The sequence below is a fragment of the Neoarius graeffei genome, chromosome 4 (assembly GCF_027579695.1).
Source record: "Neoarius graeffei isolate fNeoGra1 chromosome 4, fNeoGra1.pri, whole genome shotgun sequence".
NCBI lineage: Eukaryota > Metazoa > Chordata > Actinopteri > Siluriformes > Ariidae > Neoarius > Neoarius graeffei.
Genome location: NC_083572.1, coordinates 13,794,247 through 14,082,604, shown reverse-complemented (window position 1 = coordinate 14,082,604; position 288,358 = coordinate 13,794,247). Strand labels below are relative to the sequence as shown.

General features: G+C 42.4%; 6 protein-coding genes across 15 annotated transcripts; 4 read left to right on the top strand and 2 right to left on the bottom strand.

The window, feature by feature from the left end:
• Positions 1-21,201: 21,201 nt before the first annotated feature.
• On the top strand, positions 21,202-27,246 carry LOC132884303 (GTPase IMAP family member 4-like). The gene is made up of 4 exons (XM_060918135.1): positions 21,202-21,301; positions 22,718-22,837; positions 25,613-26,305; positions 26,417-27,246. Exons 2-4 carry the CDS (start codon positions 22,807-22,809, stop codon positions 26,710-26,712), a joined length of 1,020 nt encoding a protein of 339 aa, XP_060774118.1. The 5' UTR covers positions 21,202-21,301; positions 22,718-22,806; the 3' UTR covers positions 26,713-27,246.
• A 6,487-nt stretch (positions 27,247-33,733) lies between these two features.
• On the top strand, positions 33,734-48,252 carry LOC132884875 (mpv17-like protein). The gene is made up of 4 exons (XM_060918904.1): positions 33,734-34,210; positions 42,861-42,931; positions 43,040-43,069; positions 46,393-48,252. The coding sequence occupies exons 1-4, from the start codon at positions 33,913-33,915 to the stop codon at positions 46,576-46,578; spliced, it is 585 nt and encodes a 194-aa protein (XP_060774887.1). The 5' UTR covers positions 33,734-33,912; the 3' UTR covers positions 46,579-48,252.
• A 10,524-nt stretch (positions 48,253-58,776) lies between these two features.
• Positions 58,777-124,235, top strand: bmerb1 (bMERB domain containing 1). Of its 2 annotated transcripts, none has more exons than XM_060918903.1 (6): positions 58,777-59,057; positions 88,760-88,880; positions 110,309-110,382; positions 111,526-111,640; positions 116,060-116,142; positions 122,592-124,235. In XM_060918903.1, the coding sequence occupies exons 1-6, from the start codon at positions 58,979-58,981 to the stop codon at positions 122,708-122,710; spliced, it is 591 nt and encodes a 196-aa protein (XP_060774886.1). In that variant the 5' UTR covers positions 58,777-58,978; the 3' UTR covers positions 122,711-124,235. The 2 variants fall into 2 exon arrangements, with proteins under 2 accessions (XP_060774886.1, XP_060774885.1); XM_060918902.1 differs by having other exon boundaries at positions 116,060-116,160.
• Positions 124,236-126,215: 1,980 nt separating this feature from the next.
• Positions 126,216-170,471, bottom strand: LOC132884873 (meiosis regulator and mRNA stability factor 1). Of its 3 annotated transcripts, none has more exons than XM_060918898.1 (26): positions 170,380-170,471; positions 169,601-169,832; positions 166,645-167,349; positions 165,424-165,592; positions 164,961-165,175; positions 163,526-163,643; positions 162,178-162,350; positions 161,285-161,746; positions 160,344-160,495; positions 159,836-159,976; positions 159,511-159,697; positions 159,170-159,348; positions 158,974-159,054; positions 155,846-156,082; positions 155,601-155,720; positions 155,306-155,487; positions 142,777-142,997; positions 142,289-142,431; positions 139,321-139,454; positions 138,885-139,087; positions 138,507-138,734; positions 136,914-137,147; positions 136,500-136,721; positions 132,630-132,690; positions 131,451-131,534; positions 126,216-129,450 (listed from the first exon to the last, which is right to left on the bottom strand). In XM_060918898.1, the coding sequence occupies exons 2-26, from the start codon at positions 169,736-169,738 to the stop codon at positions 128,987-128,989; spliced, it is 5,253 nt and encodes a 1,750-aa protein (XP_060774881.1). In that variant the 5' UTR covers positions 169,739-169,832; positions 170,380-170,471; the 3' UTR covers positions 126,216-128,986. The 3 variants fall into 3 exon arrangements, with proteins under 3 accessions (XP_060774881.1, XP_060774882.1, XP_060774884.1); XM_060918899.1 differs by having other exon boundaries at positions 170,359-170,449; XM_060918901.1 differs by lacking the exons at positions 166,645-167,349; positions 169,601-169,832; positions 170,380-170,471 and having other exon boundaries at positions 164,961-165,200; positions 165,424-165,494.
• A 1,834-nt stretch (positions 170,472-172,305) lies between these two features.
• On the bottom strand, positions 172,306-183,888 carry LOC132884872 (zinc finger protein 239). Its single transcript, XM_060918897.1, has 3 exons — positions 183,796-183,888; positions 182,983-183,145; positions 172,306-176,109 (listed from the first exon to the last, which is right to left on the bottom strand). The coding sequence occupies exons 1-3, from the start codon at positions 183,841-183,843 to the stop codon at positions 175,169-175,171; spliced, it is 1,152 nt and encodes a 383-aa protein (XP_060774880.1). The 5' UTR covers positions 183,844-183,888; the 3' UTR covers positions 172,306-175,168.
• Positions 183,889-202,292: 18,404 nt separating this feature from the next.
• On the top strand, positions 202,293-275,844 carry LOC132884870 (transcription activator BRG1). 7 transcript variants are annotated; one of them, XM_060918892.1, is made up of 33 exons: positions 202,293-202,395; positions 207,441-207,658; positions 207,840-207,972; positions 208,507-208,917; positions 210,140-210,220; positions 215,481-215,748; positions 215,886-216,012; positions 216,146-216,319; positions 217,562-217,735; positions 217,819-218,040; positions 223,565-223,695; positions 223,788-223,842; positions 235,895-236,007; positions 236,114-236,261; positions 236,410-236,573; positions 236,657-236,723; positions 236,850-236,960; positions 238,415-238,657; positions 238,832-238,945; positions 239,252-239,359; positions 244,076-244,162; positions 244,415-244,461; positions 244,574-244,740; positions 246,847-247,010; positions 247,449-247,676; positions 247,848-247,925; positions 249,790-250,008; positions 250,145-250,401; positions 250,673-250,778; positions 263,255-263,356; positions 263,500-263,632; positions 264,519-264,655; positions 275,404-275,844. In XM_060918892.1, the coding sequence occupies exons 2-33, from the start codon at positions 207,455-207,457 to the stop codon at positions 275,461-275,463; spliced, it is 4,833 nt and encodes a 1,610-aa protein (XP_060774875.1). In that variant the 5' UTR covers positions 202,293-202,395; positions 207,441-207,454; the 3' UTR covers positions 275,464-275,844. The 7 variants fall into 7 exon arrangements, 6 of the variants coding, with proteins under 6 accessions (XP_060774875.1, XP_060774874.1, XP_060774877.1 ...); XM_060918891.1 differs by having other exon boundaries at positions 250,670-250,778; XM_060918894.1 differs by lacking the exon at positions 275,404-275,844 and adding an exon at positions 270,027-271,930.
• Positions 275,845-288,358: the final 12,514 nt, after the last annotated feature.

The following is a 288,358-nucleotide window of genomic DNA, read 5'->3' as shown; positions in this document are numbered from 1 at the left end:
ACATCAACTTGCTTCTCTTGCTCACTACTGAAGCTGATTGCACATGACAAAGTCAGAAATAGTTACACAATAAAAATATACTCTGGGTTTTATTCCTTGTTTAACTTTTAAGTAAAAAAAAAAGTTTCACTTTATTAAACACAAGATTGTCTTCATGGTCGTCAAATGATGCTCATAACATATCTATGGCCAAGATAAAGTGACATGTGAAGCACCATTCATTCATTATTTGTTATTTATATAATTGGTGTTGCTACAATGCTGTAAGTAGGGCAGTGAAAATCATTGAAAACTTGTATTCAGATAACTTCCTGCTTAGTCGTTGCATCATTACTTATTAACCATGAAAGATGGTTCTGGATTATGACTGACATTTAATTTTTTACCATTTTATATTGCTGCTTTCTCTTTCAGCGGAGTGAATCACTCTCAAAAGAAATGTGCAGTACCGGTCAAAATTTTTTTTCTGTATTTGGACTATTTTCTACATTGTAGAATAATACTGAAACCATCAAAACTATGAAATAATATACAGAACATACACTGATCAGCCATAAAATTAAAAACACTGGCAGGTGACGTGAATAACATCTCATTACAGTGGCACCTGACAAGGGGTGGGATCTATTCGGTAGCAAGAGAACAGTTAGTTCTTGAAGTTGATGTGTTGGAAGCAGGAAAAATGGGCAAGCGTAAGGATCTGAATGACTTTGACGAGGGCCAAATTGTGAGGGCTAGACGACCGGGTCTGAGTGTCTCCAAAATGGTACATTTTGTGGGGTGTTCCCGGTATGCAGTGATTAGTACCTACCAAAAGTGGTCCAAAAGAAGGACATCCGGTGAACCTGTGACAGGGTCATGGGTGTCGAAGGCTAATTGATTCTCATGGGGCACGAAGGCTCGCCCATATGGTCCAATCCCATAGAAGAGCTACTGTAGCACAAACTGCTGAAAAAGTTAATGCTGGCTGAATTAGAAAGGGGTCAGCATTAACCTTTTCAGCAGGACATGCTCAGACCCAGTCACCAACCATTACAATTTGGCCCTCGTCACAGTTGTTCAGATCCTTACGCTTGCCCATTTTTCCTGCTTCCAACATATCAACTTCAAGAACTGACTGTTCTCTTGCTGCCTAATATATCCCACCTTTTGACAGGCCGTTGTAATAACAATCAACATAATTCAGTTCACCCGTCAGTGTTTTTAATTTTATGGCTGATCAGTTTATATGGAATTATTTGGTAAAGAAAAAAGTTTTTAAAAACCAGAATATATTTTAGATTCTTCAGCGTAGCCAGCGTTTACCTTGATGCCGCTTTGCACACTATTGGCATCGTCTTAACCAGCTTCATGAGGTAGAATGCTTTTCAATGAACAAGTGTGCCTCGTTAAAAGTTAATTAGTGGGCGAGTTTTGTAACTTCTTAATGTGTTTGAGATCAAACAGTAAATAATAAATAAAAATACAGTAAATGGCCCTAATACAGTAAACAACTGTAGTATTTAGTATTAGTTCCTCCGATCCTTGGGTGGACAAAGGGCGACAAGTCCTCTCCATCGCCTTCTGCCTTGGGCGGCATTGTTTCCCCTCTTCCCATGTGAGTCCCCTCACTGCCAAGTCCTCTCTAAATGTTGACCTCCATGTTGTCTTAGGTCTGCCCCTCCTTCGTCTTCCATCTGTTGGTGACCAGTGTATTGCTTGCTTCGCCAACCTGTTGTTGTCCAGTCTAAGTATGTGTCCGGCGAACCTCATTCTGCATTGTTCTACTGTTACACTTGGCAGTTGTTGTCCAGTTCTTGCTAGTATTTCTTCATTTCTGATTCTGTCTCTGTGTATGATCTTCAGTATGTTCCTCAGGCATCTTTGGTGGAATACGTCAAGTTTGTTAGTGCTTTTCCAGGTCTCACATGCATAAGTTGCTGTTGAGATCACTACGGATGTGTATAGTTGTAATTTAATACTCAGTGAGATGGTCTTCGAGTTCCATATGTTGTTAAGCTCCCTGAAAACTGCCATCACTTTTCCCAGGCTGACGTTGATGTCTTGGTCTATGTTGCCATCACTAGCCATAGTGCTTCCCAAATATATGGAGTGGTTAACATCTTCAACAGGTTGTTGGTTGACAGTAATTGGTTGTGGACTAACTTGGTGACCCACATGCAGTGTCTTTGTCTTCTCACTACTTATACGTAGACCCACCTTGGCAGGATTTTGTTCCAAACTCGTTGTCATATCTTGTAGAGTTGTGTCATCCACTGCTAGTATTGCAAGATCGTCTGCAAAAATCTAAGTTTGTAAGCTTCTTCTTGCCATTCAAGGTTATTCCATATAATGGATTGTTCATTGCAGTTCTCATAATGTAGTCAACGAGGATGATAAAAAGAAAAGGGGATAGGAGGCATCCCTGTCTCACACCAGACACAATATCAAATTCTTCAGCGTAGCCACTGTTTGTTTGAATACAGCATTTTGAGTTGCTGTAGAGGATTTCAAAAAGGTATTGATGAACTTTTCAGGTACACCGTAATGTCTTAAGATGTTCCAAAGTGAAGTTCTATGTATGCTGTCGAAAGCCTTCTTGAAATCTATAAAATTATTGTAAGTTGTTTTTGAAATTCCAGACTCTGTTCGATGATGTTCCTCAAAATATATATCTGTTCACTGCATGATCTACTGTTTCTAAATCCAGCCCGTTCTTCTCTAAGCATTCAGTCCACTATGCTTTGCAGTCTCATTAGTAAAATTTTGCAGAAAACTTTCCCAGGTATTGACAAGAGAGTTATTCCACGCCAGTTGTTACAGTCATTGAAATTGCCCTTTTTCGGTAATTTGACAATGACTCCATTGGTCCAGTCTTGTGGTACTGTTTCTTTTTGCCAGATCTTGTTGATTAAATCAGCAAGCTGTTTGCCTAATACATTCTTTCCATGTTTCAATAATTCCCCAGTTATTTAATCCCTTCCAGGTGCTTTGTTGTTTTTAAGTTTTCTTATGGCATCCAGTACTTCGTTTTCTGTGATATCACCAACTGATACATCTAGTTCGGTAGCAACTTCATTCGGGTCTAATTCTAATTCAGCACTAGGGCTTGGTTGGTTCAAGATTTATTTAAAGTATTCCATCCAATGTTTATCTTGCTCAACAGGGTCCTTCCATCTTTGGACTTTACTGGTACACTGTTGTTGCTATTTGACTCACTTAATTCTCTTACAATTCTATATAATACTCTTGCATCTTCATTTTTAGCAGCTCTTTGGGCTTCTTTACCCTTTTCAGAGATCCTCTCTGGCTAAAATGCGTACGTTGCAATCCTGAAATGAGTGTCCTTCATAGGCGCATGGCTGAACACAGGAGAGCCAGTTCCTCAGGCCAGGACTCTGCTGTCTATCTTCATCTTAACAAAGGACACTCATTTCAGGATTGCAACATACGCATTTTAGCCAGAGAGGATCGTTGGTATGAGCGAGGAGTTAAAGAAGCCATTTTTGTCAACCTGGAACGACCATCACTGAACAGAGGTGGTGGTCCAAGACACCATTTATTTAGAATGAACTTTCGTCCCATTCTCAAACCTCTGGCTGACTCAAACAGGTTTTCCTCCAGAATTGCCCTGTATTTAGTGCCATCCATATTTCCTTCAGTCCTGACCAGCTTTCCTGTCTCTACAGATGAAAAATATCCCCACAGCATGATGCTGCCACCACCGTGCTTCACTGTAGGAATGGTGTTCTCAGGGTGTTGGGTTTGTGCCACACATGGTGTTTCCCATGATAGCCAAAAAGTTCAATTTTAGTCTCATTTGACCAGAGAATCTTCTTTCATATGTTTAGGGAATCTGCCACATACTGTTGGGCAAACTCCAAACGTGTTTTCTTAAGCAATGACTTTTTTTTCTGGCCACTCTTCCATAAAGCCCCACTCTGTAGGGTGTATGGCTTAAAGTGGTCCGATGGACAGATACTCCCATCTCCGTTGTGGATCTATGCAACTCCTTCAGTGTTCTCTTTGGTATCTTTGTTGCATCTCTGATTAATGCCCTCCTTGCCTGGTCTGTGAGTTTTGGTGGGCGGCCTTCTCTTGTCAGGTTTGTAGTGGTGCCATATTCTTTCCATTTTGCTATAATGGATTTAATGGTGCTCCCTGGGATATTCAAAGTTTGGGATATTTTTTATAACCCAACCCTGATCTATACTTCTTCACAACTTTGTCTCTGACCTGTTTGGAGTGCTCCTTGGTTTTCATGTTGCTTGCTTAAGCCTAGGTCACAACCGGACGTACGATTTTTTGGCCGTGCGATTTTTGGCATTTCCCAAATCGCTGCGTTTTTTTGTTCGTGGAGAAAGACGCATGTTGGCCGTAAGTTTGTCTTGCAACCTGAAAAAAACGTAAGCGCCCGTAGAGTTTGTTTGACATGACAAAGAACCTCTGCGGCCGGTCTGCGGCCAGTCTACGGCTTGAAAATCAGCACGTCACACGCGCGCCCTCCGTACGTTTCTTGCGTTTTTTGCACGTAGACCGGCCGTAGGAGCACGTACGGCCGGTTGTGACCGAGGCATTAGTAGTGTTGCAGAGTCAGGGTCCTTCCAGAACAAGTTGATTTATACAGACATCATGTGACAGATCATGTGACACTTTGATTGCACACAGGTGGATCTTAATCAACTAATTATGTGACTTATGAAGTGAACTGGTTGGACCAGCTCTTATTTAGGGGTTTCTTACGAAAGGGGGTGAATACCGATGCACACTCCAGATTTCTGTTTTTTTCATCTTAATTATTGTTTGTGTCACAACAAAACAGCAATTTGCACCTTTAAAGTGGTAGGCATGTTGTGTAAATCAAATGGTGCTAACCCTCCAAAAATCCATTTTAGTTCCAGCTTGTAATGCGACAAAACAGAACAAACACCAAGGGGGATGAATACTTTTGCAAGACACTGTATAGGGCCTGTACCACTTCTGGTACGTATGTGGTTAGTTTGTTGGCCACTTCTGCCGATCATGCTAAGAAGTGATGAATGAAATCTGGTCTTTTCATTCACAACAGTCAGACTGCTTGACCACTTCCGAAACTGGTTTTTGGCATTTCAGATGCCATGATTTTCAGATTGCTTTGATACAGCTCACGAGTTTACAAACCTCCAGACATATCACAGCTGCTGTCATTGCATGCATGTAATTTATATCTCACACACACAGTCATTTGTGTAATCATGTCAGATTATGATGGACCGAGTACAAGTGCACCAAAGAAAAGAAAGCGTGTGTATTCTAAAACGAAGTTCAATAAAAAGTGGTCTTTTGCATTTCCGTGTATACAGCCTGTGAAAGATCAGCCAGGGAAAGCTTTCTGGCCTAATCTAGGCCTAATGCTTAAATGTCCCTTGATATTACTGATTTGTAAAGAGATCCATATGTTAGAAAAATCCCAGTGTTTTAATGTATCTAAAATCTAGATCTGCATCTGATAGACTCTAGTGTAGGCCTATAGCCAAACATCTGTAATTATCTAAGACTAATGTATGATTTATCAAATCTCAAGGTTGTAGCCCTGTCAAAATAAACACTGCTTGTGCTGTCAGACACTAAATATGTGCTGTTATAAACTGTCAGCAGATACACTATCCACTTGCAAGTTTTGATACCAATATAAATGTCATAAAATAAGACAAAATGCTTGGAAATTGCATATTTCAATGCCATTAAAGCTATATGGCCTTTCGATTACATAAAATCGGTGAAATTTAGTTCCCTCTGAAATTTGGTCACTGTGATGTATGTTTATTTCTGCAATATCTAAAAAAACCAGGCCATTCTGTGGCTGGTAAGTTATTTAATTTGAGAAGATTCCCTAGCAAATAATGTGCATGAAATCGCTCGCTTCGTGCAGTTAAGCAGACAGAGGAAGTCCGTGTGCGCATGCGCAGGTTTACCTGCTTCTTCTTCTTTTCCTTCTTCTTTTGGGTTTTATGGCAGCTGCCATCCAATGTTGCATTACTGCCATCTACAGGTTTACTTTGACCGTGCACTGACAGTTACATCATTCTGTCGTTAAACGAACAGCTGATCACACCGAGGTGCTCGCTGACCGCTGATATTTATTAGTTTGGTCCTGCGTTTCCTTTCCTTTGCAACATAACATCTTTTCTTCTTGCTTTCCGTTACCGTAGTTGGTCTTTCACGTTTCATTCGCATTCTCCATTTTACTCTCCTGTTTCAAATTTGTATCCCACAATGCCTTGCGCGAACGGGGAAAGCCCACCATGTGATGCATGACGTAGTATCTCGAATTGGGTCATGGTGAAGCAGGAAAAAATAGCGGAGACTTTAGGGCCACATGGCCCTAAATTCGTTAATTATTCTATTTAAAAAAACAAACTAATAAAATTGGAAGTCTGTGATTCGAATTCAGTAGCTTTCGGTCCACTAAACAAAAATAATTGGGTGTCAAGGTTAGGGAAAATTCTTTATATGACCTATACTTGAAAAATCTGAAAGGCAGTCTACCTTTAAGGAAAAAATACTCTTAAAACTACAAGTGGAATTTTAACCCACCATTGAAATATTAGTCAGAAAGTCAAACTTGGAAAAGAAGCTTTACCCACTGTATGGTGAAGGATCAGTGATGACTTGGGGCTGTTTTGCAGCTGATTATGGATGGGGTCTTGTAAAGTTTCATGGCATTATAAATTCTGCCAGGATATTTTAGCAATTGATTGATTTGGAGTTCAGTCTGTCTCCAAAATTCCTTGCATCTTTTTTTTTTTAATTCCTGTTCAAAAACATACATCCTACATCTACATTTCCCCCTGAAAACTTCATTAAGTTTCTTAATTACTTTATATGACTCACATAAGGGGGTGGCACAGTGGTGTAGTGGTTAGCACTGTCGCCTCACAGCAAGAAGGTTCTGGGTTCAAGCCCAGCAGTCGACGAGGGCCTTTCTGTGCGGAGTTTGCATGTTCTCCCCGTGTCTGTGTGGGTTTCCTCCGGGTGCGCCGGTTTCCCCCACAGTCCAAAGACATGCAGGTTAGGCTAATTGGTGGCTCTAAATTGATCGTATGTGTGAATGTGAGTATGAATGTTTGTTTGTCTATGTGTCAGCCCTGCGATGACTTGGCGACTTGTCCAGGGTGTACCCCGCCTCTCGCCCATAGTCAGCTGGGATAGGCTCCAGCCCACCCGTGACCCTGTACAGGATAAGCGGCTACATATAATGGATGGATGGACTCACATAAGGGACACTGGGGATGGTTGTAACAAAGGGATAGTTATAACAGCATCACTTTCATCAATAACAGATAACATAAGAGTCATGTAATCAATTTAATGTATAACTACTTCCTCTCTGACCTTGAATGTGAATTTGTATGGCTGTGTGAAGAGGTGCAAAGATTTTACAGCCAAAACAGTAATTTTCATCTAAGAAAGTAATTTTTTTGGACCAAGCCCATATTTTGATTAGAACTGATACTGTAGGAGTTTGAATTAAGTAACTTATATTAGATTAAAGAGTAGGTTCTGAGGTAAAATGTGAGGCATTTAATCTATGCTAATTTCAAGCCACAATGCTGGTACAGCTAGCTAAACAATGACTGACATGGGTGGGGATGTTTGTAACACCTCATAGGAAAGTATTACAACCATCCTTGTAATTACATCTCACATAGAAGAAGACTTTTGCTTTGTGTGTTTGGAGCCCTTTGGAAATTCACAATGCAAAGAAAAATGGATCAGATGTGTAAATTGCAAGTTCTGGGCCCACGAAAACTGCACCCCTGGTAGACCTACATATATCTGTCACCAGTGCGACTCTGATTACTGTGATTAGATTGATAACACACACAGATACACACACTCAAGTCCATGTTTTATCATTTAAAAGAAAAACAAAGTGTGTATGTTTGTTGGTTGATTAATTGCCAAAAGTCTTCCTGGAATTTTACGTTGATTATGATGAGCTGCATCTGACCCCCTGCTGAAAGTTTCCGTTCATATGTATCAGGGCCGCTGACAGCTTTGGCTGGGCCCGGGACAAAATGCTCTGAATGGGCCCCCCCAACACTCCCCCCCCATCCCAGTCTCTACTCACTCCAACCCTTAAATGACAGGTATTCAAAAACCATTCACCCAGTCAACAACCATTTCATTTTAGCATTTCAACATTTTTACAGTTTTAACATTTCCTTAGTCTGCAACTATTCAGGTGCGAAATGCAATGCGCCGGACTTTTGTTGTGCGTGCGTGCGTACTGTCCAGTGTGAAAAGCAGAGAAGAACACACCGCTCGAGAAACGGCGGGATATGATTGCGGGCTAATGTGAATATTCTTAGCTTCAATCAGATATATGAAACACAATGTTATTAAGCCGTTGTGGTTATGAAATGATTCAATGCCCTGTGCGTTTGATATGGTGTTCAGTGTGACTTGCTCTCCCCTCGTTTGTAACATGAATTGCATGCCGCGCGTGCCTTGGTTGGGGTTACTTTACGGGGCTGGAAAAAGTTGGCTGTGTCTTACCCAGTGATGGGAATAACGGCGTTAGAAATAAACGGCGTTACTTTTTTTAGTAACGAGTAATTTAACTAATTACTTTTTACATCGTTATAACGTCCTTCCCGTTACTTACAATAAAATACTATGCGTTACTTTATTAAAGCTGTTCTCATCTGGCACACTGCTCGTTCAGCCTTTCTTTACTCTGCTTTCGTGTGGGGCGGGGAGACACGAGACAACGGCACAGTAAACCAGTCAGAGTAGATTTGGACAACATACGTAGGTAGGCACCGGCGCGGGAACCGGGGGTGCGGGGGGTGCGGCAGCTCAAAACTGACATGAACATAAAACAAAACTTACGTGAAAATATATTTGTTTATTTATTTGTTTTCATTTGGCTCTGCTGATTTTATATGTCATGTTTTAGATGTAGGATGATGAGGGCTACATTTTAGTTATTTAAAAAAGGATTTAATTAAAACTTATAACTTAATATGTAGCCTAGTGGACCATCAGAATTTTTTTTGTCGTGACATTGACGTTCAGCTTTTCAGCGCGCGAAATTACAACAGGAAGCGAGTACGAGTCGACCATCTGTAGAGAAGAGTAAGAGTTAGTTGATACTTATGTCTCAGAAGAGAACCGTGTGGATTTAAGTGGAATAATTGCGAGAAGTCATATGATCAAGACAGCGTTTTAAGGTAAGGCCATTTGGTTATTAATTTTGCCCGCTGTGTCGTGTTCACTTGAGCCTATTTGGTATGCCTTGAACAAGTGCAGGTGTTGCTAGCATCGTGCTTTGAAGTTGACTCAGATGTAACTACAGTCTTAAAAAATGTTCGTTTAAAACGGTGTGTCCATGCTCATCATGTTTTACTTTTCTTAATGGAGAGTGTGAAATACCGCTGCATCACTTTTATGAGTGATTTTTGCAATAGAACACTAAGTTAGTGTCACTAACCCATAGTAGTAGGATGAGTGGGTTCATGGATTTCGGTCTGTTGGTTGAGAGAACCATGGTGTTTGTGTTGTTCCAGCGAGAGTGTTGTTCTGTTTCATGTGTGTGTGTGTGTGTGTGTGCGTGCGACTAACTACTGTATTTGAAATGCACACTCGCTTGACTGGATCTGGGTATGTAAGGCTGTAATCGGGTGGAATCCGCGTCTCCTTCAGTTTATCTAGAGCAGATGTAAAACCTGCGACTGTTAAACCACAGCTGTGCGCTTCTGCTTCTAAAATAACCTGTCCTTCGTAATCGTGTTAACTGAGAATTGTCATTGACAGACAGGCTTCAGATTCTTCCGTTCACTCAAAAAAAAAAAAAAAACATCGTTTTTACGGATTAGGCCTATAAGTAGTAGGCAGTTTAACGAAATATTGCAATTGCAAGCTTAAAAGGATTTCAGACGCCTGATTGGTTAAAATGCAGGAAATTGCGTCTAAGAAATACAAAATTTTCTGGGGAAGGACCCCCAGACCCCCCTTCAAAAAAATGTCCCAGGTCACGTCACAGCACCCCCTGCCGACAATGTCTTCCCGCGCCGCTGTAGGTAGGCCACGCCTACTGTGCGCTCTTTCAATCGGAAGACACAGCGATGGCGAGCGGTCAGCCCAGCACTGCGCTTTCACATTGGAAATACAGCCATTACTTTTCATTACTTGTAATAAAAGGCAAGAGTGTTTACGTGCAATGCACATTATGTCGAGGAACAAAGCGTTTGTCCTCGTCAGTGGCCAGTAATTAGTAACATAATTTTAATAACTACAAACATTTGATAAATGTCTTATCTCACATTGTCCCACAAAAATATTAATATAGTGTAGATAACATTACTAATTGGTTCTGTTAAGTGTCCATTTCAGTCATTAAACACATTTAACATTCACTTTTATTATGATTACACTAATTGAATTTTATTTTTTTTTGAGGGGGAACAAAATGTAACGGAATAATTACTTTCCCTGGTAATTAGTTACTTTTATGACAAAGTAACTCCGTTACTAACTCAGTTACTTTCTGGGAAAAGTAACTAGTAACTATAACTAATTACTTTTTGAAAGTAACGTGCCCAACACTGGTCTTACCTGGCTCAGCTGCCCCACTGCCTTTGCTAGTACCTGCTGCATCATCCGAATCTTTTTTAAAATATTTATGCAGTGAGCCCCTGAGTCTCTTGGTTTCTTCCTCTTTTCTTTTCTTTTTTCTTTTCTTTTCTGTGCTCCTGACTTGTGCATGTTGGCAAATAGCACGCACGCTGATTGTCGAAGCGCTATGATCGAACGATGTCGTTTTTTTCCCCTTAATCAAAGAGTCAGACCAAACCATTTTTGCATTAGGGGTGGTAGGGGGTTCTTGATGACTTTTTCAAAGACAATAAAGGCAAAAGATCTAGAAATCGTTTATTGAATGCAAATATAGCACATTTCTCCCCCAAATCAACACATTTTGAAATGAAATAAAATAATCGCAACTTCATGAGAGCCCAGTTCTGGGCCCCCCCCATTCCTGGGCCCGGGACAACATGCCCGTTTGTCCCCCCCCTGTCTGCAGGCCTGATATGTATTATGTGTTCCATTCATATTTCGAACATGTATAAAAAATGTATGTAACTATTTGTACATACAAAAGAAAGAAAATGAAAAAGTGACAAAAAAAAGAATAAATAAAATAACATAAAGAGCTAATACATTACAATACACCGCACATTGTTCGAAAAAGGAGTGGGAAGAAGTACAATACTTTTTTTTTAATTTCCCACCCCTTTTTAACTACCCCGAAATCCAAACTACATTAATACACCTATAAAAATATATACCATATATACACTTCATGATTATCCATATAAATTTATAATTACAAAAATAAATATATACTACATACCATATCCATATCCATATATACATATATATATATACATATACATACATACATACATACATACACACATACATACATATATATACATATATACATACATATACATACACACATATACACATATACATACACACACACACACACACACACACACACATATATATATATATATATATATATATATATATATATATATACATATATATATATATATATACATATATATATATATATATATATATATATATATATATATATATATATATATATATATATATATATACACATACATACACACATATACATACAAACACATACACTTCATAAATATCTATATAAATATATAATTACAAAAAAATATCTACTACATACTTATCCCAGTAAATATAAAGATATCTATCCCCATAAGTAATTATATACCATATACTAAGCTAGTTCTAATATAACAATCAACCCTATTCTATTTATCCCTCATCATCCTCCATTAACATACTTCCTCTGTAATATACTTGTTTAAAAATATTTTTTTGTACCTTTTTTTAAACAGATTTATATTTGCACTTTGTTTTGTTTCTGTCTCCAGTCTATTCCATAAAGTCACCCCACAGCTCGATACGCACATGCTTTTCATATTTGTTCGAACTTTTGGTTTTTTAAAATTTAGGTCTCCCCTTAGATTATATCCCCCCTCTCTCTCACTAAACATTCCTTGTATATTTTTTGGCAATAGATTATTTCTTGCTTTGTACATTATTTGTGCTGTTCTGAATTTGACCAGATCCATAAATTTCAACATGTGTGATTTTATGAATAGTGGGTTTGTGTGATCTCTGTATCCTGTTTTGTTTATTGTCCTTATTGCTCTTTTCTGTATTGTACATATCGGCTGCAGAGTGGTTTTGTAGGTGTTTCCCCAGACTTCGACACAATAAGTCAGATATGGCAAAAATAATGAGTAATATAGAGTATGCAAAGATTTACAATCAAGAATATATTTTGTTTTCCACAGAATTGCCAAGCACTTTGCCAGTTTTGCTCGTACATATCCTACATGAGGTTTCCAGCAGACTTTAGGATCCAAAATCACACCAAGAAATTTAATTTCCTGTACCATTTCAATCTTAATATTGTCTATTATCAATTCTACATTACAACCTATTTTATGTCTCCCAAACAACATAATCTTTGTTTTGCTTAGATTTAATGATAATTTATTTTTGTCAAACCATAGTTTTAGTTTATTTATTTCAGTTGTGATTATCTCTAAAGTCTGCTGCAAATTCTCACCGGAACAAAAAATATTGGTGTCATCTGCAAACAAAACAAATTTCAGTTCTTTCGAAATTGTACATATGTCATTGATGTATATTATGAATAATTTCGGACCTAATATTGACCCCTGTGGTACCCCGCATTTAATATTCATGAAATCAGATTTATGGTCACCTATCTGCACAAACTGTTGCCTGTTTCTTAGATAGCTCGACAGCCAACTCCACCCGACTCCCCTAACACCACACTTTTCTAGTTTACTTAATAATATATTATGATCAATAGTATCGAATGCTTTTTTTAGGTCCACAAATACTCCAATTGCTATTTTTTTATTATCTATACATTTTGTGATTTCCTCTATTAGTTCCATTAGTGCCATCGATGTTGATCTGTCCGTTCTGAATCCATATTGACTGTCTGTAAGGAGGTTGTGTTTTTCAATGAATTTGTCCAATCTATCTGAAAAAAGTTTTTCGAGTATTTTGGAAAATTGGGGGAGTAAAGAAACAGGCCTGTAGTTTGTGAAATGGTGTCTATCTCCAGTTTTAAACAATGGTATCACTTTTGCAATTTTCATTTTGTCTGGAAATGTACCTGATTGAAAAGATAAATTGCAGATGTGGGTGAGTGGTTTCACAATTCCCTCAATAACTGTCTTTACTGTTAACATATCTATATCATTCCAGTCTGCAGAAGTTTTGTTTTTACATTTTCTTACAATTTGGATAATTTCTTCCTCATCAGTTGCAGTTAGAAAAATTGTACTTGAATTTCTGTCCCCCATATCTTCTATGTTCCCACATTGTGTTGTCTCAGGTTCCTTTATTTTTGCTGCTAAATCTGGTCCCACATTTACAAAGAATTGGTTAAAACCATTCACCACATCCTTCATATTATTTATGGTCTTGTCATTTACAGTGTAATACTCCGGGTAATTTGTAGTTTTGGATCCATTTCTCACAATACCATTTAATACAGTCCATATACCTTTAATATTGTTTTTATTTTTCTCCACTAATTTATTATAATAGTCTTTCTTACATATCCTCATAATATTAGTTAATTTATTTTTATATTTTTTATATTTTTCCTCTGCCTCTATAGTTCGATGCTTTAAGAATTGTCTGTATAATATATTTTTCTTTTTGCAGGCATTTTGTAGCCCCTTGGTGACCCACGGACTATTTGTATATTTATGTATATTACTGTATTTCTTTATAGGACAATTTTTATTATATAGTTCATTGAATATTATTAAAAATTCCTCATATGCTTTATCAACATCTTTTTCTTTATAAACTACATTCCAGTCCTGTATTATTAAGTCATTTTTTAGTGCAATCATGGTTTCTTCAGTTTTCACTCTTATATATTTATAATTTTTAGTATCCTTTTTCTTGCTATAATTACAGTAATATACATTAAAAATAGGTAGGTGGTCACTGATGTCTGTTAATAGTAGTCCACTCTCTATATTATTTTCCAGGATATTAGTAAATATATTATCTATTAAAGTGGTGCTGTGAGAAGTGATCCTGCTTGGTCTGTTAATAGTTGGGTACAGTCCCATACTGAACATTGAATTAATGAACTCTTCTGTCAGTTTGTGTTTCTTATGATTTAAGAGGTCGATGTTAAAATCACCACAGATGTACATGACCTTCTGAGTTGATTTTATAAACATACTTTCCATCCAATCTATAAAAACTTCTATGCTTGATCCAGGACATCTGTATATACAGCTCACTATTATATTTTTCATTTTTTCACAGCATATTTCTATTGTAATACACTCCATCCAATCATCAACAGCTACCGTCATTTTATTATTAATTTTATATTCCAAACTATTATCAACATATATTGCCACTCCCCCTCCTCATATGTGTCAGTAGGTATTATCAGATGTTCTTTAAGAAAGCTCTTCTAATGTTAGGATGCACACCACCGTCACTCTTCTTCATCTAGCCATCAGTGATGAGTTACTTTTGTTCTTAGTGAACCACAGAAAGATGCTCCATTGTTGGCAACTTATATAGATGCATATTTTGTAGTGTGGTCTCAATTTTTAATTCTTCAATTTTACTGTTACAATTTACCCCAGGTTGTGTTACAACATACCCTGATAGTGGGGTAGGTTGTAACAATGGCACTCGTTGCATTTGCCATCAAATAATGAATTCTGTGATATAGTTGGAGAAGTTGAAAACATTGCTGTTTGCAGTAGACAAATGAGGGCAAAATTTGAGTCCTCTATCACAAAAATTCTGGATTTATTTAGTTTAATCTGAACAATAATGTAGTTTACTCTGGTGTGGAGCTGAAGTAGCCTGGAAATCTGATCATGGATACAAGGTTTATTTCACACGGATCAACCTGAGAGCTACTGAGGGAGGATGCTAACACCAGGGGAGCACACTAACACTGAGGGAGAAGGTTAACGCTGAGGGAGGACGCCAGTGGCAAGGGTGGGTACTAACGTTGAGGGAGAATGCTAATTCTTCAGAGAGCGATCACTAGCAACCACATATTGATTATTGTATTACTGTTTGGGGAATATCAAGTTATGTGATCTGGATTTGCAAACTGCAGAATATTGCATTAAGAATAATTTATGACAAACCAAAATTGGCATCATCTACCCCACTCTTTAAAGGTGTCTTTCTACCAAAAACGTTTAATACTGGCTCTTTTTGAAATACCATAGTTCACTCCGAGTTGCATATGCATGCTGCATGTGAAAATGTAATTCTACTCCCATTCCCTGTATTAGCTTATGAAAGAAAATAGTCGGAAAAACGAGCGAATCTGAAAAAGCCCTACGAACTTGCGCCACTTCGAAAATTAGTATTCATGGCCTCGCCCACCTTAGCTTGCGACCGCCCACGGGAAAAAAGTTTGGATTTAAGCGCGAGGAGAGATAGCAGAGCCCATCTCGTCAGTAGCTAACGAAGAGGACCTAACAGCAAGTTGAAAATATGTCTGAACAAGTTCGTGCCTGTGTTATTTGTGGCAGTAACACATCAACGTTGCATTTCTTGCCCAAGATAGAAGAGGTGAAGAAGAAATGGTTGGAATTTATCTTTGGAGCACCACCAGCGAAGTATAATGCAACATTAGTACTGTGTTCTGATCATTTCAACCACAGTGACTTTTCAAACTTCGGTGCCTTCAGTAGTGGTTTTGATTCGAGGTTGTTTTTAATACCTGGATCTGTGCCGTCAAGTCGATCGACCACCAGCTCACAAGCTGTAAGTAAAACATGAACTTTTTGTTCGAAGGTTTTTGTTACAAAATAGCATGTTCATATTCTCCACGTTAGCATGCATGACATGGTCACAAGCTAGGCAGGGATGAGAGTTTTCCGCTTTTCGGCGGATTTCCGCTTTTTCTGAGTAAAAAACGACCTTTCTATATTATGCCAAATCCGTTGAGAATTTTTTTTTATTAATTTCGGGGGGTTGGGGTATGTTCCTTCATGCTGTTCAAACTTTATTAACTCCAACGATGTTTACACCTTATTTGTAAGTCGCCATCTTTAGTCTCATTTAAATCTCGTTGAATGTGATGTAAAATTCGTGTTATCTACATTGTTATTGGTCAAAACATCGATGTCGAGACCATAATAGCCAATCAAAACAGTTTTTACAAAGACACCCACATCCGCTTGTTCTGACCCACTGGAGGTAGCGTCACAGTGCTGTTAGCCAATCAGAGGTAACACGTTTACTGATTGCTGTTAGCCAATCAGAGGTAATACGTTTACACGTCATGAATATTAATGAGTAAGAGCTGAAATCCTGTCGTTCTCCCGCCACCCACTCCTCCACCAAACTAGAACAGCCTGAAACAGGAGAACCACAGCATTTTTTTCACCAAAACCGGCTCACAGGGCATTCATTCATACTAGAGACCACCGCACAATTAATGAAAAAACGATGCAATGAGACCTTTAAAGCCTCTGGCCTCCTTCCAATTCGACAAAGGGCTTCCTTCAGAACTTGTGTTATGGTCTACAAAGCCCTTCACAACCAAGTTCCTCAGTATCTGTGTGATCTGTTTCACCTCAAGTCAACAGTTACCAAGAGGACAACAAGAAGTACTGTAAACAACGACTTATGGGTTCCAAAGGCAAAGTTAAATGTTAGAAGACGAGCACTGCACGATGGTCTACAACAGCTTACCAGCTGAATTGAGGAAGAATACTGTTTTCAATTCATTTAGAACTGATGTTTTCAAATATTTTTGAGGCAATTATAATTTTGTTGGTATATATATATTATTATTGAGTTATTTTTATTTTATTATATATTTGTGGCAGCGGGGGCGTGGTCGAGCGCCGGTCTGTGACAGGAGGGCGGAGTCACTACACCTGACGGCAATTAACCTGTGTTTGTGTGTGTCTCCCCAGTGACCGCGCCCTATTTGAGGAGGGAGAGTGGGAGCGGAAGAGAGCTTCCCCGGACGAGAACACTCGAGTGTGTGTGTGTGTGTGTCTCTAACGTTTAAATTGTCAGACTGAAAAGTGCGTCAATAAAGCTGATATTTAACCCTGATCTCTGTCCTGCCGTCCTCTGTGCTCCACCCCCACGTACGGAACGTTTACAATATTGTATATTTCTTATTATTAGATGGCCCAATGTAAGATTAGTGGTGCTAAATTGGCTCCGTCTTTAAATAAAGTTTATTAAATTCTTGGGTTTCACGTGACGTCACATCCGCCTCATTAGCTATTCAAAACTTTAGCTGGTGGTCAACCAAAGCTCAGTTGACAAAGCGTTTGTACGGAGAAGGCGCATTGCTTGCATGAAAAATGCCTTACGCTTGCATTGTTTTAGGTTGTTCGAATCAAACTGTGAAACTGATAAGTTTCTTCAGGGTTCCCCATGAACTAATAAAAAAGGGTGAACGAACACAGGATTTCACAAAAAGACGTTGAGAAAGGTGGCTTTTGAACCTCTCACTGAAATCGAAGGGAACCGAGTCGAAGCATGCTTGAGTTTGCAGTGATCACTTGGTGAAAGGTTTGTATCTCCCTCTCAGCTACGTCCTTAGTGTTTTCCAAGCACTTTTCTTGCTATGTGTCGTTATTTTACATACTTTTTTTAGTAAGAGCAAACACAAGTGAGAATCAAGCAAACTGTTGTTTGTTTACACTTCAACTTGCAGCGCTTCGTTGTAAAGATGCGAACAAAAAGCTTTAAAAAATACTTACACGAGCAAAAACAGTACAGGATTCATTCAGCAGCGACTTAATACCGAGGTCCTTTACCCAGCCACGTACAAAAAAGTTGTAAGCCTCCATACTCTTCCACGCTTTCATCTGTTTTGCGGTGTAGAAGGACATCTGCAACACCAGATAGTTCAAAATGTCGGGGAACTCGACTGAAGGGTAGTTTTCGAGATCGTATGACAAATCCTTCTTTCCCAGACTGTAGGGGTCGATTCCATTGCATATAGCAATCTTTTGAATATATCTAAAGCGAGCAGTGGCTTCTAGATTACGAGCGTACTCTGATAAGTTATTGCTAGTTATTTGCACTACGGCAGCTATTTTGGTTTGCTTGACCACCAGCTGTTTTACCGGAAGTGAAATCGCTAAGAAAAGTCACGTAACTGAAACCCAAGAATTCTGCAAGTTATAGGTGCTAAGACTCTTCTTCTTCTTCTTTTGGCTGCTCCCGATTAGGGGTCACCACAGTGGATCTTTCGTCTCCATTGCTCCCTGTCTTCCGCATCCTTCTCTACCACACCTGCCACTTTCATGTCCTCTCTCACCACATCCATGTATCTCCTCTTTGGCCTTCCTCATTTTTGTTTGCCTGGCAGCTCCATCCTCGACATTCTCCTTCCCACACGCTCTGCATTTCTTCTCAGGATGTGCCCATACCATCTCAGTCTCATCTCTCTTAGCTTAAAGTGCATATCCTGGACCAATTTCGTTTTTTTTTTTTTATATGAAGGTATGCCCCTTTACACACTCATCCAGAAGGGTAATTTTGCACAAGCCCATCTGTCTACAGCAGAAAAAAAATAAAATAACAAAACTTGTCTGGAAAAATCCCAAGGGAGTCTGGAGCCAGATTCGTGACGTTACCTGCGGAAGCACCAGCAGGCTGCGAGAGCTTGCACGGTTTCAGTGCACAGCCTGTACGGTTTCAGTGCACAGCCTGTGTAGTGTGTAGACCAAGCATTCCCATTTCTCTCTCATTGTCTGGTCTTTTGGGAAATGATGAGTACTAATCCCATCAAGATTGGTGTTGCTACACCCTCCTACGATACATCTGTTAACCATTTTAATAATTACATGATAACATTGAAGAAATTTGCAGAAAACCACCAGGTCGTTTCCTCATAAACAAACCAGCGCTGACGTAGGATTCAGAGGGAGGCGTCCTGCATGCGACGTCACGAAAATCAATGTTTGCCGGGAAATCCAAATGCCAAGTTTTTTCAGAGGCGGACCAATTCGCCTCAAATGGCTTGATTTCAACTGAATTTTTCTGGTGTAGGTGCAATTGGTAATTAAGTGATCAATCTCATTAAATCAGTCTCATTAAATCATTAAATCAGTTTCATTAAAAATACCTTTAATTTTGATGCTTAATAATAAATTATCAAACAGCTAAATTATGGTATATTCCAAATTATTATGATCACTTACCATATTACACAACCTATATGCACCTTGGAATCCTTTGAGATTGGGTAACTTCAAAAATATCGGGACAACAAATAAACACACAGTTTCAATAATTAATTGAATTTATTATAGCAAAGATAAAAAATGAATAATAGCAATTGAAATCTTAAGCAAACAGTGTGTGCGTGTGTGAGAGTGATGTGTGAGAGTGATTGGAATCTTATCTGAGGTATGTGTGTGTGTGTTATCTGAGATGTGGGGGGTCACCACGTGGGAGAGGTGACCACGTGTTTCTAAGTAGAACAAAAGAGTTAGCTTTGCTTGCTAGCTAAGATGTGTTGTGTGAGGCCTGTGGCCATGTGTGGAGACAAAGATTAGCCTTGGTAGCTAACTCCACTAGCTTATAACACTACTAAATCCACTGAAATCTTGATGAGGTCAAAATATGTGTAATAATGAAATTAAAGTGTTAGAAAGGAAAAGAGAGCATGCAAAACCTTATCTATTAAACAAACGACTGAGAGAACATAGAACAATTATGGAACACAAAAATCAGTGTGCACACTTAAACGGTTCCTGAGTTCAAATTCACACTACTTCATAAGCTAATTCCTAAGACTAATTTGCCCCCAAATGCCAATCTTACTTCAGTATTTCGCCTCTATTGGAGGGTTATGAGAAGATGTTCCGAGACTTTTGGAGTTTCACCGTTGTGAAGGCCTCCGTGAAGCACAGAGAATTTCTTGGTTGAATGCTTCGTAGTTCGTGGGAAGAAGTCTCTGATCAAACAATGTGCACAGCGCTTTTATTTAGAAGGGATCCGGTCGCTTCTAAACTTTAAATGAACTGCTCTGGGCTGCAGTCTTGTAACGTTACTGATAATGAACAAATGAAACCAGCTGTAGCTCAACCGAGAGAGATAGCACGAGTTAAGTAGTTCTACCGTGGCCAAAAGTAAACAAAAATCGCGCTGAATCGTTTTTCTCAGGAGAAAAGACGTCTGTATCTTGGGGGCTCGGAGCGAGCGGTCCTCCTTGTGTCCGTGTTGAATTCACGGCGCCGAAAGAGGAAGTATGGCGGATTTCCGGGTCACTTATGGGCTCAGGGAGGAAGTGACGTAGGTGATCCCGCCCAGGAAGCTGGCCAATGGGACCTGTAGTTTCTTAAAGGGACTGTGTTGTAGTTCTTAGACGGACTGTGTTACCTACACTGGTATTGTGCAAGGTAAAAAAAAAATTGCACAAAATGCAAAATGTGACAGATATTTGACCAAAGTTTAATATAAAATAGGAGAATCACATTGATCTTGCTCCTGAATTTACCCGTGATATGCACTTTAATTCCCAAGCTCTCCACATGTGCTGTCCCTCTGATGTGCTCGTTCCTTATCCTGTCCAATCTTGTCACTCCCATTGCAAACCTTAACATCCTCAACTCCGCCACCTCCAACTTTGCCTCCTGTCTCTTCATTAAGGGTACTGTCTCTAATCATGGGCACTAAGACAAAAAGCGTTAAACCATCCCTGGTCGCCCTTAGTTGAATTATTTTAGTATTGGAAGTACAGCCCTTGGTAATAACAAATACTGGATAAATTTGTCTCCATTTCAGGTTGAAGAATTCTATCAAGGACTTTTGACCCAGACATATAGATGTAATTTTTTGATTTGGATGTCTCTGTGTTGTGCTATTTTAATCAGATCCCATTCCATGTTATGTTTCTAACCACTTCATGTGGCTTTGCTGCTTACCAGGCTACTATTTTGATGTGCCTGATTTCATATATTGAAAACCTATACAACCTGTTTCTGGTCCCTTATGATACAATCTCCAAAAACAAGTCATATAGGTGAGGGAATGCTGTGTGAACTGTCATTACATTAAACAACATTCACAAGGTATGATAAAACGTCACCAGCAGCACCTCTCTGCCACCTTGAGGAGTTCAAGAAATCAGTGTTACACCTGTTAAGTGCAATCCAGCACTCACCTGGCATGATCTTGACATTTCGTAAGTAAATTCTTTGAACACTTCTTAAAGGAATAGTTTTCTATATCTTCTCATCTCATTATCTCTAGCCGCTTTATCCTTCTACAGGGTCGCAGGCAAGCTGGAGCCTATCCCAGCTGACTACGGGCGAAAGGCGGGGTACACCCTGGACAAGTCGCCAGGTTATCACAGGGCTGACACATAGACACAGACAACCATTCACACTCACACCTACGGTCAATTTAGAGTCACCAGTTAACCTAACCTGCATGTCTTTGGACTGTGGGGGAAACCGGAGCACCCGGAGGAAACCCACGCGGACACGGGGAGAACATGCAAACTCCACACAGAAGGGCCCTCGCCGGCCCCGGGGCTCGAACCCAGGACCTTCTTGCTGTGAGGCGACAGCGCTAACCACTACACCACCGTGCCGCCATTTCTATATCTTGTATTTATAAATATATTTTTAGTATTTTTATAAAGTATCTGCATGTTTAGTAACATAATTCATTGCATACTAGTAGTTTTACAAGGAAGTGCAAATGTAAAAGGTAGCAGTAGTAAAAATTTGTGTACATTCCGGCGTTTCGTAGAAGTGCCTCTTAAAAGTAGAGTAAAATAAAAGGAAAGCAACGTTGCTATAAACAAAAACATTCTTAATGTCTTTAAAAAGTTAGTTCTGGAGGTAAAACTGATAAAGTACATTCTCTAAACTGAAATAAAACACTGTAAGTCTGAAATGTTTTCATTTGTCCAGAGACGTGTAGACGGTATACTATACGAGGTGTTCAGACATGCTTTGCACTTGTATTACATGCATTTGTGCTGAAATTTTGTCAGATTTATGGGGCGCCATTTGTAAAGCATGTCCGTGCTGAAAATTTCAGCAACATTTTGTCACATTTAGCTTTGTAACATTTAACATTTAGATATAACTATTTAAAATATCTCTAAGATGACAAATATTGTTATAAACATGCAAAAAGGGGAGTCTGAAAAATTCACACCGTTTTTAAAACACTGTTTTAAGCTAAATGTGACAAAATGTTGCTGAAATTTTCAGCACGGACATGCTTTACAAACGGCACCCCATACAGATTCTGTTTGGATTTCATGAACTGAACTTTAGCTTAAAAAAAAAAAACAACCACCATATGGTTAACAAATTGGGTGGATTCTCACCAACAACACATGGTTAAACCTGTTTCCTTTTTATGATTTTGATGTGAAAGAATTAGAATTAGAGAGATAAGTAGTTGTTCCATCAGCATCTGTCAATCGTTGCAGTTATTTGTACACGATCATAACATGATGCAACTGTTTTAACTTGTTCATAAGCTTGCATGATGTGAGAATTCATAACTATAGGTGTGTAGCCAAGTGAACAAGTTCGACTTGCATTTGTGTTCACTCGCTGTGCTTCGCTTCTGTGAACAGAACTTGATCTTTCCTTGGACAAGTCCCAAACAAGAACATTTCTGAAGGAAGTTTGAAGTGAAAGTTGTATTACCTGCTTGAATACAGCCATGACAAATAAATCCTCACCAACAACCACAGGTTAGATATACAGTTAGGTCCATAAATATTTGGACAGAGACAACATTTTTCTAATTTTGGTTCTGTACATTACCACAACGAATTTTGAACAAAACAATTCAGATGCAGTTGAAGTTCAGACTTTCAGCTTTAATTCAGTGGGTTGAACAAAATGATTGCATAAAAATGTGAGGAACTAAAGCATTTTTTAAACACAATCCCTTCATTTCAGGGGCTCAAAAGTAATTGGACAAATTAAATAACTGTAAATAAAATGTTCATTTCTAATACTTGGTTGAAAACCCTTTGTCGGCAATGACTGCCGGCAATGACTTGAACTCATGGACATCACCAGACGCTGTGTTTCCTCCTTTTTAATGCTCTGCCAGGCCTTTACTGCAGCGGTTTTCAGTTGCTGTTTGTTTGTGGGCCTTTCTGTCTGAAGTTTAGTCTTTAACAAGTGAAATGCATGCTCAATTGGGTTGAGATCAGGTGACTGACTTGGCCATTCAAGAACTTTCCACTTCTTTGCTTTAATAAACTCCTGGGTTGCTTTGGCTTTATGTTTTGGGTCATTTCATAATACCATCTGTATTATGAAACGCCGACCAATCAGTTTGGCTGGATTTGAGCACACAGTACGGTATGTCTCTGAATACCTCAGAATTCATCCGGCTGCTTCTGTCCTGTGTCACATCATCAATAAACACTAGTGACCCAGTGCCACTGGCAGCCATGCATGCCCAAGCCATCACACTGCCTCTGCCGTGTTTTACAGATGATGTGGTATGCTTTGGATCATGAGCTGTACCACGCCTTCGCCATACTTTTTTCTTTCCATCATTCTGGTAGAGGTTGATCTTGGTTTCATCTGTCCAAAGAATGTTCTTCCAGAACTGTGCTGGCTTTTTTAGATGTTTTTTAGCAAAGTCCAATCTAGCCTTTTTATTCTTGAGGCTTATGAGTGGCTTGCACTGTGCAGTGAACCCTCTCTTCTCATGCAGTCTTCTCTTTATGGTAGATTTGGATATTGATACGCCTACCTCCTGGAGAGTGTTGTTCACTTGGTTGGCTGTTGTGAAGGTGTTTCTCTTCATTCTGCGATCATCCACCACTGTTGTCTTCTGTGGGCGTCCAGGTCTTTTTGCACTGATGAGTTCACCAGTGCTTGCTTTCTTTCTCAGGATGTACCAAACTGTAGATTTTGCCACTCCTAATATTGTAGCAATTTCTCAGATGGGTTTTTTCTGTTTTCGCAGCTTAAGGATGGCTTGTTTCACCTGCATGGAGAGCTCCTTTGACCGCATGTTTTCTTCACAGCAAAATCTTCCAAATGCAAGCACCACACCTCAAATCAACTCCAAGCCTTTTATCTGCTTAATTGAGAATGACATAACGAAGGAATTGCCCACACCTGCCCATGAAATAGCCTTTGAGTCAATTGTCCAATTACTTTTGGTCCCTTTAAAAACAAGGTGGCACATGTTAAGGAGCTGAAACTCCTAAACCCTTCATTCAGTTGTAATGTGGATACCCTCAAATGAAAGCTGAAAGTCTGGACTTTATGTCCATGTTCATTATATAACTATAACTTTAATATGTTTCAGTAAACAGGTAAAAAAACAAAATTTGTGTCAGTGTCCAAATATATATGGACCTAACTGTATTTTGTTTATCTCTATTTGCATGCATTACATATTATATTTAGATATGCCCCTGTTAAAATTTCCAACTTTAATGTGATATACAGTAGCAACCAACAATCTCACTCACTTCTTCCACTTATGTGTGTTGGGTCGCTGCCATGTGGACCCTATTGATCCATACATCATATTAATTGGAGCGTAGTTTTTCGCCGGATGCCCTTCCTGCTGCAACCCTCCCGTTGCTGGGCTTGGGAAACAACCATTCACACCTATTTAGAGTAGCCAGTTAACCAAACTGCATGTCTTTGGACTGTGGGGGAAACCAGAGCAAACTCCACCCAGAAAGGCCCCCGTTGGCCACTGGGCTCAAACCCAGAACCTTCTTGCTGTAAGGCCACAGTGCTAACCACTACACCACCATGCCATCCACAGACGCAACCAACAATATTCAAGTGACAAACTCATATAAATTTACAGTAACTTGGTTGCACAAGTCTGCACACCCCAAATTATACTTTATACTAAGTTATTGTAAACCTTCATCCATCCATCATCCGTAGCTGCTTATCCTGTACAGGGTGAGCCTATCCCAGCTAACTATGGGCGAGAGGCGGGGTACACCCTGGACAAGTCACCAGATCATAGCAAGGCTGATACACAGAGACAAACAACCATTCACACTCAAATTCACACCTACGGTCAATGTAGTCTCACCAATTAGCCTAACCTGCATGTCTTTGGACTGTGGGGGAAACCGGAGCACCCGGAGGAAACCCACACAGACATGGGGAGAACATGCAAACCCCATACAGGAAGGCCCACATCGGCCACTGGGCTCGAACCCAAAATGTTCTTGCTGTGAGGCGACAGTGCTAACCACTACACCACCATGCCGCCCTATTGTAAACCTTATTGTAAAGCTTCTATTTGTTTTTACTTGAATTTTGTTGGTTGCTATATCACATTAAAGATGGAAAAATGTTGGTTTCTTTCTTTCTTTCTTTCTTTCTTTCTTTTTTTACATCACAAAACCCTACCATTTTAACAAGGTTGTGTAGATTTTTTTTATTACCACTCGAATTAACATACATGAGCTCTGTGCTTACTCTATAATATATAGACACCATGTTGTCTTGTTGTCTCTGTGAAGGAGGCTTGCCTCCTCTTTCAGAGCGCAGGATTGTACTGCTGGGAAAAGCTGGAGCTGGAAAGAACAGAGTCGCCAGCGTCATCCTGGGAGACACAAAGTTGAAGGAAGAGTGTGAACAGTGCGTCTTATATGAAGATGAACAGGCAGGAAGGAGGATCTGCATAGTGGACACACCAGGATGGGACAGAGTTTCTATAGAACGCACTGCAAAGAAAATAAAAAATGAAATCACCCAAAGCGTGGCCCTTTGTCCTCCAGGTCCCCATGCTTTGATTCTGGTGCTGCCTGTAAAGACTGGTGATGTACCTTCTCTAAATGAGCTTAAATCAGCAAGTCAACACATGGAGCTGCTCTCTGAGAGAGCCTGGGATCACACTATGGTGCTTTTCTTGTGTGATGAAGATGTAGAGGAATCCGCAATCAAAGAACACATTCAGAAAGCAGAAAACCTACTGGAAAAGTGCAGAGGCAGACACTATGTTATACAGCACAGTGAACCTGAAACCCACATCCATGGGCTCCTTAAAGAGATAGACAACATGGTGGAAGAAAACCAGGATGAGTTTTTCCTACCACAGGTTTACTATGAAGTGATGCAAAGTAAAATACCACAGGATATTAGAGAGTTGATAAAAAGGTATAAGGACAGACTCGCACGGAGACGTCGAAGTGTCCCGGAAATGCCTCCATCTTGTAAGTATAATTCTGTCAAGACCATGTTATGTCAGATTACGTCTATGTACAGACATCATATTTTCCCAGGGCTAGTTCAGCTGATTTTCTTGTCTGTTTAAATTTTTGCAGTGGGTGAAATTGACAAGGAATCCATGGATATCGATGCCATCGAGAGCAAGAATAAGGATGATATACACACACTTGCGAAATATTCTAGACCTATAAGTCTACTAATTCTGACTGGCATTGGTGCTCTTATTGGATCTGTGGTTGGATCTAATTATGGAGTAGTGGGCTCTGGTGTTGGGATCATCGCTGGAATCATAATAACTATTCCGTTGGCTTTAAGGCTGATTGACGCTGCAAGTCTGGCACGACAGAGTTTAACTCTTGTGGAAGAGAGAAAAACTAAACACACCGATTAACCTCTACACCAGTGAGATACACTCACCGGCTACTGTATAAGGAACACCCATCCACCTGCATTTTTATGCAATTCTCTAATCAGCCGATCCCTTGACAGTAGCACGATGCCTAAAATCATGCAAATACAAATCAAGAGCTTCAGTTAATGTCCACTTCAAACATCAGAATGGGAAAAACTGTGATCTCAACATGTGACTTTCACTGTTGGTTTGAGCCAGATGGACTGGTTTGAGTATTTCAGAAACTGCTGATCTCCTGGGGTTTTCACACACAACGGTCTCTCGAGTTTACACAGACAGAATGGTGCAAAAAACAAAAATCACTGAGTAAAAGACAGTTCTGTGGGTGGAAACAAACACCTTGTTGATAAGAGAGGTCAGAAGAAAATGGCCAGATTGGTTCAAGCTCCCAGGAAGGATACAGTAACTCATAGCAACTCTTAACAACCGTGGTGAGCAGAAAAGCATCTCAGCATGCAACAGCAGAAAACCACACTGGGTTCCACTCCTGCAGCCAAGAACAGGAATCTTAGAATCAAGAACAAGTTCCTATTAAAGTGGCCGGTGAGCATATACAATTACATGTGTACCATGAGAACAAATTGGAGATGCAAAAAGGAAGCAGTAACACAAAAAGATGGGCACTTGTAGAAAAAAATAACGTCAATGATGTGGTGTGAAGGTGAGTGTAAATGCCTATCTGTCTCTCTGTATTAGCCCTGTGATAGATTGGCAACCTTCCCAGGGTGTACCCCGCCTCTCGCCCAAAATCAGCTGGGATTGGCTCCAGCTCCAACGACCTACAATGGAAAAGGTGCATAGAAAAAGAATGAATGAATGAATGAATGAATGAATGAATGAATGAATGAATGTGGTGTGAAATGACCTGACACAAGCACAGTTCATGTTATGACTCATTTTTTAAACTTTGTTTTCTTACAATAAACTTTTAAAAACATATCTGTGGGGTTTTTTTTCCAAGATTACTTAATTTTTTTGTGTGTGATCCATGGGGTCCCAGTTCCAGTGCACACCTCTTGTCTAAACTACTAGATCCCCTGTAAGATTTCTTTCTGGCAAGGGAAAAAAATCCAAACCAAAGCAACACAATACAAAAAAAATTAACAGTACACCTCCTGTTCATGTCTGCATTTGTTTCTTATAAGTCTACCAATATGTAAAGAAAGGCTTTGCGATTTTGACAGGCCACCATTATAAATAAGAATGTGTTCTTAATGACTTGCCTGGTTAAATAAAGGTTAAACAAAAAATAAAATAAAATATGGCATAAAATTTACATTTCCTCTTTGCCCTTAAAATTTTAATACGTATACATTTGACACTTTTTACAATATATTTTATATTTTTAACAACTAAAAATAGTGGTTTTACAGAAGCAATGACGACCTCAAAGTAGGACACATTTGTGATCCTTCAAATCAGTTCTTTTCAAACAATTCCAGACCAGAGGTATCATACCTATTTTTTTGTACTCTTCAATTGCAATTGAATTTGAATATGTATTACATAAATATGATGTAATCAATACAACATAGAGTTCTAATGACATATGAAATTATGAAAAATTAACAAAATCTCTCGAGATAAATCCACCAGCAGTTTCTACAGGACAGATGTGGGACTAGTACATACTGAAAGTGTATACACTTGCATTAAATTTTCCTGCAAGTAAAAGGTAACTTAAATCATATTTATAATATAAATAGCAAAGGAAAGGCTGGATGTAGTGAAGGATGCATTTTGAAAGTTTGGACATTTGTGCATGTGTGCGTATTTACGTATTGACGAATGCATTGCTGTAAGTGTGACATCAGCACAATGAGCACAGCATAATAACCTGGGAATGGGTGGCACAGTGGTGCAGTGGTTACTACTGTCACCTCATAGCAAGAAGGTTCCGGGTTCAAACCTCATGGCTAATGTGGGCCTTTCTGTGTGGAGTTTGCATTTCCTCCGAGTGCTCTGGTTTCCTCTCACAGCCCAAAGACATGCGCTTGGGTTACCTGGCTACTCTAAATTGCCCATAGTGTGAATGGTTGAAAGGAGAAAACCTCTATAATAATCCAGTAGAAGGGAACAGGAAACCACTACTGTAATTTCCCCTAGAAGAAAAGCCGTCAGAGTGGCTACGTCACCGTAGTCCGTCCATCCATCATCGCTTATCCTGTGCAGGGTCGATGACTATAGCAAGGGGCAGGGTACACCCTGGACAAGTCACCAGGCTATCACAGGGCTGACACATAGAGACAAACAACCATTCAGGGTCAATTTAGAGCCACCAATTAACCTAACTTGCATGTCTTTGGGGGAAACTGGAACACCTGGAGAAAACCCACACAGACAACATGCAAACTCCACACAGAAAGGCCCCCGTCGGCCACTGGGCTTGAGCCCAGAACCTTCTTGCTGCTTGGCAACAGTGCTAACCACTACACCACCATGCCACTTACATCATTGTAGTGATATGCCAAATAGAGAGAGACAGAAACCTGGTAAGATTTTGCCACAATGTTGTTGTCTGTTCATGTGCTATCTTCAGGTCACACTACACCTACGTCTTGATGATCTTCAGGCAATTTATTACATTTTCATACTCTTGCAGTGCGATAAGCCGTTACATTCCCAACTTTCCTCCTGTGTTTAAAAGTTCAGTAAGTGATTTTGTCAGAGGTTAGCCACAGTTAGCTGTGTCGAAGCCCTAAATCCAAACAAATATAGCTTTTTTGGGGGGTGTTACTATAAACTTATTTCACAAAATAAATATGTAATATGTAATAAACCAATCGCAGGACTCAACAGCTTAATCTATATGTTTGAATATATGGACATTTGTTCATTTTGCTTATACTTTTATCCAAAAGTGACACTAGAGGGCCAAGGGACCTTAAAGGGATAGTTCGGGATTTTTGACATGAATCTGTATGGCATCCCCATCAATAGTGTCGTGCAAACACACTGACTTACCCCTGACAGCATCCTGTGAGTCCAGTTCTTGTCCAGTTTTGGTCCAGACGAAAGTAGTCCGGCAAGTTTGTTGGGGTCACGAAAGTAAAACATTTTTCGTCTCAAAACAGTATGTGTTCAAAAGAGTGATATATTTGCATCACAAAACCGTTGCCAAATAAAAAGTCAGACCTCGAAATCGCTTGGCACTATTTTCTCTCCCTTCTTATCACTGCGCGCTGCCGCCAGGTGACAGCGAAACGCAGACCCACTAAGCTGGTGGGAGACCAAGGCTGCACTCTATCCACGGCTTACACACGTGATGGCACGGAGGATGTGTATAGTGGCAGCATCTGTCCCCCCAGAGAGGATCTTTTCAAAAGCAGGACAGATTATAACTGAGAGGAGAAATAGAATCAGAATTAACTAGTTAATTGCAGCAATTAAAGGAATAGGTAGGAAAAGGAAGGCGCAAAGACACCACGCAGCGCCTGAAAATGGGTTTTCAGGCGCTGCGCACCCGTTTTCAGGCGCTGCGCGGTGTCTTTGCGCCTGCAGCGGTGCTTTGCCTGTGCTGTGGCTGAAAATAGTTCCAGATATAAATTGGTCTAGTAAATCCCTTCGTGTTAATTTGCATTGATATGTGTACTCGATGTGAATGTACAAGTCATGAGAAATAATTATAAAAAATCTTGAGTTATTTAATTCACTTTTGCAATGACAATGCTAGCTGGACACGCCGGATTACAGTGACTACGCTAAGCTAAGCTAACCTGGGCGTTTATAGGTCGGGACAATGGCTGGGTCGGCTACAAAACGCTTTGGCTCACTCATCCAACTGCAGGGACTGACTCAATTTCATCTGGGGGTGGCGTATTCCTTTAAATCAAAAATAAAATCTTGGGAGCCGTAAGAAGAGCCAAAAGAGCCGGCTCCCGAAAAAGAGCCGAAATTCCCATCACTAAAACAATGAATGAAACAGCCGTGGCTGTCACCTGGCGGCAGCGCGCAGTGATAAGAAGGGAGAGAAAATAGTGCCAAGCGATTTCGAGGTCTGACATTTTATTTGGCAATGGTTTTGTGATGCAAATATATCACTCTTTTGAACACATACTGTTTTGAGACGAAAAACGTTTTACTTTCGTGACCCCAACAAACTTGCTGGACTATTTTCGTCTGGACCAAAACTGGACAAGAACTGGACTCACAGGATGCTGTCAGGGGTAAGTCAGTGTGTTTGCACGACACTATTGATGGGGATGCCATACAGATTCATGTCAAAAATCCCGAACTATCCTTTTAAGGACCCAACAATCTTTCAATCCAGAACCCAAAGCCTTAACTCCCATGTCCTGATCTGATGGCTGAAGATTTTTTACACAAGTTTAGATAGTTAATACACAGTTCGCCAATGTCCTGACTTGACTTGGGTAACAAAAGGAATATTTACAACACTCATAAACAGGGGTGAAAATAAAAAATGACAGCATATATGTGGCTGTACAGAGTAAAATGTAAATGTAAAACCATCTTTATAATGAAAGAATACTTAACGTTACAGCTTTACCTCTGACTTTTACAAAACATTGACACTGGAGACTCTTCACCATGGCGAAAATTCACCGTATCAATTTTTACATTTGTATTTGTGAAACATCCAAATAATAATAGTATATTACAAGAAGGGCGTTCAAAAAACCCATGACTTGCTTTGCAGAACTACTCCCTGCTGGAAATTCCAGCTTGTTTAAGCAACTATCAGTTACTAAACCACATGTGCTGAGCCGGTCAAACTAGTAGTTTGTCTTTGGCAACTGCTACGTGTCAAAAGAAAGTTCACAGTTTCTGAATTACTGCTAAATCATAGATAAGTTATTTTAAAGAAAACAACACCACAGTAAGGCAATCAAAAAAAAATCTCAAATGTTTATTGATCAATTTTGTTGGGTATAAGGAAGATAGAAAATATATAGATAACTAGACCTTCTATCTGAAGTCTTATCTCATTATCTCTAGCTGCTTTATCCTTCTACAGGGTCGCAGGCAAGCTGGAGCCTATCCCAGCTGACTACGGGTGAAAGGCGGGGTACACCCTGGACAAGTCGCCAGGTCATCACAGGGCTGACACATAGACACAGACAACCATTCACACTCACATTCACACCTACGGTCAATTTAGAGTCACCAGTTAACCTAACCTGCATGTCTTTGGACTGTGGGGGAAACCGGAGCACCCGGAGGAAACCCACGCGGACATGGGGAGAACATGCAAACTCCACACAGAAAGGCCCTCGTCGGCCACGGGGCTCGAACCCGGACCTTCTTGCTGTGAGGCGACAGCGCTAACCACTACACCACCGTGCCGCCCCTACCTGAAGTCAATCTGTCTAAATAATATTCATTTGGCAAAGATGCTCTACCAGTTTGACCAGCTCGGCCTGTGATAGCTGGTATAGTTTCTCAAACTGAGCTGGATTTTTCAGCAGTGTTATCAGAGCTGTTGTTATAGAAAATTAATCAACACCTTCCACCTTTCACATTCATTGATATATTTAGTACATATAGTAATGTGCACAGAAGGTCCGGGTCCGAGCCCCGTGGCTGACGAGGGCCTTTCTGTGTGGAGTTTGCATGTTCTCCCCGTGTCCGCGTGGGTTTCCTCCGGGTGCTCCGGTTTCCCCCACAGTCCAAAGACATGCAGGTTAGGTTAACTGGTGACTCTAAATTGACCGTAGGTGTGAATGTGAGTGTGAATGGTTGTCTGTGTCTACACTCAAAAAAAAAAAATTGGATTTACTTAACCGAGTTATGGCAACCAGTCCCACGAAACTGTGTTAATTTAGATGTATTGAATACAGTTATGTTGAGTTATTCAAAACATAACTGTATTCAATACATCTAAATTAACACAGTTTCGTGGGACCGGTTGCCATAACTCGGTTAAGTAAATCCAATGTTTTATTTTTTTGAGTGTATGTGTCAGCCCTGTGATGACCTGGCGACTTGTCCAGGGTGTACCCCGCCTTTCGTCCGTAGTCAGCTGGGATAGGCTCCAGCTTGCCTACGACCCTGTAGAACAGGATAAAGCGGCTAGAGATAATGAGATGAGATGAGTAATGTGCACTTTAGAATGCATAGCTCTAAGTAACTGAATGATGTCACAAAGTCCAGGGGTGGAAAGATGTTTTTACTTTACTCACTTTTACTTCATTATTATGGCATGTTTATACAAAAATACGCCATGTGAATATGAATAAAAAAAGAGTGTGATGGTTTGCAAAACATGGAAACCCTATATTTCATTGAAAATTGTACAAAGACAACATATCAAATGTTGAAACCGAGAAATTTTATTGTTGTTTGAAAAATGTCTGTTTCCTGCTACCCATGTGTGTTTGAGGATGGATAAGGTTAAGGTTGCATTGCTGAACAGGGATGAGTACCCTAGCCCAAGGGCGGCTTGGTGGTGTAGTGGTTAGCACTGTTGCTTTACAGCAAGAAGGTTCTGGGTTCGAGCCCAGCAGCCGACGTGGGCCTTTCTGTGTGGAGTTTGCATGTGTCTGTGTGGGTTTCCCCCAAAGACATGCAGGTTGGGCTAATTGGTGGCTCTAAATTGGCCATGAATGGTTGTTTGTCTTTATGTGTCAGCCCTGAGATGACCTGGCGACTTGTCCAGGGTGTACCCTGCCTCTCGCCCATAGGCAGCTTGCCTGTGACCCTGCACAGGATAAGTGGCTACAGATAATGGATGGATAGTGTTAGTCCTGCAAACTTATTATTTTTTAAAATTAGTAATAAAAATTACTGTTCACATGAAAACATGACATCAACTGAATGAGTTTAAAACATTTCCTTTTAGTTTTATTTTCACTTGATTAGATTTCCATTACACTTGCAAGATTCTGACACATTACCTCTAGTTTCACTTCAGTATAATAAAGTCTTGGTATTTTTTCCACCTCTGCCACAGTTACTCATTCTTCATCAACTTCCCAGTCTGAGTGATGCGCATGCGCGCTGTCAGTCGGAGCAGGTAGTGAAACCGGCTTTAAAGTGCAGCTCCATCACTGCGGGCTGTTTCACTCACATGATTAGCTCAAGTGTTCCTTGTCTTGATTGAGAGAAAGTAATCCCAGGATTAGGAATGTGGGTTGTTTTTCTGTCAGGGTGAAGGCGGTCATTAGGAGCGAGTGTGTGCGGTATCAGTGTGTACAGAGAGCTTGGTGTGGGGTGAGAATGCGGAGCCCCATCAGGCGATACCCCTGGCTCATTAACGTCACTCTGTACTCGGGTCTGTACGCCGGCGGGGATCTGATGCAGCAGTATTTATCGAATAAGAAAGATGAAAAGATCGACTGGAGGCGGACGAGAAACGTCGCGATCGTCGCTTTCTGCTTTAACGGCAACTTCAACTTTTTCTGGATGCGCTTCTTGGAGCGGAGACTTCCGGGAAGTTCCGTTAGCGCGGTGTTGAGGAAACTCGCCCTGGACCAGACCCTGTCCTTACCCCTGGCCATCAGCGCCTTCTACACAGGTTACATCATAAAATTCAGTACTTATACCTCTACTACTACTTCAACTGCTATTACTACCACTTCTACTAGTACTACTACTGCTACTACTTCTGCTAGCACTACTACTGCTGTTATTACTATTCTGCTAGTACTGGTACTACTACTGCTGCTATTACTACCTCTACTAGTACTGGTACTACCACTGCTGCTATATTCTGCTAGTACTAGTACTACCACTGCTGCTATTACTATTCTGCTAGTACTAGTACTACCACTGCTGCTATTACTACCTCTACTAGTACTGGTACTACCACTGCTGCTATTACTATTCTGCTAGTACTAGTACTACCACTGCTGATATTACTCCTACTAGTACTGGTACTGCCACTGCTGCTATTACTATTCTGCTAGTACTAGTACTACCACTGTTGCTATTACTATTCTGCTGGTACTAGTACTACCACTGCTGCTATTACTACTTCTGCTAGTACTAGTACTACCACTGCTGCTATTACTACTTCTGCTAGTACTAGTGCTACCATTGTTGCTACTACTACTTCTGCTAATACTAGTACTACCACTGCCACTATTACTACTTCTGCTAGTACTAGTACTACCACTGCTGCTATTACTACTTCTGCTAGTACTAGTACTACCACTGCTGCTATTACTACTTCTACTAGTACCATCACTGCTGCTATTACTATTCTGCTAGTACTAGTACTACCACTGCTGCTATTACTACTTCTGCTAGCACTAGTACTACCACTGCTGCTATTACTACTTCTGCTAGTACTAGTACTACCATTGTTGCTACTACCACTTCTGCTAATACTAGTACTACCACTGCTACTGTTACTACTTCTGCTAGCTAGTACTACCATTGTTGCCACTACTACTTCTGCTAATACTAGTACTACCACTGCTACTGTTACTACTTCTGCTAGCTAGTACTACCATTGTTGCCACTACTACTTCTGCTAATACTGGTACTACCACTGCTACTATTACTACTTCTGCTAGTACTAGTACTACCACTGCTGCTATTACTACTTCTACTAGTACCATCACTGCTGCTATTACTATTCTGCTAGTACTAGTACTACCACTGCTGCTATTACTACTTCTGCTAGCACTAGTACTACCACTGCTGCTATTACTACTTCTGCTAGTACTAGTACTACCATTGTTGCTACTACCACTTCTGCTAATACTAGTACTACCACTGCTACTGTTACTACTTCTGCTAGCTAGTACTACCATTGTTGCCACTACTACTTCTGCTAATACTAGTACTACCACTGCTACTGTTACTACTTCTGCTAGCTAGTACTACCATTGTTGCCACTACTACTTCTGCTAATACTGGTACTACCACTGCTACTATTACTACTTCTGCTAGTACTAGTACTACCACTGCTGCTATTACTACTTCTACTAGTACCATCACTGCTGCTATTACTATTCTGCTAGTACTAGTACTACCACTGCTGCTATTACTACTTCTGCTAGCACTAGTACTACCACTGCTGCTATTACTACTTCTGCTAGTACTAGTACTACCATTGTTGCTACTACCACTTCTGCTAATACTAGTACTACCACTGCTACTGTTACTACTTCTGCTAGCTAGTACTACCATTGTTGCCACTACTACTTCTGCTAATACTAGTACTACCACTGCTACTGTTACTACTTCTGCTAGCTAGTACTACCATTGTTGCCACTACTACTTCTGCTAATACTGGTACTACCACTGCTACTATTACTACTTCTGCTAGTACTAGTACTACCACTGCTGCTATTACTACTTCTACTAGTACCATCACTGCTGCTATTACTATTCTGCTAGTACTAGTACTACCACTGCTGCTATTACTACTTCTGCTAGCACTAGTACTACCACTGCTGCTATTACTACTTCTGCTAGTACTAGTACTACCATTGTTGCTACTACCACTTCTGCTAATACTAGTACTACCACTGCTACTGTTACTACTTCTGCTAGCTAGTACTACCATTGTTGCCACTACTACTTCTGCTAATACTAGTACTACCACTGCTACTATTACTACTTCTGCTAGTACTAGCACTACCACTGCTGCTATTACTATTCTACTAATACTACCACTGCTGCTATTACTACTTCAACTAGTACTAGTACTACCATTGTTGCGACTACTACTTCTGCTAATACTAGTACTACCACTGCTACTATTACCACTTCTACTAGTACTAGTACTACCACTGCTGCTACTACTATTCTGCTGGTACTAGTACTACCACTGCTGCTATTACTACTTCTGCTAGTACTAGTACTACCACTGCTGCTACTACTACTTCTGCTAATATTATTACTACCACTGCTACTATTACTACTTCTGCTAGTACTAGTACTACCACTGCTGCTATTACTACTTCTGCTAGTACTAGTACTACCACTGCTACTATTACTACTTCTGCTAGTACTAGTACTACCACTGCTGCTATTACTACTTCTACTAGTACCACCACTGCTGCTATTACTATTCTGCTAGTACTAGTACTACCACTGCTGCTATTACTACTTCTGCTAGCACTAGTACTACCACTGCTGCTATTAATACTTCTGCTAGTACTAGTACTACCATTGTTGCTACTACTACTTCTGCTAATACTAGTACTACCACAGCTACTATTACTACTTCCTCTAGTACTAGTACTACCACCGCTACTATTATTACTTCTGCTAGCACTAGTACTACCACTGCTGCTATTACTACTTCTACTAGTACTACCACTGCTGCTATTACTATTCTGCTAGTACTAGTACTACCACTGCTGTTATTACTACTTCTACTAGTACTACCATTGTTGCTACTACTACTTCTGCTAATACTAGTACTACCACTGCTACTATTACTACTTCTACTAGTACTAGTACTACCACTGCTGCTATTACTACTTCTTCTAGTACTACCACTGCTGCTATTACTATTCTGCTAGTACTAGTACTACCACTGCTGTTATTACTACTTCTACTAGTACTACCATTGTTGCTGCTACTACTACTTCTGCTAATACTAGTACTACCACTGCTACTATTACTACTTCTGCTAGTACTGGTACTACCACTGCTGCTATTACTATTCTGCTAGTACTAGTACTACCACTGCTGCTATTACTATTTCTACTAGTACTAGTACTATCACTGCTGCTATTACTACTTCTACTGGTACTAGTACTACCATTGTTGCTACTACTACTTATGCTAATACTAGTACTACCACTGCTGCTACTACTACTTCTGCTAGTACTAGTACTCCAACTAGTAGAGCTAGTGATGTTACTACTACTTGTACTACTACTACGATACTACTTCTGGTAGTACTATTATAACTACTTTTATTAGTACTAGTACTACCACCACTACTATTACGACTTCTGTTAGTACTAGCACTCCAACTAGTAGAACTAGCACTACTACTGCTACTACTTCTGGGAGTACTATTACTACTACTTGTAATACTACTACTAGTACTATCACCAGTACCACCTCTGGTAGTACTATTATTACTACCTCTATTAGTACTAGTACTAACACCACTACCATTACTACTTCTGCTAGTACCAGTACTCCAACTAGTAGTACTATTACTATTACCTGTACTTCTACTACTATGATACTACTACTAGAGTAGTACTACTACTATCACTAGTACTGCTTCTGGTAGTACTATTATTACTACTTCTATTAGTACAAGTACTACCATGGCTACTATTACTACTTCTGCTAGTACTAGTTCTCCAACTAGTAGAACTACTACTACTACTACTACTACTACTACTACTACTTCTGGTAGTACTATTACTACTACTTCAACTGGTACTAGTACTCCAACTAGTAGTACTAGTACTTACTACTGCTACTACTTCTGGTAGTACTATTACTGCTACTTCTACTAATACTAGTACTACCACTACTGCTGCTACTATTATTACTACTACCACTAGTACTTCTACTAGTACTAGTATTACTACTTCTCTGGAAAGCCATCTTGAGCATTTATTCAATGTATTTGATATCAAACATCAGTTTCTGCCACTAGTTCCATCTTTGTCAGCACTAGTTGGGCATTTTGTCTTACTTGTTGAACAAAAACTCTTACTAGTCACTCTTTTTCAGCAACTAGCTAACTAGCGACCTACACATTTCTTCACTAGTTAACTAGTCAGAGCCACAAAGCATTTTCTGTGTTTACTAGTTAACTAGTGAGGCTCAAAAGACAAAAAAAATACTAGTTACAAATAGTTACACTAGTGATAGACATTTTGCCTCAATTCGTCAACTTGTTAGGTTCAAAATGTTTACTAGTTGAACTAGTGAAATTTAATGTTACTAGTTAACGAATGAGAGCTAACTGTCCTCTAATTACACTAGTTGGGGTCTTTTTGACCTTAATAGTTAATTAGTTACACACACTTCCTCTTACTAGTGAACTAGTTAGGTCCAAAACAAGTCACTAGTTAACTACACATGCATGCTAGTTGACGTTTTGATCTTACTGGTTTGACAAAACTGCTCACAAGTCGACATGTATAACTAGTTCAACTCTGCAGTGTGTATAGCAAGATATGGGCTCCAGTCAATAACAATTGTACACCAACTATATGTAGCCTGATGAATTGGCCACTAGATCCAAATTATAGAAAATTGTTTGTCTGCAACACTAGTTGCAACATACCCCAGCCACTGGGGGTGCATAAGCGTACTCTTGGTGCCGGTCCCAAGTCCAGATAGATGGAGAGGGTTGCGTCAGGAAGGGCATCCGGCGTAAAACTGTGCCAACTCTAACATGCGGCTTGAAAAGAAAAATACCATACCGGATCGGTCGGGGCCCGGGTTAACAACGGCCGCCTCCGGTACTGTTGGTCAACAGGGTGCCGGTGGAAAGTGAGAGAGCGTGAAAGATGGAAGGGAAGGAGCTTAGAATTGAGGGTAGTCAAGTCAAGTCAAGTTTATTTGTATAGCGCTTTTAACAATAAACATTGTCGCAAAGCAGCTTTACAGAATTTGAACGACTTAAAACATGAGCTAATTTTATCCCTAATCTATCCCCAATGAGCAAGCCTGTGGCGACGGTGGCAAGGAAAAACTCCCTCAGACGACATGAGGAAGAAACCTCGAGAGGAACCAGACTCAAAAGGGAACCCATCCTCATTTGGGCAACAACAGACAGCCTGACTATAATATTAACAGTTTTAACATGAGGACAGTTTCGTTGATGTTATAACTCTTCATTGATGGAAACTTGAGTACAAAACTGTTCATGGTAACTGCAGTCCTAAAGTTAGCAAGACAACTGTAGTCCTCAGCCATAAAAGCATTACTGTAAGAGTCCAGAGCATCCTCCAGGTATAACCCTCAACTGTCCTCATGGGGCCGTCCTTCACAGGAGCGGTGCGATAAAACTCCGACCAGACACAGGGCACCAGGATGGATCAAGCAGGTCCGAGGGGCAGAAGAGGCCAGCATCTCAATCCCAGGACCAACATGTAACTCAGAGGGACAGATTGGGGTAGGAACACTGAATGTGGGAACATTGACTGGCAGAGTGAGAGAGTTAGCAGGTATGATGGAAAGAAGGAAGTTGGACAATTTGTGTGTGCAGGAGACGAGGTGGAAAGGAAGCAAGGCCAAGAACATTGGAGGTGGATGCAAGTTGTTTTATTATGGAGTCAGTGGAAAGAGAAATGGTGTTGGTATTGTTTTGAGGGGAGAGTTGGTCAACAGTGTGATTGATGTGAAGAGGGTGTCAGATAGAGTGATAGGCATGAAGTTGGAGATTCAAGGAGTGGTAATCATTGTTGTGTGTGCGTACCCCCCACAGGTTGGATGTGAGAATGAAGAGAAAGAGTTTTTCTGGGAAAAGATGGATGAAGTGGTAGAAAATATAGAGGGAGGAGCGTGTGCTGATAGGAGCAGATTTCAACGGACATGTTGGCGAAGGAAACAGAGGAGATGAGGACATGATGGGCAGATATGATGTAAGAGAGAGAAATGTGGAAGGGCAAATGGTGGTTGATTTTCAAAGAGGATGAATTTGGCAATAGTCAATACATACTTTGAGAAGAAAGAGCAGCACAGGGTGATGTTTAAGAGTGGAGGAAGATCTACACAGGCGGACTACATACTCTGCAGAAGGGATAACCTGAAGGAGATTGGAGACTGTAAAGTGATGGCAGGGGAGAGTGTAGCTAGACAACATCAAGTGGTCGTGTGCAGGATGAGCTCGAAAGTGAAAAAGAGGAAGCGTGAAATAGTGGAGCTGAAGATTAAGTGGTGGAAACTAAAAGAGTTCGAACATCAGAAGGAGTTTAGGGAAGAAATGAAACGAGCATTGAGTGCTCATGGAAGTCTGCCAGAAGATTGGAATACTACTGCTGTACTAGTAAGAGAGGCAGCAAGGAAGGTGCTAGGGTGGTCATCGGGAAGGAGGAAGGAAGACAAGGAGATATAGTGGCGGAACAAAGAAGTGCAGGAAATTATAAAAGAGAAGAGGCTACCAAAGAGGAATTGGGACGATCAGAAAGATGAGGAAAGCAGGCGGTTATACAGAGAGACGAGACAGAAGGCAAAAAGAGCGGTGGCGAAGGCGAAAGCAGATGCATACCAGGAGTTGTATGAAAGACTGGAGACCAAAGAAGGAGAGAAAGACCTGTACAGACTAGCTAGGCAGAGAAACAGGGAAGTGAGGGATGTACAGCAGGTAAAAGTGATGAAAGATGGAAATGTGCTGACAAACAAAGAGAGTGTATTAAGAAGGTGGAAAGAGTACTTTGAGGATTTATTAAATGAGGAGAATCCAAGAGAGAAAAGGTCAGATTCGTTGGAGACAGCAAATCAGGAAGCAGAGTTAGTTAGTAAGGATGAGGTGAGGGCAGCCATGAAAAGAATGAAGACTGGGAAAGCAGTCGGACCAGACGGTATCCCGATTGAGGCTTGGAGATGTTTGGGTGAGACGGCTGTGGAGTTTAATGAGATCTTAGAGAATGAGAAAATGCCAAATGAATGGAGAAAGAGTGTGCTAGTCCCAATATACAAGAATAAGGGAGATGTACAGAGCTGCAGTAATTACAGAGGTATCAAATTGATGAGCCACACCATGAAGTTATGGGAAAGGGTACTGAAGGTGAGATTGAGAAGAGCGGTAGCAATCTGTGAACAGCAGTAGAGGTTTATGCCAAGGAAGAGCACATCAGATGCAATATTTGCTTTAAGAATGTTAATGGAGAAGTACAGGGAAGGCCAAAGAAAGCTACATTGTGTGTTTGTAGACCTGGAGAAGGCATACGATAGAGCGCTGAGAGATGAGTTACGGTATTGTATGAGAAAGTGTGGAGTGAACGAGAAGTATATTAGAGTGGTGCAAGACATGTCTGAGAACAGTGAAACAGCAGTGAGGTGTGCAGTTGGAACGACTGAATGGTTCAAGGTGAAGGTGGGACTCCATCAAGGATCTGCTTTGAGTCCTTTCTTGTTTGCCATAGTGATGGATAGCTTGATGAACAAAGTGAGGCAAGAGTCACCATGGAACATGATGTTTGCGGATGATATTGTGATATGTGGTGAAAGTAGAAAGGAGGTTGAGCTGGGTTTGGAGAGATGGAGGTATGCATTGGAAAGAAGAGGAATGAAGGTGAGCAGTAGCAAAACAGAATACATGTGCATCAATGAGAATGGGGATGAGAGTGTAGTGAAGATGCAAGGAGTAGACGTAAAGAAAGTTGGTGAATTCAAGTACCTGGGGTCAACTGTGCAGGAAAATGGGGGCTGCGATAGTGAGGTGAGAAAGAGAGAGCAGGCAGGGTGGAGCAGTTAGAGAAGGATTTCGGGAGTCATTTGTGATAGGAAAGTCCCAGCAAAAGTGAAAGGTAAGATGTACCGTATAAGACAGTAGTGAGACCAGCTGTGATGTATGGATTGGAGACCATACCCTTAACGAAGAGACAGGACGGAAAGTTGGAGGTGGAGGAGTTGAGGATTTTAAGGTTTGCGATGGGAGTGACAAGGTTGGACAGGATAAGGAACGAGCACATCAGACGGACAGCACATGTGGAGAGCTTGGGAATTAAGCTAAGAGAGATGAGACTGAGATGGTACGGGCACATCCTGAGAAGAGATGCAGAGCATGTGGGAAGGAGAATGTTGAGGATGGAACTGTCAGGCACACGAAAACAAGGAAGGCCAAGGAGGAGATACATGGATGTGGTGAGAGAGGACATGAAAGTGGCAGGTGTGGTAGAGAAGGATGCGGAAGACAGGGAGCAATGGAGACGAAAGATCTGCTGTGGCGACCCCTAATCGGGATCAGCCAAAAGAAGAAGAAGTTTGTCTGCAACATGTTTCGGCATGATATTAGTGCATTTAGTATGAAATACAAAAATAAATGCAGAAAGAAAATGAGTGCCATTAAATACGAAAGTAAAGAGTGTTTATTGTACCCCGTATTCTGAGTGTTGGCTGTCAACTCAAGTGGGTTTGGGTTAAAAACCATGTGGGTTCGGCTGTGTTGGGAACCATGTCATACCAAGATTACAGCATGTCGACACAATAATGAACTTTCTAGAAGGTTTCAAAAGGTTTTAAAACTGTGGTTGAGATGATAGAATTATTACTGATCATTTCAGGTTTGAGCCTTTTAGAGGGTCAAGATGACATACTGGAGGACTGGAGAAACAAATTCCTGAACACATACACAGTAAGTCTTTTAATAGCCTAGTATTTAAAGAAGTGCATGATTTAAACACTGAACACAAACAGTTTGAATTTCACGATGTTTAAAACCTCATTACTTGATTTCTTGCAGACAGGACTCATGTTCTGGCCATTTGCCCAGGTAACGTTGATCTTAATAATTTCTCTCAAAAACAACACCCCGTCAGTGTGTCCATCTGTTTTGAATAATGTCTCGTTTCCAAAGCACCTTTTGCCCTTTACCATTGCCTTAGGAGGTCTGATTACACACCTGTATCACACCAGCATTTCAAACTCAACTATGTTTCATTAAAACAAATTATCATTATTATTATTATTATTATTATTATTATTTCGTTTCAAATTAAATTATTTTATTCCTGTTCAGTGTTCGATTTTCCCTTCTCTATCCACAAACCCTTAAGTGTTTCTTAGTGCCAGATGAACACAAAACTCATTTTGTATTTCAAAACTGTTTTATAGATTCCCAGAAGCGATTTCCCAATTCCATTTTAAGAGTTGTTGCTGTAATTTATTCGCTTTAATGACGTTTCTTTTAGTCAGGGAAAGTCTTAAAATGAACTTGTATACTGTGTTCCAATATGAAGTCATTTGCTTATGAATATAAACAAGAGTAAAAAAAAGTGGCTTAATATTCCAAAAGTATATTCTGTTTTATTCAATCCACATTCACTGGATATGAGCAATCGCATGCTCTGATTAGCTACTCTACTACTAGGATATCAGCTCATATACTGTACCGTGAGTAGAGAAAAAAAATGGCGGCGCGCATCAAGTTAGATATACAGTGCTCAGCGTAAATGAGTACACCCCCTTTTGAAAAGTAACATTTTAAACAATATCTCAATGAACACAAACAATTTCCAAAATGTTGACAAGACAAAGTTTAATATAACATCTGTTTAACTTGTAACGTGAAAGTAAGGTTAATAATATAACTTAGATTACACATTTTTTCAGTTTTACTCAAATTAGGGTGGTGCAGAAACGAGTACACCCCACAACAAAAACTACTACATGTAGTGCTTTGTATGGCCTCCATGATTTTTAATGACAGCACCAAGTCTTCTAGGTATGGAATGAACAAGTTGGCGACATTTTTCAACATCAATCTTTTTCCATTCTTCAACAATGACCTCTTTTAGTGACTGGATGCTGGATGGAGAGTGATGCTCAACTTGTCTCTTCAGAATTCCCCGTAGGTGTTTGATTGGGTTCAGATCAGGAGACATACTTGGCCACTGAATCACTTTCACCCTGTTCTTCTTCAGAAATCCAACAGTGGCCTTAGATGTGTGTTTAGTCATGTTGGAAAAGTGCATGACGACCAAGGGCACGGAGTGATGGTAGCATCTTCTCTTTCATTATAGAGCAATACATCTGTGAATTCATGATGCCATCAATGAAATGCAGCTCCCCGACGCCAGCAACAGTCATGCAGCCCCAAATAAGGACACTGCCACCACCATGTTTCAGTGTAGGCACCATGCAGTTTTCTTTGTATTCCTCACCTTTGCGACGCCATACAGTTTTGAAGCCGTCAGTTCCAAAAACATTTATCTTGGTCTCATCACTCCAGAGTATAGAGTCCCAGTAGTCTTCATCTTTGTCAGCATGGGCCCTGGCAAACTCTAGGCGGGCTTTTTTGTGCCTGGGCTTTAGGAGAGGTTTCTTTCGTGGACGGCATCCATGCGTGCCATTCCTCTGCAGTGTACGCCGTATTGTGTCACGGGAAATAGTCACCCCAGTTTGGCTTTGTACTTCTTTAGATAACTGCAGTGAACTTGCATGTCAATTTTCTTCAACCCTTCTCATCAGAAGACGCTCCTGTCGAGGTGTTAACTTCCGTGGACGACCTGGACGTCTCTGTGAGATGGTTGCAGTTCTATCTTTCTTAAATTTTTGTACCACTTTTACTACAGTATTCTGACTGATAAGTAAAGCTTTGCTGATCTTCTTGTAGCCTTCACCTTTGTGGTGTAAATAAATTATTTTCTTTGGGGAATTCTGAAGAGAGGGGCGGCACGGTGGTGTAGTGGTTAGTGCTGTCACCTCACAGCAAGAAGGTCCTGGGTTCGAGCCCCGGGGCCGGCGAGGGCCTTTCTGTGCGGAGTTTGCATGTTCTCCCCGTGTCCGCGTGGGTTTCCTCCGGGTGCTCCGGTTTCCCCCACAGTCCAAAGACATGCAGGTTAGGTTAACTGGTGACTCTAAATTGACCGTAGGTGTGAATGTGAGTGTGAATGGTTGTCTGTGTCTATGTGTCAGCCCTGTGATGACCTGGCGACTTGTCCAGGGTGTACCCCGCCTTTCGCCCATAGTCAGCTGGGATAGGCTCCAGCTTGCCTGCGACCCTGTAGAAGGATAAAGCGGCTAGAGATAATGAGATGAGATCTAAGTTTATATTATTAACCTTACTTTCACATTATAAGTTAAACAGATGTTATATTAAACTTTGTCTTGTCAACATTTTGGAAATTGTTTGTGTTCATTGAGATATTGTTTAAAATGTTACTTTTCAAAGGGGGTGTACTCATTTATGCTCAGCACTGTATCAAGTATTTAAAAGAAACAGAAATAGATAAATAAAAGAATATAGTTCCAAAGACATGCAGGTTAGGTTAATTGGTGAATGTGAGTGTGAATGGTTGTCTGTGTGTCAGCCCTGTGATGACCTGGCGACTTGTCCAGGGTGTACCCCGCCTTTCGCCCGTAGTCAGCTGGGATAGGCTCCAGTTTGCCTGCGACCCTGTAGAACAGGATAAAGTGGCTAGAGATAATGAGATGAGATGAGTTCCTCCCCTATATCTCCTGTTCCAATAAGGCTTAGTTAACGTCAGACGCTCGGTCCTGCGTGTATACTTCGCAAAGTCTGTGTGTTCAGAGTCCTGATAAGAGTGCGCTAAGATTGCGCTCTAATCTGGAACAGGTGCATAGTAATTAGTCCTTGAGGTGCGCATCGTGTGCATGTAAATGAGTGGCAATTCAAGACACGCCAAATATGGACGTGACAGAATTTAAATATCAATTTCGTGTAGAATCTTTAATATTGAATCCTCAAGATATTGAGTACTTGCTTTTTTTGTTTAAATTTTTTTTTCTTCAAAATTTTAAGTTTTAAATAATGAATTCCCGATATGTTCAGTGTGGACCCCACTGCATACAGTATCTTTTGAACACCATTGTATATCTTATAGAAGTAATATCAATAATCCAAAGAGTAGGTTAAAGTTTTTTTCAAGGAGGTATTATTATTGTTTTTTGTTATTATTGTTATTGTTTTTTTACATTGTTCCTCAGGTAAGATTTAGATTGAAAAGCATGATCCTAGGATGGCATGATGGGAAAACACAAAATACAGTGCTGAATGATGAATGAACTGGAAATATTCTTGTGAGCAGAATGTGTTTTGTTAAATTGTTTTTAAAAATCCGCTCTTATTCTCAGTGCCTGAACTTTGCCCTGGTGCCCTTGTACCTGCGAACTACCTTCACCGGTTGCTGTGCTTTTGTCTGGGCTACATTCCTCTGCTTCTCTCATCAGTGCGGAGACGGAACCCTGAAGGCGGCTCTGAACTGGATACGCCAGCTGAAAAGCGAAGTCAAAGTTCAAGAATCCAGTGAAAGCAAGTGATTCTTTGAATGTACTGTCAGAAAGGTGCTTGATCCTGTTTCCATATATGATCATAATTGCACAGTCGTGTTGTAATTCAACCTGTGTTAGTCACCTGCAAGATAGGTAGTACAACAGCTCAGGAATCATATTTATTAGTCCATTTGCTTTGTTTGAGTCTGGAACATAACTTTTTTAGTTGCATGTACGGTATTTAAACAAATAAAAAAATAACATAAAAAAAAGACTTAGGGGCATAGAGAACTAAAAACAGGCTGAAACCCATCTTGATTTTTTTATGACAGTTCCAAATCCTTATTTGTATGTGGTTAACATAACCTTATATATGTGTCAAAACATTGTTTGTTTGTTTTTTTGCAGTAAATGCATTATAATGACATTCATAAAAGGTCAACAATGCCATCATTATGATTTCCTCATATTATCCTCCCCTTGATAGTTTGTTTAATAACATTTCATTAACAACAGGCTGCTATCAGTTCCTCATTTCCTCCATATTACTAGCGTGTTCTTTTAATTGTCAGTGTTAAATTTTTTAAACGTTAATTTTCAGTGGAACTGTCATAAAAGTATTATATATGGACACGAGTGTTTTACTGGGAAATACGCACTCGTATTTTTCATTCAAGCTACATCTGGGACATGGAGAACCAAAACTGTGACATAACTCTCTTTTTATTTTTTTCGCGGTCCGGTTTCCATCAAATCCTGCGCTCTGATTGGCTGGCGAGCGGGTCCGTATCCTACAATACGGACCCCAGTTACGGACCCTGGTTATGGACCTCTGGCGACTCGCTCGTTCACAACAACAAATATAGTAAAATTTTTTGTCAACATTTATCTTTTTTTTATAAGATTTATTTATAAGATTGACAAAAATCTTATACATTTTTGCCAGCATTTCTCAGGAGAATGGCATTAATTTTACAGCATGGATAGTGATAACGACAGTCTTCACAGCGAAAGCGAGTTTTACTACCCTGAGGAAGAAGAAATAAAAGAAAACATTTCAGGAGAAAGCTAAAAACGTATAACTGTTGCTAACGCCGAGCAAAAACATGGCTGAATCCTGAATGACTCGATTTTGTATAAATAGAGGACTACATAGGCGGCAAAATGTAGTTTTTTTCCTGCCATGGAAGTACACTTGTATACCGAGGAGGAAGCCATTTGCATTACAGCCGTGAATGAGGATTCAAAATGGCAGCTCGCCTCGGCTCGGTTTTCCCTTTCGGGCGCTCTCGTTTTCTGTTAGAATTTGGTAAAGAAAAAAATAAATATATTATTTACCAACTTAAGGTCGGTCCATATGGTGAAATACCGTGACCTCAGCCTTGAATACTGACCTCGGCCCAGAGGGCCTCGCTCAGTACTTTCAAGACCTCGGTCACGGTACTTTACCATACGGACCTCCCAGCTGGTAAATAACATACATATATGTCACTCTTGAGAAAATAGATTAATTGTTTTGATTTGTTTGAAATTTGGGTACTTTTTGTTTGTGAATGTGTCTATATAATACAAAGAAAATCACACGTTGGCTTGAAGATATGAATTTTATCTTCTTGTGTTGAAAAACTCGCATTTTTCATACAAAATACATCGCGGATCTGAGTGACATACAGTGCCTTGCAAAAGTATTCATCCCCCTTAGTGTTTTGTCCTGTTTGGTTGCATTACAAGCTGGAATTAAAATGGATTTTAAGGGGTTAGCACTATTTGATTTACACAACATGCCTACAACTTTAAGGGTGCAAATTGTTTTGTTTTTTTTATTGTGACACAAGCAATAATTAAGATGAAAAAACAGAAATCTGCAGTGTGCATAGGTATGAAACCCCGAAATAAGAGCTGGTCCAACCAATTCACTTCATAAGTCACATAATTAGGTGATTAAGATCCACCTTTGTGCAATCAAAGTGTCACATGATCTGTCATATGATGTCTGTATAAATCAACCTGTTCTGGAAGGACCCTGAATCTGCAACACTATTAAGCAAGCAACATGAAAACCAAGGAGCACTCCAAACAGGTCAGAGACAAAGTTGTGGAAAAGTATAGCTCAGGGTTGGGTTATAAAAATATCCCAAACTTTGAATATCCCAGGGAGTACCATTAAATCCATCCATCCATCCATTATCTGTAGCTACTTATCCTGTACAGGGTCGCAGGCAAGCTGAAGCCTATCCCAGCTAACTATGGGCGAGAGGCGGGGTACACCCTGGACAAGTCGCCAGGTGATCGCAGGGCTGACACATAGACACAGACAACCATTTACACTCACATTCACACCTACGGTCAATTTAGAGTCACCAGTTAACCTAACCTGCATGTCTTTGGACTGTGGGAGAAACTGGAGCACTCGGAGGAAACCCAAGCAGACACGGGGAGAACATGCAAACTACACACAGAAAGGCCCTCGTCAGCTGCTGGGCTCGAACCCAGAACCTTCTTGCTGTGAGGCGATAGTGCTAACAACTACACCACTGTGCCACCCCACCATTAAATCCATTATAGCAAAATGGAAAGAATATGGCACCACTACAGACCTGACAAGAGAAGGTTGTACACTAAAACTCACAGACCGGGCAAGGAGGGCATTAATCAGAGATGCAATAAAGACATCAAAGATAACACTGAAGGAGCTGCAAAGATCCACAGCGGAGGTGGGAGCATCTATCCATTGGACTTCTTTAAGCTGTACACTCCACAGAGTGGGGCTTTATGGAAGAGTGGCCAGAAAAAAAAAACATTGCTTAAAGAAAAAAATAAGAAAACACATTTGGAGTTTGCCCAACAGCATGTGGCAGACTCCTCAAACATATGGAAGAAGATTCTCTGGTCAGATGAGACTAAAATTGAACTTTTTGGCCATCATGGGAAACGCCATGTGTGGTGCAAACCTAACACTTCCCATCACCCTGAGAACACCATTCCTACAGTGAAGCATGGTGGTGGCAGCATCATGCTGTGGGGATATTTTTCATCTGCAGGGACAAGAAAGCTGATCAGGATTGAAGGAAGGCTGGATGACACTAAATACAGGGCAATTCCGAAGGAAAACCTGTTTGAGTCGGCCAGAGGTTTGAGACTGGGACCAAGGTTCACGTTCCAGCAGGACAATGACCCGAAACATACTGCTAAAGCTACACTGGAGTGGTTTAAAGGGAAAACATTTAAATGTCTTGGAATGGCCTAATCAAAGCCCAGACCTCAATCCAATTGAGAATCTGTGGCATAACTTGAAGATTGCTGTACACCAACGCAACCCATCTAACTTGAAGGAGTTGGAGCAGTTTTGCCTTGAGGAATGGGCAAAAATCCCAGTGGCTAGATGTACTAAGCTAATAGAGACATACCCCAAGAGACTTGCAGCTGTAATTGCAGCAAAAGGTGGCTCTACAAAGTATTGACTTTGGGGGGGGGGGGGATACTTATGCACACTCCAGATTTCTGTTTTTTCATCTTAATTATTGTTTGTGTCACAATACAAAAACATTTTGCACCTTTAAAGTTGTCAGCATGTTGTGTAAATCAAATGGTGCTAACCCTCCAAAAATCAATTTTAATTCCAGCTTGTAATGCGACAAAACAGACAAACACCAAGGGGGATGAATACTTTTGCGAGGCACTGGGTAAGATCAGTTAACGATAGATCATGCCTTCAATAATTAAATGACAAGCCAAGGTATATCAACTACTGTCTGGCATCCACTCAAATTTCATGAGCATGTCACACTTATCAATTGAATTGTATGGATTACACAGTGATTTTATTCAGCATATTTCCTCATCACCCTCTGAAACCATTTCCTGGCTACACCACTGGAAAACATACACATAAAACACTTTCCTTTTATGTGTATGTTTACTGTAATGATTTATAATCCCGCTCTCAAGTGTCACCCGGAGGAGAATGGGTTCCCCGATTCCTCTCAAGGTTTCTTCCTTGTCTCACTTCAGGGAGTTTTGCCTTGTCATTCTTGTCACTGGTTTGTTCATTAGGGTATTTAATGGGTAATCAGGGTGCATTTATATTCTTGGCATTGATACTTACACCATCACTTTGTTTTATGTGATCTTGGATGTATAATTATTAAAATACAAACCTAAAATAGCTTCCAAATAGTTTACAGTCACATCAGTGAGCCATGTCATGTAGTGTGTTTTCATCCTACCTTGTATAGGATAGGTGCACTGACTAAACTCAACTGGAATTGTTATTTGCTTTAAGATACATGAAAATGTTTTCTTTTGTCCATATCTGTATTATTTTCCCAAGGAATTGTTTTACCTCTCAGGGAGTAGAATTTTGTCAGTACTGATTGTCTGTAAAATATCGGCCTACCAGGCATGTATTAACTGCAAACTATATGAAGTATAATGTCACTGTATAAATATTACATATGTGTTATGTTTTAGAACAAATTATTGTAAACAAATGTTTCGTTCTGGATCATGTGCTGATGTTTAGTTGCATTTGGTGACTTTTTTGCATTTGATACCAAGGATTTGCATTGAGTCTACCTCATAATAAAGAGACATGACTGTCATTCAAACTGGTAAATACAAGATTAAACGTGTAATGTTGAAAACTTTCTAGATCTTGATTGAGTCGAGATAAATACAGCCTTTTTAGTGTTTGCATTGTAATTCACCTCGCCGGCAACAGGGGGCGCCAAATATTTAAAACGCCAGATGTATAGTATAAGTAGGATATATTATAGTCAGTGTTACAGTGGTTAGCACTGTCACCTCACAGCAAGAAGGCTCTGGGTTCGAGCCCAACAGCCGACGGGGGCCTTTCTGTGTGGAGTTTGCATGGTGTCCGCGTGGGTTTCCTCCGGGTGCTCCAGTTTCCCTCACAGTCCAAAGACATGCAGGTTAGGCTAATTGGTGGCTCTAAGTTGACCGTAGAATGGTTGTCTGTGTCTATGTGTCAGCCCTGTGATGACCTGGCGACTTGTCCAGGGTGTACCCCGCCTCTCACCCATAGTCAGCTGGGATAGGCTCCAGCTTGCCTGTAGGACAGGATAAGCGGCTACAGATAATGGATGGATGGATATTGTAGTCAGGGAGCATATGTAACCTACTTTGCAAAATTTGCCAAGTCTGGTTTCTCAGTATTAACCATTTATTTACATACCAAATAAATTATTTTTACTTGTTGTAATGTCGGGGCTGCACGGTGGTGTAGTGGTTAGCGCTGTTGCCTCACAGCAAGAAGGTCCGGGTTCGAGCCCCGTGGCCGGCGAGGGCCTTTCTGTGTGGAGTTTGCATGTTCTCCCCGTGTCCGCGTGGGTTTCTCCGGGTGCTCCGGTTTCCCCCACAGTCCAAAGACATGCAGGTTAGGTTAACTGGTGACTCTAAATTGACCGTAGGTGTGAATGTGAGTGTGAATGGTTGTCTGTGTCTATGTGTCAGCCCTGTGATGACCTGGCGACTTGTCCAGGGTGTACCCCGCCTTTCGCCCGTAGTCAGCTGGGATAGGCTCCAGCTTGCCTGCGACCCTGTAGAAGGATAAAGCGGCTAGAGATAATGAGATGATGATGATGTTGTAATGTCAGCAATCACCATTTTCACCAAAAAAAAAGAAGGAAATGCTAAATATTGTATGTAAAAACATTAAACGACATGTAAGTGTCTTGCCTCACAGCAATAAGGTTCTGGGTTCAAACCCAGCGGCCAGCGAGGGCCTTTCTGTGTGGAGTTTGCATGTTGTCTGCGTGGGTTTCCTCCGGGTGCTCCGGTTTCCCCCACAGTCTAAAGACATGCGGTTAGATTAATATGGGACGGCCTTGGACTGAGGTGCCCTTGAGCGAGGCACTTAACTCCCAACTGCTCCCCAGGTGCTGTTAGCATGGCTGCCCACTGCTCTGGGTATGGGTATGTGCTCATTGCTCACGTGTGTGTGCATGTGTGTGTTCACTGCTTCAGATGGGTTAAATGCAGAGAGGAAATTTCACAAGTGTGTGATGAATAAAGTTGTGCTTTCTTTCTTTAAAAACCCCCCACCATATAGCCGTATCACTTAAGTTCATTATAACATCTGTATATATATATATATATATATATATATATATATATATATATATATATATATATATATATTACTAACTTTATGTGAATAGAAATCATATATTTACATGATATTATCAAGTTAAGTTTAAAATGAGACATTTAAGCACATAGAGAACATAAAAAAGCCAGAAATATTTTACACTATTGCTACAGAACTTGACAATATTTATAGCTTATCTACATTCCAGAACTCAGCTCACAATCTCTCATTTCAGAAATTTCTGTGAGACATTTACCTAAGGATTCAAACACAAAACACGAAGATGAAAGCAGTTACTGGTAGCACATATTATGACCAGAACAGCCACTGGACTATTTTCAGAAGTAAATAATGTCACTTTCACAACTCGACAGTGTCAGTTTCCTCTGTGCTGGACTGTCTGTTGTTCTGTATGGAGAGTGCATGGACAGATAAGCATCAGACCATTTCAGTAACTCTATAACTAACAGGTTCGCTATTTATCTACAATTTGTAAGAAAGAGTTATATTCTTAATTATGGCAGACATCTGAGACAAGCATGCAAACATACAGAGAGACACACAAAGAAGCGACTAACTTGCTGAAATATTTTTGCAACAGAGTTATGGGACCCCAACAGAAAATCAGTCACCTTGTTCAACACTTTTTTTCATCAATCTTGAAACAAACATACTTTTAGAGAAAGAATCTATAGAGTAACAGACTCCTAAAAGCAAAATGTTATGTCAGTTGAATGTCAGCAGCACACCACCTCTGAGGTTCGAACTGATCCCACTCAGTAGTTTAGGTCCTTTTAGGGTTAAATGGGTATCTAATGTATGAACCATGCTTTTGACCTGAGTAAAAATGTTGTGTGCCACAAATAACACCTATTATGGATATAATAATTGCATATTAATGATGTAATACTTTTATCCCAGTGGTTTCAGGGCTCTTTTTATGCGCAAAGTTCCCCCGCATAATTAACTATGAAACAGCAGCCTACAAACATTACAACAAGTCCAGATTTATGAATTTATATCTGAACTTTTACAACCCCGATTCCAAAAAAGTTGGGACAAAGTACAAATTGTAAGTAAAAACAGAATGCAATGATGTGGAAGTTTCAAAATTCCATATTTTATTCAGAATAGAACATAGATGACATATCAAATGTTTAAACTGAGAAAATGTATCATTTAAAGAGAAAAATTAGGTGATTTTAAATTTCATGACAACAACACATCTCAAAAAAGTTGGGACAAGGCCATGTTTACCACTGTGAGACATCCCCTTTTCTCTTTACAACAGTCTGTAAACGTCTGGGGACTGAGGAGACAAGTTGCTCAAGTTTAGGGATAGGAATGTTAACCCATTCTTGTCTAATGTAGGATTCTAGTTGCTCTTTTCTAGTAGGTCTTTTTTGTCGTATCTTCCGTTTTATGATGCGCCAAATGTTTTCTATGGGTGAAAGATCTGGACCGCAGGCTGGCCAGTTCCGTACCCAGACCCTTCTTCTACGCAGCCATGATGCTGTAATTGATGCAGTATGTGGTTTGGCATTGTCATGTTGGAAAATGCAAGGTCTTCCCTGAAAGAGACGTCGTCTGGATGGGAGCATATGTTGCTCTAGAACCTGGATATACCTTTCAGCACTGATGGTGTCTTTCCAGATGTGTAAGCTGCCCATGCCACACACACTAATGCAACCCCATACCATCAGAGATACAGGCTTCTGAACTGAGCGCTGATAACAACTTGGGTCGTCCTTCTCCTCTTTAGTCCGAATGACACGGTGTCCCTGATTTCCATAAAGAACTTCAAATTTTGATTCGTCTGACCACAGAACAGTTTTCCACTTTGCCACAGTCCATTTTAAATGAGCCTTGGCCCAGAGAAGACGTCTGCGCTTCTGGATCGTGTTTAGATATGGCTTCTTCTTTGAACTATAGAGTTTTAGCTGGCAACGGCGGATGGCACGGTGAATTGTGTTCACAGATAATGTTCTCTGGAAATATTCCTGAGCCCATTTTGTGATTTCCAATACAGAAGCATGCCTGTATGTGATGCAGTGCCGTCTAAGGGCCCGAAGATCACGGGCACCCAGTATGGTTTTCCGGCCTTGACCCTTACGCACAGAGATTCTTCCAGATTCTCTGAATCTTTTGATGATATTATGCACTGTAGATGATGATATGTTCAAACTCTTTGCAATTTTACACTGTCGAACTCCTTTCTGATATTGCTCCACTATTTGTCGGTGCAGAATTAGGGGGATTGGTGATCCTCTTCCCATCTTTATTTCTGAGAGCCGCTGCCACTCCAAGATGCTCTTTTTATACCCAGTCATGTTAATGACCTATTGCCAATTAACCTAATGAGTTGCAATTTGGTCCTCCAACTGTTCCTTTTTTGTACCTTTAACTTTTCCAGCCTCTTATTGCCCCTGTCCCAACTTTTTTGAGATGTGTTGCTGTCATGAAATTTCAAATGAGCCAATATTTGGCATGAAATTTCAAAATGTCTCACTTTCGACATTTGATATGTTGTCTATGTTCTATTGTGAATACAATATCAGTTTTTGAGATTTCTAAATTATTGCATTACGTTTTTATTTACAATTTGTACTTTGTCCCAACTTTTTTGGAATCGGGGTTGTATATTATTACCAAAAACAAGACTTGGCAAATTTTGCAAAGTAGCCTCCAAATATAAACAAATACTGCCTGACTATTATGCTTGAGTAACAACAACAACAATACATTTTAATCTTTTCACATTAGACTCAAAATCTAAAATGAAATGTCTTAATATTGAACAGTAGCATTTCAAACATCCATGCCTTATCTGTAGCCACTTAGCCTGTCCTATAGGGTCGCAGGCAAGCTGGAGCCTATCCCAGCTGACTATGGGTAAGAGGTGGGGTACACCCTGGACAAGTCACCAGGCTGACACAGAGACAAGCAACCATTCACACCTATGGTCAGTTTAGAGCCACCTGCATGTCATTGGGAGAAACTGGAGCACACCCACAACATGCAAACTCCACACAGAAAGGCCCTCATCGGCCGCTGGGCTCGAACCCAGGACATTCTTGCTGTAAGGCAACAGTGCTAACCACTACACCACCATGCCGCCGCATTTCAAACAAACATTTGTTTGTATATATATTAGATTAGATTAAAATTTATTGATCCCTTTGGGAGGGTTCCCTCAGGGAAATTAAGATTCCAGCAGCATCATTACAGGAAAAATAAAGAAAAAAACCTTATAGATAAATTAAATATTTACATATACAGGTGGCAGTTAGCGCTGTTGCCTCACAGCAAGAAGGTCCGGGTTCGAGCCCCATGGCCGGCGAGGGCCTTTCTGTGTGGAGTTTGCATGTTCTCCCCATGTCTGCATGGGTTTCCTCCGGGTGCTCCAGTTTCCCCCACAGTCCAAAGACATGCAGGTTAGGTTAACTGGTGACTCTAAATTGACCGTAGGTGTGAATGTGAGTGTGAATGGTTGTCTGTGTCTATGTGTCAGCCCTATGATGACCTGGCAACTTGTCCAGGGTGTACCCCGCCTTTTGCCTGTCGTCAGCTGGGATAGGCTCCAGCTTGCCTGCGACCCTGTAGAACAGGATAAAGCGGCTAGAGATAATGAGAAATATAGGCGGCAGTTAGCGCTGTCATCTCACAGCAAGAAGGTCTGGGTTCTAGCCCCGTGGCAAGCGAGGGCCTTTCATCATCATTGTTTCCCCCCGGCACGAGATCAGCCTAGGGGCGTGACTGTCTGGAGGTTGGAAATCTGCTTTCCAGCAGCCGCATAAAGTCCTTTTTGTCCATCATGGTTTTGAAGGCCTGTTTACGGTCGACCCCGAGCAACTCTTCTGTTTTCTTCCAACTCCTTCTTTTGTCAAATCAAACAATATTTTGCAGTGCATCATTTGGCATGCGACATACATGCGATAGGTATCTTAAGTACTGTACGTGGCAAAACTCCTCGATCGGTTGAGATTGGGTGATTTCATAAAGTTTCATGTTTGAGATTTTAAATGCCCAGTTCAGTTCCCCATCCACTTGGGATGATGGGTCGACACCCTTTTTGTGTTGGTTTCTGGTAGGGGCATTTTTCCTTGCAAAGCCTCCAGCTATCATTCTTCTCAGGAACCCATTCCAGACAGCGTTGATCTTCTGGAGTTCGATAGTGGGAAGCTCCCATGTCTGAACACTATATAATAGCTGGGAACGTACACATGCTGTCAAGAGTTTCATGCGGGTATTCAGATTAATCTCGCGATCAGTAAGTACATGTTTCAGCTTGTTCCATTTTTCATATGCTGAGGCGATCCTGTGATGTATGAATGATGATGATTTTCCAGTGTTAGTAAGGAGGTGGCCGAGATAGCGGAACTGCCTCACATTCTTGATTTCTACACCATTGACAGTCAGTAGGCTCTTCTGATCTTTAAAATTCTCCTCCACATTGAACACCATTGTCTCGGTCTTTTTGTAGGACATCTGTAGCCCAAATCTAGAGAACGTGTTGTCATAGATTTCCAAGATCTTCTTCAGTTCATCTACGTTTTCGGAGAACACTACAATGTCGTCAGCATACATTAGCTCTGTTATTCTGGTCACACCATACGCTGTACTGGTGCGAAGTTCACGAGGGGAAACTTCTGTGTGGAGTTTGCATGTTCTCCCCGTGTCTGCGTGGGTTTCCTCCGGTTTCCCCCACAGTCCAAAGACATGCAGGTTAGGTTAACTGGTGACTCTAAATTGCCCGTAGGTGTGAATGTGAGTGTGAATGGTTGTCAGCCCTGTGATGACCTGGCGACTTGTCCAGGGTGTACCCCGCCTTTCGCCCGTAGTCAGCTGGGATAGGCTCCAGCTTGCCTGCGACCCTGTAGAAAGATAAAGCGGCTAGAGATAACGAGAAATATCGGCGGCAGTTAGTGCCGTCGCCTCACAGCAAGAAGGTCCGGGTTCGAGCCCCGTGCCTGATGAGGGCCTTTCTGTGTAGAGTTTGCATGTTCTCCCCGTGTCTGCGTGGGTTTCCTCCGGGTGCTCCGGTTTCCCCCATAATCCAAAGACATGCAGGTTAGGTTAACTGGTGACTCTAAATTGCCCGTAGGTGTGAATGTGAGTGTGAATGGTTGTCAGCCCTGTGATGACCTGGCGACTTGTCCAGGGTGTACCCCGCCTTTCGCCCGTAGTCAGCTGGGATAGGCTCCAGCTTGCCTGCGACCCTGTAGAACAGGATAAAGCGGCTAGAGATAACGAGGAATATCGGCGGCAGTTAGCGCCGTCGCCTCACAGCAAGAAGGTCCGGGTTCGAGCCCCGTGGCCAATGAGGGCCTTTCTGTGTAGAGTTTGCATGTTCTCCCCGTGTCTGCGTGGGTTTCCTCCGGGTGCTCCGGTTTCCCCCACAATCCAAAGACATGCAGGTTAGGTTAACTGGTGACTCTAAATTGCCCATAGGTGTGAATGTGAGTATGAATGGTTGTCAGCCCTGTGATGACCTGGCGACTTGTCCAGGGTGTACCCCGCCTTTCGCCCGTAGTCAGCTGGGATAGGCTCCAGCTTGCCTGCGACCCTGTAGAACAGGATAAAGCGGCTACAGATAACGAGAAATATCGGCGGCAGTTAGCGCCGTCGCCTCACAGCAAGAAGGTCCGGGTTCGAGCCCCGTGCCTGATGTTCTCCCCGTGTCTGCGTGGGTTTCCTCCGGGTGCTCCGGTTTCCCCCACAGTCCAAAGACATGCAGGTTAGGTTAACTGGTGACTCTAAATTGCCCGTAGGTGTGAATGTGAGTGTGAATGGTTGTCAGCCCTGTGATGACCTGGCGACTTGTCCAGGGTGTACATAGAGATGAGATGAGGTTGCTGGTTCGATTCCCTAGACTATGAGGATCGACTTGAGTGACTTAAGGCACCCAACCGCTCCAGCAAGAGTGGTGGCGTACCTTGTGTCTGATTAGTCAAAGAAAAACTGATGATGTAATTATCAGTTCGGGCATTGAACCCGACCGACCGACTGACTGAGCTGCTTTCCTTTTACGTGGCTCCTTTTGCTGGAAATACTGCGCATGCGCTGTGCACCCTGCTTACTGCGCATGCACTCTGTATCCCTCCGGCGCTCTTCATACTGCGCATGCGCATTGCATCCCTCGCGCGCTGTTCCCAGTCAGAAGCGTTCACGGGAAGGAGGATGCGCGGCACCGCGCCTCGCCTCAGAGAAACCCACTCGGTTTGAACGGAACAGCAGAAGACTGAACAAAATAAAAATTACACCACACACACACACCGTAAACCGCGACGTTTGTTTCGAGAGTTAAACACAAACAAACACCACAAACCAGCGGTTGTTATGGAATTAAAGAAGTCCATCGTGGACAACGAGAGGAGCTACGGCGCTGTGCGCGAGACCAAATGGAGCAAAGAGGAAGGTATGAACTGTAAATAAACCTCACCTGAGAATACAGTCATTAATTATTAGGGTTTATTTTGCTAAAAAAAAGAGAAGAAAAGCAGACCCGGTGTCTAGAATAATTTCTAGAAATGAATATAATAGTCTCAGTCTTAACAACAGCCTCTTTTGTCCGTTTGCCTCACTCAGGACGGCGTTTCATCAAAACACTCAGTTTACAGCCTCAACAATAACACCACCGTTTTCTTTTCTTTTTCTTTTTCTTCAGCAAGCATGCATATAAATAATTTTCAAGAACAACTGTCTTAACGTAAAATATATAACAACAAATTTCTAATAGCCTAAAATAACCATTTTCATAATCATAACCAACAGGACCATCTCCATATTCCTTGGTTTAGATTTTTCTGACAACTTGAACTTCATCTCATAAGAAAATGAAATGTCTGATACATATTGAAGTTGATGTGTTGGAAGCAGGAAAAATGGGCAAGCGTAAGGATCTGATCCGCCAGATTGTGATCTCCAAAATGGTACATGTCAAGTTTATTTGTATAGCGCTTTTAACAATAAACATTCAGCTTTACAGAATTTGAACGACTTAAAACATGAGCTAATTTTATCCCGAATCTATCCCCAATGAGCGCGACGGTGGCAAGGAAAAACTCCCTCAGACGACACGAGGAAGAGAGGAACCAGACTCAAAAGGGAACCCATCCTCATTTGGGCAACAACAGTTTTAACATGAAGTCAGTTTCGTCGAACTCTTTTTGAGTGCAAAACCGTTCATGACACCTGCAGTCCTAAAGTTAGCAAAGTCAACTGTAGTCTCATCTCATCTCATTATCTCTAGCCGCTTTATCTTGTTCTACAGGGTCGCAGGCAAGCTGGAGCCTATCCCAGCTGACTACGGGCGAAAGGCGGGGTACACCCTGGACAAGTCGCCAGGTCATCACAGGGCTGACACATAGACACAGACAACCATTCACACCTACGGTCAATTTAGAGTCACCAGTTAACCTAACCTGCATGTCTTTGGATTGTGGAGGAAACCCACGCGGAGACGGGGAGAACATGCAAACTCCAGACAGAAAGGCCCTCGCCGGCCACAGGGCTCGAACCCGGACCTTCTTGCTGTGAGGCGACAGCGCTTACCACTACACCACCGTGCTGCCCGTCAACTGTAGTCCTCAGCCATAAAAGCATTACTGTAAGTGTCCAGATCGTCTTCCAGGTGTGACTTTCAACTGTCCACATGGGGCTGTCCGCATGTCTGCAGGAGCGATGCGATGAGACTCCAACCAGACACAGGGCACCAAGATGGATCAGGCAGGTCCGAGGAGCAGAAGAGGTCAGCATCTCGATCTCAGGATTGACATATAACTCAGAGGGGGGAGAGAGAGAAAACACAGGTTGTTGGGTACTGTATGCCCAATGTCAGCTGAATAAGTAGGAACAGTATGCATATTGCACTGAGTACAAGCAGGGACTCCGGCAACTATGACAGCATAACTAAAAGGGGAGAGCCAGAAGGTAACACAGGCATGAGGGAACCCTGGGACATAAAGCAGCCAGCCACTACACCGTTGTCAAACTCGAGTGAGCAAGCGAGTGGGGGACTGACAGCATCCATACATCTTAGTTTACCAAGTACATCTTGTAGGGTGTTCCTGGTGTGAACCAGCGACAGGGTCATGGGTGTCGAAGGCTCACTGATTCATACGGGGCACGAAGACTATCAGCCTTTTATTAGCCATCAGCCCTTTATCAGCCATAAAATAAAAAAAAAACACTGACCGGTGAAGTGAATTACATCTCATTACAATGACACCTGTCAAGGGGTGGGATCTGTTAGGCAGCAAGAGAACAGTCAGTTCTTGAAATTGATGTGTTGGAAGCAGGAAAAATGGGCAAGCGTAAGGATCTGAGCAACTTTGACAAGCGCCAGATTGTGATGACCGGGTTTGAGCATGTCCAAAATGGTACATCTTGTAGGGTGTTCCTGGTGTGAACTGGCGACAGGGTCATGGGTGTCGAAGGTTCGTTGATTTGCACGGGGCACGAAGGGTAACCCATATGGTCCAATCCCATAGAAGAGCTCCTGTAGGACAAACTGCTGAAAAAGTTATGCTGGCTAAAACAGAAACGTGACCTTTTTAGCCGGACATGCTCAGACCCGGTCATCTCACCATCACAAATTGGTCCTTCTTAAAGTCGCTCAGATCCTTACGCTTGCCCATTTTTCCTGCTTCCAACACATCAACTTCAAAAACTAACTGTTCTCTTGCTGCCCAATAGATCCCACCCCTTGACAGGCCATTGTAATAACAATCAATGTAATTCACTTACTTTGAAGAGAAAGCACTTGCTGCTTTCTCTTTCTGCTGAGTGAATCACTCTCAAAAGAAATGTGCAGTACCGGTCAAAAGTTTTTTTTTTTTCTGTATTTGGACTATTTTCTACATTATAGAACAATACTGAAAACATCAAAACTATGAAATAATGTACAGAACATACACTGATCAGCCATAACATTAAAAAACACTGACAGGTGAAGTGAATAACATCTCATTACAATGACACCTGTCAAGGGGTGGGCTCTATTAGGCAGTGAGAGAACAGTCAGTTCTTGAAGTTGATGATTTGGAAGCAGGAAAAATGCGCAAGCGTAAAGATCTGAGCGACTTTGACAAGGGCCAGATTGTGAGGGCTAGACGACCGGGTCTGAGCGTCTCCAAAATGGTACGTCTTGTGGCGTGTTCCCGGTACGCAGTGATTAGTACCTACCAAAAGTGGTCCAAAGAAGGACATCCAGTGAACCTGCGACAGTGTCATGGGTGTCGAAGGCTAACCCATATGGTGTGGAAGGCTAACCCATATGGTCCGATCCCATAGAAGAGCTCCTGTAGGACAAACTGCTGAAAAAGTTAATGCTGGCTAAAACAGAAACATGACCTTTTCAGTAGGACATGCTCAGACCCGGTCATCTCGCCATCACAATTTGGTCCTTCTCGAAGTCGCTCAGATCCTTACGCTTGCCTATTTTTCCTGCTTCCAACACATCAACTTCAAGAACTGACTGTTCTCTTGCTGCCTAATATATCCAAACCCTTGACTGGCGCCATTGTAACGAGATAATCAATGTTATTCACTTCTTCACCTCTCATCGGTGTATATGGAATTATGCGATGAGCAAAAAAGTTTTACAAAATATACAATACTGTGCAAAAGTCCTAAACCACCCTATTTTTTTTCCTACAAACTTTGTTATATCTTTCTATTTTATGACTTCTACATCATCGAGTCGGTACAAAAAACATTTTAGAGTCCAAACGTTCATTTTCCAGCACAAAATTAAATGCTACAGAAAAGGAAAAAAAAAAAGTTTGTATCTGAGCAGCATATTCCATAAGAGAACACTTTTCAGATTAAAAAGGAAAACATAATGAAGGCTACTGGGTTTTGGGGCAAAATTAAGAAGCAAGTGTGACAGTCAAAATGTCCAGAAGAACTGTGGCTGGTTCTGTAAGACGCTCAGTAAAACCTACAGCTCATTTTCTTACAAAACTGCACTCGTTGTACCGGAGAGTACTATTTTTAAAAAATATATATATATATTTTTTAAAGCAAAGGATCGTCTCACGCCAAGTAATGACTTTGTTTCATTTATTATGGCTTACTGATTACTGTTTATAGTATTTTTTTTATGTTGAAACATTTAATTTCATTATTTTTTGAGCCATATTTGGTCTACGGTATTTCTTTACATGTGCCTAATACTTTTGCACAGTACTGTATATATTCAGTGTTGGACATTTCAGCAGAGGTGGACAGTAATGAAGTACATTTTACTTGAGTACTGTACTTAAGTACACTTTTTGAGTATCTGTACTTTACTTGGGTATTTTTAAAAATTTTTTTTGGCAACTTATGACTTTAGTACATTTGAAAGACAAATATCATACTTTTTCCTCCACTACATTTCTATCAAGGTCTTTGTTACTATGAAGTGGCTTTAAAAGTGGATAGTTTTTTTGTTTTCTTTTCTAAAACGTGATTGTTTTTTTTTTGCAGGAGACACTGAGACAGTAATCACTAGGGTCAGGTCACATTCATAGACTGGATAAAATCAAGATCAGTGTTTTCTCAGCAGCATTATTTAACACGATCAGTTGATGGCAGAATGGAAGGAGGTGGTTTTTCTGGAGAATGCACACACTCATGGCTATATCTAGAACCCATGTTTCAGTTTTCTGAAAGGAATAAAGAGTCGTTTCATTTTAAATGTTTGCTTTGTTTGCTGAAAACGAACCACATCATGGCCTACAAAAACTCACCGTCTGACCTGCAGAAGCATATTGAGGTCTGTAAATGTTTTATTCCAAGAGAAAGCTTGCAATGAAGTTGTCTGTGCTTTTAGAGCTAGCGATAACGTTGCAATAGCTATGCAGTCTGGTTAGTCAAAGGACTTTCGATGGATTTTCCTGCCAGCTTGCCATAGCCTTGTCCACGGCTAACGTTAACACATAGCTAGTTAACTTGGACACTGTTAGTTAGCATGTAAACACGGAGTTATGCTAACATGAATAACATTAACTTATCTGAAGTGCTTTCAGAAATGTTTGAGCATAATCTTGCCAAATAAACAAAATGTAGAAATCTTTCTTTTCTAGTAACGTTAGCTACCCAATATGATTTTGAAAAGATTTTGCTAGCGTGTCAGGTGGAGCTTCACTGACTAGCTTAACATTAAACCACCATGATATACAAACACTTAAACACGTGAGACCTGTGAGATGGACAGTATTGCACTAGTCAGTCATGACAAATTGTTGGAATTTTTTGTTTTGATGTCAGATGATGGTCTTTTTTGTTTTGTTTTGGCAGTTATTAAGCTTGAGGTGTGGACCTGGGTTTTACGTAGGTTGGATTGAGCTTTTTATTTTCTGAGCAAGCTGCATTTACAGCGATTCCACTGCCTTCCTGATTGGTGAGGAAACCCACACAGACACAGGGAGAACATGCAAACTCCACACAGAAAGGCCCCCGTCGGCCACTGGGCTCAAACCCAGAACCTTCTTGCTGTGAGGCGAGAAGTGCTATAGTGCTAACCACTACACCACCGTGCCACCCACAGGTCATCATGCTACAGGTTTTTTCTTCTGGTTTACAAATATAACATTGTTTGTTTAAATTTTTTGGTTAAAAATGTGGGCGTGTCCCTGCATGAGAATGAAGCTTATTCCATTCCTTCTTGAGAATGGAACTGTTCTTGTCAGGTTTTGGGTAAACTGATATTTTTTTCTATCTCTGTACCAGCATTGTGTGTTCATATAGTTTACATGATGCAAATTTTGATGATAAATAAAAATTAAACATGTAGGATTACGCTAGGTATTTTATTTTTGTTCTATGTCTCCCCACTGTGTCCCAAGTCCCCCAACATAATGTCTCATGTCTCCCTGCAAAAAATGACGACAGGAAAAGCGATTGGTCGCTCAAGCATTGCACAACCGCCTGCCTCTACATGCATCAACCTGCTATTTGCACTGATTGGAAGTGAATTGCATCTGAAATGCGAACAAATTGTGATGCACTTGCGTCAACCTGCCTCGACTAAAGATCCTCTGCGACACTCGACCATTAGCTGCATCGATGCAAGACCAGTCTTGCGTCTACCTGCGATTTTGTTATTGAAAGTAGTTGAAAACTATTTGCAGCCTGCCGTCTGACCTGGGCATTAATACAACCCCAATTCCAAAAAAGTTGGGACACTATGTAAAACATAAATAAAAACAGAATATGACGATTTGCAAAGCATGTAAACCCTATATTTAATTGAAAATAGTACAAAGACAACATATCAAATGTTGAAACTGAGAAATCTTATTGTTTTTTGAAAAATATATGGTCATTTTGAATTTGATGTCAGCAACATGTTTCAGAAAAGTTGGGATGGGAGCAACAAAAGACTGAAAAAAGTTGTGTAATACTAAAAAAAAAAAAGCTAGCTAATTTGGTTAATTGGCAACAGGTCAGTAACATGATTGGGTATAAAAAGAGCATCCCAGAGAGGTGGAGTCTCCCAGAAGTAAAGATGGGGAGGGGTTCACTGCTTTGTGAAAGACTGCATGGGCAAACAGTGCAACAATATAAGAATAACATTCCTCAATATAAAATTGCAAAAAATTTGGGGATCACATCATCCATGGTACATATCATTAAAAGATTCAGAGAATCTGGAGAAATCTCTGTATGCAAGAGACAAGGCTGAAAACTGACATTGGACGCCTATGATCTTCATGCCCTCAGGAGACATTGCATTAAAAGCAGACATGTATTCATGAACAAGCAGACATATGGAAATCACTATGGGCTCAGGAACACTTCAGAAAACCATTTTCTATGAAAACAGTTCATTACTGCATCCACAAATGCAAGTTAAAACCAAATATAAACAATATCCAGAAACACCACCACCTTCTCTGGGCCCGAGCTCTTTTACGATGGACTGAGGCGAAGTGGAAAATTGTCCTGAGGTCTGACGAATCAAAAGTAGGAATTCTTTTTAGAAATAATGGACACCACGTCCTCCAGGCTAAAGAGCGGAGGGACCATCCGGCTTATCAGTGCGCAGTTCAAAAGCAGCATCTGTGATGGTATGAGGGGGTATTAGTGCACATGACATGGGTAGCTTGTACATCTGGGAAGGCATCATTAATGTCGAATGATATATACACGTTTCAGAGCAACATGCTGCCATCCAGACAAAATCTTTTTCAGGGAAGGCCTTCCTTCTTTCAGCAAGACAATGCCAAACTGCTTTCTGCACATATTAAAACTGCTTGGCTCCGTAGTAAGAGTCTAGGTGTTAAACTGGCCTGCCTGCAGTCCAGACCTGTCTCCCATTTAAAACATTTAGTGTATTATGAAGCGCAAAATATGACAAAGGAGACCCCGAACTGTTGAGCAACTGAAATTGTTTATCAGGCAAGAATGGGACAACATTTCTCTTTCAGAACTACAGCAATTGGCCTCCTGAGTTCCCAAACATTTACAGAGTGTTGTTCAAAGTAGAGGTGATGCAACACAGTGGTAAACATGTCCCTGTCCCCACTTTTCTGAAACATGTTGCTGACATGAAATTCAAAATGAGCATGTATTTTTCAAAAAACAATAAAATTTCCCAGTTTCAACATTTGATATGTTGCCTTTCTACTTTTTCAATGAAATGTAGGGTTTCCATGATTTGCACATTATTGCATTCTGTTTTTATTTACAGTTTACACAGCGTCCCAACCTTTTTGGAACTGGGGTTGTAAATAGTCAGCTTAATTGACATAAGGAAGCTGTGGTGTAAGTAGAATAAAACACTTCAAATCAAGTTCTGTCTAATAATAATAAAAAAAGCCAAGTGTCAAAGTATTTTCCAGTTTTATATCTTTAAATTTCAGATTTATTCAGATGATGATGAAATCCCAGCACATACCCGTCATGAAAAATCTCATCTCATTATCTGTAGCCGCTTTATCCTTCTACAGGGTCGCAGGCAAGCTGGAGCCTATCCCAGCTGACTACGGGCGAAAGGCGGGGTACACCCTGGACAAGTCGCCAGGTCATCACAGGGCTGACACATAGACACAGACAACCATTCACACTCACATTCACACCTACGGTCAATTTAGAGTCACCAGTTAACCTAACCTGCATGTCTTTGGACGGTGGGAGAAACCGGAGCACCCGGAGGAAACCCACGCGGACACGGGGAGAACATGCAAACTCCGCACAGAAAGGCCCTCGCCGGCCCCGGGGCTCGAACCCAGGACCTTCTTGCTGTGAGGCGACAGCGCTAACCACTACACCACCGTGCCGCCCGTCATGAAAAATGTCTGACAATATTATACTCCAAATTCTGTCTGGAAACTGAGACAAAACAGTTTTTATGTTGGTCCTAAAGCTTGTTTTGTTTTTGAGTAGGCGCATGCAGCAGAAAGACTATGAGATGTTGAAGGGAGTCAAGTCCAGCAGTATGAAGCGAGAAGAAACTGGCTCTATTTTTAGCTCCGGCCATATTCAGTATTAGCACAGCATCAGCAGTAGAGCTGATACATGGCTAATCTCATTGATCAAACTCCACAGTGACCGGGATAGCACTGAGCATCTGGATTTGATTTGAGAGCTTTAACTCAAAAGGGAAGTGCTTGTTGATCAAAAGGGTGTAGGTTCAAATCCCAGGACTGTGGTACAAGACCTCAAGGAAGGCTCTGAATAGCTCATCTCGAAGCGGGCATGGCCTAAACCAGAAATGTATTTAAAAAATAGACATGTGCAACATTTATTTATTTATTTAACCTCACTTGCACATTTATCTTTTTTTTTTAACTTGCCCACAACATTTAGTTGGTTAAGTTTACTAAATGTAAACAAATTAGTAGTCGAATTTAAACCACCAAGACACTAAGTAGGAAGTACTATGGATTAATTAAACAGCATTGAAAATGCATTGCTGTAAATGTTCATTCTTGTTAATGAACACAGTGTTTCTTTGTAACACAACCTTCATATCTGACCACTCTCACATGAAAGTTTAAAAAAAAAAAGCGAAAAAAGCTAGTGCATATTCAATTACAGTGGTGTAGTGGTTAGTGCTGTCGCCTCACAGCAAGAAGGTCTGGGTTCGAGCCCTGTGGCCGATGAGGGCCTTTCTGTGCGGCGTTTGCATGTTGTCCGCGTGGGTTTCCTCCGTTTTCCCCCACAGTCCAAAGACATGCAGGTTAGGTTAACTGGTGACTCTAAATCGACCGTAGGTGTGAATGTGAGTGTGAATGGTTGTCTGTGTCTATGTGTCAGCCCTGTGATGACCTGGCGACTTGTCCAGGGTGTACCCCGCCTTTCGCCCGTAGTCAGCTGGGATAGGCTCCAGCTTGCCTGCGACCCTGTAGAACAGGATAAAGCGGCTAGAGATAATGAGATGAGATATTCAGTTACATTGCAACTGCAAATAAATGTAAGGCGGATGTGACTAGAAATACAAGTTGCATTTTTGTAATTTAATTAAGAACGGGAAGATTATTATTTTTTTTTTACGACCTGGTTGATGTCTGAGGCTGTCATCACTCTGACGCCTGAACTGCTAATTATAAAACACTTCCTGAACTGAATCCGGAGTGTTAGAGCTGTAAGAACATTAAAAAGCAGTGCTGCTACTCTAAAAAAGGCTGAAAGTGAAGGAAGTCTGTGTTCCTTGTTACTTACGTGCTTGATACACAGCTGAAATTAGCCAAGCACTGTAAAGAGGTTTATTTTTATTTGTGTGAGATGTCTTGAATTCATAGAACCAATTTGATCAGCCAAGTAAAGTTCCCTTTGAGGAAGTAAAACACTGAAAAGAGCTGTACGTTAAAGGGCAGCAGAAAAAAAAATATATTTTTTTTCTTTTCTATTTCTCGGTGAAACCTAGCCGTTTATGTTGAATCCAAAGTATAAGGAAGAAGAACAGTGGCAGAATTGCAAGCTGAGGCAAATTAAGCCCAAATTAAAGTATTATTAGGCTTAACATCTCGAAAAATAACCAAAGTACCCTATTACTGTGCTAAGTAACATGATAATATATTAAACACTACATTTATTCTCATTTAATGAGTAACTGTAAATTACTTAGTGAAAGAGCCTGAATGGTGCTCTTGAGCTCAGCACTTCAGCCATTAAACTGAAGCCCAGGCCCTCATCACGCTACACAAAAGCAGAATGTGAATGAGCTTTATCAGATCACTCAGGAACAGGAAATGGATTGAACATGTTGCGAGTGTGAACAGCCTCAGCTGCAGGTTGGCAGATCAGCGCCAGTCGTGCGTATCTAGCAAGCCTTGTTAACTGTTCTCTGTGAGAAAGACGCGCTCAGCTGAGAGCAGCTGGCATGTTCCCAGTCTTTTGTGTGGGATTTCATTAAAAAAGGAGGAGGGGAGTGGTAAACCACTAACAACTGTTTCCCCAGGAACACACTGTGGTTTCACTGAATCAGTGAGCAACAGATGGAAAAAGAGAAAAAAAACCAACAGAATATATGCGCGTGTGTGTGTGTGTGTGTGTGTGTGTGTGTGTACGTGGATGTGGTTGGGCGTCTCAGTTATGAAAAATTCACAGTGTGATAATAATACATCATAGTATCTCATATATCCTACCCGCATATAATTTAACAGTTTCAATTAGATTAACAAAGGAGAAATGATTTGGTAAGGAAATCTGCTTCAGATCACTTGTAGCATTCAATATTTTATATAACAATGCAATATATATATATATATATATATATATATATATATATATATAAATTTTTTTCTGATTTTAATTTATTAAATGTAGGTAGCGTTTAGAAATATCCTCGCTGTGCAGTATAAACTTCAAGAACATCAACTAAAGCAGGATGTACAGTCAGGTCCGTAAGTATTTGGACAGTAGCACAATTTTCGTAATTTTACCTCTGTACATTACCACAGTCGATTTGAAATGAAGCAGTTAAGAGGTGATTGGCATGTAGAACTTCAGCTTTAATTTATGGGGCTTAATTAAAAAAAAAAATTATATAATATTAACCATTTATGAATTATAGCCATGTTTTACATAATTTTCACAAGTTCAAAAGTACAATCCCAATTCCAGAAAAGTTGGAATGCTGTGTAAAATGCAAATAAAACCGATTATTTGCAAATCACGGAAACGGGCATGTTTATCACGTCTATTTTAACACCACCACTCTGTAAACCCTTGGGAACTGAGTAAGATGTAAAATGTTGTCCCATTCTTGCCTGATATACAGTTTCAGTTGCTCAACAGTTCGGGGTTTCCTTTGTTGTATTTTGTGCTTCATAATGCGCCAAATATTTTAAATACGAGACAGGTCTGGACTGCAGGCAGGCCAGTTGAGCATCTGGACTCTTTTACGACAGAGCCATGCAGTTGTAATACATACAGAATGAAGTATTAATGCGGTTTGTCATTGTCTTGCTGAAATAAGCCAGGCCTTCCCTGAAAAAGGTGTCTGGATGGCAGCATGTTGCTCTGAAACGTGTATATATCATTCAACATTAATGAGGCCTTCCCAGATGTACAAGCTACCCATGTCATGTGCACTAATGCACCCTCATACCATCACAGATGCTGGCTTTTGAACTGTGCACTGATGATAAGCCGGATGGTCCCTCTCCTCTTTAGCCTGGAGGATGTGGTGTCCATGATTTCCAAAAAAAAGTTTAAAATTTCGATTTGTCAGACCACGGGATAGTTTTCTACTTTGCGTCAGTCCATCGTAAAAGAGCTCAGACCCTGAGAAGGTGGCGGTGTTGCTGGATATTGTTTATATCTGGTTTTGACTTGCATGTGTGGATGCAGTAACGAACTGTTTTCACAGACGATGGTTTTCTGAAGTGTTCCTGAGTCCATATAGTGATTTCCACTCTAGACACGTGACTGCAGTGTTGCCTGAGAGTCTGAAGATCACAGGCATCCAATGTCAGTTTTCAGCCTTGTCTTTCATAGAACAATTTCTCCAAATTCTCTGAATCTTTTAACGATATGTACCACAGATGATGCGATCCCCAAATTCTTTGCAAGTTTACATTGAGAAACGTTATTCTTAAATCGTTGCACTGTTTGCTCATGCAGTCTTTCAAGACAAGAACGCTCTCAAGGAGGTAGGCTTATCATTGTCAAAGTCTACAATCAAGAGACGCCTTCATGAACCCACTGGTAACGCTCAAGAAAAGAAAGGCCAGATTAGACTTTGCTAGAAAGCCTGCCGAGATGAAATCAAGATGAACTTGTACCAGAATGATAGGAAGGGTATGGAGAAAGAAAGGAAGGACTCATGATCCAAAGCATACTGCATCATGTCTGGTGGACATAGGCATGTATGGCTGCCAGTGGAACTGGGTCATTGGTGTTTATACAGTGGGGCAAAAAAGTATTTAGTCAGTCACCAATTGTGCAAGTTCTCCCACTTAAAAAGATGAGAGAGGCCTGTAATTTTCATCATAGGTACACTTCAACTATGAGAGACAAAATGAGAAAAATAAATCCAGAAAATTACATTGTCTGATTTTTCAGAGGTGTAGAGGCGGGAGTAATAACGAAAAAAGCAAGAATTTATTTCCGAATATTCTGTATGTTTTAGAGCTTTTTCATCACTTATCTCAGATATATACTGACTGGCAGCCTTCTGACGTAACTGATGTGCTAAAATTTTCCCTGCCTTTTCTCCATGCTCGTATGAACTATGTCTGGACTTTAAAATGAGGTTCTCTGCTTGGCGTGTTGAGAGGAGGTCAAACTCTGTTTTAAGCAATAGGCGTTGTTTGACTATATCATCCGAGGGCAAGTGGCTATACTTCGCATCCAGTTTGAGAATATCATCTGCCAGCTGTTTAAGACGCTTAGTGTTAGCTTTCTTCCGCATTGCACAGAAAGAGATAACCTGTCCCCTTAAGTATGCTTTCAGCGATTCCCATACTGTAGAGAGTGACATTCCTGGTGTCTGATTGTGGGCGAGAAAAAATTTAATTTCTGTGTTAATAAAATTTACGAAAGTATCGTCTGAGAGAAGTAACGGATTAAGTCTCCATGGGTGATAGCTAGAATCTGTGCTGGGAATGCATAACTTCAAAATTAAGGGAGCATGATCAGAAATAACTATTGACTGATATTCACAGGCAGTTACCATTGGAAGGAGTTTCTTATCAATAAAGAAATCTATCCGTGAGAGAGTTTTATGGACTGGGGAAAAAAAGGAATAGCTCCTAGATGTAGGGTTGAGGAAACGCCAGACATCAGCTACACCATAAGCCTGAAGGAAGAGTTGGATTGTTTGTGCTGACTTTGATTCAGAAGAAGTGTTAGAGGAGCTACGGTCTAAATTTGGGGAAAGTACACAATTTGTATCCCCACCTAGAATGAGGTGATGTGAATCCATGTTAGGGATCCGAGAGAAGGTGTTAATAAAAAAGGTCTGGTCATCCCAGTTAGGGGCATAAATGTTAGCTAAAATAACGGGGAATCCGTACAGTCGACCCACTACTATAATATAACGTCCCATAGGGTCTGACACAGTGTCAGAAATTACAAAAGGAATATTCTTACTAATTAGGATTGCTGCTCCCCCTGCTTTAGAACCAAAGTTAGAGTGATATGCTTGTCCTATCCATCCACCTCTCAGTCTATGACGGTCAGTAGTGCAGAGATGAGTCTCCTGAAGGAATGCAATGTCAGCTTTAAGATGACCAAGATGTGTTAATACCCTCCTGCGTTTAACAGGATGGTTCAGAGACTTCACATTCCAACTTACAAAGTTAACAATGCACCCTGAATTCATTCCTAAATTACTTGTATTATACATTAGGAGTCATGTTGGCCAATATTCTATAGATACTCCCCAAAGCCTCAACAAGACAGAGTTTAAAACATGGAAGACAGTCAAAAATATAGCCAAACAAGATAGGTCTGGTAGGTTCCCAACCCCTGCCACCTAACTGAACATGGCGGCTGCAATACCCTTCATAAGCAAAACCACACATTAAGTGATGGTAATGGGGAACAACTTATTAGGCTACGTTCACACTGCAGGCTGAAGTGACTCAAATCCGATCTTTTCGCCCATATGTGACCTGTATCCGATCTTTTATTGACAATATGAACGACACAGATCCGATTTTTTCAAATCCGACCCAGGCCGTTTGGATATGTGGTGCTAATTCCGATTCCTATCCGCTCTTTTCATATGCGACTTCAGTCTGAACCGCCAGGTCGCATTCATCCGACTTACACGTCATCAACAAGCCACAAACGTCACTATTCTGCGCTGAAGTAGGCGGCGGGTCTCTCAAAAAAAGTTACAACATGGCGCATAATCACGGGCGCAGATAGAGGGTGGGACGAGTCATATTTAAATTCACCTCGTTCGGTCCCCCCCACTTATAGGGAGGAAAAAACGTCTATGCTGTCTTTCTTTGCATAAGGCAAACCTCACGGAAAAATCAAACGACTAATTACCATTCGGTTTATTAAGGTGCACAGCAGTGTATACATATAGTTGCAACAACTCACATAAAACAAAACAAAGACTGATATTCGGTTGGTTGAGCTGCGCAGACTGCACAGGTTGTGAGTTTGAGCTTGGTTGCTATGGTTACTAACAACAAGTTTGACAGGCATATCGGGGTTGGGGTTGGTTTGCTGGCAGCTTTGTCCCCCCCAGTTCAAAAAACGTATCTGCGCCCCTGCGCATGACATCAATGCGAGGGACGCTTCGGGCTGTGAAGGTTCTGAATCTTCTCAATGGAAGGACGCAGAGGTTAGGGAGCTGATTTCCATTTGGGGGGATGCAGCTATTCAAGCTAGATTGGATGAGTCATACCGCAACCGGGCGGTTTTACTTCCGTAAACACTGGCCATGCTCACTGCGTGTGACGTCGTCGTATCCTGCAATGCGCATGCGGAACACTTTTAGGTCGTTTTTCGTTCATACTGAGGATCACATACAAGTCGCATATATTTGTTAATGTGAACGACCTCACAAAAAAATCGGATTTCACAAAAAAATCGGAATTGAGCATTAAGCCTTGCAGTGTGAACGTAGCGTTAGTGTCAAATAGGCTGGCCCTTGCCCAACCCTGCACTTAAAAGTAGAACCAAAGAGAAGTGCAACAAGTCTTTAAGCCACATACCCGTGGAGCAACATCCCATGCAATACAATAAAAAAAAAAAAATCCAATAAATAAGAGTAGAAAAAAAACAATCAAATATAGAAAGAATATACATCATAAATAAACATATGACTCTGGGCATGTACCTATGTACAAATATCTAATCAAAAATATCCATAAGTACCACTCAACTGAAAGATCCTCTATACCCTTGACCTTTAAGTCAAAGAGAATAACCAAATAGTAAAACAAGTTCGGGTGCTTATTCATCTTTAAGCAATCGGTATGGGATTACATGTCTAAGCATGTATACAAATGGAAAAAAAAAAAACATTATTGACAAAAATTTGTACTCACCCCGTAGTATAAGAGAACGATAGTATTATAACATGTAAATCAAGAATATACAAATTAAAAAAAAAGGTAAGTAGTCTTTGAGTAGGACTATCGAACCGTCCATATCCTAATGTCCATCCAAAAGAAAGGAGGTGAGAACAAAACCTCACTGTCGTCACTTCACAACATCCGCTGCCGGAACAATAGTCTTAGCGTAGGCCATCGCCCTCTCCGGGTCCAGGAAGTTTTTGCTATCTCCGTTATAGGAGATGCGGAGTCGAGCTGGGAACATAATCCCATAGCGGATCCCTTGTCGACCTCGGAGAAGGTTCCTGACGTTGTTGAAAGCGGCCCGGGCCTTAGCGATGCTCACGGTGTAGTCTGGAAATATAGCCACTGGGTCTCCCTTGTACCGGAGTGGGCCTCCCTCTCTGGCTCGGCGCAGTACATCAATGCAGTCCTGATAGTAATGCAACTTGGCGACAATTACCCGGGGTTTTCCATTGGGCTTTCTCGGTGCAAGTCCTCTGTGAGAACGATCAACCAGAATATCCTTATCCAAACGCAGAACTTCCTTTAATAGTTTAGAGACTGAAGCAGTGGAGCATGAGCCAGGCTCCTCCGCAACTCCCACTATACGAACATTGCATCGTCTCATTCGCCCCTCCATGTCCTCTGTCTTCTCCCTCAGATTAGCCAACTCTGTTTTAAGCTCAGCAACCGTCGCCTGTAGCGTGGTAACCTCACCCGACCAAGTTGACAAACCTCCCTCCATGTCGCTGATGGCGGCCTTCATGTTGTCCATGTCGGAGCGGATGGCCGCAGTGCTGTTAGCAATTTCAGACTTGACTTCTTTCAGCTCGTTTTTAACGAAGTTGAATTCATCAGTGAGTGCATTCTTTAGCTCGGTTCTAATAATAACGGAGATATCTGCCTTCAGTGAGGAGATGATATCCGCTTTCAGGCCCTCGGGATCCATTTCTGACTCTGGCTGTGACGCGCTTATCCTCTCACCGCTGACCTTATCACCTCGAGCCGCGGTGATTTCGGGCCCAGCGCTTGTAGGGCCGCAGTATTTATATTTACGGAGCTTGGTCGCCATTGAAGTAATGCGGACAGTTTAACTCTGCTCCAGGGTGTTTCGGTTGCGGTAATTAATGAGATTTGCGACAAAACTACAGAAAGTGCACTTTAAAATAATATTTTTTGAAAAGTTAGGCAAGAACTCAACACAACAGGTCTTACTCCATTGCCAGCTCACTAGCGCCCCCCACATTGTCTGATTTTTAAAGAATTTATTTGCAAATTATGGTGAAAAATAAGTATTTGGTCAATAACAAAAGTTCATCTCAATACTTTGTTATATACCCTTTGTTGGCAATGACAGAGGTCAAACGTTTTCTGTAAGTCTTCACAAGGTTTTCACACACTGTTGCTGGTATTTTGACCCATTCCTCCATGCAGATCTCCTCTAGAGCAGTGATGTTTTGGGGCTGTCGCTGGGGAACACGGACTTTCAACTCCCTCCAAAGATTTTCTATGGGGTTGAGATCTGGAGACTGGCTAGGCCACTCCAGGACCTTGAAATGCTTCTTACGAAGCCACTCCTTCATTGCCCGGCCGGTGTGTTTGGGATCATTGTCATGCTGAAAGACCCAGCCACGTTTCATCTTCAATGCCCTTGCTGATGGAAGGAGGTTTTCACTCAAAATCTCATGATACATGGCCCCATTCATTCTTTCCTTTACACGGATCAGTCGTCCTGGTCCCTTTGCAGAAAAACAGCCCCAAAGCATGATGTTTCCACCCCCATGCTTCATAGTAGGTATGGTGTTCTTTGGATGCAACTCAGCATTCTTTCTCCTCCAAACATGACAAGTTGAGTTTTTACCAAAAAGTTCTATTTTGGTTTCATCTGACCATATGACATTCTCCCAGTCCTCTTCTGGATCATCCAAATGCTCTCTAGCAAATTTCAGATGGGCCTGGACACGTCTGGCACTGCAGGATTTGAGTCCCTGGCGGCGTAGTGTGTTACTGATGGTAGCCTTTGTTACTTTGGTCCCAGCTCTCTGCAGGTCATTCACTAGGTCCCCCCGTGTGGTTCTGGGATTTTTGCTCACCGTTCTTGTGATCATTTTGACCCCACGGGGTGAGATCTTGCGTGGAGCCCCAGATCGAGGGAGATTATCAGTGGTCTTGTATGTCTTCCATTTTCTAATAATTGCTCCCACAGTTGATTTCTTCACACCAAGCTGCTTACCTATTGCAGATTCAGTCTTCCCAGCCTGGTGCAGGTCTACAATTTTGTTTCTGGTGTCCTTTGACAGCTCTTTGGTCTTGGCCATAGTGGAGTTTGGAGTGTGACTGTTTGAGGTTGTGGACAGGTGTCTTTTATACTGATAACGAGTTCAAACAGGTGCCATTAATACAGGTAACGAGCGGAGGACAGAGGAGCCTCTTAAAGAAGTTGTTACAGGTCTGTGAGAGCCAGAAATCTTGCTTGTTTGTAGGTGACCAAATACTTATTTTACCGAGGAATTTACCAATTAATTCATTAAAAATCCTACAATGTGATTTCCTGGATTCTTTCCCCCCATTCTGTCTCTCATAGTTGAAGTGTACCTATGATGAAAATTACAGGCCTCTCTCATCTTTTTAAGTGGGAGAACTTGCACAATTGGTGGCTGACTAAATACTTTTTTGCCCCACTGTAGGTCTGGCAAAGCATCTCAAGGGAGGAAACTCAGCATTTGCATCCAAATTTTAAAAATGATGTGTGTTAGTTCATGGGGGAAATGAGACGTGCATTATTTTTCTTTCACTTGCTTTTCAGAGAACTTAATTTATTCTGCTAACACAGACACACATGGCTCTGCATTCTCCTCAGGCTCTCTGTCTGATTACAGGCTTCTTCTGAACGCACAAAAAAGACACAAATAAAACAACTGCTGGTGATTAGACACAGGTGAGAATCCTCACGCATCCCCCCCCCTCTTGGTGGGACAGGTAATATGTCCTGTGCTGGCACACCACCGCCTTGGATGCCTTGGGAGACAAAAGTAACTTAACAGCCACTCTACATTAAAAAAAAATCCCTGGACTCCTGAAAAATCCTCTCGCATCTTATGAATGTGTAGAGGTCTTCTGCCAGATACACCATTGCCAAGATTTGATGACGAGCAAATCTCTTGTTTAAATAGGTGACTGTATAAGCATCTATCACATTGCAAATCAGTTAGCCTACCCATGGCTTTTAATTGCTTAATATTAATTGCTTGTGGGCGGTGTAGTGGTTAGCACTGTCGCTTCACAACAAGAAGGTCCTGGGTTCAAGCCCAGCAGCCGACGAGGGCCTTTCTGTGTGGAGTTTGCATGTTCTCCCCGTGTTGGCATGGGTTTGCTCCGGTTTCCCCCACAGTCCAAAGGCATGCAGCTTAGGCTAATTGGTGGCTCTAAAAAGTGACCATGAGTGTGAAATGGTTCTATGTGTCAGCCCTGCGATGACCTGGTGACTTGTCCAGGGTGTACCCTGCCTCTCGCCCATAGTTAGCTGGTATAGGCTCCAGCTTGTCCTGTAGGACAGGATAAGCGGCTACAGATAATGGATGGATGGATGGATTAATTGCTTGTAATTATGTCACCAGTAGCAAGAAGGGATCTCAGAATGAAAGAGAAATTAATCTTTTTTTTTTTTTTGGAAAATTTATGTGAGGGATATATGACACATAGTCGATGTAAGTCTTTACAAAACATATTTTGCCACACACTACATATTTTTACGTGATGAATATGTGGCTGCATATGGTTAGATGCCAGTCAGAATATGTGGTCGAATACCAGCTCCAAACAACCAGATTTACTGTGTTGCACCACATGTCCATGCTGACTCAAAACTTGTGTACACGAGGCGAGACTTGATGTGAGATTTGACCGTAGCCTCCGCTCATGTCCACGATGATAAATGTTGGGCTTTGCGTGGAAATGACCTTATGCCCAGTTTTCTGTCGTAAGTTCATTTCATAAATAAGGGTCAATGTCTGCACCTTAACTTCCTTTTGTTTATGGAAATTTTTTTCTGATTATTTGCTATAAAACAAGATCTTGGCAGCTAAGGAGTATACAACCCAATTTGGCATTAAAAACCCTGGCATTAATTGATTTGTTCATTGCGCTTCCTCAGGCCAAGAGAGTGTTATAATGGGTGTCCAGGAATGACCGATCAGTCAGCTTTCACTGTGAGAGGAAGCTCTGTTGGGGCTGTTTTTTTTTTTTTTTTTAAAACTTGTTCTTGATTCTAAGATTCCAGTTCTTGGCTGCAGGAGTGGAACCCAACGTGGTCTTCCATTGTTGCTTGCTAAGATGCTTTTCTGCTCACCACGGTTGTAAAGAGTTGCTATGAGTTACGATATCCTTCCTGGATATACCGTACCTCAAAGCAATCTGCCCAATTTCCTCTGACCTCTCTTATCACCAAGACGTTTGTTTCCACCCACAGAACTGTCCCTCACTCAGTGCGTTTACATGCACATAGAGAGAATCGAATTTCTGCCGTTGCTCGACTGAAATCGAAGTTCAAAATGCCATGTATACACCTTAATTCGGCTGAAATTGAACCGAACTTGATTTCTCGGAATCGAGCTACACGACCTAGATTATGCGATTTCTGCCGAGCTACTTAGTGCATGTATACCCTATTGAGCTACGTATTCGAGCTACTTACTTCAGCACTGCCCCTTCCGGAAGTGACGAGTGACGAGACCACAAGGGAAACACAACAGCCTCGGTCGGCATGACAATGAATCATGACAACGGCATGAATCTTTTCTTTTTGTGGCATTGTTTGCACTGTTAAAATTTAGCTCACTTACTGTATCACCAAATACATCTGTACAGCTGTTGCATAGCTGTGAATTGTGTACATAAGTCATTGTATTTGTGTGCGTGTGTATATATGTATGTCCAACATCTGAAGAATGTCAATAAAAACAAAACAATTGAACTTTTTGTGTGTTTATTAAGACACAAGTTAAATTGTAAGCAAAAAAAAAAAATTTTTTTTGTAAGCAAAAAATGGACTTTAGAAAAATATTATTGTGCAAAATAAGTTGTCTTACAAAACAGTGGTCTGCGCCGGACAGTTTGTAGCCATACAGTCTGTTAGAGCAAGCCTAACAGCTTGAACACGGAACTGCCAGTGTTGCCAGATTGGGGGTTTTAAGTGCATTTTAGCGGATTTGAACATGCTTTGGGCTGGAATACGTCAGCAGTATCTGGCAACACTATAGCTCTTCATGACGACAACCGGAAGTGTACCAACACGATGGGGCGTGTAGCGCCACGTGTGGCTCGGGTGCACAATGCACTTTGCACAATAGCCCGATTTCACTTGTGCATGTAGGATTGGATTTCTCTGGCACCCCTGCTGGGACCCTTTGCTCGATTACCGACAGCAGCTCGATTTGGGCGTGCATGTAAACGTACTGACTGAATGTTTTTTGTTTTTCGCACCATTCTGTGTAAACTCTATAGACTGGTGTGTGTGTGTGTGTGTGTGTGTGTGTGTGTGTGTGTGTGTGTGTGTGTGAGAAAACTCCAGGAGATCAGCAGTTTCTGAAATACTTAAACCAGTCCATCTGACTCAAACCAACACCCATGCCATGGTGAAAGAAAGTCACACTTTGAGATCACAACTTTTCCCATTCGGATGTTTGAAGTGAACAGTAACTGCAGCTCTTGATTCGTATCTGGACGAGTTTATGCATTGTGCTGCTGTCAAGGGATCGGCTGATTAGAGGACTGCGTAAAATAGTAGGTGGATGGGTGTACCTAATGAAGTGTATATTCTTCTACTCGAGATATATAATACAGCAGAAATAAAGGTTGCTACACTGCACTTGGTTTGCATGCCAGTGTGCTATAATGTCTCGACGTTAACTAAGGCTTTATCTTACAGAAAGGTTTCTTATTACTTTCTCTAACAATGTGTGTGTGTGAGAAGTCTCTCTGCTGCTGCACATAGCCAGTTTTGAGATGATTTAGTCTGAGAGAAGAAGCCCCCGCCCCTGGCAGTTTGAGATTGTTGACGTACTGTGAGTCAGCAACGGTTGATGGAAGTCATTGCTGGTGCTTAAATATTCATGCAGCAGTCCAGGGAGATGTTTACATCGTGCTGGAGGTCGTTTGATTTGTATTCAGTTTGGAAAAGCAAGTGTCCTCCGACCACTTCATAGCCACGAAGGCAGCAAGAAGGAACTTTATCAAAGACGGCATCGTACGGTATAATACCGATACACTCCGTCTTTCAACCCTCTTGGCTTATAAAGCAATCAGCCATTGTAAAAGCTGCTATGCTGGTGCGGTTTGTCATGCTCTCCCTGTAATTTAGACCTCCCGTGAGCTTCAGTTATACAGGACCATGCCTCCCTTGCATATCTCCCCTATGGCCAATTACAAACATTCTGCTCCGGTACCTTCAGAGGCAAGATAACTGTAGCTGTAAAGAGGCTTCTTATCTGACAGCCAAGGCCAAGAGCAACATAAAATGATACCACACTCTTTCGAGGCTTGGATAATTGTCTGTAACATCAGCATTGCTGTAAACGTTGGTGCGAAAGGGGAATCATTGTGGTCTCCCTGGACGTAATGAAAAGATTGCTGCTCATTAACTCCCAGCTTGTCTTAACAAAGACTTTGTAATGGATTTGTGGTGCTGCACCACTTGGCTATTTTAAGTGCAGCAAAAAAAAGCCTTTTTTTTGTGCTGAAGTAGCAACCACAGAGACAACCGTAGACTAGTATTTTCATGATGCTTCATGTTCGAAAAAGGGATTTAAAGCCTGGCTTATCCTTGGCTTGCAAGTGACGTCAAAGCAAAATAGAAACCCGGACGTCGGCCATGTCGGTGGATATACAAATACGGGGTCAAGTGACGTTCCGTACAAAACATAGTCACGCGTACGCAACTCTTTGTTTTTCCACTGCTTTAAGCGTTCTTTTAGCTATGCCATATCTTTGTGCTGTATATGGTTGTGGTCACAACAGTACTCGTGACCGTGGCGCGTTCCGATTTTTTTCGAATTCTGTCCGTGATTCGGAAAGAGGGCGAGGAAACTCTGACGCTTAGTACGGCGAGGAGACGAGGGGATCAGGACACTTCGTCCAATTACCATTTCATCCAATAGTTAAGACATTTTGTCCAGAGCCTTTTTTTATATGCACTATCAATAATTTTATTTCAGGTATTCCGGTGTGCGTGAACGAAGCCCCCGCGAGAGCGCTGCTCGGCACCTAAAGTTTTAACATGATCCAGCCGGCTTTAAAAATTAATAACTCCGTCAACGGAGCTCACAGCAAAGCCATATTTTACAGGCACCTCCCCCTTCGAAAGAACACGGTCTCGGGTCGGTAGGACCGCACCTCGGCCCGGGATTCACGAACAAAGCCCCTTCGAGAGTGCTGCTCCATGCTTGAAGATTTAATATGATCCAGCCGGAAACATAGACATGCAAGCGAGCAGCCTGCAATGACAAAGGAGTGAACTCATCCCAGGGTCAGCAAGTGGCACGGGACAACATGGTTAAACCTCCCGCCCCTTTCGTAGTCTCGTTAGTGTTGAAGCTGCTTCGGTCAAATTCCATTGAGAATTCCTTCTTTTTTCGAACAAACAAATATCTGAAATATAAAATAATTGATAGTGAGTATGAAAAAGGCTTTGGATGAAATGACCTGTATTCGTACTCGATGGTCGGTAGAAGCGTCTTATCTTCAGAAAAGTCTGACTTTTTTAAATAACATGGGTCAAAACCACACACTTCTGTCTTCTCTTTGTATCGAATCTTTGCTCGATCGTTCAAATCGTGGTAATACTGAGAAAATCCAGCGTTGTTTACAGACACGCTTTCAGCGGCTGCCATCCTGGTTGTTTCGTATATCCACCATCATGGCGGACGCTCATGATGTTGCACATTTTGATCACGTGGTTGCAAGTCATCTATACACCATCATAGACCTGTTTTTGAGACTTTTGGAAAAGCGTAGTCTTTTAGAACAGGAAGGGGTTCCCCCCCCTTTTTTTTCCAAATAGAAAGGTTTCCAAACCTTTTGCAGGAAAAAAAAAAAACCTAAGTATGAAATATGGCTGCGATGTGATCCGTGTAGGTGAATTTGACAAACCTAATCTACGCAGAATACAATGATCAAATTTTAAAATATTTAAAAATAGGAGCTTTATCTAGTCTGAATTCTAAATTCAGTAGAAAATTTGAAGCTAATTTTTTTTTGCATCAATTTTTAAAACTATTGTCTCCTTTCCATTGGCCTGTCACATGCAGAATAATATATTTCTGTCACAGGAGTGGAAGGAAAGTCATTCAAATAATTGTTTACCCCTCTGTGTGTGTATATAATGTATTGAACCCTTATGTAAGTGGAGCCACAAATGATGGATTTAGATGCACCATGCGAGCCAGATATGTGTGTCGGTGCGAATGACTTCTCGCTTGGCAGACTGTGGTAGACTTGAAGGAACTCTATAAATATCTTGTCTTACAATAGTTTGAGATACAAAATATTCAGTTATGTTTTAATAAGTGTAGTGACCATATGGTCTAAGTCACAATGGGTATAGTGATCTCATCGCCTGTCTTACGTCATTTATGTGTAAACAGTAGGGTGAAAAACTGTGATGTACTCATGCTGATTCATGATGAAGTGTGAAAGTTGATCTGCCAGCATGTTGTTCTATGCCCACACACACACAGAGTAATTCTCTGTTATCTTGCTCTCTGAGTGGTTGGAGTTTCTCCATTTGCTATTCCTTACCAACTAATTACACTTACACTCACCAGCCACTTTATTTTTTAAAGATATTTTTTGGGCTTTTTGCACCTTTATTGGATAGGACAGTGTAGAGACAGGAAATGAGCGGGAGAGAGAGAGACGGGGAGGGATCGGGAAATGACCTTGGGCCGGAATCGAACCCGGGTCGCCCGGATTTATGGTATGGCGCCTTATCCACCTGAGCCACGACGCCCCCACCAGCCAGTTTATTAGGAACACCAGTCCACCTGCTGTTTGATGCAGTTCTCTAATCAGCCAAGCCACAATGCATCAAATCATGCAGATACAAATCAAGAGCTTCCATTAATGTTCACTTCAAACATCCGAACGGGAAAAATTGTGATTTCAAAGTGTGACTTTCTTTCACTGTGGCATGGGTGTTGGTTTGAACCAGATGGACTACTTTGACTATTTCAGAAACTGCTGATATCCTGGGGTTTACACAAACAGCAGTCTCTAGAGTTTACACAGAATGGTGCGAAAACGAGTGAGCGACAGTTCTATGGGTGGAAACGCCTTGTTGATAGCACGGTCGCCTCACAGCAAAAAGGTTCCGGGTTCGAACCCAGCGGTCGGCGAGGGCCTTTCTGTGTGGAGTTTGCATGTTCTCTCCGTGTCTGCGTGGGTTTCCTCTGGGTGCTCCAGTTTCCCCCACAGTCCAAAGACATGCAGTTAGGTTGACGTGGGGTGGCCTTGGGCTGAAGTGCCCTCGAGCAAGGTACCTAACCCCTGACTGCTCCCCGGGTGCTGTGTGTGGCTGCCCACTGCTCTGGGTGTGTGCGCGCGTGTGTTCACTGCTTCAGATGGGTTAAATGCAGAGGATGAATTTCACTGTGCTTGAAGTGTGCATGTGACAAAGGTTTCTTCTTCTTGATAAGAGAGGTCAGAGGAAAATGGGTTCGAGCTGCCAGGAAGGCTATAGCAACTCTTTACAACCGTGGTGAGCAGAAAAGCATTTCAGCATTCAACAGCAGAAGATCATATTGGGTTTCACTCCTTCTAGCCAGGAACAGGACGAGTCAGCATACAGAGAGGAGGTCCAACGGCTGTCGGACTGGTGCAGAGTCAACAACCTGTCTCTGAACATGGTCAAAAAAAAAAAAAAGATGGTTGTTGACTTCAGAAGAACACAGAGTGACCACTGTACATCGACGGCGCACTCATGGAGAACGTCAAGAGCACCAAATTCCTTGGTGTTCATCTGGCAGAGAACCTCACCTGGCCCCTCAACACCAGCTCCATGGTCAAGAAAGCCCAGCAGCGTCTCTACTTCCTACGGAGGCTGAGCAAAACCCATCTCCCATCCTCACAATATTCTCCAGAGGGACAATTGAGAGCATTCTGAGCAGCTGTATCACGGTCTGGTTTGGGAACTGCACCGTCTTGGATCGCAAGACCCCACAGCAGATAGTGAGGACAGCTGAGAAGATCATCGGAGTCTCTCTTCCCTCCATCACAGACATTTCCACCATACGCTGCATCCGGAAAGCCACGTGGCCGACCCCACACACAATCTCTTCACCCTCCTGCCATCTGGAAAAAGGTGCCAAAGCATTCGGGCCTTCACAGCCAGACTCTGTAACAGTTTCTTCCCTCATGTCATCAGATTCCTTGACTCTGGGGGACTGGAGTGATGCATACGAACTGTTGATCACACTACTCACACTGCAGTCATTGCACAGTGGACAATAAAGCATTATTGCTTTACAGTGGTGCTTGAAAGTTTGCGAACCCTTTAGAATTTTCTATATTTCTGCATAAATATCACCTAAAACATCAGATTTTCACACAAGTCCTAAAAGTAGATAAAGAGAACCCAGTTAAACAAATGAGACAAAAAATATTATACTTGGTCATTTATTTATTGAGAGAAATGATCCAATATTACACATCTGTGAGTGGCAAAAGTATGTGAACCTTTGCTTTCAGTATCTAGTGTGACCCCCTTATACAGCAATAACTGCAACTAAACGTTTTCGGTAACTGTTGATCAGTCCTGCACACCGGCTTGGAGGAATTTTAGCCCATTCCTCCGTACAGAACAGCTTCAACTCTGGGACGTTGGTGGGTTTCCTCACATGAACTGCTCGCTTCAGGTCCTTCCACTGCATTTTGATTGGATTAAGGTCAGGACTTTGACTTGGCCATTCCAAAACATTAGCTTTATTCTTCTTTAACCATTCTTTGGTAGAACGACTTGTGTGCTTAGGGTCGTTGTCTTGCTGCATGACCCACCTTCTCTTGAGATTCAGTTCATGGACAGATGTCCTGACATTTTCCTTTAGAATTCGCTGGTATAATTCAGAATTCATTGTTCCATCAGTGATGGCAAGCCGTCCTGGCCCAGATGCAGCAAAACAGGCCCAAACCATGATACTACCACCACCATGTTTCACAGATGGGATAAGGTTCTTATGCTGGAATGCAGTGTTTTCCTTTTCTCTAAACATAACACTTCTCATTTAAACCAAAAAGTTCTATTTTGGTCTCATCTGTCCACAAAACATTTTTCCAATAGCCTTCTGGCTTGTCCACGTGATCTTTAGCAAACTGCAGACAAGCAGCAATGTTCTTTTTGGAGAGCAGTGGCTTTCTCCTTGCAACCCTGCCATGCACACTGTTCAGTGTTCTCCTGATGGTGGACTCATGAACATTTAGCCAATGTGAGAGAGGCCTTCAGTTGCTTAGAAGTTACCCTGGGGTCCTTTTGTGACCTCGCCTATTACACGCCTTGCTCTTGGAGTGATCTTTGTTGGTCGATCACTCCTGGGGAGGGTAACTGTGGTCTTGAATATCCTCCATTTGTACACAATCTGTCTGTGGATTGGTGAAGTCCAAACTCTTTAGAGATGGTTTTGTAACCTTTTCCAGCCTGATGAGCATCAACAACGCTTTTTCTGAGGTCCTCAGAAATCTCCTTTGTTCGTGCCATGATACACTTCCACAAACATCTGTTGTGAAGATCAGACTTTGATAGATCCCTGTTCTTTAAATAAAACAGGGTGCCCACTCACACCTGATTGTCATCCCATTGATTGAAAACACCTGACTCTAATTTCACCTTCAAATTAACTGCTAAAACTAGAGGTTTACATACTTTTGCCACTCACATATGTAATACTGGATCACACATTCACATTATCTCTAGCCGCTTTATCCTTCTACAGGGTCGCAGGCAAGCTGGAGCCTATCCCAGCTGACTACGGGCGAAAGGCGGGGTACACCCTGGACAAGTCGCCAGGTCATCACAGGGCTGACACATAGACACAGACAACCATTCACACTCACATTCACACCTACGCTCAATTTAGAGTCACCAGTTAACCTAACCTGCATGTCTTTGGACTGTGGGGGAAACCGGAGCACCCAGAGGAAACCCACGCGGACACGGGGAGAACATGCAAACTCCACACAGAAAGGCCCTCACCGGCCCCGGGGCTCGAACCCAGGACCTTCTTGCTGTGAGGCGACAGCGCTAACCACTACACCACCGTGCCGCCCGTAATACTGGATCATTTTCCTCAATAAATAAATGACTAAGTATAATATTTTTTGTCTCATTTGTTTAACTGGGTTCTCTTTATCTACTTTTAGGACTTGTGTGAAAATCTGATGTTGTTTTCGGTCATGTTTATGCAGAAATATAGAAAATTCTAAAGGGTTCACAAACTTTCAAGTATCACTGTATATAAATGTATGGTGGATCCTGTGTAAATTGTTGATAGGGTGAGGTTTTATGCGAGGAGACATTTATTTAACAGTTTTGGAAGGAGTCTGCAGTCTTCAGGCCATATCTTTAAAACTACTGAAGATTTCTTCTTCATGAAACTTTGTATACACATCAAGCAACATGTGAACTGGTGCCTTTTGCTATTTTGGATTTTTGAAAAAAAGTATTTTTCAAATTTTTACATAAAAAATAGATTTTGATAGTTTCTAAGGGCAATGTTCATTTCCTGAGCATATATCCAAAACTATTCACGATATGGATTTGAAACTTGGTATACGTGTTAACAAGGTGATGTCGATGTGCCTTTTCATACTAAGACATTTGAGAAATTTTAATTTATGTTTCCATGGAAACAATTTCAGACTCTCAGGTTAGTCTTAAGGGTAGGTTTTGTTTCTGGAGCAGAACTTGAAAACTGAGTGGTATGGTCTTGAAAGTTGGTATACGTGTTGATTTAAGTAATGTATATGTGCCTTTTGATACTAAGAAATGTGAGAAATTTTTAATTTTTAGCTCACCTGGACCAAAGGTCCGCTGGGTTTCTGCCATGGGCTGCTGAGGTCAGTGTAAAGAGGTAGGGTTGGTTTCCTGCAGCAGAACTTGTGACAAATAGTATCTTAAAACTTGGTATATAGGGCGGGGGATATAGATGACGGTCTTCTTGTTAATATATAATTGTAATAATTGGCAATAATGATGCAGTATTAAAAGGAATAATGCACCTTTGGACATGCTATTGTCTGTGGTAACAGTAACCTCACTTTGCATGCACGTCATACCACGCTGTTGTTGATTATTTTCCCATAACATCACATATTATTTGTATGTAAGGATAGGGTTGCAAAGGGGTGGAAAGTTTCTGGGAATTTTGAAGGGCCCGGGAATATTGGGAATTTTCAGGAATTTTCAATTTTGGCATTTAAGTTATAAACATTTTAAAACATTTCATCACCCAGAAAAACAAATTAAGATCCATGTTAAGCCTTTCTTTCAATTATGTACTGTTTTGTACTAATTAAGAACAGGACATATTGCTAAAGGCCAATTAATAAAAGGCTTTGTTTTTCAACATTAGTATTATATTCAGATTTTTCAGTGAAAAATTATTCTCACTCAATTAGGGATTTTTCTTCAAATAAAGCATCTTGCCACTCTTACATTTTGTGGGAAATTCCAAGATGCTAAATATAATAAGAGTACTTTTTGGTAAGAACTGACTGGAAATCTAACTCACTGCATAACAAGTAGTGATTTCTAAAAGATCTTGCAAAACCTCAATTTTGACCATTTTTATTACAAAATTTTACAAAACGTGAAGACTTGTCGACAGATTTAATCACAAAGGTATCACATCATAAAATAACAAGGAATATTAAAAAAATTTAAAATTTCTAATTACTAGTAGTCTTCAAATAAGTTTTGCTGCTTGTAAAATATATTAGTGCCACTTTTTTCTTTGAATCTGGAGCAAGGCTGTTTAATGTCATTGTTTTAATAGCATCGTATACCCTAATCATTACTTCTAATCCGATAATTTGCAAGCAAATTACTTGACAGGATATGGTTTACAAACCAGTTGCAAAATGAAAAAGGAATTCAAGTTGTTGAAGTGTAATTAGTAAACAGAAAAGTTACAGGAAGCAGCCTTCAAAATCATAAGTAGGAGTTAAAGTTGCTTTTGAAGACAAGTTCTCACAAAGTCTAAGGTTATTGTTTAATTCATTATACATGTACCAGGGAAAACCTGTATTGTTTTTGTAAAACAGTTGGTGGTTATTAATTTTCTCAGTTGTTTAATTAGTTACATGCTTGTTTTTGCTTGGATGTTCTTCTGAACAGAACAGAGACCTAGAGCAATAGCCTAATCTGAATAAAAGGACCTTTTTTTTTTTTTGTACCAGTTTTTAAGTAAAGTTGGTTTTGAAAATTCCCAAAAGTTCCCATGGAAATTTTCCACTCTGAAAATTCCCGGGAATTTTGTAAGGAATAAAACACTGAGATGAAGATGTAAGGAATATACACACGCTGTTGTGTGTAAACCCCCATACAGTATATGCACGTTGTCACTGTCAGTGGCACGTCTTTCACACACATTCACCGAGTGTTTCTGTTCTCCTGCAGGTCAGATGGATGTGTCCATGGCTGAGAGCTCCATGACTCCAGATGAGATTGAGATGGAGATGGCCAGGATCCAGAGGCTCAGGGAGGTGCTTGTCAGAAGGGAGTCCGAGCTCCGTTTTATGTGAGAAACAAATCACTGGCTGTTTGCTCACTGTGTGTGTGAGAGAGACTTGGGTGTGTGGATGTTTATCGCCAGTGTGCACTCATCAATTTCACAGAGGATTTAAAGCTGGGATGTTATTTGTCATTTCCTTCAAACATAACTCACTACATGATGGATACACCACTGGTGCTTAGTTACAGACACAGATCCAGTTTAATATGATTTTTGTTTTAAAGCAATTTTTATGCCACTCCCATTTTATTGATTTGTTGTTTACACTTTAGGGAGGTAAAAGAATATTTATTTATTCCCATTTACACTCCAATTTAGCTCAGAAGCACACTTAATCTCTATGAGAATTAATACTAGTCGAGTTTGTACTGCAGAGCTGATTACATGTATATACACACACACACACACACACACACACACACACACACACACACGAGAGCATGGGCTGTGAAATGAAATGGACAAATGTTTAATTCCATTACCATATTTATGAGATTGAATGTTCCCAGTTCTTGCAGCAAACCTGATAAATCCCAGTTGAGGGCCACCCAGGAATGAATATTAAAGAAATATAAAGCATTAAAGAGCATAAAACACACTGGAATTAATTACGGTACCTTTAAAGGCAGTTCTTTAGGCAGTCAGACCACAAAGGGAAACTTCTTACATGGCACTTAAACCCAGCAAGATGGTCACACTTTACATTCAATAGCCAGTTTATTAAGCCAGTATCTCACTGGGCTGCGACAGCTTGCGACAAATTGCAAACGTCATTCGTGAGTGTTTCAAAAGTGTCTTGAAACATTCGCGGGGCTTCTCAATTTCCTCGCGTGAGTCGCAAAGTGTCGCTCCTGTTCAATGTTCAAAAAATTCGTGCGACAAAATTTCTCTCAAAATAGCCGCAAATGCGTCGCTGGTGTCGCAAAGCCGTCACGAACCCTTCTCAAGTCAGTTTCCGTGAGACAGGAAGTGCGAGTTCAGCCAGTATCTCACTGGGCTGCGACAGCCTGCGACTAGTTGGAGACACAACAACTGCGATTTAAAATATGCGAATATCAATTCAGCGTGATTCCAAGTGAAAATTGTCGCTAATTCGCATATTTTATCGCAACCTCAGGACTGTGCTACCGAAGGACCATCAACACGTGAGCTTTCCGACAAGGGACAACAACATCCTGGACCATGTCTACAGCAACGTGAGGAATAGCTACAAGGCTGTGCCCCACCCCCACTTTGGACAGTCTGACCACATCTCTGTGTTCCTCTACCCAGCTTACAAGGCCCTTCTCAAACAAGCCCCCCCCCCGTTAAAGTTTGGAATGAAGAGACTGATCTGGTGCTCCAGGACTGCTTCAGTTCTACAAACTGGGATGTGTTTGAGACTGCTGCTTTGAGAGAAGACTGCATCTGTGGTCACCAGCTACCAGAGGCGGGGACTTGAGACTTGGGGACTTGGACTCGAGTCACTGTTTTCATGACTTGTGACTTGACTTGACAAAACATGAAAATACTTGAGACTTGACTCGGACTTGGAAGTTTAAGACTCGGGACTTGACTGGACACACGATGACTTGAGTGACTTGAGTGTTATTTCCATCGTGTTTTTATTGTGAAAATAAAATGTAATATGCACATACTTCAGTAATTTTGATTGCACTGCCGTTGCGTTGTCACCGCCCTGTCCATCAGGCACGCTCTCTGCGTGGGCTATATACCGGCACGCCCCATGCCACGATGTGTTCACAGATTTCACATCATATCATGCTACCAGGCCGCCAAAACAATGGTTTGAATGACTACAATTTAGAGAGCACAACTCTGTAACTGAACAGGTGCATTGGATATTTCCCAGTGAGGTAATTTAAAAAGTCTCTGGGTAATTGTTCAAGGAAAGCTGAATCCCGCGCACTGTCCTTTCCGTATTGTTCCCGAAACGTTGCGCTTGTGGTAAGGACGACAGTGCGTTAGCTGCGACCGAAACGTTGTGAGCAAAGTTCCTGTGGAAAGGAATGCGCGGGATGCATATTTCATTTAACATTTATTTTCGTAACAATCTATTATAGCGGGAACCAAGACTCCCGCACCAAAGTCGTTCTATATGTCCCCGCTCCGCACAGGCTGAGGCAGCCTCGGAGAGCGAGAGAGCGCTTTTGCACACACCTCTGTAGCTTGTCATATGGGGTAAGATGATGTCACTTTTGCACGGGTGAACAGGTCTTCTTTTTGAGACCTAAATTATGTCTGACACATTTCTCTATCCTTTGGGTTTTTTTTTTTTTTACTGGCGCAAACATACATCGAAGTCACTTCAGGTTTCTCCACGTGTATCTTATTAATAATAATCTCATCTGACGTGATTAGAGATTGGAGGAGCTCATGCCCCTGTTAACCCAAGGTGTCGTCCTACCCTCTATACGCACATAACAGAATGCCAATTCTCTGTTTATTTTTCTTGTTGGCTGATGACAATGTGAGAAACTTAGTTGGCTTTCAATCTTGCAATCAATTTTGCCATCAATAAATAACTTTGTGACATTATTACGGTTTTGTTTTATTCCATGATGTATTTTACAGAACATGAGTATTTAAAATGCAAATATTTAACAGGTTGGGCACATGTGCCAGGGATGTTTACTGACATTTACTTATGTATTGCCTTTTCAATGTATTAAATTCATATTCTGCTGCTAAAATTACGCCAATACGCCTAAGGTGACTTGACTTGGACTTGACTTATTATAGGACTTGACTTGACATAGCCTGGGACTTGACTTGACTTACCCGAGACAAAAAAGACTTGGGACTTGAAGGTTAAGACTTACTTGAGACTTGCACATGTGTGACTTGGTCCCATCTCTGCCAGCTACGTCAGTACGTGTATTAATGACATTGTCCCCACCAAGCACTGCAAAATGTATCCTAACCAAAAACCTTGGATTAACAGTGAAGTACGCTCCATGCTACATGCACGCTCCACCGCTTTTGCCTCTGGTGACACAGATGGATATAAAAAGGCCAGATATGACCTACGCAGATCAATCAGAGAAGCCAAGAGGCAGTACAGACTGAAGCTGGAAGGATATTACAACACCTCAGACTCCAGATGCATGTGGCAGGGCCTGCAACACATCACCAGTTTCCAGCAGAAGAACAGCAGGGTCACAGCCAACCACAACACATCACCAGATGAGCTGAACGAGTTCTATGCTCGCTTCGACACCCTCAACACCAACCAACACAGAGGGATTCTACCAACAGAGGCAGCACAGAGCTCTTCACCTACTGTGACTATAACCGAGGTGAGCAAGGTCTTCAGGAGGACTAACCCCTGAAAGGCAGCCGGCCCTGACAACATCCCCGGCCGTGCTTTGAGGGCCTGCTCCACACAGTTAGCAGAGGTCTTCACAGACATTTTCAACCTGTCCCTCTCCATGTCTTCTGTGCCCACATGCTTCAAGACCACCACCATAGTGCCCCTCCCAAAGAAAAACAACATAACATGCCTGAATGACTATCGCCCAATTGCATTCACTTCAGTTGTAATGAAGTGTTTTGAGAGGATAGTCATGTCATACATCAAAAAGGACATCTCAGACACAATAGACCCTTCAATTTGCATATCGTCAGAACCGTTCAACTGATGATGCAGTCAATGCAGCCAGCCGCACAGCCTTGTCACACCTGGAACACAGGGACACCTATGTTCGAATGCTGTTTGTGGACTACAGTTCAGCCTTCAACACAGTCATCCCCAGCAGACTGACTGAGAAGCTCTCCACCCTTGGACTGACATCCTCCCTCTGCTGCTGGGTCCTAGACTTTCTCACAAATGGACCCCAGGCTGTCAGAGTCGGTACCAGAACATCCAGCACCAAGACAGTGAGCACAGGGACCTCCCCCCCAAGGCTGTGTGCTCAGTCCACTCCTGTACACCCTCTTCACCTATGACTGCACCCCCACCCAGAGTAACACTTCCATCATCAAATTCGCAGACAACACCACTGTCACTGGGCTGATCACCGGCGGAGATGAGAGAGCCTACAGGGAGGAGGTGGCTCAGCTGGTCTCCTGGTGCCAGGAAAATAACCTCTCCTTGAATGCTAAGACCAAGGAGATGATTATTGACCCGAGGAAGAGGAGAGACCAGCACGCCTCGCTGCACATCAACGGGACACAGGTGGAGAGGGTGAAAACATTTAAATTCCTCGTAACTCACATCAGTGAGGATCTCACCTGGACACACAACAGACCATCAAGAAGGCTCAACAGAGGCCCTGTTTACATTATTTCGAATCAGCGGATCATCAGATTAACGTTTTTAAAACGATTCGCGTGCACACAGCAACCCCAATACACGATTCGCGTGCACACAGCAACGCCAATACACGGATACGCTAATCACATGACTAATTAGACGGCACGTCACATGATCCCAGTGCATATCGGGCATGCGCAAGTCACTCACCACTTGCAAGTGGAAGGATGGCAAGCGAACACCTTCTCCAGCAGATAAACACACCTGGCTGTGATGTTCATGTTCTCACTGAGTTTAAGCGCCTGAAGGAGGTTGAAATGTGTAAATAAACCTCAGTGCGGCTCAGCGCTTCCTCCTGCACTCCAAATCACTCCGCCCTGAACAGCGAGTGCCCTCTGGAGGGTGCGCACTCCGGCCCTGCGCAGCTCACAGAGCGCGCGAGTGAAGCGCACGAGCAGTGATTCGGGACTGAGCCACTGTGTGTGTGATCCCAACGCCAGCAAATCAGGAAGGTGGATGTCACAGTGACGTTGTCCAATGACGACGTCAGCTAGAGCTCAGCACAGCGTATCTGCATATCCTCAATGTTTACACAGCACCGGATCAGATACGAACTGGGTTGAATACGTCGGCCCTGGCGGATTCCCGTTTCCCGGCGTTTTAATGTGAACGGACAGTGCATCCGTGAAGAAAACGAGACAGATACGGTGTAATGTAAACTTGGCCAGAGACTCTTCTTCCTGAGGAAGCTGAGGAAATTTGGACTGTCCACCAAACTCCTCAGCAACTTCTACAGGTGCACAGTGAAGAGTGTCCTGACAAATTCCATCACTGTGTGGTACGGGAACTGCACAACTCAGGACAGAAAGGCTCTCCAGCATGTCATTAAAACAGCACAGTTCATCTGTGGAGCTGTCCTCCCTCCACTACAGGACATTTACAACACCCGGGTCACAAAAAGGGCACAGAGCATCATCAGGGACCAAACACACCCACAACACAGACTATTCACACTCCTACCATCTGGTAGACGCTACAGGAGTGTGAAAGCAAGGACTACTAGACTGACACAGTTTTTACCCCCAGGCCATCAGGCTTTTGAACCATGGATTATAATCACCATCTACCTCTATTTTTCCATCAGGCTTTTGAACCACGGATTATAATCACCATCTACCGTACCTCTATATTAGCAATTTTGCACAGGACATTGCACAGTATCTACCTCTGTTTGCACATTTTTTTTTTTTTTTTTAAATGTTATTGTTTTTCATTCTACTTTTATATTTTGGATTCCATATGCACTTATCTTGTTATATTGGTAAGCATAGTTTGGTCGGGCAGTTGCAAAATAAGAATTTCATTACCCAATAATAAACCGCTGTGTCTGTTACTGTGTATATGACAAACATCTTGAATCGTTGTGTCCCCAACTAGTCGCAGGCTGTCACAGCCCAGTGAGATACTGGCTTTAGGAACACCTGCACTCCTGTACAATCATGCAGTTTAATCAACTAACTCGTAGCACAATTCATAAAAATCATGCAGACACAGATCAAGAGCTTTAGTTGATATTCACATTAAATATCAAAATGGAGGGGGGAAAAAAAGTAATCTCACAGGGCTCGACATTTAACTTTTAAACCCACTTGCCCTGGGGGGCAAGTGGGGGTTAATTTCCACTCTCCCCCCCCCAATATTATCACTTGCCCCCTATTTTATAAGTACTACTTTTTTCTTTTTTTTTTTTTTTTAGGAAAACCATAGAATAGTTGTGAATTGCAACGTAAAATGAAGATCACGCATTGAGTTGAAGTTTGGTTATTGATTAAAGGTGGGGTATGAGATTTTGGAATAACAGTTCCCACAAGCCATATTTTGAAAAGAAACAAGCCCGCCCTCGCCATGCTCCCACCCCCCGCGCCTCATTAAGTTAGAGTGTAGAGAGCTTGGGAAAATAGCTCAAACTTTCTCATTTAAACTGTGTTTTCAGCCCCAATTTTCACTCCACACACAATTTTCTCAAAAGTAGTGGCCACACTTGTGCTGATTCACACAATGTGTCTACCTACACGATAGGACTTGCAGTTTTTGAATGAGAAGCCTGAAAGTGAGGAGAGGACAGGCGCGCAGCCCCATAGACTGCCATTATAAACTTGGCAGAAAAGTCACTCATTTTTAACTCGCTCTAGTGACCTCATTTTTTTACACTACAGACAAAAAATTACATCAGTGTGTTCAGGAGAGCCTTGTGGTGCTCACTGTGGAAGAATTTTGTGAATATCTCCTTCCGTTTTCGTGTAAATCCCCGTTGTTTGGAGGGACCTTTTTCTGCGCATTTCTGTCTCTCCCTGCTGAGCGCGGGTTGGGGGAGGGGCTGCTCGCTCTCTCACACATACACACAAGGGACGGGCTGCTAGCGGGCTTCAGTCTGATTGACGTGTCAGTATCCAATCATTTTGAGGTGGTACCTCGATATGATTGGATGGCGTTTTTCCTTTATTTTACACCGTAGACTGGATTAAAATATTTCGTTTTTGGGTCAAACCTTCTATTGTACTGCTTGCAACATGGGTGTGAGGAGCTTTTCAAGCAATATGGTAAAAAATACTCCTGAAAAAAATCTCATACCCCACCTTTAAGTTTGGTTACTTTTTGCTTTTACTTGTAACGGACAATAAGAATTTTATCCAAAATAGTTTTTCCTGCCTTAGTCGATTTCCATTTTGCATGCATGCAGCTGTTGTAAAGTTCAGCGTGTTTGTGTTGAACTCTCTCAGACTGTAGGTTTAGTACTCAATGTAGAAATCATAAAATAGAAATCTATCACAGTTTGTATGAAGAAAACAATAGGGTGCCAAGACCTTTGAACAGTACTGTGTTTGAGAATTTTTATATATGGGTTTTATTTATTTATTTATTTTTTTTTAAAAACATCATCCACCTCTAGGTTTAAAAACAAAACAAAAAAAGCCACGCTATGTCATGACAGACAGGATAACGTTTGAGTTTAAAATTGTCGGTTGTGGATGTTTTATACAGATCTGGCAACCTGTAACTGAACTCAGTGCAGCCGGTCTGTCATGACGCAGTGCGGGTTTTTTATTTTTTGTTTTTTTTTTTTATCCTAGAGGTTGATTTAAAAAAAAAAAAAAACCCTGATATATAAATAATTTTTTTTTTGCACAGGACTATGTTCCTCTGATAACAGAAACAAAGCTCCAGCTCTCTCTGCTCTAAATCTGTACTGTTCTTTCAGGATTTATCGCATGTCACTCCTTGTTGAGTTTTTTATGCCCGAGTTGTTTGAAACCAATCTGGGTTTTCTGTGTCGAATAAGGAAGCGGCTTCACCTGTAAGAAAATCAAAACACTTTCATGAAGGCGCTAACTCGAATGCGAGCAGAAAAAAATAAAACGAGATTCTTAAGCAAACTCTTCCATCCTCACTTCCGACTTTGTTTTGTAAAATACATTTTAAATACAATCGTGAATTTCTCTGGAGTTTTCAGGCTGAGCTCCTCTCCTCGTATTCTTTAACCACTCATTTCTTCCTTGTTCTTGAAGCATTTGCTTCTATTTGTTAACATTTTCCTTGATAGCGGGGAGACGGTAATGCCTTTTATCGATTTCTCTGTTTGAACAAGCAAAAATGGCGCAAAAGTTAACCATATTGAAGACAGATTAAGCCTTGCTTGCATGAAAGACTGTCTGTCTGACCCCAGCTGTAATTATCACGTGATGCGTGACGTCATGTAGAAGGGGTCTGTAAACAGTATGCGTACCATACTACAGCAGCGGGGGTATATAAAATAACTTGCGAAGCAGTAAATGAAACAGAGACTAAGAAAACAGCCAAGACATAATGGCGGATATGTAATGAGGGACGCTTTTAGAAACTGAAAAAAAAAAAAATCATCAAAAAGCCTAATTTTTGTGGTGCTAGTTTGTAATATATGCTCGTTCCAACTTGCCCAGTCAGGAATGTCGGGGACATATCCCACTTACCCGAATGCATGTTTCACTTGCCCCAGGCAATCCTAATGTCAAGCCCTGTCTCAGTGATTTTGACCATGCAAGATGGGCTGGTTTGAGGATTTCCACACACAGCAGTCTCTTGAGTTTACACAGAATGGTGTAAAAAACCAGACACATCCAATAAGTGGCAGTTCTGTAGGCGGAAATGGCTTGTTGCAGGAATGGAATCTGATGTGGTCTGATGTTCTGCTGTTGAAGCCCATCCACCTCAGGGTTTAGTGTGTTGTGCTGTGCTTTTCTGCTCACCAGTAGCTATTTGAGTTACCGCAGTATTCCTGTCAGCTTGAAGTAATCTGCCCATTCTCCTCTGAACGCTTGGATTTTATCCATTGCACTGCTGCCACATGATGGCTGATTGGATAACTGCATAAATGAGCAGGTATACAGGTGTTCCTCATAGCGTATATTAAAAAGAGGTCATATACTTACAAATCTCAACTATCGAATTTTGGGGAAAAAAAATGGTTGTATTGGCAGGTGAATAAGTACAAAGCTTTGCGTGTGAAAGAAAAAAAAATGTATATAGTGAAAGCTTGTTTAGCAAATGCTTTCTACAAACTTTATTCCAACATGCTGTTACTGGTGCAGGTTGCAAGTGTGCAAGCTTGATGTGTTTGTTTAGGAAAGGTTAAGGCAGGAAGGCCGAGAGAGGAACCAAAACTGGAACTAAACTTAAAAAAAAAAAAAAGCCATGGCAATATTGCTGTGGAAGCTGAGCCAAGAGGGCAAGATCGTGACTAGTCATGGGAAGAAACCGAGCATTAGGGTTAAAATTGAGCATGAGACTGAGAAAGAGAATACTGTAAAGGCTGCCACTAAGCTAAAGAGCAACACATTTACTTGAGAGGAAATGCTTTAAAAAAAAAAAATCCACAAACTCCCAAGAACAAGAATCGAGTGGAAAATCAATAAGTATTTATACAAAATATATATATTTTTGGTCGAACACTTTCATGAATTCTTCAGTTAGAGGTATTTTAAGCATGTCGAGAAATGTAGTACATTTTCAGAAGGAATAACTTGTGTGTGATAAGTCCCCCCCCCAAAATTTTGTGAGCAAAATTTAAAGCAAAGTGTTGGAAATTTTTATAAAATGACTAAAGAACTGCTTTGAGAAGCCTTTTAAGGTCTGTCTAATCCTAGATCATTTGATATGGAACAGTTGTAGGTTTGATTTCACTTTATATACAGAGGATATTACACAGTTGTGTGAAAATATGAAGTTTGAGTAGGGGTGGCACAGTGGTGTAGTGGTTAGCGCTGTCGCCTCACAGCAAGAAGGGCCGGGTTCAAGCCCCGGGGCCGGCGAGGGCCTTTCTGTGCAGAGTTTGCATGTTCTCCCCGTGTCTGTGTGGGTTTCCCCCACAGTCCAAAGACATGTAGGTTAGGTTAACTGGTGACTCTAAATTGACCGTAGGTGTGAATGTGAGTGTGAATGGTTGTCTGTGTCAGCCCTGTGATGACCTGGCGACTTGTCCAGGGTGTACCCCGCCTTTCGCCCGTAGTCAGCTGGGATAGGCTCCAGCTTGCCTGCGACCCTGTAGAACAGGATAAAGCGGCTAGAGATAATGAGAGCAGATCTTTGAGTGGTGAATAAATAAATATATATATATATATATATATATATATATATATATATATATATATATATATATATATACATACACACACACACGCACGCACACAAGTAATTGAAGCAAACGAGAGGTATATTTTTCAACACGAGAAGATAAACTTCATAACTTTGCACCACCGTGTAATGTTTTGTAATATATGGAGACATCCACAAACCCCCCGCAAGGTAGAATTTTCATTTTGAACTGGTTCACCATTTTGACAATGTGCTTCAAGTCAGCGGGAAAACACGTGGGAGTGACGTCATCGGAGTGAAATATTGAGAATTACTATACAGTGGCGCTTGAAAGTTTGTGAACCCTTTAGAATTTTCTATATTTCTGCATAAATATGACCTAAAACATCAGATTTTCACACAAGTCCTAAAAGTAGATAAAGAGAACCCAGTTAAACAAATGAGACAAAAATATTAGTCATTTATTTACTGAGGAAAATGATCCAATATCTGGGAGTGGCAAAAGTATGTTAACCTTGAGGATTAGCAGTTAATTTGAAGGTGAAATTAGAGTCAGGTGTTTTCAAATCAATGGGATGACAAATCAGGTGTGTGAGCACCCTGTTTTATTTAAAGAACAGGGATCTATCAAAGTCTGATCTTCACAACACGTGTGTGCGTAAGTGTATCATGGCATGAACAAAGATTTCTGAGGACCTCAGAAAAAGCATTGTTGATGCTCATCAGGCTGGAAAAGGTTACAAAACCATCTCTAAAGAGTTTGGACTCCACCAATCCACAGTCAGACAGATTGTGTACAAAGGGAGGAAATTCAAGACCATTGTTGCCCTCCCCAGGAGTGGTCGACCAACAAAGATCACTCCAAGAGCAAGGCGTGTAATAGTAGGCGAGGTCACAAAAGGACCCCAGGGTAACTTCTAAGCAACTGAAGGCCTCTCTCACATTGGCTAATGTTAATGTTCATGAGTCCACCATCAGGAGAACACTGAACAACAATGGTGTGCATGTCAAGGTTGGAAGGAGAAAGCCACTGCTCTCCAAAAAGAACATTGCTGCTTGTCTGCAGTTTGCTAAAGATCACGTGGACAAGCCAGAAGGCTATTGGAAAAGTGTTTTGTGGACGGATGAGACCAAAATAGAACTTTTTGGTTTAAATGAAGTGTTATGTTTGGAGAAAGGAAAACGCTGCTTTTCAGCATAAGAACCTTATCCCATCTGTGAAACATGGTGGTGGTAGTATCATGGTTTGGGCCTGTTTTGCTGCATCTGGGCCAGGACGGCTTGCCATCATTGATGGAACAATGAATTCTGAATTATACCAGCGCATTCTAAAGGAAAAATGTCAGGACATCTGTCCATGAACTTAATCTCAAGAGAAGGTGGGTCATGCAGCAAGACAACGACCCTAAGCACACAAGTCGTTCTACCAAAGAATGGTTAAAGAAGAATAAAGTTAATGTTTTGGAATGGCCAAGTCAAAGTCCTGACCTTAATCCAATTGAAATGCTGTGGAAGGACCTGAAGCGAGCAGTTCATGTGAGGAAACCCACCAACATCCCAGAGTTGAAGCTGTTCTGTACGGAGGAATGGGCTAAAATTCCTCCAAGCTGGTGTGCAGGACTGATCAACAGTTACCGGAAATGTTTAGTCGCAGTTATTGCTGCACGGGGGGGGTCACACCAGATACTGAAAGCAAAGGTTCACATTAGGGCTGCACGATTATGGAAAAAATGATAATCACGATTATCTTGATTAATAATCGTGATTACAATTTTGATCACGATTATTCTTGATGTTAGGGAAATCACTTAAATTTTATTTCACTATATTCAAACAATATGAACAGCTTTCAGTGCAGAATGAAATTTAAAAGAGAAATTCTGATTTCCAAATGAAATAAATGAAATTTATCCAAGAAATTATCAAAGGATGAAGGAACTGAAAACTCAGTTGCAACAATTACAGAGCATTATACTGAGGCCTACAAGTTTTTAGCTAGAAAGACCAGCCCATCAACATGCTCTGGCTTTAAACATGAGCGAAGGCAGGTCACAACATTGCCTCCAGTGCTAAATATGCTCAATCTGTTACCTACTCTCATGCTATCACCCCTTGAAGAAGATACCGCCAGTGTTGCCAGACACTGCTGACGTTTTCCAGCCCAAAATATGTTCAAAACCGCCAAAATGCACTTAAAACCGCCCAATCTGGCAACACTGGATACCGCTGCACTGAAGCTCTGCGCACTTGGCTTGCTTGCTTATTTAGGTGGAGTAATGAAACCTTACATGCGTTGGTTCACCCCCTAATGGTTTGGTGGAGTACTGGTCAAAAAGTGCTTGATCAGATATGCAGCAGAGCTCGCATTTTAAATGGAAATAAATCGCGATTTTCATTTAATTTAATCGTGGCAGACAAAATCGCGATTTTCGATTAAATTCAATTAATTGTGCAGCCCTAGTTCACATACTTTTGTCACTCACAGATATGTAATATTGGATCATTTTCCTCAATAAATAAATGACCAAGTATAATGTTTTTTGTCTCATTTGTTTAACTGGGTTCTCTTTATCTACTTTTAGGACTTGTGAAAATCTGATGTTTTAGGTCATATTTATGCAGAAATATAGAACATTCTAAAGGGTTCACAAACTTTCAGGCACTCCTGTACATACAGGACACACTTTCCATGGAATAAAAGCATTCTATTCCCTCCTAGCAGGCTTAATTCATTTGGTTTGATAACATGCGATGTCAGCATATCGCTTATCCTGTGTGTGTGTGTGTGTCACTCTACCCAATGTAGAATGAGTGTTGAATATGGTTTACAATATTGCATGGCTGTTAAGACAACATGATGTCATATGTCAGAGCTGATGCGAATATTCAACAAGAAAAAGTTTTCTGCTGCGTATGCGCAGAAGCATTTCTTTGTCTGCCGGCGGCGACCGCAGTAAACTCATCTCATTATCTCTAGCCGCTTTATCCTGTTCTACAGGGTCACAGGCAAGCTGGAGCCTATCCCAGCTGACTACGGGTGAAAGGCGGGGTACACCCTGGACAAGTCGCCAGGTCATCACAGGGCTGACACATAGACACAGACAACCATTCACACTCACATTCACACCTACGGTCAATTTAGAGTCACCAGTTAGCCTAACCTGCATGTCTTTGGACTGTGGGGGAAACCGGAGCACCTGGAGGAAACCCACGCGGACACTGGGAGAACATGCAAACTCCGCACAGAAAGGCCCTCGCCAGCCACGGGGCTCGAACCCGGACCTTCTTGCTGTGAGGCGACAGCGCTAACCACTACACCACCGTGCCGCCCCTGCAGTAAACTGTCGCAGTGAACTGAAAATGCCATAAGATACGTATTACATGCAAAACTTCTGCGCTAGCGAGTGACTGCGGCAATTTGTAAACAAACATGGCCGCCAGGTTTGCATCGTTAAATACAGAAGATTTTGAGAGAATTTTGAAAGAGGAAAGATGCGTTGAACACCCGAAAGGAACATATAATAAACAACGTCTGTCTTTTTTTCATGGTACATCAGATGTATTCCATTTAGCTAGCATGATACTGAACTCGTTTTCAACTCATTGTCGGTGCAGACACTTACGGATGCAAGCGCAGGGGAAAGCAGGTGCATTGCAAACTGTCAGCAAATCCAAATCAGTAAGCTGAAGATATAGTCAGGGACAGGCACGGGTCAGTCAATCAACAAACAGGGTGTCAAAGGGCAGGCAAGGAAACAGTCAGGAAATAAACGTTAACTGAGTCAAAACATGAGTCGTCAGGCAGGAAGTCAGAAGGCTTGATATGATCAGGTATAGAGACACAGAGCAATACTTTGCAACGGGTGTTTGTGACTGCTGAGCTTATATAGGGAAATGATTACTGGCAAATAGGAGACAGACGCACTTGTTAGTATTCCGGAGATGAGGGGCGCTGTGGCCATGTTTGGAGGCTGCTCCAAACTCAGGTTTTCAGCGCCGTTACTGACACTCATTCATGCGAGCTGAATGGAATAGACCACTCAACGCCAGCCAGTATTATTTAAAATGGGTCACTCAGAACTGCGATGTATTTCGTATAAAAAAAAAAAAAAAAAGTTTAACACGAGAAGTTAAACTTCAAATCTTCAAGCTAACGTGTGATTTTTTTTTTATTTTTTTTTTTTATTATATCGACACATTCACAAACAATTTATTGATTTCCTTACGAGTGACCTAGAGAGATTCATGGTACAGTTTTGGTTCTCGGATGTAGCCCATATGAAAAATGAGGTCACATATTTCCCAGTAAAACACTTGTTTCCATATAATTGTTTATTTAGCATCAGTTTTTCATACATTACAATATATTAGACTTTTCATTAAAAAGTTTTCTGTATTTTCTCACTACACACGGATATGCAGAACTGACTGACCGTCATATCTGCACATATTCTAGAGATGGGGTGGATAAAGATTTGATCGAAAATGCTCCCAGTTTTCCCTTTTAATTCCATGATGCTCTACTGTTTGATTTATGCAGCATTTCTTTAGCTTCCTTTGGACAATACGAGATCAACAGTGTTCAAAATGAGGTCAGAAAACAAATTTTTTTTTAATGATTGATTTTATAACCCTGACCAGCTCCATTGTTTCACCACACAAAGGAGTACCTGACTGGATGTCACACTCAATTTTAGTGCCAATTATTTCAGTTTCCAGCTTTTGTGCGTTATTTTACTTTCTTTTTGTACATCCTCTTTCATTCAGACGTCTGTAGTGAGCACTTTTATCCTGGTCAGGGTGACAGTGGAACACACCCTGCATGGGACGTCAGGGCACTCACTCACGCCTATGGATTTAGCACACATGCAAACTCCTCACCTTTCGGCGAAATTCGCCGTTTTGGTCCCAAAATAGGTCACTTGTGTGAATCGTGTAGATCCGAAGAGGTTTTTTTTTGGGGGGGGGGTAGGCAGGCTACAACGCTATTGTTGCCAAACATTTCACTTACAAGGTTACAGCCAATCAAGATAAACAGTTACTAACACGCTTCTTTTCCATTGGAGTTCTGATCAGCTGGTGCTCAACCCACTGCTGGTTGCCAGTCCTCGCTTACGAATATTCCACAGATTCAGACCGCAAAGTCACCTTTTTATAGAGAGATCTGGCAACCTCATCTCGCGACTGAATCTGAATACCAATGGAACAGTTTCCAGCGCGCTCGGGGGTGAATAACCATGGGCGGATCTACCGGGGTGGCAAAGAAAGCCTTGCCACCCCTGCTGCTACCCCAGTTGGCAGCGACGAATTCAAAGAAAAATTACGGCCAATTTGACATTTACGTGCGCGAATTTCCAATGTCCGACTGCGGCGAATGCAGCACGAGATAACGCCAGAGACTGGTTGTTTTGGAAAATTGAGAGGCGCGAAGCGAGGGAGCCAGGAGTCGCGAGGAAAGGAGACACGGGAGGAAAGGGGTAAAAGCTGATTAACTATCTATCAAAAAATGAAATTATAATGAATGAACAGTGCTAGCATAGTTGCGATGCTGATTTTGAGAGGATAAAAATCAGGTTGGAGAAGGTTATTTAGCTAACTATACATGTAAGGCAAAAAAAAAAGTGTGTTTCCGGTAACCCGACCGATCGAGAATTTCCGCGTCGAAATTGCCGACCGTAAAGTTTTTATTACAAATTTCCCTCGATATTTTAGTGTAAGCAGCGTTAGTTTGTCATAATTTTTTTGTTTCAACGCATTCAAGTTGTGAAAGAAACGATAAAAAGTAAAATGTTTTGCCACTTCTATCAGCCCTCCTGGCTGTAATGCAAATTGCTTCCTCTTCAGTATACAAGTGCACTTCCATGGCAGGGAAAAACACTACATTTTGCCGCCTATGTAGTCCCCTATTTATACAAATAGGAGTCATTCAGGATTCAGCCATGTTTTTGCTCCGTGTTTTTGCTCGACCCAAGTTCTACAGTAGGGTAGGCGAGGCCGGCTGCTTTTAATGGAAGTAGCCTAGCCTAGGACGTTAAACCATATTTTCACGTTATTTCTTGATGAGGTGTTTTCACATTCTCACATGAAAATATCATGAAATTACGTGTTATGTTATTACATGATAAATATATTGTAAAAAACGTGATAACTCTGTTAACAATATCTTTTCACGTAATTACTTGAGTCTAAGCCAATTTTATTTTATTTTTTTGAGTGTGGCAGCAATACGCTTCCGCAGATCATAACTCGAACTCTTGCGATATTTTTTTTATTCGTTTAAAGATTTAAAACACTTATTTTATTATGATGTGTGGTATAAAGGATTCTGTGCCAAAATACTATTTTGTAAGATGTTTACTTGTGTTAATTTTTTCGAACAAAATAAAACAAATTAAGAAAAAAAATTTCCTACCTACCGACCTTATTTTAGTATTTCATGTTACCTGAAACACACTTTTTTTTTTTTTTTTGGCCTAATGTTAGCTAGGTCTGACATTAGTTTTGTGTAAAGTTGGCCACAAAAGTTAATATTGATTCACCGTCTGTCAAGGAAAACATTGCTATTGGCTGAAGCTTATGATTCAAATATTGAGGATGTTAAACATGAGTTACATCAGACGAGGAGAGTACTAGACAGAAAAAAGGGGGAACAGGAGAGTCCTACCACTCTCATGGAGTTCACTGTTTTTGGACCCATACCAAGATGATGATGATGTTTTTTTTTTTAGTTGTTCAGGTTGTGTAAAATAGCGGTTGTCTTGCCTGTGAGCAGTGCATCCTGTGAACGAAGTTTTTCATCTCTCAGGCTCATAAAGACTTATTTGCGGTCGACTATGACAGAAAAGAGACTATCAAGTTTGGCTGTACTCAGCATTGAATCAAAGCGCACAAAAGCATTAGATCTTGATAAATTTGTGAAGCGTTTTGCTGAGCAACATGGAAATCGCCGCATTCAGCTGTTGTAGGCATGACAAGTTCATGTTATGCTCACTGGTGAGCCTTTACAAAGCGTGAGGGAAAAAAACTATAAAATGTGACACTGGTGTAAATGGTTTAAATCATGCTGAACTTGAAGCAGTGTTGTTATTGTTGTTTTTTAGTGTCTGTTCTTTTGCATATACAGTATAAAACTGTCCAGAAACGGTATAGACCTCATCTGAGAATGTGTGTTCTTCCTGAACAATAAAGGCATGAGATTAAGTTTATCTGTATGAGTTTGTAAATGGCAGTCTGTGCCCTTTTGTAGTGTGTACATACTATTTGTCGTCAAACTGTGATTAAATTCAGTATATATACATGTCTGTAATACGTTGCCACCCCTCAAAAATTCCTGCCCCCCTCTTGCCACCCCATAAATATTTTTCTAGATCTGCCCCTGATTTCACATAGGTGATGTCTTTAAGAAAATTGACAGACAGGGATTGGCCAGGTGTGTCCTCTGGGGTAGGTCTGTTAGATAGCACAGGCAGTAATATATACCTTTTTGTAAATAGCCCACTGTGTTGTACACAGGGGTGAAAATTAACTTCACAAAATATCAAACTTTACCGGCCACTGACAAATAAATGGTACAATTTACCGGCCACTCAACAGTAACTTATTAAGACATGTTTATGGAAAGTTATTTTGTACTGTATTAAATTCAAGATGTCACTGGTTGCAATTTTTTTTGTAACGTAGACTACGAAATGTACTTTTGCGCGCGTGCCGTGTCCCCGTGCATCCTTCTCACCTTTTTCACCCCTGACCAGTTTGCATGCCTGATTTAGAGTAGCCGAGCCACCTGCTGATATGTTTTTTGGAAATGGGAGGCAGACAGCATGTATCAAATCATGCACAGAGTTGGATGCAAAACAAAAAAATGAGTCAGGTAAGCATTGTAACATAGGTAAAAGAAAAATCAATCAATCAATGTGAATAAACAAACAAAGGATCAGACTCATTACTAGAATAACTAAGAGCAAGACTTCACAACGCTCTTAAAAGTCTGGGCTGTTTAAATGATCATGTGGTGGTATCCGTCGTCATGTATTATGGGATGTGGTTAGCGGGAGCTAATCTAATCTAATTCGAACTTTTTTTTTTTTTCATGGTTCTGAAAATACGGAACTCTTGTGGTGTATTCACACCTACGTTGTTTGGTCCGGACCAAACGAACCAAATTTCCCTTGGTCCGGACCTTTTGGGTTGGTCTGAATACAAACCACCGAACTCTGGTCCGGACCAAAGGAACCCTGGTGCGGATCTTTTGGAGGTGTGAAAGCAGACCGGACCTAATCCGACAGTTTTGCTTTTTTGTACCTCGGGAGCTTCCGTCGTTTGTCGAGCATTATGGGAAACAGAGTCTTGACACTCCACCGCAAACACTGTTTCGGTTGTCAAGGGAACCTTACAACAGTTGTTCAGTCATTCAGACCAGTGGTAGGCTAGACTACAGAGTACAAAAAATGAGTAGGGGGCAAACGTGGGCCGAGGAAGAAACGCGTACCCTTGTGGATATGGGCAGATGTCCACATATGAGCTTTTGGAGAGAACGCACAAAAATGCCAACGTGTTTGCTGTATTCAGTGAGAAAATGAAGGGGTTCACGCGCTCCCCAGAACAATATCGGCTAAAAGTGAAGAAACTCCGTCAGACCTACATTAAAATCAGGGACATTCTTTCAAAAAGTGGCGGTACTAGCGACTTGCGTGAAGAGCCAGAACTGTCACAACATGATGTGCGCTCATCAGCGCTATCCTCCGTAGCCGCCTTGCCCTTTGTCGTCGTCGTTGATAAATTACTTGTACAACAGCATAGTAATCGCACAATTGTGAAAACAGTAAAAACATATAGCTTTGATGACATTAAAAAGAATAACAGCACGGAAAGCTGCCATGACTACTTTTGAACTTAACGCTTTGTGCGCGTGTCGTCTCTGACCAATAGCTGAACGACCTCAGGGCGCGTGGCTTTGTTGACAGATTTTGGTCCGCTTACTAAAATGTACAGTGTGAAAGCGAACTGCACCAAAATGGAAAAAAAAAAACCCAAAAAAACAACCCAAAAACACACATTTGGTTCGGACCAAAGCAAGTGAACTATCCTGGTCTGAATACACCCTTAGTGGTAGTTTCTTAGCAGACCTAGATATTGTTATACTTTTCGAGCATTGCATAAAAATGTCCAAGTATTGTGATTTTTGTGAATCTGCCCAACAATCAGACAATCTAATAAGGTTCCATCTCCTAATTCATTCTCAACCCCAAACTTAATAATGCTGAGGTCACAAATTGTCTGAGCTTCCGCCTCAATTAATTATCTCCTTCTGTGGAGCAGAGAACGAGGCGAGATTGCATCAGTTTAATATGAATGGATTTCCTGCAGCTCTGCTGTGGGTCATGTGGACATGAAGGGTTTCGGTGTGGTCGCGGTGTCTAAGGGGCTCCTGAGGATCCAAAGGAAATGCTTCTTGGCAGGCAGTGCATTAGTGCGTCACAAAACACTGCAAAGCTCTAACACGGACACACCCATGTACATGAAAAAAGCAGATGGAGGACCAGACTGAAAGAGATAAAGTATGAAAGGTAGAAAAAGTCAGGACAAAAAACAAGATTGAGTCTTGGCTTCTGGCTCTCGGTCATGAAAGAGAGACCGAGAAATAGAGGGTCTACATGGAGAAACAGTGAGGAAAATCACAAGTGGATGAGTCATCTACTGCTGTGGATTAAAGCGCCTGGTAGCAGTCACTGCAGAGCAGCATGAAGTGAGGAGAGAAGGAAGGAAGGAAGGAAAGTGTGTCCAAAAGAGAGCAAAAAGAAGCAGCAATCCCAATGTGATTGCTTTTGTAATATAGAGGTTAAATAAATAATAAGACTGGGCGGTGAGTCACGGATCTCTTGTCCACCCACGACCTCCAGCCACGGCCGACAAACAGCATTACATAACAGCAGAGAAGCTGGAAGCTAACCTACAGTGGAATTTATTTTTATTATTGATATCAGCATGGTGAGAATATTGCTATATAATTGATCTTTGTAATCTTACAAATCGGTAAGAGGAAGACATTATTAGTTGTGGCTTGAGGAGCAAAATGATAAAAAGAGCTCTGAGAAATCTGATGGTCGGTTCTCAAGGATTGCTGGTGAACTCGTGGTAGTTAAAATTCTGGCATGACGACCAAGACTTCGAGTTCAAAAGGGTAGCACCAAAAGGTCCATCTATGCTTCAAAGTGTCCACCGAGAAACCTAAAGGTTAAAAATCGGTAGCTAGTAACGCAATAGCACATGGTGACCTAGTTAGGTAGTTACTGTAAGCGCGTTAAATAAGGGTTTCACGGAGCACATCGTCTTTGCAGTCTCGACCAAGCATCACCAAGTGATGGCAAACATCTTGGCTACGAGATGGAACGTTCTGTCCTCACATCACAAGTGAAAAATATTTGAGTCTTGCTAATGTTTACTTAATCTTGCCTTAACCTTATTCTCACCAATGTGTTGCCAGTACATCGAGTCTCAGAGGAAACAAAGAATTGCTCAAAAACAAACAAACAAAAACAAAACACCAAACAAATCGATCATTGATTGATTGCAAAACAACATTCAAATATTTATCCGAGCTCATCAGTAATCATGGCTACAGGACAAGGGAATGGATTATGGACCTGTCCCAATCTGTCTTGAGTCCCGAAGTCCTTCAAGTCCACACTTTGCAGACATCATCAAAGTGAGGACATACTGTACAGTGAGCATTCTTTAACGGTGCATTAAAAAAAAAAAAACACAACTTTACTTCCAACATTCTCGTACTGCTACTTTATTGTATACTGCATAGTTCATCAGCCATAGCTAGCAAGCATTAGTCTCTCATTTTAAACCAGGCTGGGCTTATTATTCGCTGTACAATGACAAAATTATATAAAGAAAAAAAAAAAGTTAACATTTTATCAACCACAAGCAACAAAAATTATTGAAAAGAATGCTGCTGTATAACCAATCAGATAATACAACACTTAATTTTAAAAAAAGGGTCATTTTGGGGGGAAAAAAATAAAGATTGGTACAAACATTGTGGGCGGCACGGTGGTGTAGTGGTTAGCGCTGTCGCCTCACAGCAAGAAGGTCCTGGGTTCGAGCCCCGGGGCCGGCGAGGGCCTTTCTGTGTGGAGTTTGCATGTTCTCCCCGTGTCCGCGTGGGTTTCCTCCGGGTGCTCCGGTTTCCCCCACAGTCCAAAGACATGCAGGTTAGGTTAACTGGTGACTCTAAATTGAGCGTAGGTGTGAATGTGAGTGTGAATGGTTGTCTGTGTCTATGTGTCAGCCCTGTGATGACCTGGCGACTTGTCCAGGGTGTACCCCGCCTTTCGCCCGTAGTCAGCTGGGATAGGCTCCAGCTTGCCTGCGACCCTGTAGAAGGATAAAGCGGCTAGAGATAATGAGATGAGATGAGACAAACATTGTTCCATTACATTACTCATGCTGAGACTGAGAATCAAGTCTCACAAGTGATGTATACATCACACTGCCCCGCCTTATTTCTTCCTCAAAAAATATATATTTTTTCTTTCTTCAGGATGGACGATATTCAGCTGTGTAAAGACATCATGGCTCTGAAGCAGGAGCTGCGCAAGATTGTGGCCGTGCCAGGTCGGTACCCTCGCCTTCAAATAACATGCATTAAATCGCACGACATGACGACTGCTTCTCAGTCGTGTTTAATTGGTTGGGTTGATGCTGGAGATGGGGCAGGGAGCACCATTGTTATTACAAAGCATTCACAAAAGGATTAGTCCTGAAACTGATTAAAACGTACAGCTGTAGCAGGTTTGGTCTGAACAACGCTGTTTTTAAGCACAGCTGGCGGGTTTTGTGACTTGTGAGAGGTTCACGTGGCTGTCAGTAAAGATCGTGCGTGTTGTGTTGCGTCAGCATTTGTTTGTCTAAGAGAGAAAAAGAGAGGGAAGCATTTGTGCGCATATCTTCATTTCTCAGAGATGCTGTCAAGATTATGTTCGCTTTGTGTGAAAAAAGCTGAGCTGGCACTTCCTGTCCTCCACACGCTCTGCCCTTCAGCTTCCATCACTGTGTGTATGTCAGGTTTATTAAAAAAAAAAAAACCAGATATGAGTGACCAGGATAAACTAAAGCGAATTCCTGAAGGCAAAACTAATAGTACAAGATGATTGGCCATGCAGGATGGATTATGTCTATTATGAAAATACAACAGCTACGAGAATAGAATAGCTATGAATATGGGAAACCTATGAGAATACAGTAGCTACGAGAATAGAAGAGGAGGTACGATAATACACAACCACCCAGTGCCAGGAGTCCAAGAGAGCAAAACTGGCTCAGGGTTAGACAGGTGGTTTACACTTTCTATTAAAATCACAACTAAATTAGGGAGAAAAGCCAGGGAGATAAAATAGCCACGAGAATAGTACAGATATATGATAGCTAAGAGAATGGACTAGGACAGGTATGAGAATACAGTAGCTACAAGAATATAAAATCTGTGACAAACAAACAAAAAACCTCCATAAAGCCATGGCCTAATGGTTAGAGAAGCAGCTTTGGGACCAAAAGGTCGCTGGTTTGATTCCCTGGCTCAGCAGGAATGGCTGAAGTGTCCTTGAGCAAGGCACCTAACCTCCAAATGCTCCCCAGGCTGCTCTGGGTATACTGTACCCAGATAAGAGCGTCTGCTAAACACCATTAATGTAAAATAATGCTGAATTGTTATGCTTACATTCACTGATCCCATTTATTTCCTTTTTCCTCCCAACCCAGAGAAAGAGAAGAGTAAGAAGCACCAACAGAAGGAGGAAGAGCTGATTCAGAAGATCCATAAGCTGGTGGAAAAGAGGGATTTCCTAGTGGATGACGCAGAGGTGGAGAGATTGAGGTGTGTACAAGAGCGAGATCAAATAAATAAATAAGAGAAAAGTTACGGCAGAGAAAAACGGTGTCTAGAGATGCCGATTTGTCACGCCGCAGTCTTATACTCCTACACGTTGTTTTCCAGAGATAATAAGGAGCTTGCACTCTGCACTTGCCCACATGCCATTTATTTAAAAAAAAAAACAACAAGTATTTAGTGGCTAGAAAGAAGATTCAATTCCCATTTACTCCACAAGTCAGACCAGGTCTGGACTAATCCTGGGTCTGATAAATTGGCTCTTGGTAGAGCATTGTGAAAAGCTGCATTGTGTGATTTCCTTAAATTGCAGGTTTTTGTTCTAACCAAGCAGGAGCTACACTGGTCCTTTGTGGATAATATAGAATTGCACATCCCCTGATTTAGTTCAAGCTCGTTTTACATTCTGATGAGAAATGATATGCTTTCTGTGACTGAACCAGGCACAATTATCCAAAAAAAAAAAAAATCTATTAACTGATTGCACATTGAGGCATTTGCATGCATGTCAATTATCTGTGCATTCACAGCATCCATTGGGAAACTCAAAACATACCAGAAGATAACAGCTGAACACTAGTCACAGCAATCAAGCAGCAAAATAAAAATGGATGTACAAGACAAGCAACAAACAAGGAGAGAAAATCAGTAAAATGAGTTGGAATGATGAAGATGGAAAACCAGAAGTCATAGTTGTGGATTTTCACTGCCTGGGAGAGCTGAGAACGGACCAGAGCTTTAAAAGTTTCATGGAGCATTACATTAGATTACAGGCGTTTAGCAGACCGTCTTATCCAGTGTGACATACAACAGGACCTGGACGTTTAAAAAAAAAAAAAAAAGGATATAAAAAAACACACACCCTGCCAGGGAGCAGTTGGGGATTCAGTTGATTGCTCAAAGCACTTCAGTCATTGCTGCTGGTCCAGGGAATCAAACCGGCAACCTTTTGATCCCAAAGCTGCTTCTCTAACCTTTAGGCCATCGCTTCCCCTACTGCTGCTGGACTGGCATTGTTTTATATCCATTTTTGGTCTTCTGAATGAATCATGCAGACAAAAATCAGTTCCTGCCCATGTGTAAGCTAAGCCAGTCAGATAATCAGACATCATGTTAAACATCTCATGTTCAGTGTGTGCGCACACATTTGTGGCTAGCCAATAGGCTATATATTGACCAGGTTTCTAGGCCAATGACATTTTATCATGATTTTGTAACGCTGAATCAGGGCGGGGCAGCACGGTGGCATAGTGGTTAGCACCTTCACCTCTCAGTAAGAAGGTTCTGGGTCTACATGTTCTCCCCATGTCTGTGTGGGTTTCCCCCAAAGACATGCAGGTTAGACTAAATGGTGGCTCTAAATTGACCAGAGGTGTGAATGTGAGTGAATAGTCGTTTGTCAGCCCTGCAATGACCTGGCGACTTTTCCAGGGTGTACCCCGCTTCTCGCCCATAGTCAGCTGGGATAGGCTCCAGCTTGCCCACGATCCTGCACAGGATAAGTGGTTATGAATATTGGATGAATCGGGGCATCTTTGGAAGGCTCCACATTTAGAGAGTTCTGTATCGCAAATGTTTCCTTGGGCGAGTTTGGGAGGATGAGCTTTGGCGTCAAGTCTAAACCTTAAAGTGCATATCCTGGACCAATTTCTTTTTTTTTTTTGTAAATAAAAAAAGTATGTCCCTTTATACATTCATCCAGAAGGGTAATTTTGCACAAGGCCATCTGTCTACAGCAGAAAAAAAATGAAATAAAATGCGTCTGGAAAAATCCCAAGGGAGTCTGGAGCTAGTCTGGCTAACGCGACTTCAAAGCTCTGCGAGCATTTGGTCTGGCAAAGATATATTAAGCCCAACCGTTTCCCAAAGTGCGTGGTTGACCTGCCTCCCTGAAATGCCTCAGTTTGCTACTGGTCGAAGCCAGAAAAGGCTGTGATGAAGCTTAAACCAATCACATCACTCTTTCCTCTGATGTATGTGATGCGACGGGGCTAACTGGTAGATTAAACTCTTACCGAAGCCGGTCGGGAGCAAGGCGAAAACGTCCTTCCTTTCAATAAATACCTCCAGGGCTGCTCTTTGCTCCGTTTTCAATGAGAACTTGCTCCATGTTTGTAATGTTTCTAGTGAATGAAGCGCTTCCGGCATAGAATCTGTAAACAATCTATGGCTTCCGGTCGCAGTTCTACTACGTCAGTGCCTTGAACACGCCTCTACCCAGGGCCGTTGGAGATGCTCAAAGTCGATAGGCTCCCGATTTTTCGGGAGCTTGGAAGAGCTGTAGATAGCTTGCCTGGCCAGACTAAGCTCGCAACAGGCCCTCGTGTTGCGTCACACTTAGTGACTTAGTGGTGGGCCCAGGCTAGTCTGAAGCCAGATTTGTGACGTCACCTGCGGAAGCGCCAGCAGGCTGTGTGAGCTTTGCACGGTTTCAGTGCACAGCCTGTGTAGACCAAGCGCTCCCATTTCTCTCTCATTGTCTGGTCGTTTGGGAAACGATGAGTACTAATCCCATCAAGACTGGTGTTGCTACACCCTCCGGTGATACATCTGTTAACCATTTTAATAATTACGTGATAACGCTGAAGAAATTTGTAGGAAACCACCAGGTCGGTTTCTTTTAAACAAACCAGCGCTGATGTAGGATTCAGAGGGAGGCGTCCCACACGCGACGTCACGAAAATCAGTGTTTCCCGGGAAATCCAAATGCCAAGTTTCTTCAGAGGCGGATTAATTCGCCTCAAATGGCTCGATTTCAACTGAATTTTTCTGGTATTGCGCAAGGCAAAAAACCTATTTTGCATTTTGACAGATATTTGACCCAAGTTTAATATAAAATAGGAGAATTACATTGATCTTGTTCCTGAATTTACCTGTGATATGCACTTTAAGGGGCAGAACCATTAACTCCATCCTTTAAGCACCAACTTCCATATTTTAGCTTAAGAAAGGGAAGACTTTTCACAAAATTTCATAGATTACCTTCCCTTGCCTAATTCAAACTCATGACATGGCTTATTTAAAAAAAAAAAAAAGTTGCTGGCATTCAGGTCATGGTAAATACTTATGCAAGTCAGATCTTTGTTAGCAAGGACTCTTACAAACTGGACCTACATACACTTTAATTGAATACCCCGCACCACTTGGGAGCCCGAGCTCTTGGTTTTTACCAATAAACAAGCTCTTGCTAAATTCTGCTCAAATCACACAGTACAGCTTTTATTTTGTGGCAAAACTGATTACATGTTGATGTAAGAATGAGTGAGTGTGCAATGAAATGAACAAGTGTGAGATCCCATCTGATACCCAGTCTTGCATATTTAGGAGACCGAATGTTCCCAGATTATTCACCAAACGTTGATACTTGCTAATTGGAACCCACCTAAAAAGAACATAATTTTGTAGTTAAATAAAAGAACTAAATGAAACCCTGAGTTCCCTGTAGAGCTGGAATGCCTCCTTGGATCAATAATTAACTCCTTTTGAAAGCTAATTAAAACCACAGGACCACCATAGACTTGGTTAAACGCGATCACTTTTACACCTGAAAATGATACACGTCCATAGCACATGGATCAGATGTCACAGGCACAAAGCCTTGCTGTCTAGCTCCTTAATTATTTATAGTGAAGAGAGGTTGGAATAAGAGAGGAAAAATGTTTTACCGTGATGTGGCGTGAGCTTTTGTCTTCGAAATCTTATGCTAGCTTTAGAAATACTTTAAAAACACTACTCCCCCCCCCCCCCCCCCCCCCCCGTTTAATATACATATAGTTATGGTGTGTTTTTTTTGGACGATTAAAATCAGTATTAAGACGGGAAAAAGGAAAGAAAGAAAAAAGTGCACAAACCAAACACCACAAAAATACAAACTGCAACTGGTCATTCCTACCTTTCTCTATTTAGAGTGGGGGGGAAAGCAAATTAAGATAGATTTAAAATAAATTTTAATTAAAATGGATAGATGAGAGTAAATATGTACAAAACAGGAACAAATACAGGGGTGGGGGATGTGAACAAAAAACTGCACAAAAAGTGCATGTTTAAAACCAAGTTCCTAATCACAGCACGGCGTATGCAGCATAAACACTGCAAGACAGCCCTGAATAAGCAGACTGCCCATCATTTGTACTTTAACGCTTCGTAATTAATTAGTGAATCAGAGAGAAAATGTTTTTCAGTCTCTGTGAGAATTTTGACACTCATTAGCGCTCGTCCGAGAGAGAGCTCAACAGGACCTCCGTGACCCAGCCACAGCGCTCACAGCTTTATGACTATGACTCATTCCTGCCTTTCTTTCACTCATTTTCTCTCCTCACGTCTCATCCCCATGTTGTTTACCATCTCTCCACATTCTCATCCTGTCCCTGCTTTTCACTCTCATCTGTGACTCACAAATGTCTGCAGGGAGCAGGAAGAGGACAAAGAGATGGCAGAGTTCCTCAGACTCAAGCTCATGCCGCTGGACAAACTGGCCAGTCTCACACAGAGTGAGTTGCTGAATCAGGGTAACACACTCATCTTTAACTGGATGGACACACAACTTTAGTTATAGGCATTTGCTGTTCTTGTGAACAACCAGGGACCAAAGGTTTGGGGTTCTATCTATAGATATTCCTGTAGATACACAACAGCTGATGACATCATTATGTACAGATGGCTGTGAATCCACTTGTCTGCCATATTGGCTTTAAAATGAAATAACCAAAAAAAAAAGGTAGAGCATGTTTGTGTGGCAGAACATCCATGTAAAAAAGTTAGCTTGTGTCGTGGAAAAATGACAAACACCAGTCTCGTCCTTTTGCAAGAGAGAGGTTTATTGCAGAAACGGACAAGTGATGAGGGTTCGGCATACCCCTCACACCGTCCCCTTTTTCTCAAATCAATCTATATACACACTTTGCTAGATAAAAAGATGACATCTATTGCATTACATCATTGCAATTACATGCCCTGATCACGCGCCGGGAGCGTGATCAGCTCTAAAGCTGATTGGATCTTGTCTAATCGCTGGCTTGTACGCACATCTGCTACACACGTAAGGAGCATGATGAGATAAACATGTTTCAGTGCAGCATGTTCTGTCGTTAGTCCTTGAAGAGGCAACGCTCCATGAAAAGGAAGTATTACAAAACAGCACGACACTAAAATTTACTCTACACTTGTGAATGCGTCGTCTCCCATAACTCGATATTTTTACCTAAAGCCCTATTCAGATTGGACTAGTCTGACATGGAGAAGTGGAGTAATCTGAAATGTCTATAGTTTTTTTTTATACCAGTGCATGCATCTGGAAAGATTATGTCCTAAATTACCTTCTATATAAAAATCACCAGTACACCTGCACTTCCATGCAATTATCCAGTCAGCCAGTCATGTAGCAGCAGTGCAATGCATAAAAGGTCATGCAGACACAGACCAAGAGCTTCAGTTCATGTTCACATCCAATATCAGAACGAGAAAATACGATCTCGGTCACTTTGAACATCGCCAAATAGGCTGGTTTGAGTATTTCAGAAACTGCTGATTATCTAGGATTTTCATGTACAACAGTCTATACAGAATGGTGCAAAGGGCAGAAAACAAACATCCAATCAACAGCAGTTTTGTGGGTGAAATTACTCCATTGATGAGAGAGGACAGAGGAAAACCTCCAGACTGGTCTGAGCGGAGAGGAGAAAAAACACTCAAATAACCACTCTTTACAACCATGGTGAGCAGAAAAGCATAGCAGGATCCACAAGCTTGAAGCAGATGCACTACAAAAGTAGAAGACTACATGGGGGTCCAATCCTGTCAGCTAAGAACAGTAATCTGCAGTGACAGCATGCACAGGCTCACGCAAACTTGTTCAGGCGATGTCTAATTACTTGCATGGTTTTATGCATTGCAATGATGATACATGATATGTACATTTATCCAATGAGGAGAGGTACAAGTTAAGTCCAAATTGAGATGTTGGTGAAGATTCCATTATATCCTGTATAAACACACTCTTTTCAATCATCTCTCACTGAATCCAAGTACTGCCCAGGTTTAAAACATAGAACACTAAAATACAGACTATGTTTGAAAGGATTTGTCGGAGAAGCGAGGCCTATGGTGGTTTTCGGTAGGTTATTGAATTCCTAGTACAGGCAGAGCCAACATGCATGATATACATCTCTCACACACACACACACACACACACACACAGTGTCTTACAAAAGTATTCATCCCCCTTGGTGTTTGTTGCATTACAAGCTGGAATTAAAATGGATTTTTGGAGGGTTAGCACCATTTGATTTACACAACATGCCTTCCACTTTAAAGGTGCAAATTGTTTTTGGTGACAAAGATGAAAAAACAAATCTGGAACGGGCATAGGTATTCACCCCTTTCGTATGAAACCGCTAAATAAGAGCTGGTCCAACCAATTCACTTCATAACTGGTTAAGAGCCACCTGTGTGCAATCAAAGTGTCACATGATGTCTGTATAAAAGCAACCTGTTCTGGAAGGACCCTGACTCTGCAACACTACTAAGCAAGCAACACGAAAAAAAAAAAAAAAGGAGCCTCCAAACAGGTCAGAAATAAAAGTTTTGGAGAAGTACAGATCAGGGTTGGGTTATAAAAAAAAAAAAATCCCAGGGAGCACCATTAAATCCATTATAGCAAAATGGAAAGACTGTCACCACTACAAACCTGACAAGAGAAGGCCGTCCACCAAAACTCACAGACCAGGCAAGGAAGGCATTAATCAGAGATGCAATAAAGACACCAAAGAGAACACTGAAGGAGCTGCAACGATCCACAGTGGAGATGGGAATATCTGTCCATAGGACCACTAAGCCATACACTCCACAGAACGGGGCTTTATAGAAGCGTGGCCAGAAAAAAAAGCCAGTGTGTGTGGTGGTGGTGGGGCGACGACCAGCAGCAGCATGTGGCAGACTCCTCAAACACATGGAAGATTCTCTGGTCAAATGACACTAAAATTGAACTTTTTGGCCATCATGGGAAACGCCATATGGGGCGCAAACCCAACACCCTGAGAATACCATTCCTACAGTGAAGCATGGCAGTGGCAGCATCACGCTGTGGGGATATTTTTCATCTGCAGGGACAGGAAAGCTGGTCAGGATTGAAAGAAAGATGGATGGCACTAAATTCAGGGCAATTCTGGAGGAAAACCTGTTTGAGTCAGCCAGTGGTTTGAGACTGGGATGAAAGTTCACATTCCAGCAGGACAATGACCCTAAAACATACTGCTAAAGTGACACTGGAGTGGTTTAAATGTCTTGGAATAGCCTAATCAAAGCCCAGACCTCAATCCAATTAAGAATCTGCGGCATAACTTGAAGGTTGCTGTACACCAACAACCCATCTAACTTGGAGTTGGAGCAGTTTTGCCTTGAGGAATGGGCAAAAATCCCAGTGGCTAGATGTGCTGGGCTAATAGAGCCCTACCCAAAGAGACTTGCAGCTGTAATTGCAACAAAAGGTGGCTCTACCAAGCATTGGGGTGAATACCTACACACACACTCCAGATTCCGGTTTTGTCATCTTACTGTTTGTGTCACAAAACAATTTGCACCTTTAAAAAGTGTTAGGCATGTTGTGTAAATCACATGGTGCTAACCCCCCAAAATCCATTTTAATTCCAGCTTGTAATGCAACAAAACAGGACAAAACACCAAGGGGGATGAATACTTTTGCGAGACACTCAGTGGGTTTTATTTATATAATAAAATGGTCATGTGACCAACTAATGATCAAGAGCAGCTTGCAGATTTACAGATCCAAACTTTCTGCACAGTCTGATGTTCAGTCTAGATGTCTCTAATGAGTATCTATTCCCCATTCATTCAATTAATCGCTCACGTCACACACTGTGGGCTTTCTTACAAACCCTGACTACCAAGTAACATGAGCTGTATTTCAGACTCTTACAAGCCACACAGCAAGTTAAATTCCCATCAAGGTCAGCGATCACCACAGTCTGCAATGAGTCAGCTGTTGGCTACAACCATGCTACGCCTCACCTCACCACACTCCCATGCCTTCTGGTGAAATGAGCAATTACGTGTTCACTGTTTAATCACAACAAGGAAAAAAAAAAATAATCCACTTTCCAGAAATTAACATGGTCTTCTCATGGGGCTATCCAACACAGCAGGACATTTACTATATAGAACAGGGCTTTTCAAAGTGTGGGGCACGCCTCCCCTGGGGGGCGCAAGGTGAGGAAACATAAACCAGAATAAGTTACTATTGCGGACATTTAGCGAACTTCAGCTAGCCTTTACCAGAGACAAAATGGATCGATTTTTAGTACCTAAAGCTACAGTGAGTGAAGAGGCAGAGTCTGGGCCAAGCCAAAAAACAGAGCCTCCAGGATGTTGCGACTTGCAACTTCAGTGCAAACTCAACCAATCCCCACAAATTCAGGGCGGTGTTGCAATTATATCCAATCACCGCAACTTTCCCGCAAATTTGACCAATCGTTGGCATCGTCTTGAGGTGACGTCGACAAACTACCTTCCGCCTTACTTCCGTGTATACGTTCAAGAGAAGCAGCATGCGTGCAGTGTTGCCAGATTGGGCAGTTTCAAGTGCATTTTGGTGGGTTTTGAACATATTTTGGACTGGAAAACGTCAGCTGTATCTGGCAACACTGCATGTGCAAGTCAGTGTTTATGTAGGCTTAAATTCTGTTACTGAAAGTGTGTTATGTTTACAGTGAAGGACTGTGTGCACTTTACATTTTTTTTTTTTACTTAATACAAGAAATTAATGGATGCCAACATTTTTGCCAAGATGGCATTTTATTTTCCATTGTTTAGGCAGCTTCAGCATCATACTGTGAGATTCTATTCAAATTGTTTTTTTTCCTTCTATGAAGCCTGAGCCATTTATTTTATTAGTTTACAATTATTGTTTAATTTAGTCTTCAGGAGAGACTGCCTACATACAGGACTAGTATTAATAGTTTTTTTTTTCTTACATGAAAGCTGAGGCATGTGTGTTATATTTTAAGGTAACTTCATGTGCTGTGAGGTTCTCTGCACTTTAACTTTTGAGCCAACAGGTGCATTTGGATAAGTAAACCCTATTTTTCTGCATTTTTGTAGTCCTGGTAATCTTTTATATTGGTAAAGTTGTTTATAGGACCATTTCTCAGTGTCTGGTTTTTTTTAAATCAATAGTTTTTCAGTAATAACTTAATATCTAACATATCACTCAATTTTAAATCACAAAGAGAAAATCGCAACAATTTCTCGCAACTTTCACTTCCTCCCGCAATGTAATCGCAACAAAAACCGAAGAGACACCGCAATTTTCATCGCAATTTTTTGGAAAACCCCCCGCAACAGACATTTTAGCCCGCAACAATCACAAAAAAGGCCCGCGAAATCCTGGGGGGACTGAAAAAAGAAGGAAGTATGACCACGATTATTTAAAGTTTGGATTTTCATGGACTGGATCTGAAGATGCTCCACTGCCACAGTGTGTTGTCTGCCAAGAGGTGCTAGCTAACGATGCTACAAGATGTTTTAAAAAGCACAGATGTTTAAAATGTGAAAAAGAAAAAAAATGTGTACAACAACCATTTTTTTAAAAAATACGAATGGAACATTAAGTATAGCAACAAAAAAAAATTGGGGGGCGGGCACTGTTGTTTATTTGCTCTCCGAGGGGGGGCTGACTTTCCCACACTTTGAAAACCCCTGGTACAGAAGCTTCAAAATTGAGAGGGTCATTTGCCTTGCCAAAACACCACAGGAACAATTTCTAGATGAATGTTTGTCTTCTGGTCGGAGATCCTACTTTTATTTTCCAAAACAGACTTCACAAACTCAGTGTTTCATTTTTTTTTTTTTTTTTACACAAAAGAGGAGTTCTGTTCAAAAATAGTTTATGGCTAGGATGCACTCAGTGCAGCAGATAGTCATTTAACTAAACTACATCTTGAATGATGTTCCTTTATTATTCTGCTCATTTGTACAATTCTTGATTGATTGATCAGGTATTAATTCATTTTCTGTACAGCTGTCCCATGTACAAGGCAGATTCGGTCTCGCATCTTTTCTTTAGTAACAACTTGCATAACTTTTACTGCATATGCTCCACATTTTGGGGGGGTGTTTATGTAGTTTTCTGTGAGATGTTTAACATTTTTGGAAGGAGTCTCCAGTGCCAGCTCTTTTTCAAGATAGCACCATGAGCTGAATTTAATTTTTTTCCTTCCATTAGCTTCAAGAGTGTGTGCCATGCTGGGACAGGTTTGGGCCTCTTACATCCAGTGAAAGGAAATCTTAAGTGTCTTTTTGCTGTAGCACTCTCGGCAAATATGTGCTTCTAACCTTGTGGCAGCAGTTTCCGGAAGACCTGCATTTGGGTGATCAAGTCTCCACAAGCTTGAAAGTTATTTCAGGATTTGCACTCTAGTACGCAAACCTTTACCTTAAACCATAGTGTAAGGGGTTAACGGTTTGCTTCCCAGAGTGCCAGTGTATTCATTGCTTGCATGTTGGTGTTAAAAATAACATAACTTGAGTTTAATGTAAAATTAAGGTATATAACTTTGGGGGAAGCCATGGCCTAATGGTTAGAGAAACAGCTTTGGGACCAAAAGGTTGCTGGTTTGATTCCCTGGACCAGCAGGACTGGCTTAGGTGCCCTTGAGCAAGGCACCTAACCCCCAACAGCTCTGGCAAGAGTGGTGGCGTACCTTGTGTCTAATTAGCCAATGAAAAACTGATGATGCAGTTCAGGCATTGAACCCGACCAACAACTGACTCACTGAAGGTATATACTAAGCAGACACTATTGGAATGATTAGAAGGGGTCGTTTTTAACAATAGTTGGAAACTATAAATAAAACCGATCATCTGCTACTGATGACAACCCTTGGACGTGTGTGAATAATCATGTTTCCTTGTATATTCTCTTCAGGTCCTCCAAAAGTGAAGAAGCAGACCCCAGAACCTCCACCAAACAAACCATCCATTACCAAGAGCAGCGTAGCCATCATAAAGGACTGCTGTGGAGCCACACAGTGTGCCATCATGTAAAAGTTCTCCATAGTACAGTTAATACGTTTCAGGAAAAAACAAAACACTCTCTTACTTGGGGTTGATCAGGTTTGCTATAGATTTTTTTTTTCCTCCTTTTGTCTTTGCATAGCAGGTGTAGTGCCATTCATTTTAGACGTGCCGTGGCTCATCTAATACATTATTTTCTCTGCATTAAAACATTTTTATTGCTGTATATAAACCCAAGATGATGTCCATTGGCTCAAATTTGAAACAAGATGTTCTAGATGCACAAAGCCACAGAGGTTCTAGAATCCTCTGCAGTCAGGAGCTGAAGCTCGAGGTCTTGAACTCCTTTTAGAATCAAAGAATTCCTGAACCCACTTTTGCAAGGATCTGAAGCTCTACTGCATTCTGGAAAGACATCTAGAATCGTAGAGAATTCTAGAATCCACTTGAGTAAGGATCTGTTGCCTTGATCAATGCGTTTCACAGACAACTGAATATGGTGCATAGCTGCCCTTTTTCACCACAAAAATGTCTGCTCCATTTCATCTCTAAAGAGCTGGTGGACTGGAACGGAGTTTCTTCAATATCAGGGATCTGGGACAGGGACTTTTCATTGCTATGGCAACAACTCAAGTTTGATACATGAAGGTCACAAGAGAAACAGAACGATGTAGAGCTTTATATGAAGTTGCACCAATACTGTGCTTATTTATTTGCAAGAAAAAAAAATGTTCAGGTACTAATGGTCAGGAAATGGCAGCAAGCTGGATGAATTTGATGATTAGTAAGCAAAGCAAGACAGACTGCAAACTGTGCTCAGTGCATGTGGTCTTAAAAGTCGTATGCAAGAAGAGAAGAGAAAAGGATGGATGTTCAATAGGAAACCCTTATTGATACCATCATTTTAGTCCAGCATTTTAAATCAGCTGCCCCAGTAAAAAGATTTGTGATAACTTGCATGTTTTTCTTCATAGAAGAGCTCTACAAGCACAATTGGTTCTGAGCCAGGACATTACTTGTGTTAAAAGTTAATAACGGGTACACACAGATCTGGAGTACTGTACATTTCAGTACTCATTACAGTCAAACGTCCACCACTGATCTGAAAAATTACTTCTCACTGCACCATTTTTACTCCTAAAAATGACCTGTATACTTTCCAGCAACCCCCCCCCAAAAAAAAACCCTGCAATTTTTTCCATCATCTCTCATGCAGTTGCTGTGATTCTGATCCAAATGTTGAAACTCGAGTGGTCCCAAGCGTCAACCATGTCAGATTTAGTTGTCTTGCCTGCGAACAGAAGTCTTTCACAAACACAGGGTGTTAAATGTTATTTTCTTGCTTGCAAGCTCTTTATGTTGTTGCTGTACTCAAACACATTTGTTTAGTGTTTATGAGCATTTTCATCACACTGCAAATTTCAGGAACGTTACAGAAAACTAATCTTCCCTTCCTGAGGTTTTACACTGGTTCGTTATCTCGGTCAAGCGTGAATAAATACAAACCCTTCACATTATTTGTAAATATGTGTTCCAATAAAAGCATCTTTCTGGATATTGAGTCTTCTTGCTTTTGGAACAAACATTTTGGTGATGATAGAAATGGAGCAGGCTACCAGAATGAAGGCCAAACCATACCCATGGTACATTTGTTCACCTGAACATAACTTTCAGTTTGGCTTTTTGCTGCCATTTTGAAACAACTGAAAGCAATTTTAATTGTTAGCAAAATTACGTGGACCAAACACCACTTCAAGAGATTTTATCAGACCACATCACACTACCCTGCCACTGATTTTCCCTATAACAGCATACTCCTGAAGTGTTTACACACGCCTCTCTAAACAAGCTTGCTAGCTGGCATAAAACAAGAATTAGGCTACGTTCACACTGCAGGCTGAAGTGACTCAAATCCGATCTTTTCGCCCATATGTGACCTGTAAACGATCTTTTATTGACAATATGAACGACACAGATCCGATTTTTTCAAATCCGACCCAGGCCGTTTGGATGTGTGGTGCTAATTCCGATTCCTATCCGCTCTTTTCATATGCGACTTCAGTCTGAACCGCCAGGTCGCATTCATCCGACTTACACGTCATCAACAAGCCACAAACGTCACTATTCTGCGCTGAAGTAGGCGGCGGGTCTCTCAAAAAAGTTACAACACGGCGCATAATCACGGGCGCAGATAGAGGGTGGGACGAGTCATATTTAAATTCACCTCGTTCGGTCCCCCCCACTTATAGGGAGGAAAAAACGTCTATGCTGTCTTTCTTTGCATAAGGCAAACCTCACGGAAAAATCAAAAGACTAATTACCATTCGGTTTATTGAGGTGCACGGCAGTGTATCCATAGTTGCAACAACTCACATAAAACAAAACAAAGACTGATATTCGGTTGGTTGAGCTGCGCAGACTGCACAGGTTGCGAGCTCGAGCTTGGTTGCTATGGTTACTAACAACAAGTTTGACAGGCATATCGGGGTTGGGGTTGGTTTGCTGGCAGCTTTGTCCCCCCCCCAGTTTTTTGTCCCCCCCAGTTCAAAAAACGTATCTGCGCCCCTGCGCATGACATCAATGCGAGGGACGCTTCGGGCTGTGAAGGTTCTGAATCTTCTCAATGGAAGGACGCAGAGGTTAGGGAGCTGATTTCCATTTGGGGGGATGCAGCTATTCAAGCTAGATTAGATGGGTCATACCGCAACCGGGCGGTTTTACTTCCGTAAACACTGGCCATGCTCACTGCGTGTGACGTCGTCGTATCCTGCAATGCGCATGCGGAACACTTTTAGGTCGCTTTTCGTTCATACTGAGGATCACATACAAGTCGCATATATTTGTTAATGTGAACGACCTCACAAAAAAATCGGATTTCACAAAAAAATCGGAATTGAGCATTAAGCCTTGCAGTGTGAACGTAGCGTTAGTGTCTCTCAAGTTTGGATTTGATACATCCTGGTAACTAAATCGAGGGGTTAGGGCCAGCTTACCTCCAGAGTCTGATCCCTACGCTCTGCTACTTCTGGTCTCCTGGCCTCTCCTCCGCTCAAGACTGCTGTCTGTCCTGGATCCCTACTGGTGGAATGGCCTTCCCATTGGGGTCAGAACTGCCGACTCTGACCATCTTCTGAAGACTCATCTCTCCTCTGCCCACTGTGGAACTGCGGTTCAGTTTAGACCAACCCAGGCTGTTTGAGTTCTCCATTTTAGTTGTACTTGATATGACTGGTTTGTTTCCTTGGCTGTTTGAGTAGTCATACTTAAACAGAATATTACACCAAGTATAATCACTTGTTCAGTTGGCATTAGAACTTCAGCACTTCGTGTACCTGACTTTTGCACTCTTTGTACGTTGCTCTGGGTAAGAACAGCTGCCAAATTAATTAATAAGAATGAGCAGGCCAAGTCCCCCCTTGTTGCTCATGGTTGTATGGGGACTGCAAATGTGTGTTTATACAGTCCTATCTAAAACCATAATATTGGGTGGGAATTTCTCATACCCTCCTGGTTTAATAAATAAAACAGTCGAAACTGATGCTTGTGAAGTTTATTAACAGAAATATTTTGGGTACGTCACAAAAAAAAAAAAGTGAAAATACGTTATAATGGCTTAAATGATAGGGGTGAGAGTGACCGAGTGAGCAGAGGCAGAAAGCACAATACATTAAACATGCAACTTAAGTACATCAGCAAGAACCAAAACGAGGCACGACACAGTTTCGGGTTAACGTGACAGCATTCTGCTTCTGACGAGAGAACAATACAGTTGTCTTGAGATCGCACATCATTTCATCTCAAATTACTGTAATTATTGATGGAGTCCTAACGAGCACGTTTAACAATACTAGTTAAGTACATTAGGATGGAATCGGACCTTTGTTCTGCTGCACTTGCTCCAGGGCAATATGTAGAAACACATAACCGACCCCCAACCACGTAAACTGAAACACTCCATGCTGGAAAAGAGCCGGTGCTCAACTAAATGCTCGTAATTGTCATGTACATTTAACTTCATTAATGTTACACCCTCCAGTAGTACGATATTCAATAAATCAAAAAAAAAAAAAACTATGCAAATGTGCATAGGCAAACAAGATTAGCTTCTCATTGTGGCGCAACAAAACAAGATGTTCCAGATTTGTCCTCCAGCTTAGCTGTAACCAAATTATCTCCCCAAAACAGCAAACTGAAATTATAGCAGCAAAACTAGGACTCATTATGTCCAGTGTGATTCAGCTCCAACAGTTCCCTCCATGAAATAAATATCAGGCCTTTGATAATCTTAAAAAAAAAAAAAAAAAACCCACAGCTCCTTTAATCCGGGATGAAAGTAAATGATTTGGGATGTAAATACAGCCACTCTGTGGTGGCGAGTCAGGAAATTAGGAACGTGAGCCATAAACTTGACCAAGACTGGACTGCATTAAACTTACAGCAGGACCTCTTGAAACAAAAACAGCAGCCATTTTGATGACCATCAGGTTTAAAGCTAGAGCTTGGAAATGAAAAAAAAAGTGTCACATTTTCAAAATGAATCGCATAGATTTCACAATAAAAACAGGAAGCCATTTTACAGGGAGATTCTCCCAAAATGTGGTTCTCTCTGTGCAAATACAGATCCTCATGGCAGCTCGTCAGATGACCAGTCTAGGTTTTTTTTTTAAATCCTGGGATAACCCAGACAGGACAAACACATGCAGGATAAATCTTCAGTCTCAAGCAACCCACTAAACAAGACAACACAAAAGAAAAATCTGCTAAGGGAGTGCAGGAGGGAACGCTCTTGCAGCTCTCCCTCTCTCTCGCTTCATCTCCCATGGTGCCAAGGCTGATACAAGCCATTGTAAAAAGCCTGGCTCGTTCCACAGAAAATTCAGAGGGCCTGTGTGCGTCCCCCTGATACCACGGTGTTTCACTCTGAGCAGTTCCCATCCTCGACTCCAGTGCCTTAAAAGCCCGTTTATACCATAAATCGCACGTTGAAGTCTTGCTTTAAGAATAAGCACAGACTGTCAACAAACCCAAAGAAACTGATCAAGGTTAAAGAAAACAACCTTGGCTCTTGCCATCATGATTCACCATGAAAATGCAGGAAGCAAACTGCTTAAAACTCTACAGCTTCTATCGCATGTCACATCGGAAATGATCTATGCACGACGTGCATATAAAATTCCACACGCTAAAACCCCCCAAAACAAAGCACAAGCTGCATATATGGCTAAAACGGAAAAGGAGCTTCGCTTGAACTCCAGCAGCAGAACCGTGGAGTTTTGCATGCGCCGACTCAAATTTCACCGTCGACATCAGTTGTCGAATGGCGCGCTTCAAGCGAGCAAAGAGCTCCGTAGCGTCACCTCTACTTTATCCTGCATGTGTCCTGTACCTAGCTCAGACATCCAAAAGAGACCCCACTCATCTTTTAATTTCCAGCAATGTGAGACCAACTGCACTGTTAAAGATGATCAAAATGCTGTTTAAAAAATAAAGGCTATTAAACATGTGCACTAAAGCATGGACCACAAATCTACTCAAAACCTTAGAGAAGGGGGAAAAAAAAAACCTTTCCTTTAGATCTTTAACTCTAAAAACTTCCAAAGTACGCAAATAACTACAGAAATCCTACAAAGGAATTTCGCATCATCTGGGTTAAAGATTATTACAATTAATATAATCAATCCTCACGTTCGATAACTTATTTAAAATCATCATGTGTAAATAGGAGATAGTGTCTCCATTCTCCTTGTGCAGAAAGAGCAGGATCAGTCAGTCAAAGGACTTGAGATGCACCTACTAAGTTCATTTGGTGAAAAGCATGATTCCCAAAACAGCATAGAACAAGAGGAAATAATATTCTGAAAAGGACGGAAGCTGCCCGAGTTACAGCTAACTTGGAGGTACGTTTACATTTCATATAAACTCATGTTTCCTTAAACATTCTAGAAGTCGTGATTTTGTGCAGAACATAAAACTCAGGATTTAAACCAACATGGAAAACGGGATCGTAAACGAAACAAAGGCTGTAAATATAGCCAACTAACGATGATGAGCAAGCGCGGTGAACGTTTTAAGAGACGGAAGTAGCACAGGGAGAGGCGTGAACCTTCAGGCTACTGTTAGTCAGATCAAATCCTTCATGGCCACAGCTCTGCGAAGTCACGCGGATTTATTTCACGGGCTGATTATAAAGACTTTTTTTCCTTATTCTTTCAATAGAGTAAGGGGGGTGAAGAGGGGAGGAAAAAAAAAAAGATATACATACACACACTGTGACCTCCTAGAGTTTGATCTGATTAACAAGTAACTTTAGACTGAGGAGGTTGAAGAGAAGGAAAAATTAGCTGCAAGTTTTATTTTATTCCGGAAGGTTCTTTTGCTGGGGCTTTCTGTGGCTGAGGGTTTGAGGTTGGGAGGTTGCAAGGGCTTGGCAACCACCGAGTCTGGCGCATCACGACATTCTGTGTTACCTACACTTGACACTGATGTTTGTGTCATTTCGTTGTCTTCATTTGAACCTGTGCATCGTTCAGTGGTTGTCAGAGCTGCCTGAGGCTGGCGGTCGTGGACTGGCTGTTCCTCTCTGGCGCCTCCTGTAGGCTGGATGTGCGAGTGCTCCTCGAAGCGGATGAGGTCTTTGTGTTGGAGCAGAACCGGATCAGGGTGCAGTTGAGGGGAAGGCAGGCAGGAGGGAACCGGCCCACACAGCAGGTCCACGGGAGAACCGGCGCTCAGACACAGCAGCTCCGCCTCACCAGTACTGCCACCTGAGGCTAGGAAGACAAAAGCTTATTTATTTATTTATCTTGTGGTCTTGACTCGTCAAGTACGGTAAATGGAAGCCATTGGTAAGAGTCCTCCGATTGGCTGTTTAGTAGAGTGAATCATTGCAGGAGTAGAAAAACCAAACAAACCTAAAAATGCCACACTAAATATCTAGTTCCACTAGGGGCTAATAAAATGGCAGATGGTGCACCATTATGGTTTTACTACAACCCCGATTCCAAAAAAGTTGGGACAAAGTACAAATTGTAAATAAAAACGGAATGCAATAATTCACAAATCTCAAAAACTGATATTGTATTCACAATAGAACATAGACAACATATCAAATGTCGAAAGTGAGACATTTTGAAATTTCATGCCAAATATTGGCTCATTTGAAATTTCATGACAGCAACACATCTCAAAAAAGTTGGGACAGGGGCAATAAGAGGCTGGAAAAGTTAAAGGTACAAAAAAAGGAACAGCTGGAGGACCAAATTGCAACTCATTAGGTCAATTGGCAATAGGTCATTAACATGACTGGGTATAAAAAGAGCATCTTGGAGTGGCAGCGGCTCTCAGAAGTAAAGATGGGAAGAGGATCACCAATCCCCCTAATTCTGCGCCGACAAATAGTGGAGCAATATCAGAAAGGAGTTCGACAGTGTAAAATTGCAAAGAGTTTGAACATATCATCATCATCTACAGCGCATAACATCATCAAAAGATTCAGAGAATCTGGAAGAATCTCTGTGCGTAAGGGTCAAGGCTGGAAAACCATACTGGGTGCCCGTGATCTTCAGGCCCTTAGACGGCATTGCATCACATACAGGCATGCTTCTGTATTGGAAATCACAAAATGGGCTCAGGAATATTTCCAGAGAACATTGTCTGAACACAATTCACCGTGCCATCTGCCGTTGCCAGCTAAAACTCTATAGTTCAAAGAAGCCGTATCTAAACACGATCCAGAAGCGCAGACGTCTTCTCTGGGCCAAGGCTCATTTAAAATGGACTGTGGCAAAGTGGAAAACTGTTCTGTGGTCAGACGAATCAAAATTTGAAGTTCTTTATGGAAATCAGGGACGCCGTGTCATTCGGACTAAAGAGGAGAAGGACGACCCAAGTTGTTATCAGCGCTCAGTTCAGAAGCCTGCATCTCTGATGGTATGGGGTTGCATTAGTGCGTGTGGCATGGGCAGCTTACACATCTGGAAAGACACCATCAATGCTGAAAGGTATATCCAGGTTCTAGAGCAACATATGCTCCCATCCAGACGACACCTCTTTTAGGGAAGACCTTGCATTTTCCAACATGACAATGCCAAACCACATACTGCATCAATTACAGCATCATGGCTGCGTAGAAGAAGGGTCCGGGTACTGAACTGGCCAGCCTGCAGTCCAGATCTTTCACCCATAGAAAACATTTGGCACATCATAAAATGGAAGATACGACAAAAAAAGACCTAAGACAGTTGAGCAACTAGAATCCTACATTAGACAAGAATGGGTTAACATTCCTATCCCTAAACTTGAGCAACTTGTCTCCTCAGTCCCCAGACGTTTACAGACTGTTGTAAAGAGAAAAGGGGATGTCTCACAGTGGTAAACATGGCCTTGTCCCAACTTTGAGATGTGTTGTCATGAAATTTAAAAATCACCTAATTTTTCTCTTTAAATGATACATTTTCTCAGTTTACATTTTCTATGTTCTATTCTGAATAAAATATGGAATTTTGAAACTTCCACATCATTGCATTCCGTTTATATTTACAATTTGTACTTTGTCCCAACTTTTTTGGAATCGGGGTTGTATTTAACATTTTCTCAGAGACTGGATTTGTGTTATGAAGAACGCAGGCGCCTGAGTACAGGAAGATATTTTCCTTCACACCAGCACATATTGTACCTCATGTCATCTGTATTTCAGTCTCACAATACGCATGCATAATCGGCTATGCACAAGTTTCTGATGCAGCACTTTCTTGCCCGTGTACGTGTTTACCTGGGCTGTGCGTGCTGGCAGGGCTCTGGCTCTCTCGGGCCTCCTCAGGCTGAGGGCTGTCTGTGCTGGCAGGGCTGCCGCGGGCTGATGACGCACACACATTAATGAAAGGCAGAAATAGCAGCAACACACTCGATACTCAAGTCCAAGCAAATGCTATTCCAACCAGGGAAGAGCTGAAACTCGAATGGACTCGGAACGTATACTAGTAATTGACTGGCAAGTCTTGATAAAGCCAGTGCGAACTTAACTGTAATGTTTATGTAGTGAAAATTCATTATGTCTGATAATTATAACTATTCTTTTAAGTTCGTTTCTTAAGACACGTATTTTTAAGTATGTTACTTAAGATAAAATACAACTGGACAATAAATGCAATATCATATACGAAATCCCTTGCCGTTCATGCAATAAAGTCTATATTGGTGAAACGGGCAGATGCTTCCACATTCTAATTGGTGTTCTTTCCTGCGAATGTGAAAAAGAAACAACAAAAAGACTCACAAGATCCGAAAAAGAAAAAGCACACAAAGAAAACTTAAAATCAGCCATTTCAGACCACCGCAAACGAAAAAATCATATTATGAATTGGGAAGAGGCCAGAGTCATTCGCGCTGAAGAGAATAGATACCAGCGTTGGATTTTAGAGGCAGTGGAGATACGTAAGCGGGCGCAGAGGACCATGAACCGGGATGAGGGAGCGTACGCGCTGTCACACACCTGGAGCGCCGTCCTGGGGCAGCGACCTGACAGCAGGAGGCGTGGACTACCTGTCAAATTGGGCGGGACGTTCACACCTCCATAGAGTAACATCAGCTGATAAGGCACGTCACCACTCGACATCTGGTGACTGTTTTGAAGAAGGCGGAAGTGTTCGCCGAAACTGTCAACAAGCGAGGTAACATACTTAAAAATACGTGTCTTAAGAAACGAACTTAAAAGAATAACTGTAATGTTATTTTAGCACGTACAAATGGGTATTAATCGTGTTGGAATCTGTGCTTGACGTTCTGTGATCCTTTCACACATTTTTCATGATACTTTGCTTGTTAGAGGCTTATACAAATGATACCTCCATGGCATGGTCATTGCCTGGGCGATCTTTACAGAATCTCAGACATTCTGTGCCAATACGTAACAAAGCCCTTCATACAGTGAGGATAATGATGTTCCCCTTACCTTTCATGTCATTCCTCAGGACAATAATCTTCTTGTGTCCATGGCCTTTGATCCAGACTACCTAGAGAGAGAGAGAGAGAGAGAGAGAGAGAGAGAGAAGGGGGGGAAAAAAATGGCTGTGAGCTACTACTCACTCATGTACAAGCGAGAGTGAAGGTATATCAGAATGCAAGCAACCGAAGGAATAGGACGCTTATTATGAACTTTGACTTCAAATAATTAATTCTGAAACAAAGTAAGTAAAGAGCTGTGTTCTCCCCAGGGATTTCAAACAGCATCCTGGTAAACTGTCATTTTGAAATAGCATCAAAATCCACCCTATATGGTCAGTAAACAGGAAATCGATGTGCGACAGACCTGAAAATGGTACACACTGTATAGAACCCCAAACTGAAGCTCGGTACCAAGTAGCTATGATTTGTGGCTGCTGAGAAAAAGCGCGTTTCGGACGGATGGACAGACGTAAACCAGTAAATAATTAAAGCCGCTAGCGGCCTTGACGGGCCCTCGCACGTGTGGTTCTGCAACCCAGGACATTCTGCCACCCAACAAAACAGTCACGTCATATATTCATCAAATGTTCAAAGGTGATGTGCATGTTGCAAATGCCATGACTGCTTGACGGATGAGAGATAGACAGACAAAGACTGTGTGTGTGTGTGTGTGTGTGTTTCTGTGGTGTGAAACGTACATTTATACATGTACAAAACTATACGCGTCTCCTCCTTATCTCTATCTCATGCTGTAATCTTAAGTCATCTTAGCTTTCCTGTGTCTGCAGTGTGTGTGTGTGTGTACACATGCAGAGTTTTCATATGTCTGCAACAAAATGCACAATGATGGCAGGTCACTATTATTGTGCGCGCGCGCGCGTCTGTCAGAGAGAGAGAGAAAGTGTGTGTGTGTGAAAGTGTGTGCTCATAGATGTTGCGTGTGCATACGTGTGTATGCATAAATATGCATAAGACTGTATGAGTGTGCACAGAATTGTATATGTTACCCATTCTCGTGAGTATTCATGGATTGCAACTCTGTGTGTGAGATGTTTTATTTATATATATATATATATATATATATATATATATATATATATATATATATATATATAAAATAAATAAGTGCTGTCAAAAATGTCACGTTATTTTGACTCAATTTTAACGGCGATAATTATTTTATCGCGAGATTAACGCTCTGTGACATGATGGAGGTTTTTCATAAGCTTTTGAAACTGCCAGGAACTTGGAACAGAACACAGACTTTGCTTAGAAAAACGATAGCAGCTAGACTGTAATGTCACGCCCCGCACAGCCAGAGTCCTCTGCCCTCCCCCCAAAGAACCAGCGCAGGCAGCTCACGCTGCCGCACCTCAGGACGAAGAGCCACGGTGCTCGGCTTAGGTTTCGTTTTCCCATTGGCGGCTCCAGCCCGACTTTGCAGTGGCTGTGACAAGACGCGTTATACGGAGCCGTAGTAACTCATCCCCTCACTTTTAATTACCCGAGCGCGCGCCTTAACGCAAAGCATGCGCACGGGTTATAACTCGTGCGCGCGCATTAATATCTCGTGCACACGCCTTATAAGTCGTTCCCACGCTTTGTTATTTTTTTTATTCACCATGTCCCCTCTACGGCTCCGTAGTGTTATGCTCTGCAATTAAAAAAAAAAAAAACCATTGGTACAAAGCAAGCCCATTCACTTTATGCTGATAAGAGAATTACAATGGTTTTTCATGTGACAAAAATGTGCGATTAAATTGCGATTAATTGCGAGTTAACTATGACCGTCGCGACAATCGCGATTAAATATTTTAATCGCTTGACAGCACTAATATACACACACACACACACACACACACACACACACACACACACATCATAGATCAATCCATCAAAGCATTGAAAATCTTTGGCACATTTCCTGCTTGGCCAGATGGCGATACTGTGCTAGGCATGTGAATTAGATGGGTCAATATCATCAGTAGCTTTCGGTCCACTAAAAAATAATTAGGTGTCAGGGAATACTCTTTTTATGACCTACACTTGATTGACTTTATGATTCTGCAAAGCATTTTAGGGTCCGTCATTTATATCAAAAATCCCTTTGCAATTTCTTGGCATCATGTTTGCCAAGTTTGACATGAATCTGATGAACCATCTAGGAGGAGTACGTTATAAAAGGACCATGTGTCCAAACGCATACAAGCCCAATTACCTCACTTCCTGTCGGGCGTGACATGGAAAAAGGGGCGCTATGAAGTCCCTGGGCCATGCATGGGGCCAAACGTCTGTGGCTGAGAAGCGGTTACAATGACTGATGTGTATATCAAATTTCATGAGTTTTCGTGCATGGGAAATGCCTCAAAAAAAGCCTAGCGCGACAGAAAAATAATAATAATCCTTCGAAAAACAATAGGGTCTTCGCACCGAACGGTGCTCGGGCCCTAATAAACAAATAAATTAGGGGGAGTCTAAGCAGCACGGCAAAGATCATCCCCTAAATGCACACACCATTTCCCGTACCATCAAGTACGTTGGGTAGCTTCACGTGCCACCCGTAATGAAGGGCAGAACAAAAATTATTTCCCATTAACGTTGCTTTGATTCTTTTAAAAAGCACTGAGTCGGAAAAGGTGCTGCTTATCGTGCTTTGCTCGTTATTGGGGCGGGGGGGGGGCAAAGACAGGGTTCCCACAGTTTTTCAGGCTTCTTTTTTAATGACTTAAGGACCAATTTTCATTTTTTTAAGGACCCAATGACCAAAACTGAATATCACTGGTGTGAAATTGCCTATTGTAACAATCACTTGCTTGTTTTCCCACACTTCGTCTGCTTGTTTTCTTTATGACTCTTAAAGGACTTTTCTTGACCAAATCTTGCAACAAGTGCAGCAATTCCTGATATGTCTGATATTTAAAACGATTTTAAGAAAACCTCAACGGTGGGTGAGGAAATGGTTAGTGGCTAAAAATAAAAAATATAAAGAACATTCCATTTAGAGTAGAATTTATTGCACAAGATTTTCATTTTGTTCAGGAACAATTGAAACTAAAAGTATTAAATTGACACAGGGTGGCCCAGAACCCCCCGCCCCCCCTTGCTATTCTTATGTTATGGAATAAATTTTCTAATGAGTCCGCATGTTTCTATACATGTTATAGACAGATTGAAAGTCGTATGTTTTGTTAATCCATGTTTCCATTAATACGCATCAATGGCGGGCGACCGAGCTGATACGAAGTAGTCACGTGACCCTGTTCGGGACTGATCCCGAACAGCGCCACGTGGTTCCGGGCTATTCTCAAAAGCAGACACCAGAGGTCGCCACTATACACTTTGTTCAGCCCCTGACCGCTAGTGCAGTTTGCCTGTGAAACAGGGTCGTTTGCGCGAATCGGGGCAGCGGGAACAGCGTTTTCGGAAATTAAAAATGTGTTATTAGAAGGGAGACGAAAAAAAACCCCTGATTTTTAAGGACTTTTATTGACTAACAGATTTTCATCAATTTTATGGATAATTAAGTACTTAATTTTACAAATTCATTTTTTTAGGACTTTTATGGACTTTAAGGACCTGTACGAACACTGAAAGAGCAACCATAATGACCCTTACGTCAGCTTTATACCCAAACATACTGGCTACCAGTTAGACGCACAAGCTGTAACGTGCTACGGTAAATCTGCATCATAAAGCAGCAGCCTTCTCATTGCCACAGTTAAATGGTAAACTGATACTTGTAGCTTTGAGCTGAATTGAAGGAACACACTAAAAACAGGAAACACCGCCTTCCTTACCTCCTGTTTCCCCTGGAGCGCATGGTGCATTAAATGCATTCAGACGTTATTAAAATAGAAAGAAACCTTTGAAAACTGACTTGTGGTATGGCAGCCAGGAGCTCATCCAGATTGTTGTATCCGTAGTCACGAGGCTGGAACTCGCAGCCTGTGTACTTGCTGAAGGCACCCCAAAACTCAGTCAGGAAGATCTGGTTGTAGTGGTAGGTGTGCAGGAGGGCTCGAACTTTTTGGGCAAACCGGTACAGCCGAGTTAACCTTACTCGATCTTTGGTCTTATCACCCTCCTCCTCCTCAAACAACTGCACAGAGAATGATCAAATCATCAATTTTATGCACTAGACATCCTCATTTTTCCCGTCAACATTCATTGCTTCAAGCACACAAATAGAACAGGATCTATAAAAGCAGGGAAATTATTCACACCATATTTGGACCAGAGAAAAGTTTAATACGCCAGCAGCAGGTTCTCCCGCATACCCACACACACACACCTCTACTAGGTAAGGCAGGCTCTTGAGCAACTCCGTAAGCGAGACGAAGCCGTATTCACAGGGGTTGAGTTGCTGATCGTACATCGACTCGTACTGCTTCTGCAGTGCCTCCACTCCCAGCCAGTTGTGCTCATGAGGAAGTGACATCATTACAGCCAGCAACTGGGACGTAAGCGCACGCAGTGATTTTCGGTTGATAAGCTGGACCTCTTTTTCTTCAGCTCCATCCACTACCTTTGTTAAGGTATAAAAATAAAAGCATATAATGAAAAGCGAAGCATTCCAACATACACTTGAAGCTAGATGGCCTTTTGAGTTCATAAAGTCAGTGAAATTTAGTCATTGTGATGCATGTTTATTTCTGCAATATGTCCCAAAAGAAAAAACCCACACACACCAGCCACAGAATGGCCTGAGGAAGTCATTTCTTTGTCAGGGAATCCCTTCAAATTAATGTGCATGAAATCGCTCACATCGCACAGTCAAGCAGACAGAGGAAGTCCATGTGCACATGCGCAGGTTTACCTTCCACTTTTGGGTTTTACAGCAGCTGGTATCCAGTGTTGCATTACTGCCATCTACAGGTTTACCTTTGACCGTTACATCATTCTGTCGCTAAACGAACAGCTGATCACACCGAGGTGCTCGCTGACCGCCGATATTTATTAGTTTGGTCCTGCGTTTCCTTTCCTTCGCAACATAACGTCTTTTCTTCTCGCTTTCCGTTACTGTAGTCGGTCTTTCACTTTTCATTCGCACGCTCGCGTCTTCCATTTTCCTCTCCCGTTTCAAATTTGTATCCCACAATGCCTTGCGCGAACAGGGAAAGCCCACCACTATATTCTTTTAGCCATTTATGTTTCTTTTAAAAGTACTTGATACCACCATTTTGTTGTTCTCTACTCACGGTATATGAGCTGATAGCCTAGTAGTAGAGTAGCCAAATCAGAGAACGTGATCCAGTGAACGTGGATGGAATAAGAAGTAATAGCCTACACTATACAGTTACAGCACATCACTGAAATGCATTAAACGTGGCTACAATGCCAAATGAAAATGCGTGTTCTGAAAAAAAAAAAAGTTCCTCTTCATGTTCCTTTAACCTAGTCATCAATGAATATCTTTTGGAAGATTGTCTGTGCTAGTCTTGAAACAAATACATGACCCATCCCATTGTTACTGCTAGAATGAAATCTCATCTCATCATCTCTAGCCGCTTTATCCTGTTCTACAGGGTCGCAGGCGAGCTGGAGCCTATCCCAGCTGACTACGGGCGAAAGGCGGGGTACACCCTGGACAAGTCGCCAGGTCATCGCAGAGCTGACACAGGCAACCATTCACACTCACATTCACACCTACGGTCAATTTGGAGTCACCAGTTAACCTAACCTGCATGTCTTTGGACTGTGGGGGAAACCGGAGCACCCGGAGGAAACCCACATGGACACGGGGAGAACATGCAAACTCGACACAGAAAGGCCCTCGCCGGCCACGGGGCTCGAACCCGGACCTTCTTGCTGTGAGGCGACAGCGCTAACCACTATACCACCGTGCCGCCCTAGAATGAAATCATTTGCTGTAAAAGTTACTTACCTTGACCACATGGCAGAGTTTGGTGAGAAGGGCAGGCAGCGTGCTGGCATCATAATCCTGCAGGCGGAGGCCGTAACCAAAAGTCTTGCTGTACTCGGCCAGCAGCTGGCTAGCAGGTAGGGTGCAATCTCTCTGAGCACGAAGGAGCTTCACCAACTGAGCTGCCAGAGCCTTTACTCGCTCCACCTCAGTCAGAGCCAGCACCTTTTCCTCACCACATTCGAGCACCTGTGCACAGACCCAGAGGTCAAAGACTGAGGAAGGGTAAAAATAATTTAACTAAAGCAAAGCCTGAGCAACATCACGAACAAGCCATCTACTAACAGACGGCTCACGGAAGTAGAGCCGAGATGCGATGGAAAGCTGATCAGCACTCACTTGGAGGACATCAGGAATGGCTTCAAACAGCTCCACAAGCTTGGAGAACCCATAGTAAGTGAGCTTGCACTGGCGACCAAAGTGGTGGTGATAAGTAGGGATGAACTTGCTGAAGGGCATGCGGAAGTGTGGCTGGTGCCGCAGAAGATCCACCACCTCTTTCCCAAACTGTCTGGTGCGCTCCATCTCCTCTGGGGTCCGCTCTAAGAAACAAAATATTGGGGGGGCGGAGGCTGTTAGATTTTGCTCCATTGTCTACTTCACAATCCAATCATCACATTGTTTGTACAAAACGAGACACGATCCCACACGTGCCGAAATCTTTACCATTAATAAGAATTGAAGTGCGTACAAGTGTCAATATGTAAGATTTTTAGTTTAACAATTAAAAGCTAGTCTAGTTGAAGAAATCCGGGTATGTGCTGGGAATAGTCACCTCTCTTAGGTACGGATATGACCATGTCAGTATCCTGCTGTGTCATGGTGATGGTCGTATCAGGAATCTCAGTCAGCAGATCCATCAAGTCACACATTCCATAGTCGACCACTTGCCAATCTCTGGAGAAACACCTGTTACCACGGAGATAAAGACACATTTTTAATAAGCAGCCAAACTAATACACAAGAAAGGTCTTTTGTGTTTACTGGTATTGAATACTCCATGATCCTTCGCTGTAAAACCAACAACCCCTTTACGACTAGGTGAACACTCAATATGGGTTTTAATACGGTTTAAAAATGGACTTGCTGACAGTGGCCTGTTCGTTTTATCTTCTTACATATGCTTTTCAAATAATGTTAGTAAAAGGGCTCCTCATGAAGCCTGATGAGAAGATGCCAAGCATCAGGAATTCTGTTAAGAATTTAAAATAAATATATATATGTGACCCCTCACCGAATCCAGGGACGTCGGCCGAAACGAATCCGAGATAATTGCAAAAGAAGCATTTTTTTTTTTCGAAATTTGAGATTGTTTTTTTCCATCATGTGCAAGTTGAGATCTTGAAGAATGCAATCAGTATTTCAGATAGATTGTTTTGTTGGAAAAGCATACATTTTTTGTTGCAAATTGTCTTGTTTTTGTCAGGACTGTAGCCTGCTGGGGGGTATGGGTAAATTACCATATGGGCCATTCACATGATGATTTAAGTCTTTTGGGTTTTTTTTTTCGCGAATCAGCTGTATGATGCGAGTTGAGCGCATGGCTACTTAGCTGCATACAGGCATGTAATTTTACTATGGAATGAGTTACTAAACAGAGCGCAGAGAAGCCGAAACACCGCGAAGCAAACAGACACACGGTATTTACATCGGAGATAACCATTTCTGGCAAAAAAAAAAAAAAACGCAACCTCATTTTCCAGACTGAATGGAATACTTGAATGATCGGATGATACACGGACCGTTCTAGGACTACATTCCATCAGAGGCATTGATGTGTGCAAGGCGATGTTTCTCTTTCTGATGGGGTAAGTTTATTAATCTAAGGCTGCGTGGTTATTTTTGCATGTAACGGAGAGTGTTGTGGTTTGGTTAAGCCTAGGTCACAACCGGACATACGATTTTTTTGGCCGTGGGATTTTTGGCGTTTCCCAAATCGCTGCGTTTTTTTTTTTTGTTCACGGAGAAAGACGCGCGTTGGCCGCAAGTTTGTCTTGCAACCTGAAAAAAACGTAAGCGCCCGTAGAGTTTGTCTGACATGACGAAGAACTTCTGTGGCCGGTCTGCAGCCAGTCTGCGGCTCGAAAATCAGCACATCACATGCGCGCTCTCCGTGCGTTTCTTGCGTGTAGACCGGCCGTAGGAGCACGGTACGGCCGGTTGTGACCAAGACTTTACATGAAACTAGTGTTGTGTTAGTTGTGTCATCATCGTGCTATCTTTCTTTCTTACGGTGTGAGTAATTTTTCAACCACAAAGCGTTAAAGTATACTTTAGGACTTATTTTTGTACTTCATAATTGTTTTGGGCATACTTTGCATGGAAGGAAAATTGACGTGATCTTTTGCCGCTTTTCCACTACAAACGCGGCTGAGTCGGGCTGAGCCGTGCCGTGCTGAGTCGAGCTGAGTGGGGCTGTTGGAGTTGCATTTCGACTACAACCGCGCTGGCTGGAAGTGGGTGGACACATTGGGTGGAGTTAGCGAAAGTGGGTGGACGTCACGTGATGTCGTTAAGCAGCGCAAACAGTGACATCAGTGAGCTTTTAAGCGGTAGTCTCACGACCCGAATAGTAAACAATAAACATGGAGTCGTTAGTGTTGCTGGTCTTGGTGCTGTGGCTTGTTGTCACCGACAACGCCAACAGATACTGGCAAGAGCGTATAGATGAGGCGAGGCGCATAAGGCTCCAGAAATTCTCGTAATTCTTCTTCTTCCGGGTTTACGGTGTTTACAGATCCCAGCGTGCTCGCGGGGCGTGTGTGGGCATGTGAGGACACTCCTCCTCACCAATCAGTGCACAGGGGAGTGTCTGCTCACGCCCCCAGCCTCACTCAGCTCGCTTTGGCTCGCTTCAGCCCTACTCCAAAACCGTGCAAGTTTTAGGGGCTAAGCAGGGCTGAAGCGAGCCGAGTCGTGCTGGTCTTTGGTAGTCGAAACGCGAGCCGTGTCGGGCTGAAGTGAGCTGAAGCGAGCTGAAAAAGGGTAGTGGAAAAGGGCCATTTGTTTACATGAAAGTAGCATCGTGCTAGCTCGTAGGGGGTAGGGCTTTCCTTAATATCATGCAAATGAGCACCATTATGTGCCCGCCCTACACCCAGAGTAGCTGAGATGGAAAACTTTGAGGGCGATTTTCTCCCTTTTCTGTTTTAAGAAGTATACACTTTCAAAAGGCCACACATTCTTCAAATATTGTCAGGTCTCCACATGGAAGGCATCATTGGAAAGCTTAGAAACTGTACTTTCTGAATCTGTCAATAACTCAAAATGCCCCCGGGCAGACATGTGTCCCTGGATTCTGTTTTCTGACACATATATTTCGTTGCCACATATGACCATGTCTTCATTATTATACTAGGAGAAATGGGTAAAAGTGAACCAAATCCTCCTCGGAGTAATCGTGTTAAATTCTGACATCTCAGTGTGTTATTCGAGATAAAGACATGATTTAATAAACTGACTACTCAGATCACCATTAAAACACTGGCAAGGAATAGTGATGCTTTAGAACAGAAACCCCTAGCAGTGGTATTTACAACCGTTGGCATTTTCACAGCAGGTTTTATGAGCTACACAATTACATCAGCATACTCTTACCTGCATGCATTAAATTATGAACAGGAACAATTACCATAATTATAGTGCAGTATCAGACCAACACAAGTAGCACTAGTGTATCTCAGTGTGTATAGAAATGACCTCGAAGACAGAAAAGAGATTAGAGAACAGTGCGTGTGACTGACCAGTGGTAGGCCTGCATGAAGTCCTTGACGACGACCTGCTTGCTTGCCTGAAACTTGAGCAGTTTGAGCAGGTCCTGAGTGAAACGCTTCACCTGTGCTCTGTGTGTGAGGGTCAGCAACCGCTTAGAACCCAGGCCAAGGATCTGGAGTGCAAGAGACAATGCTTATAGTTCAGGCAAACATGAGCAGATACCTACTACATATCCCATATACATGTTTCTCTGTTGTACAAGGCGCATTTAAAAAAAAAAAAAAAAGTACCAAGCATTTTTATTTTGGAAGATACATTATTAAAAGTTTGCCTTGTGCGCACACATGCATTTTACCAATATCTGACCTTTTTCACAATTTCACCTTTTCTCTTAAAAACACTGGTTCTTCTGGTATTACTTTCTTAAATATTCCTGCACATATGCATTGGGGGGGAAGGGGCACTAATACCCCAAAACACACATGCAAACCAAACTACAATACTGCAAAATGCCAACCTGAAGTACATGTGGTACAGCCTCCAGCAGCTCCAGCAGTTTGGAGTAGCCATAATCAGAGACTCGGCACTGTTTGGCAAAATGATGGTGGTAGGCAGGGATGAATTTAGTGATGGGCATCAGGCAGCAGGGCTGGCTTTTCATCAGGTCTATGATTTCTCGACTGAACTGGATCAGCTGTGGATTTCCTACTGGGCTCTTACAGCGCTGCAGCCACTGGTCTGTGCAAGTCCATGCCCACACAAAAAAATAAGGGGGGGGGGGGGGGGGGGGAAGAGAGAGAGAGAGAGAGAGAGAGAGTTAGAATAAAAAGGTCACTGCACGTCCTTTTTCCTTTCAGAAGAAGGATTTGGGATGGTGTTCCTCAGGATGCCGACTGAAGGTGGTCGATGAGAACACTCCTGTGGGTACTTTTCTGCGGACCACTAAAAATCGGAATGGAACTTATTTAACATAACCGTCTGGACAAAAGCTGTCTTTACTGAGGCCCTGTCCACACAGCAACGGATTCAGGTGAATCTGATAAAATTGTTTATCATTTCCGCCTGGCGTCCACACGGCACCGACGTTTTGGGTGCCCCAAAACGAAAATCTTTTGAGAACGGGTTCCAGAGTGAAAAAAATCTGGCAACGGTGCCGTTGCGAAGTCGTCTGGATGAGTAGAACAGATTTGTTTACGATGACGTCACAACCACATGACTGTCAGTGCTTCACGCCGGGTAGAAGTGTAACGAACTCGATGCGAGTTGTCAACAAATCCTATAACTTGGTTCATGAAACGCGCTTACAAAATATTTTCACTGTGAATATTTATTGTGTAATGGTGCAAAGTGAGAGAGAGAGAGAGAGAGAGAGAGAGAGAGAGAGAGAGAAGCCCTTAGGGCAGAGTCTTTAGTCCAAACACTGCGCAAGCAGTACCAAACCGTGCACCGCCCATGCGCTTTCCAAAAACAAAAACAATCCCGCCAGCAAACATAGGAGCAAAAAAAAAAAGGAGCGATCTCACCTCTTCAGATGTTGGTTTAAGTCCGACAATACATTCCTCAAAAAGGGCGTAGAAGAACAAAGTAATCCATCAACGTGTAGCATTCAATTTATTCCGGACCATTAAAGAATTCTGGAGGATATCAATGTTGGCGTACCGGCTTCCATCTACCCCCGTTCATTCCTCTTTCCGCATCTTTTGTTTTACGCTACTGATTAATAATCAAAACTGTGTGTGGTTAATGCTACAGAAGAAGGGGTTTACGCGCATGCGTCTACTTCTATTGTTCTGGTGTCTCCGATGGGACCGTCTTACAGCGCACGTAGTGGTGTGGCATGTGTATTGCATCGTTTTCAGCAAGCGTTGCCATATGGACCTGAAATTTTACTGATCCGTTGCCCATGTAGACGCGATATTTAAAAAAAAAAAAAAAAAAAATCTCGTTGCCATTGTCGTGTGGATGTAGCCTGAATGGCAACGCTTAAAGGTGCTCCTCCCCCCCCGGGGGATATTGAGGGCTGTTCCAGATACACATCTGAAGCTATGCAAGTTTTTGTCCTGAGACATAAATGACACCATTAGAAACCTTGAATCTTCTAGTTTTCAAATATTATTATATAAAATAATTTTTAAATTGATGGCTCTTTGTAAAGACAATAAATAGAAATCTTAGGATTTTCAGCTCTCTAGGCAGTAGCAGCCTCTTAATGACACACCCCTCAGCTATTCAGATGCTAAGCACTCGGGCAATCAATAGCGTCATTGTCTAGTAGGACTGGGTGAGAACACGCCCCATTTCACTGGTATAAACAAGTCCACATGTTCACATACCAACTGAGAAACTTAGACCAACGCACGGATGTCGTCGCCTACCGAAGCTTCACAGCTGATCCAGGAACAACTTGCTTTGGAGAGCGAGTCAGATGATGCAAGGTCAGATGTATCCAGTGAGGACAGTAATGATGAAGAAATGCACTTTGAGCTTCGTCTTGATCCCGCCGAAGATGTGGGAGCAGAGAGCCACAGTGACACTAATACCCTGTCCACACTAGGGATTTTGTACCGATACTACTTTCGTACCGCAACACCTGTCCACACTAGCAACTATACCGGTACTGTAGTGGTATAACTGTATCGGTACGAAAGCCACAAACGTATGGGTTTCGTACCGGTACAGTAGTGCCTCGCTGTAGTGTGGACAGATGAAGCGGTTCTGTATCGATACAAATATAATGCGCATGCGCAGTAAACCATTCCTACTTCTTCCGGGTTATTCATACAATACAATACGCACATGCTTTCCAGCTGTAAATAAAACGTCAAAATGGCTCAAAACAACCATGGAGCTACATGGAGCAAAGACGAAGTTGTGTGTTTGTTGGCGCTTTGGGGAGACGAGCGATGCCAGGAACAGTTGGAACAGGAGATTCGCTTTCTTTGTTTCTTTCTCAACTGCCTCGCGCGTTTTATACAAGTCGACTGAATAAATGACCACCAGTAATACAGACTGTACATTGATGACAAAAAGCACACACACGGTGTTTCATCCGCCATATTCTCGGAAGCAAGTTACTCGATAACCACGGAAACATTTCGCGCACGCGCATTTCAACTACCGTGAAAGAAAACTGCAAACATTTCTCGCTAGTGTGGACAGATGCACTAAACTGTACCGGTATACTTTGTATCGATACAGTTATACTACCATCGTACCGGTATAGAGGGATTTCACTGACGTCACCCGAAACCGGAAGTAAACAGACCCTGCGCCATATTGGAAGACCAACAAACTCGTGGTTAGGGGGAAATAACGGCAGCGGTATGTGAACCCACGAGAATAAAGTGGAGTGGCAAACGACTTAAACAAATCTGAGCTGTTTTATTTATGATTTATTGGCCCAACAGTAGACTTGAAAGAAACCTGTGTGAGACTTGGCAAAAAACTGTGGATATAATGGATAAGTCTGTGCATGATCTGTGGACACTTTGAGGTAAGCAAACGCAAGAAATTCAGATTTAAAACATGCTAAAGTGGCCCCAAGTTGATAACTGTATGAGGAGCAAGCCTCCCAGACTTCTACAATTTAATAATAATAATAATTATTATTATTATTATTATTATTATTAAGGATGTATGAGGAGCAAGCCTCCCAGACTTCTACAATTTAATAATAATAATAATAATAATTATTATTATTATTATTATTATTATTATTATTAAGGATGGTTTGGGGCTCGCTCTCCCTCCTATTATATAAATAAAGCATAGTTGTTGTGTAGGCATATATCACAAATACATATATATATAAAATGGATAAATTAACCTAAATTATGGATACCTTAATAGTAACAAAAAGTATTAATTTTTCAACTGAAAAGATATATTATTAAAAGATATCAACAAGATTACCTTGGCCATAACTATGTGTAGGTTATTCTTAACAACAGCTGTAATATCACGAACCAAACCGCTAACAACATAATTGTAAGCCTGTAGCCCTTGGTAGGCCTTCAAGTCATCAGCAGTGTAGGCACTGGGTGTAAACAACAAATAGTTTACAATGTCTGGGTAGCAAACAGATGGCAGAATTGGTGTCCGGTCCTCCTTATGTTTCTATTCTCCCTTGCCCCGAGTCTTATCATATGGGTCAAACCCATCAATCACAGCCAGTTTCTCCACATACCGTGCCCTTTCTGCAGCTGGTAATGTACTCACATAACCAGAATTATCATCCATCGTGTCACTTCACTTTCGCGCGTACTTTGTTTTATATTGTGAGTATGTAGTATGTACTTGGTCTTCCAATATGGCGCCCTAACAAAATCTCGCGGTCCGGTGACGTCACGCGGTAGCCCTCTATATGTGAACACAGCTTTACTTTCTTTGCAGTAGCTTTCAAAGCTTTGGGGGAAGGTAACAACAGTGCCCTGGCAGAGTTATTGACAGCCAACACCACATGGACAGTGACAGGGGGGCTGGGGGCAGTTACAGGTGTGATACACCCATCTAATCAGTATTCATTTGAAATAGCCACTGGCTTCAGTTTGTCTGACTTTTTTGCAATTTGTATTGAAACTACATAACATTACTGAATGCTCCTCTTACTTTTATGTAGCCAATACTTATGTTTACAAGGTTCAAACTTCAAAAGTCTTGGCTAGATAGTGTGTTTTTTTTTACAAGATTTGAAAATAGGTTTTTGTCTAGTTGGTGTTTATACTGAATTTTAATAAAAACTAATTTTATTACATTTACTTTACTCTCATATTGTTATTGTTGAGGTCTTCTAGAATAATCACCATATGTGCCACTTTTGCATAGATGTTTTTAGTTAGATGAAAAACTTAATGTCAAGGTGTAGCAGACTGCCTCAAACTGTCTGAAAGGCCCCGGACCTCTGAGTGTTAACCAGAAGTAGTTTAAAATGTGCATTTAGCCAATTAAATTGTGTTTTACATCACAATTAAGAAGGCAGGAAGTTTCCACACAGCCGAAGTATAATGGACATGCTTATATTTTGTACATTCAAAACGTGTTCTCAATATTCAAGGGCACCATTCATGTGGCCATGGCACTTAGCCGGAAACGGATGGAGTGCCTACTCCGGGTCAGGGGAGAGTTGCTACCTAAAGTGGAGGAGTTTAAGTATCTCGGGGTTTTGTTCACGAGTGAGGATAAGGGCAGGGATGAGAGTGGGTCCTGATGAAAAAAAGCAGAAAATCTGTAAAATGTCCTAAGGGGGCTGAAGGCACCCGAAGTAATAAGAGGGGATCGGGGGGACACCCCTGGGGAAATTTCTTTCAAAACGAGACCTTACACACCCCATTTCCTGCAATCTGAGCTGTAGTTACTGAAAACACCTGATGCCCATTTTCATACTTATTGAAATAAAAACACATATCGAACAATATGTATCAAAATCAATGTGTATTGCATTAATTCAAAATGTCTACATTTTATGCGCTGTGGGTGGTTTAAAAAGAGAGCAACTGGACTTGCATGAAGATTCTTGAAGACGTTTCACTTCTCATCTGAAAGGCTTCTTCAGTTCTGTCTGACTAATAGGGAGTATCAGGTATTTATCCTCTCATGGATGAAAAGCTCATCTAAGGTGTCGTTGAGTCATCCTGTTAGTGTGGGTCACTGGGGGCCGGGTGTGGACGGCCTCGAGAGTCGTTAGGGTGATCAATGGAATGCTGATTCTCTCTGTCCTCCTGTGAGTCACTCAATGCGTTTACATGCACATAGAGAAAATCGAATTTCTGCCGTTGCTCGTCTGAAATCGAAGTTCTAAATGGCATGTAAACACCTTAGCTCGGCTGAAATTGAACCGAACTTGATTTCTCGCAATCGAGCTACACGACCTAGATTATGCGATTTCTGCCGAGCTACTTAGTGCATGTAAACCCTATCGAGCTACGTATTTGATCTACTTACTTCAGCACTGCCCCTTCCAGAAGTGACGAGTGATGAGACCACAAGCGGGAAACACAACAGCCTCGGTCGGCATGACACTTCACCTTAGCCGCCCACTTTATTAGGAACACTTCTGTTCGTACATACAAACTACAAACACTCTTCTTTAGAGTTTATTTTATTTTTAAAAGGGACAGTGTACAAATTAAACATTATCCTTGTGGTAAGGACAGATGTCTGTACCAGGTTATAGCAGTACATGCTAATTTCCGCCTGTAGTCCCTTTGTTTATATTCTTGAATAGCTCTTCATGACGACAACCGGAAGTGTACCAACACGATGGGGCGTGTAGCGCCACCGGTGGCTCGGGTGCACAATGCACCTCACTCAATAGCTCGATTTCACAGTATGCATGTAGGATTGGATTTCTCTGGCACCCCTGCTGGGACCCTTTGCTCGATTACCGACAGCAGCTCGATTTGGATGCGCATGTAAATGTACTGACTGAAAACAGCTGGGTTTTGGTGTGCATTCAGTTGTCTGGGAAGTGTGCCAAGGACTGCATTATAGGTGGCTGATAAATAATGTCTTAGACCCCCGCCTCTGTTCAGTGATGGGCGTTCCAGGTTGACAAAAATGGCTTCTTTAACTCCTTGCTCATACCAACGATCCTCTCTGGCTAAAACGTGTACGTTGCAATCCTAAAATGAGTGTCCTTTGTTGTTAAGATGAAGGTAGACAGCAGAGTCCTGGCCTGAGGAACTGGCTCTCCTGTGTTGAACCACGCACCTGTGAAGTGGTTGTTTTGTTTCCCCAATATACGAGTCCGTGCATTCCTCACTGCACTGAATGGCATACACTACGTTGTCCTGTTTGTGTCTGGCTATTCTGTCCTTAGGGTGGACCAGTTTCTGCTTCAGGGTGTTACTGGGTCTGAAATGTACCGGAATGTGTTTGTAGAAGATCTTCCTGAGTTTCTCAGATAGACCAGAAATGTAGGGAATAACAATATTCTTGCGTTTGTTCCTGTTATCCTCCTTGTCCGTCATGTTCCTTTTTCTGCTCTTGAAGAAAGACCAGTTGGGATACCTGCAGGCCTGAAGTGCTTTCTTGATGTGATTCTGCTCCTTCTCTTTTCCCTCTACCGTTGTAGGGATGTTCTGAGCCCTGTGTTGCAAGGTCCTAATGACCGCCAATTTGTGTTCCAGTGGGTGGTGAGAATCGAAGAGTAGGTACTCTGTGTGGGCTTCATTCCCTACATTTCTGGTCTGAGAAACTCAGGAAGATCTTCTACAAACACAACATTCCAGTACATTTCAGACCCAGTAACACCCTGAAGCAGAAACTGGTCCACCCTAAGGACAGAACAGCCAGACAAACAGGACAACGTAGTGTATGCCATTCAGTGCAGTGAGGAATGCACGGACTTGTATATTGGGGAAACAAAACAACCGCTTCACAGGTGTATGGCTCAACACAAGAGAGCCAGTTCCTCAGGCCAGGACTCTGCTGTCTCCCTTCATCTTAACAACAAAGGACACTCATTTCAGGATTGCAACGTACGCATTTTAGCCAGAGAGGATCGTTGGTCTGAGCGAGGAGTTAAAGAAGCCATTTTTGTCAACATGGAACGGCCATCACTGAACAGAGGTGGGGGTCTAAGACACCATTTATCAGCCACCTACAATGCAGTCCTTTGCACACTTCCCAGACAACTGAATGCACACCAAAACCCAGCTGTTTTCAGTGACTCACAGGAGGACAGAGAGAATCAGCATCCCATTGATCACCCTAACGGGCAATCCATTGATCACCCTAACGACTCTCGAGGCCGTCCACACCCGGCCCCCAGTGACCCACACCAACAGGATGACTCGACACGTTAGATGAGCTTCTCATCCATGAGAGGATAAATACCTGATACTCCCTATTATGCTGTGTTCACACTTGTACTGGTACGAAAGTGGTATAACTGTATCGATACAAAGTATACCGGTACAGTTTAGTGCATCTGTCCACACTAGCGAGAAATGTTTGCGGTTTTCTTTCACGGAAGTTGAAATGCATGCGCGCGCGCGAAATGTTTCTGTGGTTACAGAGTAACTTCCTTCCGAAAATATGGCGGATGAAACAACGCATCTGTGCTTTTTGTTGTCAATGTACAGTCTGTATTTCTGGTGGTCATTTATTCAGTCGTATAAAACGCACGAGGCAGTTGAGAAAGAAACAAAGAAAACGAATCTCCCTTTCTCCCCCCTCCCTTCTCTTCCCCTCCCTTTTCCCCCTCTTCCTCCCTCCCTCCCCCTCTCCCTTTCTTTGCTCCATGTAGCTCCACGGTCATTTTGAGCCATTTTGACTTTTTATTTACAGCTGGAAAGCACGGGCGTATTGTATTGTATGAATAACCCGGAAGACAGGAATGGTTCACTGCGCTTGCGCATTATATTTGTATCGATACAGAGCCGCTTCATCTGTCCACACTACAGCGAAGCACTACAGTACCGGTATGAAACCCATACATTTGTGGGTTTCGTACCGATACAGTTATACCGCTACAGTACCAGTATAGTTGCTAGTGTGGACAGGTGTTGCGGTACGAAAGTAGTTTCGTATCAGTACAAAATCCCTAGTGTGGACAGGGTACATGTCAGACAGAACTAACGAAGCCTTTCGGATGGGAGGTGAAACGTTTTCAAGAATCTTCATGCAAGTCCAGTTGCTCTCTTTTACCACCCACAGTTTACTATGACCTGGATGACTGAGAATCTTCACAGACATACATTTTATGCGGACTGGTTATTACTCATTGTCAACATCACTTGTTTAAAATTCATAGTTATTTACAGTTCCATTAATAATTCAAATTCATATATTCAATATATTGAATTAAATAAAAACATTCATATCTTATGGAGACTGACGTTTTCTTAATGTCCACATTACTTGTATATGATTTCTTCACAATGTCTGTTTAAAGTTTACAGTTATCAACACTGTCAGCTATAATTCAAATTAATCATATATTCAATGTATTGAATCAAGCAAATGCATATTTTATGGGGACTGTCTTTATCTTATTGTCCATGTCACTTGTATGTTTTCTTCAAAAGGAAAATGTCTATTTACACTTTTTACAGTTAAAAGTTATTTACAGTTCCCAGTTATTTTTGAAACAACTTTTCATTTTATCATTTAGACGACTTCTTCAGCTTCTTGGCCAAAGCCAAAAGCTCATCAGTCCTCTCTTTTTTTTTTTTCCTCTCTCTTTCATTAGCCAACTCCTCCTGTGTTTTTACATGCTCTAACCCGGCTCTCTTCTGCTCTCTCTCTCTCCTTCACACACACACCTCTTGCTTTCCTTTTGCTAAACTTTATACCAGCATCAATTTCATGTACCTTCGCTTCATCTCGCTTGTCACTAGTATTCGGCATTTTGAGAAAAACAAACCGCCGATTAGAGGAGCGCATTTTTGATATGCAGCTCACGAACATGTGTAAGTTTTGATAAAAGAAAACGGATGTGGGGGTGGGGGGGGTGGCACGGTAGTGTAGTGGTTAGCGCTGTCGCCTCACAACAAGAAGGTCCTGGGTTCGAGCCCCGTGGCCGGCGAGGGCCTTTCTGTGTGGAGTTTGCATGTTCTCCCCGTGTCCGTGTGGGTTTCCTCCGGGTGCTCCGGTTTCCCCCACAGTCCAAAGACATGCAGGTTAGGTTAACTGGTGACTCTAAATTGACCGTAGGTGTGAATGTGGGTGTGAATGGTTGTCTGTGTCTATGTGTCAGCCCTGTGATGACCTGGCGACTTGTCCAGGGTGTACCCTGCCTTTCGCCCATAGTCAGCTGGGATAGGCTCCAGCTTGCCTGCGACCCTGTAGAAGGATAAAGCGGCTAGAGATAATGAGATGAGATGAGAAAACGGATGTGGGTATCTGTAAAATCTGTTTTGATTGGCTATTATGGTCTCAACATCGATGTTTTGACCAATAACGCAGATAACATGAATTTGACATCACATTCAACAAGATGAAACAATCCAGCCACTGGGGGTGCGTAAGCATACTCTTGGTGCTGGTCCCAAGCCCGGATAAATTGGAGAGGGTTGCGTCAGGAAGGGCATCCGGCATAAAACTGTGCCAAATCTAACATGCAGAATGAAAACAGAATACATGTGCATCAGTGAGAATGGGGATGAGAGTGCAGTGAAGATGCAAGGAGTAGACGTAAAGAAAGTTGGTGAATTCAAGTACCTGGGGTCAACTGTGCAGGAAAATGGGGGCTGCGATAGTGAGGTGAGAAAGTGCAGGCAGGAAAAGGATTTCGGGAGTCATTTGTGATCGGAAAGTCCCAGCAAAAGTGAAAGGTAAGATGTACAAGACAGTAATGAGACCAGCTGTGATGTATGGATTAGAGACCGTACCCTTAACGAAGAGACAGGAGGCAAAGTTGGAGGTGGCGGAGTTGAGGATGTTAAGGTTCGCGATGGGAGGTTGGACAGGATAAGGAACGAGTACATCAGAGGGACAGCCCATGTGGAGAGCTTGGGAATGAAGCTAAAGGCCAATTTATGCGGACAACCCAGTCCTCGCAGATAGCGTCGCAGACAGTGTCCGCGTAGCCCCCCCCACCCCACCCCACCTTCGCAGACGCTCTGCGCGCACCTCCCAAAAATTGTGACCACCGCAGAAGCCTCGCAGACAAGAGGGCTCTGATTGGTCCACTCTACATCCGCTGTACACGCACTTCCGCTTCCCTACTTTCCCGGTTTGGTTTGTTTTCACGACCGGCATTTTTAAAAACACGAGCGAAGGTGGAGCAGCATGAAGAGCGGTTGATTGAGGAAGTACGTACATCTATACGACTCCAGTTCTAGTCATTAAAAAAAAAAAAAAAGTTCTATTCATTATAAGTAACCGGAGGATAAACACTCCACTAACCACACCCACCAACTACTCCTAGCGACTTCGCGCCCCCCTTGCGTTGTGCCAGTGAATAACATCGCGCACACCTATTACTCCCCGCTCAACGATAAATTACAACTGTCTGCGAAAAGCTATCTGCAAAAGCCTTGTCGCAAGAGCATGCAGAGGCCTTAAGAGAGATGAGACTGAGATACACAGCATGTAGGAAGGAGAACGTTGAGGATGGAGCTGCCAGGCAAACGAAAATGAGGAAGGCCAAAGAGGTGATACATGGATGTGGTGAGAGAGAGGACATGAAAGTGGCAGGTGTGGTAGAGAAGGATGCGGAAGACAGGGAGCAATGGAGATGAAAGATCCGCTGTGGCGACCCCTAATCGGGAGCAGCCAAAAGAAGATGATTCAATGAGATTAAACGAGACTAAAGATGGCGACTTACAAATAATGTGTAAACATCGTTGGAGTTAAGTTTGAACAGCATGAAGGAACATACCCCAACCCCCCTTAATTAATAAAAAAAAAAAAAATCTCAACGGATCTGGCATAATATAAAAAGGTCGTTTTATACTCAGAAAAAGCGGAAATCCGCCGAAAAGCAGAAAAAAACTCATCCCTGTAAGGGGGAGCGGGAGTTGGACAGACGGACCGAGGCAGCGTCAGCAGTGATGGACTCTAAACCAGTCTGTTGTGAAGAGAGAGCCGAGTCAAAAGGCAAAGCTCTCAATTTACTGGTCCAGCTACGTTCCCACTCTCACCTATGGTCACGAGCTATGGGTAGTGACCCAAAGAATGAGATCGCGGATACAAGCAGTAGAAATTATTATTTTTTTCCCCCACAGGGTGGCTGGGCTCTCCCTTAGAGACAAGGTGAGAAGCTTGGTCATTTGGGAGAGACTCAGCAGAACCGCTGCTCCTCCACATCGAAAGGAGTCCGTTGACATGGTTCGGGCACCTTGTTAAGATGCCCCCTGGACGCCTCCCAAGGGAGGTTTTCTGGGCATGCTCCACCGGGAGGAGATTACATCTCTCAGCTGGCCTGGGAACGCCTCGATATTCCCCCGGAAAAGCTGGTGGAGGGAGGTGGCCGGGGAGAGGGAAGTCTGGGCTGCTCTGCTTAGGCTGCTACCCCCGCGACCCGGATAAGCAGTAGAAGATGGATGGACGGAAGGTTGCCATTCATGCACCATGAACACAACTCTGCTATCCACCATCTTGTGCCTATTCAAAAGGGGGGAATGTGTGTGACAAAGTGTGGCAAAATACGGTGAGCTGGATTCAACATTATGCAACGTAGAACTAGCAAGAACTGCAACATCACCCAGCTGGGAGTGATGGTCTGTGGAGAGATTTCCATCTGCCATATGTTCCTCCTAAAAACGCATGCATGAAAAGTTATAAATAACGCATGAGCAAAAAGGTAAAAGAGGGAGGGAGGGAAAGGTATTAACCTGGCAGAAGATTCTCCAAGACTATCGGTGCTCTTGGCAAACTGCATTAAAAGAGGAACACGTTTACCGTTTGTTCCACTCACTCACTATCCGTTTTGAGTCAGTTGACACGTCAGACGTGTGTATAACTAGCAGTCTTCAGCAGAGCTCTCCATTTAGCACAGTCTTGAGTTGCCTCCTCTGCGATATTCCATAGCTTCAAGTCAGCACGGACAGATTCTTTCCAGCTTTTTCGAGGTCGGCCACGGTTGTTCGTTCCTTCAACTTCCAAGGTAGTACATCTGTTGATCTAAGAATTACTGCGTTGGACGTGTCCAAACCAACGGAGACAATTGCATCCATCGTCCTTAATTTAAATTTCATTTGTAAATCTTATTGAAGATGGACACGCCTTACCTGGGAAGCACTGCAGGCTATACGCTTGTCAAGCAGCGAGTTGAAAGCACCGGGACCAGAGAGCGATATTCACGCCACATGCAGCATACATACGTTCTTAAAAGTTTTTCAGCTAATATAAAAAAAAAATAAAATAAAAAAAGTTACAGCATCAGCCTACTGTGATGTAACCAACGCACCCTATTCCATCATTCTCATAAAGCACCATCAGTAACAAGTTAAAGGTTACTAAACGACAAATCATTTACAACTATTACATCAAAGAGCTGATTACCTGAAAGGGCACCGAGACCTCAGTGAACATTTTGACTCAACAGTAACGTAATAGCATCTGTCTGGAGTTTACTTTCTCATATCACTCACTCATACCTGCATTAGACTGAAGGGGCTTGTTGTGGATCCATTTGATGACCTTGAAGCCATTCTGTGCAGTTACAATGGTGATGCCTGGTATACAAGTAATGAGGTGTTCCAGTGGAACGCTACCCTCCAGCTTCCCTTCTTCAGCCACGGTCAACGGACTGAACTCGGATGCGTAACATTCTGGAAAACTGATTTGAAAGGATTAGTCAAGCTCAAACAAAAAGGTCTATTCTTTCCTTAGCAATAACAACACTCGACTTAGTATCTGTTGCTGGCATGTGAAAGAGGGTCGGTGTTTTACCTGAGCAAGGGGATAGTACCATCGTGAGACTGCAGTAAACTGTGCACGTGAGCAGACAAGGCTTTCAGAGACACAATGACAAACGGGATCTTGTATGTGTCAGGGTCATAATCTGCCTCACTACACCCACAAAGAATAAAAAGATAAACGACAGGTAAGACAGATTTTCCAGAAAACATGCCATGTATTTTGTTACCACAATCTGCTGCAAAAACATCCTTATCGTCCTGCGTTTATGGTGCTACCTGAACTCCTGCTGTGTGTAGTGACGTTTGCAGACAGGCTCGTGATATTCGAGCTCTTCAAACACCACAGGACTGCCGCTGGTGGAGGAGCCATTATGGGACTGGGAGGAGCCCAGGGGACTATGTCTGGCGAGGCTGCTGGGAAGAAGACACACCAAGCGTCCGCCACCCTGTTCGCGCACAGCCACTACCTCTGGCAATCTGTAGAGATCACTCGGCACCAGTTTACGGCCAAACCTGCAGACCAGGTTAACACATCCAGACCACAAAGTTATTGCTATTTACACCAAATGCGTAGTTAAACCTCACCAAAAGCACACAGTCAAGTATGGACAAATAAGTGAGAAAGCCAAATCAAAGTCATAAGCCACGTAATAAACATACGATCAATTACGCCGTCTGCTGGACAACTACAGGATGCTTGTAAAGCTTCTACCGGTGCAAACCCCTCCCCCCCGAGCAATCTAGCAGTAGAAACTAACATTACAAGATTGAGAAGTTTAACTGTAAACGTTGAGGGTGATAGAACAGTTACAGACAACTAGCTTTGTACACTCCTCACTCTCCTCCAGCAAGCATCATAGGAGAAGACTCCTGTTATGCATCCTACACATAGCACGGTTTTGTAAAATATACATTAGTGCATATCCTGGACCAATTCCTTTTTTTATATATGAAAGAATGTCCCTTTACACACTCATCCAGAAGGGTAATTTTGCACAAGGCAATCTGTCTACAGCAGAAAAAAATAAAACATGTCTGGAAAAATCCCAAGGGAGTCTGGAGCCAGATTCATGACGTCACCTGCGGAAGCGCCAGCAGGCTGCGAGAGCTTGCACGGTTTCAGTGCACAGCCTGTGTAGACCAAGTTTAGCAGCTAGCGATTTTGCATTGAAATATGGAATTGTCACCTGAACGCAATGTTACTTCACCTTTGGATAAAGAATATAATGAGATGTCAGAATTGGGGCTTCGTCTGTTTGGATTTGATGAGGAGTCAAGTAGTGAAGATGACGGAGACAACACCGGGGATGTAAATAATACGGTTGTTTTCTCAAACAAACCAGCGCTGATGTAGGATTCAGAGGGAGGCGTCCTGCACGTGACGTCATGAAAATCAACGTTTGCTGGGAAATCCAAATGCCAAGTTTTTTCAGAGGCGGACCAATTCGCCTCAAATGGCTTGATTTCAACTGAATTTTTCTGGTACTGCGCAAGGTAAAAAAAAAAAAATAATAATAATAATAATAATAATAATTGCACAAAATGTGACATATTTGACCAAAGTTTAATATAAAATAGAATTAAATCGATCTTTTGCCTAAATTTACCCATGATACGCACTTTAAAATGTACTGAATTGTTTAGAATAAATATACGTCAATGAATGGTTAGTGTTATTTCATCTTTTCGATGCAAAATTAACCTAATTTTTTTTTTTTTGAAAAGCCTTTGAACCAATCCTTACCAAGGGTGCCAATAATTGGAGACTGATACTACAGCTGATACAAGAAAACTAGTCAATAAGTTATTCTTTAGTTTGGTTTATATTTTAAATAAAATTAGTGACCTAAAGCATATACGCAGAGCCATGGCCTCACTTTCGTTTATAAATGCCTTGAGACCTCAAGAATGGCACAGGAATAGTTCTAAACATTAACAATAAGTAATTTTTACGATTACATAGGTAGCGGTCCGAGTGAATGACCTTGACGTCCGTAACGTCACAACAGGAAGTCTATCGGTCTCATCGCCACTTCCGCTATACCAAAACACAGAGCTGACTGCAAGTCCGAGCGTCCATTTTGAGCTAATTTATCGCCATGCCATGTAGAGGTGTTTTTGGCAGGTGCAGCAACATGACAGAAGGTGGATTTATGTTGCATTCATGGCCCAAGAATGTTCAAACTGCAAAGATTTGGATGCGTTTTGCGAGAAGTTCACAGGTACATTGGGCGCCTATGAAGTGATCTCTCCTCTGCACATTTTACTGAAGACTTGTACGAGACCTCTGATCTGTTGAGGAGCGTTGGCTATAAGCCCGTATTGAAAAAGAGGGTGCAGTACCAACAATTAAAGAAAACTACAAGTATTTTATAAGGAAAGTGAGTTCAGTTGCACCAGTCCTCCCAGAGTGAGCCGAGGGTTGTTGCCAAAACCCGGGACGGAACATATCGCCCGGGCAGTGACCTCCCTGCAGTTGTTGCTGAAACCAGCGACATCCTGTTCCGTCCCGGGTTTTAGTAATTACCTGAGCCTAGCAGTAATGGCGGAATACACAGTATGAAGAAAACTGAATGAGTGGAGCAGCCGTCTGATTTCTAAACTGGATATTGCTGCCATCTCGCCCTTACATGGAAGAAGTGAATGAACTGAGAACTGAACAAAACAACTGAAAGTCAGATTGTTTCAAAAACAAAAATCAACCACAAGATCGGCCTTCAAGAAGCGAGAACACAGACGGGTAAGCTCTGACACTCATTTGGATTTAAAAAAAAAAAAACCACCCACCCACGTTGTTTACCTGCATTTAGATTAATACATGTAACTTGTATTGTGTGTTTAAGTTACCGGTATAAGATTATTTAATTTGCTTCAGAATGTGATCGTCTCAGTTCATCTGATTATTTAATTAGCCTTTTACGTTTTATCAGTGAAAATGCATGCATGTTACATAAGTTATAACACCCATCCTGTTTTAAGGAGAGTCAACCCACAATCAATGAAGTCAAAATCAGTCTTAGTTGAGCAAATCAGTAACGGGATTTCTTACTTTCACCATAAATTTTTATTTATATATGACTATAGCCTATAGCTGTAAAAGGCCTCGGCCTTAAAACCAGTTCCTGCTGTGATGTAACGCGCTCAAGGCTGGCTGGCTCAGCTCGAATGCCAACTTTGCGGTTGATTTTAACTCTCAAATATATACGTTTTTTTATTCCCATTTATGCAGCATACAAGAGTCAAGGATAGAGATACTATCCACTCAAATGTATTTAAAAATAAAAGGCTCTGCGTTTCTCCTTTAAAGTAATTAACTAAACGAAACGTTTTTGTACACCAGCAACTCAAAAAACCCAGAGCGTTCATTCAGTGTACACACATACTGTCTGTTTAAGGTAACTCACTTTTTCTCATAAATTTCAGTGAATTTGAAGAGTGGAAGACAGTTTGCTGGAGAGTCCTGAAGAATACTGATGATCTCCGAGCTGTACGAAGGCAAACAGAGAGAATAACTTCAATAACCTACTGTGAATAAAAGCAGTGGAAGCATAAAACGGTAGCTGTAACGATTAATGCTTGCCACGTGTCAGAGGTCAGTACCTGAGGCAGGTAAGGGATTTGTTATTTGCACCAGTGATGAGGGAGACATGAATGCGCTTATTGCCGATCTTGTAGCGGTGAAGAATGCTGACGGCTCCGATAGCCTGCTGCAGAGAACCCATCTGTACCTTAGCTTTGAGCTGGTAGTCTGTGTGAGGACTGAGCTCAACACTTTTCACCTAAAGTGCAAACATAGAATGCACTAAAATTAAAAGTAGAATATGACTTAAAAACCACTATGAAGACATAAATAGAGAAACTCAAGTAGTATTTGATTTTGGTAGTAGTTTGAAAATATACATGCTATCGGCAGATAAAGGTGGATTTACAGGTTCTCTCACCCTGCCATGCTTGGCGAAAGTGTCGAGCAGGATCTGCTGCAGCTCTTTCCTGGACATCCTGTAGTCGAGGTTGGCTACCTGGATGTCTGCACCATCTGAGAAGGGCTCAGGCTGAGAGTCAGGACATGGGCTCCGAGAAGGAACACTCAGCGGGGATGAACGGTTGGACAGACACGGAGAAGCGCTCCTGAGAGAGAGAGAGAGAGAGAGAGAGAGAGAGAGAGAGAGAGAGAGAGAGTGTGTGTAGCAGCACTGGTTACCTGCAGGTCATAAGTATCTGTACAATTGAGCATATACTGGGCACGTTTTGCTAAAAGACACAAACCTTGAGGACCAAGATCCCTGGGCGAACATCAGCGGGCTGAAGGACGTGTGCAGGTTGAGTTTGCTGAAAGCTGATGGAGTGCTCACCTGAAATGGCTCTGCTGGAGAATCTGTAGTATTACGCAGGCTGCACGACTCTCTCCTATGCACACAAAACCTGCGTCTTATTTTGCTTAATAATCAATTCTAACCAACAAAAAAAAAGCTGAGTATAAAGCTTAACAGCAAAGTATAATTAGTTACACGTTAGGTTGTAAATTGTGCTAGATATATAAACGTTGCATGGGAAGGATATTTTTACGTATTAAAATGTTGGAATATTAATAGAACACCCCCCCCCAAATCAACATGCCCTTAAAAACCTTTTACGGGCTCAGGATCAGGGCTGGTGCTAAACTCAAAGGCAGCAGAGGACATGGTGCAGCCTTCACGGAGAAAGGAAGAGTTTCCGATATCGATCAAAGTCAAATACGGCATTTTTAACACAAGAGGAAGGGTAGGAGCAGTACCTGCGGCCTCGTTGCAGGAGCTCTGCAGAGAAGGCTGGTTTAGCAAGTTGGAGCTGAGAGGTGAGGCCATTGCTCTGAGGAGATGCAGATGCAGCGCGGACTTTCTCCACAGGGAAACCTGTCCTAGGCTTAGACTCCATACCACTCATGTCCTGGGTTTAAGTAAAGTAATACGTGAACCTCTAACAAACCGTAAATATTACTGATAAAGGTTAAAAGGTAGCTGCCATGTTTCATTTGTGTTGCAAGAAAGTCAAACTCCAAAACTAACAAATGCAAAGAAAAGCTGTCCCAATCACTCACCCCCCCCAAAAAAAGGCACCCACACACAGGAGTTGAGAGAGGATTCTTAACTCCAAAACCAAAGCAGTAGTTAGTTAACTGGAGTTAGAATTTCCTGCAATAGCATGCTCTCCAAAAGTGATGGCACTACATGGAGCTACAAAGCACAAGACAGAAAATGAAAGTTGAGCAGAAGTGCAAGGATATGAATGATAACAGAAAAGACAAAGCAGTTAAAGAAATCTAAAAACTCATGCAAAACTTATGTCCATATATGATACATGAACATAAATCATTCCTCCATGTTATGGTTCTTTCAGCAAGGAGAGAAGGGTCCTCTGGGAGCTGTAGGTAGGCAGGTAGGATGGGGTTTATGAGCAAATGGGGTAAGCAAAGACTTATTAAACCCTGGCACACTATCTCAACATTCTCCAACAAACACATTCCTGATAACTTGCAAGATGATTGTTAGAACTTAGCTTTTGCCGTGAACTGACAAGTCAAATTGTAACACACACTGTCCATGGAAATCTTTGGTTTGTTGGAGAATCTTGGACTCGTGGGCTCAGGATTTTATTAAGCTGGAAAGCAGGCTTGGTGTAAGCATCTTAAATGGATGAAGGGAGAATGGAGGCAGAAGGCACGGTTACACCGCTGACCTGGGAAAGGGACTTCAACACTGGGCTGCAGGAAGAAGCATGCCCCACTTTCCTAGGGCTGTAGGGTCTTTCTGGAACATTTACCCCAGCGTCTCTGCCGCTTTGGGAGGCTCGCGATGCCCGCCTGGGGCGACGTGGCGACCGTGGCTTCTCCACGGGGAGGAACAGGGCACTAGAAAAGGAGGAAAAGGCAGCAGGTCGAGACCGCTCCACCTCCTCCTCCTGTAGACCGTCAGGGGAAAATGACACAGTGATGCGGTTCCCAAGGACGTCCTCGTTCTCCATGCGCTTGCGAGCGCGCTCAGCTGCCTCTGCACTGGCAAATCGGAGCACAGCGGTGCCACCTGACACGCCCAGCACTTTCCCACCACAGTTATTGGACAGGCGCTGAAGCCTGCTACTGACGAACTTGGCGTCACGGTGCGTGGGGAGGTTGTGCACAAAGAGGAGGTTGAAACAAGGCTGGAGGAGCAAAGAAAGAGGGAGCACTCTGGGTTTTCTGGGACTGTTCTACTGGGGTAGTTACTGCTTTTGAGATGTGTAAGGATTTTTGGTTAGATTCCTTGATCTACACCAAGCTTGAATTTAAAAAATGCAAACAAACAAACAATCGTAAACAACCTACAGCCTGTAATTAATCCAATACATTGTCAGGAGTAGCACGTCATGGCTGTAGCTTGGGGCAAGGCTGCACTCCTGTACAGAGGGCCATAGGTTTAACAAAGGCCAGAATAGGCTACAGTTCATGAAATAAGCATATTGTAGCTCTAACAACATCTGGCTACTGGAGAAAACAAAAAAAACAAAAGCAGTGTGTCTTCTGAGGAGACTTTGCAAATGTTCTTAGCTTTCTAAATATTCCAGCCCCAGGAATGAAACGAAAAGATAAATACCTGCGATTTGATTAGCATCCTAGGAGGCAATTCCGATACAAAGTCCTCGAATGGGACGTGCAGGTGTGCATGCTGCAGCAGAGCAGGTGAGGCTTGAGTCTTGTGCACCAGAATGACCTGGAAGCCATGGCGATGACGCAGGTCACTCAGCTCACTGGCAAAGTTCACATCAGCTACAAATCAATAAGGGTATGAGTGGAATAGAGTCAAATGGCAGTAGCTCATAGGCACGTCAATATTTCTTTATCTAATTAAAAATACACCATGGTGCTAACCAAGTGTACATGACTCATCTCATTCATCTCATCTCTAGCCGCTTTATCCTTCTACAGGGTCGCAGGCAAGCTGGAGCCTATCCCAGCTGACTACGGGCGAAAGGCGGGGTACACCCTGGACAAGTCGCCAGGTCATCACGGGGCTGACACATAAACACAGACAACCATTCACACTCACATTCACACCTACGGTCAATTTAGAGTCACCAGTTAACCTAACCTGCATGTCTTTGGACTGTGGGGGAAACCGGAGCACCCGGAGGAAACCCATGCGGACACGGGGAGAACATGCAAACTCCGCACAGAAAGGCCCTCGCCGGCCATGGGGCTCGAACCCGGACCTTCTTGCTGTGAGGCGACAGCGCTAACCACTACACCACCGTGCCGCCCCGTGTACATGACTAGCAAGGACAATTTATTAATTAAGCCATGACCTAGAGTTTCGACTACGGAGGCTTCTTTTGCCTAATTTTATTATACAAATATCCAGCAGTTAATAAACAGACATTCATTTAGCCACTTTAGGGATGATCCAAACTTTATGACTTCTCCAAATTTAAGAGTTTACAAGAAAATAACTATTGTTATATTTGAGCATAGAAAGCATATTTGAAATCACACTGAATGTATCTGATCACATGATCACTGTGGCAACATGTTGATGATCCATATGGATTTACTGAATAAAGACTAACAGAAAGGACCATCTTGAAAATGGGCTCGATTTGTACAAGCTAAGAGTCATTTTCGACATGAGAGTTGCACTAAGAAAAAAGTACTCTCCCTCTCCCCCATGACCTTCAGATCTGGCTGCCCACGCCAAAGATACCAAATCACGACAATGCTGCATCAACATACTACCACATGTGGAGCTCCCTTTTCATATTTTCCTCACGGAATTAACCAACAGTATAATCAAGACCTGAATAGTGATTAACATTGGAACAGTGGCACCTCAAACAGTTAACTTTGAATTTCTGATGACTAAAGCATAGCTCTAGTTTTCAACCTCTTCATGAAAGCAACAGAATAAAAATTAAGCTCCCAATACAGACTAGTACGCACACACTCACAAGAAACTACGATGACTGTGGCAGGAGTGGTATGTGTTTCAGCAAAGCGTCTCAGGCTCTGTCGGAGTTTGTCGTCAGCAGCATTTTTGGCTGTGGCATTTATGTGAGCAACCGTGACCTATGAGAACAGGGAAAAAAAAAAATCTAAATATAAAAATAACCTAAAGCTTTTTTTTTTTGCAAGTAATTGAGCAGAAAAAGAGGGTGAGCACAGAAAACTTGTCAAGTTCCATTTTAAATGGCACAAGATTTGTGCAGTCTCAAAAGGTGCTGAGTGAGTGAATATTTTGTAATAATCCACTACAAGCATCCTGTCGCATCCATCTTATTTTCACCATCTCAATGGACTCTGTTGGAAGGTTTTTCTATAAGGTTGGTCATTTCAAGTTATTTCAGCTGACTAGTTCGGATTCAGAGCATCTATCGGCACCGTCACTTAACATCTCATTGTTAACGTTAATAATTATGAATTTACGGAAAACTGGTACTGTGTGTACAGTTAAGACACTGGTATGATAACGGACACAAACGAGAAGTTTTCTTGAACAGGTTGCGTTTTAAGCAGAAACCGCACACCAAACTCAAATGCGTATGTGAGACACCATAGGATCTTTGCCTAAAAGAAGCAGCCCTTTAGTTTTGGTTACGATCTTTGAATATAAAGGCGGCACCAAAACGACTGTACACGCATCCTCTTTGCTTGGACAGAAACCTTACAGAGGAGCATCTGTACCAAAGAAGCGTTTGGGTTCTGGCGCTCTAGTAAAACTCTGAGGTAGAATCTTGACATGAGAATATCGACGCAAATACAAGTTCGGATGCACATGCCATCAGACTGTACGACCTCTCTCTGGGGGAGGGGGGTAACAGGAGGACAGAGGACGGGAAGGAGCAGTAGCCTAGCCTAACAATAAGCAATACTGGACAATGTTCAATATAAAGTGCAATATCTCTCTTGCTGGCCCCTCCCCCCCTTCCCCATATCTCATTCTTTTTATATTTGTATATGTAAATACTTAATTTATCTAGAAGTTTTTTCTCCATTTTCTACTCTCTGTTTATCCTGTAATGATGCTGCTGGAATCTTAATTTCCCCGAGGGAACCTTCCCAAAGGGATCAATACAGTTCCATCTAATCTAACATGAGAGATGTTACTGAGGTCAGCTAGTTGTTGAGATATCCAAGTAGTGTACAGCGTCTCTAAACTGCAGCAAGTTATTTCACTTGTCATTAACAACAGTAAGGCTATCTAGCAACCCAACATTCGCTATGTTTGTTCATACCAGTAGCTTGTACAGTGAAATGACTATGCAAATAGCTCACTTTGCAAAATAAGGTGGATGGGAGGAGATAGATAGATTTGCTCAGATCAGAGGTGTTTACAAATGACAGCAGATGTTTAACGAGCCTATTTACATGCATGTCCCTGTGTACCTGGCAGTTGTTGAGCTCCTGAATGACAGCCTTGTTCTCCTTGCTGATGTCACACACGCAGATGAACTCAGCTTCGCGGTGTCCCTGGAAGAAACGCTCCCGGAGTCTCTGGACCACTGTGGCGGCTGAACGCCCACTGGGCACAGCACAGTTCTCTATGTCCCAAAACACACCCACTGGGGGCAAGGACTCCTGCCCACCACCTTCAGTTGACCCTAAAATATACACACCCAATTCGAGCTGTAGAACAAGGATACGACTTCTGAGTAATAGAACTTGCTGAACGATTATACACACTGTTACCTTGTGATGCATTTCAAATCATGTTTTATATAAAAGAAAGGTCCATTAAATCTGAAATACAGAAGATCCTTAAACTACTCATGCAGCAAATGTGTCTGTCGTCAAGTATAACCTTTGTCTAATGCCTAACAGGATTCTAAATGCATCTGTGGGCACTGACCATATTTCTGGTTGATTTTGCCCAAGCTGCTGGGGTGCAGAATGCCATCATTGGAGGTTCCAGGAACTCTACAGCCATTACACATGGGTACAGTAGCAGAGCAAGGCTGAGGAGGGGGGATGTTCGGCCAAACCTTCTCCGAGTCGGCAGCATCCAAACCCTGCATGGGCTAAGAAATTCACTCATATCAACATATCTGCAGCTTCTCGAACACAGTTACAAACAAGTACAAGCAGCTGTTAAATATCCAAAGTTGAACTTCTGTTTAAAGAGCTGTATAATTGCTTTGTAACGTCCTCAATGGTTCATCTGACGGTCTTTAGTTTTAAGAAACGGATCAATATCTAAAATCAACATTAATGGTGAAATTATTGTTTGTGGTAGAGAGATTAGGTACTAAATGCCCATTCAATGCCTAGAGATTCTTACTGGCAGATGATGAATGGCTCTTTATGCCTGGAACACCACAACGTGGTCCAGCAAAGGGCTGATTTATATTTCTGCCCTGAAGCATGTTTGTGTATCGTGTCACAATATCGAGCCAAAATCAAGTTTTTGGGCAACTGTGGTGCTCAGTTGCGTAAACAAACTTCCCTTATTAAAAAAAAAAAAAAAAAAAAAAAAAGTTTATTCCTCCCCATAGACTGGGGATGTTTTCTCCCAGCCCTTTTGTGAAAAAGGGGTTATGGATTCATTTACAGCCAACTACAATTATGATACTGTAGCACTAGCTTTCAGTCTAATTTTCCTTTCATTTTCAAAACATATTCCCAATAAATACAGAATGCAAGTGATAAACCACTGCAGCGCAATTTACCAAACCCGAAAGCATGCAGCATTCCGTGACTGTTTGAATTTAAACACTAGCTGAAGTTAAAAACACTTGTGAAATGCTTTCAGCGAGAACTTACTTGGTTTATAGCAATTTGCAAAACCGATGCAGCCATGTTTTGTTTATTTTTCCGACAGTGAAACATGGATTTTTTTTTAGCCAAAAACAAGTCCTTCTCCCTCATTTTCTGTAAATACTGAATTCATGCTACGCTGGCCCCTAGCGCGCACAATCATGTTATGTGCAAGTAGGGAGACAAACGCCTATGCAAGTGCCCATGTACGCGAGTCTTGACATGTACAAGTTGGCTCTAAACCTCCCGCAGGATTGCACTAAACTCAACGACCCCTTTAAGATATGTAAAACTGTGCTGCTGGTGAAAGACCAACCTTTTTTAAACACTGATGGCAGTAGTTTGATCCTTTCTGACAGGCTGTATTGTGCTCGAGGTACAAAGGGTTAGTGCAGAGGTGAGCAGAGGAGGGCGTGTCACCGTGTGAATGGTAGTGCTGCTCCACCCGATGCTCCTCGCTACAGTGGCAGCACCCGGATAAGGCCACGCAGGGCCCATGGACGGGTGCAGAGCCAGACGCATATTTTGAACGCAAACACCCCACTGAGACAGAGGAACAAGTGTGAAGGCACCCGCGGCAGGACGGGTGTGCGAGAGCTGCCATGGGCTGAGACGTGGCTACTGAGGCCACCCGGAACCCAAAGCTTTGCGGGGTCTGCAACTGTGCAGGGGAAAAAGGTGCAGGAAGGCCACCACCAGTGCTAGCATTAATGTTGCTCTTAATGCTACAGCCACCACCAAAACTGTCACCGAAACTGTGCGCCCTGGCTTCAAGTGAGCTAGAGTGCTGCTGGATGTGCAGGCCGCATTCACAGCGGGAACATAAGCTTACTTTAGGGCTACCAGGCTGCGACTGAGAAAGGGGCTGCTGGGGGAGTTGAGGGTCTGATGCAGGGATCTGGCAGGGAGGAGAAGCAGGCTGGGGGGCCAGAGCAAGCGGCTGCTGAGAGGCACTGTGGAGTGGAGGGGGAGGGACATCTTTCAGCTCCAACACTGGTTTACGGACTTCCATGTAATTGTTCTTTAAAAAAAAAAAAAAAAAAAGGGCTTTTAATAAACAATAAATACAGTGGATCATAAAGCACCATATATTAGTTTCAATGGTCAGTCATATCACTAGCATAAACACTGAAATACATTCTTACATTGTGTGTTAAAAAAAAAAAAAAAAAAAACCTTAAGAATGGCAAGCTAACAAAAGTCTCCTCAGATCATTTTCCATCCTCGCTGTACAAAAAAAGCCAACTTTTTTATACAAAAGAATTTTGTACATTTTCTCCATTTATTGTTACGTTTAACAGCGTGTTAAATGTACAAATCCTGTCATTTGTGTTATCTCTTGCATTATAACAGCAATAGTCATTTTCTCACCAGACTTTCCAGTTCAAGATTACCTAAAAATTACATACAACCTAAAACTGCAGAGCTGAGAGTGGAGATTCTTTCCGTAAATGCTCAACAAACATCTTCTCGTGGAAAACTTAATCTGTTTATATGGCGCATTCTCCACTGAAATTCTTGCGCAAGCTGTTATAGAAAAACTACAACATGACAACAAATGCATTAATAGCAGCACAGTGATGCAGGTTCTAGGTTCAAACCAGAGACTCTGTGTGTGGAGTTTGCACGTTCTCCCCATGCCTGTTTGGGTTTCCTGTGACAGTCCAAAAACATGCAGATTAGGTCAAAAGGCTACTCAAGCTCCTTGTATGGCTTGGAGACAGTGGCACTGACAAAAAGACAGGAGGCTGAACTGGAGTAAGCACAGTTTAAAATCTTCATTGTGAGTGACAATGTTGGACAGGATTAGAAAGGAGTAGATTAGAGGGATGGCACATGTAGACAAAGTGACCGAGGCAAGATTGACACAGTTTTGAGAGATCCAGGGTATATTGGGAAAAGAATGCTGGAGATGGAGGAGTTGCCAGGTAGAAGGAACAGAAGCTTTATGGATGTGGTGAAGGAGGACACGAGGATGGTTGGTGGGACAGATAATGATGATACAGACGGACAATACCCGCTGTGGCAACCCCTAATGGGAACAGCCGAAAGAAGGGGTGTTCAAATGGCTACTCTAAGTTGCCCGTAGGTGTGAGAGTGTGTGTGTTAACCCCGTGATAGACTGACAGCCTGTCTCTCTCAATGTCAGCTGGGATTTGCTCCACTCCAGAAAATGCATTAATATAAACTTGTGGAACTATCCATCCATCCATCCATAATCCTGTGCAGGATCGCAGGCAAGCTGGAGCCTATTCCAGCTGACTATGGGCGAGAGGTGGGATGCACCCTGGACAAGTCCCTCATGCCCGTTTTAGTTATGCTGTCATAGCTAGTTTGGCCAAAGTCCCTGCTTGCACTCAGCGCAAAATGTATACTGTACCTACTTATTCAGGTGACATTGGGCATACCGAACAACCTGTGTTTTCTCTCCCCCCGCCGAGTTACATGTCAATCCTGGGATCGAGGTGCTGACCCCTTCTGCTCCTCAGACCTGCCTGATCTATCCTGATGCCCCATATCTGGTTGGAGTCTCATCACATTGCCCCTGTAGAGGACAGCCCCCATACGGACAGTTGAAAGTCACACTTAAAAGATGCTCTGGACACTTACAGTAATGCTTTTGTGGCTGAGGACTACAGTTGGCTTGCTAACTTTGGGACTGCGGTTGTCATGAACAGTTTTGCACTCAAGTTTCCATTAATGAAGAGAGTTATAACATCAACGAAACTGACTTCATGTTAAAACCGTTAGTCATGTTGTCTAGGCAAGGATGGGTTCCTCGTGTCATCTGGGGGAGCTTTTCCTTGCCACCGTCACCACGGGCTTGCTCATTAGGGATAAAATTGGCTCATTGAGATTCTGTAAAGCTGCTTTGGGACGATGTCTATTGTTAAAAGCGCTATACAAACAAACTTGACAAGTCGTCAGATCATCGCAAGACTGACAGAGACATCGGTCAATTACGAGCAACCTGCATGTCGTTGGACTGTAGGGGGAAACCGGAGGAAACCGACGCAGAGACGGAAAGAACGTACAAACTCCACACAGAAAGGCCCCTGGGTTCAAACCCAGAACCTTCTTGCTGTGAGGCAACACCACCGTGCCACCCTCTTAAGGAACTACGGTTAGAAAATTAAACGACCAATCAGAATCAAGTCAACAGTGCTGTGTAAGCCATGAGACTGTAGAAAACCTCATGCATCACAAACAGATGAACTCCGGCTTCCTTCTGCGATACGACTCGTTGGGTCAGTGCCCTCAAGCAAGCTCACCTGGTGCTGTGTAGACAGGGTTTGCTGAAGGGAAGAGAAGCAGTCGGAGAGTTTCCAAAACCTGTTGTGTGTGCGCGTAAGCCATGGGAAGGAGCTTCCATTACAAACCTCCCTTTCCTTTCCAGAACCTTCCATCATACCTCCTTCCCAAACATCTCACCGATGTTTCACAACTCTTCTCTCTCATGCTTGCCTTGAGAACAGGAACACAACTTAATGATCGCAAACGTTTCTTTAAGGAAGAAGAAGAAGAAAAAAAGGCACCATATTAGCTTCCACCAAAGACTTCCTGCCAAGTAGAAACAGTAAGAGAAAAATATTTAAACCGGAAATTAAACGAGGAAACGTTCAGATCAGATGTGTCCAGTTAACGTAAAGATATTAGCTTACTCATAACCCCTGCGGCTCAATAACGTTAAATTCAAAACGAAAGCCAGTAACTAGAGATTAAATACCTTGTTTAGAGTAACACAAAGAAATATCCGTGAGACATTCACAACATAACAGCGTCTGTAAAGTGTAAAGGCCTTAGCAAGCTACAAAACACACACTGGTGTACCGTGTTGTTTGGCTAGCTTAGCTAGGCTGCTAACTATATTGGCTGCTAACTATATTAGCCACTCACTATATTAGCCACTCTAGCGCGTTCGTGTACAACAGAGTATATAGTTAAACAATATACTGCTATTCAGACAAGCCTTATTTTCGTAACTAATAAAAAATAAAAATATATATTTTTTAAATAAATGCTATTTTACCTCACAAGTCTACAAACGTACCTTCCACCCATTCTCTCTTTCTCGCGCGCGCACAGTGCACTCTAAAAGTCCTCGCGCCAACCGCGTCGTAATAAGGGATCAATCTAGTGCGTCTCCTTGGAAACGCTGCCGTAAACACGCCGGCAGCTGTCGTAAATCATGGCTCAAAGTATGTGGGAGTCTGTAGGGGGAGACCCAAACTGTAAGTTGGAAGCACTCAGATCAGACGTATAGGAGGTCTTTGTTTGGTGTAGCATTAAGATTTCAATTCACTAGTATTTAAAAGGACTGACGATGGCTTTGAGTATTTGAAGAAGAAAGAAACCTTTATAGCGCTGTCGCCTCACAGCAAGAAGGTCCTGGGTTCGAGCCCCAGGGCCGGCGAGGGCCTTTCTGTGTGGAGTTTGCATGTTCTCCCCGTGTCCGCGTGGGTTTCCTCCGGGTGCTCCGGTTTCCCCCACAGTCCAAAGACATGCAGGTTAGGTTAACTGGTGACTCTAAATTGAGCGTAGGTGTGAATGTGAGTGTGAATGGTTGTCTGTGTCTATGTGTCAGCCCTGTGATGACCTGGCGACTTGTCCAGGGTGTACCCCGCCTGTCGCCCGTAGTCAGCTGGGATAGGCTCCAGCTTGCCTGCGACCCTGTAGAAGGATAAAGCGGCTACAGATAATGAGATGAAGAAACCTTTATTTGTCCTCTGCATTTAACCCATCTGAAGCAGTGAACACACACAGAGCAGCCACACTAGAGCGCCCGGGGTTAAGTACTTTGCTCAAGGGCACCTCAGCCCAAGGCCGCCCCACATCAACCTAACCGCATGTCTTTGGATTGTGCGGGAAACCCACAAAGACACGGAGAGAACATGCAAACTCTACACAGAAAGGCCCTCACCGGCCGCTGGGTTCGAACCCGGAACCTTCTTGCTGTGAGGCGACCGTGCTAACCACGACACCGCCCATTTGTTTGCCACACAATTTCTGGAGTTTACACAAAATAGTAAAGAGAAAAGAAAGCACAACTTTATTCATTGCACACTTGTGAAATTCCTCTCTGCATTTCACCCATCTGAAGCAGTGAACACACACATACCCAGAGCAGTGGGCAGCCATGCTAACAGTGCCCGAGGAGCAGTTGGGAGTTTGGTGCCTCGCTCAAGGGCACCTCAGGCCAAGGCCGTCCCATATTAACCTAACCTAACCGCACGTCTTTGGACTGTGGGGAAACCCACGCAGACAACATGCAAACTCCACACAGAAAGGCCCTCGCCGGCTGCTGGGCTCGAACCCAGAATCTTCTTGCTGTGAGAAAAAAATAAACATGCTGTGATTGGCGATTCTGCAGATGAGATACCAGAAGAGAATGGTCAGTGGCGTCTCTTAATGCAAAGAGCATCTTAACTACGAAAGACCGTTCGTTGTGCTGCTAACATCTTTGTGCTACGATGCTTTTGGGAAACTCGCCACGGACAGGCTCGAGCTGACAGCAAGAGCATAGTAACTAACCATTCTTGATGAGCAGGAAAAGCATTTTCAACTGCACAGCATGTTGAACCTTAAAGTAGATGGGCTAAAACAGCCGAAGACCACACTAGTTTCCACTCATGTCAGCCAAGAACAGGAATGTAACATGAGAGCAGGCACAAACTGAACTCAGCTTGCTTTGTGTTAACAGCTCAGGCGGCTGGTGGTGGTGGTGTAACAATGTGGGGAATGTTTTCTTAATGGCAAGTCATACGCTATGACTTTGTTAGCAGTTTTCAACTCAATCACTCTATGGGAAATTTTAGACCAGTGTATTTAACAGCACTCTCCACTACTATCACCAGAGAAGTCCGTGCCACATTAGCATGTTATTTGTATGCACGCTTGTTTTTATCTTAAATAAGAACAAAATCTTAATAAATCCCTGCAGCAAGATTTTATGAGTAGATAAAAGTACATCCATGAGTAGAGATTACGTATTTATTTTGTGCAAATAAGGAATAATTACATTAACATAAAGAAAACACTCATGCACAGGCAAAGGAAAAGGCATCCCAGGGTTTGAAAATCCCACATCTACTCTACAGCCTGGATTCAATCAGAGAGCTGTATTAAATACTACCGTTGTACCCATGTTCTCTCACTTTTTAGAAATACTATGCATTTCAATTTGTTATATTTAAGAAATTCAAGGTCATAATTCTGATTGAATCAAAGCCTATAAAACTAAAAACACCTATAAACAGTTAAATAGATACATATGGTTTAAAAAAAAAAAAAAAAACCCAGTATGGAAAACTTGGTTTTAACCAAAAAAAAAAGTTAAGATGCTAAATCTAATTCATATGATTTATAAAAGATTTGATTAATATGTTACCTAAAAGTGCAGATCCTAAGAAACTGAATTATAACCTGTGTTTCCACAGACAATTTATACTCTACCCCGGGTACGTACTACTTCCAACACAGTGGTGACAACTTACACGGAGTTGCCAGTGAATTTGTTACTAGGCTAGTACACCAACACAGCTAGCAGCTCAGTGTATACACATACATACAGTGTACACTCCGAGGGGCCTGTTTATCAGACATACCAATCTAATAACCAACACACTGGCGACTCAAGAGCGTCATGGTTGACAAAGAAAATAATTTTCCCCATGTGGTGTTTACATGAGCACAGTAGCATTTTACAGTGCCACAACAGTGGCATGAAGCAATCACAAGTTCATTGTGTGCTGTTACATACAGTGATACAACAAAGATAAGAAAAAAAAAGGGATATGACAAGCTGGGGAGAAAAAAAAACAAAACAAAAACCTCTGTAGTCCATTGTCAGGGTCACATACGTGTTCAAATCACGTTTGACAGTCTCTGCACCGTAACAAAATGTATACAGCACGCACACTTGTAAAAAATAGAGCAAAATTAAAAAATATTGCAAATACAAAGAATGTAAGCATACACATCTTTTTTTAATATACAGTTCTACATGATCTTTCACTTGACATTATACCTTGCTACAATATACAAATATTGTACTGTACAATACATACTTCATAATGGACTTGGAAATATGGAGATCCATCGGTATGGTGCGGCAGGGGAAAAAGATTAAAAAGGTACAAGTTCAGGAAAGAAAAAGACAAAACAAAAACCACAAAACTACTTCACACAATTTTCCCACCATGACTCCAAATGTCGTGTTAGACAAGACGTGTACTGTTGGGCATGTGCTTCTTTAGTTTTGTGGTGGAGATAATGTTGACAAGTATTAGAAATCTCACTTGATTCCCCCCCCCATATATATTTAGGCCTAAATTAAATAAAGCAGTAGGACACATTTCCATTTTTAAATAAATTAACTGATCAACCACTTGATCCTGGTCAGGACCATGAAGCCTATCCCGGACACGAGGCAGGAATACACCCTGGATGAGACACCAGTCCATCATAAGGCACCACACACACACGGGGGCAATTTAGGTTTGCTGGTATGTTTCTGTGTGGTAAGAGGAAACCACATTTGTTTTGTAAAAGAGCAGGAAATATTTCAAAATACTTGTTAAGGCGCAAATATACTCCACTTTCCCCACACACATGCTCATGTGCAGCTGCTACCCGACCGGCATCGTTCACATTCTTGCTTGCGTATCTGATGCGCATCTTGTGAATTTAAAGCGGCATCCCAAAAAAAAAAGCCAAAACATCTCTGCCTACGTGGTTTCCAAGTCCAACTGCAATGTTTTGTGATTTCATACAAAGTGATAGTGATATTAAATACATTAACGAGCTCTGTATTTCTTTAAAACTTTGTCAACGGCGTGACGGTCATGAGCTGTGTCTCAAATCAAAAGACCCTCACTATACATTGTTACATTTACTAATCTAGAAAACGAGGAAAGAAAAAAAAAGTGGCACTCAAAATAGACCTTTCGGTAGGTCTAAGAGGTTTTAAAATTTAAAACACTTACTGTAATAGGAAAACCATTAGTGCCAGTAGCATACACAACAACGGCCTAAAATAGTAAATAAAATACGCAGTTTGATATTAGTTGCATTGCATTCATTTCTGAGGATGTGCCCAAGTACACAAGCGATGTGCCAGGATATGTGCAGCGGCAATCTTGCCAACACATACACGCAGTTCACAGCAAGTATATTAAAAATAATAATAATAATAAAAATAATCCTTTAGCTACATTATAGTCCAGTGCAAAACTAAAGAACCCAACATTTGGAGTAAGGGGAATAAATGTGCAAATGTGTTTTTGCTGAATCATTCCTTTGAACTTAAAGCAGACTCAAAGTGAACATTTCAACAGGCCGTTCTGTGTAGACGCTTAACTGCAAATAAAGATATGTGGAGGTAGTAATTAAAAAAAAAAAAAAAAAAAAGATCTGGAATGGGATCACCGAGTAAGCCGTCCAAGGAACCTTTAACATGCAGGGAGACTCTACAGTATTTTTTTTTCTTTGTTTAAAAATAAACATCCTAGTATGAATCCCTAATGCTTGGATTTTATTTAGGAGGGAATGTCACGGGCCAGGTAAATGTCCTCTCTGTTATTATCTGGGTGTCAAAACTAAAAGCTATTGGCTTACCCTCCTTCTCAACAGCCAAAATATACGTACGAACCTTTCTCTTCCCGCTGACTGACACAGCCCCTCTGGAATTATTCATTTCACAGAGCAGAATCCATTCTGCATCATGAAGAGATTAGCAGTAAGATTGGCCACAAATAGTAAAGCAAAAATAAAAAACCTTTAAAAAAACAACCCAACAACAGAGATCTCAAAACCTGGCCCTAATGCTCTAATAAGCGATTTCATGCTCGTTCTCCGTTATGGATCCTCTGGTGCCTCTTGAGCTCACCAGATCTGAAGAAGTTCTTGCCGCACTGGGCGCAGTGAAAGGGCCTCTCGCCCGTGTGGATGCTCTGGTGGCCCTTCAGTCGCTCCAGGCGTGAGAAGCTCTTGTCGCACTGGTTGCAGTGGTAGGGTTTTTCTCCGGTGTGAATCCGCCGGTGCTCTTTCAGGTGACCCGATTCGGAGAAGCTCTTCCCGCACTGGTAGCACTGGTAAGGCCTCTCTCCGGTGTGTGTCCGGTGGTGGCGCTTCAGGTCTCCTGATCTGAAGAAGCTCTTCTCGCACAGCGTGCAGCGGTGAGGCCGTTCTCCCGTGTGGATGCGCTGGTGGCCCCGCAAGTGGCCAGAATCGGAGAAGGTCTTGTCACACTGCGGGCACTTGTAAGGCCGCTCGCCGCTGTGAATGCGGAGATGCCTCTTGAGGTCACCTGATCTGTAGAAGCGCTTGGCGCACTGGGGACACTGGTAAGGTCGCTCGCCCGTGTGCATCCTCTCGTGCTGCTTGAGGTGACCCGAGTCGGAGAAATTCTTGCCGCACTGCAGGCAGTGGTACGGCCGCTCGCCCGTGTGGATCCTCTCGTGCCTTTTGAGATCGCCCGACGTGGGGAAGTTCTTACCGCACTGAAAGCAAGGGAACGGTCTCTCTCCACTGTGGATTCGCTGGTGGCGCTTAATGTCGCTGATTCGGAAATACTTGCCGCAGTCCTGACAGTGGTACGGCCGCTCGGCTGAAGGCTGGCTGCTCGGTTTGGGGGGTGGGCTAGTGAGAGGGGTGTTCAGAGGGGACGTGAGCGAGGCAGTGAGTGAGGTATTTAGAGTGGTGGTGAGAGGGAGAGTTTTAGGATTCGCTCCACCGCAGCACGCTGTGAGACACTCGCCCGTTTGCTGCTGAAGATGCTGAGCTATAAAAGACAACAGAACAAACAATAAGCAACTGATGTGTCTTTTTTTTTTGGGAGGGGGGGCATTTTCAATTAGCATCTCGATTTCTTGACGATAAAAATGTTCAAACTTGAACACATGAAATAAATGTTGTTCAATAGAGAGAACATTACGACCTTTAAAAGTTTTGGGTGTCTAACTCTTTACGGCCAAGTGCCTCCCTGATGATGCATTAAACATTTTTTTTTAAAAACATTAAAAAAAAACTTTACAAACCTTTCCAGACATTAACATGTCCCAAACCTCACTTCATCCATGAGATCAAGCAAATCATTGTACTTTATTGTAATTGGTCCGAATTGCAGAATTTTTAAGCACAAATTGTTCATAAAGTGTTTTTGTTCCTAGGTTTCATAATGTCCCAATCTGCATGTATGCATTGATGTCGAGATTTAAAAAAAATAATAAATTTTTTTTAAACAAATTCAGAAAAAGTACCGCACAAAAAATTTTATATTGTAGATTTACTTTTAATAATCAATTCCCACTCATGACAAATATGAACAAGCATTAAAGTGCTGATGACACGTTTTTGACATCTTTGGCGATGTTTTATAACATAAAAAGTAATTCCCTATGATCCATATATTAATTCACGAAGGCGCCTATTTTACAAGTTATGATAAAAAAAACGCGGCTATTTGGGCAATATTGACGGGGCTGCAGCACCCAGGAGACGAAAGAGGAGGAGGAGCTATATGACGTCAGCGAAAGAACCTTCCTCCTAACTTACCAGTTTGTTGTTGATGCGGCAGGTGTTCAGTTTATCATTATTAGTATTTTTATTAGACATTATTATATATGGTGAAGCAAGTCAGGCGCACTCGTGACAAGTGGGAGTCCTCACCAACATCCGTCCTGTGCTCTGAACACTTCGATTTGGATTGTTTTGACACCCTTCCCAGCTTAAAAGAATCTCTTGGGTGTTCAGTTCAGCACAAACGTGTGCTGCTACCATCAGCAGTGCCTACACAGTGTTGCCAGATTGGGAGGTTTCCCGCCCAGTTGGGCGGTTTCAAGTGCATTTTGGTGGGGTTTGAACATATTTTGGGCTGGAAAACATCAGCAGTATCTGTTGCCAGATACTGCTGACGTTTTCCAGCCCAAAATATGTTCAAAACCCACCAAAATGCACTTGAAACCGCCCAGCTGGGCGGGAAACCTCCCAATCTGGCAACACTGCCAGTATTCCGGAGGGGGTCTACTAGTAGCTATGCCGGATCCAAAGACAGTCCTCCTGTCAGAACATGTGTTGTGAAACGACATAAGATAAAGGTACGTAGAGCTATAGATTCTACATGATAATCATAAATGTAATCATAAAGTCGGCGTGATATCAGTCATGTATTTGCTTGTGAAAGCTTGCGGCTTTCATGTAACTGCCGCCGAGCAACGAGAGGCAAAGGGTAAAGAGGGTAGGGTATCATAGATTCTATTCAGAAGAGATCAACACAATTCTAGACTCCCAGAAGAGGAAGAGCTAGCACTAGAGAGTTCACCGGCGTTTTCATGCGCCATTTCCATTGAGTAGAACCAGAGTAGAACAGCCAGTGAACCGCAGCGTGTTCTCCCGCTGACGTCACAACATGGCCGCGAGCCACGGACCCAGTTTTCTTGCGCTGTGCAATTAAAAGTTGGATATTCGCGTAACAACAGCTTCTTTTCACGTAATTATAACAGAAATCTAACGTTTGCCATGTTGTATAGTTTATTTAAGAAATTGCATAGAGTCATGTTCGTGTCATCAGCCCTTTAAATTCTTATGGCCCTTTTCCACTACCCTTTTTCAGCTCACTTCAGCTCGCTTCAGCTCACTTCAGCCCGACACGGCTCGCGTTTCGACTACCAAAAACCAGCACGACTCAGCTCGTTTCAGCCCTGCTTAGCCCCTAAAACTCGCACCGTTTTGGAGTGGGGCTGAAGCGAGCCAAACCGTGCCGACTGAGGTTGGGGGCGTGAGCAGACACTCCCCTGTGCACTGATTGGTGAGGAGGAGTGTCCTCACATGCCCACACACGCCCCGCGAGCGCGCTGGGATCTGTAAACACCGCAAACCCGGAAGAAGAATAATTACGAATTACGAGAATTTCTGAAGCCTTATGCGCCTCGCCTCATCAATACGCTCTTGCCAGTATCTGTCCGCGTTGTCGGTGACAACAAGCCACAGCACCAAGACCAGCAACACTAACGACACCATGTCCTCCATGTTTATTGTTTACTACCGCTTAAAAGCTCACTGAATCAGTGACATACAGAGCATCGTGGACGAGTTCGCGGAGCGCAAGGCTCGTCGTATGCCCTTCAAATAATGCGCGCAGTAGGCTATTGATGTTTTATTATGAGCCATGTACAGTATCCTAATGTTTTTTTGTTTCTGAGTTACATGTTCGTCTGAAGGAACTAATGTACAAAATAACATAGTTGCACCCCGTAGTGTTGAAATTGGTAAACACAGTGCATTCAGTGAGGTTTGCACCGCCCTCCTTTTATTTCTGACTCTTCCTGTCACCACTCTGAGCGCTCATTCGTATGCCCTTCAAATAATGTGCGCAGTATAGGCTATTGATGTTTTATTATGAGCCATGTACAGTATCCTAATGTTTTTTGTTTCTGAGTTACATGTTCGTTTGAAGGACTTGATGTACTAAATAACATAGTTGCACCCGGTAGTGTTGAAATTGGTAAACACCGCAGTTGCGGACATTTTGTAGCCTAAAATGATGTTATGATAAGCTTTAATAAAGGGCCTGGTCATTTGCCCCGCCCCCGGCCCGGCTCTGACTTGTTCCGCCACTGTCACTGATGTCACTGTTTGCGCTGCTTAACGACATCACGTGACGTCCACCCACTTTCGCTAACTCCACCCAATGTGTCCACCCACTTCCAGCCAGCACGGTTCAGCGCGGTTGTAGTCGAAATGCAACTCCAACAGCCCCGCTCAGCTCGACTCAGCTCGACTCGGCACGGCACGGCTCAGCCGCGTTTGTAGTGGAAAAGCGGCATTAGATCGCTGTAGCAGTAATCTAATCGTGATGGTGATATTTTCTGAGTGGATGTTTATAAATGATGGCTCGTCACTCGTCTAGCAATAAGTACAATCTTAAGCAAAAATTAACTGCTATTCAGCATGAAATCAAATTAGGGTGCTTGGAACGTGTCGTCCTAGTGTTAAAAGGATACGAGCAACATTAACATCAGGTTAAATTACAAGTCGTTGTTTCTGTTCTTCTCCTCAGAGGCACTTGAGGGTGGAAATCGGTTTTCATAAACACATCATGCGTAATGCATCACTGAAAGGTTCGGAGTGAAAAGGCACGTGCAGCCATGACTCACTCGGCCAATTTGTTCATTTCACACATTTAGTCACTGCTTACTCAGTAACTGAGAATTTAATATTAGTTAATGATTAAAATTATTTTAATATTAAAACATTTCTTCCCACTGTTGCCATCTTCGAGACTATCGCTAGATCTGGCGACTTTTTAGACTCCTTTAGCAAACACGAGCCTAGCAACAAACAAACCTAGAAACTCTCGGTGTACGTTTGTGACCGTCTTGAACACAGCTCTTCGGCTCACATCACAGCTGCTGATAGACACGCTGAGAAAGCAGGGTCGCCTGACTCACCATCACTGACTGTGTTGTTCTGCGACCAAATCACTGATCTCATTGTTCACGATGACCAATCATTACCACCATTTCCCCACAACCAATCACCGAATACCACGGTTTGTCCCACCCTCGTACTTCAATTTAAAATCTCTTCGCGAATAGTCACGAGTAATAAAAGCAAGTAGCCGTTTCCTTCACGACTACTCATCGTCACCGCTTCTTTTGGTCTGCGTTCTTGATAGAAAGCATAGTGTAAATGCTTAAAAGTTTAGTTTATGGCGCCATGACCAAAGATGATTTCTTTTTCTAAGAAATATATTATATTAGTATAAAAATGCACAGGTGATTATACAAAATCGTGCATGCTGATAGTCTGAATTTCTCAATAATCACTTCAAGCGACTCAGCAAAATGGCGGCCAATCGCTTTATCACTGCAAGTGAGGAAGAATTACAAAATTATAAAAGAAAATGCTGTTCCTAAAAGCACTAAAGATACTGTGAAGTTTTTGAAATAATTACCTGCGTATTTATACTAAAACAATTAACCGCCTCAGGTTCAGTGAACATCGATAAATAACCACCTCGACTTCATCTCGGTTATTATTCACCCATATTCACGTCACCTTTCATGAATAATTGTCAATTAGTTGCTCTTCTGATAAAACTATTCTAAGTGCAAATTTTACTCTTCATATAACCCAATTTGATTTCAATATTCATAATGAAACTTAAAGGAGAACTGAAGCCAAATTTTTTAATCATCAAAATTCTATTTCTCATTTTATTAAATATAGGAATGCACTTTTGATCGCTATTTTGTCACTGCTATAGCAAGTTATGAGTGTTTGAAATATGCTACGCAATATAAATCAGTCCATATGTCAAAGCAATGGCCGTAAACGAGATTCGTTGAGACCTGTAAGAGACATCGTAGGATGGAAGTAAAACGTACAGCGGAAATCAAAGTGAACGATGCTGTGTCCGAAATCGCTCACTCGTTCACTGCTCCCTATATAGAGGACTATATAGTGAGCTCATTGGTAAAATGAAAAACGCTTTCAGACACTGATATTTACGTCACTACTGTCGCACAATTAAAACGTGCCAGATCAGTCGGCTGGTGGGTTTTCAAAATAATAAAAACACATGCATGCGTTTTTGTGATAAATCCATATTATACTGAGCGTATTGCCCACATTAATCAATACAAAGTACCTGCATCTTTCAGTTCTTTTTAAATCAAGGCTGAATACTTTCTTTGCCACTGCCTTTTATTAAATCAAATTTGAGACTTAATTTGATTTCTTTAATCGTGACCGCAATGCATGATGGGGTGTATCGCTTTGGTTAGTAACCATCGGTTGTACACTACTTTTTGTGATGCACTGTGGGATACTGAGTGCACTATATAGGGTGTAAATAATCCTCACTAAGGTTTCGGACAGCACTACAAAATGCCGTCCTCACTATATAGCGCGATTTCAGACACAGGGCGACATCTGCCAATGTTGTCAAAAGACGCACGCACGCATGCGCTCTCTCCCTTTCGAATGCTGATGTAATCAAGCCGGAAGTTTTGTTTGTTTTGATAGCAATCAGGAAAGTTTGAAAAAAGTAGGCAGTAATCGTCATTTAAACTCGTTTTTGTGCAATATTTCGTTTGGAGAACAGTTTTCAAAATGGCGGCACTGACACCTGGCTGACGTTTGACGTTTCGAAGTCTCGTGAAGATTGCGTGGATAAGTGACGCCTGCTGCGGACCAAACGAACTAAATTCACACGGCTAAAAACCAAATAGGCCGATAAGTCTAATATTTAATTGCGATTAGTTGCCAATACGAGTCACGATATAAGGTTACTAAAACCAGACTGAATAGCATGTTAATTAAGAAATAAAACAAGCTTAAAAATGACTTCAGTTCCCCTTTAAGAGTTGGCAACATTGGTTTCCCTTTCACACTACGAAAAGAGGGGTGTTCACACGGCAACTTTTACTCCGGTGTAGCACCGGGGCTGCCCCAGTAGAGCGTTCACACGGTACAAAGTTATACCGGTGTAGCCCCTGAAAGCTGCTTAAACCGGTGCAAATCTAACCCTGTTCAGGAGGTGGTTTAAGAAATTTACTCCGGAGTAAATCCTAGTTTGCGGGGCAGCACCGATATAAAATGGGACGTCTGAACGCTACAGGGGTAGACTCGCTACGCGTGAGGAGAGTTGATTACATAATTTGCATCCTGGTATTTTGCGCTTCCAAAATGGCGAATATCAACAACAGCAGAACTGCGTGTCTTCCAGTGTTGCCAGATTGGGCGGTTTTAAGTGCATTTTGGCGGATTTGAACATATTTTGGGCTGGAAAACGTCAGCAGTATCTGGCAACACTGGTGTCTTCATCCACGTTGTTTTCCCGGCGCTTGGTGATGCCATGACAACCAGGAAAAGGAAGTACATTTTCACGCATGCGCATATTTCATTTCCGCATTATTACTATCGTATAGCACGGTCGCAAAAACTGCCGTGTGAACGCAAGTGGGGCTGCACCGGTGCGAACACGCTTCTCTCTAGTAAGCAGGTTTGTGACGTGTGAACGCTCCACAAAATTTACACCGGTGTAAGATATATCGCAACAAAATACATCGGTGCAGCATCGATGCACATATGTGCCGTGTGAACACCCCGAAGGAGTTTGATTCGTTTTAATAAAACGCAAGCTTCAGAGACGTACGTGAGGTCACGTGGTACAACGTCAACGCTCATTGGTCACAGAGAATGAGAAAACAGTGACGTAGTGCTTGATTCAAATTGAGTTGGGAAACCAATCATTATAAATATATCAGTCTGCATATAATAATTCCATCACAGCCATCTGTAAAGAACAAAAATACGTTCGTTCTAAAGAAAAAATTTTTAAAGCAGTTGTACCAATTTGAATAAATACATTACACTTTATTGTTGTGCTCCTTTACTGTTAATAGCGAGATCGGAATAGAGCCTCTTCAGATTATTTGAATCATCTGTACCGACTCATGAACCGATTCCTTTGAGATCCCAGTTCACGAGAAAGTTTGCAACACTGATTTAACAAACATCTTCTTAGAAACATCTTTTTAGGATTTTGCTTGCTAGTTTGATCTTTCCAACCCAATGCTTTCATGCAGCTCAGTCTGAAAGCTGTGCAAACTACGCAAAAGCCCGAATCATTAAACCCGCAGCGACTCACCGAAATGGAAGAAATCCTCCACACTCTCGTCTTCCTCTTTGACTTTCACGCCGTGGCCCAGGGGCCGGCCGTAGTGCTGAAACGGCCCAGCACCGCGCAGTCCTGCTGTGGGCAGAAATTTAGTGCTAGAGGAGAGAGCCTGGTTCAGTTTGTTCCCGTAGTCCTAAAAACAAGAGGTGGGAATCATCATTGCTCTAACCGCGTTAGCCAGGGGGGGCTAACTCTCCAGCTAACGCTGCGAGCTACACAAAAACGGACATTTTGTGCAGCTGCGCGAATTCGGGGCACCACCGCGAAGACAAAATATCACTGCAAAAATCACCTCGTCTTATTTTTACTATAATTCGACGATTTTTTCTTCCCGCAAACCGATTTCTACATATTAGCAGTACCCATTCAACCAAATAATAATTGTCTTGTCTATTTGCGTGAGAAGCCTTTTTTTTCTCTCTCCCACTCGTATTCCGAACAAATTCCGCCCTCAATGGTAGACTGATCAGTACTTAACAACCGTTCTATTGGTACAGCGACCGTCAGTATCAACTCCCAACCAATCATAGAGCGCAGAGCATCGGCCGGGAGTCTATTATCCAATCTTATCAAACGAGGCGGGATTTCTTCAGAAGTTGGGTAGGAAAAGAAAAAACTCGCTTGTGCACAATCCACGCTAGCGAACGACTGCCTTGGCTAAGATGGCTAGCTTTGCAAAGCGAGCGCTAACTCGACACGGGAAATCTTTTCGACTACGACATTATCATTACAGAAAAACGTACTATTTTAGCATTTAGACAGTCGCAAAACATATTCACTTACCATATCCACTCTACTCGTCCATTTGTTTAAGTTATCGACGAAATTCATCGGTAACCAGGCGAAGAGGCAGAAATTTGATATTCACCGGAACTCTGTTGTGTTTACTAAGACAGCGCCCAGAGAAAACAAATACAACACTGACCCCTTCTGGTGCGGAGGGGAAATAAACCAGGGTTTATTCACTGACCAGCTACAGTACAGCCACTCAGAAACAAACAGAACATTTTCTTTTCATCCATCCATCCATCCATCCATTATCTCTTTATCCTGTTCTACAGGGTCGCAGGCAAGCTAGAGCCTATCCCAGCTGACTACGGGCGAAAGGCGGGGTACACCCTGGACAAGTCACTACGTTCAGACTGCAACCTGAAACGACCCATATCCGATTTGTTGTGAAATCCGATTTTTTTGTTAGGCCGTTCACATTACCAATTATATGAGACTTGTATGCGATCTCCAATATGAACGGAAAACGACCCAAAAGTGTCCCGCATGCGCAAATTGACACGTAATAAGCACATCTACGTAATACGTAAACAAAAAAAAAAGCGCACTCTTCAAGTTTGCAAGTAAAGCATGGAGATGAGGCGAGACCTGGCGATGTGGTTTTTGTGGCGGCGGCGGAACTCACACAATAATCTGATTAATGTGGGCAGCAGACTAATGAGACCGAAGGTGTCAAATTACTGGAAATTTCCAGAACAATCTTATAATCTTGTAATACAGGATGGTTTAAGTTATAAATCAGTTATAGAAACTGTTTTATTTAATCAGGCTAACAGATCAACATCCAGGTCCCTACCAAATCCACCATTAGCTTGATCAATTCTATAAAAGTCTATTTAAATTCTGAAAACTGTACAAATGTTGTTGTTTTCCACCAAAGAGGCGGGATTAGCCAACGCAGAATAGTGACGTTTGTCTCTTGTTGATGACGTGTAGGTCGCATGAATGCGACCTGTCCGGTCAGACTGCAGTCGCATGTGAAAATAACGGATATGCATCGGAATTAGGACCACATATCCAAGCGGCCTGGGTCGCATGTGAAAAAAATCGGATCTGTGTCGTTCAGATTGTCAATAACAAATCGGATACAGGTCGCATATGGGCAAAAAAATCGGATATGGGTCGTTTCAGGGTGCAGTCTGAACGTAGTCATAGACACAGACAACCATTCACACTCACATTCACACCTACGGTCAATTTAGAGTCACCAGTTAACCTAACCTGCATGTCTTTGGATTGTGGGGGAAACCGGAGCACCTGGAGGAAACCCACATGGACAACATGCAAACTCCGCACAGAAAGGCCCTCGCCGGCCACGGGGCTCGAACCCGGACCTTCTTGCTGTGAGGCGACAGCGCTAACCACCGTGCCGCCCCTTTTCTTTTCATATAAACGTTAAAAATAAAGAACTGAAAACTAACCCAAATTAGCTTAATAGCCATCCTATGATTGGGGCTTCATATTTACAAATATAAACGTAAAAAAGAGACATTTTAAAGACAAAAGACATTTTAAACATACTGTATGTCAAGTGTCACAGCAATCTGTGTGAATATTTTGTATAAGTAACTTAAAACATTAATAAAACCTATGTTTGAAGTCATCTCTCCTCAGCCTAACCAACTATAGCTACACTATACCTTGAAAATATAATCATTTACACATTAATGTCTGAATCCATTTGATCCATCCATCCATTATCTGTAGCCGCTTATCCTGTCTTACAGGGTCGCAGCTGAATATGGGCGAGAGGCACGGTACACCCTGGACAAGTCACCAAGTTATCGCAGGGCTGACACAGAGACAAACAACCATTCACACTCACACCTACGGTCAATTTAGAGCCACCAGTTAACCTAACTTGCATGTCTTTCGACTGTGGGGGAAACCGGAGCACCTGGAGGAAACCCACGCGGACACGGGGAGAACATGCAAACTCCACACAGAAAGGCCCTCATCAGCCGCTGGGCTCGAACCCAAGACCTTCTTGCTGTGAGGCGACAGTGCTAACCTCTATACCACTGTGCTTCCCTACATTTGATCTAATCCTTGAAAAAACCTCTTCCATAAGTCATCCACGATGGGTCATGAAAAATGTTTTATTGCTACAATCAGCCTTGTTAAATGAAAACATTCACCCTGATGAAGTACCTGGAATATTCCACAAGTCACATGTTCAACAGAAAGTTGCATCATCAAATGAATTTCTTGGAAGATAACACGACAAAGAAAATTCCTTTCATTCATTTCCCCAAAGGTTTCTAGACACCTGACCATCACACTCATATGTTGTCTTTCCTCATGCAAACCTTCACAAGCACACAATCATATAGAATGTCTTTGTATGCTGTAGTATGCCCCTGTGGTTTGTCGTGGCTAGAGTGGAAGAACCCGAGCATCCTGTACAGAGTCCTGACCTCAATCCTTTCAAAAACTGAACTCTTTTGGGATGAACTGGAATGCTAACTACACCCCAGGCCTTCTTGTCTGACCACAGCAATGCTGTTCGGGCTGAATGGCAAATCTCTCTCGCCATGCTCCAAAATCTAGTGGAAAGCCTTCCCAGAAGAGTACAAGTTATTATAACAACAAAAAGGCAGATAAATCTTAAGTAGGATGTTGAAAAAGTAAATACAGGTGTGATGTTTGAAGTGTCCACAAACTTTTTGTCATATAGTGGATTATTGACCCACAAGGTCACAACTTTCCTACCCAAATTATAGTCTGAAATAAGTACAGTAAATCACGAATAAATGTCCTCCTGTCATTAGCATGAATGCTAGCTAATAAAATGTTGTCTCATCTCATTATCTCTAGCCACTTTATCCTGTTCTACAGGGTCGCAGGCTTCTGTGCTGAAAAAAACTTAACAATCTTACTTGAAACCTTGTAAAAATGAGATTGAATAGTTGATTTCTGGTTGAAACTGAAATGGGTTCGTTCGACACCAATGCCACGTGACCCAGTTTCATGAAAAATATATATTTGTGCTTGCATTATGTACAACCCCTTCCAAAAAAGTTGGGACACTGTGTAAAACAAAAATAAAAACAGAATGTGAAGATTTGCAAATCATGGAAACCTGATATTTCATTTAAAGTAGTACAAAGACAACATAGCAAATGTTGAAACTCAGAAATGTTATTGTTGTTGTTTTTTTTAAAAAACATATGCTCATTTTGAATTTGATATCAGCAACATGTTTCAAAACAGTTGGGACAGGGGCATGTTTACCACTGTGTTGCATCACCTCTACTTTTAACCACGCCCTGTAAACGTTTGGGAACTGAGGACACCAGTTGCTGTAGTTTTGAAAGAGAAATGTTGTCCCATTCTTGCCTGATCTACAATTTCAGTTACTCAACAGTTTGGGGTCTTCTCTGTTGTATTTTGCGCTTCATAATGCGCCAAATGTTTTAAATGGGAGACAGATCTGGACTGCAGGCAGACCAGTTTAGCACCCGGACTCTTTTACTACAGAGCCATGCAGTTTTAATATGTACAGAAAGCGGTTTGGCATTGTCTTGCTGAAAGAAAGAAGGCTCATCTCATTATCTCTAGCCGCTTTATCCTTCTACAGGGTCGCAGGCAAGCTGGAGCCTATCCCAGCTGACTACGGGCGAAAGGCAGGGTACACCCTGGACAAGTCGCCAGGTCATCACAGGGCTGACACATAGACACAGACAACCATTCACACTCACATTCACACCTACGGTCAATTTAGAGTCACCAGTTAACCTAACCTGCATGTCTTTGGACTGTGGGGGAAACCGGAGCACCCGGAGGAAACCCACGCGGACACGGGGAGAACATGCAAACTCCACACAGAAAGGCCCTCGCCGGCCCCGGGGCTCGAACCCAGGACCTTCTTGCTGTGAGGCGACAGCGCTAACCACTACACCACCGTGCCGCCCAGAAGGAAGGCTTTCCCTGAAAAAGATTTTGTCTGGATGGCAGCATGTTGTGATGCCTTCCCAGATGTACAGTGTCACGTGCCTGTTGCATACTATCATTGCAAATTATCACAGTCTTTTTTTTATTGACAGTTTACACAGCATCCCAAATTTTTTGGAATTGCGATTGTATTATGTGCAGCGAATGATGCTCTGGATTAGAACTGGGAAAAGCACTAAAAGTGTTCAGGACATTGAGTACTGCACAACCATGGTTGGGAGCCTGTGTGTATCCTTCTTGCCAACCCAGCTGACTCAGTTGACCTAGAATCAGTAATTGTACACTTATATGGTAGGTGTAGCTGATAAAATGGCTGTTCAGCGTCTTCTTCTTAGTTTGTAATCTTTAATAGCATGTTTATAATGAAAAAAAAAAGAAAGAACTGAGAATCTGTGGACAATATGTGCCCAGACATACGTTTGGAACCTGTGGTGTACCAAATTGTATGGAACCCTACTGGTGACATCCATAATTAATAAAAATAATCCGTGGCCAGGGCGGCACGGTGGTGTAGTGGTTAGCGCTGTTGCTTCACAGCAAGAAGGTCCTGGGTTCGAGCCCAGCGGTCGACGAGGGCCTTTCTGTGTGGAGTTTGCATGTTCTCCCCGTGTCTGCGTGTGTTTGCTCCGGTTTCCCCCACAGTCCAAGGGCATGCAGGTTAGGTTAATTGGTGTCTCTAAATTGACCGTAGGTGTGAATGGTTGTCTGTGTCTATGTGTCAGCCCTGTGATGGATGACCTGGTGACTTGTCCAGGGTGTACCCTGCCTCTTGCCCATAGTTAGCTGGGATAGGCTCTAGCTTGGCTGCGACCCTGTAGGACAGGATAAGCGGCTACAGATAATGGATGGATGGATGGAATCCATGGCCGTGACTTTGTAAGGTGTAGGAGTGAGATTATTAGCTCATGAGAACAAGCTAAGTAAATTGTGGACATGATTTAGCAACAGAAAGGAATAAGATAACTTCATAAGGCGGAATAACTGCTTTTATTTATTTATTTATTTATTTATTTATTTATTCATTTTTTGAACTGCCATGGACTTGAGTCAAAATAAGGTCCACTTATATTTCTGAGAAAGTCTTTTTTGTTGTAGCTATTTACTTGTCATATCAGCTCTGTGAGCATTGCCTTTTATGGAGTTTTGTGGGTGTCACCAAATGTAAATCAGCTGTGCCCTGTACACACCTGTTAGGCCCCGGTCACACTGCCCGAACTTTGCTGGAGCGTTCCTTGAACGGTAGGGAGGGGGGGCCGAATTTCGACAACGCTCGTCACCGCGCACAAAATGGGAAAAAAATCGAAAACATGGGCGTTGGCTTAGCGGTGCACCGCTGAAGCCGGCGTTGCTTTTGCGTTGGTTTAGCGGTGACGCGAGTGTTGGTATAGCGGCGTTCTGCGCATGCGGGCTTTGGCTCAGCGGGGGTATAAAGTTGGTTTAGCGCCATACCGCTTGTGACTACGGAGCTGAACGGATCGTTTTGATTCAAGTTCTGATAGATTTTTGATAGAAGCTCCACCATCAGCTTGTCATACAGTCCATGTTCAGGCCTTCTCAGTATCCACTGTCTGACCCACACAACTCTGTCTCTCCTTCTTCTCTCTCTTCTCCTTCTGTCAACAGCTTGTTGCAATCTGAGGAGGTTCTGATTCTGCTGCTGGACTAGTGCACCAATCATAGCAAGTCTCTCAGCATCCATGGTGATACAGTTTTACTGTAACTTTGAGCAAATTCGATATAGATGAGGTCTGAACTCAACGGCAGCTCGATTCCAAATGAGCTCCTGGTCCATTTCTCCCCGTATTTATAGCCAAATTCTGGTCCCGCTCCAACACCTCTATACCAACGCCAAACCAAAGTTCATCGCCGCCATGGATAGCTGCTTCAACGCCCGACACCGTTCCAGCAACCCCATGTCCGCTCGTAAAACGCTTACAACCGCTCCACCGAAGTTTGTGCAACGTTTAATCGCCGCCCGGGCAACGCTGGCGAAGCAGCGGTGGTCCAGCGTTCAAGATTTCTGCGTTAGCCTAGTGGACCCAAGCGTCCACGAACTTGCGTCTAGCGGTGCCAAACTTTGACTGGGCGTTGGTGGAGAGGGGGTGAACTTTGCCGGGGCGGAAAATTGCCCCCTCCTCACCGCTCGCAATATTTTGTGCAGCTCAAAACTTTCGGAGCGGTAGGAGGGCCCCTCGAGAAACATCAGCGGTGGCCGAGCGTATACGGCGTTGCTTTAACGGGGGCCAACTTTTGTTAAACGGTGGTGAACGGTTACGAGCGGTGATGAATTTTTTTCACTGCTCCAGGAATGCTCCAGCAAAGTCCGGGCGGTGTGACCGGGGCCTTAATTTACTTGTGACACATTCATCAGTGTAGCAACGTGAGTATGAAGAAAAGCAGTGCTTTACTGAAACCTTTTGAATTGTGAAATTGTGTTCACTGAGGGGCGGCACGGTGGTGTAGTGGTTAGCGCTGTCGCCTCACAGCAAGAAGGTCCGGGTTCGAGCCCCGTGGCCGGCAAGGGCCTTTCTGTGCGGAGTTCGCATGTTCTCCCCGTGTCCACGTGGGTTTCCTCCGGGTGCTCCGGTTTCCCCCACAGTCCAAAGACATGCAGGTTAGGTTAACTGGTGACTCTAATTTGAGCGTAGGTGTGAATGTGAGTGTGAATGGTTGTCCGTGTCTATGTGTCAGCCCTGTGATGTCCAGGGTGTACCCCGCCTTTCGCCCGTAATCAGCTGGGATAGGCTCCAGCTTGCCTGCGACCCTGTAGAACAGGATGAAGCGGCTAGAGATAATGAGATGAGATGAGAGGTGTTCATTGAGCCCTACTGGTTTAAAAATAGTAATGAATGAAGCTTCTTAAGTGTTTTCATGTTATTTAACAATTATCTGCCTCAGGCTCAGTGAATATCGGTGAATAATAACTGAGATGAAGTTGCGCTTATTATTCACCGATATTCACTGAGCCTGAGGCAGATAATTGTTTTAGTATAAATACGTAGGTGATCATTTCACAAAAAAAAAAAAAAAATTAACAATATTTTATTTCAAACTTCAAAAGTGCCATGCAAATGTAATGCCGTGGCACATACTTGTGTCACGTTCAGTGCCTTGCAAAAGTATTCATCCCCCTTGGTGTTTGTCCTGTTTTGTTGCATTACAAGCTGGAATTAAAATGGATTTTGGGGTGTTAGCACCATTTGATTTACACAACATGCCTAACACTTTGAAGGTGCACATTGTTTTTTTATTGTGACACAAAGACGAAAAAACAGAAATCTGGAGTGTGCATAAGTATTCACCCCCCAAAGTCAATACTTTATACAGAGGCTCCAACTCTCCCGCCGTGGGTGGGAGATCTCCCGCTCTAGGGAACATTTAGAAAATCCTCCCGACCTCCCACTGACAACATAAAAATCTCCCGCCTGCCCTTACTACACATGATTAGTTAAAAAAACATATAACTTGATACGTTTATGTTGACGAAAATTAATAGCTGACTTTCCGCTTTTCGTGTGTCTGACATTGTATGGGTGGACTCAAGTGTGTACACCGCGGTATATGCCGATTCCTTGGTCGGTACACCGATCGACGTAACGGGGGGATTGGAGGGAATGCCGGAGGCATGCGCGCGCAGATCAAGCGTGCATATGAATCGAGCGGAATTCAGTACGCCACGGGGTACACACTTGAGCCCACCCAATGTCTTAGCAGTTACCGATAAAGCATACAGATGGCGCTATTAATGATACACGCGAGAGAACTAGAAAACCCGCAACACTCAACCATTTTGTTTGGTTTTTTTGCGTCTGCATTTCATCTGCATGTATCGCCTGCTCGTCTTTAACTTTATGTTCTCTTGAATGAAATAATGAAATGAAGTTCTGTTGGTAGAAATGGCGGAAGCCAAACTACAAAGAAAAACTATCAGAAAATCACCAAGATAAAGTTCGGATCGCCTGTCGCGATGGTCGCCAGGGACGAATGGCGGACTATTTTGGATGGCAGCAAGACGACCCTATATCTGACAAGGCTAGATCACCAGACCAGACGTTAGAGTCTAATGAACTTGTCTGACTTCTTTTGTCTGACTTTTACTAACTTAGAAATAGAATATTATTAGAAGAACATTATCATCAGAGGGTCTACCACTGGCAATTTATAATAGTCATTATTGACATTAACATTGACTTTAGGCATATTAAAGTTTGGTCTATAGTCACTGGATTTATCTAGATCTGTTACTATTAATAAGATTTAATTGACACGAAATTGACACGAAATGTGGCGAATCATTCATATATATACACATCATTATACACACACACACACACACACACACATATAAAACTCATCTTCACGCCTACGGCGCTCAAACTTGTCTCCCTCCGAGCTACTTTCAGAGAGGGAGAATCTCCCTCTTTGCAATTTCCCAAGTTGGAGCCTCTGTTTATAGAGCCACCTTTTGCTACAATTACACCTGCAAGTCTCTTGGGGTATGTCTCTATTCGCTCAGCACATCTAGCCACTGGGGTTTTTGCCCATTCCTCAAGGCAAAACTGCTCCAACTCCTTCAAGTTAGATGGGTTGCGTTGGTGTACAGCAATCTTCAAGTTATGCCACAGATTCTCAATTAGACTGAGGTCTCGGCTTTGACTAGGTCATTCCAAGACATTTAAATGTTTCCCTTTAAAATGCTCCAGTGTAGCTTTAGCAGTATGTTTAGGCTCATTGTCCTGCTGGAACGTGAACCTTTGTCCCAGTCTCAAACCACTGGCCGACTCAAACAGGTTTTCCTCCAGAATTGCCCTGTACCATCCATCTTTCCTTCAGTCCTAACCAGCTTTCCTTTCATGGCAGATGAAAAACATCCCCACAGCATGATGCTGCCACCACCATGCTTCATTGTAGGAATGATGTTCTCAGGGTGATGGGTTTGTGCCACACATGGCATTTCCCACGATGGCCAAAAAGATCAATTTTAGCCTCATTTCACCAGAAAATCTTCTTCCATGTGTTTGGGGAGTCTGCCACATGCTGTTGGGCAAACTCCAAACATGCTTTTTTTAAGCAATGGCTTTTTTCTGGCCACTCTTCCATAAAGCCCCACTCTGTGGAGTGTATGGCTTAAAGTGGTCCTATGGACAGATACTCCCATCTCCACTGTGGATCTTTGCAGCTCCTTCAGTGTTCTCTTTGGTGCCTTTGTTGCATCTCTGATTAATGCCCTCCTTGCCCGGTCTGTGAGTTTTGGTGGGCGGCCTTCTCTTGTCAGGTTTGTAGTGGTGACATATTCTTTCCATTTTGCTATAATGGATTTAATGGTGCTCTCTGGGATATTCAAAGTTTGGGATGTTTTTTATCACCCAACCCTGATCTATACTTCTTCACAACTTTGTCTCTGACCTGTTTAGAGGCTTCTTGGTTTTCATGTTGCTTGCTTTTAGTAGTGTTGCAGAGTCAGGGTCCTTCCAGAACAGGTTGATTTATACAGACATCATGTGACACTTTGATTGCACACAGGTGGAGCTTAATCAACTAATTATGTGAGTGATGAAGTGAATTGGTTGGACCAGCTCTTATTTAGGGGTTTCATATGAAAGGGGGTGAATACCTATGCACACTCCAGATTTCTGCTTTTTCATCTTAATTATTGCTTGTGTTACAATAAAACAACAATGTGCACCTTTAAAGTTGTAGGCATGTTGTGTAAATCAAAATGGTGCTAACCCCCCAAAAATAAATTTTAATTCCATCTTGTAATGCGACAAAACAGGACAAACACCAAGGGGGATGAATACTTTTGCAAGGCACTGTATCTATGCCAAGCCACATAAAATAGAGCGGTGCCTATAATTATCGACAGTCCATAATTATCGACACCTTTTCAGATTTACCAATAAAAAACAATTTTAAAAAGGTGAGTTTCAGTTGCAACAGTTATTACTGGTTAATTAATCAATTGGAAGACCCTCTTCGCCCTTTGATCTTGTCGTCTGATGGATTGGATTGCTCGTTACCTGAGATGGAATTTTTTTTAGCACGATCAGCAATTTGAGGAAAACCCGGACGTTATCATCGCAGGTAAGGATGGTGGAAAGATCATGGTCATGTTTTACTTATCAAATTCACTGATATTTCATGATCTCTTTGTCAAAACTTACTTTGTTTCTTACTCTTTCATTTGACAGTCGCCATTTTGCATTTAAATGCGCATTTGAGAAGTCACATGAGGTGTCGATAATAGTGATCACTTTCACTGGTGTCCACCATTATCGACACCCTGTGGAATTAAGTGACATTTACAACTGTTATGGATCGATCTTTGTGTAACATTGTTGAAGTAGATGAAGTACTTTAAAAAAAATAAAAGTGCTGTGATTTAGATATATATTTTTTTCTGATTTATAACAGAATGGAATGTTTATAGAGTATTTGGAATCCTACTGCAATAAATAGAATTCGACCAGAATTAAATTCCGAGTACATAAAAAAATTACATGCTTGAGATATTCAGATTTTTCGATTCCATTCAGAAAATATTTTTGCAGTTTGTTGTAAATATCTCATCTCATTTCATTATCTGTAGCCGCTTTATCTTGTTCTACAGGGTCGCAGGCAAGCTGGAGCCTATCCCAGCTGACTACAGGCGAAAAGTGGGGTACACCCTGGACAAGTTGCCAGGTCATCACAGGGCTGACACATAGACACAGACAACCATTCACACTCACATTCACACCTACGGTCAATTTAGAGTCACCAGTTAACCTAACCTGCATGTCTTTGGACTGTGGGGGAAACCGGAGCACCCGGAGGAAACCCACGCGGACACGGGTTGAACATGCAAACTCCGCACAGAAAGGCCCTCGCCGGCCACGGGGCTTGAACCCGGACCCTCTTGCTGTGAGGTGACAGCACTAACCGCTACACCACCATGCCGCCCCCAATTATTATTATTTTTTTAATATAAATAATCATCCAGGTGGGCGGCACGGTGGTGTAGTGGTTAGCGCTGTCGCCTCACAGGAAGAAGGTCCGGGTTCGAGCCCCGTGGCCGGCGAGGGCCTTTCTGTGTAGAGTTTGCATGTTCTCCCTGTGTCCGCGTGGGTTTCCTCCGGGTGCTCCGGTTTCCCCCACAGTCCAAAGACATGCAGGTTAGGTTAACTGGTGACTCTAAATTGACCGTAGGTGTGAATGTGAGTGTGAATGGTTGTCTGTGTCTATGTGTCAGCCCTGTGATGACCTGGCGACTTGTCCAGGGTGTACCCCGCCTTTCGCCCGTAGTCAGCTGGGATAGGCTCCAGCTTGCCTGCGACCCTGTAGAACAGGGTAAAGCGGCTACAGATAATGAGATGAGAAATTTGTTGCATTAAAACATTAGCTTTTTATGCTAATGTCATATAATACAGAATATAAAATAATAAACATTTAAATTAAATCCATAGGTAGTTTACAATAATTAGATAAAATAGATGATTTATTCATGGTGAGATCTGTATTGTTGTTTAACATGAAGTCAGTTCCATCTATTCATTGTCTATACCGCTTATCTGTCAGGGTTGTAGGTGAGCCGAAGCTAATTCCATCTGACTTTGTCCGAGAAGCAGAGTACATCCGAGGCAGGTCACCAATCTATCACAGGGCTAACACAGAGATGAACAACCATTCAGTCCTCTGGGTAATGTAGAGCACTGTCGGAGGGAACCTACACAGACTCGACAGAAAGGTCCTGCAAGATTCAAACCCAGAACCTTCCTGCTGTGAGGCGACAGTGCGAATACCTGCACCACTGCCTGCTGAAGTCAGTTCACTATGAAAATGCATGGAAGAATAAAGTCTTCAATAAAGACTTGTTCAATTTGAAGTTTTAGTTAGAATTTATGGGGAAGCCATGGCCTAATGGTTAGAGAAACAGCTTTGGGACCAAAAGGTCTGGCTTAAGTGCCCTTGAGCAAGACACCTAACCCCCAACCACTCCGGCAAGAGTGGTGGCGTACCTTGTGTCTGATCAGCCAGTGAAAAACTGATGATGTGATTATCAGTTCGGGCATTGAACCCGACCGACCGACTGACTGACTGAGTAAGAATTTACTGAGGCCTTAAAGTCCTGAATGCTGATTTGTTAAAATCTTGTTCACACAAAATAATAACTTGTGCAAACAAGATATATCGGATATTACACGGTTGGCTGAAGATACGAAGTTTATCTTCAAGAGGTGAATGTACATATCACAAGTGAGCGAAGCAAACAAGTGATATATTTTTCAACTTTATATCTTCGCGCCACCATGTAATGTCCTTTATATTCTATGGACACATCCACACAACCCCCCCCCCCCCCCCCCCCCCCCCCCACACACACACACACACACACACAAGTTAAAGGTACTGACTGCAGGGTCATCTGTAAATTTCAAATTTTTTTATTGTGCATGGCATTTTCCCCCATGTCTCTCAAGAACAATATCATGCACATGAGATGTGATCATTTTGATATCCCGAGGGTCGCTTTCCTCCATCTTGGGATTGTTTTCCTACCTCTTGAGGTAAATAGTATGGTCCTACGGAATTAGCCGAACATGAGGAGCTTTAACTAATTAGCATAACTATGGAACTGCGTCAAACCAAGATGGCGATGCGCGGAAAACATCCTGACTCTGCATCGACCTCAGAGAGTTTTGAGTCTCAGGGATGTAATTTGTGGTTGACATTCGCGAATAGATCCGTGAAACAAAAGACAGAGACATCTTTTCTCTGTTACTGCTTTTGTGTTATCGTTTCTTTCTCTGTAAGATCAAAACATTCGGTGTATAACTCCATACTCGCTACCCTGGAGTCGAGCCCATGCATTCTAAGGCTAAGATAGCTAAGCGCTAGCTAGAATGATTGCGTTATCTGTCCAGAAAAATGACACGTCGTCTAACCTTGCTCTAGCTTGCATTTGCACTGACTAGGCAGGCTTTCCTTTACTTTTCCGCTGGCTTTTAGCTGGCAAGAGAGTCGAGTCCACCATGTTTGCCCACGCTGACTTGTTTTGGTTAAAAGTAGGCTAAACACACCCCATGGTGGTCACATGATATTGTTGCTCACTTGCTTTGGCAATCTCTAGAATTGTAAAATGCGGGACGGATTTTATCTTAGCAAAACATTTACACACAGGATACATGATGTGTGTGTGTTCAGCAGCAAAACATCTCGAAACTTCAACAGCAATAGAAATAGAACATTTTGCCTTGAATTCAACTTTGCACTGAGCATTTTAAACAAAAGAATTTTCATTTTGGACCAGTTCGCCATTTTGACAACGTGCGTCCAGTCAGCGAGAAAACACTGGGAGTGACGTCATCTGAGTGAAATACTGGGAATTACTATACATACAGAACACTTTTTCCATGGAATAAAAACATGCATTCTATTCTCTTCTAGTGGGTTTCATTCATTTGGTTTGATAGCATGCAATATTGTTAGCATATCGCTTATCCTACGTGTATTACGTCACTCTACCCAATGGAGAACGAGTGTTGAATATGGTTTACGATACTGCATAGTTGTCAAGACAACGTGATGTCACACGTCAGAGCTGATGTGAATATTCAATGAGAAAGTTTTTTGCTACGCATGCGTAGAAGCATTTCTTTGTTCGCCAGCGGCGACCACAGTAAACTGTCGCAGTGAATTGAAAATGCCAAAAGATACACATTACATGTAAAACTTCAGTGCTAGTGAGCGATTGTGACAATTTGTAAACAAATATGGCTGCCAGGTTTGTTTGGTTAAATACGGAAGATTTTGAGAGAATTTTGAAAGAGAAAGATGCCTTGAACATCTGAAAGGCTACCAAAACTCCATTAGAATATTAGAATATTGTTCCGTCGAATGTATAATAATAATAATAATAATAATAATAATAATAATAATGGCTTTTTTTCATGGTATATCAGATATATTCCATTCAGCTAGCATGATATTGAACTCATCTTCGACTCATTCAGTATCACGCTAGCTGAATGGAATATATCTGATATACCACTCAAGGCCAGCCAATATTATTTAAATATGTCACTCAGATCCGCAATGTATTTCATATGAAAAATGCAAGTTTTTCAACACGTGAAGATAAACTTCATATTTTCAAGCCGACGTGTGATTTTCTATTTATTATATAGACACATTCACAAACAAAAGTACCCAAATTTATCAAAACAGTTCATCGATTTCCTCGCAAGTGACAAAGAGAGATTTGTGTCACACTTTTGGTTCTCCATGTCCCGGATGGAGATTCAAGTGTGCTGTGGTATATTTAAATAATATTGGCTGGCTTTTTCATGGCATATCAGATATATTCCATTCAGCTAGCATGATATTGAATGAGTCGAAGATGAGTTCTATATCATGCTAGCTGAATGGACTATAACTAATATACCATGAAAAAAGCCATTATTATTATTATTATACACATTCACTGGGGGCGGTAGTGGTTAGCGCTGTCGCCTCACAGTAAAAAGGTCTGGGTTCGAGCCCCGTGGCTGGTGAGGGCCTTTCTGTGTGGAGTTTGCATGTTCTCCCCGTGTCCGTGTGGGTTTCCTCCGGGTGCTCTGGTTTCCCCCACAGTCCAAAGACATGCAGGTTAGGTTAACTGGTGACTCTAAATTGACCGTAGGTGTGAATGTGAGTGTGAATGGTTGTCTGTGTCTATGTGTCAGCCCTGTGATGACCTGGCGACTTGTCCAGGCTGTACCCTGCCTTTCGCCCGTAGTCAGCTGGGATAGGCTCCAGCTTGCCTGCGACCCTGTAGAACAGGATAAAGCAGCTAGAGATAATGAGATGAGATGAGACACATTCAATGGAACAACTATAGGTTTTACAAAAATTTGCTTACAAATTGTCACAGTCGCTCATTAACAGAAGTTTTACATGTAATACGTATCTTATGGCAATTTCAATTCACTGTGATAGTTTATTACAGGTGCCACCGGCGAACAAAGAAATGCTTCTGTGCATGAGCAGCAGAAAACTTTCTCTTGAATATTCACATCGGCTCTGACATGTGACGTCATGTTGTCTTGACAACCATGCAATATTGTAAACCATATTCAACACTCATTCTCCATTGGGTAGAGTAACATAATACACAAAGTGACAGGGCCACTTTGACAGTTTAGGCCATCAAAGTCTCTAGGGAAGAATTACAGTAGTGGTTTCCCATTGCCTTTTATTGGATTATTATAGAGGTTTTCTCCTCTCAATCATTCACACACACACGGACAATTTAGAGTTGCTAGTTAGCCAAACCATATGCCTTTGGGAGAAACCAGATCACCCGGAGGAAACCCACACAGACACAGGAAGAACATACAAACTCCACATAGCAAGGCCGCTGTCGACCGCTGGGCTCAAACCCAGAACCTTCTTGCTATGAGGTGACAGTGCTAACCAACTGCACCACCAGAATAAGTGATATACTATGATATTGCATGCTATCAAACCAAATGAATGAAACATGCTAGAAGGGAATAGAACATATTTTTATTCCATGGAAAAAGTGTCCTGTATGTATAATAATTCCCAATAAAACACTGGTGTCCCATCCATTATCTGTAGACACTTATCCTGTCCTACAGGGTCGCAAGCAAGCTGGAGCCTATCCCAGCTGACTATGGGTGAGAGGTGGGGTACACCCTGGACAAGTCACCAGGTCATCGCAGGGCTGACACATAGACACAGACAACCATTCACACTCACACCAATTTAGAGCCACCAATTAGCCTAACCTGCATGTCTTTGGACCGTGGGGTAAACCGGAGCACCCGGAGGAAACCCACACAGACGTGGGGAGAACATGCAAACTCCACACAGAAAGGCCCTCGTCGGCCGCTGGGCTCAAACCCAGAACCTTCTTGCTATGAGGTGACAGTGCTAACCACTACACCACCAGAATAAGTGATATACTATAATATTGCATGCTATCAGACCAAATGAATGAAACCTGCTAGAAGGGAATAGAACACATTTTCATTCCATGGAAAAAGTGTCCTGTATGTATAATAATTCCCAATAAAACACTGGTGTCAAGTCAAGTCAAGTTTATTTGTATAGCGCTTTTAACAATAAACATTGTCGCAAAGCAGCTTTACAGAATTTGAACAACTTAAAACATGAGCTAATTTTATCCCTAATCTATCCACAATGAGCAAGCCTGTGGCGATGGTGGCAAGGAAAAACTCCCTCAGACGACATGAGGAAGAAACCTCGAGAGGAACCAGACTCAAAAGGGAACCCATCCCCATTTGGGCAACAACAGACAACATGACTATAACATTGACAGTTTTAACATGAAGTCAGTTTCGTTGATGTTATAACTCTTCATTGATGGAAACTTGAGTGTAAAACTGTTCATGACAACTGCAGTCCCAAAGTTAGCAAGTCAACTGTAGTCCTCAGCCATAAAAGCATTACTGTAAGTGTCCAGAGCGTCTTCCAAGTATGACTTTCAACTGTCCATATGGGGCCGTCCTCTACAGGAGCGATGTGATGAGAATCCAGCCAGACACAGGGCACCAGGATGGATCAGGCAGGTCAGAGGAGCAGAAGAGGTCAGCATCTCGATCTTAGGATTGACCTAACTCAGATGTACATATTTGGGTGGGGTGGAGAGAGAGAGAGAGAGAGAGAGAGAGACAGAAAACACAGGTTGTTAGGTATCCATCCATCCATTATCTGTAGCTGCTTATCCTGTCCTATAGGGTCGCAGGCAAGCTGGAGCCTATCCCAGCTGACTATAGGTGAGAGGCTGGGTACATCGCAGGGCTGACACATAGACACAGACAACTATTCACACCTACGGTCAATTTAGAGCCACCGGTTAACCTAACCTGCATGTCTTTGGACTGTGGGGGAAACCGGAGCACCCGGAGGAAACCCACACGGACATGGGGAGAACATGCAAACTCCACACAGAAAGGCCCCCGTCGGCTGCTGGGCTCGAACCCAGGACCTTCTTGCTATGAGGCAACAGTGCTAACCAACTACACCACCAGAATAAGTGATAGCTTAGGATTGACCTGTAACTCAGAGGGACATATTTGGGGGGGGTGGAGAGAGAGAGAGAGAGAAAAAACAGGTTGTTAGGTATCCCATCTCATCTCATCATCTCTAGCCGCTTTATCCTTCTACAGGGTCGCAGGCAAGCTGGAGCCTATCCCAGCTGACTACGGGCGAAAGGCGGGGTACACCCTGGACAAGTCGCCAGGTCATCACAGGGCTGACACATAGACACAGACAACCATTCACACTCACATTCACACCTACGGTCAAATTAGAGTCACCAGTTAACCTAACCTGCATGTCTTTGGACTGTGGGGGAAACCGGAGCACCCGGAGGAAACCCACACGGACATGGGGAGAACATGCAAACTCCACACAGAAAGGCCCCCGTCGGCTGCTGGGCTCGAACCCAGGACCTTCTTGCTATGAGGCAACAGTGCTAACCAACTACACCACCAGAATAAGTGATAGCTTAGGATTGACCTGTAACTCAGAGGGACATATTTGGGGGGGGTGGAGAGAGAGAGAGAGAGAAAAAACAGGTTGTTAGGTATCCCATCTCATCTCATCATCTCTAGCCGCTTTATCCTTCTACAGGGTCGCAGGCAAGCTGGAGCCTATCCCAGCTGACTACGGGCGAAAGGCGGGGTACACCCTGGACAAGTCACCAGGTCATCACAGGGCTGACACATAGACACAGACAACCATTCACACTCACATTCACACCTACGGTCAAATTAGAGTCACCAGTTAACCTAACCTGCATGTCTTTGGACTGTGGGGGAAACCGGAGCACCCGGAGGAAACCCATACGGACATGGGGAGAACATGCAAACTCCACACAGAAAGGCCCTCGTCGGCTACTGGGCTCGAACCCGGACCTTCTTGCTGTGAGGTGACAGTGCTAACCAACTACACCACCAGAATAAGTGATAGCTTAGGATTGACCTGTAACTCAGAGGGACATATTTGGGGGAGGGGGAGAGAGAGAAAACACAGGTTGTTAGGTATCCATCCATCCATCCATCCATCCATTATCTGTAGCCGCTTTACCCTGTCCTACAGGGTCGCAGGCAAGCTGGAGCCTATCCTAGCTGACTATGGGTGAGAGGCGGGGTACACCCTGGACAAGTCGCCAGGTCATCACAGGGCTGACACATAGACACAGACAACCATTTAGAGCCACCAGTTAACCTAACCTGCATATCTTTGGGGGAAACCGGAGCACCCGGAGGAAACCCACGCAGACACGGGGAGAACATGCAAACTCCGCACAGAAAGGCCCTCGCTGGCTGCTGGGCTCAAACCCAGACCTTCTTACTGTGAGGTGACAGTGCTAACCACTACACCACTGTGTATATATATATATATATAAAATTTAATCATGTTTTTTTTTTCATTATGTCGGGAAGTGTTGTGCTTGCAAACCGAACCGACTCGGCGAAAAGAATCGTTCATGAAGGAATCGATTCGCTCGTGAATCGCTCATCACTGCTTAGGAAGCTTTCCGGTAATTACAGCGAAACCAGTCATCTGCTTGAGCCATGCAATAGCCAGAGCTCGACTGCTCTTAAACTTCCCGTGACGATTTCGCCGGTAAGTCTGGTGCATTTTACATATCTATCCATCCTCCTTTTTTCAGGACGAACAGAACGACAAGGCTGCTGTCTTCTTGTTTGGCCATTTTATGCCGAGTCGAAAAAGGACAAGGTGGAAGACATTTTCTCTGTTAAAGTCTGATCTTCGTTTGATCGCTCCTGTTCTGTATGAAACCTATTCGAGGTGTGTGATCACTGATCTGCGTGATGCATTTGAAATCAGCATTGCTTAAATGCTCACGTCAGGTTTTTTTTTTAATCCAGCTGCAAACATCCCACGCCTTTGAACCTGAATCTCATCCAGCTGCAACACCCACCATCACCATCATCACCATCACCTCCCATTCCTGATATCCCACGTTAATTGCATCATTTTGCATTGGCTTTTATTTCTTTTTCTTTTTTTTGCACTGTTTTGGTCCATATTTATCCAGGCCTGTGCTTTTTAATTTTCATTCATTCATTCATTCATTCATTCATTCATTCATTCAGTAATTGTCAGGGTCATGGTCAATCCAAAGCCTATCTAAGGAACACTGTATAGGCACAAGACAGGGATACACCCTGAATGGGATGCCAGTCCATTGCAACGCACCAATGCGCACACACACCCATTTAGAATTGCAGGGGCCATTTATTATTACAATAAACAGTGCACCTACTGACACATTTTTGGGAGGAAACCGGAGAACCCAGATGCAGATGCAGGAAGAACATACATAATTCACACCTGCACAGACATTAATCCAACCACGGACCCTGGAGTTGTGAGGCAGCACCGCTGCCTGCCCTCTTGTATGTTTGTTTGATTTATTAAACCATGACCTAAAGGTTAGAGAAGCAGCTTTGGGACCCAAAGGTCACTGGTTTGAATCCCTGGACCAGCAGGAATGGCTGAAGTGCTCTTGAGCAAGGCATCAAACCCCCACCTGCTCTGGGTACGTTGTATGTTGCTCTGAAGAAAAGTGTATGCTACATGTCAGTTTATGAGGTATATTTACCTTGCATTGACCAGTCATGCACTGGCCATTAACCAGGTAAACCTACTGTACATATACAGTGGTGCTTGGAAGTTTGTGAACCCTTTAGAATTTTCTATATTTCTGCATAAATATGACCTAAATCATCATCATCATCATCATCATCAGATTTCACACAAGTCCTAAAAGTAGATAAAGAGAACCCACTTAAAGAAATGAGACAAAAATATTATACTTGGTCATTTATTTATTGAGGAAAATGATGCAATATTACATATCTGTGAGTGGCAAAAGTATGTGAACCTTTGCTTTCAGTATCTGGTGTGGCCCCCTTGTGCAGCAATAACTGCAACTAAACGTTTCCGGGAACTGTTGATCAGTCCTGCACACCGGCTTGGAGGAATTTGAGCCCATTCCTCTGTACAGAACAGCTTCAACTCTGGGATGTTGGTGGGTTTCCTCACATGAACTGCTCGCTTCAAGTCCTTCCACAACATTTCAATTGGATTAAGGTCAGGACTTTGACTTGGCCATTCCAAAACATTAACTTTATTCTTCTTTAACCATTCTTTGGTAGAACAACTTGTGTGCTTAGGGTCGTTGTCTTGCTGCATGACCCACCTTCTCTTGAGATTCAATTCATGGACAGATGTCCTGACATATTTTCCTTTAGAATTCGCTGGTATAATTCAGAATTCATTGTTCCATCAGTGATGGCAAGCCGTTCTGGCCTAGATGCAGCAAAACAGGCCCAAACCATGATACTACCACCACCATGTTTCACAGATGGGATAAGGTTCTTATGCCGGAATGCAGTGTTTTCCTTTCTCCAAACATACCGTAACGCTTCTCATTTAAACCAAAAAGTTCTGTTTTGGTCTCATCTGTCCACAAAACATTTTTCCAGTAGCCTTCTGGCTTGTCCACGTGATCTTTAGCAAACTGCAGATGAGTAGCAATGTTCTTTTTGGACAGCAGTGTCTTTCTCCTTGCAACCCTGCCATGTACCCCATTGTTGTTCAGTGTTCTCCTGATGGTGGACTCATGAACATTAACATTAGCCAATGTGAGAGAGGTCTTCAGTTGCTTAGAAGTTACCCTGGGGTCCTTTGTGACCTCGCCGATTATTACATGCCTTGCTCTTGGAGTGATCTTTGTTGGTCAGCCACTCCTGGGGAGGGTAACAATGGTCTTGAATTTTCTCCATTTGTACACAATCTGTCTGACTGTGGATTGGTGGAGTCCAAACTCTTTAGAGATGGTTTTGTAGCCTTTTCCAGCCTGATGAGCATCAACAACGCTTTTTCTGAGGTCCTCAGAAATCTCCTTCGTTCGTTCCATGATACACTTCCACAAACATGTGTTGTGAAGATCAGACTTTGATAGATCCCTGTTCTTTAAATAAAACAGGGTGCCCACTCACACCTGATTGTCATCCCACTGATTGAAAACACCTGACTCTAATTTCACCTTCAAATGAACTGCTAAAACTAGAGGTTCACATACTTTTGCCACTCATAGATATGCAATATTGGATCATTTATCTCAATAAATAAATGACCAAGTATAATATTTTTGTCTCATTTGTTTAATTGGGTTCTCTTTATCTACTTTTAGGACTTGTGTGGAAATCTGATGATGTTTTAGCCAGGGCTTTGAACCAGAATTTTTTTCCTATTGGTTCGTTCCGAACAGAAACGGAATTTTAACGTTTCCGGTTTTGGGTTCCACCATTAAATAGACGTTCCCGAACCAGTTAGAACAAAAAAATTTCGTTCCCGGAATGGTTAATTACGTTCCCTGTCAGCTGTTTAACAAATGGCTATAAAATTATGTCTCTGTCTCATCCAGCTTAAGCCAAATGTAGGCTAATTCTATTACAACCTTCATTAAATAAGACAAGAAATAATTCAAAACAATTATTATTTCAAATGTTGGCGATTTGGATTCTCAGTATGTCTTCCCATCTACACAAACAGAAAAAGTGCCAAAAATGAAAGATAATTCGTTTAGTGTGTTACCAAAGGCTAGTCAGGCCCTATAGAGGGCTACCGCATGACGTCACCGCGCCGCGAGATTTCGGTTAGGCGCCATATTGGAAGACCAAGTACACATCTATGCAAGTACATACATACATAAAACAAACTACACCTGAAATGTAGCCAGAGCCGGTTCTGCCCTAATCTGGACCCGGGTGCAACATCGTGCAACATCGCGCAAACCCCCCCCCCAAAAAAACCACCAGTCTAAATCAGGACAACCATCACATAACTATAACTATAAACATTTTATATCAACTATTTTAACTAAATGGGCTATAATAAATAAGCCTGCAGGCAGCCACGGCGGGCTGCCTCAGAAAAGTAACCATTCAATGACACAACTGAAAGCCTGCAGCCACGGCGGGCTGCCTCAGAAAAGTAACCATTTGTCCTACCTTAAAACTCGTTTTGCATTTTCTGCCTCCTTTTTTGTATTTTCAACCCTCCGTTTATTTTCTTTCCTTTTCTGAAAACCCGATTTGTGTCCAGACATTTTGTTCTGCTACCAACGAACTAACTCGTCAGGTCTCGTCTCTCGAGCCCGCGATGATTCCCGTGGGAAGGGCAACAACTGATACATTTTTACAAACAGCCAATAGGGAGGTTGCAACGTTCAGGCTCTTCTTTGCTTAGACGCTCAGTAATTCACTTATCACATGGAGACGTGATAGTAGTCCACCTTCCCGCTCTCTCCATTCAGTCAGCGAACGTCACACAGGAAGTGAACCCCAGCGGGTCATAGAAACTTGCGCAGGAGAAGAATGACTTTTTAATTTGTAGGCTACGGAAACTTTGAGGAACGAAATAAAAACCGGTATTAACCGGTTACCATTATTTTTAATAAGCGTTTCTGTTCCGGAACATAAAAAATAATAAAGTTTCTGGTTTCATTTCTGTTCCATGTGAAATAGAAAAAGTTCCCGGTTTTCGTTTTCGTTCCTTGAACCGGTTCAAAGCCCTGGTTTTAGGTCATATTTATGCAGAAATATAGAAAATTCTAAAGGGTTCACAAACTTTCAAGCACCACTGTAGGTGCAATTACAGTCTTCACTGATTTGCCAGATCTCATGTACAGATACCCTCTGTACATCAACAAACACTGTGACAATTACTAGATCCTAAGTCACATGTTCAAAAGGAAGTTCCATCATACAGTACAAATTTCATGAAGATCCCAAGAAGAAGAAAATTAAATTGTCATATTTTTTTCTTTTTTCCCTCCCCCAATAATATTGTGATATTCAGTGTCAACTTTGAAAGTACAACCCTGTTACCCGACTTTCCTCCACCAAGGAGGTTATGTTTTTGGTGTGGTTTTTCAGTCAGTCTGCCTGTCTGTCTGTAAGCAAGACTACGCAAAACCTACTGACCCGATTTCTTTGAAACTTGGTTGAAAAGTGTAGCAAGAGCCAAAGGAGACCCCATTAAATTTTGGAGCAGATCCATGTTACGTGGCAGATGCACAATTTTATTTTCACGTTTGCTAAAGTTGTGAGATACGGTATTTGCCATACATCTTACAATCCAGTAGATGGCAGTAAAGTGCAATAGTGACAAAACACAGTCAGTGTAGAAATACAATGACTCCCTATCACAATCCACATTCATGGGTGCTAGTAATTCTTGTAATTTTGGATATATATTCAGACATATATAAAGTGATTGTGGTTGGAGATTTGTATGTCATAGAAGAGTCGACTATTGTCCTTGCCAGAGGTCTGTGTTCTCCCTTATGGTTATAGATGGCAAATAAATGATCGATTAAAAAATTAATTCACTCGAACCTCTTTTTTGGTTGTTGACTTATGCTAAAAAATGATCATACCTGCCCTAAAATCATGGTGAGTGCAAATAGTTGTTGTTTATGACATACTGTTATATATAAAAATGCGCAAAAGGATGTCACATAATGTAAAGTAGCACGCTTTTGGGTAAAATGGTGGCAGAACTATTTCTTAAACAAACCAGCCTAAGGATTTGGCATTTATATAACTAAAATCATATCTTTCTCTGGCACGCAGGAGGAGGTAGAGGGATGTCCACCCCAGACCCTCCGTTAGGGCCTTCCCCTGGACCCGGGCCTTCTCCTGGGCCAATGATGGGGCCTGGACCCTCACCTGGATCCTCCCATGGCATGATGGGTCCAAGCCCTGGACCCTCCACTACATCCGGTCACGCTGTCCCTCAGCAAGGAACAGCTGGATACACACAGCAGGACAGTATGCACCCCATGCACAAAGTAAGACCACAGTACATGTGTTCGGATTATATTTGCATTTCTAGAAGAGTTAAAACTCATGTCAAGTATGTTTTTGTTGTCATCCCATTTAAACCATGTTTACATGCACTGGGATGAAATATTACTGTACCACAAAGGATGTTACAAACTGTGTACAGTGAATGTACGTGTGTATGTGTAGTCTCTGGAGGGTCTGCATGACAAGAACGTTGGAGAGGAATCTCGCTTTGGTCAGATGAAAGGTGTGTCCATGAGAGCAGGTGGACATGCTGGCATGGGACCTCCACCCAGTCCTATGGACCAGCACTCCCAAGGTAAAAACCATATATTTGTGTGGGATGATATGAGATGATGAGTGATTTGAGATTTTACTATATTCCTTTTATATTCGTCAATCTTGTAACTACATATCGTTCCACATGCTTTCATTGTACTCACTCTATAATAGGTTTTAATAACTGAATCATGAATAACTGAATAATCATAAGCAGAGAGTTCAAAGGGTTAACTATTTGACTTCTGTTAAGTGTAGAGGGGAACACCAAGGGCCTTCTTGGCTTTCTCTAAAGCCAAGAGAATTTTGTTTCTTCTATGTCATAGAAATATCACGCTTTCTTTATTTAATTTGTGGCTACTGCAGTAATAGTCCTATTTGACTGGAAATGAAGAGGGTAAAATCCGAACGATACAGTCATTGATTGGAAGCTGATTAGAAAACAAGCTGGACAAAATAACCAGCTGAAAGTCTAGACTGGCACTAAATATTCACCAAAGAGTTGAAGAAAACATTTCAATGATCTATTTCATTTTTTAAAAATGGTAATAGTCTCTTTTTGCTGCACCTTAAGGTTACCCTTCTCCATTGGGCTCCTCGGATCACGTCTCCAGTCCTCTTCCAGCCGGTGCCCCTCCTACCTCCGGGCCTCTCCTTTCCTCTTCCTGCACCTCCTCCAGTCCACTCGAGGGCGCTGATTCCCAGCCGAGCCGCTCTGGCGCTCAGAGTAATGCAGCCGGATCGTCCACCAATCCAACGCCCTTTAACCAAAACCAGCTGCACCAGCTTAGGGCACAAATCATGGCGTATAAGATGCTGGCACGTGGACAGCCTCTTCCAGACCACCTACAGATGGCAGTACAAGGCAAGAGGCCCATGCCAGGCATGCAGCAAGGCCAGACCATGCCAAGTCTGCCACCTGGTGGAGGAGGAGGGCCAGGTACAGGTCCAGGACCTCTGGGACCCAACTATAGTCGAGGGCATGGTGAGCAAAGTTCTGATGCTATACACTGTAAATATTAAAAATATCAAAATATGAGTATGCAAATATGAAAAAATGTTCAATAACTACTGCCCCTTGCATAAGAATTCACCCCCTTGCTTTTCCACATTTCTGATGTTACAATTTGGAATTAAAAGATTATTTTGATACGGATATTTTTGCCCATTCTTCTTGGCAAAACTTCTCAAGCTTTGTCTGATTGAATAGCGACTATGAATGAACAGAAATTTTCAAGCTTTGCCACAGATTCTCAATCAAAGTCTGGGCTTTGACCGGTCCATTCTAATACATTTAGCTTCTTGGCTTTGAACCACTTAGGAATTACAGTGTTTCCCTGACAATTATATTGGGTGGGAGGGTGCTCCCCCCCCACACACACACATTTTAAGGTCCAAAAAAACCAGGAGTGCAATTCTGTTGCAAAAATCGTTCTAATTATTGTTCTAAAATAAATGTGAAGACTTAAATATGACTCCTTTAATTGTTTGTTCAGGTCCAAATGCTTTGTAATGGGAGCTGTGGGGAGGGGTCCTGCAGGTGAGCATCCTCATCCAGCAACACCCCCTCCCCCCAAACCAGTAAACTTAGGGGGAACACTGAATTAGGATCATTGTCCTGTTTAAATGTGAACCTCCACTGCAATTTCCGGTCTCTTGCAGCAGACTGGAACAGGATTTCTTCAAGGACTGCCCTGTGTTTGGCTCTGGCTTGGTTCATCTAAATCACGACTAGTTTCCTATTTGATATTAAATAAAAGCATCTGCAAAATATGATGCAACCTACACCATGCTTCACTCTGGGGTTTCATGGTAACTAGTTTCACAACTATGGGGGTGAAAACTTATGCAATCACAAATTTTATGGGGGTTTTTTTGGAAATAATTTTGCTAATTGTACTGATTTTTCCCCCTTATCATAATACATTCTCTTTTGTATTATGACATATATTCCCAGTTAATTCCATTTCATATCCAGGTTCTAATACTACAAAATATGGTAAAGTTTAAGAGGGGTGAATACTTATTTAAGGCACTGAATGGGACGCACATTTGAAGTTGCTTATTTTATTTAGTGTACTGTGTGTATATATATACTAGAGGGACATAACAATAATACGCACTAAGTGCACACTGAGCATTGTGGTTCACTGCGGTCCACTGTGGTGACTTAAGTAAAGGTTCAGTGTGTTCTGGATGCTCCGCAGTGTTGAGTGGTCCCAGTGTGCCCCCGTCTGGTCCGAATGCTGTTCCTCCTGCCAACGGGCCTCCAAAAACCTGGCCCGAGGGTAAGACACCTTTATTTTTCTTTCAAGGTCATAGGCAACGGTTTTCAATTTATGCACATTTGAAACTTTTATATGTTAAAAAACCCTCTGTAATTTTCTTCTGGTCCCAAGAAGTATTGTTAATAAGTAATAATTAAAATAAGTTAGTGCGGATTGCGGCGAATTTCTGTTCGGCGATTTTCATGAGCACTCGGCGAGTGACATCATTCAAGACAAACAAACTGCTTGAGTTGAGTCCACTTCCATTTACTTGCATTGCCATTTGGCGTGAGTGCAGACGTGTGTTCAGGAATTTCCAAAGAAAACCATGCTTTATTGTTGTGCAGTGAACTGTAACAACGGGACTGGTTCAGGAAGAAGTTTTTACCTTTTTCCGAGAGAGGAGAAGAGGCGGAGAGAGTGGATTGGCTTTTTCCGGAAGAGGAGAAGAGGCGGAGTGAGTGGGTTGGCTTTTTCCGAAAAAGGAGAAGAGGCGGAGCGAGTGGGTTGGCTTTTTCCAATAAAGGAGAAGAGGTGGAGAGAGTGGATTGGCTTTTTCCAGAAGAGGAGAAGAGGCGGAGCGAGTGGGTTGGCTTTTTCTGAAAGAGGAGAAGAGGCAGAGCGAGAGGGTTGGCTTTTTCTGAAAGAGGAGAAGAGGCAGAGCGAGTGGGTTGGCTTTTTCTGAAAGAGGAGAAGAGGCAGAGCGAGAGGGTTGGCTTTTTCTGAAAGAGGAGAAGAGGCAGAGCGAGAGGGTTGGCTTTTTCCGAAAGAGGAGAAGAGGCGGAGAGAGTGGATTGGCTTTTTCCGGAAGAGGAGAAGAGGCGGAGTGAGTTGGCTTTTTCCGAAAGAGGAGAAGAGGCGGAGCGAGAGGGTTGGCTTTTTCCGAAAGAGGAGAAGAGGCAGAGCAAGAGGGTTGGCTTTTTCTGAAAGAGGAGAAGAGGCAGAGCGAGAGGGTTGGCTTTTTCCGAGAGAGGAGAAGAGGCAGAGAGAGTGGATTGGCTTTTTCCGGAAGAGAAGAGGCGGAGTGAGTTGGCTTTTTCCGAAAGAGGAGAAGAGGCGGAGCGAGAGGGTTGGCTTTATCCGAAAGAGGAGAAGAGGCGGAGCGAGAGGATTGGCTTTTTCCGAGATAGGAGAAGAGGCGGAGCGAGAGGGTTGGCTTTTTCCGAAAGAGGAGAAGAGGCGGAGCGAGAGGGTTGACTTTTTCCGAGAGAGGAGAAGAGGCGGAGAGAGTGGATTGGCTTTTTCCGGAAGAGGAGAAGAAGCGGAGCGAGTGGGTTGGCTTTTTCTGAAAAAGGAGAAGAAGCGGAGCGAGTGGGTTGGCTTTTTCCGAAAGAGGAGAAGAGGCAAAGCGAGAGGGTTGGCTTTTTCTGAAAGAGGAGAAGAGGCAGAGCAAGAGGGTTGGCTTTTTCCGAAAGAGGAGAAGAGGCGGAGAGAGTGGATTGTGCACGTGAAACAAAATCAAGCAGTCAAAGAAGAAATGGAGCAGCAACGCTCAAGCAAAAAGGAGAAGATTGGAGGTAAACATTTTTACTTTTGCTTGCAATTGACAAGTCAAGAATCCTGGAGGGATCCTGTACAATCATTGTGGAAATGAGACAGAGGCTTTCCTCGCTTAGAGTCGGCTATAAATAGTATAATGCCGCGGATGGCAGGCTAATGTGGCCTACTGGCGCACTGTCAAGTAATTGTTACCTATATCCACTAGGGAGGGCGGTTTAATTATTCTTCAAAAGGGCTCTTATTTAGTATTACAACGAAAGTAAGAATTTATCATAACTACCAGGATAAATCGTTTGGGTGCGAATCAGGGTCACCGCGATCAGAGTCGGCTGAGTCGCTGTCCAGTCAAACCAGTGAGCCACATTCACCAGTTGGCCATAGGTTCATACATATATGGTTTCACCTCTCGATATTCAATTTGGAGGGTCCCTACTTCAAAATCGCTATCGCTTTCAGACATTTTACACAACCTCTCACGACCAAAGTCTGTACACGTGTGCTTGGTTCGCAAGTAAACACAGAACTGCTCCCAGTCTGTTTGGCTTAAATGACGTTACGACGACGGTCCCCTGGCGGTGAAAGTGCACATAAGTGAGATGTAAACAAACCTTCGGAAATTGGGCAAAACAGTATATTAGGGTGCAAATTAGACACCAGGAAGATTGAATTCGCTTTTTGGGTCATTCTTCTAGACAATAAAGTTGATATTCTGTGTTTCACCTCCGACCCTTGCCTATGACCTTTAAATGCTCCCTATTATAACATAGTTATAACAGGGAACAAATTAATTCCTTAATGGAAACTCAGATTACATTTTCTCTTTTTAGTTTCTGTTTCTTGTCTGTTTGGGGAAGCTACTAGAGTACATTTTAAGTAGACTTTAAAAACTTTTAAAAATGTTGTAAAAATTCATTGCATATTTTATAGCTTGCAAAACACCTGTTTTTTGTTTTTGGTTTTTTGCTTTTACAGCATGATGTTAATATCAATTATTTTGTATCACACTCATGCTCAGAACTGTAAAGAGAAAAAAATAGGTATCCTATGGGTACATGTGGCTCCTGCTTATAAATAAAAGTTTTCTGATCCCATGTCCATACAGTAAATATAGCATATATACATGTTATCAATTATACTCGCCTCATCTCTTACAAGTATCGCCAAGCTGTGAGCAGCATCAGGACTCTGAGTATTTTGGCTACCAATTTTGTTTACTGTTTTGTTCGAAATGCAGTGCTGTGAATGAGATCTATTTTCAAAATAGTAAGAAAGCACTTGTTCATGAATTGTCTTAGAAGCATTATTTAGTACAACCCCGATTCCAAAAAAGTTGGGACAAAATACAAATTGTAAATAAAAATGGAATGCAATGATGTGGAAGTTTCAAAATTCCATATTTTATTCAGAATAGAACATAGATGACATATCAAATGTTTAAACTGAGAAAATGTATCATTTAAAGAGAAAAATTAGGTGATTTTAAATTTCATGACAACAACACATCTCAAAAAAGTTGGGACAAGGCCATGTTTACCACTGTGAGACATCCCCTTTTCTCTTTACAACAGTCTGTAAACGCCTGGGGACTGAGGAGACAAGTTGCTCAAGTTTAGGGATAGGAATGTTAACCCATTCTTGTCTAATGTAGGATTCTAGTTGCTCAACTGTCTTAGGTCTTTTTTGTCGTATCTTCCGTTTTATGATGCACCAAATGTTTTCTATGGGTGAAAGATCTGGACTGCAGGCTGGCCAGTTCAGTACCCGGACCCTTCTTCTACGCAGCCATGATGCTGTAATTGATGCAGTACGTGGTTTGGCATTGTCATGTTGGAAAATGCAAGGTCTTCCCTGAAAGAGACATTGTCTGGATGGGAGCATATGTTGCTCTAGAACCTGGATATACCTTTCAGCATTGATGGTGTCTTTCCAGATGTGTAAGCTGCCCATGCCACACGCACTAATGAAACCCCATACCATCAGAGATGCAGGCTTCTGAACTGAGCACTGATAACAACTTGGGTCGTCCTTCTCCTCTTTAGTCCGAATGACACGGCGTCCCTGATTTCCATAAAGAAATTCACATTTTGATTCGTCTGACCACAGAACAGTTTTCCACTTTGCCACAGTCCATTTTAAATGAGCCTTGGCCCAGAGAAGACGTCTGCGCTTCTGGATCATGTTTAGATACGGCTTCTTCTTTGAACTATAGAGTTTTAGCTGGCAACGGCGGATGGCACGGTGAATTGTGTTCACAGATAATGTTCTCTGGAAATATTCCTGAGCCCATTTTGTGATTTCCAATACAGAAGCATGCCTGTATGTGATGCAGTGCCGTCTAAGGGCCCGAAGATCACGGGCACCCAGTATGGTTTTCCGGCCTTGACCCTTACGCACAGATTCTTCCAGATTCTCTGAATCTTTTGATGATATTATGCACTGTAGATGATGATATGTTCAAACTCTTTGCAATTTTACACTGTCGAACTCCTTTCTGATATTGCTCCACTATTTGTCGGCGCAGAATTAGGGGGATTGGTGATCCTCTTCCCATCTTTACTTCTGAGAGCCGCTGCCACTCCAAGATGCTCTTTTTATACCCAGTATGTTAATGACCTATTGCCAATTGACCTAATGAGTTGCAATTTGGTTCTCCAGCTGTTCCTTTTTGTACCTTTAACTTTTCCAGCCTCTTATTGCCCCTGTCCCAACTTTTTTGAGATGTGTTGCTGTCATGAAATTTCAAATGAGCCAATATTTGGCATGAAATTTCAAAATGTCTCACTTTCGACATTTGATATGTTGCCTATGTCCTATTGTGAATACAATATCAGTTTTTGAGATTTGAAAATTATTGCATTCTGTTTTTATTTACAATTTGTTCTTTGTCCCAACTTTTTTGGAATCGGGGTTGTACTAACGAGCACATTTTGTTTCACAAGTGTAGTGCAAAGACTCTAAAATAAAAAAAATAAAATTCAAAAATTAAAGCAAACAGCAGAAGTTTGACCAATTATACTTTTAACTTTTAGTTTTCACGAAGGAGCTGATTTATTCCCACACGGGACTTTTGTGATTGCAAACCAAACAGATCGCTCAAGATTCCAACGTTGTCTTCGCTGCTTTCTCGAGTTTTTGTTGAATGGCTGGAATTCTTGGCTTAAATGTTTGCCAAAAAGCTCAAAAAAACCTTCCGAAACCTTTCATTTGACCTTTCAGAAGGACCAAACAAAAGCTGTGATAATCAAAAGGTAAATTTTCTTCAAATAAACACCACTTACGTGATATCGAATCACGATCGAATCGAAGCCTTGGCAAGCCACGAGGTGAATTTCGTTTATCTTTTTATCTGCCGATTATCTTCTGATACTATGAAGTCGTAACAAGATTTCTCTTATTTCGTTTCTGGTTCTGATTGATTCCGAAGTTTATCAAGAAGTAGAACGGGTAATCAAACGTGATCAGAATAAGTGCTGATTGGTTACGAAGTTTCGCTATTGTTACACTCGTTCTTACATTCTTACAACACGATGACATAGTGGCTTTGCCACTTGTTCTTGTGTACCTTTCATAACGCGAGATCAACTGTTCGTATTGTGAGATCACGATTCGCCGTTCTGGTGATTGTAATGCTTATGCGTATGCACATGTGCAGTGCGTTATTGTTCCACTCATTCTTACAGCACGATGACATAGTGGCTCCGCCTCTATGAGGCAGTAGCCACAAAAACTATAAATCTTGACATTTCAAGGATATGAAAAGTCCTCTAATGACTTCTTGAAGGTCCCATGGTGAATGCAGCCACGCCTTCGAATGCCCCACAGAAGCTGATTCCTCCACAGCCCACTGGCCGCCCGTCTCCGGTGCCCCCCTCTGTGCCACCTGCTGCTTCCCCAGTCATGCCGCCTCAGACTCAGTCTCCTGTACACCCGGGGCACTCGGCCCAGCCGGCGCCCACCATCCCGCTGCATCAGAAACACAACCGCATCACTCCCATGCAGAAACCATGCGGCCTGGACCCTGTGGAGATCCTGCAGGAAAGAGAGTACAGGTATGGGACACGATTCTTATATTCTTATATGAACATTGTATATTGTTCTGTATTTCACATAAAACCCATTCTTTACCTGAACAACAACAACAAAAAAAACTCACTGTAGTTTTTTGTGAAACGGTCTTTCTCATCAGGCTTGAAGCACGTATAACACACCGTATCCAGGAGCTAGAGAATCTTCCGGGCTCACTCGCAGGAGATCTGCGCACGAAGGCCACCATCGAGCTCAAAGCTCTCCGACTGCTCAACTTTCAGAGACAGGTGTTTGCTCTTAGCTAGTCCATTGTTCAGAATGGACTAGTTTCTTTATTTGTGTCGTGTTTATTACTAATGTAGTAACTAAACAGAAATTCAAGTGTGTGTGTGTGTGTGTGTGTGTGCATATGTGGTGTAGTTGCGTCAAGAGGTGGTGGTTTGTATGAGGCGTGATGCGGCTCTTGAGACGGCTCTGGATGCGAAAGCTTATAAGCGCAGTAAGAGACAATCCCTGAGAGAGGCTCGCATCACAGAGAAACTGGAGAAACAGCAAAAGATCGAACAGGAACGCAAACGACGGCAGAAACACCAGGTAAACAAAGAAAACAAACGCAGGAAACACATTATTTACTGCATTAGTTAACATTAACAGACCATAAACTTCAGCATTAATAAACCTTGTTTCATTATTTCCAGTGTTTATTCACCCCATAACTAAAAATAACTCCACATGAATTACCAAAAAATTTAATTCCACTATGTTCCTAAACAGTGTTGTAGTCGAGTCACTAAACCTCGAGCCCGAGTCCAGTCTTGAGTCCCCAGTGTTCAAATCCGAGTCAAGTCCAAGTCATTAAAAAAAATTTCGAGTCAAGTCCAAGAACAAGACTCCAACCGCACCATTTGACGGTGGCTGTTTTAGCGCCATTAACATTAGTTTGTTCCTGAACATGCCGTATGAACAGATGAATGTGCATTCTCTTTGTCAGGAAGTGTGAAGTATTCTGTCAGAGATGGTTGGGAGACAGATGTAAGTGCAGAAGGTGTGTTTATTAATACAAGTGAAGAGGGTAAACAATCCAGAACGGCAGGCAAAATTGTAAAACGGCGAAACAGGCAATAGGTCGAGCGAGGCACAAACAGGCTATCATAGAATCGGCAGAATCAAAGACGAGAAACAGGAAATCAAGGATCAGGAAACCAAGCAAGGAAATAAGGCTTGGTAATGTGTCAGCAACGCAACTCAATACTTCGCAAAGTAAGTGCATTTTCACAGTTTTTATATAGGCGCACTGATTGCGCCTTAATCAAGTCATTTACGGCGCACGCAAAAGAGTCCGCTTGGCGCACGCAATGTCCGGAGTGCGCCCGAGAGTCTATCTGATGCACGCGCCAAGGCACGCAGGTGTGACACTCTTGCACGAAATTAGTACAAAAATTAATGTAGATATGAATATATTATGCTCAATTGTTATGGCATGTTACAAAAAATAAAGAAAAAATCCAAGTCCTCGTCTCCAATTTACAAGTCTGAATGCAGTTAATGCATGAGTCCAAGTCCAAGTCCGAGTCATCAGTGCTCAAGTCCAAGTCAAGTCACGAGTTCTTAAAATTAGGGCACGAGCCGGACTGGAGTCTGAGTCCTGGACTCTAGTACTACAAGCCTGTTCCTAAATGATAACTTACTGAACTCTGGTCTCCAAGTGTAAATATTGGCACTTACGTCAGCCTCATTTTTGAATTTTGCAACTTGCGTTCTATATACGGTATGTACACATAAAATATCTAGTGTGCAGTCTGAAGTTCCATTTACTGATTTCTTGTTTTCGTTCAGGAATATCTGAACAGCATCCTCCAGCATGCCAAAGACTTTAAGGAGTACCATCGCTCCATCACTGGAAAGATCCAGAAGCTGACCAAAGCTGTGGCCACGTACCATGCCAACACAGAGCGAGAGCAGAAGAAAGAGAATGAACGTATTGAGAAGGAGAGGATGAGGAGGTTGATGGTAAGGAGAAAGAAAACACACCATTATATATCCCATGTGATACTCAAACACAGTCTCTGACACACTTCTTCTTCACTCTCCAGGCAGAAGATGAAGAGGGCTACAGGAAGCTGATCGATCAGAAGAAGGATAAGCGGCTGGCATACCTCCTGCAGCAGACTGATGAGTATGTGGCCAACCTGACCGAGCTGGTTCGGGCTCACAAGGCAGCTCAGGCTCTCAAGGAGAAGAAGAAGAAGAAGAAAAAGAAGAAGAAGCTGGAGAATGCAGAGGGCCAGCCGCTAGCTTTGGGACCAGACGGAGAGGTAGGTGAAAGAATAGTATGTTACACTTTCCAAGGTTAATTTCCAAAATATGAACCCAGGCATATTGTTAACACTCAGTGTTGGTGTGTTAGAGACTACTGCTAGTGAGCAGTGACTATTTAACAGTTATTCCACGAAATCGAGTCGTACATGAGCTGATAGCCAATGAGGCACGAAGCACTGAGTCGACTGTAAGCCATGTATGACGAGATTGAGTGGAATAACTGTTTTATTCTATCCACATTCACTGGATTTTGAGAAATAGAGCATTTTTATTCTTATTTTTTGCAAACTCTATAAATAAGAACTTTATCCAAAACGTTTGACAAAATAATTTCCGCTTAGAATGTAAACAAACTGGCGAAATGACAGGAGCAATTTGTGAAAAATGCTATGATGATAATTCTTGAAAAATAAAAAAAGATATGTTCATACATTCAAATACTTTAATTCCATATGTTGTTGCTTTTTTGTATTTTTTTTTTTTTTGGGGGGGGGGTGAGTTTTCTTCTTCTTTAGGGTCTTTTGGCGGTTGGCAAACCAACTTAAAGGTGCATTACCACCACCAGCTGGGCTGGAGTGTGCAACAGGAGATGGGGGGGCTATATTCTTTGAGCTATTTCTGTTTCTTTGAAATACTTGATAACAATTTTTGGGGTTTTGTTTTCGAGTAGAGTTTTTATTTCATCCACGGTTGGTTCAGCATCATGTGTTGCCGTTTTGTTTTTCTCTACTCCTGGTACAGTGTCTTGCAAAAGTCAGGGATGTGATTTTTCCGCGAATTCGCGGAATTCCGCTTTTTTCACCTCAAAACTTGAAAAAAAAAATGTTTCAGATTTTTCCCTCAAATCCACATTCGTATCCTATTCATTCCGACTTTGTTTGAAAGATGGCAGCCTCGGATTTGCATCTTTACGCCTCGATCACGGAGGCTGCCATCTTTCAACTCTTTGTTTGAAGCGAGCGCATTCATTGGTTGTTACAGAGCGATGGGCCAATCGTGTACCTCGTTTCATCTCATTGATGCAATTACGTCATTGAGATGAAACGAGGTACGTGATTGGCCCATCGCTCTGTAACAACCAATGAACGTGCTTGTTAGATAGCTGTACGTAAGCTCGCTTCAAACAGAGTTGAAAGATGGCAGCCTCCGTGATCGAGCGTAAAGATGCAAATCGAGTTAAAGAAATCGACAGAATAGTGAAAAACAAGTTCCGCTGGGAATGGTTGGAGAAAGAGGTTGCTACAGACGTTGGACATGAGACTGTGAGACATTTGTTCAGCGATTTCGTTCTTTGGGGAGAGGGCAGAGGTCTCTGGCTGTCAAGTTTGGGGATACTGGGACCTCCCCTGCCCGAGCTACGAGCGTCCAAAGTCGGGCTGGAGCCCGGGATAGAAACGAAACCTAAGTGGAGCGCCGCGGCTCGCCTCGGGGCGAATTACGTCCCAAGGCGCGGGGCTAGCGGGCCCTGCCGCGCTGGTTCTTTGGGGGGTGGGTGAGTGTGTGTGTGTGTGTGTGTGAGAGAGAGAGAGAGAGAGTGTGTGTGAGTGTGTGTGAGAGTGCGCGCAAGTGAGTGAGAGTGCGCGGCGCGAGTGAGAGAGCGAGAGAGAGCGCGAGTGAGAGAGAGTGCGTGCGCGCGCGAGTGAGAGAAAGAGTGAGCGAGAGTGTGTATGTGTGTCAGAGTTGCATGTTGACCATTAAATTGGCTTGAATTTGTTAATCATGACAAGTTTTTTCTTGTGTGTTTGCTTGCCATTTTAGTACAATTTTTAAGTCAGAAAACCCCAAAACCCAGGAGCTTCGTGGGGCTTCCCCCCCTTGTCCCCCCACCAGGGTGCTGCCCTGGACCAGCTGGGGGCCTGCGGCCCCCAGACCCCCGGCTAAAATTTTCAGATAATTTCACCAGCCCCAAATCACATCCCTGAAAAGTATTCATCCCCCTTCATGTTTGTCCTGTTTTGTCGCATTACAAGCTGGAATTAAAAGGGATTTTTGGAGGTTTAGCACCATTTGATTTGCACAACATGCCTACAACTTTAAAGGTGCAAATTGTTGTTTTATTGTGACACAAACAATAATTAAGACGAAAAAACAGAAATCTGGAGCGTGCATAGGTATTCACCCCCCCCCCCAAAAAAAGTTAATACTTTATAGAGCCACCTTTTGCTCAAACAGGTTTTCCTCCAGAATTGCCCTGTATTTGGTGCTATCCATCTTTCCTTCACTCCTGACCAGTTTTCCTGTCCCTGCAGATGAAAAATGTCCCCACAGCATGATGCTGCCACCACCATGCTTCACTGGTGTTCTCAGGGTGTTGGGTTTGCGCCACACATGGCGTTTCCCATGATGGCCAAAAAGATCAATTTTAGTTTCATCTGACCAGAGAATCTTCTTCCATGTGTTTGGGGAGTCTGCCACATGCTGTTGGGCAAACTCCAATTGTGTTTTCTTAAGCAATGGCTTTTTTCTGGCCACTCTTCCATAAAGCCCTGCTCTGTGGAGTGTACGGCCTAGAATGGTCCTATGGACAGATACTCCCATCTTTGCTGTGGATCTTTGCAGCTCCGTCACTATTATCTTTGGTGTCTTTTGTTGCATCTCTGATTAATGCCCTCTTTGCCTGGTCTGTGAGTTTGGTGGGCAGCCTTCTCTTGTCAGGTTTGTAGTGGTGCCATATTCTTTCCATTTTGCTATAATGGATTTAATGGTGCTCTGTGGGATATTCAAAATTTAGGATATTTTTCATAACCCAACCCTGATCTATACTTCTTCACAACTTTGTCTCTGACCTGTTTGGAGGCTCCTTGGTTTTCATGTTGCTTGCATAGTAGTGTTGCAGAGTCAGGGTCCTTCCAGAGCAGGTTGATTTATACAGACATCATGTGACAGATCATGTGACACTTTGATTGCACACAGGTGGAGCTGAATCAATTAATCATGTGATTTATGAAGTGAATTGGTTGGACCAGCTCTTATTTAGGGGTTTCATACAAAAGGGGTGAATATTTATGCACACTCCCAATTTCTGTTTTTTCATCTTAATTAATGTTTGAGTCACAATAAAACAACAATTTTCACCTTTAAAGTGGTAGGCATGTTGTGTAAATCAAATGGTGCTAACCCCCCAAAAATCCATTTTAATTCCATCTTGTAATGCGACAAAACAGGACAAACACCAAGGGGGATGAATACTTTTGCAAGACACTGTGCCTAGTATTTTCTCTTGCCTGTCTGTCTATTCCTATCTACCTGAGTTTTCAAACTGGGATTTAGACTCAGAACTTTCTGATTCTTAACCCAACATTTTAACCACATTGAGATGGAAGGAGTGATATATATTTTGAATTTATTAATGATTCTAGTCTTATTACACCACCACGTAGTTTAAACTACAAAGTCTTCCCAAATCCTAACCCTAGATGTAGTAAGTCTCCCTAATACAAGTCATAAATTATGAACTGGTTTAAAAATTCTAACTTGGTTGAAAAATTCCACCTGACCTCCAATTCTGACTTGTAACATACACATTTTACATTTGGACACAATATCAGTAATTTACAACCCCGATTCCAAAAAAGTTGGGACAAAGTACAAATTGTAAATAAAAACGGAATGCAATGATGTGGAAGCTTCAAAATTCCATATTTTATTCAGAATAGAACACAGATGACATATCAAATGTTTAAACTGAGAAAATGTATCATTTAAAGAGAAAAATTAGGTGATTTTAAATTTCATGACAACAACACATCTCAAAAAAGTTGGGACAAGGCCATGTTTACCACTGTGAGACATCCCCTTTTCTCTTTACAACAATCTGTAAACGCCTGGGGACTGAGGAGACAAGTTGCTCAAGTTTAGGGATAGGAATGTTAACCCATTCTTGTCTAATGTAGGATTCTAGTTGCTCAACTGTCTTAGGTCTTTTTTGTTGTATCTTCTGTTTTATGACGCGCCAAATGTTTTCTATGGGTGAAAGATCTGGACTGCAGGCTGGCCAGTTCAGTACCCGGACCCTTCTTCTACGCAGCCATGATGCTGTAATTGATGCAGTATGTGGTTTGGCATTGTCATGTTGGAAAATGCAAGGTCTTCCCTGAAAGAGACGTTGTCTGGATGGGAGCATATGTTGCTCTAGAACCTGGATATACCTTTCACCATTGATGGTGTCTTTCCAGATGTGTAAGCTGCCCATGCCACATGCACTAATGCAACCCCATACCATCAGAGATGCAGGCTTCTGAACTGAGCGCTGATAACAACTTGGGTCGTCCTTCTCCTCTTTAGTCCAAATGACACGGCGTCCCTGATTTCCATAAAGAACTTCACATTTTGATTCGTCTGACCACAGAAAAGTTTTCCACTTTGCCACAGTCCATTTTAAATGAGCCTTGGCCCAGAGAAGACGTCTGCGCTTCTGGATCATGTTTAGTTACGGCTTCTTCTTTGAACTATAGAGTTTTAGCTGGCAACGGCGGATGGCACGGTGAATTGTGTTCACAGATAATGTTCTCTGGAAATATTCCTGAGCCCATTTTGTGATTTCCAATACAGAAGCATGCCTGTATGTGATGCAGTGCCGTCTAAGGGCCCGAAGATCACGGGCACCCAGTATGGTTTTCCGGCCTTGACCCTTGCACACAGAGATTCTTCCAGATTCTTTGAATCTTTTGATGATATTATGCATTGTAGATGATGATATGTTCAAACTCTTTGCAATTTTACACTGTCGAACTCCTTTCTGATATTGCTCCACTATTTGTCGGCGCAGAATTAGGGGATTGGTGATCCTCTTCCCATCTTTACTTCTGAGAGCCGCTGCCACTCCAAGATGCTCTTTTTATACCCAGTCGTGTTAATGACCTATTGCCAATTGGCCTAACGAGTTGCAATTTGGTCCTCCAGCTGTTCCTTTTTTGTACCTTTAACTTTTCCAGCCTCTTATTGCCCCTGTCCCAACTTTTTTGAGATGTGTTGCTGTCATGAAATTTCAAATGAGCCAATATTTGGCATGAAATTTCAAAATGTCTCACTTTCGACATTTGATATATTGTCTATGTTCTATTGTGAATACAATATCAGTTTTTGAGATTTGTAAATTATTGCATTCCGTTTTTATTTACAATTTGTACTTTGTCCCAACTTTTTTGGAATCGGGGTTGTATAAAATATTGTGTAACTAGATGATGTTGTCTGAAGTAATTTATATAATTCTATAAAGATTTGGACAGGCTAATGTTAAACACCGAGCATGACTCATTGTATTCCTTATTCAATGAATGTTGAATAATCTGTGGTCCGGTAGTTACTGAATAATATGGTTTTAAAATGACTAAGCAATAAGAAGAGACTTTTAGGAGTTGAAATAATGTATAATTTTTTTCTCTGATTTAAATCTGGTCTTATGACTTTAAATATAAATATTTACTGTGATGTTACTTTTCCCTTGTGGTATGGCACAAAGTTATTTATTACACATCATGATTGACACGCCAGAATCTGTGCACATCCTTTCCCTCATAGCCGCTGGACGAGACGAGTCAGATGAGCGACCTGCCTGTGAAGGTGATCCACGTGGACAGTGGGAAGATCCTAAGTGGAGTGGATGCTCCCAAAGCGGGACAGCTGGATACCTGGCTGGAGATGAACCCTGGGTGAGAATCTGATAGCCTGAGGGTTTTCACTCACGTAGCTGAGTTTTCAGAGGGATGTCGTTGTTCTGAAAGGTTGCTCTCTTTGTTTGCAGATATGAGGTGGCACCAAGATCAGACAGCGAGGACACAGGCTCCGAGGAGGAAGAGGTGATGCAGCTAGTGGCGTTGTAATGGATTACATCAAAAAGATTTTACAAGAAAGAAAAGAACAAAGCACAAATGTACTTGAAATATATATGTATTATTTGTACGAGGGATGTTAGATCCATTTTAAATGTCCATTCATATTCACTACGACTGTTTTTAATTATTCTATCCACATTCGCTGGATATGAGCAATTACGCGCTCTGATTGGCTACTCTACTACTAGGATATTGTCAGGGTGCAGGCACTTACGGATGCAAATGCAGGGGAGCGTGGGTGCGTCGCAAACTGTAAACAAAACCAAATTGGGAAACTGGACATGTAGTCAGAGATGGGCAAGGGTCAGTCAATCAGCGAACAGAATATCAGAGATCAGGCAAGAAAATTAAGTCAGAAATAAACATAAACAGAGTTCAATAACAGGAAGTCAGGCAGATAGTCAAATGGTTCAGTAAAGTCAGGCACGGGGGCACAGAACGATACTTCGCAGAGTGTGAGAGCTGAGCTTATATAGGGAAGGTGATTGCTGGTAAATTAGAGACAGGTGTTGAGGTTAGAATTCTGGTGACGAGGGGCGCTGTGGTGCTTGGGAAGTGTAATTCGGAGCAGCCATGTTTGGAGGCTGCTCCGAACTCAGGTTTTCAGCGCTGTTACTGACCGAGGAGCTCCCTCTGGGAGCAACTTCTTTTCTTGGGCGACCTATCTTCCTTGGTGCTGGTTTGTCTCCCTGTGGAACTCTTGAGTGAGGAGGGGGTCTAAGATGTCCTTGGAACTAACCCAGCTGCGCACTTCTGTGCCGTACCCCTCCCAGTTGACCAGGTATTCGAGTTGTCCTTGTCTGTGACGGGAGATGAGGATCTTATTGACTTGGTAAATAAGGTCGCCTTCTAGAACTAGGGAGGGAGGTTCTTGGGAGGGTGTGTCTGTGGCTAGGGGACCTTGGATGGCAGGTTTTAAGCATGATACGTGGAATGTGGGAGCCATCTTACAGTGAGGTGGGAGCTCGAGCTTGTAGGAGACCTCGTTGACCTTGTATGGGCTGACGTATCAAGGTTGAAGCTTCTTGCAGGTGTTAGGTTCCCTCAAGTCTTTAATGGATACCCACACTTGGTCCCCTGGGGCATACTCTGGGGTCTCCCCTCTGTGCGTGCTTGTCAGTACATTATTTTTTCAAAATGTTTCATCCAGTTGGTTGATTACTAATCTTAAAAAATTCTTATTATACACAACTGAAGTAATTTTCACTTACTTATGACATTTCGACGTCTTTCTTAGCTGACATCTTGACCACATCTAATGCTTGGCGTCTCTGGTCACTGCCGGATGGTGCACGTGACCTAGAAATCAGCTGATCCCACGTATGGCTGAGTTGGTATGTCCATGCAGCATTAAGATTTGTTGGCATATTGTTTGTACTTTGAATTGACGTGCTCCAATCGCTGATGGACCTCCTCCCCTACCTGTTGACTCCTCTGGAACCAAGAGTCTACTGCCAGGATCTGAGTGGGTGCATCGTCCCAAGGGAAAAGTGGTGGTTGGTAGCCTAAAACACACTTGAAAGGGGTTAACTGACTAGCAGAGTATTTTAGTGAGTTCTGTACATATTTGGCCTAGGGGAGGAATTGTGCCCAGTCTTTCTGGTTCCTCATGCAGAAGATTCGGAGGAAGCAACCTACCTCTTGGTTCACGTGCTCCACCTGGCCGTTGGATTGAGGATGATATCCTGATGTGAGACTTACTGATACGCCGAGCCTATCCATGAATTTGGACCACAGTCTGGAGATGAGCCGCGAGTTGGCCTGGTGGTTAGTGTGTCCGCCTCTCGATTGGGAGATGGGGAGTTCTACTCGTGGTCAGGTCACACCAAAGACCATCATAAAAATGGTACCCACTGCCGTCTGGCAAGGCATACTGCAATACGGATGCGAGTGGGGAGTCAAACTCTTGTGGTTACCAGAGGACTAGCCCCCCACTGTAACCCTAGATATGTAATAGGCGACAGGCTGAGGACTACAGAAACGGAGATCAGCACTGCCCTATGCACCATGTGGCACGGGAAGGACTTTCGACTTCGACTGGAGATGAACTGGGGACCCCAGTCACTAACAATGTCTTCAGGAATACCATAATAGCAGAAAATGTGTTCGAACAACAATTCTGCAGTTTCAAATGCTGTGGGTAGGCCAGGTAACGGGATGAGCTTGAGTGCCTTGGAGAACCCGTCTATGATCACCAGGATGACTGTATTGCTTTGGGATTGAGGTAGGTCAGTGAGAAAGTCGATGGCGATGTGTGACCAGGGTCATTGGGGTACCAGGAGAGGACAGAGTTTACCAGCAGGTGGAACTTGAGGTACCTTGGCTTGGGTACAGGCAGAACACGAGGAGACAAAGTGGTTGATATCGGAGATCATGTTCTCCCACCAATACTTGCTCCGCAGAAGCTGGTAAGTGTGATGGCTGCTGGGATGCCCTGTAGCTGGAGAGGAGTGAGCCCATGTGATGAGTTTGCCTCTGAGTCTTGCTGGCACATGCATGAGTCCGGGAGGACAGTTCTCAGGTGGGTTAGCCAGTTGAGATTGCCTGATTTCTTTGTCGATGTCCCAAGTGATAACTTGTAAAAAACAGGCTGGTGGAAGAATGGGAGTGGGTTTGGATGTGTGAGCTGATGTGTTATGGATTCTGGAGAGGGCATCAGCCTTAGTATTTCTGGAGCCAGGGCAGTAGGATATTGTGAACTAGAATTGGGTGAAGAATAGGGCCCATCTGGCTTGGCGGGGATTCACATGTTTAGCTGTCTTTAGGTACTCAAAGTTCTTGTGGTCAGTGAGGATGGTGAATGGGTGTGCAGCGCCTTCCAACCAGTGCTTCCATTCCTCTAACGCCAGTTTAATGACCAAGAGCTCTCAGTTTCCAATGTCATAATTTCATTTGGTTGGGGTGAACTTCTTGGAATAGGAGACGACAGGATGTAGCTTAGGCTTTTCCCCAAGACACTGAGAGAGAACCCCTCCTACTCCAGTCTCTGATGTGTCTACCTCCATGATGAACGGCTTCGTAGGGTCTGGATGTTGCAAGATGGGGCCGTAATGAAGGCGGACTTGAGCAGGTTGAACGCATCTTCAGCTGCTGGGTTCCACTGGAGGTGGCGTGGTCCATTTTTCAGCAGGGTTGTGAGAGCAGCGGTGATCGTGCTGAACCCATGAATGAAGCCTCGATAAAAGCTTGTAAACCCCAAGAAACATTGTAGCTGCTCCATTGACGTGGGAATGGGCCATGACATGACCGCTGAGATTTTGCCCCGGTCCATGCTCACACCCTCTGAACTGATGATATATCCAAGAAACGAGACCTGGTTGATGTGGAACTTACATTTTTCAGATGATCATACAGATGATTCTTGAACAAACGGGAGAACACCGACCTGACATGTTCATGATGGGCGTCCTCATCTGGGGAGTAGATCAAGATGTCATTGATGCAAATGATTACAAACCTCCCCAGCATGTTCCTGAGCACGTCATTAATGTGGCACTGGAAGACACTTGGTGTGCAAGAAAGGCCATAAGGCATGACCAAATATTCGAAGTGACTGGCAGTGGTGCTAAACGCCATCTTCCATTTTTCGCCCTCTCGAATCTTGACCAGGTTATACGGTATGTGTTATGGAGGTCTAGTTTAGAGAAGCTCTTGGCTGTTCTTAAGTGTTTCAGAGCTGAAGGCACCAGTGGAAGCGGATAGGGGTATTTGACAGTGATCTGATTGAGGTGTCGATAATCGATACATGGGCAGAGACCTCCCCCTTTCTTCTCAACAAAGAAGAAGCTGGCTGAAGCTGGAGATGTTGATGGTCTAATATACCTTTGTTTCAATGCCTCTTGAACATACTCCTCTATAGCAGCTTGTTCAGTTATGAACAGGGGGTAGATACAGTTGCAAGGAGGAGTTGTACCTGGGAGGAAGTCTATGGCACAGTCGTAGGGACAATCAGGAGGCAGGTCACTGCCTTTACCCTTGCTGAACGCTTCTTTGAGATCTAGGTAGCATGAATTGGTTAGACATTATCTAGTGAATCGGGCAGAGGACTCTCCACAGAGGTGGTAGAGAGCACAAGCTGGGGGAGTTTCAGGCAGTTCTGGAAACAAGACGGGGACCATTGGAGGACTTCTTTTTATTGCCAAGATATTAAAGGATCGTGAAGCTGAAGCCACGGGAATCTTAAAATAAGGTCATGATGGGCACTATGGGTGACAAACAGGGAAATGAGCTCAGAGTGGATTGCCCCCACCTGAATTTCAAGGGGTGACGTCCGCACAGTAACAAGCCCAATCACTGATGGAACCCTTATCAATGGCTTTTAATTTGAGTGGTCTTTGGAGTTCGTCAGTGGACAAGTGGAATTTCTGGATGATCGAGTTGCTGATGAAATTTCCTTCCACCCCTAAGGCTATGAACGCAGAGGGAATATGGGTCGAGTTTGGCAGTTTTAACACAACAGGTACCTTAAATGAGTGAGACTTGTGAATAGCTTCGGAACTCAGGCTAAGAAAACTGGTTACTTGACGGGTCTGATTCTCCCACAGTGGGCGAACAGGGCACTTCGCAATCTGATGATCGAACTCACCACAGTAGAAACAGAGGCCCTCACAGCGTCTCCTGTCACTCTCAGACTGCTGTAAGCGAGTGTGAGAGACTTCCATGGGAGTTGGGGAGGCTAAAGTAGGACAGGGTGTTGGAGGTGGCTGTAATGAGGGTCTGTTCTTGATGAGGTGATTCAGACGAATAGCCAGATCGATCAGGGAGTCAAGGGAGAGATGTTCATCACGGCAGGCCATTTCACTGAGCACTTCAAGGTGTAGACTTTGATGAAACGTGGCTTTTAGCACTGGCTCGTTCCAACCACTGCCAGTGGCCAGTGTGCGAAATTCCAGTGCATATTCAGCGATTCTCCTATCTCCCTGTCTGATGGTCAACAAGCTCTTGCTGACTTCAACTCCTTCAGGCTGATGATCAAACACTCGCTTAAAAAGCTCCATGAACCAGTCATAGGAGGTGGTATGTTCACCCCCAAGCTTCCACACAGTGCTAGCCCACTATAAAGCCTTGCTTTAACTCCAAGATGGCAGTGCGCATGTTTGCAACGGCTCTAGGCTCTCCCTTTTTGTGCATTTTTGTGTGTCTTCTGTGTGTCTTGTGTACACATACTTCTGTAGACTGGTGTTACAGTCGACAAGACCTGCTGGACATTGGTTTTCAATGCAAGTTACTGGTCTTGAGTGATTTTAACCGCATACACAATATACCGGACGAGGTAGCAAGACCTCCGGGCTCTCCGTGGATTGTTATTGGGCCTGGCAGATGAAGCAGACGGCGGAGGGAAAGAAAACTGAAACGAGGCTGTAGGGCCGGACTCCTGGCTAAACTCAGAAAACAGCCTTACAAGCCTTCTCATCCCAGCATATTACTTACTAACGCCAGATCCATGGTCCACAAAACGGATGAATTGGAACTGCTTCTTGCTGGGAACCGCTACATCCATAACTTGCATCCTGATCATAACAAAGAGTTGGCTTCACCCGCAAATCCCTGATGCTACCATGCAGCTAGCAAACCGCACACTCCACCACTGTGACAGAAACTGGGACTTAGGTAAGAGCAGAGGAGGGGGGCTCTGTATTAATGTGCATAATGACTTGTCTAATAACAGCATCATAATAGACAGCCACTGTTCTTCTGCTTTGGAATACATGTCAGTCAAATGCTGTCCTTTCTTTCTATCGAGAGAGCTAACAGTAGTTATTGTGACTGTTGTATACATACTGCCTGATGCTAATGCTAGCACAGCTCTCGCACTCCTGTTAAACACCATAAACAAGCAGCAGTGTAATCATCCCAACAGTGCTCATATTCTAGCCAGTGATTTCAATCAGGCTGAACTGAAATCAGTACTCCCAGCTTTTTACCAGCACATGAAGTGCCTAACTAGAGGGAGGAACATTTTGGACCATGTTTATTCCAACATCAGGCACACATACAGAGCTATTCCCCTCCCTCACCTAGGCCAGTCAGATCACCTCTCCCTGCTGCTCGCCCCAGCATACACCCCCTCAGACGGAGGTCACCACCAGCCATAAAGACTATTACAACCTGGCCCGAGGCTGCACTCTTTCAGTTACAGGACTGTTTTGAACACACTGCGTGGGATGTATTTGAACAAGAGGACCTGTCAACATACACAGAGTCTGTCCTATCCTACATCAAGTTCTTTATTGAGAATGTCACTGTGGTTAAACGCATATGTGTCTTCCCCATTGATAAACCCTGGATGACTGGCCATGTCCGCACGCTCCTCAGGGCCCAGAACTTAGCATTCGTTTCAGGTGACAGAGCTCTGTATAGTGCAGTCCGAGCTGATCTGAAGAGCGGAATAAGGGATGCTAAGGTGGAATATAAGAGGAAGATAGAGAACCATCTCTTAGGTAACAATCCACGGCAGGTATGGTAGGGCATACAGAGCATCACCAACTACAGAGGCCATGCAGTGACACCCAGAGGCTCAGATGTATTGCTGGCAGAGGAGCTAAACTGCTTTTTTGCATGCTTTGAGATACAACAGCACATAGCCACTCCACTGCTGCCTGTACCAGCCCCTAGCCCCCCCCACTGTCAAGGAGGATGATGTGAGGTGGGTGCTCAGGGTAGCGAACCCCAGAAAAGCTGCTGGTCCAGATGGAGTGCCGGGGAAGGTGCTCAAGGCATGTGCTGACTAGCTCTCAAGAATTTTCACTTCCATCTTTAACCTCTCCCTGTCACTAGCTGTCATCCCATCCTGCCTGAAATCATCCACAATCATCTCTGTTCCAAAGAAACCTACCATATACCCCTTTTCCACCAAATCAGTTCCAGGGCTGGTTCGGGGCTGGTGCTGGTTCACAACTCGTTCAACTTGCGAGCCAGCTGAGAACCAGTTTGCTTTTCCATAGCTCGCAGTGCTAAGGGAAGCCACGTCGTTACGTCGTTGTTTACATCAGTTACATCGCTGTATACGTCAGTTACGCCGCTACGTTTGCATAAACCTTGGCGCGAATATCGAAGCAAAAACAACACGGAAGAAGCAGCAGCAACAACAACAACAATAATAATAATAATGGATGACTTCGCGTTTGTACAGCTGCTGCTTCTCGTCACTTAAAAGTGGCGATCTTTCGCAGTCTTGTTCTTGTTGTTGGTCTTAACAACTCCGCCCCCCCGCTGACATAAGCAGTTCTTTCCTCTGGCCCAGCAGAGAGTTGGTGCTAGCCTGGATCCGTTTTTTCTGGCCCCAGAGCCAGTTCTTTGTCCGTGGAAACAGAAAACCCGGTTCCAAACTAAGCACTGGCCCCGAACCAGCCCTGGAACTGCTTTGATGGAAAAGGGGCATTAGACAGCCTCAAGGATTATTGCCCAGTTGCTCTCACACCTGTTATCACAAAGTGCTTTGAGAGGCTGGTTCAACATCATATCAAAGCCTGTCTCCCTCCCAGCTTCGACCTACACCAGTATGTCTACCGTGCAAACAGATCTACTGAAGGCGCCATAGTCACAGCTCTACACACTGCCCTATGCCGCCTGGAGCAGCAGGGGAGCTATGTGAGAATGCTCTTCGTAGACTACAGCTTGGCTTTTAACACCATCATCCCAGACATACTAGTTGTCAAGCTGCTGGACTTAGGACTTTCCTCACTCACCTGTTCCTGGATAAAGGACTTTCTGATAAATCGCTCCCAGACAGTGAAACTCGGCCTCCAGTTTTCCTCCTCCCACACACTCAGCACTGGCTCTCCCCAGGGCTGCGTGCTGAGCCCCCTACTCTGTTCTCTGTACACACACGACTGCACCTCTGCCTGCCCTGGAAGTACCATCATCAAATTTGCAGACAACACCACTGTGGTTGGGCTGACCTCAGGAGGTGATGAGGTGAACTATAGGAACGAGGTCCTAAAGTTGACAGAGTGGTGCTCAGCAAATAACTTGTTACTGAATGCCTCAAAAACTAAAGAAATCATTGTCGACTTCAGGAAGAACAGGGCTGGCCTCACCCCCCTCTACATCAACAGTGACTGTGTAGAGAGGGTCCACACCTTCAGGTATCTTGGCACCCTCATCTCTGCAGACCTCTCCTGGTCTGCAAACACCACGGCAGTTATCAAGAAGGCCCAGCAGCGACTCAAGAACAACAACCTGGATAGTAAGCTGCTGGAAACCTTCTACAGATCCTGCATTGAGTGCCTGCTGACATACTGCATCTCTGTGTGGTACACCAGCTGCACTGAAGCAGACAGGAAGAGGCTGCAGAGAGTGGTTAAGACAGCGCAGAAAATCGTCGGCCACCCTCTCCCCATCATGGATGACATCTACAACTCTCGCTGCCTCACCAGAGCGAGGAATATTGTTAAGGACAGTTTTCACCTGAGCCACCACCTGTTTGACCTGCTGCCCTCTGGGAGGCGCTACAGGTGCATCAAGTCCAGGACTAACAGACTCAAGAACAGTTTCATCCCTGGAGCCATAACCCTGCTGAATGCAAACATGCACTAACCCCACTCCCTGTACTATATTATTATCCCCTTTCCAAACGAAGTTTGGCGGGTGATATAGAAATGGGTTCCGTCCGTCCGTCCGGTCATGTTTTCGTTTCCGGGCCATAACTACTGAAGATATCCTCATGAAACTTTGTAAGCATATCAAGCAACATGTGAGCTGGCGCCTTTTGCTATTTTGGATTTTTGAAAAAAGTATTTTTCAAATTTTTACATAAATAGATTTTGACTTGGTTTCTAAGAGCAATGTTTGTTTCCGGAGCATATATCCAAAACTATTCATGATACGGATTTGAAACTTGGTATACATGTTAACAAGGTGATGTAGAAAACTCTTAGAAACTAAGTCAAAATCAATTTTTTATGTAAAAATTTTGAAAAATACTTTTTTTCAAAAATTTAAGAAATTTAAATTTTTCATGTTTCCATGGAAACAATTTTAGACTTGGTCTCTCAGGTTAGTCTTAGGGGTAGGTTTTGTTTCTGGAGCAGAACTTGAAAACTGTGAGTGGTATGGTCTTGAAAGTTGGTATATGTGTTGATTAAATAATGTATATGTGCCTTTTGATACTAAGAAATCTAAGAAATTTTAATTTTTAGCTCACCTGGACCAAAGGTCCGGTGGGCTTATGCCATGGGCTGCTGAGGTCAGTGTAAAGAGGTAGGGTTGGTTTCCTGCAGCACAACTTGAAAAATGTGATGAATAATATCTTGAAACTTGGTACCGTATATAGGGCAGGGGATATAGATGACTCTGGCTTCTTGTTTATTATCTATTATTAGTTTATCCACCTCAACAGTGCAATAATACAAATGCAATATGCACTTTGTTACTCTTTAAATGTATGTTTTGCGTGTTGTATGTTGTTCTGGGTATTGTTTTATTTATGTGGTCTTGTGTTTTTTTTTTTTGTGGTTCTATTTTTATGTGGTCTTGCACTTTAAGGTTAGCTTTTAATCTCGTTGTACTCTGTACAATGACAATAAGAAGACAGAGTCATCATGAATAGTTTTGGATATATGCTCCGGAAACAAATATTGCTCTTAGAAACTAAGTCAAAATCTATTTTTTATGTAAATATTTGAAAAATACTTTTTTTTTTTTCAAAAATCCAAAATAGCAAAAGGCACCAGTTCACATGTTGCTTGATATGTATACAATGTTTCATGAAGATATCTTCAGTAGTTTTAAAGATATGGTCCAGAAACAAAAACGTGACCGGCCGGCTGGATGGACAGATGGAACCCGTTTCTAAAAGGCATATCTACATAACCTTGATAACGTATACCAAATTTCAAATCTGTATCATGAATAGTTTTGGATATATGCTCCAGAAATGAACATTGTTCTTAGAAACTAAGTCAAAATCTATTTTTTATGTAAAATTTTGAAAAATACTTTTTTTCCAAAAATCTAAAATAGCAAAAGGTACTAGTTCACATGTTGCTTGATATGTATACAAAGTTTCATGAAGAAGATATCTTCAGTAGTTTTAAAGATATGGCCCGGAAACAGAAACATGACCGGCTGGCTGGACGGACAGAACCTGTTTCTATATCCGAGGGAAAAAATAGATTCTGATTCTGAAAGGAGATTGATGAATTGAACAATCTTCTGTGGCTTCTGTAAGACAATAAATAGATTCTGATTCTGAAAGTAGGATGCTTCTGTTCTGTGAGACAATAAATAGATTCTGATTCTGACAGGAGATTGATAAATTGAGCAATCTTCTGTTCTTCTGTGGTTCCTGTGAGAGCGGAGAAATACAGGGAGCATTGGAGCAGGAATCCCTTGCAGATAGACGATTCACCCGAATACTTTTCAGGTCATAGAATCATCTGAGAAGCACTAGCGGAAGATAAGGGGCATGTGAGGATGGCCTCCAACACGACAGCAGTGAGTTGTGACATCCTGGTGTTGAGATTGCTGATTGTCTGCTGGTGTTCTCCTAACAGACACCCCTGAGCATTAATCGCAGTTTGCTTGGCTTCCTCTGCTGCATCCGTTGATGGCGAAGTATATCCTGTCACAGTGCAGGCACTTACGGATGCAAACGCAGGGGAGAGCGGGTGCGTCGTAAACTGTAAACAAAACTAAATCGGGAAACTGGAGATGTAGTCAGGGACGGGCAAGGGTCAATCGATCGGCGAATAGAATATCAGCGATCAGGCGAGAGAACGAAGTCAGAAACAAACGTAAACAGAGTTCAATAACGGGAAGTCAGGCAGATCATCAAACAGCTCGGTAAAGTCAGGCATGGGAACACAGAACGATACTTTGCAGAGTGTGAGAGCTGAGCTTATAATAGGGAAGGTGATTGCCGGTAAATTAAAGACAGGTGTTGAGGTTAGAATTCTGGTGACGAGGGGCGCTGTGGTGCTTGGGAAGTGTAGTTTGGAGCGGCCATGTTTGGAGGCTGCTCCGAACTCAGGTTTTCACTGCTGTAACTGACCGATATCAGCTCATACACTGCAAAAAATGATCTCTTGTTGAGAGAAAATATCTTTAATATGGGTGAATTTATCTATTATTTCTTATTAGAAGTTTACTAGAACTCAAATATAAGATTATTTAGCTTACTTTGAGACGCTTTTACTAATTTCAAGCCTTAAATTTTCTTATTCCATTGGCAGATAATTTTGCTCGTTTTAAGCATTCAATTCTAGAAAGAAGCAAAATTATCTGCCAATAGAATAAGAAAATTTAAGGCTTGAAATTAGTAAAAGCGTCTCAAAGTAAGCTAAATAATCTTTTATTTGAGTTCTAGTAAACTTCTAATAAGAAATCATAGATAAATTCACCCATATTAAAGATATTTTCTCTCAACAAGAGATCTTTTTTTGCAGTGTATACCGTGAGTAGAGAAAAACAAAATGGTGGAGCGTTTTGCTGAACCAACTGAGGATGAAATAAAAACTCCACTCGAAAACAAACCCCCCAAAAATACAAAAAAAGCAACAAAATATGGAATAAAAGTATTTGATAGTAAGAATGTATCTTTTTTTATATTTCAAGAATTATTATTATAGCATTTTTCACAAATTGCTACTGTCATTTTGCCGATTTGTTTAATTCTAAGCGGAAATGATTTTGTCAGACGTTTTGTATAATGTTTCTATTTATCAAATTTGCAAAAAATAAAAATAAAAATGCTCTGTTTCTCAAAATCCAGTGAATATGGATAAAATAAAACAGTTATTGGAAACTCAATCTTGTCGTACATGGCAGATAGCCAGCTCGACGCTACACGCCTTGTAGGCTATCAGCTCATGTACGACTCAATTTCGCAGAATAACTGTTAAATAGGCTCTTTAATTCTATATAGAACTGTTTCAGAAGTTTCACAAGTAAAGCACTTTGTCCTAACAAGTAGGAAAAAAAAAACACGATTTGGATTCAGTGGGTTTCACTAAGACTCCTGGACATTAGGACATTAGCTCTAATGTTGATGGTTTGCGTTTTTTCCTAACTGAAGGAGGAAGAGGAAGAGCAGCCACAGCCATCACAGGCTCCTGTAGAAGAGAAGAAGAAGATTCCAGATCCAGACAGCGAGGATGTATCAGAAGTGGATGCTCGTCACATCATTGAGTAAGAACCCATTCGATGAACTTGGAAGATTTAAGTATTTAAGTATAATTTAATAAGATTAGCTATAAATCAGTCTTGTGTGTGTATTTGTTTGTGTGCTTTGGAGGCATGCTAAGCAGGATGTAGATGATGAATATGGTGGTGCTGCGTTCACGCGCGGTCTGCAGTCGTACTACTCGGTGGCTCACGCAGTCACTGAAAAGGTGGACAGACAGTCGTCCTTGTTGGTCAACGGGCAGCTCAAACAGTATCAGGTAAAAACACTTTATTTTTTATGTATGCAAGTTCTCAAATACAAATGGGCATTTCAAAAACGTATTTTTTGACTCTTCTTTTATTCCCTCAATGGCAATAATCCAATCTGGAATTCAGTTTTAATACTCTTCTCTTCATTTCTAACAGATTAAAGGTTTGGAGTGGCTGGTGTCTCTGTACAATAATAATCTGAATGGAATCCTAGCTGATGAGATGGGTTTAGGAAAGACCATCCAGACAATCGCACTTATCACCTACCTCATGGAGTACAAACGCCTCAACGGGCCCTATCTCATCATCGTACCGCTCTCGTGAGTGACACGTTTGCTGTTTCAGAAATGTTAGATTATTTCTGTGTTTCTTGCTTGATGGTAAAATGTGTTGTTTTGGATAGAACTCTTTCTAACTGGGTCTATGAGTTTGACAAATGGGCCCCATCTGTAGTGAAAGTCTCATACAAGGTGAGTGGGACCTGTATCTCAGCACAGAAATGCACAAAACGCTGGACGTGAGCCTTGATGTTGATCACAAAAATCAGAATTTAATAAGGACACATCTTCACACTGATTTGAAAATGATGTGCTCAGGGATCCCCTGCAGCCAGACGGGCGTTTGTTCCTCAACTCCGCAGTGGAAAATTCAATGTTCTTCTCACCACCTACGAGTATATCATTAAAGACAAGCAAGTACTGGCGAAGGTAACGCAAGAACATTTTATATACCGATCAGCCATAGTATTATGACCACTGACAGGTGAAGTGAATAACATTATCTCATTACAATGGCACCTGTCAACGGGTGGGATACATTAGGCAGCAAGAGAACAGTCAGTTCTTGAAGTTGATGTGTTGGAAGCAGGAAAAATAGGCATGCGTAAGGATCTGAGCGACTTTGACAAGGGCCAAATTGTGATGGCTAGATGACTGGGTCTGAGCATCTCCAAAATGGCACATCTTGTGGGGTGTTCCCGGTATGCAGTAGTTAGTATCTACCAAAAGTGGTCCGAAGAAGGACAACTGGTGAACCAGTGAAAGGGTCATGGGTGTCGAAGGCTCATTGATTCACATGGAATACGAAGGCTAGCCCATATGGTCCAATCCCACAGAAGAGCTACTGTAACACAAACTGCTGAAAAAGTTAATGCTGACACCTTTCTGTTTTAGCCAGCATTAAGTTTTTCAGCAGTTTGTACTACAGTAGCTCTTGTGTGGGATTGGACCATATGGACTCCATCATCAACATCATCATCATCCGTCAACCATTTTAATGGATGGGGTCAATCGTCGCACAATTGTTTCCCACACATCTTGGTTTTCCATTGCCCTGCCCAGGTCCTCAAATTCCACACCGATATCCCATAAAATAACTCCAGGGTAAGTAAGTCTCCTGGAGTGAACCTTTCCAGGTGGTCTCCACAACAAGAGCGATGATATTACCTCATCCTTGGCCCGATGACAGTGACCAGCGAATTGGACGCATTTTTGGATGAGCCTCTGTGATATTGGTGGGAGATCTCCATAGATTGTGTCCAAGGTTGCAAAATGTCGCCAACTGATATTTTGTGCACGACACAATAATTTGGTACATGTCCCATTGAATTTGGCCTGGAGTCATGTTGTCAGAGTCCACATTTCTGCACCGTACAGTAAGATGGGCTCTACTAGAGTGCGAAAGAGCTGAACTTTTAGCTTGTTGCTAATGGTGGAGCGCCATATGGACTAGCTTTCATGCCCAATGCAAATCCATGAGCCTTCGACACCCATGACCCTGTCGCCGGTTCACCAGTTGTCCTTCTTTGGACCACTTTTGGTAGGTACTAACTACTGCATACCAGGAACACCCCACAAGATGTACCATTTTGGAGATACTCAGACCCAGTCATCGCCATCACAGTTTGGCCCTTGTCAAAGTTGCTCAGATCCTTACGCTTGCTCACTTTTCCTGCTTCCAACACATCAACTTCAAGAACTGACTGTTCTCTTGCTGCCTAATATATCCCACCCCTTGACAGGTGCCACTGTAATGAGATAATCAATGTTATTCACGTCACCTGTCGGTGTTTTTAATTTTATGTCCGATCAGTGTATTTCCCTTCAGGCTCAGATTACAGGCTGGTTCAGGTTTCCCTATTGCATTGTAACTGTGGTTCCAGATTCGCTGGAAGTATATGATCGTGGATGAGGGCCACCGGATGAAGAACCACCACTGTAAGTTGACTCAGGTCCTGAACACACACTACCTGGCTCCAAGGCGTGTCCTGCTGACGGGGACGCCACTGCAAAACAAGCTGCCCGAGCTGTGGGCGCTGCTCAACTTCCTGCTGCCAACCATCTTTAAGAGCTGCAGCACATTCGAGCAGTGGTTCAATGCTCCGTTTGCCATGACTGGAGAGAAGGTCTGAGTCGTAGTCTTTTTTTTTTTTTTTTTCTTTTCCCCCTGTATTCACTCTGGACCTGACATTTTAAAATATATGCAAGCTAATATACGGACAAAGTTTATGGATGATTTTTATGCATTTTTTTTTAACTGCGCAAAATAGCATCTTGTTTATTTTGGGTGGCACACACAGGTTGACCTGAACGAAGAGGAGACCATCCTGATTATTCGCCGTCTCCATAAAGTGCTCCGCCCCTTCCTGTTACGAAGGTTGAAGAAGGAAGTGGAAGCTCAGCTACCTGAGAAGGTCAGTGGAGCCTTGAGTGCATACTCTCACATCTCTTGTCATGAAAATATACAACTTTGGGCTGATATTTAAGGGAAAGATTTAGAAAACATCAAATACAAATTATCACTCGTGATTTTTAAAAAATTATATTATAGTCATGTCATGTCGCTGTGATAACATTCTTTCCGAGTTCAGTTCACACAGACAAGGTTCCTAGGCTAATGTTGGCTAAGAGCACTTACAAGTGTCCAGAAAAGGAACCTGATTGCTGCACTTTTGAATGAAATCTCTGAACTTTTGGTGGTTCGTTGTGTGTTCTCGCAGGTGGAGTATGTGATAAAATGTGACATGTCAGCACTGCAGAGGGTTCTGTACAGACACATGCAGGCCAAAGGGGTTCTGCTCACTGATGGATCTGAAAAAGACAAGAAGGTAAGTAATCAGGTCCTTAGCTCAGACCTTAGTGTGATGGATAACTTGTCTGAAAAACTGTTATAGGTAGGCATATCAGACACTTGCTGGCCGTGCTGTGAAAACTGTGCATGCAGTTGCTCATCTAAGTTTCCAAATCTGTCATTGCTTAACTCTTGAATATTTTCTGTCGTGAATACTTTCATTAAAAAGCTTATAATTTCTGCTTTCAAACAAAAATGTATCTCGTTAAGATCTGTTCAGTACTTTGGGAGTAACAACAGGTTGAAGTTGGTACAACAGAATATACGCTGCTCGCGTGACATTGGGAAACTGACGGTGCTTTTTAAGTCACAGGAAAGCAGTCAGGCTCTCTCTCTTCTGATCGGTTTCCGACTGGATTACTCATGAATATCAATCGGACAACTTTTATAGGGATGTTAGTCTGTCTGCTAATTTTGATGTTATGCTTCACGGGAGACTTTGAAGTGAGTTTTCATAGCTTTACCTACTTATTTTTTCAAATCAAACTGATTCATGTAAATAAATATTTTAGAATATAAATGTAGTTGTTTTGATTAAAAAATATTGAGATCTTAGTGGTCGGAATGATATTTTAAAAAAACAGAAGTCAGAAACACGAGTGTCAATTTCAAGTAGATTAACTGGAATTGTTTACTGGATCTCACACAGTTTTTTCGAGGTTCGCCTTGAAAGCTTTGAATATTCATTAAAATAATCATTTATATTCTTTCATATAAACACTAGTAGGCCCGACTTAGAAATACCAAGGCCTACAGAGCACAAAGAGGATATTAGAAGTAATATTTTATTACTTTTTTTATTTTGATAGAGAATGGTAGATGTGAATGACATTCAGTGCTTATTTATGCATATTTTATAATTAACATTGATTTCTCCTTCTTTGTGATGTATAAATGAGAGTTAAGATCAGCTTTATATTGCACAAATAAAGCCATTTGGTGAAACTTTAAAGAAGAGAGTGTACCAATTTAACGTTTTACCCAATTAGCATAATTAATACTAATTAAATACTAATTTTCATAGCTGGTTTTTACTCGTTTTTCAAACTTTGTATTCAGTATACAACCATCTATGTGCCTGCCAATTTCCATGTAAATATCTTGAAAAATAGAAAAATTATTAAGAAAAAACATTTGATCTTATTCGTTAATGAGGCCCATTTTGGACCATGTGATCCTCATATATAATATGTCAGTTTTCTAAAAATTAAGGCTTTTTTTTTTCAATCTTTGATTTGTAATATCTCAAGAACAGATAAACATTTAATTCTGTAAAAAGTATGTTGTTTAGCATTCAATTCTGAATTCAATGAGAGCAGTTTCAAGCAATTTGGACTGAAGTTGAATTTTCACCTGATATGCCTATTATAGGAAAATAATCAACAACAGTGTGCTGTGATGCGGCCCGACGCTTAGCTGATTTAACATTATGACCCAAAGTTGACACCAACAACAGCACGTCCTGAAATGTTTGTTCCTCTTATACCACAGCGATTTGTCAAGGATGACAAATTTATGAAAGTATGACACAACATACAATACATTTTATCTGTATATAGTTGCATTTAATTTTGTGGAACATCCAAAAACAGATTAGATCCTGTGAGGGTATCTGGTTATTTAGCACAAAAGTCTTTTAGCACAAGTTCTAAAGTCTCTTAGCACAACTCTATGTTCTTTAGCACAACTCTGGATTATGGTCACAATAATCGAAAAAAATACTCATCTTGATATAGGAAGGGGTTTATTATGATTGCTTAGGGACTGGAAGCCGGAATTTCTGCTGCTGTGCATGTTAAGGATCAGTTGTTGATCCCTGAAACGTGGACTGAAAATCTGACTCTTTGGTGTCCTTGGATATTTGTAGTTAAGCCATAACAAATCTTGAATTGTGGGCACCTTCATAGATAACTTCAATTACTTCTGATCATGTTACAAGATGGCGGAGTGGGGAAATACAGTCGCTCGTTTTCGATCGGAATCTTGGCAACTTTCATAAAAAAATCCATAAAACATCTTTAAACATGATCAGTAAGTATTCATAATAAAGATTAAGTGTTCTTGGATCTTGTGCTAAAGAACTTAGAATTGTGTTAAGAGACTTTAGAACTTGTGCTAAAAGACTTTGGATTTGTGCTAAACTACTTTAGATTTGTGCTAAAAGACTTTTGTACTAAATAACCGTAAACCCCTGTGAGCACTGATGTGATAGCAGCTGTAAACAGTCACCTTCTTTGTTCTTTCTATTAAAGGGAATATGAATAAAGGGGGGTGGGATGGTGGTGTAGTGGTTAGCACTGTCGCCTCACAGCAAGAAGGTCCTGGGTTCGAGCCCAGCAGCCGGCAAGGGCCTTTCTGTGTGGAGTTTGCATGCTCTCCCTGTGTCTGCATGGGTTTCCTCCAGGTGCTCCGGTTTCCCCCACAGTCCAAAGACATGCAGGTTAGGTTAATTGGTGGCTCTAAATTGACCGTAGGTGTGAATGAGTGTGTGAATGGTTGTTTGTCTCTGTGTCAGCCCTGCGATGACCTGGCGACTTGTCCGGGGTGTACCCCGCCTCTTTCCCATAGTCAGCTGGGATAGGCTCCAGCTTGCCTGCGACCTTGTAGAACAGGATAAGCAGCTACAGATGATGGATGGATGAATAAAGGGGAAACTAGAAGGACACTCGGTCGAGTGCATACCTCCACCAAGCCACATGTTATCAACATCAAAATCAAATCTCTTGAACCTAGGATAATACTAAAGCTATACACCAAATTTCATCCAAATCTGTTCACTACTTTTTGACTTGCATTGGGAACAGCCAAAAAAAAAATCCTGGATCCGTAGACATATCTGGATTTGCATCAAAGTCTAATCATTTGTTCCTTGGCCTATGGCCCACCTTTCCCCAGAATTTTATCAAAATGCGTTCACTATGGCAGAGTTAAAAATGCAGCTTACCGTAAAATACCAAATAATAGCCTGGGCGATTATTTGTCTCAATCACGTAAGAGACCCGGCGCGTATTAGAGACTAGGCGGCTATTTGGAACAGGCGATTAATTCCTTCTTCACAAACACCTTCCCCAAAATCTACCTCAAAACGGGGAAAAAAATCATTCTCAGATAGGCCTACTTTTAACCAGTATAACTTAGAGTTTGTTTAGAGTTAGATTACAGATAGCACGGTGCCGACTTCGGGGAATTTTGAAGACGCAGAATGCATCTTCGCATGGCACAGTCGGGGTGGATAAAGGATAAATCACACACCTTTTCCTGTTAATGACTAGTTAAGCGCATGCTTTACAAAATAATCAAGAAACCACACCATTGTCTGTGCGCAGCACTGTGATTTAATTACTCTGCAAAGTTATGGTCACTTGCTATCACCCTCACCCATGCAGCCTCCACCCTTTGCGCTTCGCGATGTCTGTCAATCTGAAATTGCATGGAGGGCGCGACGTTGAAGCAACATAATTAGGGTGCGAAGTGTCAAACCAAAGGGTTTTTTCTTATGCTGAAAAATAAGTGACCTGCAGTGGCTACATACTGTCATCTTGCATCACGTTTCTCTCCAAGACGTCTCCCTATTTGGCCGATATGAGCCTATTCCCCGAGTGAGTTGGTACGGTGGCTCGACCCCGTAGAAAACTTAAAGTTCGGATGAAAGTTAGTTGAATAGGTTACTGACTTGTAGGCCTACATGTTGCCTGCCTGACGCGTGCTTCTGCCCAACTTGCACGACAGATTACTTGTTGAAAAGGCCCCTTGGATTAGATTGGCCGCGAGCAGACTGAAATGCATGTTAGAACGCTCTCACCTTTTTTGTAAAGCGTCTTCCAGATCCGAATGGGTAAGGGCAAGTGAAATGGTATAAGGTCTTTAATAAAACTCAGTGTGTGCTTTGACGCATGCATTCGGCAATTTAGGTCGTTTAACAGAAGCAGCAGTCCAACCTTGGAAACCCGCAGTCCTCAATGTCACCACACACGCTGGCTTTCGTTGGGTATACCCAAAGGGGTGGCTAAGACATCTGTCAAAAGTTACGGAGTTGCATTCCTCAAGAAATATTCCGGTAGACCAAGATTATAACATTGAAATGGCATGTTTATTATCACGTAACAAAATGTTGTAAACAGTATTATAGAAATAATTTCATTCATTCATTCATTCATTCATTCATTCATATTGTTTCGGTAGAAAACTATGCAATGCAAAATCGTTTAAACACCAGAAAACCAGAAAAGTGCTGGGCCTCAAGATTCTAGATAGAACGTTCGGACGCTTTTTTTTTTTTTTTAGACCCCGGCGAGTATTCGGAACCGGCCTTTATTTGTCACAACACACGCGTACACCCGGCCGTTAAAGGGAACTCGGCGGTTAATTGGAACTCGGCTATTATTTGGTATTTTACGGTATCTTACCAAGTGTTAAATCCTGAAGACTTTCTCATGGCTTTATATCGGAGTGTTACAAAGCATTGACAGTGGAGACTCCTTCCAAAAATGTGAACTAAACATCTCATGGAAAACTACTTGTAACCAGTACTACTGTTGGAGCTGCTGTTATGCAAATTAATCAACACCTTTTGACCAATCAGATTTGAGAATTTGACAGCGCTGTGGTATAAAAACACTTCATTCTGTGAATGCTTTGTATCTGAATGCAGGAGTTATGACAAAGTATTTCCATGTGTGTGTGTGTTTTTCAGGGTAAAGGTGGCACTAAAACTCTGATGAACACTATCATGCAGTTGAGGAAGATCTGTAATCATCCATACATGTTCCAGCAGATTGAGGTACTTTACAATACCTGCATTAGAGCAATTGTCATTCTGTTTACCAACATGGTCTATAATCTTTTTTTTAAACATAAAATAGAAAGAGTAGTTTTTACCTTCTTTATTGCATCATGTGAAGTCAGATCTTCTTCAGGAACAGGTTCTTACTTTGGACTTACTTCTACATTAAAAAGTCTTGATATTTTCAATATTTAAACATCTCAAAGCACTTTTTGAACTCTTGGCCTTTTTTAATATCACTTACCGCAGGAGTCCTTTTCTGAGCACTTGGGTTTCTCTGGTGGTATAGTACAAGGGTGAGTCTCTCAGCACCTCAAGAAGATTTAAGTCGACATAACATTATAAAGTAATAATTGACTTAGACCTTGCAGTTTAACCTTTTTTGTTTAACCCTTGACCTTTAACCAGTCCTGACCTGTATCGAGCTTCTGGAAAGTTTGAGGTGCTGGACCGGATCCTTCCCAAACTCAGAGCGACCAATCACAAAGTGCTGCTCTTCTGCCAAATGACATCACTGATGACCATCATGGAGGACTATTTCGCATACCGCAACTTTAAATACCTCCGTCTGGATGGTATGACCAGCAACTAATCCTGCTTCCCTAGCTACTTTTCTCTTTTTTATTCAAAATGTTGGATAATCTCTCCCTCTCCTTTTTTGTCCTTCCCTTTTTTTTAGTGGTGTGATGGTAACCAGGGGTAGTTGTTCTTGGCTAATTTACAAATAAATGCATCCGATTTAGTTAACCTTTAGATCTGCGAACATGCCCTCCTCACCATCTCTTGTATATAGGAGTCAGTTCTTGAAGTTGATGTGTTGGAAGCAGGAAAAATAGGCAAGTGTAAGGATCTGAGCGACTTTGACAAGCGCCAAATTGTGATGGCTAGATGAGTGGGTCTGAGTATCTCCAAAATGGCACATATTGTGGGGTGTTCCTGGTATGCAGTGGTTAGTACCTACCAAAAGTGGTCCAAGGAAGGACAACTGGTGAACCAGCGACAGGGTCGTGGGTGTCGAAGGCTAGTCCATATGGTCCAATCCCACAGAAGATCTACTGTAGCACAAACTGCTGAAAAAAGTTAATGTTGGCTAAGCCAGAAAGGTATCAGCATTAACATTTTCAGCAGCTTGTGCTCCAGTAGGTACTAACCACAGATGCCTTCCAAGATGGTCAGGATGGGATACACCTCAGATACAGGACTGACGGCGGTCTGTTCAACCTCAGGTGCCTGTAGGCTGTCAGCAAGGTGAAGGAGACTGTCATCTGAGACATTCTGTTTGTTGATGACTGTGCCCTCAATGCCTGTACAGAGCAGAAGATGCAGCACGAAGTGGACTGTTTTTCACAAGTCTGTGACAACTTCGATCAGCACCCAAAAGACTGAGGTAATGTACCAGCCCGTGCCTGGAAGGCCCTACCAAGAACCATATATTAGTGAATGGGCAGAACATTAAGGCAGTTGACAAATTCGTTTACCTGGGCAGCGCCCTTTCCAGAGCAGTGAACACAGATGTCGAGGTGAACAACAGGACCACAAAGGCCAGTGCTGCTTTCGGGAGACTTCGTGAGAATGCCTGGGAACAGAGAGGGCTCAGCCTTACCACTAAACTGAAGGTCTACCGTGCTGTGATACTTACCACCCTACTTTACACCTGTGAAATCTGGACTGTCTACAGTAGACACGCTAAGCAGCACAATCACTTCCACTTGACTTGCCTCCACAAACTCTTTCATATCAAGTGGCAGGACAAAATCCCAGACACGGAGGTCCTAAAATGGGCTGGACTTCCCAGCATTAACACTCTTCTGCAGAAAGCCCAAGCCAGATGTACCGGCCATGTCGGACAGTCAACTGCCCAAACAATTGTTGTATGGAGAGCTGTGCCAAAGCAAGCACTCATCTGGGAGGCAGAAGAAACACCTCAAGATTTATTTCAAAGTGTCCCTCAAAACCCTAGAAATCGATCTCAACTCCTGGGAGTCGCTTGCTCAGGATCGTCCAGCAAAGCTCACCAGTGGCACACGTGCACCAGAGATAAAACACATTGCCGAGGCCCAGAAGAAATGAGCTTCATGGAAGGCTTGAACCATCACCCCCACTCCAGCATCTACCCATGCATGCCCAACATGTGGGTGTGCCTTCAAAGCCCGGATTGGCCTCATCAGTCACCTCCAGACCCACACCCACCACCCACCAAATTGGTCATCTTCAACCCTGAAGGACGAACACCATCACTAACCACTGCATACCAGGAACACCCCACCAGATGTGCCATTTTGGAGATGCTCAGACCCAGTCATCTCACCATCACAATTTGGCCCTCGTCAAAATCGATCAGATCCTTACGCTTGCCCATTTTTCCTGCTTCCATCACATCAAGTTCAAAAACTGACTGTTCTCTTGCTGCCCAATATATCCCACCCCTTGACAGATGCCATTGTAATGAGATATTCAATATTATTCACCTGTGATGATATAGTCAGCTGGGATAGGCTCCAGCTTGCCTGTGACCCTACACAGGATAAGCGGTTACAGATAATGGATGGATGGATAGATGTTATTCGTTTTACCTGTCAGTGGTCATAATGTTCTGGCTGATTGGTGTATATTCCAGTGTATTTCCCATTGGTTGTGATCTTACAGCAGTAACTCTTCTTGTTTTGATATTTTATATGTAGGTACCACTAAGGCAGAGGACCGCGGCATGCTTCTGAAGACGTTTAATGATCCCGAGTCGCAGTATTTCATCTTCCTGCTGAGCACCAGGGCAGGGGGTCTCGGCCTCAACCTGCAGAGTGCAGACACTGTGGTCATTTTTGACAGTGACTGGAACCCTCACCAGGTAATACCACGACCCGAACAGTGAACCCTCGCTTGGTAAAAGACATTAAATAACATCATATGGAGACCAGGTAACTGTACATTATACTCTGTGGTCGAGTTGGAAGCATAGGTGTTACCTGCAGGGCATTTCTGCCTGTCGCACCTCCGCCGGTGCCAGTGGGCCAGCCACAGGGTCATCAGCTGGGAGCCACCCTTCACATATGTTTTGCCCCTTTGAACCCAGAACATCTCTAGGTGGTAGGGCAGCGATAGGGACGTCTCCCTACCTCTCCCTGTGGTTGGCCCTAAGATCCTTGGTTCCCCTACTTTGGGGCTCTTCTTCTGAGTATTATTAACGAATGGAAGTTCTTGAATAAAGACAATATTTTTGAGAATGCCATACTCATCTTGACACAAATAAAATTTTCCACTCTTTCTCTCTTGTTCCCTCTTGTAGGACCTGCAGGCTCAGGACCGAGCTCATCGTATTGGGCAGCAGAATGAGGTCCGGGTGTTGCGCTTGTGCACCGTGAACAGTGTAGAAGAGAAAATCCTCGCTGCTGCCAAGTACAAGCTCAACGTGGACCAAAAGGTCATCCAAGCAGGCATGTTCGACCAGAAATCATCCAGTCACGAGCGCCGCGCATTCCTCCAGGCCATCTTGGAGCATGAGGAGCAGGACGAGGTCTCGGATATTTATATGCTCTCAATATCTCTTGGTCTTGTTTGTCATTCTATCTTTTGACATTGAGATATTGAATGTCCATACTGACTCGTAAGTTGATGCAGTTGATGTACTTTGTGATTAAAGTGATTAACACTCTTGCTCATCCTTTTTTCTGTCCTTTTTCTTCAGGAGGAGGACGAAGTTCCAGACGATGAAACTGTGAATCAGATGATTGCAAGGAGTGAAGAGGAGTTTGATCACTTTATGGTTTGTCTACCTTTTATGTATTCAGAAGGTTCTCATTGCATATACCCTAGTTGAAATCAATTTTAGCCTTCAGTGAAAATGTAACTGGTATGCCTCCAAACTCCTGTCCTCATTTTTAGCTCATGTGGCCATAAGGCCGATGAGCTATTGCCATGGCATGGCATTCGTCATCCTCAATTCAGTTAAATCATATCTCCTCCGTCAGTTCTCCATGGATTTCCGTTCCGATTGTTTTGTTTGAAAGAACTCATCACTCTGCACAAAACTTGGTCGTTGTTTTGTCAAATTTTTTGCTAATGAGTTAGTAATTAGGCCAAATGAACAGATTTTCCAGGCTGCTCACTAGAATTGTATCTCCTCTCTCATTTCTCATCTGATTCCAGTTCTGATCGATGTTTTGGGTAGATCTTCCCATGAGGAACAAAACTTGGTCATTTGTTTATTGATTTTCTTGTTGTAAACAATTTGTTTACAACTTTGTTTCAGTTAAATTGTATCTCCTCCCTCAGTTCTCAGTGGATTTCAGTTCTGATTGTTTTATTTGAAAGAACGAGACCTTCTGCACAAAATTGGTTATTGTATTGTCACATTTTTTGCTAACAAATTAGTAATTCGGTTGACTTAACACATGTTCTTCTGACTAGAATCGTATCTCCTCTCTCATTTATCATGCGAATTCAGTTCTGATCAATGTTTTGGCTAGAGCTTCCTTTGGGGAACAAAATTTAGTCCTTTGTCGATTTTCCTGTTGTAAACAATTTGTCATGGAGGTTGGTTCTCTCTCACATTGTCACATTTCAGTTCTGTTTGATGTTTTGGTAGTCATGGTTGTTTTGATGGCAGGCCAGATGAGCTTCTACGTCCTTGACGTTCTGGTCTTCTATTTGTTTTTCTCTGGTGCCACCATGTTAACCCAAAATTTGGTAAATTAATACACCATGTAGTGGTTAGCGCTGTCGCCTCACAGCAAGAAGGTCCGGGTTCGAGCCCCGTGGCCGGTGAGGGCCTTTCTGTGTGGAGTTTGCATGTTCTCCCCGTGTCTGCGTGGGTTTCCTCCGAGTGCTCCGGTTTCCCCCACAGTCCAAAGACATGCAGGTTAGGTTAATTGGTGACTCTAAATTGACCGTAGGTGTGAATGTGAGTGTGAATGGCTGTCTGTGTCTATGTGTCAGCCCTGTGATGACCTGGCGACTTGTCCAGGGTGTACCCCGCCTTTCGCCCGTAGTCAGCTGGGATAGGCTCCAGCTGGCCTGCGACCCTGTAGAACAGGATAAAGCGGCTAGAGATAATGAGATGAGATGAGATAATACACCATCTTTTGCATCATAAATGAGGAAAGATGGGTTTGAGAGATGACTTGGTTCATTTTTCTGGCCCAGAAATGAGCTCTGATTCTCTGCTCTGTCTATCTTTTATAAAGGCAACTCGCAAGACATTAGTAATTTCACAAGATGGGGTGGGGGGGGAAGGCTGGTCTATGTTTGTGTTGCAATTGCAATTTAGCTTTAAGGCAGCAGAAGACTCTAAAAATGACAAACTGCACCTTTAAAGAAAAGAGTTGTCAATCTGTTAAGAAGTCTAAAATTTTCATTTGTAGTTAAACAACATCTGCTTATCAACAGACTGTTGAGATTACAAATCCCTTATAAGTTGGCTTTTAAGAAAAGTGTGCAGAGCAGAGCATCTGTTTTCCAGCTAGGGGCGGAGCTCATTTCTGGGCCAGAAAAACAGAGTCTGAATTGAAGTAAATCACATTTTTTCAAGAGTCTATTTAAAATTATATGATCATAAAAGGACTTTATTACAAGACAATTTTAAAATTGTAAACAATGGCATAGTTTAGAGCATTATCCCCAATGTGCAGCGTATGGATTTGGATCGGCGTCGTGAAGAAGCTCGGAACCCGAAGCGCAGGCCTCGGCTCATGGAGGAAGACGAGCTGCCCACGTGGATCATGAAGGACGACGCTGAGGTTGAGCGGCTCACCTGCGAGGAGGAGGCGGAGAAAATGTTCGGCCGCGGCTCACGCCAGAGGAAGGAAGTCGACTACAGCGACTCGCTCACTGAGAAGCAATGGCTCAAGGTCAGAGTTTGGTGTGTCTGGAAAAAAAAGCAACCATTGGTGAATTTTTAAAATAAAAAAAACATTGTCAGTTATAACTGCTATGGTTTAGAACTCATTCATTGCTGTTTTGTTCTTCACCTTTTCCTCCATGCAGGCTATAGAGGAAGGCACATTGGACGAGATTGAGGAGGAAGTGCGCCACAAGAAGACGACCCGTAAGAGGAAGCGTGATCGTGATCTCGATGCTGGTCCATCTACATCAGGGACACGTGGAGCGAGAGACAAAGATGAGGACAGTAAGAGACAGAAGAAGCGTGGACGACCTCCAGCAGAGAAGATAACCCCGAACCCACCCAGCCTCACCAAGAAGATGAAGAAGATTGTGGAAGCTGTTATTAAATACAAAGAAAGGTGAGAAACTGGTCACTTCCTGTTCCTTGACCTGTGCTTGACACTCTTACCAGCTATACATTGGTCAATAATAAATAGTTCTGAATTTTCTTCTGGTAGAAAATTCCCTCAAAGGGGAGCCAAAGATAAGTCGAGACATGATTTAATTACAGAGAGAAATTTCATAGAGAGTTTAATGTTAGTAAAAGGTAATATACCTTGATGGTAAATAATTGACTCAGCCATATTTGAATGTTTCACCACTTAAACACTCTCCCTGGTCTCGCAGCAGTAATGGCCGTCAGCTGAGCGAAGTCTTCATCCAGCTGCCATCTCGGAAAGAGCTCCCTGAGTACTATGAGCTGATCCGCAGACCTGTCGACTTCCGCAAGATCAAGGTGACTGCACACACCTGCACATATTTACACATGCGCTTTAATTCCTAACTGTGTACCACGCATTCACTCAGGTTTAAACTTTACAGTGTTCGGTAAGAGTTAATTCAGCACTTTCATACTGGAGAATAATGCTGACCTGGGATTATAGGTACTCTGATACCTGTAAGGGTTCTTTTTGGAGTATACTTGAATTATCGACCTGAAACAATAACTTCCCTCCATTCAGGAAATTGATCCGAGAAACCTGTGCTCAGGAGTTAAACCAGGAATACAAATCCAAGAATTTAAACTCAGGAACTGTCACTGAGGAACTTCTTCCCAGGAACTAGTTCAGGAATTTAAGCCAATAAACCTAAATCCTGAAACTTTAATTTAGAAAATTAAACTCAGGAATTTAAGAGTATGCTTATGCACCCCAGTGGCAATCCAGCCACTGGGGGTGCATAAGCATACTCTTGGTTCCGGTCCCAAGCCCGGATAAATTGGAGAGGGTTGTGTCAGGAAGGGCATCCGGCGTAAAACTGTGGCAAATCTAACATGCGGAATGAAAAGAGAAATACCATACCGGATTGGTCGGGGCCCGGCTTAACAACAACCGCCTCCGGTACTGTTGGTCAACAGGGTGCCGGTGGAAAGTATGCTACTGTTGCGCCAAAATGGAGAAAGAGAAAGAGAGGGGGAGGCGTGTTAGGAGAGATCGTGAAAGATGGAAGGGAAGGAGCTTAGAATTAAGGGTAGGAACACTGAATGTGGGAACATTGACTGGCAGAGCGAGAGAGTTAGCAGGTATGATGGAAAGAAGGAAGTTGGACATTTTGTGTGTGCAAGAGATGAGGTGGAAAGGAAGCAAGGCCAAGAACATTGGAGATGGATGCAAGTTGTTTTATTATGGATTCGATGGAAAGAGAAATGGTGTTGGTATTGTTTTGAGGGGAGAGTTGGTCAACAGTGTGATTGATGTGAAGAGGGTGTCAGAGTGATAGGCATGAAGTTGGAGATTCAAGGAGTGGTAATCAATGTTGTGTGTGTGTACCCCCCACAGGTTGGATGTGAGAATGAAGAGAAAGTCTTTGTGGGAAAAGATGGATGGAGTGGTAGAAAGTATACCAAGGGAGGAGTACATGCTGATAGGAGCAAATTTCAACTGGCATGTTGGCGAGGGAAACAGAGGCGATGAGGACGTGATGGGCAGATATGATGTAAGAGAGAGAAATGTGGAAGGGCGGTTGATTTTTCAAAGAGGATGAATTTGGCAATAGTCAATACATACTTTGAGAAGAAAGAGCAGCACAGCGTGACGTTTAAGAATGGAGGAAGATCTACACAGGTGGACTACATACTCTGCAGAAGGGGTAACCTGAAGGAGATTGGTGACTGTAAAGTGATGGCAGGGGAGAGTGTAGCTAGACAACATCAAGTGGTCGTATGCAGGATGAGCTTGAAAGTGAAAAAGAGGAAGCGTGAAATAGTGGAGCCAAAGATTAAGTGGTGGAAACTAAAAGAGGTTGAACATCAGAAGGAGTTTAGGGAAGAAATGAGACGAGCATTGAGTGCTCATGGAAGTCTGCCAGAAGATTGGAATACTACTGCTGTACTAGTAAGAGAGGCAGCAAGGAAGGTGCTAGGGTGGTCATCGGGAAGGAGGAAGGAAGACAAGGAGACATGGTGGTGGAACAAAGAAGTGCAGGAAATTATAAAAGAGAAGAGGCTAGCAAAGAGGAATTGGGACGATCAGAAAGACGAGGAAAGCAGGCGGTTATACAGAGAGACGAGACAGAAGGCAAAAAGAGCGGTAGCGAAGGCGAAAGCAGATGCATACCAGGAGTTGTACGAAAGACTGGAGACCAAAGAAGGAGAGAAAGACCTGTACAGACTAGCTAGGCAGAGAAACAGGAAAGCGAGGGATGTACAGCAGGTAAGAGTGATGAAAGATGGAAATGTGCTGACAAACAAAAAGAGTGTATTAAGAAGGTGGAAAGAATACTTTGAGGATTTATTAAATGAGGAGAATCCAAGAGAGAAAAGGTCAGATTCGTTGGAGACAGCAAATCAGGAAGCAGAGTTGGTTAGTAAGGATGAGGTGAGGGCAGCCATGAAAAGAATGAAGACTGGGAAAGCAGTCGGACCAGACGGTATCCCGATTGAGGCTTGGAGATATTTTGGTGAGACGGCTGTGGAGTTCCTAACGAGATTGTTTAATAAGATCCTAGAGAATGAGAAAATGCCAAATGAATGGAGAAAGAGTGTGCTAGTCCCAATATACAAGAATAAGGGAGATGTACAGAGCTGCAGTAATTAGAGAGGAATAAAATTGATGAGCCATACCATGAAGCTACGGGAAAGGGTATTGGAGGCGAGATTGAGAAGAGACGTAGCAATCTGTGAACAGCAGTACGGGTTTATGCCAAGGAAGAGCACGTCAGATGCAATTTTTGCTTTAAGAATGTTAATGGAGAAGTACAGGGAAGGCCAGAGAAAGCTACATTGTGTGTTTGTAGACCTGGAGAAGGCACACGATAGAGTGCCGAGAGATGAGTTATGGTATTGTATGAGAAAGTGTGGAGTGAATGAGAAGTACATTAGAGTGGTGCAAGACATGTCTGAGAACAGTGAAACAGCAGTGAGGTGTGCAGTTGGAACAACTGAATGGTTCAAGGTACAGGTGAGACTCGATCAAGGATCTGCTTTGAGTCCTTTCTTGTTTGCCATAGTGATGGATAGCTTGACGGACGAAGTGAGGCAAGAGTCACCATGGAACATGATGTTTGTAGATGATATTGTGATATGTGGTGAAAGTAGAAAGGAGGTTGAGCTGGGTTTGGAGAGATGGAGGTATGCATTGGAATGAAGAGGAATGAAGGTGACCAGTAGCAAAACAGAATACATGTGCATCAATGAGAACGGGGATGAGTGTAGTGAAGATGCAAGAAGTAGACGTAAAGAAAGTTGGTGAATTCAAGTACCTGGGGTCAGCTGTGCAGGAAAATGGGGGCTGCGATAGTGAGGTGAGAAAGAGAGTGCAGGCAGGGTGGAGCAGTTGGAGAAGGATTTCAGGAGTCATTTGTGATAGGAAAGTCCCAGCAAAAGTGAAAGGTAAGATGTATAAGACCGTAGTGAGACCAGCTGTGATGTATGGATTGGAGACCGTACCCTTAACGAAGAGACAGGAGGCAAAGTTGGAGGTGGCAAAGTTGAGGATGTTAAGGTTTGTGATGGGAGTGACGAGGTTGGACAGGATAAGGAACGAGCACATCAGAGGGACAGCATATGTGGAGAGCTTGGGAATTAGTAGTAGTAGTAGTAGTAGTAAAACTTTATTGTCCCCCGTGGGGGAAATTTCCTTCAGAAAATTAAACGTTAGACATGAAAAACCAGTCAAAACAAGCAAACACTCACAAACCCCATTTTGTTGCTACACATGTACCCAAGACGCCACATTTATCCCAATACATGACAAGACATTGGACAGATGTCAGCCATCAACAATCAGTCAACAATCCCAGTTTATCCATAGCATTCCCATAACATAAAAGCTGTACAAAGCTGCAAGGGTGGTAAAAAAATAAATGGTAAAGCTATAAAAATAGCATACCTGCTCAGGCCAGCTGAACAGGGGGACGCAAATTAAGATCTACATTTTTGTTTCACATATTTGTTAAAAAGCAGGGCTTTGAACCGGTTCAAGGAACGAAAACGAAAACCGGGAACTTTTTCTATTTCACATGGAACAGAAACGAAACCAGAAACTTTATTATTTTTTATGTTCCGGAACAGAAACGCTTATTAAAAATAATGGTAACCGGTTAATACCGGTTTTTATTTCGTTCCTCAAAGTTTCCGTAGCCTACAAATAAAAAAGCCATTCTTCTCCTGCGCAAGTTTCTATGACCCGCTGGGGTTCACTTCCTGTGTGACGTTCGCTGACTGAATGGAGAGAGCGGGAGGGTGGACTACTATCACGTCTCCATGTGATAAGTGAATTACTGAGCGTCTAAGCAAAGAAGAGCCTGAACGTTGCAACCTCCCTATTGGCTGTTTGTAAAAATGTATCAGTTGTTGCCCTTCCCACGGGAATCATCGCGGGCTCGAGAGACGAGACCTGACGAGTTAGTTCGTTGGTAGCAGAACAAAATGTCTGGACACAAATCGGGTTTTCAGAAAAGGAAAGAAAATAAACGGAGGGTTGAAAATACAAAAAAGGAGGCAGAAAATGCAAAACGAGTTTTAAGGTAGGACAAATGGTTACTTTTTAAGGCAGCCTGCCATGGCTGCAGGCTTTCAGTTGTGTCATTGAATGGTTACTTTTCTGAGGCAGCCCGCCGTGGCTGCCTGCAGGCTTATTTATTATAGCCCATTTAGTTAAAATAGTTGATATAAAATGTTTATAGTTACAGTTATGTGATGGTTGTCCTGATTTAGACTGGTGGTTTTTTTTTTTTGGGGGGGGGTTGCGCGATGTTGCACCCGGGTCCAGATTAGGGCAGAACCGGCCCTGGCTACATTTCAGGTGTAGTTTGTTTTATGTATGTATGTACTTGCATAGATGTGTACTTGGTCTTCCAATATGGCGCCTAACAAAATCTCGCGGCGCGGTGACGTCATGCGGTAGCCCTCTATAAGGCCTGACTAGCCTTTGGTAACACACTAAACGAATTCTCTTTCATTTTTGGCACTTTTTCTGTTTGTGTAGATGGGAAGACATACTGAGAATCTAAATCGCCAACATTTGAAATAATAATTGTTTTGAATTATTTCTTGTCTTATTTAATGAAGGTTGTAATAGAATTAGCCTACATTTGGCTTAAGCTGGATGAGACAGAGACATAATTTTATAGCCATTTGTTAAACAGCTGACAGGGAACGTAATTAACCGTTCCGGGAACGAAATTTTTTTGTTCTAACCAGTTCGGGAACGTCTATTTAATGGTGGAACCCAAAACCGGAAACGTTAAAATTCCGTTTCTGTTCGGAACGAACCAATAGGAAAAAAATTCTGGTTCAAAGCCCTGTTAAAAAGGCTAATGGCTTGTGGGATAAAAGATTGCTTCGTCCTGTTTTTAAAAATAGCGGGGTATCGGAATCTGCTGCCTGATGGCAGCAGCTCAAAAGTATAAAATAATGGATGTCTTTCATCTGTTAAAATTGTATCAATTTTACCAAGTGATCGTTCCCTGTATATGAATTCCAGACTTTTCTGATTTGTGCCCATCAGCTTGCTAGACGTTGTTACCAGTTTCCTAAGTCTACCTTTTTGCGCCTCTGTTGCATTGCCAAACCAACAAAGAATCCCAAAGGTTAAAACACTCTCCACAAAGGCACTGTAGAACATCTTGGCTATTCTGTTGTCAACCTGAAATGAAACCAGTTTTTTTAAAAAGTGAAGTCTCTGTTGTCCTTTTTTCTGGATCATTTCTGTGTGCTGCTCCCACCGCAACTTGTCATCTAAAACTACCCCCAGATACTTGTACTCTGTGACTGGCTGTATGGGCTGTCCATTGATGAAAGTACAGCTGGTTAGCTTATCCTTTCTAAAATCAATAGACATCTCCTTTGTCTTCACAGTATTGAGAAGCAGGTTGGACTTGTCACACCAGTCAATAAACTCTTGTAAAACAGGGCCATGGTCTTGTTCGTCCTCTTTCAACAAACTGACCAATGCTGTATCGTCAGCAAACTTAATAAAATGTCTATTAGGGTGAGAGCTAAAACAATTATTCATCTCATCTCATCATCTCTAGCCGCTTTATCCTTCTACAGGGTCGCAGGCAAGCTGGAGCCTATCCCAGCTGACTACGGGCGAAAGGCGGGGTACACCCTGGACAAGTCGCCAGGTCATCACAGGGCTGACACATAGACACAGACAACCATTCACACTCACATTCACACCTACGGTCAATTTAGAGTCACCAGTTAACCTAACCTGCATGTCTTTGGACTGTGGGGGGAAACCGGAGCACCCAGAGGAAACCCATGCGGACACGGGGAGAACATGCAAACTCCACACAGAAAGGCCCTCGCCGGCCCCGGGGCTCGAACCCAGGACCTTCTTGCTGTGAGGCGACAGCGCTAACCACTACACCACCGTGCCGCCTCAAAACAATTATTAGTATATAAAATAAACAATAAGGAAGATAAAACACACCCTTGTGGCGATCCAGTATTAGTGAGGATTTTATCAGAGAGGAAAGAGCCCACTTTCACCTGTTGAATTCTCTGACTCAAGAAATCTAAAATCCAGAGAATCAACCCCCCATCCAAGCCAAAGTCCACATGCAGCCTCTGAGCCAGGATGTTTGGGTTAATTGTGTTGAAAGCGGATGAGAAATCAAAAAATATAATTTTCACATGGGTTTTGGAAACTTCCAGGTGTGTGTATACCAAATGTAGGAGAGTTATAATTGCGTCATCAACCCCCCTGCTGGGTCGATAGGCAAACTGCAGTGGGTCTAATAACTGATGGGTGTGTAAAAAGATGTGTTTTTTCACTATTCTTTCCAGGCATTTCATGACAAGGGAAGTTAGTGCAATAGGGCGATAGTGATTTTGCTCAGTCGGTAAGGGAACCTTAGGGATTGGGATAATGACTGACGTTTTCCATAGTGATGGAACAGTGCACTGGTCCAGGGATGACTGAAAAATATCTGTAAAAACAGAGGACAGTTGTTCAGCGCAGTATTTTAGTACGCTGCCACAGATGTTATCTGGGCCAGGGCTCTTGCGTGTATTAACTCTCTTAAAGACCCTCATAACCGCTTCCTGTGTGATAGTTATAGACTGAGTGGATATTAGGCCAAACTGGCCTTTCTCAGTATTCTTATCATTTTTCCCTTCAAAGCGAGAGAAGAAAGCATTTAAGTCATTTGCCACGTCACATCCTTCCCTGCCCATGGCACTGATGTTAGGTTTCCCTCTTCCTTTATGAGGGGCACTGGTCATTATCTTAATTGACTGCCATGCCTGCCTGGAATTGCCCTGGGTCATATTTTTCTCTACCTTTTGTTTGTAGATGTTCTTATCTATTTTAATCTGTCTCTTGATTTCTTTTTGTGCATTTCTCTTTGCAACTTCATCGTTCTGGATGTGGGCCCGTTTCTTAATATTTAAAAGGGATTTCAGTTTTTTTGATACCCAGGGTTTATTATTGGGATATATCTTACAGGACTTAGTAGGCACAACTAAATTCTCACAGAATGTAATATAATCCGATATAGTGTCCACCTGCTCATTAAAGTCTGGACATTTAAAAACATCCCAGGAGGTACAGTCAAAACATCCTTGGAGTGCCATGATGCTGTCCTCATTCCAGATCTTGACTGTCCTTATCTGTGGCTTTTCTCTCTCTCGAAGCCGTTGGTACACAGGCCGGAGATATACCACATTGTGGTCTGAAGCCCCTAGTGGTGGCAGGGCCAAAGCAGAATAGGCACCCTTTATACTGCCATAACACAAATCCAGGGTCTTACTTTTCCTAGTAGGGCAGGTTACATATTGATAATACGTGCGTAGTTTCTTCTTCAGTGAGCAATTATTAAAATCGCCAAAGAAAAATTTAGGAGCATCAGGGGAGAGAGTATCTAATTTCTGAGAAAGATTAAAAATTATTTCTGACGCTTTATCAGCATTTGCTTGAGGGTGAATGTATATTACTGTAAAAAACAGCTGTGGGAATTCGCGTGGGAGGTAGAAGGGATGGAGTGACACGCAGAGCAATTCAATGTCGGGGGTGCAGAGGCTCTCCCGCTTCACCACTGCTCCTCTCCAGCACCAGTCATCCCGAATGAGGAGGCCCACTCCGCCGCCGCGAGACTTCTCTGTGATGCCTGGGTCGCGGTCAGCTCTATAGAGCGTGTAACCCGTCAGTTCCACCTCGCTGGATGAGATGTTATTATCCAACCAGGTCTCCGTGATCGCCATTATGCAAGCACCCCGGTACTCATGCATGTACCTTGCATTGGCTGCAAGTTCATCTGCCTTCCCTCTCAGCGACTGGGCATTGATTAACAGGCAGGTAGGCAACGGGAGGCGTGATTTAATTTTCTTCAGTCTCTGTCTAATTCCCCCTTTTTTTCCGCGCTTACGCTTGCATTTTGTGCGGCTGGGGTACTTTTGTTTATCGTAATCCAGCAAGAATTTTAAGTTAGAACGTTCAGGATTGCACTGTAGAAGAAATTCTCTCGTGTACTGGATACGCTGGATGACGCCGCCAGCAGTGTCTCCGAAGTTTAGTCCACAGGTAAAAAGTACACTTAAGACCAACAGAGCAACCATAATAATCCATGCAGGTAAAGCCATTGTTAGACGGGGACTGTTGTTGATGTTTAGACGAGTTAAAACACGCGGTATACGTAAAACATAGAATATAAAAAACAACAAAACACACAGATCATGTCAACACGCCTCACTCACTACAGTCGCCACAGAGCAGCGCCCCCCCTAAGCTAAGAGAGATGAGACTGAGATGGTATGGGCACATCCTGAGAAGAGATGCAGAGCGTGTGGGAAGGAGAATGTTGAGGATGGAGCTGCCAGGCAAACGAAAACGAGGAAGGCCAAAGAGGAGATACATGGATGTGGTGAGAGAGGACATGAAAGTGGCAGGTGTGGTAGAGAAGGATGTGGAAGACAGGGAGCAATGGAGACAAAAGATCCACTGTGGCGACCCCTAATCAGGATCAGCCAAAAGAAGAAGAAGAAGAAACTCAGGAATTTAAGCCGAGAAATTTAAACTCAGAAATTTAAGCCTAGAAACCTAAAACCAGGATATTTTGACTAAAAACTTAATCCCAGAAATTTTATCCTAGGAACATAATCCCAGGAATTTTAAACCTAGGAAATTTTGACTTGAAACATAATCCCAGCAATTTTAGCCTAGAAATGTAAGCCCAGGATATTTTGACTAAACACTTAATCCCAGGAATTTTATGTAAGGAACATAATCCCAGGAATTTTAAATCCAGGATATTTTGACTTGGAACCTAATCCCAGCAATTTTAGCTGAGAAACATAATCCCAAGAATTTAAGCCTAGAAACCTAAGACCAGGATACTTTGACTAAAAACTAAATCCTAGGAACATAATCCTAGGGATTTTAAATCCAAGATATTTTGACTCGAAATGTAATCCCAGCAATTTTAGCCTAGAAACGTAATCTCAGGAATTTAAGCTTAGAAACCTAAAACCAGGATATTTTGACACAAAATCCAATCCCAGGAACTTTATCCTAGGAACATAATCCCAGGAATTTTAAATCCAGGATATTTTTTTTTAAAGATATTCTTTTGGGCTTTTTCCACCTCCACTGGATAGGACAGTACAGAGACAGGAAATGAGTGGGAGAGAGAGACGGGGAGGGACCGGGAAATGACCCCGGGTCGGAACCAAACCCGGATCCATGGCATGGCACCTTATCCACCTGAGCCACGATGCCCCATAAATCCAGGATATTTTGACTTGAAACCTAATTCCAGCAATTTTTTTTTAAAGATATTTTTTGGGCTTTTTTCACCTTTATTGGACAGGACAGTGTAGAGACAGGAAATGAGCGGGAGAGAGAGACGGGGAGGGATCGGGAAATGACCCCGGGCCAGAATCGAACCTGGGTCCCCGGATCCATGGCATGGCGCCCCATCCACCTGAGCCACGACGCCCCCAATTCCAGCAATTTTAACTGAGAAACATAATCCCAGGAATTTAAGCCTAGAAACTTAAGACCAGGATATTTTGACTAAAAACTAAGTTCTAGGAATATTATCCTAGGAACATAATCCTAGGGATTTTAAATCCAAGATATTTTGACTCGAAACCTAATCCCAGCAATTTTAGCCTAGAAACGTAATCCCAGGAATTTAAGCCTAGAAATTAAAACCAGGATATTTTGACTAAAAACCTAATTCCAGGAACTTTATCCTAGGAACATAATCCTGGGAATTTTAAACCCAGGAAATTTTTGACTTGAAACATAATTCCAGCAATTTTAGCCTGGAAACATAATCCCAGGAATTTAAGCCTAGAAATCTAAGACCAGGATATTTTGACTAAAAATTAATCCCAGGAATTTTATGCTAGGAACATAATCCTAGAAATATTAAGCCCAGGATATTTTGATGAGAAATGTAATCCCAGGAATTTTAACCTAGAAATTTAAGCACAGGAATGTAAGTTTCCAGTCATGAATTTCTGATCGTACCTTTCTACCTTTAAATGACGGAAAATTAAGACAGGAATTTAATTTGAGAAGCATAAGCCTTGGAACTTTCTAGAACCTTAAAACCTTAAACCCTGGAATTTTAGCCTTGAATATTAAGACTAGGAATGTAAACCTAGAAGCTTAAACCCAGCAGATTTAGTTTAGTAACCTAATCCCAGGAGCCTAAAATCTTAAGGAGATTTTGGTTAGAAACTTAGGTTCTACAACTATTGAGGTATTTCACCCATGTGACCAAGTCACGTGATGCAGCCATTTTGGACGGCACGCTTAAGTCCTTCAGTGCAAGGCGGTATGAGATGGTGGAGACCTTTGCACATTTTAACAAGAAAGTAAGCTGTGATTCGTGTTAAATTGGATCTGTCTTTTATCACAAACACTGTACCCAGCCTTGGTATGGAGCCAAGGTTGTCGACAGAAGTCAACAGTTTGATGAAGGATGACCCCAGCAGTTTGAAACGGTACAAGGTAGGCTATGTTCACAACACTGTCTTGTTACTCGGGGGATCCGAGATCCCCTGAAACAGACATAAGATCCTTTGAAAACATGATTTGGGAAATGTTGGGGGGGGGTCTCTAAAATATTGGCAAAATGATGTTTATTGACATAGCAATCGTGTGTAACGGGAAGCATTTGCATATCCGAAGTGTTGTGTTTACATGACAACGACTGCTGCTGCCAGGTTGGTTGTTGAGTAGCCTGACTGTTTTTTTTTTCTTGCGTGTGGTATCATTGTTGACGCAAGGTTGTTTTTTGAACATGCCAATGCGGACACGATTTCCCCTGATGAGTTATGACTTCAGACGCGATGCGTGTGTGGAGTCCGCGTGATATGTGCGTAAGATAGGCTTCTCATGTGTTTGGAGATCTGCGCTCTTTTTTTCTCTCTTTTTACTTAATTTCCCTGTTTATTTCTGTGTCCCGTTTCTTTCTCGCCTCTGTTATTGCGTTTTATGTCTGATGTCTGCTACATGCAACCCTAGACAAATTAACACTGCCTTGTTTCACTTGTTTCAGAGGGGTTAACAAACACTGACCCATTTACTTTTTGCTATATATTTTATCAAAATTTGCGTTAACTGATAAACTAACCTGAAATGAAATGATCACTGCAAAGTCTGGAGTACTCTGTTGGCTCCCAATCCTGTCTTTTCACAGCTGTAATCCCTCTTGTCTGGGTCAGTAGTAAACCGGTAGTGATGTGTCGGTCGCGAACGATCCGGTTCAAAGAGCCGGCTCTTTGAAGTGAACGACGGGAGCCGGCTCTTCGGTGGGAGCCGAATTATTTTTTTGTCCTTAGGTGCCTCAGAGAGAGAGAGACTTTCACAAAAAAAGTTGCTGTCCGATTGCGTCTTTGTGTTGTCTATTACCATTCAAAGGAAAAAAAGTAGCATGGTGTACGCCTCCTTTTTTTGGTTGATGTCATTCACAGCTGCGAAAATACGAAAATTGGTGTAATGCTTAAAGCTGTGGAGCGCAGGGGAGAGGAGTCTGTGAGGCACCTGAGGAGGGGAAAATCAGCTGTGTATTTTATATTGGTAATATAACACTTTTGCATTATGTTTGTGAGAAAATAATTTATTAATTGGTAAGTTTTATTTCTATAGCTAGAACATTGTTACACTGCTATACTTTACAAAGCTTTACAATGGCTACAAAAACTAAAAAATAAAATGGAAAACATCCTATTGATAAAATATAATGTAATTAATTAACTAGTTAATTGCAGCAATTAAATCAAAAATAAAATCTCAGGAGCCGTTTGGGAGCCGAAAGAGCCGGCTCCTTATAGTAAGAAGAGCCAAAAGAGCCGGCTCCCGAAAAAGAGCCGAAATTCCCATCACTAGAAACCGGTAAAAGGAGCGTCCTGCACGCTGTCCCTGTCTGTTGTGGCAGCCCACAGCACAACAAGCAAACACCATGGTTATTTATAGAGTGCTTACTGACAAATTAATCTATTCTAGGTGTCTGTAACACGTTTTTTTTCAAGCCGGTTCTCCCTCTCTGTCTGCAGCGTTAGTATGTAGCTTGACGTTCAAAATGGCGGACACCGGGGCGTCACGTGACCCTGTGATGTCAGGTGAAATACCTCAATAGTAAAGAAACGTGTAACTCTGTAGTACTAAGGTAGACTGTGTTGAATGAATGAACTGAATGTAGTTGAAGTCGAGAGTACGTTGGTATATGTTATGATCTAAACTTATAGAAGTACTAAATTTGATACAAATGTTTAAGTGTTTTGAACGCTAATGTAAAGTGTGTATTGTGCAGGAGCGTATCCGCAGCCACCGCTATCGCAGTCTGAATGACCTGGAGAGAGATGTGATGCTGCTGTGTCAGAATGCTCAGACCTTTAACCTGGAGGGCTCGTTGGTGGGAAACCAAACACACACACACACACACACACACATCATGTAAATTGATACAAATATAAACTCATAACTTTCATTTTGTGTGTGTGTGTGTGTGTGTGTGTGTGTGTGTGTGTGTGTGTGTGTGTGTGTGTGTGTGTTTAGATTTACGAGGACTCCATTGTGCTGCAGTCAGTGTTCACCAGCCTGCGACAAAAGATTGAGAAGGAAGAGGAGAGCGATGGAGAGGAGAGCGAGGAAGAGGAGGAGGAACAGGACGAAGGCTCGGAGTCTGAGTGTGAGTACGCATTGCACAGTTTGACCATTAGAGGTCTCATTCTGCGCAACCCATAGAATTATACACTCGCCGGCTACTTTATTAGGAACACCCATCCAGCTGCTGTTTGATGCAGTTCTCTAATCAGCTAATCCCTTGACAGCAGCACAATGCATCAGATCATGCAGATACAAATCAAGAGCTTCAGTTAATGTTCACTTCAAACATCAGAAGGGGAAAAATTATTGTGATCTCAAAGTGTGACTTTCTTTCACTGTGGCACGGGTGTCGGTTTGAGCCAGATGGACTGGTTTGAGTATTTCAGAAACTGCTGATCTCTTGGGGTTTTCACACACAACAGGCTCTAGAGTTTACACAGACAGAATGGTGTGAAAAACCAAAAACATTGAGTGAGTGAGGGACAGTTCTGTGGGTGGAAACAAACGCCTTGTTGATAAGAGAGGTCAGAGGAAAAGGGACAAATTGGTTTGAGTTATATCCAGGAAGGATATAGTAACTCATAGCAACTCTGTACAACCGTGGTGAGCAGAAAAGCATCTCAGCATGCAACGGCAAAAGATCACATTGGGTTCCAGTCCTGCAGCCAAGAAAAGGGATCTTAGAATCAAGAACGAGTTCCTATTAAAGTGCCCGGTGAGTGTATATATACATAGAGAGCATGATGGTCATGTGATCATGTTATTTCATGGAGAGCCTGCAAGTTCATCTGCACTTGTGAGATACCCCGATAGCTCTGTATTACAATGATAACGTGTTATTTGTTATACATTGAACCATTATAATAGTTGAAATGAGCTCTTCAGTAGCTTTCAGACAACACCAGTGTGTGTGTGTGTGTGTGTGTGTGTGTGTGTGTGTGTGTGTGTGTGTGTGTGATGATTGGCAGCTCGTTCAGTGAAGGTAAAGATTAAACTGGGCCGAAAGGAGCGCAGTGCTGAAAGAGGGAAAGGCAGGAGGAGGGGAGGGAGAACCAGAGCCAAACCTGTCGTCAGTGATGATGACACCGAGGATGAACGAGAAGAAGTGAGTCACACACACGACACATTCAAGGCTTTTAAAGAAATAGTCCAGAATACAACCCCGATTCCAAAAAAGTTGGGACAAAGTACAAATTGTAAATAAAAACGATATGCAATGATGTGGAAGTTTCAAAATTCCATATTTTATTCAGAATAGAACATAGATGACATATCAAATGTTTAAACTGAGAAAATGTATCATTTAAAGAGAAAAATTAGGTGATTTTAAATTTCATGATAACACCACATCTCAAAAAAGTTGGGACAAGGCCATGTTTACCACTGTGAGACATCTCCTTTTCTCTTTACAACAGTCTGTAAACGTCTGGGGACTGAGGAGACAAGTTGCTCAAGTTTAGGGATAGGAATGTTAACCCATTCTTGTCTAATGTAGGATTCTAGTTGCTCAACTGTCTTAGGTCTTTTTTGTCGTATCTTCCGTTTTATGATGCGCCAAATGTTTTCTATGGGTGAAAGATCTGGACTGCAGGCTGGCCAGTTCAGTACCCGGACCCTTCTTCTACGCAGCCATGATGCTGTAACTGATGCAGTATGTGGTTTGGCATTGTCATGTTGGAAAATGCAAGGTCTTTCCTGAAAGAGACGTCGTCTGGATGGGAGCATATGTTGCTCTAGAACCTGGATATACCTTTCAGCATTGATGGTGTCTTTCCAGATGTGTAAGCTGCCCATGCCACACGCACTAATGCAACCCCATACTATCAGAGATGCAGGCTTCTGAACTGAGCGCTGATAACAACTTGGGTTGTCCTTCTCCTCTTTAGTCCGAATGACATGGCGTCCCTGATTTCCATAAAGAACTTCAAATTTTGATTCGTCTGACCACAGAACAGTTTTTCACTTTGCCACAGTCCATTTTAAATGAGCCTTGGCCCAGAGAAGACGTCTGCGCTTCTGGATCATGTTTAGATACGGCTTCTTCTTTGAACTATAGAGTTTTAGCTGGCAACGGCGGATGGCACGGTGAATTGTGTTCACAGATAATGTTCTCTGGAAATATTCCTGAGCCCATTTTGTGATTTCCAATACAGAAGCATGCCTGTATGCGATGCAGTGCCGTCTGAGGGCCCGAAGATCACGGGCACCCAGTATGGTTTTCTGGCCTTGACCCTTACGCACAGAGATTCTTCCAGATTCTCTGAATCTTTTGATGATATTATGCACTGTAGATGATGATGTGTTCAAACTCTCTGCAATTTTGCACTGTCGAACTCCTTTCTGATATTGCTCCACTATTTGTCGGCGCAGAATTAGGGGGATTGGTGATCCTCTTCCCATCTTTACTTCTGAGAGCCGCTGCCACTCCAAGATGCTCTTTTTATACCCAGTTATGTTAATGACCTATTGCCAATTGACCTAATGAGTTGCAATTTGGTCCTCCAGCTGTTCCTTTTTTGTACCTTTAACTTTTCCAGCCTCTTATTGCCCCTGTCCCAACTTTTTTGAGATGTGTTGCTGTCATGAAATTTCAAATGAGCCAATATTTGGCATGAAATTTCAAAATGTCTCACTTTCGACATTTGATATGTTGTCTATGTTCTATTGTGAATACAATATCAGTTTTTGAGATTTGTAAATTATTGCATTGTTTTTATTTACAATTTGTACTTTGTCCCAACTTTTTTGGAATCGGGGTTGTATATTAAATGTACACAATAATCCCTCTACGCCAAATGTAAATCATCAGCCAAGACGTGCTTATTTATTTAGATTTGCACTCTGAGGCTAATGAAGCTAACATGCAATAGAATTAGAAATAAATACCAGAATCTTGATGTGAATGAATTTGTAAAATAGCTGCATTAGAGTGTATTCTGATACAATTCAGTTGTCAAACTTTGGCAGGCTACATGCTAAGAGACTGAGTGACACAACATTGCTTCAAGAGAAAAAACAGATTTTGGTTGAGATAGACTTCCATTACTTAGTAGCTTCAGTGCAAAGCTAAAACACGTCTTAGCTGAGTTGCGTAAAATTATTATATTTTTCGCTAAACGTTAAAGGAAAACTCCAATCAGAAACATCTTAAAAATGTTTATATTGAAATATCTGTGAGCAATTCTGGTGCTAACTTGTTTCTTGGTACTGTATGTTTGTTGTTCTCATTATTGTTATGACAAGTTAGCATTTGTGTACTGCATGAATGTGACAAGTGGACATTGTTGTTGTATACCATAGAGTTTAACAGGAGAGAAAAAACATTTCAGCAGTCTCAAACACAAGTGATCGCCGTAATGTTTCAGTTAGCTCCTAAAACAAAAGAGCAAAGGGTTCGTTTCTCATGCACCATTTTCTAACATCACCACATTAATGAGAAATTGAATGTCGAGGAAACAGTGCAAAGGTTGGTCTCAAATTTTCAGATTGCAATGCAGCTGTATGAGTTATAGCAGAGACTATGATCTATGATGACAAGCATGACGGCGTTGATATTATCGCGACGTTGGTATTAGCATGAAAGGTGAAGCTTTGGAGGCTTTGAGTAGAGTGTACACATGAGGAAGTGAGAAAACTGGACAGGAAGGACAAAAAGACTAAAGTGCTGCTGCATCACTCTCTTTTGTTCAATGTAGAAGTGTGTTTTCTTGTAAATCAAAGTCTTAGACCTGAACTAGTTTCTTGCTAACCATTTCATTAGGATTAAAAGTGCTGACTGCAAAGTCATCTGAAATTTTCAAAAAAAAATGTTTTCATTGTGCATGGCATTTTCCTATGTCTCGCAAGAACAATATCATGCGGACGAGATGGGAACATTTTGATATCCCGAGGGTCGCTTTTCTCCATTTTGGGACCATTTTCCTCCCTCTTGAGGTAAACAGTATGGCCCTATGGAAACAGCCGAACGCAAGGAGCTTTAACTAATTAGCATAACTATGGAATTGCATCACACCAAGATGGCGACATGCGGAAAACATCATAACTCTGCATCGAGCTCAGAGCGTTTTGAGTCGCAGGGATGTAATTTGTCATTGACATTTGTGAATAGATCCGTGAAAAAAAAAGACAAATTTCTTTTCTCTGTTACTGCTTTTGTGTTATCGTTTCTTTCTCTGTAAGATCAGAACAATCTTGTTTTGGAACAATCTCCCTAAAGAGATAAAGAGATGTTCAAGTCTGGGTTTATTTAACACTATGATTAAGAATCATAAATTTGTATTGTAATTTTCATTTAGGCTTTGCTTTTAATTTATATTAATTGTTTTTTTTTTATTTGAGATTTTATTTTGAGGGCCACGTGTAAATTATCTACAGATATTTAGTGCTACGCTCAATAAAGAAAGAATTAAAAAAAAAAAAACGTTAGGTGTATAACTCCCTGCTCACTACCATGGAGTCGAGCCCATGCATTCTAAGGCTAAGATAGCTAAGCGCTAGCTAGAATGATTGAGTTATCTGTCTAGAAAAATGACACGTCATCTAACCTTGCTCTGTCTTGCAGTTTCGCTCACTAGGCAGGCTTTCCTTTTCTTTTCCGCTGGCTTTTAGCTGGCGAGAGAGCCGAGTCCGCCATTTTTGCCCACGCTGATTTGTTTTGGTTAAAGGCGTCGTGCGGTAATTTCAGCAATCAGGCTATATCATGTGTCAAAATGTCAGGTTTGGTGGGTTATTCAAGCCCCTCGGTTTCCCGCCATCTCAGTGTCACGATGCGCCCGCTACAAGCATTTAAAGTTGACGCGCACAGCCAAATTTAGGCAGCCAGCCGTTAACTAGGTCAACTTATGTGTGACGTCATACCAGTAACCTCCCTTGGGTGATGCTGGCCTGTCGCCATGTTTTCTCTATAGCGTGCATTTACCAGAGTTGTTTACATTGCGGATTTTGTGGATTTATTCAGTTTGTGGATAGTTTTGAACACTCAAAACCCTATGAAATGATGTATTAATATTCTGTGATGCAAAATGCCTAATCAGTGTATTGTGTTTGGCTGTAACAACGAACACTGAACACTATTTGTGACTGTTGTTATCAATGGATCTGATTTCAAGGTCATGGCTAGGTATTGATAGAAAAAAATATTTTTTTAAAAACACATGTTTTAAGTGTTTCTATGTATCAATCATTAATTGTACAAAATGATTTTCATACATTTATGTATTTGTCATATCTTTCTTTGTCACATGAAGTGTTGTCTTGATAACATATGTGGCACATAAATTTAGCAAATGGATGACAGAAGATTAATTGAAAGATTTATGCCACAGAGCTGCCTTTAACTAATAATTATCACTTATTACTGACGATTGTACGTTTACTAAACAATACAATACAAAGCTCAATACTCCCAGCCTATAACATACTGAATATCAAGTTAAAATCAACCGCAATAAAAGGAAAATGATGAAAACTGGAATATCAAGGGGTCTACTGTATCAGAAGGCCCACTGCATTTCGCGAGATCGCAAGCTGTCAAGTTGCTAGAATTCAATCTTTCTAGCTATACTTTCACCCCCTACAGCTATCAGTATTACACATAATCATAGATTAATCACACAGCATTCTAATTCAAGCGAAAATGGTCTTTAAAAATACACACAAGTAGTGATTTAGTCAGAGAAACCAACCAAAACAAGTCTTCAAGTCGCCGGTCTTCTTCATTCTCGTCTTCGTTTCTGTCGTCGTCAGAACTGTCCTCATTTTCTTCTGAAGATGAGCACTCAGGTTCAAATCTGTAAGGCTGGATATCACCAGGACATTCAGCTGTCAAAATCTCTACTTGTGGGCCATTTTCTTCTTCTGTATTGGTAAAATCAAAGCTAATTTCCTCAGCATCGCTCCTATTTTCTGGTGTGTCCGCCATTGCAACTGCACCGAGTGGTTACTGGTATGACGTCACGCAGCTGTTCCATTGACCGAGAGGGGGCGCTGCGAACGCGGGAAATTTCAAGTGATGGGCATGACCAAATAAGGACCGATTACAACCGCGGGAAGCTTTTGAAAAATCGACGGTCAATTTATTTCGAATCTTGAAAGCATTCTGGTGCAGAATAATGCGACTTTTATCGCCACTGCGTGACGCCTTTAAAAGTAGGTCAAACGCCCCACGGTGGTCATGTGATATTGCTGCTCACTTACTTCAGCAGTCTCCGGAATCGTAAAATGCGGGACAGATTTAATCTCGGCAAAACATTCACATATAGGATACACAGTATATGTGTGTGTGTGTGTGTGTGTGTGTAGCAGCGAAACATCTGGAAACTCACTCCAACAGCTATAGAAATAGAACATTTTGCCCAGAATTCAACTTTGCAGTCAGCACCTTTAAACAAAACAAGGAATATGGAAAACCTGCAAATTTAAGTACAGTATCTTGCATCCAGATGCCACTCACATTACCTCCTGCTTATGTGTTTCAGGAGCGCTCTAACACCGCCAGTGATGAAGACCAGGGATAAAGGCACTAATCAATACAAAGTGTTCTGTTAAAGCCTTAAGCGGGATATACTGAGCGCAGATTCTTCCATATATATGATGGAAAAATAGTGCTTGTATCAGAATCACGAGCATATTTCATTTTTTTCATAGCAAGTGCTGTACACTTTGGTCCGTTACTTCTCTAAGAATCGTAAATTGTAGCGATAAAAAACCCCATTGGACTGAAGTCAGGCTAATCACACACACTGGACATACAGTAGCTAGTCTACCAACTACCAATATAGCTATAAGTAAATCACATAGACAGTTATATTTAATTCAAACTTGTACTGCATGTGCTTTGATGTTGATGCAATTTGTAGCGCACTGCCCCCTTGTGGACCCATTTGTTTTTACAATGAAATTCTCCTTCAGTTGTACTGTATATTGTGTGTATATTAATGGTGTATCCTGTCAGCTGTTGGTGTGTGTGTGTGTGTGATGCTTTATGTAGGGCTTTTTTTATTTTATTTTTTATTTTATTTATTTATTTATTTTTAGTATTGTGCCATCTTAATTTCTTTTTCTTCTGTGTCACACGCTTAACATTCAGCTGCATGCAATTTAGTCGTTGTATCTTTCTTTCCCCGCTTGAGGTACTTTTAACTAAAAGTTAAGACTGCCGCCAAGATGGTGTGTAAGAACTATCGATCGCCATGTACTGTATGTCACGTCCACCTCTTAAATCATGTACCTGACACACCACTGGTAGTCTTGACGTGTTTGTTGCTCTGGATAAGAGCGTATTTCTGATCAAATGAAAGCTGAAGTCGATTTTGAACGTGGACAGCATGCCGCTTTACTTTTGTAGAAACGTGAGGTTATGTAGATGTTTTAAAACGCTTTTTTCAGTTGTCTCGTCTTTCTCCCTGCTGAGATTTAACTTTAGGGATTTTACGCCTGGACAAAAGTCATCGTATGTTAAAGCAACGCTGTCTGCGCAGCTGTGACTTTAACTTAAGAGCACAAGCAAGTGCAGTTCTAAAACAACAAATCGGTAGTTTTATGTCCTGACAGTGGATCTTCATGACGATGACGTTTATTTATATAAGCGCTAATTTCCAGTAAAACTCGTCAAATGGTAATGTTTAAACCAGTTAAAAGTGAAATGTGCATTATAATCTAAATGATCGTGAAATTTAGTGTTGCTTTCACATAGGATTACTTTACACCGGGAACGAACTCCATAGGAAATGACAAGTTTCTGTACTGTGTTAGTGAGGGAGTGTCAGTGGACACTCACATAAAACAATAAAATACTGTAATGTCGCAGTAATGTAACTTCGACTGTATCTGGACATTCCTTCCACTGTATACTGTTTTCAAAGAAAAGATGACGTGATGTAGTTAAAGTGGCCAAATGATATCATGCAATGTCTAACTTATGCCATAGTACATACATTTTAGACTGTAATGCACATCAGTGTTCTTCAGATGGCAATAGATCCTAACACACACCATGAACCCATCGAATACTAACACACCCTCATCAGCTTCCTTCCTCCTTTGGCCATCATGATAATTGTAAGAGCTGTTGCACTTTATTAACTTTAATAACTCACGTAAAGTTTCTTAGAAGACACCTTGGTGCATCCACATCATCATTCATACGCCTTCATCTTCAGTAACCACTTTATCTTGATCAGAGTGGATCCTGATTCTGAAACTCTGGGTGTTAGGTCAGAATTGAACAAAAATCCAAGCAAACTAATTCTCAGTGGAACTACTCTTTAAATAATAATAATAATAATAATAATAATAATAATGTATTTTCAAAATGTATCTGCTACAGTTATTGATGCCACTAAGGAAGGTATTCTATAAAATACAAACAAATTACTTTTTTTTTATTTGCTGTTAGTCCCCATGAAATGTTGTTGCTATGTCCTGTTTCCCTGAGGTAAAAATATGAGGTTAAAAAATGAGGTTAATATGAGGTTAAAAATAAAACCCCAATTCCAAAAAAGTTGGGACACTGTGTAAAACATAAATATAACCAGAATGTGAATATTTGCAAATCATGGAAACTCTATATTTCATTGAAAATAGTACAAAGACAACATATGAAAGGTTGAAACTAAGAAATGTTATTGTTTTTTGAAAAATATATGCTCATTTTGAATTTGATGTCAGCAACACATTTCAGAAAAGTTGGGATGGGGCAACAAAAGACTGTGCAAGTTGTGTAATACTAAAAAAAAAAACCTAATTAAATTAATTGGCAACAGGTCAGTAACACGGTTGGGTATAAAAAGAGCATCCCAGAGAGGCGGAGTCTCTCAAAAGTAAAGATGGGGAGGGGTTCACAGCTCTGTGAAACACTGGGTGGGCAAACATTGCAACAATTTAAGAATAACGTTCCGCAATGTAAAATCCCAAAGAATTTGGCGATCACATCATCGACGGTACATATCATTACAGGATTCAGAGAATCTGGAGAAATCTCTGTATGCAAGAGACAAGGCTGAAAACTGACATTGGATGCCTGTGATCTTCAGGACCTCAGGAGACACTGCATTAAAAGCAGACACGTGTCTGTAGTGGAAATCACTGTATGGGCTCAGGAACACTTCAGAAAACCATCAGTTCATTACTGCATCCACAAATGCAAGTTAAAACCAAATACAAACAATATCTAGAAACACAGCCACCTTCTCTGGGCCTGAGCTCTTTTATGTTGGACTGAGGCGAAGTGGAGAATTGTCCCGAGGTCTGATGAATCAAAAGTAGAATTTTTTTTTTTAGAAATCATGGACACCACGTCCTCCAGGCTAAAAAGGAGAGGGACCATCCGACATGTTATCAGTCCACAGTTCAAAAGCCAGCATCTGTGACAGTATGATGGGGCATTAGTGCACATGACATGGGTAGCTTGTACATCTGGGAAGGCATCATTACTGCTGAATGATATATACACGTTTCAGAACAAGGCAATGCCAAACTGCTTTCTACACATATTAAAACTGCATGGCCCCATAGTAAGAGTCTGGGTGCTAAACTGGCCTGCCTGCAGTCCAGACCTGTCTCCCATTTAAAACATTTGGCGCATTATGAAGCGCAAAATACGACAAAGGAAACCCTGAACTGCTGAGTAACTGAAATTGTAGATCAGGGAAGAATGGGACAACATTTATCTTTCAAAACTATAGTAATTAGTGTCCTCAGTTCCCAAACGTTTACAGAGTGCTGTTAAAAGTAGAAGTGATCCAACACAGTGGTAAACATGCCCCTGTCACAACCTTTCTGAAACGTGTTGCTGATACCAAATTCAAAATGAGCATATATTTTTCAAAAAAACAATAAAATTTCTCAGTTTCAACATTTGACATGTTGTCTTTGTACTATTTTCAATAAAATATACTGTAGGGTTTCCATGATTTACAAATTATTGCATTCTGTTTTTATTTCCAGTTTACACAGCGTCCCAACTTTTATGGAATTGGGGTTGTACCATCGCCCTTCATTTCCTTTGGGAAAAAAAACAAATAATGTTCGACCTGCAAAAATAATGGAATAAATATCTATACTATATGGACATGAGTGTTTTACTGGGAAATACACCACTCATATTTTTCATATGAACTACATCTGGGACATGAACCAAACCCATGACCTATTTCTCTGTTTGTCACTTGTGAGGAAATCGATGAACTGTTTTGATAAATTTGGGCACTTTTTGTTTGTGAATGTGTCTATATAATAAAAAGAAAATCACATGTTGGCTTGAAGATATGAAGTTTATCTTCTCATGTTGAAAAACTCTGGATTTTTCATACGAAATACACTGCGAACCTGAGTGATGTCACTCCGATGACGCCACTCCCAGTGTTTTCCTGCTGACTGGATGCGCATTGTCAAAATGGCGAACTGGTTCAAAATTAAAATTCTTTTGATTAACTTGCATTTTTTTTGTGGATGTGTCTGTATAATATAAAGAACATTACACGGTTGCGTGAGGATATGAAGTTTATGTTCTTGTGTTGAAAAATATTTTCACTTGTGAAATATACATTCACCACTCGAAGATAAACTTCATATCTTTGCGCAACCGTGTAATATCCTCTATGTATATTTACATACTGTACCAGTCAAAAGTTTGTACACCCCTACTCATTCATACCGTAGGTGCTTTTGACTATTTTCTATGTATTAGAACAATATTGAAGACATCAAAACTATGAAATAACATTGGGAACATATGGAGTTATGTAGTAAACAAAGTGTTAAAAACAAAATGTTTGATATTTTAGATTCTTCAAAGTAACCACCGTTTACCTTGTTGACGCTTTGCACACTATTGGCAGTATCTTAACCAGCTTCAGGAGGTAGTCACCTGGAATGCTTTTCAATTAACAGGTTGCCTCGTCAAAAGTTAATTAGTGGGCAAGTTTCTTGCCTTCTTAATGCGTTTCAGATCAAATAGTAAATAATAAAAATACAGTAAATAGCCCTATTCAACTGTAGTAATCCATACTATATCAAAAACCGCTCAATGAAGTAAAGAGAAACAACAGAACATCATTACTTTAAGACATGAAGTGACTTTTAATTAATAAAAATAAAGAAAAACTATTGAATTAGAGGGTGTGTCCAAACTTTTGACTGGTTCTGTATATATACGTAAGCAGTTAAAGTGGATCAGGGTCTATTGTATTGCATATCAGTGACATCATGAATTCTGCTACATACCAGGATATTTCAGCACTTCAGCCCCAAACTTGGTTGCCTCTGCCAGAAGGTTCTTGGACATAGATAGATTTTGAACAAGAGGATGAGCCAGATAAACTTTGAAACAAATCAGCACTTTCCATGGCTCTATTGAAAAACTGTGGTCTGAATTGAACACGGAAGTTCAAATGCACAAATCTAAGAATATAAAGTCACTTTAAATGTTCTGCATGGAGGATTGGACTATGACCCACCAAAACCTTTTAGAGTGACGGTATCTGTAATAATGGTGTTTATAATTTGAAAAGAAAAAGAAAACCACCCACATACAATTTAAGTCCTAAATAAATGTCCATAAAAATGTATGTCTAAATACAATTTTTTTCCTTTATACTACAATTTATATCAGTTTTTGCATTTGTTCTTGAATATTCATTTTCATTCCAGTCATTCTGGACAGCACTGTGTTTTGCCAAATACCTCCTTAGTTAGCAAACAAACTAGTTTGCTCAGTAGCTAGTTAGCAAGCTCTATCATTGGCATGCTAAACATTTGCCACTAGCAGTATCGGGGTCACTGGTTGCGCACACACTGGTGTGTATGAAGCGTCACTGTTTCTGGAAAGTTCTCATCCAGTGCTGTGTTTGGCAGGAGAACCAACTTCCAGGAAATTCTCGAGTGTATTTTGAACACTTGCCCAGAGTAAGCTGACATCCAGCTGGAACGCCCAGTGAGGAAGGAGAGAGAGGATGGAGAACCAAGAAAGTCTTGAAAAAAGTTCAGTGTACACATCAGTGTTTCAATTTCTTCTGAAATGGAGACTACTTTAGAGGAGAGAGAGTCAACCATCAGACAGCGAATAGACCTTTTTCACATTTCTAGTGTTACAAATGAGAGCTGGTTGGCGAAATACTCTGACCTTCATCTGTGATCAAACACATACTCTCCTTCTCAATAATGTTTATGATCCAGCTGCATGATAATGATCATAGCCATAGTGCTAAAAAAAAAAGTCTTGGCACCCTTAAAACTCCATGATTTGTCCTTGGAGGGAACCCTTAAAGACCAATTCCAGTGAAAGAAATTATGAAACAAAAGAGAATACATTATCTAAAATTGCTTTTGATGTTGTTTTTTTTTTAGTTCAACACCAAACAATAAAAATGTATTCTTCCAGAAATGGAGTAGTAATCTCTATTCTAGTATTATAAACATGCCTTCGCATTGTATGTGATAAAATAAAAGTTATCTTGACAAAATAAGCTCTGAGTATGAAAAAAAATTGTTAAAGCAATGCCTTCAGTTTTTTATTTTATTTTACTATAACCTGCCTTTTAAACACAACTAACAACCTCAATGCATAATGAAGTCTGTGGACCTGTTACAAATAAACAAATGACACACCTCTGTCGTGTTATATGTTAAATTGAGCATCTCTCTATGGTTGTGAACATCTGTAACATCTATTCTTAATGCAAGGTGTCCACCAGAGAGTCAAAAGGTGTTCAACTTATTCGCTCTAGAACAGTTCTATGTAGAACTTCCTTGAAAGCAATTTCCAAATAGAACCCATTTTGAGGGCAAGAATTATTAATTATCCAAAAGAACCAATGAGAGAGAGTTTTTAGCTCATCCAGCCACAGGCCAGGCCGGATGAACTTATGAGATCATGTGTCGTCGTCGTCCGTCCACAATTTACAAAAATCGCTACTCCTCCTACAGGATTCATCGGATTTTGATCAAACTCACATACAATGTTCCCCAGGTGGGTGTGCATAAAAGTTGTCAAGATGTAGGCACCACCTGTCATATTTACGATTTTATGGGCGTCTGAAATTTTTGGGTGACTCGTCACATTAAACACTATGCTTCGTAAACTGCTGGGACGTTTTCACTGAAACTCACCCAGAAGACTCTAAAGACATATTCCAACTAGAGTTGTTCACCAGGTGGCGCCACCTCCCATGGATGCAGCTACACAGGAGTCATATGCAATTTCACAAAAATTGCTACTCCTCCTACAGGATTGATTAGATTTCAAACTCACACACAACAACAATGGCTGGTATGAGCTACAGCCTCATTAAGGCTATTTTTTTAATGTATTTTTTGTTCAAGGTGAAGATGATACCAAATACCCAGATGTTCTCAGCGTATGTTGGGAACCACTACTGAAGTAACACGTGAGAAATTCAGTTCTGTTAGACCCAAATTTTTCCAGACATGATACACTGTAAAGAGGTACTGCACACTTCCATGTGTGTGTTTTGTTTTTGTTTTTTTGAGCTGGAAACTAAATAATATGACTCTACTGTGACGAAACATCAATGCTGCTGTTAATATTGAGGAAATTACCATTTTTATAAAAATCGCATTTTATAGGTTGAAAATGGCTCAAATGCCATGTCTGGTTCAAATCGTCCTGAACCTTATAAGGCCGATGATGATGTAGAGTGGATCGTTTTGTATTTCTCTACGTCATGAAATTTGTATATTAAAAAAAAGAATGTTAATGCCCTGTAATCAGAGGTGGGTGGCCATTTTGGCACCTATTTTCAAATATATGATGATCCATACTCCTCCTCCTCATCATCATCATCATCCCCACCTTGTTCAGACCTACCCTACCCCACTCCAACCCCCACCCCATTCTCAGCCACTTGCCCATTTTTGTTTTTTCGCCATTTTCGAATTTATGTAGTAGGTGGAGTTAGGCTCAGAGCTGCACGTGAAGTTATACTTTAAACATGTTTTCTGAGATTTAGTGTTAATGTTGATGTTAATAAACAAGGTTAATAACACCCCTATCATAGCATCCTCTGTCGCAAAATGCAGTTGTGACATTTGAAAGTAACGTCATGCAATATATTTTAATGATACAATAAAAATACAGAGCTTCCTCTGGGAGCAGGTCAAGTTCTTTTTCATTATACAGCTTCGTGTCAGTTTCATTTTTTTTTATTTAGATATGGATAATATTCATAAGTAAGGCTAGTGGGGGGGTAAGAATCATGTAGATACCTGCACAAGTACACCGAGACTGTGACGTATTTTGGCATCAGTATAGCCCTGTCAGCGGGGTCTTGTGGTATTCTGGTACATGTGTGAGATGCCATGAGATCTTGCAGTCACGTGACCGGAAAGTACACAACCGCCATCTTGTCGGTCAAAAACACCGCTGAATACTGCTGCACTCGTGTACAGAATGGATCAATTTCAACCGACGGACTACACGGCTCATTTTTCTAATGAACAGATAACTAGATATATGTCTAAAATAAACGAGCTACAGATTTGTGACCCTTATGGCTTACCGGACGGAGTTTTCACGACCGGATTTTGAACTGCCAGCGGAATACCCAGATGTGTATAATTACCTCATTAACTTTCCCTCGCTGTTCAGTGGTGAAGCACTGCGTGCTTATAAATCTCTGGACAGTTATCTTTACAGAAATTCAGGATTTGTCAGCGACTCAGATGTGGCATCTTGTAAACAAGAATCCTCATTGGATGGGTAAGTCACTTAAGTATTAAGTATAGCACTGACCAGCCGATTATAGAATAGAATAAGGTAATTCCAGCTGTAATTCCAAATCGTCCATCTTGTTTACATGGATCTGGCGTTGGAGAGGTAGAGGCTTGGCAGTGGAGATTTAAGTAACTGTTTTCTGAGCTTAGCCAACAGGCCGGCTCTGCAGCCTCGCTTTTGCTTCCGCTCCCGGCGCCGCCTCCTTCGCTTTGCTTCCGATAAAAATCCACGGAGACCCCGCTGGTCTCGCTATCTCGTCCGGAATGTTTTTTTTTTTCTTGTCCGGAATGCTGTGCATGCAATGGAAATCGCTACAAACCGTCATTTTCTGCTGGAAACCAATGTCCAGTAAGTCCATACGGTTGTAGTGGATATTGAAGTCCGGTACAGACGAACAACACGCAAAAATACACACAAAAAACATAAAAAACTTGCACAGGTAGGGAGAGCTTGTAGCCGCAGCTGTTGTAGTAGAATTGTATATAGTAGGGTTTTCCAGAAGAAAAGGTAGAAGTAAAAGCAGAAGTAGAAGTAGAAGGCGGAAATATAGCGTTTGACCGACAAGATGGCGTCTGTCACAATCTGGATTGGCTGTGACGTCACATGCAAGTGCTCCATAGACACTTGGGGGAGTATGGTGGAAAAAGGCACCTCTCATCCTTCAGAAAGACTCTGACAGGTTTAAACACCATCCATAGTGCTGTGATGTTTACTCGGTGACCTCGTTCCTGAATCCTGTCCAATGTGGGCAGAATCAGCAGTCAAGGCAGGAATATATATATATATATATATATATATATATATATATATATATAGAGAGAGAGAGAGAGAGAGAGAGAGAGAGAGCGATGCCGAGTCAAGGGCGAGCAAATCCTGACCTAGCAGATTGCTCAGCTCTGCCAGACAGAACTATAGCTGACAGAGAATCGATTTGACATCGGCAAGTACTACCTATGCCCTGTCAGCCTTTCCTAGATTCAAGACCGCAGAGGGTGTAGACACCATTCTCCACTCCGTGTGTGCTGTCCCACCATTGCACCATCTTGGCAAGTGAGTTGCCATCAGTGGAGCAACCGCTAGTGTTGTTCCTTGGTATCCAGGGAGCTTAAACACAGCTCACTGCATTTGCATGAATCTTGTAGCAATTCTGTAACTGCTCCACAGATAACTCCTTGGTGTATTCGAGGACTGAGGTTCCTAAGGTGCAAAGAAAAAAGGGAACAATGACCTCATGACAACTGAACAGAAGATAAGGTATCAAGGTGATCCTTACCACCCCTTGAGGATGGAAAGAGTGAAATACTTACCTCCAATTAAAGAACGATTCATGCTAAAGGTGAAATACTTATCAAAGATTTCTTAAAAATGCTGGTGCTTATCCTATGGTAGCTAGTAATAGCTAACACTGTATTAGTAGTTAATAATAGCTAGAAAAAGGATGGAAATGGAAACAGTTCTCGCCAGGTCTAGAATGATGATGGAAAGTCTGAGGTAGACAAGAAGGACATAAAGCACACCAAATACAATGTTCGGATGTGGCATGCTCTCATACACTGCAGTGTCTTCATCAGAATCTAAATATTCCCTTCTTATCATCCACCAGGATAGCTCAATACTGGACAGAGTATCTACAGGGGGAATGAATTCCAAAGTAGATGATAAGCTCCATGAACGGGATGAGCTCCTCTCCAAAATAGTGAGCTCAAACACCTCATAGTCATTTTCCTCTTCCTCCAAATGCTGTCTTGTTCTGGAAGGGGCATATTCATCGTTGTCATCTTCTTCAGTCATCTGGTCCCTCATCCTCCTTATCCACCAGAAATACTCGCTGCTGGATGGAGTATCTGCAATTTGAATTAACTCCAAAGTAGGGGATAAGCTGCTTGAACGGGATGAGCTCCTCTCCAAAATACTGAGCTCAAACACCTCATAGTCATCGTCCTCTTCCTCCAGATGCTGCCTTTTCCTGGGAGGGGCTTCTTCATCATTGTCATCTTCTTCAGTCATCTGCGCCCTCGTTCTCCTCCTGCCCTTGAAATGATCACAGATTGAGTGCACATCCTCCAAAACAACATTTCTGTATACCTGATCAAGACTGTAGTATTCCTCATTGACATCATTCTCCATGGTGGTGTAGTGGAGCTTGCTGGCAGGTCGCTGGTCAGACAGAGTTTCCTCCCTCCATGTTCCTGTGTCAAGGGAGATGAAAAGACAGTGAGACATATCTGCACATTTCATAAAGAGGAATCAGAATCAGTGTATCTTTTGGACTTTAGTAAACTTTTAGTAAACCATATAATTTTTTTCCCGAACCAGTTCACCCGTGTTAAACCAAGCACTGACTAACATTAGGCTAATTTTCATTATCTTAAACCATTCGCTAAGTCACTCATTTCTGCCCACTATTTTCTTTCCTGTTCCTTTCACTGCAGCTGCTGAATAAATAAATCAGCAGCTTGTATGTTAAGAGTTTCACAGGTTTAATGCCATTTTAAGCTGCCTGTTTTAACACTGTTAATATTTTAGGGTCTGTTTGCAGTGTTGCAGCCGGTGAAAATTCCCAGGAATCCTGACAGATTAAATGGTTTCAGGAAACCTTACTAGAACTGGAAGACTTAGAAAATATTCTGCTAAACTTTCTCTCAGTCCTGGGATTTGAACCCAAAACCTTTCAATTACTAGAATTGTAATTACTATCAGTATTAAAAGCTACCACCTGATATAAAAATAAGAAAAAGTTGTATTACAGGTCTGGACTATTTTTTCCTCTACTGTCTGAATTTTTACAGTCATGGGATTGTCTTATAAAATCATTCTCATCAGTTTTTATCTGATCCCAGTCCAAGTGCTGTAGGAGGATGTGCTGATTGACAGCTGCTTCCTGGCCACTCAACAACTGGCAAGTTTGGTTTTTTTTTTGGACAATGCTAGAAATCAGCACTGAGTGTGAAATTAATGCTGGATTTTTTAAATGTGTTTTGCCCGATGACCTCATGGTCTTAGTGATGGTCATGTTGTATGACCTGCAGGACAGGAAGTTCCAGCCCAGAGAGCTACTGGCAGGAGAACAGGAGGGGCCTATAGAAGTCTAGTGGAGAGCGTTTATTCATGGACACCCCTCCCCCAAATACCACTAAATTGTTGGGTTTCAGTCATGTGACTTTTCTTAGCGGTTTTACCGGAAGTGAAATAGCTGGTGGTCTAAACGGCTGCCGTAGTGCATACACCTAGCGATAACTTATCAGAGTATGCTCGTAATCTAGTAGCCACTGCTCACTTTAGATATATTCAGAAGATTGCTATGTGCAATGGAATCGACCCCTACAGTCTGGGAAAGAAGGATTTGTCATACGAGCTCAAAAACTACCCTTCAGTCGAGTTCCCTGACATCTCGAACTATCTGGTGTTGCAGACGTCCTTCTACGCCGCAAAACAGATGAAAGCATGGAAGAGTATGGAGGCTTACAACTTTTTTGTATGTGGCTGGGTAAAGGACCTCGCTATCAAGTCGCTGCCAAATGAATCCTGTATTGTTTTTTCCCGTGTAAGTATGTTTTTTGTTTTAAGCTTTTCGTTCGTGTCTTTACAACGAAGCGGTGCAAGTTGACGTGTAAACAAACAACAGTTCGCTTGATTCTCACTTGTGTTGGCTCTTATCTCTCAGGTAAATCATTCACAAAGATCATCAGAAACCCCTTTAAAGATACGGATCTTAGTTAAACAAGATGGAGAAGTGATCACACCACATTGTAACTGTATGGCTGGGTAAGAATTTTGTCGCGATCTTCATGCATATGGACTTTGTGAGTGAGGAGTAAACAAAGAAACAGCTGGGGACTTTAGCGCTTCATGATTAAAAAAAGTATCATAGAATAATGACACATAGCAAGAAAAGTACTTGGAAAACACTAAGGACGTAGCTGAGAAGGATATATGGTACAAACCTTTCGCCAAGTGATCACTGCAACCTTGAGCATGTTTTGACTCAGCTCCCTTTGATTTCAGTGAGAGGTTCAAAAGCCACCTTTCTCGACGTCTTTTTGTGAAATCCTGTGTTCGTTCACCCTTTTTTATTAGTTCGCGGGGAACCCTGAAGAAATTTTTCAGTTTAATGGTTTGATCGATTCGAACAACCTAAAACAACGCAAGCGTAAGGCATTTTTCATGCGAGCAATGCAGCTTCTCCATACAAACGCTTTGTCAACTGAGCTTTGGTAGACCACCAGCTAAAGTTTTGAATAACTAATGAGGCGGATGTGATGTCACGTGAAACCCAGCAATACCACACACACATCTGGAGGGGACTGAGTTCTGTAAGGACACACACTGTTTCAATGTGCTGCAGTTTGCACATCAAGCATGAAAATGCCTGATACACTTATTAGAAACACTTGCACATTCAGGCAGTTATCTAAGCTCTTGACTTATTTCTGCATGATTCTAAATACCAGAATAATACGAGAATACAGAAACAAAGTGTATTGTGCTGCTGCCACATGATTCCAAACTTTGTGTGTGACTTGGAATATCAAACTGGATTGAGAAGATATGTGACTTAAGCATATTCAACAACTAGCGTAACTTAACATAAGCTACCTGGCAGATAAAACAAACTCACTGACCTAGTAGCCTTGCTTAAAAAGCTCACCTTTCCTCAGAAACAAAATGTTTAACATTTTATATTTCATGAAAGTAAGTAAAGGAGCAGTTTCAGACAGGGTATTAGTGTTCATCCTATGCACAAACAACACACACAACACTTTCATTCAAATTTAAGGACCTTCAAGATCATGACCCCCAGATGGCAATAACCACATGTCCAAACAAGCTGCCTATGAATTTACCGGCCCAATAAATTAATTAAAAGGCTATTTTAAAATGTCTCCCTGTTGTACATGGTCCATTTGTTTGGATCAAGGTTATCTGAGACTGGTCTCAAACACAAAATGCCAACCAAGCAGCTACACTATATGACCAAAGGTTTGTTGATACCTGACTATCACACCCAGATACGGGGCTTTCACAAAGTTACAATTACACACAGTTGTACAGGATGTCTCTGTACACTGTAGCATTAAGCCCAAACCTGCTCCAGCATGACAATGCTCCTGTGCACAAAGCAAGCTCCATGAAGACATAGTTTGCCAAGGTCGGGACCAATTTTGGAACAAAATATTCAACAAGCACAGTGTAGAAATAGTTAAGGTGGGTGGAGCACAGAACCACAGCAGGCCAGAACTGAGTTCTCACAAAACTCTATTTTAGCTTTTCAGCTTCTCATTTTGCTCACCCAAACACACACACACACGCACACAAGTGTCCAGGTTGGGGAAGAGCTTCCTTCCTCTGCTCTCCCTCTCCACTTATAGGGCGCGGTCACTGGGGAAGACATACAAACACAGATTAATTCCCGTCAGGTGCAGTGATTTTGCCACTTACCTTCCCTGACTCTGCCCTCCATTCACAGACCAATGCTTGACCACGCCCCCGCTGCCATATACCCCCACCGCCCGGCTCAGGCTGGGGAGCCATCTGGCCTGCAGCCAACTCCCCCCCCGATGGGAGTGGAAATCCGCCACGACCATCTGCACCCCCGGCCTGTCGACCACCTCGAACTTAAACGGCTGGAGTGCCAGATACCAACGGGTGATCCGCGCATTGGCATCCTTCATGCAGTGGAGCCACTGCAGGGGCGCGTGGTCTGAACAGAGGGTGAAAGAGCACCCCAGTAGGTAGTAGTGGAGGGTGAGGACCGCCCACTTGATGGCGAGGCATTCCTTTTTGATTGTGCTGTACCTGCCCTCACGCACCGACAGCTTCTGTACAGCACTGGGCATTCCTCCCCCTCCACCTCCTGGGACAGAACAGCCCCCAGCCCTCTGTCCGATGCGTCCGTCTGCAAAATAAAGGGGAGAGAAAAGTCAGGGGAGTGTAACCGTGGCCCTCCACACAGTGCAGCTTTTACCTCTGAGAAAGCCCGCTGGCATTGTTCCGTCCACTGGACCGGATCTGGTGCTCCCTTTTTAGTGAGATCAGTCAGCGGGCTGGTGATGTCGGAATAATTAGGTATAAACCTACGATAGTAGCCAGCCAGCCCCAGGAACTGTCTCACCCCCTTTTTGGTCTTGGGCCTTGGGCAGGCCGCAATCGCTGCCATCTTATTAATTTGGGGACGCACCTGCCCATTGCCCAAGTGGAAACCCAGATACCGTACTTCCATCCGCCCAATCGCACACTTCTTCGGGTTGGCTGTGAGACCCGCTCGCCTCAGAGACCTAAGGATGGCCCTTAGGTGTTCTAAGTGCTGCGGCCAGTCATTACTGTAAATAATAATGTCATCCAAATAGGCGGCCGCGTAGGTGGCGTGGGGGTGGAGGACCCTATCCATAAGCCGCTGGAACATAGCAGGTGCCCCAAACAGCCCAAAAGGAAGTGTGACGAACTGGTGTAAGCCAAACGGTGTGGAAAAGGCCGTTTTCTCTCGGGATAGCGGAGTCAAGGGGATCTGCCAATATCCCTTTGTCAAATCCAGTGTCGAATAAAAACAAGCCGTGCCTAGTCGATCAAGCAACTCCTCAATACGAGGCATTGGGTATGCGTCAAATTTAGACACCGCGTTGACTTTTCTATATTCCACACAGAACTGGACCGACCCGTCGGCCTTGGGAACCAAGACCACAGGGCTGCTCCAGTCACTGTGGGACTCCTCGACGATGCCCATTTCGAGCATGACCTCGAGTTCTTCCCAAACCACCTTTTTTTTGTGTTCGGGCAGTCTGTAAGGGCGGCTGCGCACTACTACCCCCGAGGGCATCTCAATGTGGTGTTCTATGAGGTGGGTGCGGCCGGGCAGGGGCGAGAACATGTCAGAAAATTCTGTCTGCAACTGGGTGACCTCCGTGAGTTGGGTCGGGGAGAGGTGGTCTCCACAGGGGACCGGAGGGCGATGTCAATTTTCCTTTTTGAACCTCCGGCCCCAGCTCTGCCTTCTCTGGAACCACCGACACCAACGCCACGGGGACCTCCTCATTCCAAAGTTTTAACAGATTGAGGTGGTAAATCTGTAACGCCTCACCCCTGTCCATTCACCTGAGCTCATAGTCGACGTCCCCGACTCGCCGTGTGACCTCAAAGGGTCCTTGCTACCTGGCGATCAATTTGGAGCTCGATGTGGGCAACAACATGAGTACTTTATCTCCTGGTGTGAATTCCCTAAGGCACGTGCCCCTGTCGTACAGCCGGACTTGACATTCTTGGGCCTGCCGCAAATTCTCCTGGGTTAGATGCGTGAGTATGTGGAGTTTGGCGCACAGGTCGATAACGTATTGAATTTCATTTTTACTTGTTGAAGGTCCCTCCTCCCAATTTTCACGCAGCACATGTAGAATGCCACGCGGCTTACGCCTGTATAATAATTCGAACGGGGAGAACCCCGTGGAGGCTTGTGGGACCTCTCACACTGCGAATAACAGGGGCTCGAGCCATTTATCCCAGTTGCGTGTGTCCTCGCTTACAAATTTACGAATTATATTCTTGAGGGTGCGATTGAACCGTTCGACTAAGCCATCCGTTTGTGGGTGATAAATGCTGGTGCAGATAGGCTTAATTCCCAGTAACCCATACAGTTCGCGCAGTGTGCGTGACATGAACGTAGTGCCTTGATCAGTCAGAATCTCTTTGGGGATTCCGACTCGGGAGATGATGTGGAAGAGTGCTTCTGCAATACTATGTGCTGAGATATTGCGAAGAGGCACTGCTTCCGGATATCGCGTTGCATAGTCCACCAGAACTAAAATAAAGTGATGTCTTCGTGTTGACCGATCTAATGGCCCAACGAGATCCATCCCAATTCTTTCGAATGGGGTCTCGATTAATGGTAGAGGGCGCAAAGGCTCTTTTGGAATGGCCACAGGATTTACTAACTGGCATTCGCGGCACGCCGTACACCACCTACAGACATCGCAGTGAATCCCTGGCCAATAGAACCAGGCCATTATTCGGGCTAGTGTCTTATCCTGCCCCAAGTGTCCGGCCATGGGATTAAAGTGAGCCGCCTGGAATATATATAAATTCCCGGTGGCTCTTTGGGATTAAAAGCTGTGTTATCAGTTCCTTAGTCTGAGTGTCCTGCGTCACTCGGTATAACCTATCCTTAATAATGGAGAAATAGGGGAAGGACGGGGTGGCGTTTCGCTGGAGTGTTTGACCATCGATTACTCTCACTTGGTCAAACGCATGCCGCAGAGTTTCGTCTCGCAACTGCTCCAACAGGAAATCCGCAAGGGATTCCCTGAGAGAGGGAGGAGGAGCCTGCTGCTCCTCACTCTGACACGGTGATGACGTAGACGGCTCTGTGACAGCTGCTCCTGCCAATGCCACACCGGGACCTCCCCCCACTAAATTATGGGAGGCCCCACTCTTCACTAAATGTGCCATTAATTCCCTAAATCCCGGGCAATCAGTCCCCAAAATTATCGAGTGGGTAAGGCGAGGATTAGCTGCCGCCTTTACACTAAATTTCTCCCCTCGAAATAGAATGTGGACCGACACTAAAGGGTAGTTGTGAACATCCCCATGTACACACAACACCTTCACCAATTGTGCTCTCCCCAATGCCTCGTCTTGCACCAGGCTTTGGTGGATTGAGGTCTGATTACAGCTGGAGTCCACCAAAGCCTGACACGTATCCCCTTGGATACTCACCGGTATGCGATATGCTCCGGCCCGATCAAGGGCGGTCCCTGGCATGTCGGGGATCTAGACCACCGCGCCCACCTCCATCGCTGAGCACTGATGCTGGAGGTGCACTGGCTCCCCGCAGCGCCAGCAAACTGGCCCAGGCTCTCCCTCTGCACTGGTGTTCTGGAGCTTACTCACCTGGGGGGGGGGAGGCAGACACAGAAGTAGGAAACAGTAGGGCACTGCGGGTGTGGCGGGCTGGCTGGGGTGGAGCCGGCCCCCGCCTCTGAGGTGGGGGAATGGGGCGAGGACGAGGAATAGAAGGGGGGAGAGAGAGAGAGAAGAGAGGGGAGAAGAGGAGACACGCTGTCCTGCTGTCGGAACAGCTGCCATATGGTCCTCCACCAGCTCGATGGCCTGATCCAGCGATGCCAGGTGATGGCACTGGACCCACTCTGCTGTTCCTTCTGGAAGTTGGGCGATGAATTGTTCCAGCACCACCAGGTCGATGATTCCCTCGGTGTCGCGGTTGTTGGCCCTCAGCCACCGCCGGCAGGTATCCCAGAGTTGCTGGCCAAATGGGAACGGCTGGCCAACCTCCTCCAGGCGCAGCGCGCGGAATTGCTGCCACTACTGCTCCGGGGTGCGCCCCACACATTGGAGGACGGCCCTGCGGAGGTTGGCGTAGACCAGCCGGCTGTCGGTGGGGAGCTGTAGCGCGGCCAGCTGCGCCTCGCCCATTAGCAGGGGGAGGAGGCGCGCTGTTCCACCGGCCAACCCCATGCTTCTGCTGCCTGCTCAAAAAGAGCGAGGAAGGCTTTGGGGTCGTCATGCGGACCCATCTTCGTTAGGGTGAGGTGGGGATGGTGGACCCCGCCGATGCGAGCAGGTGCCGGAACGCCTGGCGATCTTCCTGCTGCGCCAGCACCAGGGCTTCAAACCGTTGTTCCTGCTCCTTCCGGAGGGTGACCAGCACCTGCTGCTGGCTCTGTTGGGCCGTGGCGAGGGCATGGACCAGGTCCTTGAAGGGGGAGGACTCCATGAGGCTGTTCTCTTCTGTACTCCGTCCCGGGTTTTGGCACCACTGTAGAAATAGTTAAGGTGGGTGGAGCACAGAAACACGGCAGGCCAGAACTGAGTTCTCACAAAACTCTTTTATTTTAGCTTTTCAGCTTCTCATTTCGTTCACCCAAACACACGCACACAAGTGTCCAGGTTGGGGAAGAGCTTCCTTCCTCTGCTTTCCCTCTCCACTTATAGGGCGCGGCCACTGGGGTAGACACACAAACACAGATTAATTCCCGTCAGGTGCAGTGATTCTGCCACTTACCTTCCCTGACTCCGCCCTCCATTCACAGACCGATGTTTGACCACACCCCCGCTGCCACACACAGGTAT

Coding starts and splice junctions, on each gene's coding strand:
- LOC132884303 (XM_060918135.1), top strand. CDS start 22,807: ATGACAAATAAATCCTCACCAACAACCACAG. Junction 22,838..25,612: donor ATCCTCACCAACAACCACAG/GTTAGATATACA, acceptor GTCTCTGTGAAG/GAGGCTTGCCTCCTCTTTCA. Junction 26,306..26,416: donor CCCGGAAATGCCTCCATCTT/GTAAGTATAATT, acceptor AAATTTTTGCAG/TGGGTGAAATTGACAAGGAA.
- LOC132884875 (XM_060918904.1), top strand. CDS start 33,913: ATGCGGAGCCCCATCAGGCGATACCCCTGGCTCATTAACGTCACTCTG. Junction 42,932..43,039: donor AATTCCTGAACACATACACA/GTAAGTCTTTTA, acceptor GATTTCTTGCAG/ACAGGACTCATGTTCTGGCC. Junction 43,070..46,392: donor TGTTCTGGCCATTTGCCCAG/GTAACGTTGATC, acceptor TCTTATTCTCAG/TGCCTGAACTTTGCCCTGGT.
- bmerb1 (XM_060918902.1), top strand. CDS start 58,979: ATGGAATTAAAGAAGTCCATCGTGGACAACGAGAGGAGCTACGGCGCT. Junction 88,881..110,308: donor GAGTCCGAGCTCCGTTTTAT/GTGAGAAACAAA, acceptor TTCTTTCTTCAG/GATGGACGATATTCAGCTGT. Junction 110,383..111,525: donor CAAGATTGTGGCCGTGCCAG/GTCGGTACCCTC, acceptor CTCCCAACCCAG/AGAAAGAGAAGAGTAAGAAG.
- LOC132884873 (XM_060918898.1), bottom strand. CDS start 169,738: ATGATGGAAGGTTCTGGAAAGGAAAGGGAGGTTTGTAATGGAAGCTCC. Junction 161,747..162,177: donor GGATGCTAATCAAATCGCAG/GTATTTATCTTT, acceptor TTGCTCCTCCAG/CCTTGTTTCAACCTCCTCTT. Junction 142,432..142,776: donor CTGTACCACATGTACTTCAG/GTTGGCATTTTG, acceptor CTTGCACTCCAG/ATCCTTGGCCTGGGTTCTAA.
- LOC132884872 (XM_060918897.1), bottom strand. CDS start 183,843: ATGAATTTCGTCGATAACTTAAACAAATGGACGAGTAGAGTGGATATG. Junction 183,146..183,795: donor GGACGAGTAGAGTGGATATG/GTAAGTGAATAT, acceptor TCTTGTTTTTAG/GACTACGGGAACAAACTGAA. Junction 176,110..182,982: donor GGAGGATTTCTTCCATTTCG/GTGAGTCGCTGC, acceptor TGTCTTTTATAG/CTCAGCATCTTCAGCAGCAA.
- LOC132884870 (XM_060918891.1), top strand. CDS start 207,455: ATGTCCACCCCAGACCCTCCGTTAGGGCCTTCCCCTGGACCCGGGCCT. Junction 250,779..263,254: donor TCGACTTCCGCAAGATCAAG/GTGACTGCACAC, acceptor TGTATTGTGCAG/GAGCGTATCCGCAGCCACCG. Junction 263,633..264,518: donor CGAAGGCTCGGAGTCTGAGT/GTGAGTACGCAT, acceptor GATGATTGGCAG/CTCGTTCAGTGAAGGTAAAG.